The sequence below is a fragment of the Cyrtonyx montezumae genome, unplaced genomic scaffold (assembly GCF_038088225.1).
Source record: "Cyrtonyx montezumae isolate F1298 unplaced genomic scaffold, pur_monq_1.0 scaffold_3, whole genome shotgun sequence".
NCBI classification, from domain to species: Eukaryota; Metazoa; Chordata; class Aves; order Galliformes; family Odontophoridae; genus Cyrtonyx; species Cyrtonyx montezumae.
In genome coordinates this window covers 118,727,044-119,015,401 of record NW_027072034.1, presented here as the reverse complement: position 1 = coordinate 119,015,401, position 288,358 = coordinate 118,727,044, and the positions used below count along the sequence as shown (strand labels likewise).

Sequence of the window (288,358 nt, the reverse complement as noted above, 5' to 3'; positions counted from 1 at the left end):
TCCTTGGATAAGTCAAAGACAGAAAAGAATTCACAGAAAATAGCTGTTATTCGTATTTCCAATTCATATGCTGAGGAAGTTATAGAACTTCAAGCAAAATTCACAAGTCTGTTGGCTTCAGAATTATATGAGCATGTAGTCACAGAATTCTAAAAAAAATGCATTTTTTTTCCTGAACTTAAGGATATGACAATTTATTCCTAATTCAATCTTTTGTGAATATTTAAGGATTTTTATTGCTTCCTCCTTTCATTTTATTTTTTTATTTTATTAGGGAGAGCAACATAGCAGTTGATATCATGATATAACTGCTATGATTACTTATTTTTGATACTTCGAAACGTGAGTGCAGTTCATATATCTCATACTATTATTCCTGTTTACCCATTTTTGCACCTACAATTGCCAACACACTAAACACACTTAAAACAAACAAACAAAACAAAAAAAACCTCTACACTGTCAAATTCTCTTTGATGATGTGTGGTTGTTATGTTAGTGGAATATGATAATATTAGAAAGAATGCTGTTCAGTAAAAGCATGTCCTAATGAAAATCCTAAATAAGGCCAAGACACATGTTTTGTGTAAAATCTATGCTACCAAAATACAGTAATGGGAAGTGCACCTACAGAAAATAGAGAAAAGAAGTCTACGAGAATAGGCACTATAATACTTTTTATTTCTACCATCTCCATCTGTTTCAGTGCACAGCAATTCTTCTGCAGACAGACACTTATCAGAAAATTTTAAACTTCTGGAGACAATAATCAAATAGTCAAATATACATAAACATCTCTGAAGATGAATTGTTACTAAAATAATCTGACTTCATTCAGATTTTGATTATTTAAAATGATTTTTGTTTGTACACAGAACAGAACATACTACATTTCCATCCCAAGACTTTTTAAGGAGTTGTTGTCATATACCATAAATATACATTTGCTCCACAGCAGCATTTCCCTGTAGTTCTTTGCACTCTTGTTCATGGCAGCTAACAAGGTCTTCCTTTAGCAAGGCACTGTGCTCCGTGTCAGAGAGGTGTTCAGCTTCAGTGTGGTGGGAAACTAGAGAATGAAGCAGCAGCTGTGGGAGAGACTCAACAGCAATCCTGGTTTCATGATCCACTTCAGTCCAATCTATCCTATTACCCCACAGAATATTCAAGCTGGATTGTTATTTTTCAGGTTATATGAAGAGAACAGATCAATTTTTTCCAAAGGACTCTGAACAACATTCAGCTTACCTATATTTATCACCTCCTTTGGGCATTAAATTAATCGTTATAAACATATGGGCCTCAGGGATTCAGCTAGCAGGTGAATGAAGGTTTCAAAGTTCACTGCTAACTGCCGCAGGTAGATACTCTAGGCACCAAACCTAGCTTGAAAAAACGTGGCCAAGTTGCCTAGCTTGTAGAAAATCTGAATATGCTAAATATTTTCTTTTACATGGTCTTCATTTGGTCAAAAAGAATCTGAAAATCATGGGACTATAGAATTATTTAATAACACTTCTATTAAGAATAATCTGACACTTAAAACTAATGCAATATCAAACCTATCATGTATTTAAAGCTACTTTAGAAATTCTTGATTGCAGTTGTTTTCTTCTCAGATGCATCAGGTTTGGAGAAAGCAGGGGAGCTCACCTTCTCCGTTTAGAGGATACAGCTCGTTCTGCTCCAGACTACGTCCCCATGGCCCTGGAGCAGTATTCTGTACTCAGAGGAGTCTGAAAGTCCTGACAGAACTAGTGTTAATTGGATGATGTAGCTGTCTGAGTGGAGGATTAGGTAACAAGGGAGCTTGAAATCCCTGTGGCTTTAAATCCCTCCTTATACAAATTTAGACAATACAGTAATCCCACTCACTGCTTAGAAACAAAATGGCACCTTATAAACACCTGCACAAACCTTTTTTTTCCCCATTTTTGTTGCATTTTCAAGGAAATCTACCAAAAGACAAAAACCTACTGAGAAAGCAGGGATGGAAATCTATTTCTGTAGGAGTTAAGCCTAACCAAGAACTTTATGATCACTTAACTTCTCTCATAGTTTCATGAGAGTTCTTTGAACAGGTGAAGGCTGTGTCTTCTACTGCACAGCAGAGGACGGGTTGTTAGCACTCGATAGCCAGTAACTAATAATAGTGAGAGCCACTTAAACCTTCAGCAAAACATATCTGCTAGCTCGTAAACATTTAACTGCCAGGTAGCTGACAGATGGCCTTGCATAGAGCAAGTTAAAGTACTTCCTTTCTCGTTTTTTTTCCTCTATTTGTTTTCTAGCTGGTGTCACTTCTCTCTGGCTTTGTTGGGAGGAACCAAACACCGCAGGCAGGGCACGGCTTGCCATCTGCATCAGAGGGCAATGAATACCACCAACAGGAAGCTCAGGGACTCTGAGAACTGTTGCATCTGAAATCAATACCGCTGTGAGTTTAAAAATGACTGGAATGAGAAGGTCATCCTTTGACTAAATATTTTCCTTGTTTTAAGCCATTGCAGAAGTTCCGATTGGTGCATTTAATCAACGACTCACAAAGAGCTGGTGGGAGAGCAGGTTACAGCTCTCAGTGTGATCTTTTAAGCAATGTGATGTTTCCTAACAATAGAGAGGAAAAATCAATTGCAAAGCTGTTTGCTGCATATCAGTGGCAGAGCCTATAATATACACAGCTGACGTGAGCAGAGAGCCTCAGAAAGCAGCTGAGAGCAGCGCAGAGCCATCTGACATGCACTGACAACTGCACTTTCCATAGGCTGTGTAAAAACTCAACATTTGTTTCAACAGAAAATGAAGTATGAGCTGCTCTCCCTGTTTTAGTTTCATTATTTTCAATGCTTATTTACACCTGGGTGGCAAAATCTGTTGGCTGGATGTGTGATATATCAAAGCTGTGTGTCATGTGTACACTCCATGACATCTTCAGTGCCAGCTTGAAGCACCAGGGCTCACCAACAGTATACCTTTAGCTACTTCCCTTCATGAGATGTTATGCACATGGGTATATTTCCTACCCACATTCCCCTGTCTGTACCCAAGAAGTATTCAGGAAAGAGGAGGGGCAGGAAATGGCTGCTGTAGCTGTCAAAGCAATTTGTTTATTCTAAGAGCACCTGTTTTACGTGGCAGTGCTGCCAAAGTCTCTCTCACTGGAGACCAAGGTCCCTTTAGACCGATTGAAATAGAAGCGTGTGGGGAGAGACAGCTTCTGTATTCAAGTGTTATAAATTTAATTTTAATATATAAATTTAATTTTAAAATGTTAAAAAGTGATTGGAGAAAGTTAACGGACAAAAACTTGACTTTCTGCAGGTCACCTAGGCAAGCTGTTCCTCATACCAAATTGCTGTACTGCATCTCAGCTTCATTTAAATTTGCTGGGAGCTGAAGAATGTCCCATTCTGCAGATCTCTTGTGCCACAAAGTTCAAGGGCTTTGCTCTAGAGCACAAATTCATTTTGCAGTGAACTACAGTCCTTAAAAACATGTCAGTGATTAATCGCAATGTGGTTTACAGAAATAAAATAGACTCAAAATTCTTGAGTGAAAAGGGACAAGCTTTTGGTTTGTTCAAATTATATCACTCATTTCCTTCTTCAGCGTAGCACAAAGACGCATTGTGCTCACTTTTGTCCTAGGGTAAACCCAACATGTCTTCACTGAGATCACCATGGATGCCCAGCTGCCAGCCTGATATGCAGGAACATAATCATCAGTTTTCTCTTCCCCTTTCCCTCCCTCTCCCCTCCTCTCCCCTCCTTTTCCTTTCCCTTTCCCTTTCCCTTTCCCTTTCCCTTTCCTTTTCTCTTTCTTTTTTCATCAATATTTTCCCTCAGCCACATAGTGACAATTATGCTAGAGGTGCTACCTCAGAAAAATATATAATATATACAGAGTTATAGCCAGAAAACCAATCTGGGAGAGAAAAAAAAAAAAAAAGAAAACAGTGACATTGACAGCAAGAAAAAAAAAGGTGCATGAGAATGTAAGAAGTGAAGAATGAAGAGTGCCTCATAGAGAAAAATATTTCTGATCTCAGATTGCTTCCACAACCCACAGGGAGCATGCAAAACAAGAGGAATAGGAAGTGTGTTCAAGAAATGTGTGCATGGCCTCTATATGCATTTCTCAAGTTACCTTCTGATTCTGTCCTACTAATTCCCACCCCACACTCCTCCCTCCAAAAAGCCAACCAAAACTGAGGCATCACAAGCTTCTCGGTAATAACATCACATCATAAAAAAGAATGACGCTGGTTCTGGTACACTTGTAATGTGGAACGCCGTCCAGGAGCAGTGATTTCCAGGGAGCCTTAATCTCTAAATCTAAACAGGGATTTCCTCACTGGGCCGAGCCGGCTCCACCCATATCAGCCCTGGCCGCCGCTCGGCAGCTCCTTAGCCACCAGATGGTGGTATTTCCACTGCGCACAGCGATGCTGCGGAGCTCGGCACTGCCGTGCGGGTACCGCAGTTCACACCGCCGGCAGCGTGAGTCAGCTGCACTGAGAGGCAGCGGGGCTTCGCTGGCTCTGCGGCCACGAAACAAAGGACAGCAGCTTTGCAGGACAGGCTCACTTGCAGTTTGTGCAATGTAGTGTTGCTTGCAAGGCAGCAGTTGGGAATTAGGGGTAAGTGGTGTGGAGAGTGAGCAGTGAGAGGCTATGGGGCATGTATCTGGGTCTTGTCCCTTGCAGATGTTTCACTTTCATTTAGTAACTGAAGTTTATGTCTAGCTCTGTACATTGCTTGGGGCACGGGAACTACAGTTCAGTAACAGACACAAGGAAGACTCTATACAGTCTGCACATATATATTGTCTATTTATCTATATATAGTCTCTTTATTTCTACACTCTTTCATTTCTTCTCCCTGAAAAGTCTAACAGTGGGAGTATCCCACAAATGGGATTGACGCAAACAGAGAGCAGTCCCTCTGCAGCCTTCTGCAAGCAGCAAAAGCCTTCCCCTTAAAAAATAACCATTTGTCTGCTTTATTTCAAGGCAATATCCTGCACTGCTCTCATTTATCACGAGGGGCTCAACCACTGTATCACAGAATCACAGAACTGTAGGGGTTGGAAGGGACCCCTAGAGATCATCGAGTCCAACCCCCTGCCAAAGCAGCTCCTTAGCCCAGGTTGCACAGGTAGGCGTCCAGGTTAGTCTTAAACATCTCCAGAGAAGGAGACTCCACCAGCTCTCTGTGCAGCTGTGTCAGTGCTCCGTCACTGCACTGTGAAGAAGTTCCCACGCACATTTGCACAGAACTTCCTATGCTTCAGTTTGTCTGTAGGAAATAGAGATGGCATGGTGTGGTACTGCTCACTCTGACATTCTCTGAAGCTGAGGCTCCTTCCCATTTGACATCTGAGAAATTGTATTGTTGTCTTTCTATACTTGTACCATCTTCTGCCGCATCTCCTAAAACATTTATTTGGAACATAATGCTGGAATTGTCCACCTGGGTCATCAAATTCATTGGTGACCAATCTTCTACTGTCAGACCCTGAACACTGAACACTTCTTGTCTCTACCATTTTTCTTTTGAGAAGCCATTAAAAAAAAAATCCTCTATTAGTTGGGAATTTTATGGCTTCCTGTACTAAGTTTGTTCATGTGCAGTTTGTACACATTTGTTCTTATGCCTATATTTATAGTTGAGGCATTAATGTTTCACTTCTTCTTCCACATCTTCCCCTCCTAAATTATTCTATGAGATGATTCAATGACACCTCAGTACAAAAGATTAATTAATAGTTGTTTACAGTAAGTGAATCACAGATCTCTTAAGAACTTTCAAAGGCAACTTTCTTCACTTTCTCTCTCCTAGGTCCCACTCTTCCACATATTTTTCTTACACATGCATTTTCTCATAAATATACACTTAAACATAACAGAAATACAGAAGAATTATTTTACATCTGTTAACTCCTTACACCTCTGCCCCAGCATAGCTGCACTGTCAGAATTCTCTAATTTGAAGAGTTGTTATAAAGTATACCTACTGTTTTACTCCTACTGCTGCTCACTTGTAAAGGGTGGCTTTCTACAGTTCTGATGTGGTAGCCTGGGATTGCATGAGAAGCCTTTTGCCAGTGGAGTACAGCAGTACTCTCATATCAGCAGAAAACTCCTTATGTAAACACAACCTTGTTCAACATCCTGGCAACCCTGGCACAGAATGAATAGAGCAAACAACCTGCTTCCTCACCCCTGCAAAAGGATCTGAGCACATTAGCTGGTGCTGTTGAGCATCTGGAACAGATATTTTTTTGCATGGTACTTCCTGTGTCATTAATAGGTGATTGCAGGCTCCGGGGCTGTAAGCTAGAACGTTGAAAGAATAAGCAATTAACAATGAATATTTTAATGCAATTTAAGTACAAACCTACCAGTATTACTTCTTCTAATCAATTAGCTGCTCTAGTTGTGCTGTTCTTTCAGTGCCACTTCCCTCTGTTACACATGCACACCAGGAGACAGTGTGAACAGGTGCAGGGGGCTGCATGCAGAGCTTACCTGCCTGGCACCAGAATGGCGTGGGAGGCAGATAGGAAAAAACATCCTGAACGGCACTGATACATAAAAAAAGGCTGTGCAAATCTAGGGACAATAGGGGCAAACAGTATCCAGCACCTATTATTAGCATAATACAGAAATTTGGATAGAGAAAGCTGCCTCCTGTAAGAACAGAAACCATAAAAGCAGGTATTACTTATCCAGTTTAGCAAAACTGTTCCTTCTCTGTGAGAGCTTTTTCTGACTCACAGGAAATGACTCTGCAAAGTGCAGTTGCTGAAACGTGCAGGAGGTTTTGAGTGGAACAGCAACACTAAGACTGGGTTTAAGTCTACACTCCAGATTATCTCTGAACCTTCTTCTGTCCTCACAGACATATGATATACCTTCCCTATTTCTAATGATAATGGATTTCCAAGCTTCCTATAATGCATTGAAGCCACCTGTCCTTGTCTTATACATTAATTTTGACACTTGACCCAGCAAACCAACTCATAGGAAAAAGGGCCAGTTTTGCTTCACTTATCCCACTGCACCAGAGGACAACTACAATAGCACCTCCCAAAGTCCTGGAAATTATGCATTTGCCTTCAGTGAGAAAACATTTCTGTTGAAAATATTTGATATTGGCAGTTACCTAATTTCCAGTTTAATGTAATACAGTTAGAAATAAGATATCCATTAATTCTCTTTGTCTGAATGTATTGCAAAAAGAGCTGTCTTATTCTTTTTTCTGCAACTTGGGATGTAGAGTACTTAGGAATTAAGTTCTCCAAAGGAATCATTGGATTCAAGTTCAGGATGTGAATTCATGTCATCCCTTACATTATAACTTTCTGAAAAATCTAATCTATACCTATCTTTAACAATTATCTTTAAACTGATAAAGCAATTAAAACACCCTTGGAACTTAATATGACAAACAGCCTGTGATTGTGTAGATAAAACTCATGAAAAAATATGAAAATACTTAAATCATAAGTACAGAAGTGCCAGGATTATAGAACATCATTTTTATGGACACATTTACTGACAATAGCTGAATAACAGCTTTGGCAGACAAAGAATCACAGTCTGTAGTCAAATTTAAAAGACCATCTTTGGGGGTGAAAATGCACTGAGGAGTGGATTAGCTAAAGCTGCAAAAGTAAGGCATTCCTTACTGTTGAATGTGAAAGTTGACACAGCTAGGTATATGCATTATTTAGAATTGCAGAGGTGGTGCAGATCAGGAGCTATTGCAGAGATATTCAGTAAGCATCTCTAGGGAAGAGGCAGATGTTTATAGCAGATGCAGGACTGCATTCAGACTGGCTATCAAAAATGGACAAACAAGGCAGTAGGTAGCAGAGGGGGAGAATGCTCTTTGACACTCTGGAAGGATAACGAGCTTGTACAAAGAGACTTAAAACTCCCCCAAAAAATTCTTTGGAATATAGCATGTTATTTTTTTCCCTCTGGATCTGCATGCTTTCCATGGAAGCAAAATTAAAAAAAAAAAAAAAAACCTTGCTTAAGCTTATGTAAAATATATGTGCCTGGGCCCCTTTACACATGCCCATGAGCAGATCCCAGGCTGAGAGCCCTGGGGCAGATATTGCTGCTTGCAGGGTGCAGACAGTGGGGTGATCTCCCAGACATGAGCCCCTTGCTGCAAGTCACAGGAATGAGCTGTGATGCTGTGAGCAAGGTGAGTATCACGAGGATGGGTGGGGTGATGCCTACGTGGCAGTCTGGCAATAGCCCAGCTGGGGAGATAACAGAGAAGATGAAATCCTTACTTAAGACTATTTAGCAGAGCCCCATTTGCTCCAGCACAGCTTTGGCATTTTATGCTAAGGGGGAATGTGTCTCCATTTTCTTTTTCCTTTGTTCTGTGTTCTTATTCACGGACTTTGTGAAGGCTGAGATTGAGATCACATTGTGCCATGTTCGAGACAAGCAGACCTGTACACCTGCTGTTACTCACTGTACACCTTTCTTTCTAGTTCACTGGTCTTTTAATTGTTTGCTTTTCATTTTATGCTTATGCAGGGTCAAACATGTCCTTTTATTTCTACCTATTAACATTGTCCTCTAATCCCAGAAAATAGCAAAACAAAGGCAGCAAGTAAAACCTGTTTTGCTTGAATGAATTCAAAATGTATTTTTTTTTAAGGAAAAATACCCAGCTTTCATTAGCAGGGAGTGAGTCACCCTATCAACTGCACCAAGAATAAATAAGAACTGCATCTATTGAAGTTGAAACTGTGTGCTTTCCCTTCATGGGCAAGAATCTCTGAGGACAGCCTGGTGGGGTAAAGCAGTCCAGCTTTTCGGGATGTCATTCCTTCCTCATCAGTCATACCACTCTAAAACTTCCTGAAATCATTTTCCTAGAAACAAAGCCACAGTCCCTGCTCCTAGTTCCAACCATAACACATCTTCATCACAAAAATATACTGAGGATGTTCTTGAAATCATTCTTCATATTGTGCTGTCTTCTTTTTATTGCCAGTATTTGCTCTGTGTGTGTGTGTAGTCCCATTGGCCTTGTATTTGAGGACTTGAATCTTATAAGCATATCAGAATTTGGTCTAAGCTCATATGTGGATTAAAATAAGATGGTGAAAGAGTGCTCTGTATTGGCCGGACCCAATTCTTTATCAAAGATCAAGCAACCAACAATCACATCGGCTCTTGAAAATGGACCTTGACTGTCTTGTACTAAAGTTGTCACTAGTTCACAACTGTGTGTGAGAAGGGTTTGAGAGGTGATCTTACTGAAAGAACCAGCAACACAGTAACGCTGTCATAGAAGTTGTCATTTTGATTTTAAGAATTACAGATTATCAAACTACAACAGAAAAGTCTGGATGCTCCTAAAGTCGGGTGGGTAATATATATGGGTACACTTTCAAATGCAGACTTGCTTCTGTTGTGCTAGCAAAAACATTGGTCTGGCAACCATTCTTCCTCCCCCATTTGCAACATTCTCTTCATCAGTGCTTCTGACCTGGTTAGGGTTTGTGGTACAGGTGACTGGATATTTGATGCAGCAGTTGATTCTTAATAGCAACAGCAAAGAATCCCCTCAGGCCAAGTATTCCCACAGGTATGCATGCTCAAATGCCTCTAATGGCCCTGTAGGCTTAAAGGGAATATTTCAAGTGACAGAAGGAGGGAAGTATAGGAATACTGTCCCTTGAGGGATGATAGCAGTTATCATTTGAGACCTAGAAGTTGCAGGGTGTATTTTTCCATTTCAGAGTAACTATTTCAGATGTTTCATCATAATGTAAATTACATCAGAAGTTGACAAATAGACTATTGCAGAATAATATGATGGTGAGATTCACTTTGGGATCTCCATGTTTTATTTCTAGCTCACAGTCACATAAGATATTTATTGATGACATTTGGCAATACCTTACGTCACATGTGACTACAAGCCAAGACATGATGTGACTAACAGAGAAGGGAAATCACGCATAATGAGATACATCCAAGTAAGTATAAACACCCAACTTACTTGACAGAAAGGGGAAAAGTAGAGAGGAGGGAAAAGAGATTCTCTGTGACATATTTTTAGACAGATTCATGAAAAAGACATTTTTAGAATGGTTTTGATTACTCATCTTAGTCTTAAGAACTTCAAGTACATTGTTACAAGCTGTCTCCATCTGTCAAGCCGGTTATGGGCTTTCTTAAGTGATGCACAGAACTATGCAGATAGAAGAAACAGCAGATTTTCCTTAAAAAGCTCTCAGATGAAAGATAACTATTTTTAAAATAAAGATTTTTTTTTACTTTTTTATTTTCATGATGATGGTGGTCATCTTTTTTTCTTCCAGTCACTGATAGCACAGTTAAATTCTCATATATCCATACCACAGACAGAAAACTGGTCCTGGGGAAGCTCCACATTATAGACAAACCCCTTCCTGTATATATATGCCTAGCACATGCTTATTAAATGCCACTAGTCTAGGATTTGTTGTGTTGCTAAAAGAAAAAAAATGTTTTAAAGGTGATGCAGAGGTGATTACGGGGGTCATTCCAGGTTGGAGATGATAACGTATGAAATGCTTTCATATACAGTTCCTGCATATTTTAGTGTCTTTTTTTTTTAAGATCAATAAAACAGAAATTTAGAACTAGAAATATTTTTCTAGGCATTATTGAATTTTCTGGTAATATCTGCTTTCAAGCTTCCTACTCTGATATTGATTTCTGACAGTGTGCATATGTAAGAGGTAATGCACATCTATGCCAGATTTGGTCGAGGGGAGAAAGGAATGCCAGCAGCAGTGGGAACCCTGCCTCCCACTCCCATTCCTGTGCTGCTTGAATGCATTTGCAGATTTCTGTTACATCTTGTAGCATAAGAAATTAAGCTCAAAAAAAAAAAAAAAAGAAAAAAAATAGAAATCCCATAATTGAACATGCCACTGCTAAGAGGTGTGTTTGCATTCTTTGATAAGCATCAATAATATTAGTAGAAATAAAGCCTCTAAAATAGGTTGATGATGTCATGCTACAGAGGTGTTTAACTTGAATGCAAAAATATGAAACAGCCAGCAGTGTGTGCTGATATTCTTCCCTCACAGTTTAACTACCCAAGGCTATCACTGCTGCCTGCTGCTGGGTTGCTGCTCCTTTTCCTTCTCTGCTGCAGAGTCACGTAAGAATCTCATACCATGCCTTGCACTGCCTGAACAATGACTGCAAGGAATATAAGCGTCATTTCTGATCCATTCAGCTGCTGTGTAAAGGCTTCACTCCTCCAGCACTGACTTGGTAAACAATTTTTTCCAAGCACATAGAATTCAGTGGATTTCTTAATGAGAGCATCTATTCATTCAGAGAAAATAGTATGAGTATCAATGGAGAAAACGGTGTGATTCTGAATGGACGGAGTGCAGGCAATTCAAACAACGTCAGATCCTTTCTGCTGGCCCTTTAAGTGATTTAATGCCCCTAAAGGTCTGCTGAAATCTGATACTCAGCGGATGGCAAGAAAAGATTTTTCAGTGATAAATTATGGGGAAAATAACAGACAGAATGTCAAATCCCAACAGACAGGTGTTTTCTAGGTATTTGTTATCAAGGATGGTTTTTTTGTTTGTTTTTCGTTTTTGCATGAAATTCTCTTTTATATATTGAGATTATTATCAATTAGATGGGACTTACCATCTCAATAAATGGCTTTGAAACTGCTGCCATTCCGTGGCTGCATTTAAACCACTTGATAGCAGCCTTTTGTCATAGACAGACACAATTCGTGTGGCTGCAGTATGCCTTGACACAAATCAGAAGTGAAGAGATCAAATAAATCTCTGCTATAATTACAGGGCTTCCATGTGAGCTACAGCAAGACGGATTTGACTCCGAGCTGTATATTTAGCCTGGAAACAACCAGCCTGGGCATTGCAAATCGGACAGACCCGGCACACGTGCGAGCACTACAGCTGCCATTGGGATGCAGATGCTAATAATTCTGCAGCTTTGTAGCCCGTGATTATGCACGCACTGCATAGTGGTTCAGATTGAAGAGTTAAACAAAGTGCTTCTCCCACTCCCCCACCCCCCTCTCCTGGCGGAAAGATAATTCAAACACATCTGATATTCGTAGACAGTTGGACAGCAGCTGAGGTTTCATTAGGAATCCCACGTATGGCCAGAAGCAATATACACCTCGGTGTTTCCGGGAGCCGCAGGCAGCCAGAACAGATGGTAGAAATCATCATCCCCAGACAGTCATCAGGGGAACCTCAGGCCACATGCTTGGATTTTTCTCAATGAACCGCACACAAGGCAGGCATTCGATCCATGTGACTGCAGCTGCTGGCTCCTGGGGGAGCAGGAGGCGGTGGATCCGAGGAAGTCTCTCGCAGGTTATTAACAGGTCATGCTGTGACATTAGCTGTCCGGAAACATCGCCTCTCCCGGGGGCTGGGAAGGGAGGGGGGGTGCAAAAACAAAGCGGGAGAGAGGTTCCTCATCATTCAAACACAGTTCACTGCTTATAGATTACGGCATGTAATCTGCTTGGCAACAACACAGCGCACAGAGACATGCTGCTATCTGACTCCCTTCTTTCTTCTAGCTGTTTCCATTAGAAATGGCAGAAGAAATCCTTGAAGCAGCAAATGTCCTATGCAAATCTCCGGGGAAGAGGACGACAGCTTCCCTGTGATTTTCAGAATGAGAGCTGGCGGCAGCGCTGACTGTGACAGCTGAGCTCCCTCATTCAGATGTCCCCAACCTTTTTGTCTGTTCGTGACACGTTCGGTGCTGCTTTACTCATTGATCATCATCGCCTGTCTGAATCACCAAGCCCCTTCTGTGAGCACAGACACTTACTGTGACTGCCTCATTAGGGGAAACTTGCCTTGGTGATATCTGCAGGTAGCAGGATATTTGGAGGAGCAGAGTCTGAAAATAGTGCATTTGACAATAATGGATGGTTTAAAAAATCAACACTGCAGCCCTTTAACTGCTACCGCTTCCTTCTCACCTCATCCTGCCCATGCCCAACCATTTACACCTGCCGTTGGGAAGCACCCAGCCCCTGAATTTAAACATCCACCATCAACATTTGGTGGTGGTGTTCAGTCTGAATGTCACCTGGGGAGCAGGGGAACATAAATATATATATGAGGTGTTTGTTTGTACAGAAATGACTGAGTGAGGATGTGTACATGTGTTTATAAATACAGATAAAATTATCTCATACCCAGAAGCTACTTGATTCCAAGCATGGCATAGAGCTTGTTGGGATCTGAAGCAGATTTTGCAATTAGGCACTTCTCTTAAGACTTTTCTTTTGTTAAGTAAAGTCCTTCACCAGCTACATTTCTCTATAGAGAGCCCTGGTTATCTGTCTCCTTTACAAGACTCAGACATTTCCTGCACACAGACTTCACTCAAGTAGATCCTGGCTGGGCAGATCTCAGCTGATGCTTCACAGCTTCTCCAGCATCACTCAGGGCTTTGCCAGACCCTTGCTTAGGACATCAAAGTTCATACTGCTGCCCTAAGAATCCTTCCCAGTATATCCATTTCATGGTTCATAATGGGAAACCATAGGTGTGGACCATGCAGTGCTCACCAGGATTTTCCAGGACCCCGCGCATGTGGACTTCACAAACTGACTCTCCAAGCAGCAGAAACATGGATTTGTAGTGCCACTGTTGACCGTGGATCTAGGACTTGCAAGAAGGAGCCAGGAATGCTGGGTGAGGAGGGAGAGAAATGAAGAGTAAGTTGGTTACAGCACTGAGCAGTCACATTTATCTATTAATCCCCTTTGGAAGCATTTACTCTCGCCTGAAATACAGGATGAAAACCTAGAGCCTGAAATTACTGTACCCCTTTGCTAAGGACCAGCTAGCAAACAGCAGCCAGGCTGTTGGTGCTGCAACAGGAGTGAGGTCTAGGTCTGCACAGGCATCCTCAGCCAACATTTCAGCAGATCCCCTGGGTCCCTCACATCACCTGGAGATAAGCAGTGTTCCTAAACATTCTTTAAAATTCCATATGGGATATGTGTGACACCAAGTTTAGAGTACTGCATGCTCCTATGGAGACCTGGTACCTAGAGATCAGTTATGGGCCAGAATCTGCAGCCATAAATCCTGGCCTCTATGAGTGAGGCGAGGTTTGCACAGAGGTAGCATCCTTCATACAGCAACTGTCAGAACTAGAAGATGTGAGCCACTTTTCCCGGTCATAAGACCACTGTTAGGCCTGAATCGGCAGCAGGAAGTTCATGTGTGGGAACCATTAACTGCTAACAGCAGTTCTTAATTTGTATAGCCACTAAGATTTGTGAGATTGGAAATGATGATGCACTGCATCCTCATGCTAAAGTCTCACACTTGACTTCCTTTTAAGTCCTCTAATCAACTGTTTGCCTGTAAAAGACCTATGCGCCTACATACTGAAACTCCTACTTGTGTTGACTTGCCACAGTCTAAATACTACTCTCTCCTTGGCATTTTTTAGAATACATGGTTGCAACAGTAAAGACAGAACAGTCAGAACACTGAATCAACAGGAATGAAAGTGAGAAGTACATTTTTTTTTAATCTGAGGATACAAGAAGTATGCAAAGTTCAACCATCACAAAACATGACTGAAGAAAAGGTTCCTTTTTTTAAAGACAGTTCTATTAAAATACTTTCTCTTATAGCATAGAAATTACTTTTATCCTAGCAAGAATTATCTACAGTACTAAGCCCAGACATGTTCTTCTTTATTAGAGAATATTTTCATATGAACCATTTTCAAAAAGAGCCTTTTATGTTCCACCAACTGACGAGCACTAATGTCAGCGCAAAGAACAGGATTTAAAAAGAAAGAAGTTAATGATGTGGGATGCAATTAGCATTTGTGAAAAAAAGTCAAACTGACAGTTCCCCATGAACCCCGTGTTCACCCACAGACAGATGCAGATCTGTTGGGAATAAGCCCTAGTGGGATGCCACATCCCGTCCCCCTCCTCCTCCTAAGTGCCATTTGGTGCTGCACATGTTCTCCAGACCCAAGTCCCCAGTGATCATCTAAAGCGGCATTTCCCCTCCTCCAGACCTTCCACAATGCAGCTGCAGCTGCTTTGGCCCAGAGCTTTTACACGCTGACCCACCAACACAGCAATTACCCAGTTACTTCAGATGCGGTACTTCAAGTCTGATAGTCCATCCATCAGTAATCAATACTGAAGGTCTCAGAGGTGAGTGCAAAATCAACAGATACATCTGTGGTAATTCTAACACAAGGCGTATGCTTTGGATTTATCTTTGTATTGACCATATTCTCTGAAGGATATGCTAGTTAGGGTTATGCTAGCCATTCTCAGCTTATTCTTTCTAAGAGTCTCCAGTGCAGTGATGTTCACACGTTATTTTTTTCCACTGTATTTCTATAACAGTTTTAAAGTTGTTACCTTTGAAGTTACTGTATTTGTACTTTACTGTGAAAAGGAATGCTAACTGGCTGGAGGTCATTCAATCAATGACCTTCAATTTTTATTCTACCACGCTGTATCCATTACCTTATTAAAAAAAAGAAAATAATATTTTTTTTCCACATAGAAAGCCTTTAAATTGAACCTTTGTTTTAGAAAGCATTTCTAGAGTCATAAATACTTTGTATTGTTCCTTTTCAGACCTGGAGCTTTGCTTTGGAAATGGGGAAAAAAGAAATCAACATTCTTTTCAAGGGGAGATCATACCACTTATTTTTTCAAGGTGTGAAGCACTTACAACACTTCTATTTTTCCTTTTTCATTCTCTGATTCAAGCTGACAGCTCAGCTACACGACCATTCACTTCCTGCAGGCAATAGAGGCAGTGTTTGTGAACAACATATCAATAGGAAACAGGCAAGGGTGTTCAGCTCATTTTACCATATGCCACTCAGACTCTAAAAGACAGCAGCACTGCATCATGTCATTCCTACTAATATCAGCTGAATATCAAGGTTTTATCCTAAAAAAAGCTCATAGAAAATCAATAAATGCAGGGGGAAAACACTTGGGGCTTTTAAACAGTACCTGTGTGAGGAACTGAGCCTCAGAGATTGGGAAGGAATACCTTCCCATTATAGCAGGTTTAAGATCACAGCAAAAGTTTGTGGTTGCATTTCAGACTTGAGGGACTAGTTTGTGCCAGTCCTGTGGCACAAACTCATCATGAATATCCTGAGGCACAGCCACAGCCAGTGCATTCCTCTTGGTTCATTATGGGGAAGCAAGAGGATGTTGCTTCAACAAAGTATATGGGCTCATTTGGAGACAAAGCAGAGAGGATATTAGGGCTTCTGGCAGGGCAATGAGCTATGCAGGACCTAGAAGGAGCAAACCAGATCACAATAGGGAGCATGCTTATCTCAGAGCAAGATTATGCTCTTTTTCTTACCCTGACACAGTAGTTCAACAAATCCTTGGGGTGTCAGAAAAAGTAGGCTGAGAAAGGTGGCAGGAGGATAGCAGGGATGCAGCATTAATTCAGTGAGGCCAGTGACTCAGTCACTGAGTTACTGATTGCCAAACATAACCCCGTACCTTCAGAGAATATGAACACACAGAAAGCTTTAAGAAAAGCAAAGGTACATTAAAAACATGCATGAGAAAATCAAACACAGAGAAAACAGGAAGGACGGAGAATGGCAAACACAGAAAAGGAAGCAACAGAGATAAAGACAAATACATACAAAACCAGCAGTGGGCAGAAAGAAAGGCAAATAATATAATACATAAGCAAAAAAACAGTGATTAAAAGAAAGGTCATCCTGTAAATCTTTGCAGAGAATGTTTTTTTCTTTAACTTCTGAAGAAAGAATACAGACGTAGCAGTGATTTCACAGCACAAAACCAGGACAGAAATTAAAATTGTCTTTAATTAATAACAACTCAAAGTCTGTAATTATAAATCATAGATTTCTCTTTTTATAGTTGATGACAAAAAGAATTCTAGAGTTTTTATTTTCATGAGTTTTAGCAAACAACAAAATGCCAAAAAGAACTGTGTGTCTTTTTCTAATAACGATTCTAGGAACCTATCATGAATTATAGGACTGCCTTAAAATAAAAGCAAGCAAGCTAGCCATCTCCTTCCCAACATTAAACCTTTGAGATAATGAAAAAATCAGACCTAGCTTGTGTTATATTGCATTGCTTTGATGAACTCAGGTTACCATTGCTTCCTATTATACACAGCCTTGTTCTGTTAGTTCTTCTGTCAAAACCATAGCCTATGATAACACCAGGGTAATTACAGTTGTTCCAATTTGCTCTGGTGTGAAATGTAATGTCTGAAAATAAATGAGGGACTTCTGAAAAAAATTTGCTTCAAATTTGGAATAACTGAACTGTAATGACACAAAGTTCTCTCAATTGGAACTAAAATATGCCATTAGCCACAAACAGCAGTCTTGCACCAACTTGAACGACACATAGCAAGGTAAGGAGAATAATTTCTGTAAGGTAGGAGTGAAGTTGAAGGTGAAGCTAAACTCCACTAATGGAGATTAAGAAGGAAATGTGCAAGCGAGCTCTTACAAGGAGCAGCAGTACTCCACTCCTTCAGGAGCCTCCATCAGCACTCTGCTGCTGGTAAAGTATCCTTCCTTCTCTCCTTCCATAAATGGGTGACATAGACAAATATAATTAAAAAATTCTAATTAGCATATGCTGTACAGCAGGTGCTCTAGTGAAATCATAAGCATCTGAATAAAAGCTTAAAGGCCTTGGATTATCTTTTAACACCAAAACAGGAGACTTTAATCAGGTCTGCTATGTCTGGCACATACTGAAAGTTAATTAGGTTTAGCAGTAGTAATTATAATGGAAATGCTTGGGTTTGTGAGGTTTTTTTCTTTATTATTTTTCTCTTTGCATCAGTAGCAAGACCTGAGGAGAACTCAGCTTGCTCTCTTGAGGTGACTCCCCACCCTCTGCTAGCTTGGGGTTCTAAGGATTTATCCTTCTCTGGTCTCTCCTGGCAGCCAGATTCCACGCTGTAAGTGTTACTGTCCATGGCTCTGCCTTTTGGATAATTACTTAAGTGCATGAGTGTATCATAGCTGGAAAATGTTACCAACTTAGAAGTGAAGCATAGCACATGCACTGCTGTAAATTAGCATGCAAAGCATCTGCTTTGCTTCAGGGAAAGTGAGTATACAAGAAACAGGACATGCTTGAATCAGGCCCTCAATCATGAACACTTAATTAATCTAAATAAACTTAGACCTGAGAAGCATGTGTTATGTTTCTTCATTTATTGTCAGTTGATATATGGCCCAATTTGAGAGACTTAAATTCCCTTACCTTGGGCAAGTATTGCAGAATTATTCCCTCTGGTTGCATGTTATTGACCTGACAAATCATAACAGCTGTTTATGACCAGAGGTGCTAATGCAGCTTCTTCACATTTCCAGTAAACCAGTTTGAAATGTATTAATATAGTAAGCATTTGATCCCAAATGATATAGCCTCATTTTTCTTCTTAGCCAAAATGACAGTTCCTTCTGCAATGAAGAGTCACAACAGACAAATTTCCTTATAACAAACAAACAAAAAAAATGTTCTACTTAGTAGCATTAAACACAAGCAACCAAAGAAAAGGGAAAAAAAAAAAAAAGAGAAAGACAGCACAAAGTCCAGAAAATATGAATGTAAGGATGCTGAGCAAAAGGGGCTAAGCTACTTCCACACTAAGAGTCTAGCCTCCCAGAAGAGACATTGAGTACTTGCATGATTAGGCCAATAAAAATGATTTCACATTGGAATGAATTTATGACCCACTTTCAAATCCCTGAAGAAAACAGGGATTTAAAATGGGAAAGCTGAAAAGCCACAACAGCAGCAATGCAAACGTCTGCTCTTTTTCTCAGTCTTATAATAGTGTCATGGCCCTGATGTTAAAAAAAAACCAAAACAGTATGTCAGCAACATGCTGGAGGCAATGGAAGTTATCAATCAGTAATGTGAAGTGGACTTAAGCAGCTTAATAGAGGGCAAAATTCAATTGATTAATGGCCAGAGAAGTACTCACCGACGTGTAGGTTTCAAGGAATTACAACCTGATTAAAATTCCATTTTAGAAATGAAGGGATATAGGATGCTAATCAGTCTAAACCACAGATTATTAGTGCTAGCTGTTTGTAACAGCTGGGACCATTGTGAGAAAAACAAAGCATGACTCAGTTTTGGTGACAGGAGGACGTTGTTTTTTTGTTTGTTTTTTTTTTTTGAGAACTAGAGCATCACAGACAGAGCAAAACTGCACCAAGTTTGCTGTCACTGCATGCCATTTGACACCTGAAAACCCAGTTGTCTTTCAGTCAGCTTTCATGGGAAAGGGAAAACTCAGAGCTCTTCAAGTCACCTGCAGCACAATAAGGTTCTGCTTGCTCAGCAGGGCCACTTCAGTGAGCTCTAGTGTCCTCTACAGCACCTCAGACTGGGGCAAATTGGGTACAAATATATGGTGGATTTAGAAGTCATGCAAACAGGACAAGGTTCAAGAAGGAATATCTCTTCTCCTTTACTTCTCCTCGTTTTTGAATGAACATCTCTCTGGGCTAGGAATTCAATTCTAAAATTCAAAGATACCCTTTGGTAAGAGTAGCTGAGATATACCTCACTGCATTTTGTTTTTCATAAAGTGGTAATCTTATGAGCTTGCTTGAAAAAGAAGATTTAAGGCACTATTTCTCACCACCTCCTAAATTATGCAGACCACTGTTGCACTGCAGTCTTTATACTGTGGTTTTTATAGACTCAAATTTGAACTGTTCCAAATCACTTTGGTACTGTTTCTGGAAAGTAGTGCCTTGTGTTCTGTGTGTTTTCTTTCAACTCTGTTATTGATGATATTGGTTTGCTCTGGCATGGCTTCTAGATACAAGAACAAAGAGCAGTGACATTTCAGAATGAGACGTGTAAAGTCATAGTTAAGATTCAAATCCTTTAATGGGAGCCAAACATCTGTTGTTAATTGAAGTTCTGAGCACTGATCCAAATTTGGAATTATTCTGTCAAATTATTCAATTTCTAAAGACTTATCAGTACAATGTCTAACTAAGGAGATTTGATTTGTAAGAAATAGGCAGAATAAGAGAATAACTCCTCAACTCCATGTGTTTTATACCCCTTGAAAGAGTGATGATTGGCACTAAAAAAATTCTAAATGTTTTTTAAGTACCTACACAAGGCATTAAAATTGCCAAAGATATTATTCTTAAAGGTTATAGGGTGGTTTTTTTTTTAGCATTAAACAAACAAGCAAATAAAACAGCAGCAACAACCAAACAGTTCACTGAGCTTGATGATTTTAAGTTCGTTTATGGAGGGTTATCAAACACATAGAGGGAGGGATAAAAGCAAAACCAAACAAATGAAAAGCCTAGGGATCAACACATTCCAGTCTGTCCCCTACATCCAGTGAAGACCACTGGCATTCAAACCTTTAAGCAGCCTTTAGCTTCTGGAGATGAGTTCACACTATGAAGCAGAAAAAGCCTGAGGCAAAATGAACTTCTTGAATGATAGATTTGAAAATGAACGAATTTTCCTGACTGGACTGATGCATTCCTGGTGAAAAATAAAGAATTTGTTCTGTGACATCCATTGAACTAATGAGCCATTTGAAAAGGCTTAGTGGTTCTTCTGATGTGCCCAGCTTTGCAGGTTGCATTTCCAGGTAAGGAACAGTCCTTTTATGTAAAGGATGATGTATATTGACTTTATTACCAGGGGAGAATTTCCAAATGGAGTCTAATTCTGATTTATATCCCTCTCTGTAATCCACTGACTGGCATGTGCCAGACCTCAAAGATGTGCTAGAAAGGAAAGCACATTGCAGATGTGTTTCAGCAGTTATCATAGAAGCTGGGTTTCAGCGTACATTACTCAATGACACTAGATGGCAGAGCAGCTGTGTTTTGAATTAGTTAAAATGGCATCTTCCAGAGTGGTTTGCTGTTATTTTATTTTATGACATTACAGTTTAAAATGTGAACTTATATACCTATGCTAGGTTTTGACTTCTATGAATTTCTTGGCTCTTTCAAAAAGATTGAAAGTCAAAAGTGTAAGAGGATCAAACAGAATTTCTTAATCTGGTCCAAGGGTGAAAGGCTGAAAAAGAGAAACAGGATGGACCATCCAGAAGCCATGTGGCCACAGCAGTTCAATCTCTGTTCCTTTGAAAAGAGAGGATGTAAGACACTGGTCTAAAAGAAGCTGCTGAATTGGAGAACCAGAAGATTTTGGACAGAACTCTGAAAGAAAGTTCAAAGCACTCTAGTAGCATGCAAGAACTTATGTGTTATTAGAAAGGAGCAATGTTGGGTCTGGTCTTTGAGACACCAAAAACAGTTCTTCCTGCTCTTGGGAGCCAACCACAGCCATGTCCTATACGTATGCCCGCAGAAGACAATCTGTTGGCCACGCCAGCTGCAGAAGATCTGTGAGCCCTGTGGGGCTATTGTCTCAGAGATATTTGCACAGACTTCTGCAGAGACTGCTACCAACACCACCGCACTATCATCACTGCCAACAGGTTTGGGGTTGCTCCTCATAGCTATCACCTTGAAGAATATTATCGTGTGCTCCACAAACAAGTTTGATCAAATCAAGTCTAAGGCACACATCCACTGTGACTTGTCCTTAAAATGGGTAGCTGTGGTTGTCTTCACCTCTTCATATCCCACAGAAGTATGGCATGTGACTAATTCCTCCTACAACATTGTTTAAAATTGTTTACCTGTAAACACAGAATTTTTATGGGGATCTTCACAGAGATGAGATCAGTATTAACAGTGATATTCCAGGAACATCAACACATGTTTTGAAATAATAAGCGTTTCTGGGGACAAATTATTTTAGAAAACAATAAATCTTGTTTTTCTGCAACACTTTTCACTTAAGGCCCTACTAGTTACTTACAAAGAAGAAGCTATATGGTAACTTTGCTACCATCAGGCATAAGGCAGAAAGACATAACTGCAATGGAAGTAAAGGCATGGCGAGGAACAGACTCCCACGGAGCCTTGCCACCCACTGGGCCATACGGCTCAGTCATTTTGTTGCTAGCCCTGCTCACCTCTGCAGTAGTAGGGTGTAAAATGTTCTTCAGAGCCAGAAGGAAGAACTTGTACAGCAAAACACAATTTATTTCCACCTCCCCCTTCAATCCAGCCATCTGGAAGATCTTCAACAGAGCTGTGTGAATAGGTCAGACCACATCTCTTCAGGACCAAAAAAATAATCAGACAGCTTTGCACCCCTTTCCTGTTTTCTTACCTCCACAAGGACTCAAGAAAGGGTATCATACTGAAATGAACATTTGCAGGTACAAATTTCAGAGTTGCACTGCTATGTCACAGAAGAAATAGAGATAGCATGAGTGATGCTGCTAGGACACTGCAGCATGATGTTAATGCTACCAGGGCCTGACTTCTGATGTTTTGGGGTCAGCTGCAGCATGAGACAGAGTGCAGAGGAGAGTGAAGTTTGCAGATGGTAATTGCTGTCTCTTTGTCCACGTGTCTGAATATAAGACCATCACCCTTCTCCAAGCCAGTGCTGCAGCCAGTGGTGAAGAGGATGTACCCTGCAGCCAGAACAGTCTGCCAGAGCACAGATCATAAACATCACTTTACACCTCTGCAAACTGGACAAAGCCCACACAGGGGGTTGAAGGAATGAATTAATACATTCAAAGAGATGCTGGCATGGGAGTTGCTATGGAAGCAAGAAGGAATATTTTTAGATTGTTCTTGCATCACATATTCTCCCACACAGAAACTCCTGTTCCCTCAAATTACCTTTAGCAAGAAGTGAAAGATGAGCATCTCTTCACTTCATCATCCATTCTCTCTGTTTCCTGGGCTGGTAGTGAGCCCGTGCTGGACGCTCATTGCAGTCCCCTGAGAACCTGAAAGTTATTAAAAGACAGGAAGATATATGTGGCTGCTATACTGAGGAAGGATGAATTTTTTTTTGCTGTTTGAAAGCCATGGTTAGCTTCTGTTCATTCGTGTAATGAATAGTCATTTGTTTCTTTCTTCTGCGAGTTCTGAAAGTGCAATGAAAATAATATTAACTCAGTTATACAGACCTCCTCTTCAAGAAAAAAAAATGCACCAGTTAAGTGATATGTATTACACAGAAGACATAAACACACATATGTTTGTTCACAACTGGTTGGTTCCCTAGGGAGTAATTATCATTTTGGCAGAGCAGTTAGCAACTACTTCTGCTTTTCTGCCATAGAAATTTGACAGGGAGGGGACTGTTTTGGTTACGAAAAACCAAATTACTGTATAACATTTTAATATAGCTACAGGATACGTTTTGAGACAGATAAGCTAGCCAACTTTGATATTATCTACCTACCGGTGACCTCCTCCCTCATATTCTCTTGTTGATTTCTAATGACAGCTTTATGACAAAACATGAACTGCAAAGTTACTGGATGCTCCTTCTGAAGCATTACTTCATTCTTCAAAACCCATGTCCTTTAGCAAATTAGTTATTTTCTCCTCAGTGTTGGTTGAAGTTTAGCATTAGGGAAAACACGCTTTTAAGATCAAGCACCGCCTTAGAGCAAAGGGATCCTGTAGTATCTACAAGGCAGCGGGCTGTGGGGCTTCACAAAGCCCTACAGGCAGTTGCCAGGTTGCAGATAAGGATCACTTTCACACAGCCTCTTCAGCAAGTAGCGGGATGGTGGAGAGAGAGCCTGAGTCTTCCGGTGCACACAAGTTCCTCTTTATAGTCACGCTATGAAACACCACATCCCAGATAAGGCTTCCCACAGTGGTCATTTCTTTCCTGGGCCCAGCACAGTGCGTCAAAAGGGTGCCACCGATCACACGCTGCAGCTGGGTGCAGGCACTCTCAAAGCCTTAATGTTTGTTTTTACAACGACCCGCTTTAGCTGGGAAGTGGAGTAATTAAATAAATGTCATATGCCATGAAACGAATGGGAGATCCCACACTTGTTCCTTTCATCCTGCAGCTGTATGCCATAGCCAGCCCTTTCTCCCCATCTCATGGGAGAAATAGAACATGCCTGCAGTTTCTGTGTTTGCTAGGAGATTGGGAAGGCTCTCAACCACCCATCCGTATTGATAGAAGTGCCACTGCCCATCCCACCAGCGGCACTGAGAGACAACAGCACAGCAGTAAAGAAACAGAGGACTCTAGCAGTACACAGCCTGCCCTGGAAGAAACCCCTTGGGAGGAGGAAGGCACCCAGTGACAGGGGGTGCAAGCAAGGCTCAGGAAGAGACTCACTGAGAGATGTCCAGAGGGACTAGTCTCATCTATTCATCTTCAGGAGGCTCCTTTTTTTTTTTTTTTTTTTTTTACCATGGCCTCATCTTCATCGTGTTAGTCAGCATGCCAAATTAAAGGGGCGAATTAGCTTGCAACTCTCAACAAATTTCCTGCAGGTATTATGTTTTGGCTCCTTTTGATTTGCTACAAGGAAGGAGATGCAACAGTAATTTCTGGAAGAAGTGGACACCACCATCCATCACATGAAAAGGTGATTAACAGCACTGCTTTGACCTCTGCCAGTTAGCCCCGTCAGGAAACAGATAGCAGCATTTCTCTGCAGCCCTGCCTGGGGCATGCATTCTCCAGAACTGCCTCCGTGATGCAGAAAGGAGACCTGGAGTTACCTTTGTCACTGAGTGAAGAGGAAACAAGTGTGCTCTGCTTTCACATCAAAGACGTGCAAAGGAAAATAACTCTTCCTTGTACCACTAGTAGGAAGGAGGAATGCTTAAGAGGGGTGTTTTGTACTGGATGTCCCTAATGTGTGATGTGCAAATGACTTTTTGGGTTTAGGGTTACCAACTACCAGCACAGTACAAGCTGCCTAGTCAGGGACAATTTAAGAAACACATAAGAATGGGAACACAGGAAAAGCTTGGAACAGCTCATCCCAGAGAATTACTGAAGACTTGTTCCTCTGCTTAAGCCCTCTTTTTCAATGAGCTGTTTTCTTCCTCAGTATCTAGTGGTTACAGTTTCCCTCACTGAATCTTGAACAATATTCTCTCTCTGATCAAACTTTAGAAAGCAGTCAGTGGCTTGAGCCATGTCTGAAGAAAATATCCAACAGACCACTTCTGTTCTCTTCCAAGAAAAAACATAAAACCCAGGCAGACCATACGGATTTATTGCAACAACAGAAGTATCAACAGAGATAGTAATTATGAGCCCAAAAGCAGGAAAGGATAACAAGCAAGGTAATTCTACACTATCTGGTAGAACAGTGGGCGGGGGAACAGAAACAAAAGACAACTAGAAACAGTACTGAAGCAGGACAAAACTGGCTTGGATGCTGAGACCTGCAGCAATGTGACTGTCCTTGTGAACAAATAGATGAAAATAACTGGTTGAGCAGTGACTGGGATAAGAACGTCCATAAAAAAAAAAAAAAAGGATTTCATCAAAACTGTTAAAAAGTTTGCAACAACAAAGAACATCAGTGACTGAGGCAAGTGATGATGCAGAGACATCCGGGTTGGGCAAGGGCCACTTGAGTAATTAATCAGGTGAGAAACTTAATCTACCCACTTAGGCCACGGATGCTGAGAACACTGTAGTCCTGCCAAGAATAGTATTGCTGGGTAAAGTGTTTGTTCAACTCAGAAAAAGGCTGCATTGTTCCAGACATAAAGAGCATGTTGTCCAGCACTGGGCAGAAGTACTCCGCTATACCTTTCTCACAGTCACATCATAGAAGTAAAACATGGATGTTGGCTGAGAGATATCTTTCCCATAAATAGGCCAGGAAGAAAGGGAGGGACCCTCTCAGACTTGGGATGGGCAGAGAATTGCTCAGCAGCATCCAGTCCTGAAGCTGAGTCCTTTCCTCACTGGGAAGACATCAGTGCTACCAAGTGACAGGAAAATCTTCCCTGAAAAGAAGGAATGCAGTTCCTTCTGCACTTCTCACCTCCTGCAATTGGGGCAAAGCCCCAGCACAACTGTCCTGACTGGAGGAGCACAGCAGGGAGACAAAGGCCATCCTCTGTTATGCCTCCAGGGAAGGCCCTGCAGCAGCTCTGGAACTGGACCTGAGTGCTGTGTTGGGAAGGCACAGCCACTGACATAGGGTCACAGGAAGCACACCCTGGGTTGGGATGGCAGTAGGAGTAAGGAGCAAACTAAGGGCTCATCTTCCTTGTTGCAATGTGCTGCAAATTATGATACTTTTGTTACATTATTTTTAAACAGCATTGTGAATCAATTAGAAATAGATGAAGAATTCTGGTATAGAAGAAATAGGACTGGGATATATATTGTACAAAGCATTTTAGCAGAACAGGACAAGCAGTGCCAGTGCAAGCAGAAAACAAAAGAATAAGATAGCAAGACGTAAGAAATGTGAACTTTCTGGCTTAAAATGGTGGACATTGTTTTTTTTCCTTACCTACGGCTAACTCTCTTCCCAGCTGGCTCTGTGATAATTGCTTTCTCTACTCACCTCATCAGTCACTGCGTAGTAGATATGATATCAAATAAATCCTCAGTGGAAGACTCAAACTCTTCTGTTTTTATTGTTGTGATGATCTTAGTGTCAGTAATGGTTCATTACCCAATTTATCTGCCACAGTGATCTTTCCTTGACTGAAGTGAAAACTTCTGTTATAAACTCCCAATTCTTTTCCCTCACCTTAGTATCATGTACTGAAAGGGACTCTGTAGCTGTTATAGCCTTTCAGAGGTAGATCTCATTAAAGATAGTTAACCATTCTTAAGAATGGGACAGTGATTAAGAGCCTTTGCTTCACCTAACAGGCTTTAAAAATCTCTTTTCTCCATTAATGATAGAAATGGATTTTTTCACATCATAAATGGTCTTAATATTGGTTTGTTGCCTATTGAACTTATATCCCCATCTAGGCTAAAGCAATCATTTTTTCTTAATGTAACATTGAAGAGTGTAACATTGAAGAGATAAGCAGGACATTTAAGGCAAGATTCAGAACAACCAACCTGGGAAGTCAGCACAGGTAAGGCATATTCATCCTAAACAGCATATCTGGAAAGCCTTATCTCGTGTTTTCAACTCACAGGGGACGTCCAGGCTGAGCCTTAGAGTTCTTGGGACCCTAGGTTTTAGCCACCTGAGTGCAACTGCTCACATGTGATAAGGCTGGCACTCGGTCTAGCATATAGGCAGTATCTGTCATCCCTATGGAGATACTCTCTGCAAGGACTTAGCTTTGGTGACCGTAACATAAAGCACCAGAACTACAGGTAGTAGGCTTCATCATCAGATTAAGACCCCTATGTTGAGGTGCCTGCATGTGTGCAAGGTACCTAAACTCCCATCACATTCAGCAGACACCTAGACACACAGGTGGGAGTAATGAAGCCAAAATTCAGTGCAAAGGGAGAACAGATCTAATGAGTATAGTGACATTTCAGTTGCTGTGGAGCATCCTTCCCAGCTTCCAGCTGCCACTCCAGGAACCAAGGATATCCAATATGTCATAATTCATTTCTGCTTGCAGACATTTCAGATGCCTGGAAGGTACTAAATGGCTTTAGATGCCTATGTCTGGGCAACTCAATTGCAGCCGTAACTGCTAATTATCTGAATGTCTTCAAACTCCAGTGATACCATACTGATTAGATCTCCTCTGACTGTAATGGGACCATAGACACTGGTATTTTAATCTCCAGCTGGAACTCACTACTTCATTGACAAAAACAACTGCTGATGGCAATATCTACTTATGCACGATTATTTAGTGGTCAGCACAGTCATTCAGAAAAATTAACATTTGATTTGGAGCTTTGCCTAAATCTAGGAGTCAGACTCATAGCCTCTGTATCTTAGGAGCACAACTAAGCTACTATGCCATGCACGACCCCTGGACAGGGATGACATCTCCCTTTCTTTAAGCTGAAGAGCCCTGTGCAGCTACAGAATCAAGACTTGATGAAACAGTAGGAAAGTGTGTAAAAAGCAACTTGTCTGTGAAGTCCAGCAGCTAGGGCCTAAATCTTGGTATGATATGTCTCCTGGCTCTCTGTTACCAGTACTTTCTAATGTAAAGGACAGACAAGAACAAGGACAGGTCTGACCCCCAAAGCTAGCTAGAGGTCCCAACCAACAGGTGACACAGCCAAATTCTTGTTTAAATTACTTACTCATTGGTGGTATGGATTCTTCACATAATCACAGACTCATGCAATGTCTTTACTCATGTATTTTACTGCTAGGAATAAACTCAGGGTCATACAGTTAAACTCTGAATATAACAACAGTCACTGTATTTCACCACTCCCAAGGCCAATAACTTGGGCTTGATTAAAACTTAATCTTCCAGAAAGACATGTAAGGTAGATAACTTATTGCTTCTCCTAGAGGCTTCTTTCCAAATTTAACATCGTTCTCATTGTTAGGAAACATGTGCTCTCTTTTTTTTAAATTTGAATTCATCCAACTTGAGCTTCTTAACTTCAGTTCTTATTATGTCTTTCTCTAGTAAACTCAATCATCTTTTAGAAACAAATATTGCCATACTGGTTCTAATTGCCAGAAGCTGAGACATCTCTTAATGTACTTTTTGATAAACTATTTTTTCCCTTTTCAACAGTCTTTGCAAGCCAGCCCTCTTGCCTCTGAGTGGTTTCTGCATACTCTTACAGTGTTATTTTTTAAACTGTCATCATCAGACTTATGTCTGGTATCACTAAGGGTGTATGAAAATGTTAAATTATGGCACCACACCCATATATCAGATGTTAGCTCCTTTGGCCAGAGGCAGCTCATCTGCTGTGCTTCCTAGTTCTCTTTTTGACTCTCTAGTGCACATTCCGGTGGAATTTTCTGAGTCTGACAAGATGAAAGATGAGAGAGAAAAGAAGAAAAAGAAAGGAGAAGCTCTCTTTTACACAAGGCTGGCAGACATGGGTCTTAGGAGTATCAGTGAGGGTCATCAGTAATGGACATTAAGGGGTTAAGGTCCAGAAAAGCACATAGAAAAGACTAGCAAATAGTCCAGATGGGCCATCCAGGAGCTCTCTGTAATTTCAACTGTTGGTTGAACTGAGTGTTTTCAGGTGCAGTTCTGCCTCCTTGTTCCTCTGATTTAAAAATAAACAGCAAGAAAGGTTACAGAGTGAAATTGCCATTATCAGTCCCCATGCTAGGGCTGCTAACAGGGAGTTAGCTGATGAAGTGTACTTGATGGACTCAAGGAAGTGGTAGCACATGTTAATGAAATTGTTGTTCGCTCAAGCACATGAAGATTTTGACTACAATCCCAGCTCTTCCATTTCTTTTGCTTCCAAAAGTAACTTAATCTTACATACTTCAGTTTCTCCAGTATCCCTTTCCTCTCTCTTTTATCCAACTCTCTAAAGGCCAGGACTTAGAGCTATCACAAAATCTTCGAACAAAGGACCATGGAGTCACTTCTAATCTCTGTGCATCACTTTCACCTCTTTCTTTTTCTCTCAGCTCAGCAATGTCAATGGAACTAGGTGAAAAGTTTCTGATTAATTCCTGTGTATGTTCATCAAATACTCAGATTTTCTCATGATCTCCCATCCAAGTATAGGACAAACCCATAATTGCTCACCCTCCAGCTACACGTGTCTAGAAATAGATCTAGTTAGTAAATATTGTATTCACCCTGACTTCCAAAATGCCACAAGCATCTTTGATGTGCTACTGTGGGGACAAAAATGGCAGGAATGCAGGAATCATTAGAGTGCAAGTTAAATGCCATGCTTTCTAGAACAGGCACTTCATGCAGCTGCCAAAATAGCTCTGCTGTAAAGCAGAATAGCATACCAATTTCCAAATTTTCAAATCTTACACTGCACATGTCATTGCATTTGTAAATTCCTCATCACTTATGCAGGCATATTCTTACACATGCAAAATTTGAGTTTATTCCAAAAAATAAAAATAAAAAAAAACAGTTTAAACTACTTTTTAAATAATCCAACAATGTAACCTATTGAAAGGTCATAAATGTTACTGATTTTAACTTTTCCTTGGGAGAGACAGAATATGAGTTCGCTACCCTGCTCTGTGAACAAAAAAATTCCCCAGGGTTTTGTAGTTTACCAGGCTTAAGTCTGAACATGTAATTGAGCTTTGAGAACAGAATTACATTTCTAAGTTATGACAGTGCACTAATTATTCTATTGACTATACTTACAAGAGGGAGGGAGGAAGAGAATGCAGTTAGTTTTACTAGACTCAGTTCACACATTTGGTCTCGTGCCAACATTTACAATAGAACTTTGGGTAAGAATGGACCTTAAAGTATTACACTTGCCAAATTTTCATCATAAAAATAAAGCCAGTATTAATAGCTACGAGTATTTCCGGCGTCACTCTTGACTTCTGGAAGGGGATCCCCTGCCACATTCCAGACTGAAGTCTGCTAGGGACAGCCGCCTTTGCTAGTGCCAACTGAGTTCCTGCAGGGAAGGGCCCGCATCCAACATCCCATCTATCACCCAGAAGGCAGACAGAATTAGCAGTAGGGTAGAGATGCTGGAAAATGTGAAATGAGCATGGCAATCTATTGATGAAAGGAAGATATGAAGGATATGAAAAGGAGAAACAAAAGACAATAAAATCTTGGTTGATAACACTTTTTACCTCACATGAATGTGAACAATAATCTTGCAATTCTGTAGTTTTATAAAATTTTTAAATGAAGAGCCTATAAGATTTGAAATTGAAGGAGAAAGAAAAAGAAAATGTATGTGTAAGTATATATTCGTATGCATTCAAAATGGTCTTTGCCTCTGAAGTAATACTCCTTTTTTCTTCTCAAGTCTTGCGTGTTTGTAATTTTACACATCTATTTATGGTTAAAGTAGTCTAACATAACATTAAAAGAATTAATCTTATCACCACTGAGGAAGCCCTGGAAGATAAAATCAGGATTGCTCTTTGATCGTTAAATGGCTTTAGAATTCAGCACACAAACAGATCTCTCTCTTATCAAATGTCAGAGACACAGCTATGTTTGCTTGTGAAAGACATCTTTTTTTCTGGCTGTAGCATACATACATGGACCTTCATGTGGGACACAGAATTTTATTTTAAAGGTGTTTGTTTTTTTGGGTTTTTTTCCATCTAGGTAAATCAGTTGTACTTGTAGATTTTTTTTTTTTTTGTCATAAAGAGGAGACTAGAAGATTTGTATGAGTAAACAGGATGGCACTGGAGGCTGTGGAGGCTGGAAGTGTGGGTGGAAGTCAGAAACCAAGGATGGGAGTCTCAAAGTAGGTGGTAAAATGTCCAATACAGGCAATTCTTTCTTCTTTATTCAATTATCAGCAGCAGTTATGAACCGACATTAATAACACTAGCAAAATCTGGAAGACTGACTTGTATTGAATGGTGGAAGGTCGGATAGAAAAGGAGCAGAGGAGCAGCAGCTCATTTATTCCTCATCAGCTCTTGCTGATGATTCAGACTTGCTGCTTACTACAGCTCACTTCCAGGTATGGCAAATCAGAGAACGGTTTGGTTCAATGAATGAAAAAAATGTTTTGGTTGAAATGCAGTCATAATAAATAAATAAATAAATAAACTCTTTACTACTTTTCAACAAGTTGTGCTTTTCCTACAGTCCAGCATCTCCCTTACCTTCTCCCAGGCTCTCAATCATATTTCCCATGTCTGTTTTGCAATTAGATTTTTCAGAAGTTGATCACAAATTCCATAGTGTGCTGAGCAATACCCAGTTCTAATATGTTCTAAAAGAATGACTCAGAGTAAATTGTTATTTTTTCCTCAAGACAGACTAAACAAATTACAAATGTTAAACCTTAGATAACTGTTTTAAGTTCAACCTTTTTTTGTCAACGATTTTTTTTCCATTCAAAATACTCACAAATGTATATAGTTGAGTAGACCACCAGAGCCAATAAGCTAATCAATCAATGGAAGGAGGTACTTTGATGTCTGCATATGCCTTCATGTGCACACACACAAGCTCTTCAGTTGTTTATTTTTTTTACCAGGGAAGGCTTACAAGTCTCTAACACGGCTGATCTTAATAAACTGGCAGATAACAGCAGGTTCAAGCCCAGCACAGACCCCAGGAGCAGGGCATGGCATAGCAGGTCAGCTTAGAAGTGATGCTTCCCAGAGTCACACAGTGCACTGAGGTTCTTATTCCAAACCTCCACTCAGGATGAAGTCAGTGGAATTACACTAGGGATGAATTTAGCCTCACAACTTTACTGATCTATTTCCTACAATTCTCTTAAGTATTCAGTTGCTTCCTGCTAATTATTTTTGTATTATTTTATAGAAGGATAGTGTGTGCCACATGGGGCTTTTGTAAAATGTTCTTTAATCATTGTCACTCAAAGTAATTTAAGTTTCTGAATGAGTTGCAGTAAAGAAGTTGTTAGTGAAAAGGCTATGGCCTTTGTCTTATGAGTTATTACAGTGAAGTGAAGTAGTACTTTCCCTAAAAATCTCTTGGGCAAGATTTCGTAAAAGTTCATGCCAAGCCAAATCTGTGTTTTGGTAAAGACAGTGAAGCTCCCAGGCATGCACAAGATGGGTCCAAGTACACGTATGAGCAGAATAAAAACATTCACGTCACAAACTTAAGTTTACAAGAGACAGCTTTCATTTCAAAGTGTGACCTCTAAAAGTCCGTTTCCATATTTTATATCACAGGATTTCCTGCTGGTAGGCCGAATTAAGCATGCATCTTGTCACCAGGACCCTTCTATTTTTAATTAGTTTTAATAACTAAGTGGAGAACTGAAAAAACATGCTGAAGTGTAAAAGACCATTGAAAAACTCAAGTAGTTCACATTCCACTGGGGCAAAAGAGTTTGCTGCAGGCTGCTCATGGAACATGGACCACTTTCTGTGATGTTAATATTATGTAGGATATGAAAACAGTGACTCAGACTCTAAGTGCAAGATTCATTTACTTTAAATATCCTGTACTTGGTATAACAAGGTTCAGCAAATGCCTGAAAAAATATGAACAATCTCAAGTTCTCTGCTTTCAGTTGCACACAGCCTGTCTCAGAGTAACTTGCTCTTTTCTCAGAATCATCTCCTGTATGGTTTAATACTGCAGTTTTCCAGTATTCCTTTCAAACTACTTCAAATACTGTATTTACTTAACAAGGAAACACATAAACAAACACATAAACTGGTCTGAAGAGCAGCTTCAGAGCAGTTTCCAAGTATGGTCAAACCAAGCCCAGGATACCATGAAATACCAGACTCCTCTGATTCCTTTTCCAACGTTATTTATTTTCTGAAAAATATTAATATTTGTTCCTCAGTGTTGGGAAGATGGTTTTGACATTAGATTCAACCAAGCTATCAAACACTAGTTCCGAAACAAACCAAATGAGGGTGGGAAAAAGAAACAGGTTGTCTTTACCTTGCCAGTGTTTCCCTCCTAAATCAACCAAAAGACACCTTAGTCCTACGTGGCTACTTCTCTGCTTAAATCTGAGGATATTCATTTGTAAAATCTGTATTTTGATGGAAAACAGCAAAGTTTTTCACAGCCTGGAAAACTGCACCTTGCCATTGCAATTAAGGGTTGCTTTTTAACATCTGTTACAGTAAAGGTCTCACAGCCACAATAACTACTGCAATTTCATGGGACGTTTTAGTAGCTGAGCTGTATTTTGAATTGAAGCAAGCTGATCTCCTGATCTCCTAGCTTGTTCTGCAAAGGCTGCACTGCTCTTATTCAAAGTCAAACAGCCTCTCTCCACGGGTTATCTGGCATCAGTTTATATTTCTCTCCACCAGACACTGGCCCCTAACGTATTATTTCCCAATCAGATAGCTATTTGATTCAGCTCCTTTAAAATATTCTCTGCTGTTTTGAAATAGGAGAGGCCAGGGTGCCTAGCACATAGTCTTTAAGTTCTGTTCATGCAGCTGAGAGAAATGACTCATGCTGCCAATATGGATTTACTCATTAGGTCTGTTGTGCTAGTAGATGAGCTGGGAAAGTTGATGGTGACCAAATATTTCTTTTTTATCAGCATAGCTATTTTTTTCTCATCTTGATATGGAGCGGCTCTGGTATGCACCACATTCTCATCAGATCTACCTTCTCTTTCTTTTCTCCTTTGCTTCTAAAAAAGTTACTCTCCTGACTTTTTCAAAGTACATCTTCAGTACTGTTTCACAACCCCATCACTTTAATTGCCAAATACATGAAAAACATTTTGGTCTGTAAAGAGATAAAAAATATTCAGAGGTGAAATGAATATCGCCCACATGTTTTCAAAGAACTTCCTGTACAGAAAGTGTTCGTTTTGCCCTTTGATCTGGCTTTTAGAATTATTTCTGGTTTTGATCTCTCAATTTATTTGCTGACTAGGATCCACAAAATCTGAGAATAATTGGTGTATTTAATAACTTCTAAAATTATGTTTTTATGCATAGGTAGATGAAAAAGCTTTACTACATCTTTTACCCCTTTTTGTCTTCATCTCATGGCAGTAAGAAAGAAAACTTCCCCAAGAGGAAGTGAAGGACAGCTTTTTGTGATAGGCTCCATATTCACCAGAACACTCTGCTGTCACAGGGGACATAAAGCAAACATGGTCTGGGACAGGGGTCGCGACCTGGTGCTCCACCTAAAGCATTTGTGGGGTCTCAGGAACCACAATGCAAATGTCATGCTGCTCTTGTGCTGAGTCTCTCAGAAACTCATGGGTGTGTATATAGCTCATCAAGTTACAGGACACGACTAGGTCAAAGGAATTTTCTCATGAGTTAACAATGAGTAATAACTGATCATCAATACTGTTGTTTTTGTTTTGTTTTGTTTTGTTTGTTTGTTTGTTTTCCATAAAAAGCAATTGGGAAACTATTCTGAAGAGCAAACTAACACTATTATAGAAGCAGAGGATCTCAGCTGGGCTGCCTGTGGGTAAGGAGAAAATTTACAGCAATAATGTACTATGCAGTTACTTCAGAAAGCTGCCTTTCTGAAAGTGCTAAGGTATAAAGATTTCATACATCCTATATGCCAGCAATTCAGCTGCATGAAGGAGTTAAGCACAAGAAGTATTGAATGTATAATTTCATAAAAGTGCATCTATGCTTTTTGCACAGAATTAAAATATTTAGTCTTACAGAAAACAATATGTTCTAACATAATAGTTCTAAAAGATCAACCTGGTTGATTTTTTTTTCCACTAGACTGGGAGAAAAGTGCTACAGAAAATAACTTATATTTTACGAGTAGTCTTTAATTTTCCTTCTACATTTTTGCCGGAATCGATCTGATGTAAGTATAGAGGAGGTCCCCACTAAGATCTTCCATGTTCTTCTGTATTTATTTTAAATGGCCCCAGTGTTCCACAGTGTTTAATCTAGAGAAGCCTCCAGCATTCACTCAGCCAAATTGTGTTTCCTCCCTCCATGGCTCAATTTGTTAGTAATTCACGTAAGATCTGTCCATGTGACAGACATGTACACAATATTTCCATGCATGTTTCTTTTCCACTATGCCTCTTTGCCAGCATTATGAAGAACTTGAGTAATGATTTTCAAAATAGCTATCTGGTTTCGTACTTACTGTCAGATATGGAACATAGCTCTTGTGATATACAGCAGGGAGATATGTAGGCATCAGTAAGCAAGGTGCCCCATTATTGTTGTTTGATGATAAACTTTTTAGGGCTCTTGGGCTATTAACCCATTTGGACTTTGGTCTACATGAGCAAGGCTATAGTCAAGATTTTCTGTGATTTTCTTTTGGACTTTCTTGAAGAGTCTAGTCTATTATAAAAACACAAAGCACTATTGCACTTGTATTGCCTTAAAGCTTTCATTCTTTGTTGCCCCTGGTCTGAGACAGCAGACTAGATGGACTGGAATATCTTAAAATCTTGTGAATCAAAAGTTTAGCATTATTTTTGTCTTGGACTGGGATGGACCCTCAACAATAAAATTCTCCACTTCAGCCCCCTTACCACATAGTCATTGAAAAAGATTTACTCTCACAGGTTTGTTTAGTTACTTTTACTAATTCAGTACAACAAATGATCACTTTCATAGGATCATGGAAAAAAGGGTTCCAATGGACTTCAAAGCATGTCTTCAAGTGTTAAGAAACAGAAAGCTGGGGAACAAACTTGAACACTGGAGTCCTGATTGTCCACACTGTTTTATTGTTCACTCACTGAAGCTAGCTTTCTTCAAGACAAATCTGCTATAGAATGGGCAGAACATGAGCCAGTCCATGTGACTTGGTCTCTGGGCCAGGAACCAACCCTGGGGCTAATTATGCATAGCCTGAAAGGTTATAGAGCCATCTCTTCTCAAAATAGAAAAAATCATCAATCAGTAATTTGTTCTTTTTCAACATGAAACAAATCCAATAAATGATCTTTGTAGGCTGAACACTCTAGGGTTGTGCTCTGCCTGAAAACTTTTACTATTTCTGACTTTTGCTCCATTGTCAGTTACAAGTCTCTAGTGAATATACTAGTGTTAGCTGGTATGCAGATTTTATCTGCCGAGAATAACAGATGCACTTTCTGATGCATCAGGAGAGAAAACTAGTGGTCCCTTATTGAAATAGCATAATTGTTAGGAGCCAATTACAGCAGTTCCATGCTTAGAGAGGAACTTGCTTATGTCCACTGGAACAATTAGGAAAATTATTCAATAAAGTCACTTCATAATTCCTCCTGAGCTGTGCTCCTAGAAAGCTCCTTGGGAGCAAAGGAGCTAATCCCTACCAGGAGGCCCTAGGATGTTTGTGGCCTATGAAATATAGAAGAATACATCTGTTTTATATGATGCTGTGTACTGTCTGAATTGCAAGGAATCAGCGACACTAATTTCACAGTTAGACCACAGTACCACTGAACATCTACAGTCAGGCTATATGAAATTAAATGACGGCGGAACTTGGCCTTGTAATTCTGTCCCCTAAGCTGAAGGAGAAGCCCCAATTACCACCACTGCTATTAATATTGCTATCCTCCTTCAAGATATCCAGCCACCAAGGGGCAAAGCAATTACAATTCACTGCTAAGGTGATACAAATGCCTTCATATAGCAACTTGCAAAAGCAAATATATTTGGAATGCCACTATGGGATTTTTTTTATTTTTTTTTTTACTTTTGCCACTTCTTGATTGCTACCCTAGCTGAGGAAAGTCCAAAGCCTGATAATCACAGGTTTTATTTCCCTGAAAGTAATGGGCAATTTTACAGTACTCTGTGGATTCTTGGTCTGGCTTTTGAAAGTGTTAAGTTATCATAGCTCCTGTTCTAGTTAGTGTAAGCTGTTGCTGCTCAGCATATGCTGAAAGTATATCTTCAGTCAAATTTATGCCATATGTCCGAAAACTTGGGGAACCATTTTTTTATAAAGAAAAATACATAAGAAACTCCATGTGTTTGTGGATTTTTCATTTCAGAAATGCTGATTCTACTTTCCTATTTTATTTTATTTTATTTTTCTAACACATAAATAGATAAAACAAGAGAATAAAGCATATGGAACAAGGTAATACTTGAACAATGATAAATAGGACCCAGCAAAATCACAGAATCACAGAATTGTAGGGGTTGGGTTGAGAGAAAGTTTCACATTTGCCTTCAAAGCAGACAGAAGTTCGCAGAGCAGTCGAGATGCCCATGTAGGAATCGTAACTGCAAAGCCAGCTTCAAGCCCCTGCTTTTTCCCAGGCCTGTGAGAAGATGGGAGGAAGATAAATGTTGCCAGGGTAAAACCCAGGAGCAGAGAAAGACAGATTAGCTCCCAGACTCCAAAGAATGTTATTGTTTTCACCAGGTTAATAGTTGCAAAACATACTTCACTACTCTTGTCTTCTCTCTGTAAGCCGTGAGATAGTATTCAATGCCTTCCTCTTCCTCCTCTATATTTATCCATAGAAGTCTCGTGGATGTCCCAGGATGCTTCTCAGCTGCTTGTGCAACACTCAAAGCCCCTGTTGTTACAAAAGAGCCTCTTTCAGTTCCTCTCAGCAGGCGGCTGGGTTATGGGTCTTCAAATCAAAAACAGACTCCTCTTAGGTTCCTCTTAGTATTTTAACGTGCCTTTTCCCTAGAGATGCCTCCCCTCCCCACATTTAAATTTCCTTTCCTCTTTTGCCAGTGTTAATGTTATGCATTAGATATCTGGCACAGCTGTGGTGACATCTATTTCCTCCTGCCTAACTTCAGCCTGCCTCCTGTTCCTGAATGAAAGCAGACTTCAGACCACCCTTGCCATGTAGCCAATCTCTCTGTACCACACCTGCTGTCACTTCACCAATAACACTGGGTGAAAATATTCACAGACATTTCAGAGAAAATATCTCCAAAAATGCCAGTGTGTAAATTAGAGTAACTACAGTGAACTAAGAGAGAAAGCACCGAAGTGTGTCACTACAAATCTAAGTGGCTTTCTCCTGCTCATGAGAAAGCACCGCAGTATCTTCTGCAGTGCAAGTAGATATAGAAATGGGGCTTATTCTCTTTTTCTTTTTTGTCTTTTTAATCTGGCAGAGCATGGACAATGTGACTTTTTAGTCATCTTTCAGTGTCCCACCTCTAATAAGAGGCAAGTATCAATTACAAAACACTTTAAGATTTTTTTCCCCTCTTCTTGCTCCAGCAGTGAGTGGCTGAAGGAAAAAAGAGAGTAGGAGTAGTTGGAGGCAGGCACGCTCTGACAAGAGCCTGAGGCAATAGTGGCAGCCACTGCATCACATCTCACCGTGATGTCATTTCCAGTCTGACACATATGACACCTCCACCACATATACTTTAAGTAAGGACATGTCAGGATCATTACAGATAGGTGCTGATAATACTTTCTCAATACCTACATTTCAAGATTTCTTACCAATAGTGTATTGTTTTTTCTCTCTCCCTGCATTCATCAGCTTACAGAAAAACAACATATAATACCTGGTTCTGGTATTTGCAAATGTGTTTATATCTTTCCTGTAGTTATTATGTTGCTTTGCTTTGAAAATGTGATCTGTGTCATCACTGACACTGTTTGCTTTATAAGAGGTTCCCAGGCATATAAGAGGAAGAGAGCAGGCCTCATTTTCCAGCTGGGGAATTGAGGTGTGAGATAATTGACTTAGCCAATGTGGAATTGAAGCCCTACCATATTTTCTTTAAGTAGTGAGATGAACACAGTGGTTTCATTATGGTTACATAAATGGTATATATTGGTTTGGCATATGCACTGTGCACTTTATTGAGGATGTAGAAGGCATGAAGGTGCCTTGGGGAATCTACCACCAAAGCCACACTTCTGGAGTTCAACACCACAGCAGTCCAATTTCCCAAAAATTACAGGGCCCCAGTGAGGGCACATGTCCACGCGTGGTGCTGGAGCAGGGCCCTGGGGACAGCTCAGCCACAGCTCAACAGGAAACCAAAGGCAGCAGCTAATGAGTCTGCAGCACTGCACAGAGATGTGGGAAGTGATCTGTAGCAGCTGCAAACTGGAAACTGGAAAGAAATAGTGTAAAGGCTAGCTTTTCAGAGAAGTGTTTTAAGGTGGAATTCTTTGAGAAGAGGAAACTGAGTTTGATTTCCAATTTCTTATGTACCTAGGAGCAGATGAGCAGCACAGCTGGCTCGAAGGCTTTTCTCAATGTTTATAATGTAATAAAGACTCATCATGTGTGTTTGATCTTTCCTGTTAGTGTCTTGGTGTTTGTATTGGAGATATCTAAATCTTGCGAGTCTGGAGCCAAATATTATCTGTATGAAATCTTTGTCTCAGCACTACATCCTCCCTTGGAATATCATTCACATGTAGTTGTTCTGTTGCCAAATTTTTGAAAACTCTAAGTAACATCCCTTTCACTGACTCTCAGCCAAATCAAGTAACTGAATGCTTGCAGTGTTTCCTAGATTCAGGTTATAAGCTGCTGTACAGTGATACTGGTTACATTTACTTCAATTCTCTCACTTCCCCTTACTCTCCCATATGGGGCCAAACTTCCCCTCCTTTTCTGGTGCCTTCCCTTCTACCTCAGGGTGAATAACAGCTCACATCTCATCAAAACACAAATGCATCTGTTTTAAGCACTGTTCATCACACCTCCTCCCCAAGATTCAATGTCCCAGAGTTTACATGTTGTACATAGGGATAGTAAGGTAGGATCAGCTATTGACTTTGGCTAATCAAGGATCTAGCTTGATTATTCCAGGGGGAGTTTTCATTCATTATGCATGAGGTGACTGGCAAAAAGAAAAAAAAGAAAAAAAAATTCTCTTAAATAAAGTCAAAAATTTAAGAACTTCAATAGTACAGAAAGTGAAAAGATACAGAAACAGAATCAAAGGCCACTGCAGTAAATGAGGAGATTTCCATTGACCAAAAAGCACCTGGTCAAGCTTTAAAAGCACAGAAGATTCAATTTTTAGATAAGAAAAATGAAGCCTGTTTAACGAGACTAGAAATGTAGAAAGTCTTCAGAGCTCAAAGAGAAATTAAGCATTCTGTTTTCTTCTCCTGGTATGGAAGTGACAGTACAGCAGAGCAAGTTTATTTCAGGAGACAAGCTCACCAGTGACGAGTACCATTTATTTAGCTGGCTGATCCTGTGCGATTACTGCATTAAAACTGAGTCTGAAATACCATGACTGCCAGTGATAACAATCTGTTCTAAGAGAGGTCCATTTCTAAGACATTTTCATAAGGAACTGTCAGTGGTAGAGGTCTATCTAAAATGTTGCTACTATAGATTTGCAACATTATACTATAGCTTCACAAAGTATGTGAATCATGCTGTTGACAAAAGCAGAAAAAAAAAGAAGAAAAAAAAACCCAAAACACAGGTTTGTCAAATATTGGTTCCAGATAAAGGAAAACACATTTTTAGAAACATCTTCAGTTGCAAGGTGAATTATACACGTTGAGAATTATACACTGACTATACTAGGATTATAAATGCCTCTACTCTTCAAGTTCCTAAAGATCCAGACTCATATACTCTGTTACATATACAGAACAGGTTACTGAGATTAGGTCTATGAGCCTTCATTTTTGGAGGAAAGATATTACACAGAACCATTAGGATATAACAAGGTGATAGCTGTAGAGTTCCTGTTCATTGCAGGACAGTTGGTCCAGATGACCTTTTAAGGCACTTCCAACTCAAAAATTTCTACGACTCTATGATATTTTGATAACACTTTTTAGTGATACAAATGATTTATAAGAGGACTAAAGTGATGGCCAACATGTCTGAAGTAAATCATGCCTGAGCAAATACATGAGAAAGCCACCTATATAGAGAATTCATTCTTGGTGAGATTAGTGTGTTATCATCCAAGCTCTAACCATCATAGATATGAGTATATAGAACACAGCCTACAAGTACACTGATTTTAATGGTATCTATGGCTTTTTCTAGATATTTTAAAAGCATCTTGAAAGATTCAACTTCAAACATGTTAAATGCAAAATCTTTTAAAATTCTGTTTGATCCAGTTATATCCGTAGCCTGCCACAGACCTGTTAGACCTGAATTATCCTGACAACCTTCATGCTTCAGAAATGTAACTATTTTATGAAGAGTAAGAGCTAAGTTTGTTCATATCTAGAAAATAAATATGCAGAGGAAGTCACTGATGATATCACTTCATTTATCACTAATCATTCCCTCAATGACCTTTAGGTTTTTTCCTGTTTACCCATCTCTCATGAGCACTCCCTGTCTGTCTGCAGTCCTGGAGGGTTCACTGCATGGCTCAGACAGATGTATTCAGCACTGCAGATTGTCTGTCTGCAGAGAACATCAGTGTTATTCACTGGGTACTATTAGTGGTAAGTAATATGTCATTGAGGCTATACAGTTTTGTTTGTACTATCTGGTTGGGCAACTACAATCTTGAAGTAATTAATTATGAACATGCTTCCCAGATGATGTTTCAGATGAATGACTATTCATGGAAACTATCATAAGTCTTTCATGATTTCATGTTTTCCATGAATATGTTTATAGTCATCCTAACAATACATTTATTAAACAGAAGAATAAACTTGATCTGCAGATTCCTAGAAACAAATTAATGTCAAGAGATTATCACTCCAAGCTCTAAGATCTCTTCAGTATGCTGATGGGGATTTCAGCATTTTCAAGCCTTGAAACATGCATTCTTCCATTTTCTGTCCCCAGTAGAAAAAGTCAATCAAAACTATTGTTTGCTTTCATGCACTCACCATAGGCGAAGAAATCTGTGAACAAAGGACTGTAGGACAGGAGGTCTTGAGTTCAAAAGCCAGCTCTACTGACTTCAGTTTCTGTTACTGTAGGTCAGTTATGTGTAGAAACTCAGTTTCCTTGTCAATGTACCAAGTGTGTGTTTGTTTCAAGCAAATAATGGGCAAAACAAATTCTCTGATAAAACTGGCCTTTGGTAGTGGACTATCCACAGTCTGCTTGCAGTTTACTCACACTATTAACCACATGCTCACTTTTCTTCAGATTTGTTTTTCATTTTTTTCAGTAACTGTGGAATGAGCACAACACAGCCGTTAGAACACTTTGTGGTCAAAGGTGTTGTATAACCACGAGTTATTTATTATGAAATGAATGCACTCTTGTTCAACTGAACTCTAGCATGAATATCATATGACAGGACTGAGAGGAAGCTTGTTTATTCTAGGAACCAAAGTAGTATTTGTCTTAATAAAATAATAACATCGTTCATTTATCTTTGGAAAACTGATCTGATATATCTCTTGGTTAAGCTTTAGGGCCAAATTTTTCAACCCTGATTCACCTTGCCAAATATTTAGCAATGTGAACAGTCCTACATAAAGTTCAGATCACACTGTGTGCGAAAGGAAAGAAGGAGCAGCTTATGTCTTAGCCTCTATTCAAGGCAGCCTAGAGACTAGCAACGATACTGACTGAAAATACAACTGAAATAATCTAGACAGTAATGTTCTTATGTTGGAAATAATGTAACATTAAGCGAAGAAAAAACGGTTAGATTTGATTAAACTAAGATATGAGAAAGAATAAAGACAACAGGGGTTCTTCCTGTTGAAAATAAAATGCTCCAAGGTGATCCGAGCAGAATTTTGCATTGTAACAGCTTGAAGGAAAGAATGGGTAAGATATTAATATAATTTTCCAAAAACATAGAAAATTAGAATCAATAAATTAATAAGACTGGACTATGTCTGCAGTGAGACTGAGCTAAAACATAATTTCTCTGTGGGATAAGAAATGATCAGGCAGAAGCACGGTACCTTGTGTATGGTGAGGTGCACTCTTGCTTAATGAAAGTGATGTGACAGTATTACCTGTGCTAAAAGACCTTTGTGGAATACTGTACCCATAGTGCTACTGGCCTTGACAATTACTGCAGCAGACATTTCTCACAAAGTCATGGCATACATGTTACAAAGATGCATACAGGACATTCAGAATGAATGTTTCCACCTTCCTCTGAGTGGCCACATCCTGGCCAGTGCTCATGAGATAAGGTAGACCAGCCATGGCCTAGCCCATGTGACAGATCCACAGTAGGTCTAGGTCTGAAGGGTATCATCACTATGAGGACTGTTTATTACTCAGTTTTCAGTAATAACCACAGCTGCCAGGTGCTTCTACCCTCAAAACATCAAATTCAAATGAGATATAAAAGAAACATATTGAGCAGAATGCAAAGAAATCAGCAAGAAAGCTTGCATGTTCTTTAAGTAGGGTTGTGTTTATTTTTGGATTTTAAAGTGTGGAGTATGAAAGTCTCAACTCCTTCTGTCTCCTACACCCACGCATAACACATAGCTTTGGTTTCATGCTATGAAAACACCACTCTGATAGCCTGCAGGCCAGTCTCCACCTTATTTTAAAGCCTTTGAACTGAAAAAGCCCCCAAACAAAGCAGTTATTTTGCGTTCCAGTTCTTTTTCTTTGAAGTTACTTTGCCATTATTTGCCCCCACAGGGGCTCCACCAGAGCAGCCCTATTTTATGTTAGCATTACAGGTGTAGATAAAATTTCTCTATCCCCCGATTTTGGCATGGAGTACTTACCAAACAGTCACTACAAAAGCAACAAGCATTGCATCTGAAGGATTTATAGCAGTCTTGCAACCTATCTTTGAAAAATAGCTGCATGCTGCTGTGCCCCTTGCATAAAGCACTTAGCCTGGCGAGGCAAGTTGCTCTTATAGTTCCTATTGCTCATCATGTCAAGCCATGGCTTATGATTTTGGTTCCAGAGGTCTTCAGTTCTGTGTGCTTTGGCCAACAGGTGACTTCTGCATTGTAAACCCACCTGGAAAGTTACGGCCATGAAGTGATTCAGTCATGGCTGGGGCTATAACTCTACATTTGAATGCTGTTAGCAAGCTTTCCTTCCTTCACTTCTGCATTTTTAATGTTTGAGCAAATGAAGATTATTTCAATTGCTTCAACCATTTAAAATATTTATGCTGCTACGGCAGTCTTCAGGTCATAAAGAAATCGCTACTAATAGAAGCAATGTGTTGCCAGAGTCAGTGTTTATGATTCTTAACTTTTTCCTGCTACATGACTCATCCTACTCAGTTACTTAGAAGAGAGTACTCTTAAAAAGGACCAACTTCCTCTGAAAGGGTACTTTGCTTATATACAGACACAGAAAAGCAGATCCAAGAAATTGAATTGAGGGAATGAAAAAAAAATGAAAACACAAAACCAGAAAGCTGTTATTATTTTTAGTGCATTCACTTGCACTATGTGATCTGACAGAGAAAACAGAGGAAAAACAGCAAATTGAAAAATGTACTCTCAGAGTGCACACAAGATCTGACCTGGAAACTTGGTTTCTAAGATAACCAAGACCAGAAACATCTCCACAGTTACAGGCAGGAGCAACTGAGCTGGAGCTGCCTTTCACCCTGCTGCGCTGGTTTGGAAGGGGAAGGGTCTGCCTGCACGGCTGTGTGTCTGTGCTCCCCCAGCTTCTGGACAGGCTTAAACCTAAAACCCTTACCCAGAAGGCACACAGAAACCTGGAGGTGTGCAGACTTGGATCTCACTTTACTTTAGGGAAAAAAGAAAGGAGTGTGACAGCAGCTTTGGATCAGAATAACACACCAGGTTCCATCGCAGTAACAAATCTTTCTGATGCATTTCAGAGTGCTTAAGTTGGCTTCCCTGCCCCAGCTTTCTCCCTCCAGCTCCCCAGCTCAGCACTGAGCAGAACCCTGTCACGCTATGGCAGGCAACACAACTCCAAGCAAATAGGAGGAGGACATGCATCTTGCCGAGGGGACAGTTCAGCAGGGCCCTAAAGGCTGTGTGTGAGCAGAAGCAGCTGCCGGGCAGGGAAGGCTGGGCAGTAAAGCACTGCAACTTGCAAAGGGGGCAGCGGAACAGGAGGTGCTGACACTCAGACACTGCCCAACAAGGAGGCTTTGCAAGTGCAGTTGACCATCATGTCATGGCTTTGCAAGGAGAAGTGGTTCACACACTGGGGTTCTTTGCAAAGTGAAAGCATCTACACTAGATACTTCCACTACTTTTCATGCTTGCATTTTCACAGAGCATTTACAATAGTTCTATGTTCACAAGCTGGAGAGTATTCTAAAACCCTGTGCAGGTCTTCAGCCTCATGCCTAGCAGAAAGCATGGCCAGCTGCAGGAGAGTTGCGACACTGAAATTCCTGCATCAGGAACTAGAAGAGAAGGGGAGAACTGCCCAGCAATGGGCATCTCTGCACCTTTTTTTCACTGAGCTTTTTAACTGTTACACCATGACCACCATGATGGGGGTGCACTGCATGGCTGACAGTCTGACCATGCTGCTGCTATTGGCACTGTGATCCCCCATCTGTGGGTAAAGTTAATTGGCAAGAATTACTGAGCCCAGTATGGGGCCCTGGGCAGCCTGATTTTGTGGCTCGCAGCCCTGCCCATGGCAGCAGGGTTGGATCTCGATCTTTAAGGTTCCTTCCAACCTAAGCCATTCTGTGATTCTGTGATTATATGATTCAGTACAATGCATCTGCAAAGGCACACTGGGAAGCCACTGCTGCCTCCTCCAATCTGTGAGTGCATCCATTTCCTCTGGGCTCTGAACTGAGCAGTGTGTGGCTTGCAGCCACTCTGTTCTGTTCTGTGAGAGAAGTCCTGCCCGATTACAAGAAGCAAATGTTAGATGTCACGTCCGGAAAAATGCCAACCTGCATTATCAACAAGATACTCACAATTCCTACCAGAGGAGGTGTGTGCCCAGAGAAGCAGTAAGGAGCTGTGGCCATGGCTGTGGTTATAGCAAATGCTGTGGTCAGCATCTGTGTTTTTTTTAGTGACTAATCTTTCTGTCCAGGATCATGCAGAAGAAGGTGACTTAGCATGCAACAATCTTATCTGTGGGAGGAAAATTTAAAACCAAACCCACCCTGGAGCACATCCTTCCTCATCAGCATAGGGGAATGGTAGTGGCAGGGGCGGCCCTTAATGAGAGGGGTTCCTTGCCCAGAATGCTGCCCCTGGCCTGCCTGATTCCTGTTCCCAGCATGAAGGAGGGGGTTTTCTGCAAGTACTTGTGAGGCTATGCCCATCTGAGCATTATCATATAGTGTGGGACAGCACTGCTTGTAGTCTCAGCAGTGTTCTCCTGCAAAGTCCCTCCACATGTCATATCACAGAATCATATCATAGAACAGCTTGGGTTGGAAGAGAACGTAAAGGTCATCTAGTTCCAACCCCCCTGCGGAGGGCACGATTGCCAGCCATTATATCAGGCATTAGATGAGGCTGCTTGGAGCCCTATCTAACATGGCACTGAACACCTCCAGGGTTGGTGTAGCCACAGCTTCTCTGGGCAGCCTGTTGTCCCAGCCTTGACATAAACAGCTGCATGTGAGATAGCACCGATCCTGCTGCAGAGTTCTTCAGTAGCAGCTTCTCCAGAGCATGTTAAGTAGCTGCACAAGAGAAAACACAGTCTGCCTTCTTTCCTTTCATTCTTTCATCTCAACCTAAGCCTCTGTTTATTTCATTTGGAGCAGCCTACTTCCACCTTATTGGAAAAAAAAAAAAAAGCCTCCTTCATGTTAGCCTGACTGTTTCTGGGAATGTAACTTGCATTATTAGCCTTAACATTTTATTCCAATTTACTTTGCAAGAGTCTGCACACTCTTTTCTGCCATTCATGTTGCAAGCTTTACACTGTCCTGTCATTTAATTTCAGGATACATGTTGTATGTGACATGCTACACAAAACAGAGCTGCATTGTATCTAAATCTGCCAAAACTGAAAGCCCAAAGAACTGCACTGTCCTTGGTTAAAAATTATCCAGCAGTGATATTTCTGTAGTCTCTTTTAATTTGCTTTTTATGTTTGTTTTTAAAGTGGTATCTTGAAATAAAATATTGTCATTTGTCTGTACATCAGAGCTCATCAGTGTAGATCAATTTTGACTCAAAACTTGAAATCAAACTAGAACTACTGGAAGACTCTGGAGCACTTCAAATTTTCAAAGCAATTTAGTGGATTTTCAGTATCTTGTGTTATGAAGGTAGGTTGGATACTGTAGGAATAGAGTGACTTTTGATCATTATATACAGATTAAAAAAAGCAGCAAATCTATTTTTCAAGCAAAGACAGAAGAGTGTGAAGTGTAGTGTTCTTTTGTTGAAATATTTTCAAAATCAAATAAAGTTGTGAACATTTTTTTTCTGCAATATGAAACGCTCACTTATAGGATTAAATAAGTCATGGCACAGACACTGTCCTTCAGAGTGGGTATTTCATCATTTGAAATGTTTCCTGCTGTGGTACATCAACTGACATTGTCAATATTGGCGATGTTTTGAGTAGTCTGACACAATAAGCTTGCCAGGCTGTAACCACCTCACCAGTGTTGGCCTGTTAGACTCTGCCCAGTTTTATTTAAAAGTGGAAGCCAATGTTAAAAAAATATATATATATTTAAAAATACCCCTGGAGTTTAAAAGCCTGCAGTAGAAGACTGAGTTCCTGCTATGATTTTTCCCCAATAGCACTGCTGCTTCTAATGAATGTGTGTGATACAACCCATCAGGTCAGTGAACCCAGCTGGAGATGTCTGTGCTGATGGCCCCGAAGGGCTGCATGCCCACAAGGATCCCACAGGGCCAAGCGTCATGACAGTGCAAAGCACCCAGCCCTGGAAATAAAACACATTAACCAGCTCTGACTGTGCTTCCTTTCTTGCCTTGTAGAATATGCAATATTTATGACTGAGCTTTATAAATGAATATCCAAGAGATTTCTGTGCTAGTTAGAGCAGCACAGTCTTATTCCGGGTGATTCATTCATTGAGTCAGGCAGCCATGCATGCAGTCATTCATAAGTAATGCCGTGCTTCCCTTCAGCATGCAACAATGATTTACATCCCTGCTGCCTTTCAGTGTTTGTTCAGCAAACACACTAAGCTAAAGATTTCCTATTTCAAGCTCTACCATTATTATTAAAGAAACACTGTTATTTTGATGCATGCATTTGGGGTGCAGTGCAAACAGCTATGTCAGTTGGAACTGACTGCAACACTTGTTCTGACCCACACCACCCAAACTCTTCTTTCTTCATCCATCCATAAGAGGAAGTTCGTACTTACAAACACAACTTCTACTCCTTAGACACTCTTGCTACAAGAAGACTTATAAAAGCAGCCCCATTTTCACATTCACTGGGACTCTTAGAAGCAGTCTGTCCACTCATCCCAGCCTCTTAAAACCTGGGGGACCAGGATTCCATTTTCTGTTATTAGAGTTTTGGGGGTTTTTTTTGTTTGTTTGTTTTGTTTGTTTGGATGGTTGTGGGTTTTTTTCCCTAATTTCAGCAACAGGGAATAAAATCTGCAGAGACCAAGAGCTCTTGACTTGTGCATTTTAGGAGCCTATGAAAAGTGAAGATCTGTCCAGAGCTTTGGATTGAGTAATAACGCATTTGATTTTGTAAAATTGTAAAATAGGTCACTGGCATCATTACACAAATAAAAGGGAGGCACTTTGTCCAACCTAACCTTTTTTAGTACCCTCTCCACTAAGGGAGAGAGAATAAGCTTACATGGGATCAAAGCACTATGAGATACTGTGTAGATCATAGAATCATAGAATGGCCTGGTTTGAAAAGGACCTCAAAGATCACCTAGTTTCGCCCCCCTGCCACGAACAGGGTTGCCAACCACTAGAGCAGGCTGCCCAGAGCCACATTCAGCTACATCCAGCCTTGCTTTGAATGCTTCCAGGGATGGGGCACTCACAACCTCTCTGGGCAACCTGTTCCAGTGTGTCACCTCCATCTGACTGAAAAACTTCCTCCTAACCTAAATCACCTGTCTTAGTTTTAAACCATTCTCCCTTATCCTATCACTATCAGTCTGTGTAAACAGATGACTGGTGAGTCTTCTGGTACCAGCCAATCTCTGCTCATAGTGGAATAACAAGGTCAACATGAGTAAATATCAACAAATGCACAGCTCATGGCAACAGTCACAACTAACAAAACCCAGAGTCACACACACTTTGGGTGAAGGAAAATGTTTATGCAGCACAAGTGCCTTCTTCCCATTTTTTAGAGGGGAAGAGATTCTTTTTTCCTCATTTCTAAAGAGACTTCTGAGCTGAACAAGTTCCAGTTGAGAAACTTGGCCCTAAATAATGTTTTATTTCATGTAATTCCACAGGAAAAAAAAGGAACTGAAAGTTAAAAAGATTGCTGGGTGTGACATATTTGTACATCGCAGACATCTGGGATATCACAATTAGAAATCCTTTGTGGACATATTTTCATCAGTCACAGAAAAGACAACTCATTTTTTCATGTTTTCTGAAGATTTCAAAGCTGTTCACTGTATCTTTAAGCATAAATCATTGAATCATGTTTGAAGCTTAAGGAATTTCATGCTTTGAAATTCTTTTGAAGTTGGCAGATGATTTTATTTTTCTGCTTTGCTTTTTTAATTTTGGTTCTTAAAGAGGAACTTCAGTTTATCATCTATTATTGTTCTCTTTCATAGCTCATCAAAGGACACTCATGAAAAGGTACATATTCTTGTTAAAGAATAATGTTTTGAAATACTCTACTGTGTTTTGAAAGCCTTGGTAACATCATGGCTTTAAAAATACATGTTAAATTATTTACCTTTCCTCATTTTAATCAGAATTTCAAGGAAATTAAAATTTTTCTTTGCATTTTTGTTTCCTTAATTTTGATATATCTAATATACTGCACCAGAAAAGCAGTCATATTTCCCTTTTTCTTTCTTTTTCTTTTTTTTTTCTTGTTGGGTTTTAAGTTCTGAAGCATTTTCATTCTAGGAATGTACCATATGGCTATTTTTCAAGGTAGTAGTCTATTGCTGATCTTAGCTTTTCAAAGGAAACAATTTGAAGGAAGAACTCTGTCCAGTTGCAGAGAATACAGGCTCTCCCATGTTATAGATTTACTGCTGTCCTGTTGAGAATTATTTTTAAGGAAAGGTAAACTTTCCACTAAAAAAAAATTTATTAAGTGGCTGAAAAATGCAGAATTGGCTGATCACTTCTCGGGAGGACCAAATGCCTAAAAACTTTTGTTCAGTTTTGGTGCTTTGCTTCTCTGCACATACAAGTTTTGTGTCAAACTTCTTCCAAGTACTTAAAAGAAATATGTATCCAACCTGATTTTGTATGCATAACAAATGAGAGAATCAGCCAGCCATTGCTGTGATTATACAGCATTCTGACTTGGTAGTGTACAACTCTCTGAAGAACTATCTCCTAAAATGAAACACAATGAAACAAATCAAGAGATGCATCAAAAACATAAGACTGTGGATGGGATTGGAGAAAGATGAGTCTTTCAGTATAGTCATGAATGTGAGATTCTACTAGTTGTTTGAACTCAAGATTTATAGCCTCACATACATTCCATACATTTCTCTGTACCCTGATATTTGACCATAACAGCCCTTGAAATCCATTATAGTTGACCATAATCAATTGTCCAAGACGCAGTGCAGGACCTCTGTACACACCAGATTATATGTTTAATTCAGTAATGCTATTATGTTATGTACACTGATAAATGTTACAGTAAAAACAATAGCTCCTTTACTAGCCAACACTTTATACCCAACCTGGCCACTTCTCTTCATAGCTGGGTACAGAACTACAGTTAGAGAACAGACTGTACCTTCTTGCTGATAATGTAATATTTACAAAATAAATATTAACTTGACAGAGTTTTGTAGTACTGATTTTATATACCTATCTAATCAAATAGCTTTAATGCCAGTGTGTTCTCTGTACTTGAAACAGAACAATGGAAAGAAAAGCAAAAGGACAATCAGCTCCCCATGTTACTTAACGCTAGTACAATTATTATTGTCAGTACAAGCAACAACAACCTGTTCTGTGCTTCATGTGCTTCATTACAGAACCCCAAGTGAGGCTTGATCACCCTGGAGTAGGCATCCCAGCTTCTCTTTTGGAGAAGGTTTAGGTCTTCCTAAAAGCCTTAAGAACCATAAATGATAAAGACTTGTAAATTCTATAATTACTTCAATTTTTCAGATGAGGAAGTGGAGCTAAGAAGCCTAAGTGTGCTTCAGCACTAGGGAGTGAACTTATGATTTCATCATATCTTTGTTTAGCAGATAGTAACTTACATAGGCCAGGACCGTAACTCTTGCCATCATAACGTCCTTTCTGTTTCATATTTACTTGCCTTTACCTGCCTTTCTGAAACCTTAGCAGTTGCCCACTCTGTCTGTTTTGACCTTATGTTCTTTGTAGTGAGAATAGCTGAAGAGAAGTTGCAGCAACGTTAACTGAATGCAAATCTACAAGAAAGGAGCCTGCCATGACTGCGACATACAAAGAGCCAGTAACTGCATGCACTGGGCAGGTTGGGAATGACCTGCTGGGGAGGAACTCTGAGGGGAGGGACTTGGGGGTGCTAGCAGACAACAGGCTGGCCATGATACAGCATTGTGCCCTGGTGGCCAAGAAGGCCAAAGGGATCCTGGAGTGCATTGAAAGGAGCATATTCAGCAGGTCAAGGGAGGTGATCCTCCCCCGCTGCTCTGCCCTGGTGAGGCCTCATCTGTAATACTGTGTTCATTTCTGGGCTCCCTGGTACAAAAAAAGACAGGGATCTCCTCAAAAGAGTCCAGAAGAGGACCACAAAGATGATAAAGGGACTGGAGTACCTCACATATGAGGAAAAGCTGAGATACCTGGGTCTGTTCAGCCTGAAAACTGAAGCATAGGAAGTTCTGCACAAATGTCCATGGGAACTTCTTCACAATGAGGGTGACAGAGCATTGGCATATGTTGCACAGAGAGGTGGTGGAGTCTGGCACCCGCCTGGATGCCTACCTGTGCAAAATGCAAAGTGGTCTAGGGAGCTGCTTTGGGGTCAGACTAGATGATCTCTATGGAGTTCCCTTTTAACCTCCATAATTCTGTGATTCTGTGATTCCTTCCTTACGAAGAAGTGGTCTTGTTATTTCTGAAGTAAATTAGGCTGTTAATACAACTCATCTGGAAAAAAAATCTGTGCTTTCCTCATAGAGCATGGAGATAAGTCCTGGAAACACTGAGTTTATCTACAAGATGCCAGTCGTTAGCAGGATTATGCTATTGAGGACCACTGGATATTGAAACCACTCTAAATAGTTCATACTGCACTGAATCTCCCTTTACTAATTTGTTGCATGCTATCTAAATCTCAGGTTGCAAATTTTGTGTAGCAGATGTTGTTTTAAGTCTGGACAGAAAAGGGTCATCATATTCTCTTTGGAAGCCTGACCACCACAAAGAGGGTGAATAATCACCAGTATCAGTCTATAGTATGAGCATGTTTCATACACCAACTGCCTTAAAGTACAAACTCAGTCACCAAGGCATTCCCAAAGATGTGCTTTAACAAATCCTTTATGAAACGGGGTAATATGGATTGAATGGCATTTCTGCTCTACTTTTCTCTTTCACTTTGAATCCATTCAGGCACCTTGAAGCCACATGTAGAAGCTGCAATGACACTCACTGGAGAAGGCTGAGCTGATTAATTTCTGCTTCATGGGCTGCTGAGACTCTAGACACCAGGTTCTTTATGGTACTGATTACCCTTGTATTTTAGCCTATTAAGCACTGCAGATCTGCTGAGCTATCCAACTTTTATTCAGAAAGCTAAAAAGCTGTACCATCATCCAGCACTCCACAGATGCCCCAGATATTACAGTAGCACAATCACTCTACTGTTTGGAGTACTTTGTTCTTGTCTCTGTGAATTATAGGGTGTCACATCACGGAATGTGTTGCTTAAGTGGGAGGTAACCCAACATGACATGGCATAATGGGCCTGCGGGTACAGGGAAGAGGGTGGGAAGGGAAATACAACCAGATCCATATCTGATGAAAAATCAATGACCAAAATTTATGTCAAACAGTTACTTGTATTTTATCAGATCATGAAAAAAAAAGAAAATAAAAAGAGTCAATTCTTGTTCATCTGACATAAAAGCAATTTGATTTAATAATTGTAAAACTGTAGAGAATATCTCTATTTGTACTTCAAAAATCATAACATCTGTTGATCCAGAAGATATCCCACCTTGTCAGTATTAGCAGCCTCTGTTAAACAAAAATGTTCTGTAGAATTCCTTCAGTTTCACAAAGTTCAGAACAGAACAGGGGTGAGCTTCAAAACCTATGGGTTTCCATCAGGAATGTATGTGATTGCTCACTGTTTCCAGCCTTGCAGCTTCTTGGCAGTAAAGGCTCTCAAGATCCACCAGTCTGTCCTGGGACCAGTGCTTCTTTTCCCTGAGAGGATTTCAACACTTGCAGTCCTTGTTCCACAGCAGATCAGAACCAACAGTCAAAGTGCTGAAATCGTTTGTGGAATGGCTTTACCTTTTTCCACACAACTCTACTAACTGGAGATCTGCTGTTGCAATGGTACATAAAATAGGTTACATGGGATATATTTAGATTTTAGCCACACACCAGACCCTTGCCCCTCTTTTCCTCTCTCCAGCTATCCCAAGTACCTACAGCAGCAGGCAGTGAGGAGATTCTCAAGAGAGGCATGTGTTAGCCTGTAGCCTTACTGTCCTCAAGAGATAAGTACTTTCCACATCCTGGAGTAATTGTTTTTAATTGCAAAACATCCTCTGCCTAAATAAAAATAAGATTCCCCTTGGCAGACTTAGACAGGCCAATGATTATTTATTATTTGCAATATCATTACACATAGGAACTCAGTCATGAATCAGAATCCCTAGAGCCATCTTGCTGCAATCTAAATGTAGTTTCATAGCCTTCCATTTCAGCTTAAGATTTTCAATAAGTGGGTCGTTGGTTAAGAGAAATAGATACACACAGCAAAGAGCACTGGAAAGTCATTTCCTGCAAAGTACTTGTCTTCTGTTAATGTGATACTTGTCCCATTGAGTGATTTTGAGCAATATGTACAGGAGAAAAAAAGGTGTAGAAGAAACATTTCAAATGACTGAGAAGTTTTCAGAGGGCAGATCAAAAAGAAATCAAACGAAAACAACAAAAAACAAAAACATCAGAAAAACAAGGGAAAAAAAGCCACAATATGTATACTGTAAGCATACTGGATGCAAAACTTTTTGCACTTGTCATTCCCAGTTCTTAATTCAGTTTTGTTTTCAGTATCCTTAATAAACCTTCAAAACTGAAGAATGAAAATCAGGATTCTTTTTCTGTAATTTATCACAATCATCCAACATTTTCTTGCAGTTCTTCACTTGTTTCTGAAAGGTAACTCAGAAGAGCTACTTGGTACTGTGTCCCTGTAGATTTAAATAAAACCTTTTCTCCTCAGTTCCAAGACTATCAACTCTGTCAGGTGCACACCAGAGGGATTCATTTCTAGTTCTGTGTCTAGCCCCATCCCCACATCAACAGAAAAATCTCTTTCCAAGCAGTCATTACCTCCTGAAAAAGACTAGTTGCCTTGTACTTTTTCAGCAATCTAAGTGCTTATAAAATCACTTTAGTAGGCCTCCAAAATCTGCCTGTAAGGGCACTGACTGATGACTCACCCTTGTGTTGCAGATGAAAACTAAGATGGAACAGAATCAGCAACTCACTGCCTCTTTGCTGAGTTGGCAGAAATCTCAGAAACCATAACTGAATATGAGAAAACAAAAGCAGAAAGAAAGCAAAGTAAATCTGCTTTCCAGACAACAAACCCCATTCAGCTTTGAGGAACTACTTGCTGGATGTCTTCTTAGACAGAAGTTTAAAGCATATTTTAAAGAATAAAGAGTAGACTTGGTGGTATTGACTGCTTCCTGAGCTAACATCAGCCCCATTAACTTTGTTGTTGTGTGAATGTTTATAATAGGCATCAGCTCTGCTTTTCTATATTTTCCCACTCATTTGCCAGTTGCTATGTGAAACTTTGCTATGTTTTGAAAAGATGATTTAGCAGGATCAACCAGATGTTCCTTCTGCGTGGAATATTCAGCCTGGGTGAGCAAAGGATGAACATTCATTCTTGTGTCTTTGAATATGTTTCCATTTACATGCAGTCCTTCCAATGGTGGGAACAGAATTTCACCTTCCAAGAAGCTTCAGAGGCTGGTCACAGAGTACCTATGGGAAAGAACTAATTTTCTTAGGTGTTCAGCCAACATATATTTCTCTTAGGCCAACAGTCATGCAGCTCCCCAAAGTCAGAGTTAAGAAGAGAATTGTCCACCTTTCATTTTCTTTGGATCTTCCAAAGTTTGAAGAAATTAATTTGACTTTTATGTTCCCACCTGCCATAATCTGTGGGGTTTTTTTTTAACAAATTTTTTTTCAGACATTTTGGTCTCGTTTGTCTTCAGACAATAGCAAATCTGGTAGGGTGGTTTCTTCCATTGAGTTCTGAGAACTGAGGCAATTGATCTTACTTGATTTCATAGGAATTAAGAGCACTATGTTAGATCAGATAAAAATGATACTGAATAAAAGTTAAATAACTAATTCCCAGCAATGACCTATAGTGAATGCACAGGTGGGAGTATAAGAGAATGTTATGGAAAACTTCTCCATAATACTTTCCCAACCTGCAGAAATCTGCTGTGCAAGCACTTCTTGAACCAGAAACTCCATATTTAGAAATAATCCAGTCTTCTTGGATTCTTATTTAATGAAGAGGTCTTGAACTTATCTGAACACGTCCTCAACACATCATCCCATCCTCAAGAAGCAAGATAGTCAGAATTAGTAGTTTCTTTAATTTACAAGTTAGGACACTTTTGCACGTTGTTGTTAATCAGGCTACTATGTTACTTTCCATATCATGGACAAAAATCTATTGCCCACAAAATTAATTACATTTCATTTTTTGCTGCTATAAATATATATTTTCTCTGTATCTGCATTTTCTTTATTAAGCGATACAGAAAAGCAAAATCAAGAAGCCTTCTAAGCTTTCACACTTGCTATATTTTTAAATTTTCATCAGAACATAAAATAATCAAATAATTCCTCCACTCTTTGCTTTTGGTCACATGGAGATTCTGAACAGGCCCTTCTTGGATCACAGAGAATAAATTCTTATTAAACAGAATGTTTCTTCCTCAAGGCAACAGGTTATATACAGAGATTTTTCATCACAATCAAAACTGCTTCATTTACTGCCAACCATATGTAAAGCAAGAAGAAAAGTCTGGTCTTACTGAATCCTAGGAGACTGAAGGTGGAGACTGAATGGAAAATACATACATTATAAATATTCTTTTTAGAACAGTTCTACAAGAATTAAAGTGTAAGCAATTGAAAAATATATTTAAAAACTAGTTATTCAGGGATGGAAGTATATGTCCTTTTGAAAATTGTATTTTGAAGTTAGATTGGTCGACTTTAAGTCTAGAATTCTAGCATATTGCACAGTACAGAATGACAGTCATTTTGAATCCACTCATACCATAATTCCAACAATGATGACAACAGTGATTCCATGCTCCTGACAATCTAAAGAATAGTCTGGTTTGGGAAAAATCTGTGAATTTTTACAACAGTTTTTAGGCCATTACAGTGTCCAGAGTATATAAAATATCATTTTTTTTCCCAAATGACCAACCTGATCTCAAACATTGATGATACACTTGGTTCTCTAAAGCATTCATTTGATATATTTAAGTCCTGTCATTTTTGGGCCATTAGTGGGTAGAGGCTTTCATTTCTGAATATATCCTCTTTGTTATGGTATATAAGGATTAATTTTGTTATACATAACCACTAAAGGAAGAGGCCTCTAATAGTCTACCTTGCAATTCTTTATTTAAGGTTTAAAGGCTTGCTGTAACTTATCCTAGGGAATGTGGAAGAAACACATGGCAAAAGAAAAAAATCAGGTCATGTTCTTGGGTATGAGAATGTTGTGTGACCTTCCCTCTTTTTATATTTTGACCAGATATTTTGTTTCTGTTTGATGTAAAGTGTGACAGACTTGAAAAATGAAGTAAAACTTGCCTTGAGGAAGGAAGAGTACTAAAGAAGCTTTCAGATCAAACTATCAATTATATAACAAGACATTTTGTGTATCTGTATGCACTCTAGAATATACTTGTGTACTCTGCTATTTTATTTTTTCATAAAGAATGAAAATGCATATAATATTTTCTGGATTCTGATGCAAAATAAACTGTTGTCCTAGTTTTGAGACTTTTCCCTTGGGAAGTACGCTGGGCAGGTCTCATACAAACCTAAATGATCTAGTGCAATCACAGTAGTTGTGTGTATGCAGCCTGTTTTATTAAAGTCTGTGATTAATTTTTGTCCTTATGGCATATCATGAATGCTGTGCAGCATTATTTATGCTGTGCTGTTTAAATCTTTCATTACTTCACTGATGCTTACAATTCCAGTGCTTCCATTGGCACTACATCTCAGTCATGAGCCAGCAAGACTAAGGATATGGAAGAAGGAGGCAAGGATCTCTGTTTTCTGAGTACACACAAGCAGCTTAGCCTTGGTACATGCCAGGTACTGGTACAACAGACCAAGAGATCTATTTCATTGCAAAAGCAGAGCTGTTCCAGGAGGACACCAGCAGTGGGTCAACTTCCATGACCCTCAGTATATCCGTGCTACCTATCTTTGACACTCCTGAACCCTACACACACCAGACATGCAACAACTTTCCTCTTTTCAGTTATGTTGCCGGACAAGTGAAAACTGGTTGAGTAAGGTGGCATTCAGGGCAGCAAGACCCCATCTCCACACGACCGATGCAGATATTGTACAGGACACAGTGGGGCTAATGGTGCTCAGGATCAAGTTATGTAATGCAGGGCTGAGCAGAAAACACAATCATGAAGACAGTCTTGTAACACTGGTGTTTTGGGCACATATGATTACTCATAATTAATAATATATAAATTTCAGCTCACAGGTTGGATGATCTAACTAGTGCTAGTGGTGTCTTGCTTCTCTCTATCCCACTTCCCTCTTATGACAAGGTAAACTCCCTGCACTCGTTATACAAGGGATTCTGCAAATATGTTACCAGGCACCCTGCAAACTAATACGTTTCCTTCTTTGCCCTAATTTGGTATTTTTGCTGTCATTCAGGTCAAAAATCTGTCTGCCTTTTTCACAGGACCAATACAAGCTATTGGGAGAATCATTCTAAAAATCAAAAGAGGCGGATCCTGCAACGAACTCAGCTTCACACTAAGTACTGAAAGAATACAGTGAGTTTGTACATAATTATATTTGCCCTTGCATGGAAATCTCACTTCACAGAGTGGATGAGGGAGCAAAGCTTTTCACTAACTTCACAGAAGGCGGACATGAATTGGAATCTGAAATAGCAAGAGGTTTAAGTTACCTCTGTTTCACTCTTACAGCACTACTCTACTATGATCTATAGCTAAGATAAATTGTTCTTCTGTGGGAACATTACCTACCTTAACAGTATTTCTCAAAACAATAAAGGTCATGATAGGAGACAATAAAATGCATCAATTCAAATTATATTAGCCCTGCAGAAACTCAAACAGATGGACTTCTGTGGGGTTATTTTGGGGGGGCACCACATTTGAGGTTAAGAACCACACATTCAGTGTTTGTCAGAATTGTGCTCAAAATCCCTCTGCTGGCTGCATGCCCTGGAGCAGCAATCACAAATTAAAGAAAATATAATAAAAGGTCAAAATACTAAAAGTTTCAGTGACTGTAACTCATGATCAATGGGAAGCTAACTAGCTATTTTAAAAGCACCTTTTTGCTGTTCTCTATCAGTATGCAAATGTTAGTCCTACAGTGTTGGAAAGCCATAATTCTTAGCAGAGACAAATTTTCCCAACAATGAGAAATTGCCCAAATTATATTCCAAATGCCTTATGAATAGGAGCCATGATAATTTTGCCATTGCAATCTACAGGCAGTCAAACCACATTAATTTATTTTTATTTCTTTAATGTAAGGCTCCAATCTGAAGTACTTTATATTATTTTGGGGAGTGTAAGGGGAGGGCATAAGAAAGAATTGCTGTTACAGAGTGCTTTGAACATTTTTTTAAAGCCAGTACCAAGACCTATGCTCAAGGGACTAACACTGCAAGCTGTCATTCTCCATCACAGCAGTGGGAAGAGTGACATGATGTGATTTGATTCTCAGTCCAGCCCCTCTGCAGTAAGTATTTTCTGTGACAAACCTCACCTGGGCAAACGAGTGGGACCTTAAAGAGTTCACTGTGGTGGGAGGTAAGGACGTCAGAGCAACACAGAAGGAGAATTATGTCTCAGAGGCAGCCACCTGCTGCCTGAGCTGTCTTTGGCAAGCAGGAGGGTAACCACTGTATACACTGAAGGGAAAATCAACTGCAGGGGACCAGGAGCACTGCAGGACATCATCCACTTCTTCAGCAGTATCTACATGCACGTTCATGTCTGAGTCTGTTCTTCATTTCAAACCCGGCAAGCCATTTCTCTTCCTTGTTTTCTGTCCTCCTTTCACCTGAGGTAAAGCACACTCCTTCTTTATTCCCTCCGACTCTGTGCAAAAGATCTTCACATCTTAAAAAATCTCTCTGTCATTGGAATGGTATCTGGCCACTGACATTACAGCACCCACGCCAGTCACACATGCAGTGTATTTGTTCATTCAGAAGTAACATAAAATTAAATGTGCCTGTGCTGAGATCTAATAATTCCGTTGATTTATATCATAATTTCATTGATTTCTATCAGAACCTTAGTATGTCAATGCAATTTTGCTCTTGAGTCCCAGCACACACTGTGGTAGTGACAGCTGTTCACATCTTCTCTCAGGACTCAACAACTTGACCTGGATTCATGTCTGGATGTGAAGCCTCAGACTTTGCCTTCAGTGCTAAGAAAATCATGCTTGTAGGTGGCTACCACATGATGGCAAAAGCTTGGTTTTCCTGGAGGAATTATGATCTGTATTGTAGCTTTCCACTCTGGAGTAAACTATCCCCAGTCAACTACAGGCCTGCTGTTAGTATGTGATGAAAAAAGGTTTCTGTTATCGTCAGTCACACTTGTTTGAGGCTTTTTCTATCTGTAAGAGTCGGAGCAACCAAACACTGTTTTGGGTAGACAAACACAAATGCATTAACACTTCATTCTCTTAGTTCATTTTCAACTCTTTGGGAAGGAAATTAACAGGATATAGCCACAATTTCCATGCTACATTTTTCCAGAATGCAGTGTTCTCTCCTAACTAATTCCTGTGCCAGAGTTACTCTGGCTGCAGCTAGTGGAAGTTGCACTGACAGTCTCAGGAGCAAATTAGCAGCCTCTTTAACACCCAAACAGTTGATTTCTGTCTTTTAAAAACCTGTGCTCTGTGGTGTTTGTACCAGGATTATTTGCCAGCTGAAGCCTCAGTGTATCCATTTCTGCCATGGAAATACATCGACAACACAGCATCTTGCTGCCTGCAGTGCATCTTCAGAAGGGACCAAAAGCAGTGGTGCTGGCAGCAACAGAAGAGCACATGGGAGCTGGGACAGGGACAATTATGGTGAAAAAAATACTGAATTTATAGAAAGCCAGTGTTTTCATGAAGTATACTATAACAAGGATGTTTGAGTCAAATGGTACAAAGACATTCTGGCCTTAAAATGGCTTTTATCTCATCATCACAGCATTTGAATACTTTTTACAGTTTACTATGAGAAATACTAGTGCTTAAGCACAAGGGAAGATATCAGTGGGTAAAATAACTCCTTTTATGAAGATAAATATATTTGTACTATGATACAGAGATGTTTCTTCAGGAGCTAGATACATAACCCAAAGCATTTCCAGAATAACGCCTCTCCAGTCATCCAGATTCTGCTTTCTCTAGATGAGTACTATGCTGAAATGAGCTCAGAACCTCCCTTTGAAAATCACTCTGAAGTCAATGGGCTCCAGTAAGTTGCAGACCAAACTACATTCACAACACTCTCTGCAGGATAGAACTGTACAGGTGTTTTACTCTTCCATCTGCAGGTTCTTTTGATTAAAATTTACTCGGGGTCTTTTGGTCACTTGGAGAAGGCATTGGGTTTATAAATTATAGAGCACTCTCCCTGCCACACAAGCAGATGTTTGATCATTGGCCCGTGCCTAAACAGTGATGCTAACCTAAAGCCCCTGTGTTCTTTTCTCTTCATGCAGAGCTTCACACAGAGGAGCTGAAGAAAGGATTTCCAGTGAAAAAAAAAGCCTTCCACAGGCAAACAAACCCGGTCTTTCACATCTGAGCTGTCAATATAAAAGAAAAATACAAATGAACCCAGGAATATTCTACAAATTTGTAATCTGAATGCTTCCAGTGAGGCCAAACAAATAACTTTAAGAGATACGGTTTGTGCATTCAGTGCTTCACTTAACATTCTTTGAATTATTATCCCACTGTTGCATATAATAGAGATACCCAACTGGTCTTTTTTACATTAAGTAGTTGTATCCTAAGCCATGCCTAATGCACAATGAATTGCAGATTAAATCTTAAGAAGCTGTGTGATTTACCAGAAAAGGCAAATGATCAGGATCGAGAAGAATTGGATTTTGCTCCTGGCTGACTCCAGCATATCTATCACTTCCATTTGTGCCTCAGACTCCCAGTCAGAAGTGCAAGAGAACAGCTTTCTCAGGGCAATGCTCTTTAATGCATACAAAATTATGTTACTAAAACATGCAAAATGTTTGGTGTATACCCACCTTTGCATTTCAGAAAATTACAGTGAGATGCCTCTGCTCCAGGAGTGAGTAGCACTAAGAGCAAGTACCCCTGTACTTATTTCCTGGGCATGTGACTAAGACACTGAGATACCAAAAGGTGTGCAGTATAATTTCCCTCTTGTTTCCTATCAGCACTGCAGCCCTTTCCTTGTATACCAGTGATCTGCATCTTTGTTTCAGGAAAACCCTCTTTCTGCAGTAAAGATCTCCACCAGAACCACTGAGTCTTCAAGGCAGGGGAGCACAGAGAGGGGAAAAAATTATTAGATGTGTTTCCCTAGATGAAAATATAAATGTCTAGTTGAATGAGCAAACTTTTCTTAAATATCTTTACAAAGTATAAAGAAGATAGGTGCAACTTGTTGCACTGTGCTCCTACTACTAGATGAAGCCTACAAACAAGGATTTGTACTGGAAATCACTTCTACGTTTCCACCAAGCAGTGATATCACCAAGCAGTGATAATACGTTTCCACCAAGTCAGAGAGTATACCTCCCTCATATAGGATGTCACATTAGCACCTCTGCACTGAGAAATAGAGAAACACTTTCAGTTTCTGAAAGGTAAGATTCATCTCTCCATTATAAGCACAGTGAAGTTTTGATTCTATCACTCCTTTTGGCTTATCGTTCCATTTGTTCCTTCTTTATCATCTAGACTCATTCTATTACACCTTTTTTTTTTTTTTTATCATGTCTGGTTTCTATGCTCCATTCATTCTGAAGAAAACTTCTTTCTCTAATCTAACCATGGTTTCAAAGCAGGTCATCAATATGCCACATTTTTTTAATATTCATGACTTTCCCCTCTGTCCACTGTGTTCCACATGGTGGTGCTCCTTTAAAGCATCCTACTAGCAATTTCATTACTCACCCCCAAGCTTCACTTTTCTGCCCATAGGAAAAAAAATCTTAGAACACTTATTGTGTCATTTCACCATCAGCTTGAGCCTGCAATAGAGAATACTGCCAGAAAAAGGGAATCTTTTTTATCACCCATAAAGATCACTTCTTTGAGCCCCTTTCTGGTCCCCCTACTTGTGTCGACAGTGAAGAATCAGGAAGCTGACATGGATAAAAATAACTATATTTTGCTCAGTTGGCTGTTTTCTGCATCAGTGCTTGTGCTAGACTAGAGTAGCTGGTTAAGGGAGGTGGCACAGGGGACACAGAAACAGGAATTATCAGCTGGAGAAAACAACGGGGCAGGGCTGACTGTCTTGGCAGCACTTCTGGTTTCTGCTGGCTTCAAGTGTTTGTAAAGCCATGGTGCCAAGCCTTTAGCCCTGCTGCCTCTCAAGCAAAGATACATCAGCTCGTTGTTTCCTTGTGCCCCTCTGTCTCACTGTTTCTGTCCTACTGCATCTTGCCATAGCAGGTTTTCATTAGTGAGGGGAACTGCTGCCATTTGACCAAGCATATCCTATACCACTTTCCAGGGAAAATAACACTGTCATTTGCACAGGGGAAAGAGTATATCCCATCATGATCACAAGTGGCATCTGGCATTGGCATGTTTGGTTTTATTTTTAAGGCAAAGTCTTTTTGTCTGCCAGTTGGCATGGTGCATTATTAGAACATGTTGGACTTTGTATGGTGATTAAAATAAAAATAGTTAAACTAATAGCAGTAAGTAGTACACAGAGTAAGAGAAAGGAAGGAAGGACGGAAGGAAGGACGGAAGGAAGGACGAAAGGAAGGACGGAAGGAAGGACGGAAGGAAGGAAGGAAGGAAGGAAGGAAGGAAGGAAGGAAGGAAGGAAGGAAGGAAGGAAGGAAGGAAGGAAGGAAGGAAGGAAGGAAGGAAGGAAGGAAGGAAGGAAGGAAGGAAGGAAGGAAGGAAGGAAGGAAGGAAGGAAGGAAGGAAGGAAGGAAGGAAGGAAGGAAGGAAGGGAGGGAGGGAGGGAGGGAGGGAGGGAGGGAGGGAGGGAGGGAGGGAGGGAGGGAGGGAGGGAGGGAGAAAAAAGTCTGTTTCCTGTAGTTCTTAAGACAGATAGATCTCCCTGCAGATGTGACTGCACAAAAAAAAATAATAATAATAAAAAAATAAAAAATAAAAAATAAAGTCTACTGAGATTTTGCCTCTTTTTCTCTGAGCTTCCAGGCAGTTTTCCATATGCCTCCTATATAATTTTTATTCATTTCATTTTATTTTATTTTAAGAGGTATGAGTAGTAATCCTTTTGAGACAAAGTGTTATCCTTTCAAGTAAAAGAGGCAAGTTTTGCTGCCTTGGCAAATTGTTTCCCACAGCTACAGAACCCACTGGTCTGCAGTTTTCTTAACAGGACTTTAGCAAAGCGGCTTCTTTTCTGTCTTCTCCTCAGCTGTTGCTTCTCAGCTGCCCGTGGCTTTGAAGAGCAGGAGGTGAAACACTATCTAGGAGCAATTCCACCTGGCAGTGTGGCAAGAGCTCAGGACCTTCTCAGGCTGAATTAGCAGCAAAGAAGGCAAAGGATCTAATGAAAATCCTGGGGAATGCAAGGCATCCCCAGTATCATTAATACTCTTTACTTCCTTCCTTCCTTCCTGATGATGGTTGTACAGTCCCCTGAACTGCAAAGTGACCTGTGAAAGCAGCAGGGACAGGCTTATCAGCATAGCTTCCTCCCTCTCAACAGATGATCCCTACTCCCCACACAGTGATTCAACAATAGAGTGGTTTTGGTGCGCATTCCTCCTGAGGAAGGGAAAATTCATGTCTTTCTCTATGCTCCAAGCACTAAATAAGGAAAAAGAATCAAAGCCAAGAAAAAATGTTATTTTGACAGCTTTGAACCACGTGTCTTGGGATACATGACCCATAGACAGGTCATAAGCTGTAACAAGTAAATCTTCCCTCTAAGACAAAACACGAAGGTGTAAGAGGCCTCAGAGCCACCTGTTTCTACATAGTAAATCCATTCTCTTGATCCAAATCACTTGCTAATGGAGGCATACCTACTGTTCTGTGGTTATATGCAAACAAAATATCATCATCCAGGCGTGAGCTTCTTACAGTTCCTTCTGATCTCCTTACCAAAAACCTTGACTGCAGTAAAAGTAAAATCATAAAAACTCTGCTGTAGCATTGACTGTAGTATGTACTTGGAACTGAGTTTTGAAATACATTAGAAAACTTACTTTTAAAATGTTTAATGTTCTCATTTTTACCTTCTGCAGATTACTGACATTCAGTAGAAATAAGTAGTCCTTCTTTTTAACTGTATTTTGAGGATTTTAATAACATTTTCTTGCTTCTTTAACAACCACAAGAAAAGTTCATGGGGCATATTTGTTCCTGGGCTCCGCACATCTGGCTATGTAACCAGAGTCACTAGGGACTTAGAATTAACTTCCCTTGAGGTTTTCTCCTTTGTTTTCACAAAGCAGACAATTCGCTTCTTATTTTGCCAGCTTTTATATCAGTATCTGATCTAGGTTAGAAAGCCCTCGCATTTCTACAGTTGCCTGAACATTAGACTACTTTATTTTCTTCCTCAAGGACTTATCACTAGAAACAGGCACAGTACCAGGAATGCTGATAATATTTGTCTAATGACTCTATCTGTTGCTCCAGAGTGATAAACCAGCAAGCAGAATGAACACTCCAGCACAAGTTTGTCTTTGAAGGTATATGTTATCGTGTCAGAAACAGCAACAGAATATTTACTGATGGCTCAGAAATATTTCTCACCTCTCTCTAAACCTAGAGCATTTAAAGCAAGAAAAAGGGGACTGCATCACAGACAGGAAACATTAAATATTTAATTACTGCTTTTTGGCACAACTTGTACAGCCCCAAGCTTCTTATAATGTATAAAATAGAGTACACTTGTCATGTCTTGAATGAACATGAAACTGGGACTTGCAAAATTAAATACATCTGCAACAAATTGTCTCAGATTCAGATTGGAAGTTATATTTGTAGCATGTAGTCATGCAGTAGGACAAGCAGTTTGTGCATGTTCATGTGTTTCAGCTTCTGTCTTCTGTCTCAGAGGCACCAGTAGTGCTCTGGTATAGGTTTTATACTAGAGGTAGGAGAATTTATATTTTTGAATCTAAAATGCACTGATGGCCCTGATAGATAGATGGACAGATAAAATCTTATATGACAGACAGAAGCTAATTTTGTACTAAAAGTCGCAGGACCAAGGATCAGTGGTGCTGGGCTCCAGTGTGGAGCTTTGCTCCTCTGAAATCTTAGTCAAGATGGAATCAACATATATACAGTGTCTGAGACTGTTTTTCCTTTCTACATACCCTGAACTAAGCTGACCTTCAGTGACCTAAGTTCAGATCCCAGTAACTTAACTGGTATAAAATGGGCCCTTGCAACATTCATCTGCTGAGCTGTGAGGATAAATGTGGGCATTGCTTCCAGCACTCATGTTAGAAGAGCTTTCTTTCATCTCTAGTCACTAGACTGAATTGCACTGTGTACAGAGTAGTTCTATCTTACACATGCCAGAGAGCTGATCTGTACATGCCCTAAGGTAATTTGTTAGGGCATGATTTCCCACAATTTAGTCGAAGCTACAGCTTTGTCTGGGCTAGCATACATCTGAACAAGCATTAACACTGTAGCTGATAACATGATAAAGCAGAGAAAGAAGATGCAGAGATATTAAAGAAGTGGAAAAAATTTGATGACTACTGTTATAGTAAACCTGGCAGTGTTGCTTAAGAGAATACTCAGAAAACCAACACAGCGAAAAACTCTCAATGAACAAGAATCGCTAGTTGTTTTTTTTCCTGGAAATCAAGGTGCGGTCTTCTGTTTTTTAATCTTTCCCTGTTTTCTAAAGTATGAAATAGAGTTAGGTTGGAAAAGACTTCTAAACTGTTTCCAATCCAATATTCTATTAAAAACAGGGCCTTAGATTAGTCTATCTGGGTCTCTGCTAATACAGGTCTTGGAGTTTTTACACCTTTTCTTGGCAACTTACTCCTAAGTTTGGTTATTCTCTTAGTGAATAATTCTTTCTTGACACTAGATTGAATTTCCCTTGGAACAACTTTCTTCTATTGTCTCTTCTCCTGTCTCCATGCATCCATGTCATGAGAAGACTACTGTCTTCTCTTTAACTAATGCTTTAACTGAAGGGACCTAATTTAGTTCCCTCAGTCTCTCATTTCTCTAAGGCTGAACAATGCCAATTTTTGTTACCTTTCTTACACTGATTTTTCCACCTCCTTCTAAATCTTCGTGGCCTTTTGCTGGACACACTCCAATTAAACCAAAAAGACCAAAACTAGACACACTATTTGAAGCCTAGAAAGTGCTAGGCAAAATATCATGTCATACACCGTTTGACTGTAACAAAAAAGTTGGTAACGAAATTAAGAGATTTTCTCAGCTATACTCTAACATCATCTAAGTTGTTGTTGTTTGGTTGGTTGTTTTTTTTTTTTTTTTTTCATGCCATTCTTCTCGTTTCTCTATACATCCATTCTGTTACATTTTATTTTCATCCCAAAGCTAACTCAGGCTGACAAGACTCATTGTGAAATATGAATCCTTCCCAGGGAACACAATTTGATTCAGAGTGATATAGCACAGGAATATTTCAGTATAATTCTCTCAGCAAAACAGAAGTCAGCTGTAGATTTTTTAGACAGTGTGATAGAGAGACAATTGCTTCTCCTCCCCAGCCAGCAGGGTCTTGTTTTGAAGAAGTCATGTGTCAACAAGTACACAATTGAAATTTAACCAGTAAAAATCCGTGAGTCTCCTTCAAAATTAATTGGGAAGAAATTAGCTCCTCCATACTTTGGAAAAGCAAGAAAAAAATATTGATAAAGTGTATTTGAAATGTGTTCATCTTTGTACAGGAGCAGGACAGAACATAGGAGCAAGCAGTGCATTTGATAGAAAGGGCAAGACTTTTGCAAGGCTTCTTAACACCAGCAAGCCAAGGTGATTGATTTTACCCTACTCCTGAAAGCTCTGGAGTTTCTCTTTTGCCAGGGTCATATCTCCTTAACTCCACAGGTGTCTTGAAGTTTGGCAGCAGTTTTAATTAAAGAGGGAGAAAAGTCACCAAAAACCTGGGCACCTGTGGCAAGGCAGCAAGCCAGAGTGACTTGTGCAGCCAACCAATTTTGACAGAGAACAAATCCATGAGGAAACAGGAAGGTTGGAATGTGAGAAATATCTATGGGGTATTTTTTTATTGTTGCTGTTTCAACTCAAGAATAAAGGATTGACGATCTCTGAATTTATCAGATATGTCAATTACTCTGTTTTAGCAAAAACACACATAGTTCAGACATCTCTCAGCATTTGCTATGCTTTTCCTCTATGGAATCTCTCAAGTATATTTTTGTTCTTTTGAAGGATAATGAGAGCTCTCTGCTGGGAAAAGGGAAGTTGAGCATGATAGACCTACTGAAACAGTACCTGAGGTTGGCTTGACAGCAAGCCTAGCCAGTGAGCTAATAAAGCCAAAATTTCTTATGAATTCCTTTCATTGTGGGCATGTGATGAATGCTACCCTATACCATCTCCAACTCTTCACAGGAGAAATAGAAAGTTTCAGTATTTTTGGAATACGCCTCTGTCAGCACATGCTCATTCTCTACTTATAAAACTGAATGCTGATTTCAAAGCCTGTAATATATGACAAAATTCAACATGCTATTTTGGCAAGAATTGATGGGGGAAAGGGAAAAAAAAAGATTGATCCATTAAATAGACACAGAGGAGAAACAGTGTCATACAGCTTATGTGGGATTTTATTGCTAAGATTTCATTAGGAAGATCATTAGGTCTATGAAGCTTTGGTTCTGATCAGAAGAATGGCAGAATGTTGGTTCAGTTTCTCTGACATATCTAACATTAATTAGGCAGAGGCCTTGGTTTAAAAATAATCTAAAAAGTCTTGCAGATTCTCCTAGAAGTAGATCAAACAAGAATGGCTTGAAAGAGCACGCTGGAACATCACAGGGCTTTGCATCAGTGTGTTTCCATGGTCACAATCTGACAGGTAGTGAGGAATTCTTTTGTAATCACATTTCAGTGTTTTTTCTCAACATAACTCTCATAGTGTCATGTAGCTTTCTTAAACCCTATTTGTATTTTATTCTGATTTGCTTTCCATCGCAGAAAACAGGTTACAAATAAGAAAGAAAACATGAATGCAACTTGCCCAAGAGTTAACAGGACTCATTTTTTGAAGAATACTTGGCAACCCTGGAGTTGTTACTGTCTCTGGGGAGGACTTGGACAGCCTAAAGAAACTCACCTGTCCTGATAGAATAGCTACATGTGGAGTAATGCCTTCACTTGACTTGACAATAACAGCAGGATCCAGGGCAGCTCCATGTGCCTCTGCACCACTCATCATGACCCAGGTCCCAGGCTTGGGAATGTGACTCTCTTCATGCAAGAGGGAGCCTGAATCTGTAGCAAGTAGGAGAAGCATTTGTTTGCATCCTTTGTGTATTCATATAAATAATATAAATAACAAAACATTACATAAATAACACAGGTACATAAATAAAAAAAGGCTTGCTATAGTGTTATATAAACTTCTGTATTCATTTCTTTCTCTTAATGTCTGTCAGCAAAACTCTGAAACTGTTGCTGCTGAGGTATGGACCAGAAGACAACTGCTATGGCAAAGCTATCTTTTGGAAACAGCCAGCCACTGGATATTTAAAGACTTTTCCCTCCTTTGGGAATGTAGCAATGGTCCTTACTGAAGAGTAAACACCAGCCTTGTTTGAGTCCAGTTAGGTATTATGCAGTTTTTGCACTGACTTTCAGTATCTGTTCTGAGCACAAGAAATTTTTAGAAACTTCAGATGTGAGGAGGAAGCTGCGCCTGTTGGACGTGCACAAAGAGCTGATTCTCTGGTTTACAGCCCACAACCCTCAAAAATTAATTTCTGCCCCAAGAAGTCTTATAAATACAAGATTGTCAGTTCCTTATATTTAAAGAAATTTAAAAATTAACCAGTTTGATACAAATTTCCTATGTTTAATTTTGGAAATGTACAAGTTCAGGAGAATTAGTGTATTTACACTAAAGAATTTACACTTTTCCCTGAATTTTCTCTGCTTGGGTTAATATCAAAGCTTGTTTCTTTCAACTTGAAAGTCCATTCTTTTCTAAAGTAAAATTTTGCCTGTGAAATTTTGCTGATCTTTCTTATATAGAGAGAATGCAAATGACCTGGAAAATCTCTCCAGCACAGTTTTCAATGACTCTGGGCATTCTAAAGAAACCAGTATACAACTAGTTGCCAGGGGATTATCTCTAGGCATAGGTAAAGTTGGCAGCTTACAGCAACGAATCTCTGAGGGCTGCACACTGGCCATAGTCCTTGTGAACAGTCCCTGTCCTGGGTGTGACATGACATAACAAAGCCGGGAGTGCTGCTGTTGCATGGGAATGTGTAAGAGCAGCTATCACTAGTTTAGTAGCAGAGTTATTCCCAGAAGCAGCAGTCACTGCTTGTATTCTTCCAGAATAGTCAGCAGGGCCAATTTTAAGGGATTTTCACCCAGCTCCCTGATATTGGCAGCCTTTCCTATTTCCTTAAATATATCTTGAAGACATACCAAGAATGTTTAAAAATAAGGCAAGTGTACAATTTCTTCTTTCTTATTTCTTGACTTTTTTCCGTAACGCATTTTGTATTTTCCATACTTTCTCCAATTAATTTGGAAAAAAAAATAAAAATGGATATATAAATTAAACACATTAGGAGTGCAACATAAACTGAATGCTTCAGGAAGAGAAAGGATGAGGGCGAATATATAGACTCTTTTCCAAAAGAAATAAACACACTGAACCCAAAGTCTATTGTCAGCTCTCCAGGTGGACAACAAATTTCTTTTTGCTGTCCAGAGTACAAACTCTATTAGCTATTGATAATGATTAACTCTGTAATAGCACATTTTAAATCACTAGCATGCTATAATTCTCTAATAAAGTCAGAAATAGCATATGCTCTCTGTCACCTGCTAAACAGATGGCAAGGAGTGTAAATTCATTTATTTGACTTATTTTTTTTATTGCTTTGGGCATCTTAAATTTAAATAATCAAGCTCAAAGCACTAGCTTCAATCTAGACCAGGCATGCTTTGAGGAAAGGAAGGATCCTTTTTCAAAGGAAAAAAAGGCTTTGGTAAACAGTAAGCAATTAACCACAACATGCTACCAGGGATTGTTTAATTGAAGCTGCCATACTAAATTAAACAGATATATGCCCTTGGAAGAACTAGTAAAGCAGAATTACTTGCAGATATTTCCAATTATTCTGTAGGAAATGATGTGCTTTCTGCTTTGATTTTTTTTAATTTATTTTTCCTCTCCAAAGAGAATTAAAATGCAAAACAAAATAAACCAGACGTCTTTTCTCCCCATATAGGAGGTCTGAACGATTGGATATTAACTACCAAAATCTTTCTGGAATTCTCAGCATAACTTTCCATTAATGGATTCTTGAGGCACAAGAGAACTTACTGTTCTTGTCAGACCTTACTGCCCATCCTCCCGAGTTAACGTGCTCTAGTTTCAGGCTTTACTCATCCCGTAGATCATTTCCTATGGGAAACATCACAAGAACTTGTTAGTAAAATAGTAGGGGAAAATGTCCTTGCTGCCACATCCAGGTTACATCCTTCATCTGTTGTGAAGCTCTCTCTGAGCACTGAGGCAAAGATTTTTTGTTCCTAGTTAGAAGTGTTCTTCGGATTGTCTTGCAGCTGAGTTTCCTAACTGCTATGAGAGCTTTTTGTGTGTGGCTTTTATTTGGTTGGCTGGTTTTTGATTTGTAGCTATCATTTTGACAAAGTCATCATCCCAAATAACATGTGAACTAGATCTGAGGGCCTACAACAAATACGTGTTCCTGAGGACAATTTGTAACTAGTGAGTGTGTGTTCACGCTAAGAGTAGATCAAGTGCACAAAAGCAGATAGAATAAACAAAGAAAAGGATATTTTCCGATTGTGGGTTTTTGTTTTTGTTTTTTTTTTCTGCAGTCTGTATGCAGCGCCCACAAACAGGAAGCCATTAACTGACATCAATATGTATATATGGATGATGGAGATATTTCTTGGGATACTAATAAAGGTAAGGGCTTTGGAAGCTGTTCTGGGTTATGGGAATACTGACAGTAGCACCACTTTCTTCATGAACATCACAAGACCTTAAAAAAAATTGGTAATGATAAATTAAAAAAAAAAAAAGGGAGAGAGATAAATCTACACTGTAAGGGCAATTGTGAAGATTTTCAGAGCTTGCAGTTATAGGAAACCCCAACAAAACAAAAAGGAAAAAAAAAAAGAAGAAAAAAATGGCTTATACAACTTATAAATGTAGACAAAGTTAATTGCTTTTCTATCTCTGAAGATTCACAGCTACAGCACAACTTTAACTCCCCCACACCATGGCTCTCCTGACCTTCAGTTTTTAGAAAATGTAGACAGATTGATGTCATTGAATGAAATGGTGAGGATGAAACACAAGCAACCACTTTTGAAACCTGTGAGATTTATGTCTTTTAGGTGGACGAAACTGGGCATGATGAAAGGGAGATAGCTGCTGCAGTGCAGAAGTGTTAAAGATTCTTACTAATCTTCCCTGTTCAAAACATTGGTATCTGCATCCACTGCACTGATTCAACCTTCTGAGTGGCCAGAAGTTTTAATACCTTATTTACTGCTTTCTGCTGAGCTGTAACAGAAGCTTTGAGATTGCTATTCACAACCTTTATCTTGTGGAAGATAATATTTGGAGCAGTAACTGTGGTCTGCTAGCTTGTATCTGTGATGTGCTCCCTGACATGGAATCTCTTAGTAGAGCCATAAAGAAATAAAAATGCAAAGCCAGAGGAAGAGAATGGCAAACTTACAGCAAAAGAGAGTTTAAAAAACTATGTGCCTGAAGTCAAAGAAAATCCAGGGAAAAGGGAAGCATAAAATCAAGTCAAACAAAAGGTCATGAAGATCAATGGAAAGAAATAGAAGACATTTTATAAACAGCTAGATGATCATGGGGCAGTGAAGTTCCCCTGGCATATTCTAAGGCTGAGATAACTTGCCCTTTCTGTTCTTAAGTTTCCATCAAGGCTCTGTCAGCTCCAGAATATTATTAAGTATTTCTAAAGCTAAGATAGCAGACAGACTAGACAAAAATCACAAAGCAGTAACAATCTCATGACCCCTGGAAATTTTATGTTTTTTACCTGAGCCTGTGAGCGTTCGGCGTGTTTGTATTTTGAAGAATGTTTGTGCTACTTATTTGACCCTGATCTCTGATGCACTTAATGCTGTGCTTCAGAGGTAGATTGGAAAAAGAATTCCAGTCTATCCTTGATCCCAACTTAGTCCTGCATGTTGTAGGATGAAGGAGAGGACAGCCTTTCTCTGAGCATCATAGGTTTGCCAAAGCTGGAGGTATTATTGGCAGTGAGTGCTCAGGTACATGTTGATATTCAGTTTCCTTGCTACTCTTATGAATGTCATGCCTAGGATTAAGCTAGTAAATGTATTCAGAGTCAGAAGGGAAATCTTCCCAGGTCAAGGAGGAAACCTGCTCTCTTTTGTAATGTGTCTGCCTCATAAATAATCTCAAAGTTTTATTTAACGTACCTGCAGTAATTGTGATGTTGTGGGATGTTTGGATTATCCTTATTGCTGGAAAATGAATAGTCAACTGAAAGGAAGCATCCTTTTTTGATCGTGTACACATTTCTAAATGTCTGAAGCTGAAGCACCTACCTCTGAGGCACAAACTGCCTCTTCCTACATATTCTTTCTCCTTGCCTATCCCTTAACAGTGGCTGTAAGTTCTAAGTGTTTTGTAAAAATAACTTTAAATTATGTGGGACAAATCTGTGGCAAATCAATCCTTGTAACAGCACCTCCCCTTCTCAAATATGGGTGCAATTTAAGACTGACAAAATCTTTTTTACATGTTGTGTGTTGACGAGTGTAGATTCTAGAACAATTTTATCAGAAATAAATCTCTCTTCTGGTTAGTAAAGCACAGGTTTACATACTCAAGCCATGTGTAATCCATCACCTGCAAAGTCAATAAAAAGAACATTTCTATAATGACTGCTTGCAAGAGGGAATGAAAGTAAGTAGTTGCTACTCCCACTGATCCCCATTTTTAGCACAGCAGAAGCCCACAACAAGAAACCTCCTCAGTGGGGTATAAGAGAAACAACAGTTTTCAAACAGTATTCCTGTCCTGCCAAACATTCACAGAAGCTGCTGGCAAAATACGGATGTCCTCCCATTTCACTAAAGCCTGAAGACAGAAAATGAACCTTCTCCAAGAGCTACAGTTCTAAACACTTTTCTACAGAACAGGGCAGAATGTGTGTCACAGAATGACCCAGAGCTAAGTATTACAGTATATGAGGCCAGAGTGTAGAAGAAAGCAGGGAGAAGACGAGAGAGGTGAGCCATGAGGTCCCTTCATGACCTGTGCTCCCCAAAATAAAAAGTGGCAATATCCATAGAGAGCTGTCTACATTAATTTCTGTTGATTTTATTGGCACTACTTCAACAAGGGAAAGCAAAACTTTAGATTTTCCTTCCTTTCAGTAAAAGCAAGGTTGTCTCCACTGCAGGTAAGTTTGCTAAGATAGGGCATAGAAACAACACAGGGTCCCAGTTAAATTCCCAGCAAGTTAGAAATCCATTACACATTTGACTGACATTGCTCACCAAGGAGTGTACCACCATCAAAGAAGACAGCTATTAAAATGTGAAGTATTCTAGCTTCTTGAAAGTTTCACAGATGCTTAATAACCCCAAGAATTTAGGACATTTTTTCAGGTTTTGTTAAGTCAACTAAATGTCATATGATTTTAACTCATTTTAGATCTGATCTTACATAATGCTACTGTAAAGCACATCGGAAATAAGAACTAAAAACACATGGCTTTCTGTCCATAACCCAGTAAAGCTAAGAAAAATGGCCTATAGGCCAGTAACTGTGAGCATTTTCAGTCTTAACTATGCTAAGTAACTGCCAAATGCCTGGCAGTGGCTCAGCAATTCAAGACTTAGAGGATCACACATGCACTATTAAAAAAGTATGAATAACTCCATCAAAGAAAGACTTATTATTCCCTACTTTTATTTTAATGACTTTCTGTAATGGAACTTTCTTTATGAAATAACTGAATTACAGTTGTAGGAAGGTACACTCAGATGTATTGTTCCAGGAAAACATGTTATTGCTACCATCTTCATGCTTGTTTGACTACTAAGTGGTCAGAACTTTAAAGCATGGTCCTTAGCATCAAGTGACCTGTGTAAGTATCCAACAACTCTGAACTTTTTTAACATTTCCCATCATTTCAGCTTCATTTACCTTGATAAATCTGGGAAGAATGTGGAGATCTCCTCACCATACAACAGCTGTGTACTTCATTCAAAATCGAGATCCTTGCAGCAGTTCTGAGGAAATCAGTGACTGCATGTGATAGAGCATCGCACAGAGTACATCAGTGTAGTCACTTGCATGCAGTGAGAGAACCTGTGGATATGAGCTGGCTTGGCTGGACAAGCAAATTCTGCTTTCCTTTGTATTCTGCTTCTGTTCGTGCAGTCAGTTCAAGTGTTTTCTGTTGGACACTCAAGTACTGTGTTCAGTTTTGGACCCTTCACTACAAGAAAGACATTGAGGCCCTGAAATATGTCCTGAGAAGGGCAATAAAACTGGTGTGGGGTCTGGAGCAAAAGTCTAATGAGGATCAGTGGAGGGAGCTGGGATTGTTTAGTCTGGAGAAGAGGAAGCTTAGGGGAGACCTCATTGCATTCTACAACTTCCTGAAGGGAGATTGTGATGAGGAGGAGTTCAGCCTCTTCTCCCAGGCAGCAAACAGGACCCAAGGAAATGGCCATAAGTGGAACCAGAGGAGGTCTAGATTGGACATAAGGAAAGCTTTTTCTCTCAGAGAGTGGTCAGGCACTGGAATGGCCTGCCCAGGGAGGTTGTGGAGTCACTGTCCCTGGCAGTGTTCAAGAGGTATCTGGATGAGGAGCTACAAGATATGGTTTAGTAGCCTGTGGTAGCAATGATAATGTGTGGACAGTTGGACTCAATGATCTTGTAGGTCCTTTCCAACCTTGTGATTCTATGTTTCTATTATTCTATGATTCTGTATGGGTCTATTTACATTACATATAAAGTAACAGAAGAGGCATTAAATCCACATCTATTTCTTAAAATCTTTAAATAAGTTTAAAAAAAATTATTGGTGATTCCTACCACATGGACAGCAAAAAATAGATGATAAAGCAGTAACCAGATGATCATCCATCAGTATCACTGAATTATATGACAAAACTTGCGTATTTTCCAATCTTGTTAGATAAACTCCTGAGCCCTCTTAGACTTACACTGGCCAGGGTAGATATGATGAACTATGGATTTCAGTGTCTTTTGCAAAGAACCTCTTCCTTATCCTGTCCTCTTCTGACACACCTTATATTCAGGGTGAAAAATGCATCCTTGAGGAAATCAGCATGATTTCTTCCACATGAAAAACTATGTGGTACTATATTTTTGAATGTCAAAGAGAACAATTCACCTGCACAAGAGCCTGTTCCATGGTAAAAGCTTCTCCTCATCTTCTGCAAACAGCACTATCTATCATCCAATGTGTTATGTCGTATACTGTTCTGACAACTGCTTGGGAAAAGCCAGAGTAACCCTGAGATAGATTGGATATCGCTGGAGATGGACCACTGCTGATCTGTAAGAATTGCACTGATATGAGAGGCTAGGGAGAAGGAAATAACCTGGAGTCTTTCAGGATGAAATAAGGTTTCTTGGGACTGATCGGACTGTGGTTCATTTCAGCTTGCTTAACAGTTCTTAGAACATGAGTGGTCTTAGTGTTGTGTCCATAGTCACCGACTAATATAGAAGAGTAGGGGCTCATTGTTCATGTGAATGACTCAGATTCACCCCTGTGCTTACAAAACTGATTGCCTGGTGAAATTGCTCTGCCCAGTTTGTCATCCTTTGTTTCTGTTTCTGTTGTTTCTGAGAAAGTATTACAGATGTGGGCAAGGTCTTCCGTGCAGTGAGATGAGAACTCTTTTCAAAAAGAGGAACTTGGTTATGAGACAGATTTGAGGTGGTGTAGGGAGATTAGTCACTCTGCTGTCTGTAGCACTTCTCTAAACTGTGATTTTGCAAAAATTTTGGGAAGGGTACAGAGGATTTCTTGGTCTCTTCCAGTGTGTAACAGGAATATAATGAGATTTAAGATATCTTGATGCAATCTTCATGCAATGTGACTTTTCTTATGCGCCTGCATATTAACCAGTGCGCTGTGATTTTCCTAGTTTATTCATCTCTCCACAAGTCTACTCTTCCAAACAGTCTTGCCTGTGCTGATCTATTTTTATTCCTATGTCTTCAGTTCTGCTCACATAATTTTATTTCCAGTTTCTCCAGATTTCTCCTTCCAGCAGGGATGTTAGGAATGTTCTCCAGTTGGGCTGCCAAACTGTTCACGACCCATAGGGCTGGAGCATGAGGCAGGGCTATGCACAAGGGAAGTCAGAACAAAGCAGGGGGACAGTGGAGAGAAGGGAAGAGCTGTCCCCAAGATTCCCCCACAATAAATGTCTGAAGCAACAGGTAGTGAAAGTTGTTGAAGGTGTTTTTATAGTCAGTTAAGAAAAGCTAACATTTTTAATATAGTTGTAAAGAGACATTGAAAAGCAGAGCCTTGATCTACATTCCTTCCTCAACAGGACAGGACCTAACTAATCCCTTTTCATCCAACTCCTTCTTCTTCCTTGAACACATATGTTATTCATTTTAGTACAGTGTTATATTTCTTATATATTTTATGTTATGTTATATATTTTTTATGTTATGTGCTGTTGAGTTCTTTAAGAAACTGGAAGCACTCATCTATGCAAAACAAGACTCTATCCAGGAGGTATCTTAGAGTGTAACGTGGACATACTGTTACTGTTAAACTCCTAACTATCCTTCAGGCAGGAATGCTCTTGCTTATTGTTACCCTATCCTTAAGTATATGTTTGTATTTCATACAGTACTATTACATCCAAGCATCATCTCTCCCTCTGGAAAGTGGGAAGGTAACACAAGTTTTCTTTCTATAGGCAGCTAGTCTTGTCTTTTCTAATGCCCTTCAGATAATTTATCTGGCCTAAGGAAGATCACAAACCTTGTAAGAAAAAGTAATCTCTGTGCATTTTGCTTCAGACACTTTCACCTACTTCTGCACCCTGATATTATTTGATTTCTGTAGTTGTTCTCTCTCCCTGTCATCATTGTTCACACATGTAGTCCTAACAAGCTTACCAGAAAAGGCCGTCACAAGAAGGGAAATGAATGACAGGCATTGGCATTTCAGTCCCTTTATATTTCCTTTTGGCTTTTTCTTTTTCTTCCTCTCTCTTTCTCTGTCTCTCCTATAGCTTCATGCAGTGCTTAGGGTTAAAATTGTGATGAATGAATGCTTTAAAAACCAGCAGCAGATTGATGACACTCTGTGTTTTTATTCTCTTGCATTCTGTGTAGGTATTGCTTTTTTTCTCTGTTCTTAATTTTGATCCCCAGGATCTTAACATGGATTGGACAAAACCTGTAGGTTTTCATAGCGTTCAATTATAGAAGCATTGTTAATAATGCAACAGAGATCATGATCAGTTTCTGAAAGCTCCTCATGGATCTTTTTTTTCCGGATCATCACCCACTGTATTGCACAGACCATTACCTGGCAGTTTCTTCATGTGAGCATTTGTGCTTCGTTTTGGTTAGATTAAATCAATTTTTTCATTCAGAATTTATTAGTTTCTGTTGCTCACCTTAAGCATCACTTCTAGTTTGCCAAGGTACCTGATTGCTGTACTTAGTTGTGATTTCAGTATAAGTCAGCTGTTCATTACAGCCAAGTGAGATGATTCAATTTTCTTGCTGATATACTGAATTCTTGTTATAACAGGAAACAAACATTTTCCTGGTAAGCTAAACTAATTTTTTATGGTGGTGAATGACTCACTGAGAAATCATTCTTGACAGTGGCTGCAACCATTTTTAAACACTATTTGTCTCAGGGAGGAAGACTGTGTTCAGTTGCTTTATTTTATGGTACAGACTAACACATCTCTGTTTATTATTAACATTTTATTTTCCAGCCTGAGAAGAAAACTGTGGCATCCATACTAATACCTCTGGATCTCATTTTCCTTCCCATGGCAGCTAGCAGAAAAAAAATGCAATCTGTTTCTAGATAGAGGAATCACGTTTATCCCAAGATGTGCTTACCCAGTTCACAAAAGAAAGAGAGATACACATGCTTCATTAAGTCAATATTAATTACCTTGCACATACAACAGGCTCTTTTCCTCTAAGGGGCTATAGGTAAATCTTTATTGCTAACAATAGTGGGATGAATGACAACAACTGTCTGAGACTGAAACTTCCCTACAGCATCAGCAATATTAATCTTTCTCTTCACAGGATAAAAATTTGCAGAAGTGCTTAGATTTACATCTTTTATACAGCAGTGGTTTCCAACCTTACATACTGTGTGCCAAACCTTGGCTCTCAAATTAGCAGTCTAGGGCTTTAAAGCAAAATGTTTAATAGCAAAGATGCTGATGGATCTTTGATTGTCCTACTGTCTCCTTATATTATTTCTTATACATGAATTCCCACCCCCCCCCCCCCAAAAAAAAAAAAATAGAGTGAGATTTCCGCAGCCCTGAGATTATGTTGTTGAGGTCTTCTAATGCCTCCTATTTTATTATATTGGCCCATGACATCAGAGGTGGATGTTGGTGGTATGGTAGTAGAGGTTGAATCTTCCCTCCGATATTCCATTACATTTTGTTGCTGTGCAACAGATGTCAGAGGAGCAGTCTGACAAAATGGCATCTGACATGGAAGCACAAATGGAGCACTGGGACTAGTATCTCTTCTTGGAGCTGCAAACCAGAGGGCACCTCCCAAAGATAATTTGCCAGAGAAAACTACCTCTTACAAACACTAATCGCTTTGATACCATTCGCTCCATTAGCTCCAGAGACTCTACAGACATCTCCCTCTGAAACTATTCTGTCTATCTCCCTGTTGCAGAAGCTAACGTAATATGAGATGATAGAATTTCACTTAGCCATTTTTCAAAATCTACAAAATAATACAAAACTATATTCTAAGGACATGAAAAAAGCAGAAAAGCCTACTCATAAAGTTAAGAAGGGCCAAATGATTTGCTTGAGTGATAACAAGTTCAATATGATAACCGATTACTTATTGCTATTATTTGCATAAGATGCCCCCATCTACCCTTGCCTGAGCTACCACTGTCATTTCATCAGCAAGTCTTCAATATTTTGTTTTTCCTCCAGTTGTTTTCCTCAAGTCTTACTTACTGCATAGCACTCACCATCTCTGAAAGCAGAATAATTATTTGCCTCACAGCTTTTTTATGTTTGTCATCATCGTAGAAACAAAGTATTTTGCTTTTCTGTGCACTGATATATGAAGGGGTCTGAAGTTCCTTATTTATTTTAGGATTGTGTCTCCAAGTAAGGTCAGATTATTCACCAATAAGGATCACTCAGATACCTGCAGCTTGGCTTTTTAAACTAATTAGCAACCTTTGATGGGAAGCCCGATTCCTTTTGACAGGGTCTGAAAGGGCACAGAGATTCACATGAATAAACATATCATAAGTAACAGAAGTCTGGAGACATTGTGAAAGTTTGGCTCATCAACATGTGTAAGGACTCTGGCAGAGGCGGAGGAAGAATATCATAATGCAAGGAAGAGTTCAAATATTTCTTCATGACCAAATTGTAAGTACCTCAGACATGAAACCAGTCTTGCAGTTTCTGATATTTTTGGCTTCAGTCACTACACATCTAAATTTCTCCACAGTGCAGGCAGCAATCTGCAAGAGCAGATGTCTCACCTCATGCTGCTGACCTGTTTCTTGAGAAGAACCTCTCATTCCCTTCTGTTTGGGGAGGGGGTTCTGAATAAAAGGAGTTATTGATAATTCAGTATTATACTGACCTGTGTACAACCTTACTTGCATTGTGTCAGACCTTACAAAAACTCAGCTTTGCCATCTCACTGATTCTTTATATTATCTTCATATAAGTATATGTAGAAGGATGAAAAACTGTTTCTGAGTGTTTATATATATTATGAAGCTTTTTAATTAAACATGATTTTGATGAATATTTAAGAATCTAATAGGTAATACAGGACTAATACATACCTTATTGCTGCACCGAATGTACCCCCACACACATCTGAAACCTTTGTTTGATTACTCTTTCCCATATACTTTGTAGTGTATTCTGTTCTCATTTAAAATACCAAAACATCTACATCAATTCCTCTTGCTCCAAAGCATCCTAGCTCTCACATTGGGTGGTCTACCTCATTTTATCTGTCCCAGATAGCTTGTATGTTTACATAGCTCTGGTGGCAAAGTTTTCTCTTGACCTCACTCAGTGCATGGCAGAGTGTTAGGCATATATTTCTCAAGTCACATAAATAATCAATTTTCATTATTATTTACATCAGGCACAATTGGATAATGCTACCCATCTGGAGAGATGCTGAGTAGGTTTGCAATAGACGTCACAGATGCTTTATTCCATCACCACTTCCTGGCAAACCCCCACACCACAGACCCCACAACTCCTACCATAACCACTTCTGAGCTGATGTGACTTCAGCATTTGTGATAATGGTGTCTGAGGAGATTAGGAGCGGTGGAATTACCATTGTTCCAGTTTGCTCAAGTCTTCTTGCTGTGCATGATGGTCAGCTTCTTTGACACAATTTCCAAATCTGGGTGTAGGCAAAGTTCTCATTACTGAGCTAGAGGTGAGAAAGACACAGTCTGCAGAAGAAAGCCAATACTTATGGGGCTGTTGTAGCAACATCAGAGCTCTTCAAAGTGGACAGTATGTCCATTCTAACTACACTATATAAGTCTTTTCCTTATTCAGAGTTTTCTCATGTGCGATTGTATGTCTAAAATGGCAAGGGCAAGTCTTTGTGTGGGAGTACTTGTGGAGGTTTTGAATTAAATCGTTTGAATTCCTTTTTTTCACATTATTTTTATTTTCCATAAGAGTAGGTGGAGAGACAGTCAAACTGGATGGAAAAGGTGCTACTGACTCATATGGATGAGAAATAGCCAGCCTTAAGAAGGCATTCTGGATTTATGCTTGCTGATTCATAACTTCCTACATACATATGGGGGGGGGGGGAGTGTGGATTCTGCCCTGAGCTATAATCTGCAGGAAACCCGCCCTCCCATCACAAAGTGAGACACTAGTTTCAGAGCTGTAGGTGGACTTAACTTCTACTCCCGGAATTATGTTCCCAGGGAAATTTTTTAGAATAATGGCATGAAAACATTACCTCCAGATTACCAATTTCTATTTTCTTTGTTTTCACAGAAACATCCAAAAACAGCTAGATCTCAAACTTCCCTGTTTACCACCAGGTAAAACAAGCATACTAATCAAATGAATGACAAAATAGAGTTGAATAGAAAAGCTACAAAGAACTGAATGTTGTAAGGAGTATTGTAGAAAACTGTTTTCCTTTTTCCATGCAAGAGCTACTGGGTCAACTCTTTCCCTTATGCCTCAAGAAGCTAAATAAGGCAATATAGAGGGAATATTATTAAAACAAGAGTAAGGAATATGATGGATAAATAAAGTGAACACAGTTTCTTTTCAAAGGAACGTGAGCATCTATTTATATCCAACCAGTTTATCAAGCAGCTGTATCTTCATATGGCTCCATGGAACCTAAAGAAGGAAGATTTGGTTGGGGAATAAATGGAAACTGGAGTAAATTGAAAAAATTCCAGTTCTCATTGCTCAAAATTAAATTAACATTGCAGATCATGTAGAACATGAGTAGCCTCAGATCTCTCCTTGCTTCTCATTCCCTGAATGTGGCTGCACAAAGGACATGTCCTGCTAAAGGCCCTACCTCAGCAGTGTGCACGATATCCCTGAGCTGGAATAAAGAATAAAACTTCGCCAATTTCTAGTACCGTAGGCAAAAAATCAGATACTGTACTTAATGTATTACAGGCAAGGCCACTTAAGCTGAAGTCTTTTGTTGAACTTAGTGGGTTTGTGAAAACATGTGAAGAGGTGATAATTTGAAAGACCTTGGTATTCTGAAATCAGTTTCAATCTTGTAATATATGCTAGTGGGAGCGGGGAAATTTAATCTTAGACTGTCTTAAGTAAGTACTGAGAAATTATACCTTTTCATGACTCTTACATTCACAGATACGATGTTTCTTTTATTTCTGATTTAGGTCAGAATAAGCAAACAATGACAACAATGAGAGAAAGAGTTGTGTTTGAGAAGTTCAGATGCTGAAGAAACTGTGTGTGGCTTTTGCTGCCAAATTCAAGCAATTATTACATAATTTAAGCAAAATCATCCTTTACTAGGCTTAACTCCATCACACAATAATGTGAGCAGTGGAAAAAGTTGATGTTGGTGGAATTATCGGAATGAAAATGCAGAATTTGGTTTAAACTGTTTAAATATAATGCTTCCACAGCAAGTGATTACACAGGGCACAGCAGAGACTACAGTCAAATTCACAGTCTTCTCTCATATCTGTTTACTTTTCTCAGAAAATACTGTTGCTCCAACTGTCCTTCTTGGCAAGATTTGCTGGCATCTAGAGAGTAAACAAACCCATTCAAGTACAGAGGAGTCTTGGGTCAAATTCTGGTTTTAATTGCATCTGTGTAGAACTGTTACTCATGAGTTCTGCCTGCAAGCTAAGTGAATCAGAAGGTCATGTTTGGCTTCTGGGAACAGGAATTTAGAGTCATTTTCATCCCACTGGAAGATTACCACAAAGCTTGCTACAAGTTCTGCTATCCCCAAGGGACTGCATTTTCTTTTTTACTGAAATCTTGATAGAGACTTGGCCCCTATCACTGTTTTAATGAGCAATCCTTTTCCCTATGTAATGACTCTTGGAACAGCTGAAATAAAAACTTGCTAATTGTTGTGAATACCTTTATGACTGAGCTCAGTGAGAGGTCTGTTGTACAACTCATATTCCAAGGTTTCCCAGGACTGTGTTGCCCATCACAAAGGTGGAAGTTCTAAGGCAAAATGCAAGGTATGGGTCAGGTTTGCATCTTGCCACAGTATCTGAGTTTGTTCAAAGATGAGATTTGCTTTCAGCCTTCTCTAGATAAGGCATTATCTTGTTTACTTCCATCACACCAGATGTCACCAAAGTAATTTTGATGTTCAGTGGCTAAAATAAAAGATTTATGGTGCAAATCTGTTCTGTCAAAACATTTGAAAAGAACAAGGGCTGCTTTAAAAATAGGCATTGATCAATAGCAGCAGAATTCATTAACACAACAATTTATTTATTTTGTTAGGAAAAGGCATGATAATTTCATTAGTAATAAAAAGTCCCTCAGAGTTTCAAGCTTAGTGTATTAGAGTTTATACTGAACATAAAGACTTGATATTTAGACCACTTGGCTTTATCTGAGTTTCTAGGTAACAGAGATGCCTGTGACATGCTAATCTTTATGGCTCGAGATGTAAGAAAATTGCATCCCACAAAAATGTGTGAATGATTATTCTTTTTTCAACCCCACTCAAAGAAAAGAGATGCTAGAAGAATGCACTTTTAATAATTCCTCGAATAATATTGTCAAGGTTACAGAGACCTCATCAGCTCCCCTGCTATGAAGTTTTCACATCACATGACCAGAAAAGTAATTTCCTCACATTCCCTGACAGACTGAAACAATTGCAAAGACAAATGACCATCCCATTTGCCCTCCTTTGGAAAGTGTTGGGCTCCTGGTTCTCCCATTTACCTTTTGAATCCTGAGCACCCAGGCTCACCCACTCACAGCAGTGCTGTGGGCTTGATTCTGCCAGCCCCTTGACCATGGAGCAGAAGATGCTGTGATCAGGGAGACAAGTTCAGTTTCACGCCCTGGTACGCAGATCAGCACTGAGATTTATGGTGAGGAAGGCTGCTGTGGGTTTTCCCTTCTCCTACACTCCCTGGTTGGCTGTCAGTCACCTGTCAAAGCAGCCAAAACACTGGCAGAAGCAGGTTTTAGTGTCATCAAACACAAGTCATTAGCCTTAACTAGACAAGAGGAACAACCTTCAGGGATCTGTTCTTATCTCCAAAGGAGATGAAGGAAATGAAAATGTGACGCATCTCTGTGGGGTCTGTAGATCTGAGTTCGTTTCTTTTACTGCCTTAGGGATGGAAAACAGAGAGAGATTTCAGCCTTTAGTGCTTTACTATTAAGATTAATGTTTTATAGCACTCGTAACAGCTATATTTTCCCTTTAACATTAAGAGTTATTATCTACTGTTTTTTGTATTGTGCTCCCCTTTTGCTCATAGTTTTGCTTCATGTCACACACCTGCTTGGCTGGAGCAAGGATAATGAATGGTTTACTTGACAAATTCCAACTTTCTGCTGGTAGAGACGAAATGGCTTTCTTAGATAAAGGGATCAGCACAGCACTGTGAAGGCTAGCTCTTTTTCTGTTAGTTTCTGGGGCCTGATTCTGCCCCTCTTCACGTTGTTTACAAAGGTCCCCACCAGTAACACAGAGAAAAACAAATGGAAATGATTTCACCAGACAACTTGTAAAGAGCCATCGGTAAAGCCAGCAGACTAAGGACATTTTCAAACAGTTTGTTGAAAATACTGAAATATGAACTCTATTGTCTCTTTGTAATTGGTTACAGAATTCATGTGTATCATTTCTGTTCCACAGGCATGACAGTGTAACTCTGATTTATACTACCATTGCAGAGGTTTTAGAATTTAGGAAAAAAAGACATCGACTATTATTTTCTGAACGTGGGTCATGAACCCTTGGAACATCCTGTATATGAAGATTCATACCCATTTACAAGTAAACAAAGGAAATGGGGCAGGCAGGACTGAAGCCAGATCTTTTATATTTTTATTTATAAAAATATTTTCTTTTTAGCAAAGTGCCATAGCTAAATATTTACAGGATGTAACTCCAACCCAGAAAGCCAACTGTATCCTGGGCTGCATCAAAAGAAATGTGGTCAGCAGATCAAGGGAGGTGATTCTGTCACTCTAGTCTGGGCTGGTGAAACCTCACTCTGGAGCACTGTGTTCAGATGGGGACTCCTCAGGACAGGAGAGATGTGGACCTGCTGGAGTGCATCCAGATGAGAACCACTAAAGGAGCACTGCTGCTATGAGAACAAGCTGAGTGAAGTGGGGCTGTTCAGCCTGGAGAAGGCTCTGGGGAGACCTGATAGTGGCCTTTCAGTTCAAGGGGGCTGTAAGAAAGGACAGACTCTTTAGCAGGGTCTGTTGTGATAGGGCAAGGGGAAAGGGTTTCAAACTGAAAGAGGGGAGATTTAGATTGGAAATAAAAAAAAAGTGTTTTATTGAAGGTGATGAGGCACTGAAAAAGGTTGCCCAGAGAAGTAGTGGAAGCCCTCTCGTTGGGGACATTCAAGGTCCGACTGATGGGGGTCTGAGCAACCTGATCAGCTGTAGGTTTCCCTGTTCCCTGCAGGGCAGTTGGACTACATGACCTTAAAGTATCTCTTCCAACTCAAACAATTCTATGATTCAATCATTCTTTGATAAAGCGCCAAGGTACATTAAGCCAGGTGCTTCAACAGTTGCCCTGTGGTTTACACATCTGGTCCCCAGAGGGAAGCCCTAGACCCACAATCAGTTATTTATCTCCACTAATATCTGACATTCAATAAGATGGGTCCCTGCTCTAATCATGAAATGACATAAATACAGAAATTAGAAATTGCACAGAAAAGTATCTCAACTCATTCCCTTTACTGAGATTATATTCTTACTTCAGAGCTACTAGCAAGCACTTCCATCCCTTGGGATCCAGAGCCCACATCTTTTACCCTACAGCTTTCTTTCAAAGAGTTTGGGAAGAAAAGGTCTCCTTTTGTCTGTGTCTCTGAAGAAGAGTGAGATGAAGATCGGCTATCTCACAGGTTCCTGTCTAAAGCTCTCCCCTGGAAATGAGGGAGCCAGGACATTGATCTCTCCTGCTTTTCCACACTTAAAACTTCACCATGCTCCTTAGCTCCTTTTTCTCCTTCAATCCCTCCCTAAAGTTTCTTTTAAAACATGAGAACAGCTGTTCTGCTTGTGCTCTCTATGGCTGTATCTCCCAGGCCTGGGTGGTCCAGCTGCCTGAGACAGAAATCAGACATAGGGAGGTTCCTGCCAAGGCCACCAGAGACAACTCTGTGGGGAAAAAGGGAATCTCCAAGGCACAAAACCTGAGGGATTTGCCCTGTAACTTTAAGTTGTAACTCAGACCTCCACACAGTAGAATGACAAGCTGGGGTTTTAATTAACATCCTCCTAGGCTCCAACATAAGAGGGTAATCAATGAGTCTGGCTCTTTGTTTTCATCTAAGAGATACAACTGGAAGGTTTGGGTGGATTAATTTGGCTTGTCATAAAAGACAGGTATTTCTGGGCATTTTGAATACATCTTTATTTTTCTACAGAGAAGGCTAAAAACCAGAAAATCGACTCAGTTTATGAAAAAAAATGTTGCTTGTTTTTCATTTCTTCGCAGCTCAATATAAAGGGAAACTCAGTATAAGATCTCTTACATGCATCCTCCTATACTGCATTGTTAAAAAAGACTGAGCATATTCTGCTGTACTTGAATTATACTACATTTTTTTGCAGATATTGTCCAAGCAAATAGATGAATAAATATACACAGAGTGAATCACACATGCATAGGACACTACTTCTAGTCAAAAATGTATCTTCCTATCAGGACTTTCATTCTCTTTTAGATAAAACTAATCCAAAAAAAAAAAAAAAAAAAAACCAAAAAACCCCCACAAACATTCTTTAGGTAATCAGAATGACATGGAGTGAAAACCTGAATGATTTAACAAAATGCATAGAGCCATTCAGTCTGATTCTCCATTGCAAATTTAAGCAATATAAAAAGAAGGTGATTGAAGTCATAGCCTGAGTAATTCATGGTTGACTTGCAGGGAATGTAAAACTGTAAAGTAAAAGACACCAAGTTGTTGGCAAAATGAGGAATACAGAAAGGATTTTGCCCATTATGCCCAGGAGTTGGTAAACACACACAGTCTCTCTAACTCTGCTGCTGATTGGACAAGGGTTGCAATAAATAATAACAATATCATTTTTTATTATCTGGATATTTGAGAAATTGCCCATTTAAAGGTCTAGGTTTTTTTTTAATATAGAGTATAAGGCATATCCCTGTACCATGCTTTAAAAGAAGACTTATAAACTAAATTTCTCTTGAGTCAGTGATGATTTCCCATTTTGATCTGCAATATCTTTGAGCAATACAGTCACTGTGATCCATTAGATTTATAAATATGTATGTACCTATCTTTTGTCCCATATGGCAGGCATATTTAAATATGCCTATCTATCTAGAAGTATCTATCTTTTCACGGAGAAGTAGCCATAGCATTTAAAGGGTGGTCTGCAGATCTATCAAGTTGCCAGGCAGATTTCAACCACTTACATCAATTCAGAGTAAACATCAGAAACCTCATACCCTGGAATCTATGGAAACAATTGTCATTTAAAGTTTACCCAGTTATCTAAACTTACTTTTCATTTGAAATATTTCATTTTTCCCACAAAATATTTTTCACTTTTTAACAACATATGTAACACAGTTGTCCTTATTAATAAATATTCATTCTGGTACAAATACACACAGTCTTAACAACTTCAGACTGGCCTACTTGCATCCCACCTTCACCCTGCAAGCAAGACTGAGCACTTCTTACCCTAAATAAGCTGATTCCATATTTATCAGATTTAGAGGAGCCAAGTAGTATTAGCCAATGACATCATTCTACTACTGAACAAAATTATTTTAACCTTTATTTACAGTAGTTACTGTTAAAAATGCAATAATTCAGCTTCCCAGAATCCCAGAATTTCAGAATAGTTGAGGCTGGCAGGGATGTGTGGAAGTCATCTGGTCCAACCTCCTTCTCAAGCAGGGTCACCCAGAGCAGGCTGCCCAGGACCATGTCCTCCTGGCTTTTGAAGATCTGAAGATTGAAGATGGATGGAAATAAGTTCATAGAATCATAGAAAGGCTTTGGGTCAAGGGATCCTAAAGAACATCTAGTTCCAAACCTTCTGCTGTAGGCAGGGCTGCCATCCAAGTCCCAAGTCCAAAAGTGCCCAAGTCCCTTTCCAACCTGGCCTTGAATGCCTTCAGGGATGGGGCATCCACAGCTTCTCTGGGCAACCTGTCCCAATGCTTCACCACACTCTGAGTAAAAAATTTCCTCCTAGTACCTCACCTAAATCTCCCCTCTTTTAGTTTAAAACTCTTCCTTCTTTTCCTATTACTATCCACCCATGTTAAAGTAAGTCTCCCTCCTGTATATAAGCTTTGTTTAAGTGCTGGAAGGCCACAGTGAGGTCTTGGAGCCTTCTCTTCTCCAGACTAAACAAGTCCAACTTGCTCAACCTTTCTTCATAGCAGAAGTGCCCCAGCCCTCTGATAACCTTCATGTCCATCCTCTGTTCCTGCTCCAACAGCTCCATGTCCTTCTTGAGCTGGTATCCCCAGGACTGGACACAGTACTCCAGATGGGGACTCACAAGGGCAGAGAGAGACAATCATCTCCTCTCCCTGCTGGCCACCCTTCTTTCTAAGGGCCAGCCTGGGCCAGCCCAGGACGCAGTTGGCCTTCAGGGCTGCAGAAACATATTACTAGCTCGCATCCCAAAGCCCATAAGTTCTTCTCCACAGGGCTGTTTTCAATTAATTCTTCTCCTGGTTAGTACAGATATGTTGGATTGCTGCAATCTCAGTGCAACATCTTGTGTTTAGCCTTGTTGAATTAGCCTCACATGGGTCCACTTTTCAAGCTTGTTCATGTCCCTTTGGATGGTATTTTTTCCTTCTGTTGTATCAACTGCACCACTCAGCTTGGTTTCATCTGCAAACTTGCTGAGGGTGCACTCAGTGCCGCTATCTCTATGTAGGCGATAATGATGCTGAAGAGCACTGATCCTAAGACAAATTCTGTGGGGCACCATTCATCATCGTCTTCCACATGGACACAGAGCCATTGACCACAGTCCTCTGTGACCATTCAACCAATTCCTTATTCACTAAATAATCCATCCTTCATATCCATATATTTCCAATTTAGATATAAGAATGTGACTCTGGGACCATCAAAGGCCTCGTAGAAGCCCAGGAAATATCCAAGTTTATTTCAGTAAGAACTACAGAACTTCTTTTTCCTGGGTCTAAATCTTGTTTACTTAAATTTGCAATTTCATGAGCATTCAATATTTGTCCTCATTTTTTCCCTAGGCCAAAAAAATAAAAAATATAATAATATTAATAATAATAATGATAATAAAAACTGGCTTTAAGCTCTTAAAATCTCATCTCTCTGGGCCCCACAAGAGTTCTAGTGTAGCTTAGCCTGTCATGGTAGAGTTACAGAAAGAACCTGAGGGAAATAGGGTAATTTTATAGAAGTATATTTGTTTCAAAGCATCACAAAAGTCAGTGGGTGAGCACCAAGCTGAGCCATATTCATCCCAGAGGACCTCCTTTAGGCACAGTTTGTTCCTGCACTGACAATTAGAGGATCATAGCAGAAACTAAAGGTGATAAACTCTAGTTGATGCCAATAATCTACTGCATCTTTAAATGACTAGATTTTCTCCTGAATTAATTGGGAAAAAACTTATGCTGTGGTCTGAAACATATTTATGCAACTATAACCTACCTTCTTCATTACCTGGAAACAATCTCTGTTATACAGGTTTTTTGGAAGATGGAGACATTCATTGTGCACTCTGTACAGCCAAAAGCACCAAAATAAATCCTGAGTGGACAACTGCATGCCAAAACATGAGCTGCCCAGTGTCTTGAGTGTAAACTAGAAATTTTTATCCATTTTCATAGATGTTTTTGTTGATAACCACTGATCAAGTGTGTAGTCTGTCAGTCACCTACTGCCCCACCCACAGTCAAACTTTTCTTCAGCTCACAGGCTGTTAGCTGGAAAGAGGGCAAAGAAATTCAGTTTATGCAACTGTAACCAGAAGGACAAGAAATAACTTTGTTTTGCAGACATCATTTTTAAGTCTCAAAAGACAAAGCTGTAGCATAGACACCATATGACTACATGATGTAACACCAGATCTTGGAAGAAAAAATAATTGCCATGTACCTGGTAGAAAAATAAACAAATAAGACTTCCCCAAAAATCCTTTCTGCAAGCGCAGAACTTAGAGCTACTACAAGGAACGTCATATGGAAAATCACACACACTATCCCATGGACTAAAGAAAGACGAGGTCCATGCCTGTCAGATGTAACTTCTCCTTGTATAACTTTTCTATCTGTAGTGCCGCTTTTCCCTGGTTTGTATAACCTTTCTATCTGTAGTGCCACTGTTCCCTGGTTTGACTCTTGAAGGTTTTCCTCCTGTCTCTCCTCTCAGTTTCAACTTCAATGCCATTTTCTCTAATACTTCAATTCCTCTCCTGGGTCACCCAACAACAGCAAACACAGAGACTCCAGGTTTGAGGAGATGTGCTCTACTAATCTACTTCTTTTTAAAGCAGGCTGAGATGGTGATACTAATAAGGATTTGAACATCTGAATCATTTGAAGATTAGAAGCTGTGCATAATTCAGTGTTCAGATCTGAAGAAAGAGGAAGAGAATTGCAGGGTAATGTCCTGACATGCACATTCACACCCACACATCACACAACTCATCGGTCTACTTTCAGACTAGAGATTTAAAGGGCACTCTTAAGATTGAGGGATGCATTGCTGTCCTCTTTTTCTAGTAACTGTATAAGGTATTGCAAAAATGGATCTGTGTAATTGAGATGGAGGAGAATTTCCCCCAAGAGAATATGCTTGTGTTATTGCTTTTCTATGATTAATGACAAAACTGTCATCTTGACTTCCTAAACACCCAGTAAGAACAAGTGAGCATTCATACATGATGGCTGACAAAATAAAGTTCAACATGGAACTACAGGATTTCTCATTTCCTAATTGGAAAAGTATTTAAAACATTATGGAAAATTATTTCCCCTTTTCCTTTTCATTTACTTCTTTTTCTCCTCATGATGACCAGAGGCAAAACAAAACAAAATAAAAAAATAATCATAATAATAAAAAAAACCTGGAAGATACTTATGTCAAACAGAGCAGGTGATGCTGATCACAGAATGAAGACTTGATTGAAGTCTTCTTCACTGTAACAGTGCCACTATTTGCCACGCAGGAGTGATCTTCTACAAAACAATGTTAGCACAATCTGTTGGTGGAAGTTCAGGGGCAGACACCAGGTCTGCATCCGCAGACAGTTTTCACAGCAAGTGTTGATGTGACTTCATTGTGACATTTAAATGTACCAATCAATGGAGTAACAAATGTAAGTTAGATCCCAGTGAAGACAAATTTCTGACTTGATGGAAGATAAGTATCATAAATCCAAGATAATCTGATCCTGGATATGTCTTTATAACGTGCTTGTGAGCCTTTTAATGCAGGTTAACATTTTCTGAGGAAGAATGAGGAAGTCCTCACTCTCTGATGTGAGAATTATAAATTGATTCTTGCACTTAAGTAATTCTGCAAATAGTTTTAACTCTTCTTTGAATTTTAAGTTTTCTCCCAGTAATGTATTTGACGCTGATTTTGAATAGCTAGTTCAAACCAGGAATAGTCAGGAGATTCAGCCTCTGGAGCAGCAGAATACTGCATTTATAAGAACTGCATATGAAATCTGTGTAATACATTGTTCTAGTTACCATGACTACCCCTAATAAATGTTTGTATGCCTCAGCAATGTCTACATCCAGTTACAAATCCTTTATTGACATTCACTTCCTGCTGTATTTGGCACAATAAACTGAAGTCAGGAACAATTATCATTTTAAAGGAAATAGATATGGTGTGTTCACACTTTCAAGCCCCCCCTTTTTTTTTTGTATATATATCCCAGGTGGTTAGAGTAGCACACACAGAGTTAGAGCGCTCACAGTGATTTCAGTCATTTATGGAGCATCCAGTAGGCAGGCAAATGCCTGGATTGTGCATACAAACACATGTTCAGGCAAGCTCTAGCACTCAACTTGGTTGGTAGTGTTAGTCCTGCTAGAGATTCCAATGCTACCTGGAGCAAAAAAGGTTTAGATAAGTCCAACTTCATATCTACTTGTTTTTCTTGACAATATCACAGTCAATGGACACAAGCCAGGATGGGACATTAGGAAAGACTTCTTCAAAAGAAAGGGTGTGCTGCCCTGGAGCACGCTGCCTGTAGAATGGAATCTCTATATCTGGAGGTTTTCCAGACTCAGATAGACAAAGCCATGGCTGATCTGACCTGGTGCTGGCAATGGTGCTGGCAATGGACAGCCATTCTGTTTGAGGGGTAGTCCATCTCCAAAGTCTCTTCCAAACATTTTCTGGCTTCTGTCTCTTGTTAAGGCTAAGAGATCCCCTTATATGAACTGGATGCTGTAAGTTTAATATCCCTATACATTCACATTGCTGTGTACAAGTACACATATGCTCACACATACACAAATGACAAGTTGACCAGTGCCAGGACAAGAGGTACTGATCGTAAAACTGAAGCAGAGCAAGTTCCATCTGAGCACCAGGAAGAATATTGTAGAGATCATCAAGCACTGAAACAGGCTGTCCAGAATTTTTATGAGGTCACCCTCCATGATTGAGATCTTCAAATTCTGCCTGGACTTGGTCTTGGGCAGCCTGCTCTGGGTGACCCAGCTTGAGCAGAGGAATTGACCAGATGACCTCTAGAGGCCCCTTCCAACTTCAACCATTATATGATTCAGTGATTTTGTGAACCTGTACTTTACAGATCACTTAATGTACCTGCATTTTCATTTACATTTTGCAGACAGGTATGTTCCAAAACACAGCTTCTAGGTATCTATTTGACCTATGTGTAGGTATTATTTTTGCCCAAACTGTGTGCTATGGCCCCCAGTGGGGGTTAACAGGGTAATTCAGGGGAGAGAGAGTTGCAAAATTCATAGTGAAGCCATCCGCAGCAGCTCACGTCCTCCACAGTGGAGGCATGAATGCTGACAGCTGCTGCAGTCATTTCAGCTGGTTTGTACATTCCTGCCTATAGGGAACTGAATGGATGCTCTGGAGATGGTACAAAGATAAGATAAAAGTGTGTTACGTTTTCTAGGGTTTTAAGAAGTACTGATATTATCTGTCTCTTGCAATGCAACAATTCAAAGTTCTAAGGTTAGATGCGTTGGATAAGGCTATTAGCCCTACACTGCGAGCCTCCATAAGGGTAAGCTGGTTTCACTGACTAGACAAGGCTGTGAGTAACGCAAGCTCCAAGAGAAACAGCTTTTCTGAGCAGCCTCAATAAATCTCCGCGTATCTGGAATGCAATGAGAAGGAGAGGACGCCTCTGTGGAACAAGGCCAACCTTCCATTAACTGAATTCTGCTGTGCTGGCCTGATCCTAATTTGCAGTGTAAGTTTTGATGGGAAGAAACCATCATTTTAATTGAATGGTCAGTTTCATTCTAAGTCCCTTAGGCACTGCAATGCCACTTGCAGAAAAAATAACCTTTGGGCCATGATTTCTTGTTCTTTAGTCCAAAGCAAACTCTTCCAAGAAGATTTGGTAAAATCTACTTTTACAAGCACATAGAACAGTCATTTTCTTTGCTTTCGGAAATATTTTCTAGTCTCAGAAGGCATTGAAATCATGCATCTAATCATATATGTAGAAAATTTAAAAAAGGAAACAAATCTTGCAGATCCGATATCTTTAGCACACTCACTACCCACAAGGCTGAAGGCCAATGTCTCCCTTTAAGGATCTGATTTAAGGTCTCCTTATGTAGAAGGAAATCTTCTAGCAGCAGAGAAAGCAGCAGTGGCAATGCAGCATAAAAATTCTTCAAACACTGTCTAGAATTTGTTCTTATGACTGAACAGCAGCACTGAATAGAAAATATATTTTTAATGAATCTGTAGAATTAAAATACACTTTGTGCTAGTATCCTTGTTTCAAGTACGCTTTGCTCCCTAAATCCTTCCTCCCAAATGCGTCTGTTTTCCTGTTCCCTATTCTCAGACAGGACACCCCTTGTAAAAGTGATCTTTGGCTCTATGGTATACACCAGACTGCACACCTTTTCATTCACCTCTCCCTGATCCCTGATATTTCTGGCTCAGTGTATGTTTTTCTTTTTCCCAAGCCTCACTTTTTTACTACATCCTACCTACCTCTGCATGTTCTTGACTTAGTGAGGTCAGTGGGAACTGGCAGCTGGCAAGCAGCAGCTTCAGCAGATGCACAGGGCAGGAAAGGAAGGAAATTCTGCAGCAAATGGTGCAGATGGAGCCTGACCCTATTGTGTTCACTTGGCCCTGCCATTCAATGAATAAGTCCTTCCCTTAGCCCTGAGCAGCTCTTTCTGTGTGTGCTGCAAACTGGGTCAAACTGCTGCAAAGGGCTGGTCAACACCACATTACACTACTGAGCAATAAGAATTTGCTTTCTTAAATATCAGATGTAACGGGTTTAATCTTTCATCAGGAACAATAGTTTCTGCACGTATTAAGTAACCCTTAGAAACAGTAAAATAATGGGAAATTACTAAGAGTGACTTAAAAAAGATGCTAGTTAAGAGGCATTCCAGATGAAAATGCCCAAACATCATTACTTTTTATAAAAGCAACTACCTTATTGTCACAGATTCTTGGCAAGCACAGGGCACAAGCATATATTGCATGTAATAGGCAACAAGCTGTGTTAGAGAGAAAGCCATGAAGTCTAAAACTTATCTTAAATAAAAATCAAAAGAGTTTTGTATTACACTGTTATATTACCTTCTCATATAATTATTTTGAATTTCTTAAATTATGTTTTGTTGTTTTTTTCTATACAGCTTTAACCTACAGCTTCCTGTTTACTTGGAACTGTAGTATAAGGTTTATTTTCTGCCATGTTTTCTTCCTTCCTTCCTTTCCTTCCTTTCCTTCCTTCCTTCCTTCCCTTCCTTCTTTCCTTTCCTTTCCTTTCCTTTCCTTTCCTTTCCTTTCCTTTCCTTTCCTTTCCTTTCCTTTCCTTTCCTTTCCTTTCCTTTCCTTTCCTTTCCTTTCCTTTCCTTTCCTTTCCTTTCCTTTCCTTTCCTTTCCTTTCCTTTCCTTCCTTCCCTTCCCTTCCCTTCCCTTCCCTTCCCTTCCCTTCCCTTCCCTTCCCTTCCCTTCCCTTCCCTTCCCTTCCCTTCCCTTCCCTTCCCTTCCCTTCCCTTCCCTTCCCTTCCCTTCCCTTCCCTTCCCTTCCCTTCCCTTCCCTTCCCTTCCCTTCCCTTCCCTTCCCTTCCCTTCCCTTCCCTTCCCTTCCCTTCCCTTCCCTTCCCTTCCCTTCCCTTCCCTTCCCTTCCCTTCCCTTCCCTTCCCTTCCCTTCCCTTCCCTTCCTTCCTTTCCTTCCTTCCCTTTCCTTCCTTCCCTTTCCTTCCTCCCTTTCCTTCCTCCCTTTCCTTCCTTCCTTTCCTTCCTTCCTTTCCTTCCTCCTTCCCTTCCTCCCTCCCTCTCTTCCTCCCTCCCTTCCTCCCTCCCTTCCTTCCTCCCTTCCTTCCTTCCGAATTCCTTCTGAATTCCTTCCTCCCTCTCTCCCTTCCTCTCTCCCTCCCTCCCTTCCTCCCTTCCAAATTCCGAATTCCTTCCTTCCTCCTTCCCAATTCCTTCCTTCCTTCCTTCCTAGTAAAAACTAGTAAAAGCTGTTGGGAAAATTAATTCCAAGAACGAAGTTAATGAAGGAAGCAGATTTTTATTCCTTACAGAATTAGAAAACTGTGTCCATGGAAACAAAAAGAGAAGTAAAACCTGAGATTCCCCTTTTCTTCTCTACTGTATGACGTGACAAGAAATAATCAGTGTAGTGATATTTGAGGACAAATATTTTGTTGTAGCAACTCCAATACATGAGGTGCCAGGAAACAAGCATCAGACAAGCTCTAAACGATGACACATGCTAAAAGGTAACACCTGCTATTTCCCCAACTACTGTGTCTTGGCATGCAGTGCTGCAATGAGAATCCCAAAGCTATGGGTTTACAGATTTATATGAGTTTTCACTCTATTTGTATTGAAAAAAAAAAAATCTCGTTTTGATTCTGACTTGTTGAAATGTATCACGATAGCTCATTAAACCATCCGTTATCATAGTTGATGCATTACCATATCTTTCCTGTTGATAAAGGTCTAAATTTGGCTTGTGAGATTATTTCTCCCACACAGATATTTATACTTCACTTTTTTACTGTAATCAAGACGTATCAGAAATCCTGATCTGGAGTGACATTTTTCTCCAATTTTTTTTCTATTTAGAATTGTGTGCACGTGTCAGTTCTCTCTCTCAGAAGAACGCTGCATTCTCATATATATACACATATATTTGTGTGTGTGTGTGTGTGTATTTATATTTATATATTTTTTTTTTTATTTTTTTTTTTTTGAGATAGCTCTCTCCTCTGATTTCTCTCTGGCACAACTGCCAACAGCCTTGCAACATTTCCTTTACTCTTCCTTTAGAAATGTTGAACTCCCATACTTCTACATTCCGGAAAGCACAGACCTTGCTAATGGATTTGATTTAGTACTTGGGTAGGGATAGTGATAGGAGGATGGTTGGACTAGATGATCTTGTAGGTCCTTTCCAACCTTATGAACCTATGAACCTATGAACCTATGGACCTGCTTTCCCTACTCCTTTGGACAGGTCAGCTTTCTGAGGCAGAAAGGAACTCTCATGCCTCATGCAGTTCACTGAATCTTTTCTGTTGCAACAGATATACATTAACTGAACCTATTTTAATAACTTGTGACAGCTCTTTCATTTCAAACCTCTGTTATACACCCATTTGGGAAATTTGAAGAAAGGATTTAGCAAACATAGTCACAGATACGAAATATGAGTCACAATGAGGTAAACAACTACACACACCCCACACACACACGCATGCATACTAGTCACGATCAGCACAGTTACTGATTTAATTGACCAGAATGACCAAGAACTACAGCTCGTCACCTACTTCAGATAAAGATTTACAACCAAAGCCTTCAGTTCTTCCAGTTTGGGACCACAGGAACAAGACACTCAAACTTTGTTTTGACCAGAGGCAAGAAACTACATGCTCAAAGTCCGCAAGGCATTGTTTGAGAGCTATTGCTTTCTCTTTACTATTTCAGCTACTTAAAACAGTCCAGTTCTTATTCCTTCCTTCATCTGCCTTGGTACCTCACTTAATGCTAACACTTCTTGTTTAAGGTGCAGAGTTCATCTTTTCAGCTATACCCCCGCATATCTCCACACTGGCAGTGCTCCAGAGCTTTGCTCTATCTCAGAATAACCTGGGTTACTGGTTGAAGTACCAGCCCGCCAACAGGTTAGCACAGAAATGTCAGTAGAGTCTTCTCTGATTAAGAAATCAGTCTTTTCTCATTAATTTGTCAAAGTGACTAGAAGTGAGCAAGAGTGACTGAGTTATAGAACAAGTGATGGTACTTTTCCGTTAAATTATGCTTGATCTAACTTAGTTGGAAAAATGCCCTGTTACTTCATCCTAGTCTAAAAAAAATCCCTAAAGCTGACTCTAGAACTGGCAAGGCTTCAGAAGCATCTTCTAAGTGCACACACAAAAATAAAAAGTCTTCCCAATGGCAGTGATTAATTTCTTTTGCATAGACTTCAGCATGCATCTTCTCCTGAGAGAAACAAATGAGATGCGTGCTTGTACATCGCTATGAGTGTGTCTGGGTAAAATCACTCCATAACTATACCTCTTTCAGCTCTGAGCAACTTCACCTTTTATTTTCTGTGAGGTTGATATGTATGCTTTAAAGTAGATTATTCAAACATTTCATTGCTTGAGCGTATTCCATTTCTAACCTCAGCTGGTCACTGCTTTCATTACATTGTCAGGTACCCATAGTGAGTATGAAATAGCGCATCTCCTGAGCTGGAAGGCTCGAGAGATAACCAACCCCAAAGCTTGGGCTGAAGTCTGTGCTAACAGCTGTGCTGCTGCCAAGCCCCAGATAACTAGCTCACGTACCTGCATTGTCTAGACAAATCTGTAGTGTCTTATTTTCGATCGTTCTCCACAAAAAAAACTTTTTAGAAGTTCAAGATTATGAGTCCTTGGCTTCCCTTTAAAATTCTTTCTGGCAGTTCCTGCAATTAGTCATGCATGACTTTATATTTAATAGTTGTAATTAAATCATAATTTATCTAGTGCTTCAACTGTGATCTACATGAACAACTTTGCTTTCCCTAATAGGATAGTTATTCAAGTCAATAGTTTCTTGGCCATTCGGTAGAGGCTACTCAAATGGTAGAAGAGCGATTGACTTTTGGGGACTGCTGAAATATCCCTCATTCCAAAGAACAGTTAAAGTATTTGAATTCATGTTTTTACCTGGGAACAAGAACAAAAAGCCTTTCTGGAATAATGTTATTATTCTTCCTAGTTTTTGACTGTTTTTTTTTCAGCTTGCTTCTGGTAACATCTCAATTTCTTTGAGTAATTCTCCTTCCTACAAAGGAAAAGCCTCTTTCCTCTATCAGCTTTTTTTCTTTGCCTTATGTGGTCAAAATTACTGTAATGTTTTAGCGATGTCTTTACAAAGAAATTGCCACCTTTTGGAAGTCTGATAGTCTCAGATCTTTCTTATTTTTCTGCAATAAAAAGTGTGTGGTTTGTTACTGATTTCTGTGCAGTTTTAGTTTCTGTTAGTACCACTTGGCTTACAGATAAGCCACAGTTTCACAGTAAAGGAGACACTCTGCTTAGACCAACTGCTTGGAAGGAAAGATAGGTCTTTCCTCAAGATGTTTGCAAAGACCACACACAAAGGAATGAACACCAAATACTGCAAACTTGACTGTAACTACTCATGAGCTACTCTGAAACATAATTAAAGAAACCCAAAAAAGAGCTTTCAAATCCATCATTAATAATTTTTAGCAAAGGTATCAAGCACATAGAACAGGGAGGAAAAGAAGTGGAGGGGGAAGGGAGGGGAGTAATGTAATCTGGGTCTTCTGAGACTCTTGATGAAGGTCTGTATTTTAACTTTTCTGTTCCCAAATGTTTCTTTATCTATCTAAACCTTTAGCAACAACTTATCGCAGTGAACAAACACCTCATCAATCCCCATGGCACATATTTTCTAGTTTGTCATACTTTACTTTGAGACTGTGCTTCTTCCTGCTTTCAGCCTGTCATTTTTTTCTACATTTTCCCTCTATTAAAAAAACAATAACAACAAGAAAACATTATCTACTTGAAGTTCTTTCTTAGCCAGATGAAGAACGAAACACACAAATGTAAGAACTGATATACTTAGGTAGATAAAAAGTCCATCTAGACCTATCTGCCCATTTTGATAATGGATAGCAAACGTTGTTTGAGGAATGTCAGAAGCATATGCAATTAATTCTGTGATCTTTCCCCAAGATATCCAACCTGCACCTGGCTGATAGTCAGCTTACAAACCTCCTGAGCAAAAATTTGCATTCAAAATAGCTGGCAAGAGATGTTCTGCATCAGTTTGTCTGAATCCTTAAAGTCATGCAAACTTCTGTCTTCCTAAATATCCTGTGACAATCAGTTTTGCTATGTATGCGTTGTGAAAACAATTCCTTTCTGGTGTGCGTCTTAAATCCAGCCACTTGATTATGCTTTAGATTTCACTTTGCTACAGATCATCTTTCTTATCTAGAATAAAGATAATTTCCAAAAGGTATCCAGGAACATTTCAGGCAGACACAGAATATTTGAGTAACAATGCTCAGGTCCCATGCAGAGCCTCTCCACTGTAAGACAGGTGTTGATGCTCTCTGTTACTATACAGACATCTGTGCAACTCACTTCAGGCTTACTACAATGTCTTTATAGTCTGAGAAGTGTGGGATCTCTTTGCAACTTACCCTGACAGAGATTTAGGGCAATAAGATGTGCATCAGAGTCATTGTGCAAAAATTCACAGAGAGCACAACATCACACAGCATGGCAGGTTCCTTCAGATCCAGCACATGTGGACCTGAAGTAATCTTTAGGGACATGCAGGTAGGCAGCCAGGCAAGCACCCATTTAGTACTCAGCTCTCTCTGTTAGCATATTGCTTAAGAAAAATGTGTAATTACTCCTGCATGCAGCTTTACATGATATGTAGGCAGACTGTCTGTGCTACACTTTAACAGCCTCTAGCTATAAATAACATTATTAGGAAAGCACATTGCCTTAGATGGAGAGAACAGAGATAATCACCTTTCTGACTGTCTAGAAATATATTTAGATTTCATGTTTAAAGAATAAAAATAGACTCAACAAATGCACTTGGTTTTCAACATTAAGTTAAGCTTCTTACCAAAATGTTACAATTGACACAATAATGCCAACCATTTATTGAAAGTTTTAAAAATTACTAAAAGCTGTTCAAAAATCTTAGACCTTAAAAGGCTCTGTAATTGAAGGGTGAAAAGTAGGTCTGGGTCGGATTCATCCCAGAAGGCACAGTGCAGGTAACTGACACAGCCGTGCATATATACCTCCCTCCTAATGGACACTGCTACCCTGGACAGACCAGCCCAGATTTCCACCCAGTACAGGGTCTGGTTGATGGAAAATCCCAGCCTGCACATTCTAGATGATTTTGGCTGGGATATTCTGTGTGCCTCCTTGCCAGATCAGAGATGTTAGGGGCTAAAGCCATGCGTTTATTGTACTTGTACCAGAGTCAGCTGGTGGAGTATCCCTCAGTATACCTTTTTCATGCCTGCAGTCTATCCCCCCCTTGTTCTCACACTTTCAACTCCTCCTTCTTTACATGGTGGGAAGAAAGAACTGAACCTCATATCTCTGTTTCTACTTTCATGCTCCCACACTCAAGACCCATTGGCTCATAGACAAAATGGCCTGGTGAAAAGGCCAGGTGTCCCACCTGACAGAGATCAGACCAGAAATTGAGAGCCTTTGTGCAGAGGGCAGCTCCCCAGGAAGCAGTGACCACACAACATGCACCTCCCTATGGGTACCCACTTCAGCTTACACACTGCCCCAAGGAAGTGGATAGAGCCCTGAGGCCTGTTTACACTGAAGCCACATTAACCCCTTCGGCACTCTTGCATTGCACAGATGCTGATTGCATGGCTTTCATGAGCATTGTTAGGATGCACAGAACAGTCTGCACTGGATGTCCATATCATACACCATTAGGTTCATTACAGACTGTTGTTTCCTTCAGTTTGATCCATGAAATGACCAAGCAGCCTCAAAAATAGCAGCCTTGCTCCAAAGTGTGCCAGCCTGGCCTGTGACCAGCTGTAACCAGCAGTGAGCTATCATGCAGAATTTCGCCAAGCTGATATGCATATCTCTGTGGAAAAAAATTAATTGGACAGATTTATTGAACTAGTGAACTACACATCAAATTACTCTGGCAAGGTCGGACTTCCACTTTTTATTTGTAGAAATGCAAATAAATATGTGCATACACTGAACCACAGTGCCTTAACAAAGAGCAGAAAGAAGGATGTAACTGGCCTGCAGCCCATACAGGATGTTCATTCATACATGATACCTGCTCTGAACACTCCTTGCTGTAAATTTCAGTTTGGTTGTTTTCCTGTCAGAACAGCAATCCCACACCCAGGCACTCCCCATATGTTCTCAGAAAAGTTGTAAAACGAGCTCTCTGAGTCAGGAGTTACGCACTGTGGGTAAATACAACTGATAACAGCCCGCAGCCTCCACACAGGTCTGTGGTCTGCAGAGGTATCAGGTATGGAACTTCATTGGCACACATGGCCAAATCCAGCTGAAATCTCCAATACTGGATGAGTTATTACAGTTTATGAAGAGTATAAATAAGATTAAAAAAAAATCTGTATTTTTGTCTTTACCATTTGGTTCATTTAAAATCGAAAATTTACATCTTCAATTATTACATATTTACCTCTGTTAATCATTCGTTCACTGAGATAGAATGACTTGTCCTTGATCTTCGTGTCTTTCCAAATCTCATAGCAGCTGGCTCTTCTTATGGTTCCTCCTCTCCATTATTGTTCTTTGAAGAGAAAATGACCACAAATAAAAATGTGTCTAAACACAGAAAGAGAAAACCAAAAACATAAAAAACAGCTTTGTGTTAATGGTTATATCATATATTTAAAATATTAACTGAGTAGCTGAGAAGACAAGTGACATCCGGTTAAAAACAAACACTTTCATCATAAGCCTGGCAGTAAGCGCATATCTAGTTTCTAAAGGATGTTCTACTTCCTTCTGCTTTCCACATATGCAATGTTTATTTTAAATTGCAGTAGGCTTATGCAAACTGAACAGCTCTACAAACGTCTGATTAGATTGTTTAACTTTCTGGTGAATGTGTGGCACAAATCCCTCTTTATGACAAAATCCAGAAGATAAACACATTACGGACTCTTGCTGTAGAGATTAGTCTCTAATTCAGACTGTAGCAGCTGAATGTCCTGGTGTGACAGTGAAGAACCACCATCCTTGCTTACATACAGTCTTCATCCAACTGATTATTTTTGCTATGTGCAATTTTTGTTTGGTTAGTTCTCAAAGCATCCACTTTGTGACTGCTAAACAGGAAATGAGAAGCTTTGTAATAAGATCTTTCTTTAGTTAAACCAACTTCTCCTCAGAGGATGAGGCCATTACTGCACGCTTTGATCAAACACTGTTTCTGAAACAAGGTGAGTCTATGCAGTCTTTTTGCATAGGCATTTCTAAAGATTATTTTTAGATCAGGTTTACTTGCTATTCATTCCCATGGATATATTCCTAACCTAATCTACTTTCTCACTAGAGGCATGACCCAGCTCTCAGCAAAATAGATGGGAAGTTTTTTATTAATTTCAATGGGAGCTAAAGGGATCCCTTAAGATCAATTAGTAGATCGTTGTTTAGTTATGTGCAAAGCTTTGCTAGGGGTGGAATTTACAACGATTTTGCTAAAGGACCATTCAGAAACTAGAAGTTATTTTACAATAATCTTAAAGTTCATAGTAATTCATTGCCCCATAGAGTAATGCAGTAGAATGCATTATGAGTGCTAATGTGAGCACTAATATTTTAGACAAATATCTTATTTACTCACTGCCATCAGTGCTTTTGAAAAGAGCACCCCATCAATTCTTAATGAGTACCTAAAAATAAGGTTCACTGAGACACACTGAATCTGGGCAGGAAAAAACAAACAAAACAAAACAAAAAAAAACCCAAGGTATTATATTCTGAGATCTTTTTAACAATGTTTAATCATTATACCTGAGGAGGACACTGTTCTCTGTCCTCCTTTATGAAAGAACTGTATTTCTAATGGTAACATTTACATAGCTGACTATAAAAGAAAGTGGAGTAGATGTGGGGAAATCAATACAGGGAAAATGTTGTCTCACTGTTTTGTGCTGCCTCCCAGCCTAAAGAGCCAAAGATTCCAATTTCCAGATGAAACACTTGAGTCCAGAAGTAAATGGTAAGAGTCCTTGCTTTTACTGGGTTTTGTTATTATTTATTTTAGAAACGTTTGAGGTGTGAAGAAACCAAATAATTTACCACATGGTTTTAGCATGTTAGGCCATCTAGATATCTCTCTTTGGTAACTGTCTTACAAGATGAATGAAAGCTGAGCATTTGAGGACCTAGGAAGTTTTTTATTCAACAAAGACATTACAGCAAATATAGGTGAATAATGAACAGAAGACAATAGGTAGTCTCAGGAGAGAAACTACTGGCTAGAGTAAGACTGGGAAAGATGTTTATAAAAGAGCAGCCAGGCAATTTCAGTTGTTCAATGCTGCTATCAGAGCATTTACCACAGAGACGGAAATGAGCTAATGAAAGAAGGTGACAGTTCTTAACTGAAAGTATTTTTCATTGTAGTGTGGGACCAGGCAATTTTAAAGGAAGAGCTGGATAACTTTAAGGTCTACAGTAGGAGAAATAGCACAAAATGCAATATTATGATTGCAATATCTTTCAATTACTAATAAGATTTTTTTTTTCCATAACATGCTGGTTGGAGATAAATGGAGAAATAACTGGAAACATCAGCTGTTCACAGGATGATTATGAACCATCAGTGTGATCTGACTGTGAAAAAAGCAAGTACAATCCCTATAAATCCTTTTTCTCAGAAGAGATGAGAAACTCTTAATGTCACTGTAGTTGTGAAACCTCTGTGTATAGTTCTTATTGCATGTGTTCAAGAAAGGTGAACGCAAGCTGAATGAAATATAGTGAACAAAGTAATGACAAGAAAACTGAAAGCACTTAACTTGTCTAGGAAAACGAGAACTGTGAGGTGATGCGTTTGCTGCACCTCAGATGTAAAAAGAGAGGAGGGAGAAAAAGTAGTAGAGCTGGTGAGTGATGTCAGGGTGATTAAGGCTGAGTACAAACTGCACATGAGTGAACATAGCACAGAAATTTAAAAAAGCCTTCTAACCAGCAGGATGTTATAAACTGAAATAGCTTTTCTCATACACATATGGGACAATACCTCTCATGAGTTGGCAAAAAAGAAAATACAATATGGCCACCTGAGATAGGAAAAGATCTGTGCCTCTAAACAAGAGGATCACTTTCAAGTGAAAGTTTTACATCATTCAAGTTAACTCCACACTTAAAATCTCCTGGAGTGTGTTTGATGAATAGATTGGTGAATCTGGGTCACTCAGGGGCCTGACTGTAGTTTTGCCAGAAGCCCCAGAGGCTGACAACTGGTTACAGCAAGTTCACAAACACATTAGCAATCAGATTATGAGCCAGAGTAGGATGGATATAACTTTCACCAGAATATTTTCCCTTGCTGTGGCACCACACAGTATGCATTGCACTGAAGAAATAGGACAAATTGTTCTCTCATTTCCTTCCCTTTCGACCCATATTTACATTTAAAAACATAGCTCATCACGTTGCCTGACACATAAGTATACCCAAAGCAGAGAAGCGTGTAATTCATATTCTTGACCTATTCCAGGTAAGAGTTAAACCTAAGATAATTTTCTGGGAACATTAAAATAACTTTCCTCACATAGATAACACAGTGGTAACAGGGTTTCTTCAATAAGTTTGCTGATATCACCAAGATTTCTCTTCAGATCCATAGTTCTGCCAGACATCTGCATGGTTTGATAGTAAAAACACAAACTGTTGCAGGTTGTTGGGTTGGTTAAGATACCAACAGTAATTTTGCATGTTATCTACTTTTATTAGTAGTCTTCTCTTTTGCAGCAAGAATTTAATGTGATACCCTTCATGGGGTGGTGGTGTGTGAAGTGCTTCATTGTACTCATGGAGACTGCATGAAATACTGTGGAGATCCAAAACAAGATGATCCACTCAGCTGAGGTTAATAATTGTTCCTGCCTGTAGAAGGCCAATAAGATTCAAGTCTGGCATAGAAAATATACAGTAAGGCCACATATATGATTAGTGTGTGCAGCTGAAATGACAACCAAACAGCCATCAATACTTCTTACAACACAGAAGTGATGTGGCTACAGAAGGACTCTTGGCACTCAAGCCCACTAATTTTAGCTAAGTAAAGGGTTGTGCTGTCCTGCAAAAAAAAGCATTCTGTTTCTATTGTAACAGGGGACGTGTAAAAACAGAGGCAGGCAAAAACACAAGACAGCTTAAAGAAGGAAACCTCTGACGCACTAATGTTTCAGATCTTTATCATTGATTTAACTTGTCCATGGCAAGGAGCTGTTGTTTATAAACCTCATGTTCCTCTGATGAGTGATTTGTGCTGTGTTGATTTATAGAGCGAATGAAATTACTGTGTTTTTGAGCTTTGCCTACTTGCCCTGTAGAACCCACCAAGAAGTTAAGCTGGTGAGATACTCTCTATGGCTTCTCACATTTTGTCCTTTGTTCAGGCTTAATAAACTACATCAAAGCTATTAGAAAAATGAGATTAAGGACCATGAGTCTTTGTCAGACCATGGAAGATCCAGTACTATGTGTAGCTACAGTTTTGCACCTCAGACAGAAGACTAAGATAGCCTACCAACTGAGGTAATTGTTAGTTGGTTAGTAAGAAACACTGAGATTTGGGTAGTGTTGGAAATCTCTTTTTCTTTGAGTGTTAAATTCTCCTAGAGAGAGCAGGGAGGAAGGAACCTGAACATCTTTGAGGTACAAATCCCCAGATTTTCACCTCTGGATAGGGTGAATATGTACTTCTTTTGTTTTATTGCATCTCTAAAGAAGGATCCTACTTTTTATTGTTATTATTGCGGTTTCTATTTTTTCCCTGCACCAGATTACAGTCATGTTTCCACTGTACTGTGGGGTTACATGGATGGACATGCTATTTTCCTTTTTGCAAAAGCCAGGCCCGTATGAAGCAGAAAGTTAAAGACTGGTGAGAAAGAGAAGGAATGGTTCCACAACCCCACTAGTCAGCCTGTTCATTAAGGGAGAACGCAGCAAAAATGTTGTTACTTAAAGACTTCTGTCCTTGCTCCTTGCTTGTTCTTGACACAACAGTCAAAACTGGTGGTCTTACCAGGAGTTTGGAACAGGAATTTAAGTTGTTACAAAAAAAAAAAAGTAAAAATAAACACCTCCCAAACTTCCATCTTTTCAAAAGCAAGAAGCCAGCACTGCTTCTTCTGAAAGGCCTTATGCTATTGACATGAGTTCAGGTTCCTCTGAGCATGGCACGTCTCCCGGGGGACTCAGATGGTGGAACTGCTGGTCTTAGTTGAGAACTGCACTCCCTTTTGCTCTGAAGAAATATCTGTGAATAACCACTAAGTGTAAATCTAGGCACTGTGAAAATACAGGGTTAAAGATGTAAGCACATAGTGAGGTAGGCTGCTTTTTCTGCCAACAAAATTTTCTATCAGTTTTGGGTTTAGCCTCCCAGAAACATTTTGGTCTTGTTTTATGACCAAAATCCTCCACCAGAAGATAGCATGTGCTTTAGCTGTAAAGTCCAAAAAGCAAACCTAGGTGAGCTTTTTCTACACAAAAGCAAAAAGGCGAAAGATCTCAGGAGACTGATCCTTTGGATATGTACTGCGTCAGATTATGAATCCTGCTGACTTCAGAGGTCTTGCACTGCATGTAATTGAGAACAGATCTCCACCACCTATACTAAATTCGTATGTGATCTACTTTTATTAGTAGTCTTCTCTTTAGATTACTTCTATTAGTAGCCTTTGTTTTAGAAGTGTTATCACTGGGTAACTCACCTTAAATGTAAGTGAAACTAAAATGGTAAAAGACAACAAAACAATGTTACTTATTCAAAAAGACTCTGCTCGTTGGTATTGGTGACGTTAAGGTATTGGTTTCTGTCAGAGATGGCATTCCTTGAGAATATTCTGATCCTGGTGTGAAGAAAAGGCATAAAGAAACCACATTTAGAGGGACTTCCTTTTCAACCTGGTCATTCTAGGTTTTGAGAAAAAAGTGTCAGGAACCAGCTCTGAAGCACAGCTTTGCCATGCTTGGCAGCTACATGCTCTGTGCCAGCTGTCAGCAGAGCTCCAAGGTGATCCTATTGTCACCTTTTCTTCATCCTCATTTCCTGAGAAACTTGAGCTTTTCTATTCCCACTGTCTCTCCATTTGTATCTCAGCTTTCTGCCATTCGCCTCCTCCCCTGGTAGCTCTTTGAATCTGACAGCTGTTGCCTGACTGAAAGAGGGAAATTCTGATGGAGTTTCCACAAGTCTCATGACAATCAACAGATGGGGACAGGAAGTTGAGTGATGCAGATCAACCTATTCAGAGATACACTTCACCACAAGATCCACAAGACCTATTGGCTGGACAGTCATCACACACGTACCTGCTCCATGATCAGCATACACAGTAGCCACAGCATCTGCAGCACTGTGCTCAGTTGAGGGATATGGGGGTGAAATGAGATGAGGAAGAAAATGGGGAATTAGAGGACATAAAAGTAAATTAGAATTGATATGAGGATGTGCAGCAACATGAGTGGAATGGAGATGTATGGAAATCTTATGGACTTTTGAGAGAAATGACTCTCATGACCAGGTCAGATGGAAATCGGACTTCCTTGTTCTGCCTCTCAATAAACAGGTTATGTGACTTATTTACAACTATACCAAGTGAAAGTAGATTGGCAAAAAATACAGGCCTTCGTAGGACAGCCAAACGTTACAATTTCTTTAGATACTCTCTTCGTTTCAGATTAGGCCAAATTTGAAAAGAGTTGCAGCTGTGTCTGTGCAGCAACCATCTTCAAAGTGAAAAGGGACTTGTAGCTAAGCTTCCATTATAGGCCCTTGTGGAATAACTTCACTGCTGAAAACTGAGTATCTGCATTTAAACTAAGAAAACTGTCTGCCTCAAGTTGTGAATGTGGGTTATTTTCAAGCACAAATGCTGCCCTTGACATAGATGAAGCAGGCCCCCCGTCAAAGATCAAACAGAAGTCTCTGTCACATACTTCAGCTTCCTGTTTGCTGCCAGCATCTGATCTTCTCATCATTCATGCTGCATATATGCTCACTCACTCCCAGTCTCCCTTCAGAAGTGAAACGACCAGTTTCCTTGGAGAGGAAGCCTGGACACAGTTGACAGAATAGTTTGCTCCAGGCTGTGCTCCAGACAGACAAAATGGACTTGGATTGCAGCAAGTTTAACTCCCTCAGCCCGTGGCAGCCGTCTGATGTTATTCCAATAGGCCTTGTGTCCTTAAATCCCCTAAGTGCTGTCATGGCACTCCCCAAGCAGGCAATACATATTGCAAATTAGCTGATCACAAACAAGTAACAATAATCTCTCAGGGCTACACAGGGTCAGAGAAGACCTGGGCCAAGCTCTATCCCAAGCCCCACCACACTGCCCTGAGAGCTACTCCTCAGTACTGTGGACAGGAATCATCTTGCACCACTTGGCCTGTGGTCACAGACTGCCCCTGGAGCAGCTGCTTTTGTACCACAGATGTAGCCACGGAAAAGGGAGGGCAGATGCCAGAGCTCCGAACAGAACAACTTTGCTGGACTCGTTTTGGGCTTAGGACTGGAATTTGAACTATTCACACTGATAGGTGCAACCCCATGCCAGTAACTTTCACTTGGGATGCTCATGTGCCACCTCCAGTCCTTATCCTCAGAGGCCACGTAAAGAATTCTCTCAAAATAGATAATGAGGTAATAATTTTATTTTCCTAGTTGCTCAAGAAGAGTGCTAGAAGAGTTAATCCAGGGATCAAAGGTCTTTGTTAGCAGAGTCTTTTGAATCCCATGTGTGCTGGTCACAAAAATAACACAGAAAATGTGCAGATCTGAAGAAAACAGTCAGGATGGAAAACAAATCAGCTGCTATCACTTAACAGTACTTAGTGTGTTTTACGTGTTTGGGTCAAATCTGATTTTGTGTTTTGCTTTGTTTTGTTTTGTTTTGTTTTGCATAATTAGTTGTAGGATTTGTCCAGCTGCTCTATTTTTTCATGCAAGGAAAACTTTACAAAAGGGCCTTGAACTCCAGTGACAAGTACAGATATTTGTATGTCAACTGCAGCTTCTATTTATAGAATGATGAAAATATCCCCCAATCAGTAACTCTCTAAGAGACAGGCCTTTCAGAAAAACAGATTACAATAAATAAATAAATACATAAGTAAATAAATAAATAAATAAATGAGGAAGCAGCCATGGTTTAGGTTAACAAAATATCAATATTCCAAACTCTTGATGTAACCTTTATACTTAAAGCACTGCTAAATTCAGACAGTAAATCCATTCAAACACTAGCCTAGGATAAGGAAATCGTGTATTCAGGGGAAAGGAATATTAGCAGATCCTGTAGAGACTGAACACAAAATAAGTGGAGATTTTCCATGAGTCACATAAAATTAATTGCCTTCTGTGATACCCAGTAGGGCTTGTATGAAGGCACTTAACAGAGGTGTATGTGTTTTTTAAAGAGTGTTGATTTAAGACCTGATTTGTTTGAAGATTGACTTGAAAGAATTTCAAAGGATGTAGCTTAATTAAAAATATTCCAAACTTTGCGTTCCTCGCAAAACCTTTTGACCTCCTGCGACATTTAATGCTTGAAGGTGAGGAGTTGACTCACTGCTTCTCACTTCACCAAAGGGACTCCTGTTCCTTCCCTGATGCAACAGTCATCATTAATTGTTGATAGGTGCTCATTACACCAGCCTAAAATAAGCGCCTGGAGAAGTGGCACATTAGCATGTTGCAGGCATCCCGTGCACCGGGGCTTACTTTTTCCAGCTGTGCTTCAGACCTGACTCACCCCTTCCGGAATCTCAAGAACAGAGTACGCACCTAAAGGTCTGTGTGCTGCAGCCATCACAACGTCTGGCATTCCCACCGACAGAGAAATCAAATGGAGCCATCCATTAACAGGCCAGCGAGAAGCCATTAGGGGGACTCCTCCGCCCCCCGCGGCTCCCTGTGACTGATGGCCTGCTGTCACTGCCTCTGTCGGGGCCTCTCTCAATGCAGGCTGTTTGCATTCAGTCAACACTTTGCTTTTATAGGCCTGTGGAGCCAAAGATTGCTAGGCTTTTGAACCCCAGGCTAACTTCTGTCTGGCTACAGCCTCATTTTCTGGAGCCAAAATCGTTTTTAATAACTACACAATAACAAGTAATAAGGGTAAAGTCTGCTAATCTTCTCTTTTGGGCCTGGAGGTTATGTATTCAGAATCCGTTGGGGTGAAGGTAGAATTACTGCCATCAAAGGCCGAGGTTACTTTGTAAAAGAGGTTGAACTCCAGGTCAAGGAAATGCTAACTGGACAAAGAGAGATCAGGGCAGATAGTGTTAAAATTAAAACTGTCCTACTGAGATAATGCAGAATTGACTGCTTTGGCTCTGGAAGCTAACTGAATTCAAGACCTGAAAGAAGCTGAAGATATTTCATTCAAAAGGTGAAAATGCGGTTAGTAATAAAAGGTCTATCAACTTTCTTCCATTTGGGAATGTATTTTTAGTCTCTTCATTCATCAAGACAAAAGCAAAAGATCTTTTTTTTGATGGTACCTTCTGTTTGGGCCATGCTACTTCTGAAAGCTGTTTGATTTACTAAATTAAATAATCTGCCTTAAATCTCTCTCTCCCCAGAGCCCTGGTGGAAAATTCATCAGAAATGGAAAGATGCCCTCCCTTAGCTTAAAAGGGATGGGGACAAAAGGGACGACTTTTTTTCCCCTTTAGTAGTTTGGTTGGGATGGCGGACGAGTCTAGATTGATGCAAGCAGTGGAGGAAGCGTACTCCAGAGCACAGCAGCATCCTGCATATAGCAAAAGGCTGGGCTTTGTGCCTCTGCTGCTCAGGCATTAGCACAGGTTGAGGGAAGGGTCCAGTTTCTCCAGAGATCAGTCTAACCACTGAAAACTTTTTCACACTCACAGTAACATCACAGGTTGCTCGTGGAACTCCATCACAGAGCAGGGCAGCCCTCATTTCACAGTGTGGAGTCGCTTCAGAACTAATTCCACTCACTGCCATCAAGGATAACAAATATGCCATTGGTGACATCAAAGCTCACAGCTCTGACAGCATCAGTGGCATTTTCTCCTGTGCCTGCAAGCAGGCCCTCCCTGCTGCTGCCAGGGGATGTTGAGTCCCTAAATGGGAGTGGAGGAGTGGAAGTGCTGAGGTCAGCTATTTCGCATGCCAGGTCCCGCTGAGCTCTGCCATGACACCCTGGCCACCTCCTGAGCTTTCAGGAAACAGACAGAAATTCTTGGACTTGTGCAAGCAAGAGATCTTTGGAAATCCTCAGTACATGGCGGCAATTAGCATAGCAGCAGAATTAACTTGCAGTTCAGTTCTCAAGGCAAAGATACATTTAATGGTGCTGTATTTGCCAGCTGGATTAAGCCAAGCACATTAAAGCAGATATGGCTTTCTACTTCCAAGCTGAGCTACCAGAAAGATCCTCTCATGGGTCCTCTGCAAAACTAGAGGCTCACAGAATAGCTTGTGCAACTACTGGCTGAAAAATGGTTTTGTAAAACCAGTGATAGGAAGAACATCTCTCAGCTTGTTGGTGGAATGCTTGAGGGCACAGGGAAGGATATCTCCAGCCCCACATCTCCTTCCCAAGGAGCTGGCATTCAAGCAGCCTCTCCTGGGCTGTGGACAGGAGGCTTTCTGGCCTTTAAGGGAGCATGAAAAATAAATAAATAAATAAATAAGATAGGAAAAGAAAAAAAAAAGAAATATCTGAGCTTGTTTAGTTGTCTCTTTTTGTTGACATTTCCCAGGGTTTTTAGGAACCCCAGGCTAGCATCACCTACATGCAAATATAAACTTCCTCCATACACGAACTAAGTGAAACAGGTCTCATCAGTCACTATTTTCTTCCATCATAGGAAGGCTTTGTTGTACTAGTATAAAATAAATTATTGGCAATGACTAATCACAGGCACAATGTGTGTTGTTTTATTTTGCTTTTGAGGCATTCTTCTGGCATGAAGAGAGCAAATAAGAAGTGCATTCTAGTGCTAATTATGGCTGTGTGAATTACTCTAGATAGATGGCATAACAACAATATTCAATTCCACCCAAGGGCATTATTTTTTTCCAAATTGTAGCAGAGTAGTGCCCAAAGTACAACAGGCATTGGGAAATGTTTCTTCAAGAATCACATCAGAAGTAACCACTGTCTGTCACACTAGCAACAACAACAAATCTACTTCTGCCTGATTTAAACATGACAGAGGTTAAACTATCCAGCACAACAATACCAGAAAGCAGCAATATATTTGTGTGAGTATGACAAACTGATCTTTAGTCAGATATTCTCAAAATGCAGTGCAAACCTGTCTCCTAATTCAAATCCCTCCATTCATGCTTTTTATCTGCTTTTGCTCTGTAAATGCCATTTTTCTTTCATCAGTTCAAAATAATTCTTCACTTAGGACAGCTTTTTATTTTAGAGTTCAATTTTATAAGCACATTGTGACTGTTACACAAAGGTTTGCTCAGAAATGGGAAAAAAGTACATATAAAATAAAGCTTCCAAACAAAAACTGGCCACCTTCCATAAGGAACTTGCCATTTTGCATGTGGGGGTTACCTCTGTTACCCAGATAATGAGGCAGTTTGGAAGTCTTGCAGGTTTCATAGAATGGTAGAATCATAGAATGGTTTTGGTTGGAAAGGACATTAAAGACTATCCTGTTCCTACTCCTCTGTCATGGGCAGAGACAATTCCCACTAGATCCAGTTGCTCAAAGCTCCATCCAGCCTGTCCGTGAGTGCCTTCAGGATGGGGTATCTCTGGCCAAACTGTTCCTTTGCCTCATCACCTTCGTACTGCATAATTTCTTTCTTATATTTAATCTAAACTTACCCTTTTTTGTCTTCAAGCCACTCCACCTTATCCTGTCATTACTTGCCTCTTTAAAAAGTCCCTCTCTAGCTTTCCTTTAGGCTCTCTTTTAGGTAATGGAAGGCCTCCTTAGTCTCCCTGGAGCCTTCTTTTCTTCAAGCTTAACAAGCCCATCACCCTCAGTTTTTCTTCATAGGAAAAGAGCTTTAGCCCTCTGATCATCCTTGTGGCCTCCTCTGGATGTGCTCCAACAGCTCCATCTCCTTTTTGTGCCCCAGACTTGGAAGCAGTACTCCAGACAGGGCTTTACAAGGGCAGAGCGGAAGGGAACAATCATCTCCCTCACCCCACTGCCTACCCCTCTTTTGATACAGCTCTGGATATGGTTGCTTTTCAGGGCTTCAGGCACACACTGCTGGCTTATGTTGAGCTTCTCATCCACAAACACCCTCAAGTCCTTCTTCTTAAGGATGCTCTCAATCCATTCTCCTCCCAGTCTGTATTTGTGCTATTCCTTTAAAAAAAAGAAATCAAATGTGTGACCCTGTTGTGACATCTCGTATCATCTTATTTTAATGCTTGGAGACTTTTTTCCTTGAATCCAATCAGAAGGCAGTTTACTTGCTCAGAAGAACCCCAGACTGTCTTTCCAATTACTTCTGTGCCCAAACACTGAGGCCATGGCTGGATTCTATAGCTAAGACAATCTGAGATCAAGCTAAAAGATCCAGTTCTGTCGATCCCCCTTTTGCCACTAGTTGCATCCTCCTATTCCCACTATAACACTAACTGATGCTTTTCTGAGCCAACATTGAGCTACATCAGGGATAAATCACCAGACAAAAATATTGATAAGCTTTGCAGAGCTTTGCAGACAGGCAAGTGCTTTTGACAGCAGATGAATTAAAAAGAAGGCACAACAGAAGGAGAAGGGTACAGACTGACTTTTCAGTGGGGTCTAATCACCTGATTGTCTGGTTGCATCACTCAGTACCCTGCACCCCTCACTCTGGCTCTCTGCTCCATCTCAAAGTAATGACCACAAGTGCTTCCCTTATAGTCTGGTGACTTTTTGTTTTATGTCCAAACAACAGCTTGCCCATCATATTCTTGTTATTGCATGCACAAATCAAGCAGTGTAGCACTGCTCAAGCTTTGTCATGCCCTCCTTGCCTTGGGCCATAACTCATGTCTGCTTCCTACCATCATTGTACAAAAGAGTATTTATTAAATGCTCTGGTACTGAGTATGAAAGAAGCAAAAACAATGTCTTTAGCCAGGTCTGGGATTACCAACAGATCAGAGACATGTCTGACAACAATCATGACTCCTCGTCTGACAGCCAAAATTCAAAAACAGCTAGAAACTTCTACAGAGAGTGAACAAATCCTTATCATAGCCATTGGTAGGAGACCCGAGGAACAGGATCGTTTGGTTTTCACTTTGGAAAATGCATGTTCTTTCAACATTCCTTAAATAATAGTAACTCGCCTTTACAAGAACACATTAGGAAGTCTGTTTTCCTTTCTGTCCAAGCAATGATACTCGCATGCACTCTTCCTGGGCTTGATTCACCACTGTATTACTTCAGCCTTATTTCAAGGTTATGATTTATAGTGCTGCACCAACATGAACTATGAACCCAGTCTGTGATGCTTTCAGAAGCCAGCAGGTAGGATGGACATTTCCAAACTGGCTCAGGATTTGCGATCAACTTGCCCAAGTTCTTAATTCAGTGATCCTTTGACAGACCAGCCCCCCAGCATGTGAGTGCTCTGCGCCTCCCAAAATGTTTCCTCCTCTCATATGCTTTGCAGCCAAAATACAAGAGCATTTAGATCACTAGTTAATTCATAAAATTCTAGTGTTGTGGGAAACTGTCCTGCCCAAAGATTCCTGGCTTCTTCAATCATTAGTGAATATTATTGATTATTATATAGCCTACGCTCTGCAGAATATTTTCACAGCCAAAAGAATGCCCCAGTGCCTGATTCTGCTAATAGCTAAGTATGCTTAGTACTTTCCTGACAGGAATAACTTCACTGAACTCTGTAATGAGACTCAGCCATCCAGATATGTAGGCAAGAACTGTCATTCTGGAATATAGTGACATGTACATTATATAAGTTGAGCTAAATGCTGCACCTGGCTGTGCAGGACTCAGAAAAAAGGGAATGTTTCTTTTGACCTTGGTTAATTATCATCTTTATTATTACCATCACAATAATGCCCCATAGCTCTAACCAGCTCTCATTAGCCAAGGTACTGTATAAACTTATCTGACGACTGAAATCCGTGCCAAAGGAAGCTTACATATACTTTGAAGCTTAAAAAAAAATGAGACTCCTGTTAATTTTATTCTGCCATAATTGGTAGGATCTTTTAAAACCCTATTACTCTAATGACAAACTGAGGACTCGAGTGTGATCTCAACTACTCTTGTCTAAAGCCATAGGAATGCTGTTCATTTAGACCTCATTGGAGAGGCTGTGATAGGTACTGCTGCACAAAGAAAAAACTCCATGAGAAGGATATAATTAAGACTGCAGAAGTCCCACACCTGGCTGGCACACAGGACACCTCTAAGCGCTTGATATTTAGCTGCTGATGAACCCCTGAAACTGCCACATTTTCAGCTCTTGCCCTTCCAGAAGTAATGTCACAAAAGCACGCTACTTCTGCCAACTGACGTGCATTTTCTGCCCCAAAATGTTCATGAGTTGTCATCACCCATATTTTCCCCAGGGAAAGCAGAGAGGTGAGAAATATTTATACTGCACAATGGAGACATGCAAGCTAGCTGCTCAGATACAGACAACACAGTTCTTCCTGGGCACTGCGCTGACAGAGGTCCCACCATTGCTCTGAACCAGGAACCCGCTCAACTGCTTTTTATTGCTGCTAACTCACCAAGAAAGCTCTACGTGGCACATGAAAAGGGCCATATCCCAGCTGCTCATACCCTGGGCTCAGCGTGCCCTACGGGGAGGCAGCAGCAGCATGCTGCCACAGGCCCTGCCCAAGCTCACCACCCTTCCTCTGGGCACCCAGAGCTGGGGCTGCTGGAGGAAACAGGGATTTTGTTACGCAGACAAGAAAACAAGGCATCTTCTTTAGAAAAAGGAGCCAAGCCTTCTCGGATGACATTTTCAGAAGGATATTCATTTCTTTTTATCTTTATAGATCAGCCCGAGGCATTTATATTCGAGTCCAAACAAAGTCTGGCAAAGTTGTAAACATCTGAAAAGAAAGTCCTCTTACAAGCGGAAGCATCGGTCCACCTTAATTACAGACATCGCTGACTGCTCTGACGGTAATTTGCAAATATAAAGCAGCTTTTGTTTACATACAGCAGCCTGCAAAACGTCAATTAAAACCAAAACCTGGGTGAGGAATTGTAAAGGTATGTGTGAAGATTAGTATGTTGTTCCCGTTTTGTATTCCCAGAAATCAGACACATTTTGTCTGTGTTTACAAGAAAAATATCCTGCACAGTCTGTGTGTTCCCCAGTTACCTATGGTTAGATGGAATCAGCTCAGGGCTAACGCCTGGACGAGGGGTGCTGAGCTGTGTGTCCTCAGAGGGCAGGACTGGCCTAGAAACCCCTCAGACAAATGGGTGTGATGGAAACACTGACATAGCAAATGCAGTTTAGATCGCTGATAGCACTGGAAATCCTCATCGGCCTAGCAATAGCTGAATTCTCACTGATGCTGAACTTTTTTTAATGTGTTGATAGGTTCCCAGGACACTAAAACATCAAAAAATAAGGAGCTATCAAGATATTTTAACCTTCTAGCCCTATGTCTGTTTCAGGACTGTATGCAGGAAGAATATACAAAGGATATACAAAGATCACCAGCATTCACAATGGTCAGTATATAGAGGCAGATATTGGCATCATGGTTTTCAAGGTTGTTTTGACCACATGTCAGTGGAAGAATCTTGGCTGCTATTGCTGCTTTACACCACTGGAGTGTTCAATGCACCAAGTGAATATATTGTCACAAATAGTAAAAATCCCAGGCAGCTTCCAGGCTGTTTCTGTAAGGGCATCATCTTCCAGCAAGCGGAAGAATTGCCACCTTTGAACTACAGTGAACTTTTGCCCCGAGTAAGGCCAGTGTCAGCCATCAATCAGTTTCTCAGATAGATTTGCTTGCAGATGGGAATTTATTTCCTGAGGTGTTGAGGTCAGCAGGAAAGAGAGAGATTTCCATAATGCCCCGAAATATGACTTTAACAGAAAAAAACAGTGGAGTTAGGCACTGCCCATTTGGAAAGGCGGAAGAGCTGTGCAGCAGAACTCCCCAGCATACTTGTGCCTCTGGTGAGATGAGCAGAGTGCTTCACCACGTCCTGCATTTGGGGTGAACAGACCTCCCACATAGGGCCACTTTGTGCCACTGGGATCCACAGTTCTGGAGCAGCCCGGCTGTGGGAGAGCGCCAGCATTTCTGCTTCCTGCATCCTGGGGATCACAGCTGTGAAGCAGAGCAGGGCGCACTTTCCAATGCATCTCAAATATAGTTCTGAATGCAGCTTCTGTCATGAAGAGATATTTCCTAAACAGACACCATACCCCTACTTTCCATCTGATAATCATCTCCTTGTGCTTGTGGTAAGTCAACATCCTTCATCTTTGCCTTATGAGGGAAAGCTAAGGCTGTGAGCACTCCAGAATTCCCTCAGCACTTGCAGATTCCTATGATAACAAACAACAGAAAGCATCTAACATGTTTTTTTCCTTTCCTTACAGGGACACGCACTTTACTTAAAAGACAGCAGCTTCCATACCAGTTTTCTGTGCTATGTACCAAGTACAGCATATGCTTCTCTCTCCAATTTAGCAACGAAGGAAGGAAAAACATGATGCAGAACTACCCATTTCCAGCTGGTGGGAGAGGCAAGGGCAGAGTCCCTGCACACCAGGGACCCCATGCACCATGAGGAAACATCAGTGGGCAATGCCCTTGAGCTATGAGGTGCCTGGGGCAGACTCAGACGCCTTGTAGGTAGGCAGAACCTTGCTGCAGTCCTGTGGTTACTGCTGTAGGATGGGGTCTGGAACACTATTTTTTGGACATGCTTCTCAGAATGCAAAAGAAGATGAAGAAACACCCTCCAGATACACAGTCAGTCCATCCAGCTTCAGTTTTGCCAGCACAGCCACACCGGGTGGCCACATGCTGGGCCTCTCCCCACTTTCATTCCATAACTGACCCTCTGGGAAGCCTGAGGAGCCTCACTCTGGGAAATGGTGATGGGGAAAATACTCATCTCCTGGAATCTGATAAGAGGACAACAGTAGTGTTTTCTTACTTATTCCTCTCCAATACATTTTTCCTGTCACTCACAAAAACAGACTGAGACTGTGACACTTATCCTGACCTTCACTGTGAAAGCAAAGAGGAGAAAGGAGGCTTTAGCTGGGAGAAAGTGGAACTGAAATACAAAGAGGACAGGAAGAGTGTAACAGGAAGAGGGTAAGAAAATGAAAGAAAGGTAAGAAATGATCTAAGAGATTAGGGCAAGGTGTGTAGAAGAACAGAAGGGATGGGAAAAAGGACAAGAAAAAGAAGGGGGAAAGGGGAAATGACAGATACAATAACAAAAGCAGGAGGTGGAAGCCATTTTAAAGGTGGTCTTTGAGTGGTTTGAAAGGGCGTGAATGGGAAAGTGGAAATGTGAGATAGGGACACAGCACTATGAGTTGCCCAACATTCCTGCACAGAGAATGGAAAGCCAGGAGCTAATGCACACCCAAACAACAAGGGAAATCCTAGCCTTGTAGGAGCAAAGGGGATGTTGGTGCCATGGGACACAATTTCACCCCTTGAGCTAAAGGCACAGATGGGCCATGAGAGAAAGCTTTGGCTTTGAGGGATTCATTCCTGGCAGTACAGGTTTCCCTCCTGATATCTACACAGCTTCTGAAGTAATTCAGTATCTTACACTCCTCCACTGTAACATGAAGCACGTTGTGATTTTTGAGCTACAAAGGGGGAATATTCCCCCCACTTACTTACACACATTGGGCCTGTCCCTTCAGGCACAAAGGATTTATTCTTCCCATTACTAATTACTTTACCAGCCAAGGAACTGCTATAACTGCCAAACATCCCAGCAGCTCGAGACCTCTGCCCCATCCCAGCGAGGCCTGGAGTAAGGGAGGGCAGAGAGGCCGTGAGTTATGGGGAAACAAGTGCTGGGGGGGTGGGGGGGCTGCAGGGCAAGCAGATCCCAGCCTCAGGAAAGCCAGAGAGCAACTTGCGTGGGCCATGCCATTGCTTTCACATTGCTGAGGCGCAGGAAAGTGGGACTGAGTATTGCTGAGGAACGCCCTCTCCTCTTTTCTCTCCAAACCATCTGTAATTCAGAGCTGGTACCCAATCAAGTGCAAAGTATCCCAGCAAAATCAGTGGTCAATCCAGGTGTTGTATTGTTGGATCACTGGATCAGGTCCAGCTGTGGTTTGGGTCTGCCTGCACCCAAAATTGTTCTTGCTCGGTCCTGGTTCACCTCCAGCCGTAGTTTCTGACCAACAGCCCTGGTCCAGGGCCTGTCTGAGGAGCAGTTATGGCAGGAGACAGTTCTCTGCCTGACTGACGCAGAGTGTGTGAGGAAGGCTGGTTTACCCATCTTACTTGTCCTGAAAAGTGATGAATTGCAGAACTACCCCTCAGTGTTAGTCACTCAGCAAAGCAGGAAGGAAGCAGGAAGCCCTTGTGAGCACTAACTTTTCAAAGCAACTTGCAAAGAAAGCAAAGGCGCTCCCCTCAGCTGCCTCACCACACACTGCTATTTACCTCCTCACCTTAGCAGTTACCTAGTCACAATTAACATTTGCAATCCATTAGCCGGAAATATTTGCTGGGTGCAAACAGCTGAGGCATTGCGAGCTGATCAGAATGGGGAGGGAGAGCAGGGAGTCTGACACTTGCTGAATGAGAGAGGCCCGGCTGCGCTCAACAGGTTCAGCTCACAGGGTGACCCTGCCCGGCTTCCTGCTATTCAGATGTGTTACTTCCCCTTTGTGGTAATGGCCTGTGGCAGCTGGCCAGAAAACACTATTAATTTCAGAAGTGGCCTGACAACAAACCCACAGCGAAGCGAGAGGAAGTGGCGGCGAGGCCATCTGTTGACTTCAGCAGAACAGTAGGGACGCAGCTATGTAGGTTTCTACAAGGAAAGCAGATTAATAATCCACAAAGAGGAAACTGGCTAAAATTATCCGCAGACCATATTAAAAAAAAAATAAAAAAAAAAATAACAGAGTCACTTGAGCTGCAGCTGGACAGGAAATTGCTAGAGCTGCTTGCAAATCTCCACTTTGAACAGAGCAGCACAGGGAATGCCAAGAGCGGAAACCGTTCAAAACTGGATTAGCACAAGCCAAGTTTAACTGCAACCCACTTCTACTTTCACAGTTTATGCACTCAATCTAGGCCACTACTGCATGAGACACTGACTCACTTTTTTCCCATGTTTTGATGCCTTTCATTTCACACACTCGCAGTTGCTAAAATTACACGGGATGTGCTCCGGCTGCCCAGAACTGTGCAGAACTTTCAGCTGCAGCCCAGCCCGAGGGCCTTCCATCTCCCCTATCCCACACGTGGAGCCTGGCGCCTCGGGCTGCTGCTCCCTGGGATGTCAGTGAGTCACTACAGGAAGTTTTGCAACCGCAGTTACCCCTTCTTTTCCCTCCTGCAGAGACAGGGCTGCTCAAAGCGGCCAAAGAGGATATGAGGTGACCACGAGTACATAGGGATGCTTCCTCCAGTGCCTTCATCTGCTAAATCGACACACAGCCCAACAGAGACAGAAAATCACGGACTGGCTGCAGACATCAATGGGGCTCTGGAAATGAATTTCTGCCGGACTGATAAAGAGATGGCAGTCCCACCTTCTGCCATCAGCCATGGAGCTATCCTCGCTTGTAAAAAAAAAAACAAAAAAAGCTACTGTAAAGAAAACAGCAGCTCCTTGCTCTAAAAGAAGTGATCCCTATGCCTCAAGGCCAGGTGCATCCCTGGGGTAGCAGGAGGGGTGTTAGGATGTTTTGATTAACCTAAAGGCCTCCAAAAGCCTCCCCTTCACCAAAGGGAGGCAAGGACCCAGCCCATGCACTTTGTTCATTTAGGGACTGAAGGCAAAGCAAGGCCTTATTGTCTCAGGAGCTGTACAAAAGCTGCTGAAAACAATTACCTTTAAGCAGAACCATATGTGCATGTGCCATTAACCACACCCACACAGAGGGACAAGGGAGAACAAGCCAGCTCGGTTCTCAATAGCCAAAAATAGTTATTTATTTATTAATAATTTAAGGTTTTACATTCTTATAATAAATTCCATCTTAAAACTTTTACACCGTGAATTAGACTCTCCCTTATTGGCAACCATGTGCAGGTTCACTGTGCGTACACACAGGTACAAATGCTCGCACATACTTCCAGTTTTATACAAAAAAAAAAAGAAAAGACGCAAATATTGCATTTGAGGTGAAGCTCCCTGAAGAATTTGTACAGAGGTAATGCACTGTTTAGTACATCTGAAAGTTCTAAAAAGTGATCAAAAATCTTTCGCATTCAAAGACAAATCTCCTCCCAGATGATCTATTTACAAAAGGCAAGGCAAAAAAAAATTAATTTAATTTAAAAATATATATATATCATGTGGAAACTACATCAAGAGTGTGAGGGAAAAAAAAAAATCACCACAAGAAAAATATATGAAGGAAGAGACTGTACTTGTTCACTAACATGTCTTGCAAACTTCTCACCATTGCCATTTCTCCCCGTGGAAAGCTTGCTTCAGTTGAACAATAAAATTGAGCATGCTGCAAATATGTTCTTTGCAATAATAATAATTAAAAAAAAAAGCAGAATTTATGAGGAGAACAAAAACTTAGGTGTCCCTTGGATTGATTTTTTGAATACATATGGATTTAAAAAAAAAAAAAAAAACTGCAAATCGACTTAAGATTAAATATTTACATTGATCAAGTAGAACACTACTGAGCTCCTGGCAAACAAATACTCTAAGTACAATATGCTGAAATCTCTTTCTTTGGCTCCTCTAAATTAAAAAGTGACAAACAAAACATAACCAGTCTTCACTGAAGACAGAACCTATGTCACAGATCCAGAAGCACAGAGGGAAGTGGGGCAGTCCCAGTCCCAGGGAACACGTGCTCGGCCCATCCAGCCCCACTGCGCCCATCTGCAGTCCTCGGGGCGGCCAGCGGGACGTGGCCACCTGTGCCCAGCCTCCATGGCCTCCCAGAGCTCGTAGCCTTCCCTCCTGCCGCAATAGCCGGTTCTGCGTGACCCTTTCTAGCCTGCGCTGGCTGCTGCTCTGCAGTGCCACAGGCCAGAAAAACGAGAAAGCTGTGTTTTCTTTCTTCACTGTTAAAGAGAAACCAGTGAGGAATGATTCCATGGAACGGACAGGAGAAGGGAAGCCGAGGGAGCTCACGTGGACTGCAGGGAGTCCACCTGGAAGACATTCTGGTTGGCAGGGGTGGTGAAGTAGAGCTGCTGGTTGGGCACTCGGTTGTCACAGGGACTGCTCAGCCCCAGGGTCCGCTCAAAGTCCAGCAGCTGACCCATGAAGTTGAAGTTGGGTGAAATGTTGGATTTCTTCATCTTGACGATGTCGTAGGCATCGTTCATGGACAGGTTGAGCTTCTGCATGAGGTAGGCCACCGTCACCGTGACCGAGCGGCTGATCCCTGCTAAGCAGTGCACCAGGACGCCACAATTCTTCCCTCGAGCTTCATCTGTGCACAAAGAGGCAGAGAAGGACACGTCAGACGGGGGCACAGAAAACGATCTCTTGACACAAACAAGATTAGCATCGGGGAAAGAGAAAGGGCCGTTCTGATCTCAGCGGCAGTACCACGCAAGAGTTAAACTCATCGGCTTAAAAACGGGACAAGAGGCGAATCCCCCACCAAGTGCATGTACAGGAGCCCAAGAGCGGAGGAAACTAAGAATGAGACAAAGGGAGTACGCCACATGACACTGCTTTAAAGTCGGCGTTAAAAGACACTCTTTCGCTTGGAGATTTGCTTTAAATTCTTAGTCCCCTTGCCCCAGCATGGAAATCCTGCAATATGTCACTGAATGCCTTTTATACAGACCAGCAGACTGCAAAGGTCTATTAAATTATTCTCCAACTGTTGTGCAGCTAACAATGGAGGTATTCAGGCATTTTAAAAGAATGAGGGAAGTCACAGGGGACAGCCCATTAGGAGGAACAGGATGTCAACATTGGTTGAAAATGGGTTCCTTTGTAATAGGAAATGCATTACAATGCCTGGAGATTAGTTTCTTTGTGGCTTCCAGCCCACATTTCTTCCTGCTGGGCTCAGATTACCTACATTCTCCACTATTACCGGTATCATTCAACCGGATTACAGCACAGCTTCCCAACAGATAATACGGTGCTCGCCCCTCCGTACCCCGATCTCAGCCCTCCCCTAGCTGGCGGGGAAGCGAACACGGACGTCTCGAGTCCACGGGAACGCGTTCCCAGAGCCGGAGGATAGCGGTTAAGGGCACCGCGCCCGAGAGGTAGATCATTATTACCGTGGGATTTAATTAAAGCCCTGACTATACATTTGCCAGGGATACCGGTTATGAGTAACTTGCATTTAAAAGCTAAAGTTAGCTTCCCCAGAACGTTTCTTTTCATTATGCTGCTCTCCAGTAACCTCAAGAAAGGAAGAAAAAACGACAAAAAAAAAAAAACACAAAACAAAAAAACAGGAAAAGAAAAAAAAAACACCCAAGAAACACAAACGACGCATAGCCACCACCAGCTCGGGGCTCATTTGCCTTATCCCTCTCCCCTAAGAGATTTAAAAACAACCCCATCCTGCGCACTGCTCAGTCCCCAGCTTCCACGCAGGCAGCTCAGGGAGGAATTCCCAGCACCAGGCCAGGTATGCAGCTGCAGCCCTGCACATGGCACACTTCTCAATAAACCTTCACCCCTTAAGCCGGCTTTAAAAAAAGCAAAATTAAGGGTCAGAATGTGGAGCAACATCCCCCCAGAGACTGCGAGAAACGCTGCTACCGCTTGTCACCTGAAATCTGTTTGATTTCTGAGAGAGGAATGAGGGTTCTGCTGCTCGCCACCGAGCACGGGGTCTCACCTATGAAGGAGATGGCCTCGGGGAAGAACTGAGACAGGTTTTGGCTCCAGTGGTCGGAGATGGGGATCTGCTTGTACTTGAACTCGCCGGCGTTTTCAAAGAGATTGGGCAGGTTGGGGGTAACATTCAAGATGTATTTTATGCCAAACTCTTCCAAAACGTCCAGATTCGTGGAGTCCTTGGCACAGCCCAAGTAGAGGTATGGTAAGATCTCCACGGGGAAGGAAGGCTGGTTGGTGGAAAGCGGGCTGCCATCCGAGTCGGTGGCACTGTTGGGGTCTCTGTCAATGTCAGACTCGATGTCCGATGAGGAATCGGAGCTGATTCGGAGGCCTCCCAAGCCCAGGACGGGCAGAGGAGGGGAGCTGCTACTACACGAGCTGTCTAGGTTCGTTTCGCAGTGCAGGGCAAACTCGGCCTGGAACTTGCTGAAACCACCTAGGGAGGGAAGAAAGGGGGAAAAAATCTCAACCTATGTCATGGCAAGCCTGCGAGAGCTCAGTCTGCAAAGAGTTATCCGTTTCCCCACCTCCTCGAGACTCGCGAAAAAGAGGAAAACGCCACAGTGCCGGCAGACGGACTGACCCAAATGAAGGTTTAGCGAAATCTCCCGCTGCGGCGCGGGGTTCAGTGCGCCCGGGACTACAGCCCGGAGCCGCTCCGCGCTGCGGTGCACTGCGCGGGCGGCAGTCCGCTGGCCGTCCGTCCTTCCCGCTCCCCGCCGCGGCCCTCCAGCCCCCCGAGGCCCCTTTAAACAAAGCAGGGAGGGGGAGAAACCCCCGCCCCGGCCGTGCAGCCGTAGGATCTCGCTCACCTTCCAGATAGAACGCCTTGCATCCCTCGTCTTTAAGGCGCTTGAGCAGCAGCCCCAGCACGGATTCTCCGCCCGTGTTCTCGTTCCAGTCGCGGCTGTGCTCGTCGTACAGCACCACAGTATCGGTGCCGCACCGGCGGGCGAAGCGCTCGCGGTCCTCCTCGCTGCTGGCGACCAGGGCTCGCAGGGGCAGGTTGCCCTTCTGCAGCCGCCGCAGCATGATGCCGGGGATGGCCACGTTGATGGCCGACTCGATGTGGGACGACTCGTACAACTCCTGAGGCCGGCAGTCCATCAGCAGCAGCCGCTCGTTGCCCATCTCCAGCTGTTCGTTCAGCCACGCCACGGATTTACTAATCGCCATTTCCGACGCGAAAGGGACGGGTCTGAACGTATCTAGCATGAGGAAGGACGGGGTGCGCGGAGCGGGCTCGGGAAGCGCCCCTCGCTCTCACAGGGGCGTGCGGTCGGGCTGCGGCCCCGCAACTCCGCACAACTTATCTCCCCCCGCCCCGGGGAAGTGAATCACGCAGCCCCCCCGCGCCTCCCCCGCGCCGGGCGGCGGAGCCACGGGAGGGAGCAGCGGCTGCGTGTGTGTGTGTGTGTGTGTGTGTGTGTGTGTGTGTGTGTGTGTGCGTGCTGCCTGCTCTCCTCTTTTTTTTTTTTTTTGTCAATGAATCCCTGAATGAACCTGCCTAATCGCCGCCGCAGCCCGAGCCCTTGGGCTTTTCCTCCGCCCCGAGCGAAAGAAATCCAATTAGCGTGTGCCTCCGAGCGGGGCTGCCCGGCTCGGCGCAGCACGGGGCCGCTCCCTCCCTCTCTCTCCCTCCCTCCTCCGGCCCCGGTGCCGGCGCTGCCCGGAGCGCTCTCCTCTCACCCAGCGCCTCTCAATGGGCACGGCCGCGCCGGGCTCAATGGAGACATTCTGCGGCGCAGCCAATGGGGGCTCGCGGAAGGGGCTGTTGCCGCGGCGACGGGCCGGCTGGAACAGGTTGTGTTGATGAATTGTTAATGAGTTTGTCATTCACAAAAACGGAAAGGAATTTCCGCTCCGGATAAGCCGAGTGCAAACAAGCGGCGGCCGCGGCTGCGGCTGCGGCGCGGCGGGTGGGGGCGGCCCCGCTCTGCACCTTCCTGCCCCCCCCCCCAACCCCCCATTCTCCACGCCCTACATCCCCCTGACCACTGCTCTGAGCCGGGGCGCCGAGGGGGGGAGGGGGGGGGAATCCGTTGTCACAAGGGGCGGGCTGCCGGCCCTGTCCTCAGCTGATCCTCACGCAGGCTGAGCTCCCGGCTCCCTCCCAGCCCCGTCTCCCCGCTCCGTGCCTTCCGCGGACGCGGAACCGGCGTCCCCCATCGCGCCGCAGCCAGCGGAAGGACGCGGGGGCACGGCGGAGCGGCGCCGGGGGCTGAGAGGGGCGGGGAGCGGCTTAGCGCGGGGGTAAGTGAAAAGCCGGCAGCGAAAATAACTCGGGAGAAGCCCGGCCTGAACGCTAATCCCTCCGCCGGCGTCTGCGCGGGGGTAACGCTGTTCCGCGAGGATTAATCCCCGCTCGCACGGCGGCCCCGCGTTCCCCGCGCTGCCGGCACGCGTGATGCTGATGGGACGTGGCACCCAGGTGGCCCCCGCAGAGGGGATGTGACAGGGCCCGTGCTGCCCGCATGAAAGGCTGGAAAGCTTGTCCTGCCCCTGAGCGCTGTCAGTGCTCAGAGCAGCTCAGAGAACTCTTCGGTTTCTTTACTGTTCTCTTTATTATGATGATTCCCCTTCTTTACTGTATTTAAGCCTTTTTTTCTCACCCAGGTAAAGGCTGCGACGTGACTGCCGACTCTTTGGAGCTGGCACCATAAAAATAATAGGCCCACCTAGAAAGCATTCCGAAGTGGTGTCTCCTGAAAGTCGGAGATGGGGGCAATTTCAGTGTAATACTGTGACAAGTGTCAGCAAACTCGATACAATGATTAAAATACAATTTGCTCCTTGTAGTCGATGTCGCTATTGCTCGTCGTGGTTCTTTGAGCTTACAATACACATTGATTCGTTGTTGTTTTTTTAAACATCACAGACAAGATGAGGCGTGTTTCAGAGTTTGGATCTGAAAAAAAAAAAAACCCACAAAAAACAGGAAAAAAAAAACCCCAATCAAATTATCATCTCAATTAAAATATATGTATGTATGCATTTCTATCAAATGCTTCCATATTCATATAAGGTAAGCTTGCCTCTCTGCTGACTAAAATATTTTAGGAAGAAAATAAGTTCTGATTGTCATCTTCAGGGCATCTTCAGTGACGTTTTATGGCAGTAGTTTAAAATAAAATTCTTAGTCATGCAGCATTTTAACTGAAAGCTGCTTGTTATGCAAGCAGTTTATCCAACCCATTGAGCTACCTGCCTAGTAGTAATGTGACAATAAATAGTGATAGCATTTAAAGCGATTTTCATCATTAGTACTGTCAGATCTGATTGAAATATTATGAAGGTTAAGGTTAAATATATGAAAGCAATAAATATTGATATGAAGAGTGCTCGAGAGAGTTGTGTTTCCCAAGTGGATCCGGGGGCAGACTTGTTATGATGATGGCTACTGCCAGCTCATTGCATGGCAACAGTTTGAGGGCGGCATTTGCTGAGCTGGGAGCCAGACAAGGGATTCTGTGCTGTGATGGAGTTGAACACATGCAGTAGAAGGGACACCCTCTGTGCCAGGACCTCCCTCAGCACCCACCAGCTGAAGATAACTTGGGGGAGAGTTAAAGCTGTATATTATACTTTGCTACCTTTGTGCTCATGCATACCTTCACTTTTTCTATCTGAACCATTTTATCCTGTCGGTCACTGAGGTGTGCAGGAGTGGACCATGCCACCATGTGGTGCTTTATCAAGGACCAGATCTATGTCCCAGTCATCATCAGATCACTTACCCTTCAGCTTTCAGAAGGTTTTATAGTACCTCAGCAGTAAGAAGAGCTTGTTCCTGTTCACCATTATTAATTCAGTCAAGGCAGAAGCAGTTTTTGAACCGTGTGATCTTCTTTTCTGGGTGATTCAGGTTTGTTTGCTTGTTTTTTTCTTTCTATAACTCCCTGTCTGTGAATGAAACCTCTTCACCCCAGTTCAAAGCATCCTCATCACAAAGAGGCCTATCAGGCTGACCTTTGGACTGGAGATGATGCCGACAAGAGTGAAAGATGGAGATTAGAGTTCTGCACTGCTTAGCCAGTTCCTCATGGCCTTCCCTGTAACAGGAACCCTGAGTTCAGCAGACAGACTTTCTACGCAGTGTAATGGCAGGTAGGAGTACCAAAAAATGGCAGATACCTGTGACATTTTGAAACTGGGCCAACTGGGTCACTGCGAGCCACTTCACAACTTGGGACACTGAGACAGCGAGGCAGAGGCATCTTCAGGGGGCTTAGTGCACATGGGGTTTCTTCTTGAACTGGGAAGAAAGGATGGAAAAGTATTTTCCTTTTGTAAGTGCTTTCTTCCTCTAAAAGTGCAGGTTCACTGCTCTTTTCCACTTGACCTGGAGCAGAATTTGACTGTAGCCTTCTCTTTTTTTTCTTTCTTTTTTTTTTTTTTTTTTAATGAGAAAAAGGAGGAAGAAGAAATGGGAAAGGTTTTATTGTTCCTTTGATCTGACCTTTCCAGCGTGGCAGAAATAAGTATTTATGAAAGCACGAGCTGCAGCCTTGGTTTTCCAGCTCCCACCAATGACCTGAATCAAAGTGGCAGGGGGACCCCTCTGTCTCAGGGCTGTTTTATGTCGATGAAGTACATGCTGAGATTGCCCAGTGGAGAAGGCTGAGGAGCATGAAACATGCTGGTGTCAGAGCTCTGGTTGAGACAGAGCTCAGCTCAATGCTGGTATGCAGGTGCTTGGAAAGTGTAATGGAAACGTATTTCTCCACTGGCAGGTCACAGCCATTAATTTTGAGGATCTTGACTGTCAGCCTGTCCTGAACCAGCCAGTGATATCAGACATTCGGCTTTTGATGCTAAAAGCGAGACATTCACTCTTGGAGTAGTCCTTTCTCTTAATAGGTGCTTTAACTTAGAGCCCGTGTGTCTCACCTCTCAGTTTAGGTGTGAATCCCTTTCTCCTTTTAATTTCAGTAGAAGTGAGAATTAACTGTGTTGGTTTGTGTGAATTATCTGTTTGGAAATAGGAACGTATATATCATCCCAAACCAAACCTGCCACAAAATGCAGCGCCTTTGGTGCCAATATGGTCTGTGCAGGGTGCTGCAAAGGGAGAACAAATGTGCCCTGTGAAGCATGTTGCTTGTTTTATGTAAAGCACAAACAATTTATGGAAATAGTATTTCACCAATTATTCAATGTCCAATTATTCACATCTAGAATAATTCCTGAAGTCGGAGAAATAAAACACTGAATGGCTCCATTTAGGAAATCCTTTTGACTCAAGTGCTTTCCTTGAAACAGCAAATAGCTGGATGACCTCAAGCACGTATTTAATTGTGCCTTGTAATAAAGTAATATAATTAGCAATTACTTTGGAATGACTTTAATGTACTTAACAGCTACTACGGAAATGCATTTATTCAAGAGGCTTTGTTTTCTTTTGACTTCTATCAGTAAAAAATAAACCCTTGTCTGAATGGAGCTCATACCTGAGTTCCCCAAATTATTCCTCAGGGCACGTAGAGTGAGCAGGCTTGTTCCAAGCAGATCTGTAACAGCTGTAGGGCTCTCTGTTCTTAGAGGATGAAACTAAGCTTGCAGGAGGGCAACACAAAGCATGCATGCAGATGGCACACAGGCCAGCACTACGTTCATTTTTCTCTTTTCTTTCCTCCTTTATTTTTTCTCCCCAGTACTACTTGGTAGCACCAGGTTTGGTGTCACTCACCTGTGTATCACTTCGCAGTGGTTCACATTCTGCTGGCAACAGAAACGTGGCACAGGTGGGCAGCTCTGTCTTAAAAAACAATAGACTTGGACAGAAGGCTGTACGTGCATACTTTTCATACAAATAATTGCATGTTAATTGCAAAGCTTTCAAATAGAAAAATGAACTGTTCAGAGGAAGCAAAAAGGAGAAGCAGACTAAGCGTTAGAAAGGGTACTAGGACAGTGATTGAATGAAAATACTGATTTTCCCTTAAGGTTGGTGGCAGAGATTAAATCAAGAAATTAGCTCACACCTTGGAAACGAGATTCATATAATTCTGTTGCCTCTGCTGAGGAAAACAGCAATCTCTATTCAGAAGTCCTAGTCCACGGTGCAGGAATATCATGTGATTTGCATAGGGACAACTATGTGCTTATTTTACTTCCCTGCCAATGCCGTAGAGCTCAGCTGTGTCCAAAGTCTGTTCCCTTGCTTTGCATTCTGGTGCCTTTATCTCTGATACGGCCTGCTATTCAGGCAACACTATACCAAACACATCACCACAGATGAGGCTGCTGAGAAAATGCTGAAATCTTTTTAGTGCAGCCCATTTTGATGTGCTCAGAAGGGCTTACTGGGCACTGGCACGTGGGCTTACCTGGGGAAGCAATAGTGCCATCGCTGGAGTGTGTCAGCACACTAACCTCGTCCTATTTTCTTCCAGTTCACTCATCCCACAGAGAACAGAACCTGACAGCATCAAGCAAGCACAGAAAGCAACTCTGTTCCCAACACTACAGATTTATTTTCTTTTGCACTTGTGAGGTCCCCTGATCCCACATCCCTCTCTAGTTACTCACTCTGACCATGGGAATAAAGCCTGCCCCTGGGATGGCTGAATGCTTGCTCCAGGCTGTGGAAGGCATCAATGTGCCCTGTCCCTGCACAATGCAGTTTAAATCAACTGTACAGGGAACAGAGCTAGGGCAGTAAATTATGTAAGAAAAAGATCTTCATTCTGGCACAGGCATATTCAGGAAAAGAAATATAACACAGCTATCTCATGTTCTGGTTCCAAAGAAAGGCAATTAGGAATCTAACCCAGGCATGAGCAATTCAATTTCTGCTGCCTGGTTTTTATATGGTCACTGGAATGTGTCTGGGAATCTGCTGGAGCTGAGTGCACTGTTTGGCTCCAGGATGTCACAGGAGCAGGAAAGTGGGTAGACACATGTCCTAGTACCTGCAACCCCAGCTTAGCATGTTCACGTTGCTTTCCACTGATATAACTCCTATAGAGACCTCTCATGGGCCAGGCAGCACCTGCACCATATGGAATAACTGCACTGACCAAAGCACGAGTTTCCTTGTTACTGGGGTAGGAGTTTCCCTTGGAGACCTGCTGCCAGCAAAGGAGGTTTTGTAAGAATTTATTGAGGAGAAGGCATCAAACTTATGGTCTTAACTAGGTGTTAAAATGTTCTACACAATTAAAAAAAAGAGATCAAATCACATGCTGAGTTTGAAGCACCGGTGGCGTCACTAGTGTGAAGGCTCAAGCTTTCTGGTTCAGTCTGATACATTTTGCCACGCTCCCACCCCATACTCATAAACAAGTAGTAGGAGATGAAAACTGCCAAATTACAGTGATCTCAAGGAGTCACCACATTTCCTAATTCCCTATTTTTATTTTTATTTTTCATCTGGAAGCTTGAGAGACCTTTGTTGGTGCAAGAGGGAAACTCTAAAAATAGTTGGGTGTATATAGAACAAATGAGGAAAGGATAATGCCCTAACAACAGAACAGCATTTAAAATGTCTGGGATAGTACTGGGTTGTGGATGCAACTAGAAAAATACATGTTTGAAGCGTACTATCCTTTCAAAAGGCATGTACCTCAAAGTATGGACATAACTGGATATGGTAATTATTTCTGCATCTTTGATCCAACATTTAAGAGGTTTTCAGTATACAATACAACCTTGAAGACCAGGTGTGTACAAGTGTAATTTCTGCCAATATTGACATGAGAATTTGCTGCTGTTTATTGTGGCTTTACTATGCTTAGGTATTTATGAGAACTCTATGGCAGAAATGTCCAACCTAAACACCAGGTCATCACTTGGTATGTCAGAGCACCATGGCATGATGACCACAGTGCTTTTTGTGGTCACTGTTTATGTTACTCATCTGGGGCACCGGTGTCACCAGCATACCACAAAGGTAAATTAGATTAATTATTACTTAACTCTGAGTCGTTTTGTAGTATAGCTGTACAGTATAAACCATTTTCCCAAAGTTTCCTATTCTGACTAAACCATGCAGATTAATCTTTCTTTAAGTATTGAAAAGAGGTTGGTGGAGAGATGTCAGCCCCCTTCTGCTTTCCAGTGATGCATTGAAGCCTCTTTGCTCCCCCATAGTGGCTTTCTTCCGAATCTTTCTTAAAAGTTAGTTTGTTCTTTCTTATTCTTTCAGTTCCATTTTGCACCAGTCTTCTTCATTTCGGGAGGCAACCCCATCAGATCGAAGAAGTCAAGCATTTTTGGATCACATCAGAATTGCAATGGGAGAGATACCAAATAGGACTGAAGCATGCAGAAAACAAGAATGAGGATTCAGCAGTGGCCTGCTCCAGCTGGCCCACAGCACTGCCCTTCTTGGCTTCTTCCTCCACAATGGGTGGGCAGGATCCTAAAGAAGCAGATGATCCCTTTTTTCCCCCAAGTGAACTGTAACTTTATTGAATCGGGGAAATCACATTAGAATTACGCTGGGGATGATGTATCCTAGATGGTTAGGTCCTCAGATACGTAGAGGAACGCTCAGTGAGTCAGCCCTGCAATTTTTGGTGGAGTAGGTCTATTCCGGTGTGTGGGTGTTCACAGAACAATTACGTAAGTGTCAGGGTAGCAAGGAACTTTTGACATTTCTGGCAGCTTAACTGAGTTCTTTTCAGTCAAAAATATTATAATTGTTGTTCTCTTGCATTAAACACACATCATTGCCTTAAATGGATCTGGAGGGGTTGGGGCATTTTTTGAAGCGTCAGTTGTCAGGGCAAGATATTGGAGCAGTTTTATTCTTGAGAAAACAGGAGATTTTTCTCAGTTACAGTGAGACGAGCATTTGTGAGAACCATTTTAAATCATATAAGAGGGTGCGAAAGTTGCCATGCCATATGCCTGGAATTTACTATGTTAGAGCTAATTGCTGCCACCGAATGTAAGGGCCCGTCAGCTTTTTCATCATCACACCCACCTCAACACCTTTTTTTTGAATTTTATTTTAAGTTTTTTGTGTTGGTTTTTTTTTTTTACTTTTTTGCCTACATAGATTTTGGGCTGCAGAATGATAGTGCAACCTCCATGCTAACTCCTGACATGCCTTATATCCTATATTCAAGGTGAATAGGTTAGGTACCCCCCTGACATATGGCAGATTAAATGCCAAGGCAACTGCTCTTCTACATGTATGATGCAGGGAAACAGGAAGAACTGGCTTGTCTCTCAAGAGCAGTATACCTACATTAGTCAGGCTAAATCAGTGTCCAAGTGACATTTTCAGGGAAGATTTCTCTCTAAAGATCAAGGGGGAGAGAAACAAAACCGGATAACTGTTCTATTTCTTCTTTGATCCAAGCTGTGCCTTTAAGACCAGAAAACTCCCATCAAACTAGCCAATGGATTTTTTATCTTGGTGAAGTATTAAATCTTGAAACACTCTCTGTTCTACATGATACCATAACGAGGCAAGTAATAAATCTGAGTGGAGCTGGGCATCAAGCTGATTTGCCTGAGTGATCAACCAAGAAAATAGCATTAGTCTGCAGCTGCTAGGTAGTCTAGAAAAAAACTATAGGATGTTTCTCACCTAAAAAAGTAGATTTCCTGGAATCAGCCCCAGAGAAGGGCTGTGTAACTTGCTCTCTAGGGACAGAGGCAGAACAGGATCCATGTGTAGGTGCTTGCATACATCGTCTTTGTTAACAAATCCTTACCTAGACTGGATGTATGTGAGATGAGGGCTCTAACAGTGACAGTAGTTGATGAGGAATAACTGAGGTAACCCACGTTCATTGAGCTCCGACTAATTTATTTTTGGACAGCAATTTTCCCAATTAGTGAGGACAACTTAAGCCTGGATGTTCCAGCTTACTAATATGTACCTTATGCCAGCTCACACTCTTAGCATAAGGGGTTCATTTTATTACTTGCCTCTGAAACTAGCAGACTCAGAGTTTGAATCTGCAGTTGCTGCAATTGTCCAATTGCTTCTCCAAAAATTGGAAAATTCTGGAGATCTGCAGTGTGAATCCCATGGCCTTGTGTCACTCGCAGCCTGGTGCACTGAAGGGATTCATTGTTCTGATGTGTGCAGGAGGAATTGCTTAAATTCAATGAGCAAAAACAAAAGGACTTTCAGCGCCTCATGTTTCCTCCCCAGGATTTGTGCAAAGTAAATAAAGGAACTAAGTCTTCTGCAGTGAGTGCTCTAGATGAGAGCACTCTTCGCTGTAGCCCAGCGCTTTCAACTGCTACCCGTGTCAATTCCTGTAGTTACTCAGAGAAAACTGGAAGCAAATAAACATGAGTTCTTGCATACCAAGAGCTCTCTATGCTCACTGATAAAATTTGTCTCTCTTAGGTTCAGACACAGACTAATTATTTTAAAGTAATTGCTCCCACTCCTTTGAGATTCACTGAGAACACACGCAGTGCCTCTGCTGCAACACAACCTCGTACATCCACATGAAGAGATCACCTACCCGTGTTGCTCAGCTTCTAAGCACTGACAGCCAGAGCACCTCAGTGTACAATGAGATATTTTCTCTGAAGGCTTTTGTTAGCTGGACTTCTTTTTTTCTTTTCCTGAAAACATACCAAAATAAATGTGTGAAGGCTGCGTTATTAATCGTTAAAGCTTGGAGATATACTGCTATGGGAAAACACTGATTACAATCTTCTAATTGTCAGATGCAAATCTGCCACTCTCCATTGAGGAAGTATCACTTCATTCAATCGCTTGGCTGCTCTTTGTCTCAGCTGAGTAAGATGGTCAGCTAGCAACTGGACTGGAAACAAATAGAGCTAAAGGTATTCTGGTTTTAGTTGGAAGACAATTGTAGGCAAATTGACCCTTCACTTATATATTCCATAATAAATAACGACTGTAACATTGAAGTGGTAGCAAGAAACAATAGCAAAATTCACAACCATTAGAATAACAGCATTCTGTGCAACAGAACCCACGGCACCCAGGAGGTGCCTCACCTCCCCATGAGCGGTGTTAAAGCAGTTTTTTAAGATTATCTGACATAGTAAATGCATCAGCAGTGCCTGGGATAGGACCCAGGATGTTGATTGTCCATTTTCTTTTATAAGCATAGTCCACATTGATTTTGCAACTGAGTCACTGCAAAAATATATTGCATATTGCTTTAGAAGGCAGTTGAGGCCAAAATTACAGAGAAATTAACCAAAAGCTTTTTATTCTAAGGGCTTGGAATCAATCAGAGAGACACTGATAATTCATTAAGGCGCATTCAGCACATCTCTTTTAGGAAGATGAGAAAAATGAACTTCTGACCATAGACAGGGGAGATGACATGGGGAAGATATGCTGGGAGGATCAGGTCCAGCTGTGGCACAGTGAAGCCCAAGCAGGGGTTACAAGGTGACCTCGTAGGCCTTCCCCACATCAGCCTCTGTTCTGTAGGTCTGTGCAACTCCGTCCCTGTGCCCCTGATCCAACTCCTTCAGAGATTTCCTCCAACAGAAATTCCTTAGCATAAGATTCATATTCTTCTGAAATTTCTCATGTTTTCAGGGTTTTAATAAGAACACGTGACCAGTATTTTCTATGGCGTGGCCCTTGGGCCAGGGTGAATATTACCTTCCAAGATTTGGGGGTTTTAACTGAAACAATCCAAAGATCATGTCAAAGACATTATTTTTTGCCCTGCTGTCAGTGACGTTTGTGAATTATGGAAAATCACCCATATGGCTAAACAGACTATCTCCACTCCCCCACAAGTAGTGACTTAGAGGATGAAAGAAATATTCATCCTGATCATCTGTTTTGTAACAGGATATTTATCTCAAGCTTTCAAGAATTTCATTATTATTGGGGAGGAGGGGAACGGGCAGTAAGGAAGGATCTGTAATAGATTATTGAAACTGGGAAGTGAGTAAGCTGTAGGGCAGGAAACATGCCTAAGCCCTGCTATTGCCCAGGAAGACGAGCAGTGGGCCTGTGGTAATACAGGGAGGAGGAGGAAGAAGCGGAGGCATTCTTACCACAGTTAATTTGGAGCCCAACAAAAATAAGTGAATTTTGAGAAAGTCTGAGATTCCTGAGAAAAAGAGGGAGGGGGACATCCCTAATATATGGGAAGAGGACTGTTTAGGACAGAGAGCAGGGACAGGGCTGTAAATCTGTTTCTCCAAACGCATCTGGGAAAGTTCACCCTATTGCACTGCAGGGAGGTTGAATCTCAGCTCTGTGCCTCTAGTCCAGGTAAAGCAAACAGCTTAACTGACCTGCACTGTCCCAGGGTTGTGGCCATCTGAACATGACCTTATTTGAACTTTGGTTCTGAACTAAGGTACATTAAAATTACAAAGCTCTTTGCTTCCAGTCAAGACTTCCAGGGTTGGTATTAATAGCTTTGGTGAACTGTAGTCCATTGATTTAAAGCACCCGTGCTTCTGCAAGTCAGGACTTCATCAATTTTTTTATCACTTACACAGGAAGAGTGCTAGGCTTAATGCTATTTATCCAGCTGGACATATTGACTTTGACTTAGGAGATCAAAGCATTTGGGTTAGGGATTGTGTAACATCTTCGTATAAGAACTGTCAGGGGTAAATTTACCAAAGACTGAAGCTTTGATTGATAATCATTTTGCCAGAGTGTTCAGCATAAGGAAGCACATAATAGAGTGTTTCTCTTAATGGACAAGCAAGCCACAACACCTTTAAATATACATATTTGGAAATTTCATCACCTCCTGGAACATAACAGTACATAAAAACTCTGGAAGGTACCCTTGAAAGTGAGCTTTCCCTAGGTGAGTAAATGGCTCCAAGGAGGTGGCCCAAGACCCTGTAAGATGTGGGAGCCAGTAAGGAGAATGCATAGTTGTCTGTCTCTGTCTCAAAGTAAGCCGTGCAGGATATCTGTCACAGCCTCGTCGTAATTCAAACAGCAGTCCCCTCATCACAGGAGGTGTTGGCTACATGGATGCACTCTTGTTACTTGCCCTTGCTACAGCTGTAGGATATATAGAATTAAAACAGGTGGAATATGGCAGAGAGTTGTCTTAGCTTTTCTCTCAAAATTAAATTTAAAGCCAACAAGCTATATAGGATTAGACCAGCCTTATTAATGTTCATCCATGGGTTTAAAAGCCATATAGAGCATTGGCTCTGTCCCTGGAGGTGTTTGAGAAACGTTTAGATGTTGCTGAGGGACATGGTTTAGTGGGAAATATTGGTGACAGGTGGACAGTTGGACGAGGTGATCTTAGAGACCTTTTCCAACCTTGGTGATTCTACGATTCTATGTTTGTTGCCATGTGCTTCTTTCAGCAAGGTGCTCCGAGCACAGCCCCTGCCCAGGAGCACTGCTCTGGCTGGTCCCCTCCCAACATTTACAGACATCCTGCTCCCACCCGCAGAGGAAAGGGCACTGTCAGTGGTGGGAAAGGGGCTGGATGCTGCCGCCACTTTGTCTGTGCCTTCGTCCTGACTATGCCACAGTGTATTTTCCTTTCTTTTCTTTCTTCCTTTTTTTTTTTTTTTTTTTTTTTGTCTGCAAACAAACAAACACAACCTACATAAATGGGGTGCGGACTACGTGGCTCAAGGACTCAGGATGATTAAAAGCAGGAGCCATACAGAGACATCCAGAAATGATTGTTTTTAACAAGACAGGAACTTTGTCTGAAAACAGGATGACCTGCTACAAAAGACGCCAACAAATCCCTGTAGAGCTTTAGAAAAAACAAGCAGGCGCCTGAGTGTGCTTTAAAAAAAAAAAAAAATCCTGCCTGGTAATAAAAAGGCATGTAAGGGTAAACAGGAAAAGAGCACTCCACACTGCGAGCAGGCTGGAGGAGGAAAGGCTGGGAAGAGTGCTGATCTGAAAACCTGATATGGAAAATGAAGAGAACAATTTCTTCATATCCCTGGTACAAACTCCCTGTGCAAACACAGTGTCGGGGCAGCTGTGAGCACCACTTGCCTTCTGGTTGCACTGTGCCTTCTTTCCAGTCCCTTCCAGTGGAGGCTGTGGGATGACAGCAGGCACTCTTTGCTTCAGTGGCTGTAAAGCAATGTAATTTCAGACTTCCACGAAAGAGTTTTTTCTAGTGCAAAACTTTATTTCCTGAAGGTAAAATGACTGCAGTTCAGCCCACCTGCACTTACACAGCCCTCTCCCAGTTTTAGTGTGAGTCTCTTGACATCTGTTGTGTTTCCCGCTAAGCTCTGTCTTCATAAGTCTTGTAATTTCGTGACAATCTCATTCTTTAAATATATGAAATAAGTCTTTCTATCTTTTCGTGACTAAAAAAAAGAGAAAATCTTGAAATCGTAAAGACAGCTCACGATAATGCGTAGACCAAAACCCCTATTACTGCTACTTTTTGATGCTGAATTTTAAAATCATTTCATGATTTGAAGAATCAGGATGTTGACAGACTTCATCACGCTGACAACCCCTGCTTGATGGCAGCATCTGCAGACAGCTCCTAAGCAGGTTTCCCATCGCAGCCTGGATGCCACCAGCTAGAGACCCATGACAGTGGCCATCATGTACACACTGCGACCTCCTGTGCAGCAGCTATCCCCTTTGTTGTGCTCCCAAGCCAAGCACTGCCCCAGCACTGAAATTACAGCCTGTCACAGCCTGTGCTTACATGTGGCCAGAAGCACCTTCTAAAGCAGATGCACAACCCACTGCTGGAAAAGGTCCAGCCCTCAAGAACAGGGCCCAGCCCAGCAGCAGGGCTGACCAGTGCTGTGGCTTCCTGCTGCTCCACGGGGGCTGTCAGCCCCATGCTTGGCTTCTCCTGCTTGGCTGAAGGGGGTCCTAAAGAAATGCTATAGTCCCAGAGACTTCCATGGCCTCGCTGGAACCAACGTGAGTTGCAGAGAAGCTTCTGGATTGCTTTCCTCAGGAGCAGCTTTAAATTCCTGACAACATGCATCACGTGCTGCATTTGTCTCCTGTGGTGCCCTTAGTCCCTTGGTGTGTGGCTGCCACTGGTGCCAGGCAGTGCCCAGAGAGGCACTGGTGTTCAGAGGAGGAAGGCTCATGCGTGTGAGCTCTTTGGATGATGGAAAAGACATTAGTCTTCACCCTCTTCTGGGTATTGCCTGATGGCTGAGGAGGAGCTGCTTGTTCTTTCTCATGGCCAGCTTCCCCCAGTGCTCCCAGCCTGCTGGTGGCCTATCAGGGTGACGGGATGTGGCTGTGTGGTTCAGGTGTCTCCATTTAGCGTAGTCCAAATGAGAGATCATTTTCCCTAAGTAATCAAGGAAAAGACAGAATGTGTCTGCCCCAAGGCTCTGTCCCCTGTAGGAGTAATGCCTTCTGCACATGGGACCTCCCATAGTCATGCTGTGCCAGTGTGCTCAGTGCCCTGTGGGGCACCCCCTGTCCTGGCCTGGCTTAGGGAAGAGCATTCTCAGGTGATTCCATACTCTGGGCATGGGTTTCTATCATCACTGCTTCAGTATAAAATAGACTTGCATTTTCTTCTTTCCTTTAGTATCAATGAAGAATGATTCACCACTGTTAATGTACATGATATCCCATAGAACATATTATTGACCATTTTCCATGTCCTGCAGTGCCCTTCAGCACTGTACTACTTAACAATAATAATTATATAATCAATACAACAATTGGGGAAATTTCCAATTTCTAAGAAGTGGAATTCAAATTAAATGAATTTTTATTATCCTCAGGATGGATAGCAATGCCAGCTGCTTTGTCCATTGGTTTCATAATTATCAGATTCTCACATGCACACTCAGTAGCGTGTGACACAAGTACCTAAAGCAGCATGCTTTGGTTAGCCTCCATACCTTCCAATCTACCCATGCACACAAAACACAAAAACTCTTTGCTAGTGTGTATGTGAACATTTCTATGGAAGGATCTGAAGAACTTTGTTCCTACATGATGTTTGTGTCTTCTTTGGACAAGGAAAGACATAATTTCATCTGTATTAGTCTAAGAAAAGTAATTCTAAGTAAACACATCAAGGTGGTAATGACATGATTTTAAAAAGATGGTAAAGTAAGTGCAGAAGATACTTAAGTACATCACTGAAGGGGGAAAAAAATTCCTTCTCCATAAGAAAGAGATACTTTAAACTCTTCACTGGAAAGAATGCAAATTGGGTGAGATATCTCAGGTCTCCAATTCATCTCACAAATTGTCAAAGGAGCTGAACAGAAACAGCATCACTCAAGATCTAGCATGGAAGAAAATATTTCATTTATGTTCAAAAATGGCAAGTCCAGAGCAGTTGCTAAGATTTCTGCAGTGCTTTTTCCCCATTGCCTTATAATGAATAAGAGGTAATAGCTTCTGTTTGTTACTTTTCATTAGAATGGTAGACCCTCTAAGCCCTTTTGTGTGTGTGTTAGTGGACATTTAATTCTCATGAATTAATCGTTCATCCCAGACTCTTGTGAAGGTTTGATGCCCCTAGTGCGGGACAAATTATTCTTTAATGGGTGATGAGGTCATGTGCTATTTTGGTTCTGCCCAGCAGGATCTTCAGCTTGGCCAAGTACCGCTCCCTCAGCAGCTGCCATCTCTGTGCCCTGCACATGCCTGGAAACACACACTTTCTTCACAGACAAAAAAAGGCCATTCACATCAGCTGTTTTGCTGTAAAAAGGTCCTTGTTTGGAGCAGTGGAGGCATGGCTTCTTTTCAGTGTCACCAACTCTCTAGGAAGACATTGTCATCCACTAGGGCCTGCACGGAACATGGAGAGGTCCAGCCTGGTGCTGGCGTTGAGGGAAAATCCTCATCTTGTCTTTTTTGTTCTTTTTTCACTAATCACCCAGTCACTCAATTGAAATATAACACTAGAATATTAGTGGGACAGGTATTATATTCTGCAGAGAGACTTCAAGCCAGACAGCACAGGACTAATTTGATTCTATGCCAGTCACTTTTGGTAGAGAAAAAAATGCATCTGGGGTTCTGTATCTCTAGCTGTCAGTAGTGAAGAAGCAAACCTTAGCAGAGCTTGTGCCAAATCCGTGCTGAGGAGCTCTGAGTTAGGAGGGATGATGTTCCAAACAGATCATTTCAATGAGAAGCTCTTCTTCTTTGTATTTCAAATAGTCACAGATTTTTTTCTCACTCCAGTTATTATTTTGCACCATCCTTGCCATATGGAAGAAAGGAATGATACTGTTCTGATCTGCTACCATAAATATATGAAATGTTATTTGTGTGATCTTCAGAGCAGATTAGAACCGGAAATTTCCAATTTAGTGGGATTTTCAATATACTGAAATTAGTTTTCAATCTAGACAAGCTATAGTAGTGTCAAATATTTCTAAATGTAAGAAATTCTCTCCCAGTCAGATTTCTAAAATACGTACAGGTTTCATTAACCGCTGCTAACAACACTTAGAAGGAAGGTGTTCTACCATCTAAATTCTCAGAATGTTCAGTGAGGGAGGATTCTCAGAGACCATCAGCATCGGTCTTGCTTCTCTCTCTTCATCATTGACTTTTGGGAATAGAATATGAATAAGTGCTTTCAACAAACTCAACGTGCACTGAATTAAAAAAAGAAATACTGTGAGGGTGTTAGCTGTGGGGAAAGGGTTAGCATCTCTCCAGTGATACATGTCATCTATGATCTGCTGTTCCAGAGCAGCTAGACACGACAATGGAAGAGTCAATGTAGAGGATACTACGCTAAGTGTCTGTTTTCCTAACATTACAAGATGACATGGATTTCCTTTACAGGAGGCTGGATACTGGTGGTGATGGAAATATTAGAGACAGCGCGGGTGCAACAGCCTCTGATTTTCACAGAGGGTTTAGATATGGCTGTGTTACCCTCCCAGTGTGCTGGTTGCAGAAGGGACACGCTATGGTGGCATTAGTGACGTAGGAGCTTGGAGAAGAGCCAGCTGAGGTGTAGGGCTGAGGCACCAACAGACCTCCCTGAAGATAGCCTGGGTTTCTCTGCTCTGTGGCAGGCACTTTCATTGTTAGGAGAGACTCAGATCCCAGACAGCTGAAGGTAGAGCTAGTGTTGGGCTCAGCCCTGTAGGGATGCAGCCATTCATGTTTCATGACTAGTTTGGCTCTGGGGACAGCATAGGCATTATTTTCATGGTGCTTCCCCCCAACCAGTCAGCCCTGCTAGGTTGAACTGAGCCACAGGAGCCATTGTCCCCTGGGCACTGTTTGTCCCCCTCACACAGCAGCAGCCCAGATCCCAGGATGAGAAACAGCCTCTGTGAGAGCAGCTGGCAGCATTACACCTCTGTAACAATTAGGCAGGTCTGTTGCTCTTACAAGGGTGTTTTATTTATAGGGGAGGTTGGACTTGGTATTAAGGAGTTTAAATACTGTGGCCTGGACTGTGCCAGCCCAGTTCCTAATGGGGGAATCTTCTTGCCTTCTTCCTTCTTCGTTTGATATCAGCAGTGCCAGATGAAAAGATGCAAAGCAGTTAGTGAGAAGATTTGTTAGAGTACATTATAGCAGTGCTCAGAAACAACGCACCAAAAGCAAAAACAACAAGCATCTAGCATAGGATTGCATGCACATGCACTTGGGGTGCCTACAGTTTCACAAAACCAGTTTCTGAGGCATTCAGTATACAAAATGCATCTTATGGTCTTTCCTGGTATGAAAATCAGAGCATCTTTTAAGTTTTTTGGCACTGTAGATGGCAAGTTGCTGTTAAATAGACAAAGTGATGTCACAAGTGGGAAGTGATACACGAGGAGACAGTGCTCAGGGGCACAGACGGATGGGTTTCCACTGCAGTTCAGGGACGAATTTATCTTGTTCTGTCCAAAACTGCTCCTAAATTGTTGTTGTCCGGTGTCACCACTAAGTGAAATAAAGCTGAACTGACTACTACTACAGAGTCTGCAGCCCTTTTCCTGTAGTCTGAGTCTATACATTACAGCTCCAGCCTAAATCGTACATACCAGAAGCAAGTATAAAATAGCTACAGAGCTCAGGAGTGCAAATGGCTGGGGAAATCGTGTGGTAATGAGATATAAATTGTGTTTTTCTACCCAAACACAAAGAGACCATTTGAAGAGGAGAATTTTCCCTGGTGTAAAAACCATTCTTCTCATTGTTTTTTAGCATCATTCCAGTCAGACTACAAGGAAGAAGGCAGTATCACCCATGAATGACACAATGAACAACTGGGGAGAGGATGAGAAAACCATGAAAGAGTTGCTGGGGGAGACATCTTGGGACACTGGCAGAATTTTGAGCCAGCTTCTGAAGAAAACCTGGAGAAGTCTGAGTGGAGCTGAAGTTGCTGCATGAGGGGTAGAAGGAAACAAGCGTGGATTGTCTTCCCCATAGTGTTGACATGGTAAAGGATGACCAACAGTGTAAGGAGAAATAACATATAAGGGACCAGCAGAGAAAATGATTAGTAAGGGACCGAAAATGCCAGGCCTTCATATGGTCCACTGACTCCCTGGCCAAGCTGTGTTCTGCAGATGATCATGTATAACTCTGAGCAGGGAACAGCCAGGGCATGTTTCATGAGTGGGGTATATGAGGCACTACTTCATTTGAAGGCCTCAGTGAAGGACCCAGAGCAGAGACAATGTTATGGTGGGATGCAGCAGGCATAGACATTTTTCATCGTGCTTGTTTACAGTGTGGCAGCTCAAGTGGACTTGGAATTTATGTTTTACTGTACACTGTGCAAGCACACAGCAAAGAGGCAGGCATCCAAAACCAAGGTGCTAGTACAGGCTGCAGATCAAGCCATGGTGAACTAAACATGGTCACAGACAGGCTTTAACACTGCACTGCAAGACAATAACTATCACACTAAATGAAGAAAAGAGTTAAATTTGCAGGCAGCTGGCTTTGCATACTCTGGCTAGTCCCACCACACTGATATTTATAAACTTTCTCAGTGGGTGACTAAGAGCAGCTCTGCGCTGGGCAAGGGCAGACTAGTTCTCCAGCAACACACTGCAGGTGAATTAAGGGGTAGGATAACTCAGCTGGGCTCAGGTCACCCACCCAGCAGTCTGAACCCAACCAGCCATGTAGGGCACAGCTCTACATGCCTGGCCTGAACAAAGTGTTCCTTCAGGCTCACTGGAGCCTGGGCAGCCTTTGCTAGTCGGGCTCTTTCTGAATAATACACAACAAAAGAAATCAAATAGGCAGGGCATGCAAGAAGGAGAGATTTTGTTCTCTTCCATAAAGAATCCAAACTACAGCTAAAGTATCTGGAAACATGATTCTTGGGATCTAACTGTTGCATCTAAAATGCTATGTTATGACAGGGAGTGGGAGAAGAAAAGATCAGTGACTTTGCAGATGAGTGACCAAAGCACTAACATGACAAAATGAGCTTTTGGTTTGCCATAAAGGCAAAAGCTTTCATGAGTTGATCAATAAGAATGCAAAATCTCTTTCAAATGACATAGATGAGAAGGAGGGGTACTCATCAGAACTAAAGAACAGCTTTTGCTAGACTGGTGTTCCTGGCAGGTTACACCTGCTTCCCTCTCTGTGCCTTGCTGCCACTCTGTCTGGAGCAACGTGCTTCTAACAATAGCTGGTGGCTGGAAGGTACAGAGTGTGCTACGCAGCTCGCTTCCTCTTCCTCCTGCCTGATTGTTATTGCAGAGCTCCAAGCAAGAAGGGCTCTTTAAATGCCATTAAGTCACAAGAAGCTGTGGCTTTGATAGTGAGGGTCTGACTTAATGCAATACTGAGTCAAAGAAAAACATTTAAAGAGAGAAGATGCCTTTCTCTAAGTGCTTTGTACTGTAAAGCTTCTGTATATACACATACACTCACATGCACACACATCCGGGAGGAGGTGTGTGTCCAGGAGGGAAATCCTGCCTGCACCATAGTTAATGACAAATGTTCACGCTGACCTTGGCAAGGCAGGGTTTCAGGCACTGTCTGTGTATGTGGTGGGACGTTGTGGAAGTGTTCAGGCATGATACGTCTGTATTTACTTGCTGTAAAGGACTGTGGGAGCCTGAGCCTGCTAGCAACACACCAAAATACAAATGGAGAGAAGAGGTTGTCCCCAAGACAAGGCCCAGGGGTGTTGCCATGCCTTTCTGCAACGTGTGATCTCCTGCAGCTTTGCCTGTCTGCAGGTTGTGGGAGCACCCAAAGCAGTGACCTTTCTCACCATCAGAATCTTGATGGGGTCTTGGTTTGCACGGTTGTTTTTGGGCTTGGTGACTTTTTGTGTATGTGCTGCTTTCTTGCTTGCCTTTTTAACATATATTGGGGTTAGTCTAAATATTGCTGAACTGCCTTCATTACTCTGCTCTCAAAATAGTTCGGATAGTTTTTGAGGGCCAATTAGAAGGGCCATCTGTCCCTGGAGTAACCATAATCCCACATTCAGTGATTTTACCTTGCTTGATTTTACCCTCAGCTATGTTTTTAGTATGGCAGAAGGTCAAGAAACCTTCTTCTACAAGTAATTTAGTGGTTAAGATCTTCAAAACTCCCACTTTAATGTTGATTGTAATTCTATTCCAGTGGTTTGTTGTTGTTTTTCTTTTCTAAAATCTGTTTTGAATTTGTGCACCTCTAAGTATCATTCAGTGATATTATGGGTGGAAACATAAGATCTCAGCATAATGGACATAAATCTCGTTTTCTTGGAGACCTTTTATGGATCTACTAAAAGTAATTTAGAGACTCACAGTTTAAAGAGCTGCTTTAATTAGCGTAGCTACAATGTGCCAAACTTGAGTGGCTAATTTTGTATCAGTCACTGAAAGCAGTGGGCCAGTCTGGTGACTTCCTTAATGTAAAAAGCGTTTCGTATCTATGGGTTCCTCCTGTTTGTAACTATCCTTTTGTAACAGCTGTATTCTCAGTTTTGCTGCCCTGTGACACAGCAAGCACCACAAAGCAGAATCCTGATGTCTAAAAGGCACATCCTTCCCCCTTCTTCCTGACAGCACACATCTGAGCCAAGGCTTCTCTGTGCAGCACAGAACTGGGTCGGTCCCAACATCAGGACTCTCACTCCTGCTGGAGAGCACTGCACATCCACGACTGGGACCAGATTTGGGGCAGTATGCCATGTTTCTTTGAGAATTTGGGCCTGCCTGGTGGCTGCCCACTGCTGAAAATATGCTGCAACATTATGGATGATGAGTATTTGGAAAATCTGGTGCTGAAGACCAGCAGTCAGTTGAGTGACATGAAGGAGGGTGGGATAAGGCCCGGAGCTTCAGCACAAGGAAGCAGGAATACTTTCAAAGTCATGGACAGTATCTGTTCAGGATTCCAAATACCTGGCAAAACCAAAGCAAAACATGAGTTTTACTAAAATACATCAGAGCAGTGGCTCTTTGCCCATGTTCCACGTTTCACTGGAAGAGCTGGCAATATCACAAGTTCCAGAAGAAAAAGATGAAAAGCTGCTTTAAAATCATTTTATAGATGTATACAAACTACTTGCAGAAGGTTATTATCATCTTTTCCTTCCTACCTTCTTCCTTCCTTCTTCCTTCCTTCCTTCTTCCTTCCTTCCGCCCTTCCTTCCTTCCGCCCTCCCTCCCTTCCGCCCTTCCTTCCGCCCTTCCTTCCTTCCGCCCTTCCTGCCTTCCGCCCTTCCTTCCTTCCTTCCTTCCTTCCTTCCTCCCTTCCTCCCTTCCTCCCTTCCTCCCTTCCTCCCTCCCTCCCTCCCTCCCTCCCCCCCTCCCCCCCTCCCTCCCTTCCTCCCTCCCTCCCTCCCTCCCTCCCTCCCTCCCTCCCTCCCTCCCTCCCTCCCTTCCTCCCTCCCTCCCTCCCTCCCTCCCTCCCTCCCTCCCTCCCTCCCTCCCTCCCTCCCTCCCTCCCTCCCTCCCTCCCTCTCCCTCCCTCCCTCCCTCCCTCCCTCCCTCCCTCCCTCCCTCCCTCCCTCCCTCCCTCCCTCCCTCCCTCCCCCCCTCCCCCCCTCCCCCCCTCCCCCCCTCCCTCCCTCCCTCCCTCCCTCCCTCCCTCCCTCCCTCCCTCCCTCCCTCCCTCCCTCCCTCCCTCCCTCCCTCTCCCTCCCTCTCTCCCTCCCTCCCTCCCTCCCTCCCTCCCTCCCTCCCTCCCTCCCTCTCCCTCCCTCCCTCCCTCCCTCTCCCTCCGTCCCTCCCTCCCTCCCTCCCTCCCTCCCTCCCTCCCTCCCTCCCTCCCTCCCTCCCTCCCTCCCTTCCCTCCCTCCCTCCCTCTCCCTCCCTCCCTCCCTCTCCCTCCCTCCCTCCCTCCCTCCCTCCCTCCCTCCCTCCCTCCCTCCCTCCCTCCCTCCCTCCCTCCCTCCCTCCCTTCCTTCCTTCCTTCCTTCCTTCCTTCCTTCCTTCCTTCCTTCCTTCCTTCCTTCCTTCCTTCCTTCCTTCCTTCCTTCCTTCCTTCCTTCCTTCCTTCCTTCCTTCCTTCCTTCCTTCCTTCCTTCCTTCCTTCCTTCCTTCCTTCCTTCCTTCCTTCCTTCCTCCCTTCCTTCCTCCCTTCCTTCCTCCCTTCCTTCCTCCCTTCCTTCCTCCCTTCCTTCCTCCCTTCCTTCCTCCCTTCCTTCCTCCCTTCCTTCCTCCCTTCCTTCCTCCCTTCCTTCCTCCCTCCCTTCCTCCCTTCCTCCCTCCCTTCCTCCCTTCCTCCCTTCCTCCCTTCCTCCCTTCCTCCCTTCCTCCCTCCCTCCCTCCCTCCCTCCCTCCCTCCCTCCCTCCTTCCTTCCGCCCTTCCGCCCTTCCGCCCTTCCGCCCTTCCGCCCTTCCTTCCGCCCTTCCTTCCTTCCTTCCGCCCTCCCTCCCTTCCTTCCTTCCTTCTTTCCTGTGAATCTTCACACTTAACTCTTCTTTACATAATCTTTACCTTCTCCTTTTGTATATGGAAACCAGCACAGCACAACACATAAACAGCTGTGGTAAGCAATCTATAAAGACATAAAGAGCAGTTGTTGTCACTGTACTAACAAAGCAGATTCTATCAAATTTACCTTCAAACAGGTCTTTCAGCTGCTCCCGAGCATATCGAGAGGACCCCTACATGTGTTAGCAATATGCTACAATGACATACATGTGTTCCTATGAAGCCTATTCCAGCACAGGTTTCTTTGTTCAGAATCACATTATGCATGTGTTTGTTATTCATGTTTCTGCTTCCACATCTTTCCTTTGATGTAAATTTAATATAACTTTTTCATCATTATTTGAAACAGAAACGCTGGGACAAAAGGAGCACCAAATATAGGAAGTACAGAATTACATTTAGCCAATGGTTTATACATTTTCTATATGTTAAAGCCATCAATAATATATTTTCAGAAGAAAAATTAACGTCTTGACTTTTGTTCAGGCCACAGGCTCAGTGTAAGGGTCAGGCTGTGATGCCATGACATGGTGACTGCTCAAAGTCCACTGCAGAGAGTTTGTGTCAGAGGTGGGAGCAGATTCACGTTGACTTCAGCAGTGACAGAGACATTTTTTCTGAAGAGAACATTAGCTTGTAAGTCTCCTGCAAGTCCTCTGGAAAATAAATACACTGCATTGGAAAGTGACTAGAAAGATGCTTGAATGAGGGCTAGGGGAGATGCTAAATATCAGTCTACTTTCCTCTTGAAGTGTTTCTGAGCCGCATATTCACCTGTAATTAGCTCGCATGGCATATGAAGATACACTCCTCTCTGCTTAACCTTTAAGCAAAATTTCTGTGATTATTGGCCTCCATTCCCAGAGTGACTGTGAGAAATGAGCAGGGCAGATGGGAGCAGGCTTTCCCGGTTGTTGCTACAGAACACTTCTGTGATGATTTAAAGTCATGTTAAACAATAGCTTGCTCACATTCAATTGCAGAGCATCCCAAGATGCTGTATGAGGTAGGGAAGAGATATGAAATTGCTTTTGCGGAGATGCTAGGCATAATTAAAGGCTCATGTCTGGATCTTCCAGCTAACAAACTGCTGTACAACAAGGGAAGCAGCTCCCTAAGTAGCTTTTTACAAAACACTAAATATACTGCCATAACAATAAACCCTAACCATCCAGCTGCCAGTGAATTGTGTGTGTGTGGCACTGTGGACATCATGTCCACCCTCTTCCCTCAAATCCATCCCCTTCTGCTGTTGAAAAATAGCAGAAGTCCTCCCAGGAGCAGCTGAGAAGTTTAATAAAAGTAAATTGGAGCTGCTTAATCCACTTCAGCAATCTGTCTGTGCTTGTTCTAAAAATCAGGACTGCTCCTTTGGTAAAGTGCAGAGTGAAGTGAGAGGCTGTGAGCACGGCCTCGCAGAAGGGGAGAAAAAATGCCTCTTGCTGCCTCCCCTTTTGACACGACAGATAAAGGCAAATGTGTGAAGGTCTTAAAAGCCCCACTGCAGAGCAGGAAGAGGAAAACAAATGGCACCATCACCATATGCCCATGATCCCAACTAAAAGGCATTCAAATTCATTTCTCCTCAGCTTCCCTTTTACACATCAGTGAACAAGCATGTTTGACAACACAGTGTGGGAGTTTCCAGTTCACTGAGCGGGTTTCCTTCACCTTCACTCAGGCTTCCACCTGAATGTACTGCTCCCAACCACATGATGGATCCCACGTGGGCTGGTGGGGGGGTGGAAAGGGGAGCCCCCATGCACTGCACCTCACACAGAGGGTTCTGAGACTGGGAAGCTGGGTGCAGGCTGAAGTGGAAGTGCTGGGCTTGGCAGGAAAGCGATTCACTCAGGCCCACACTGCAGCCAGTGCTGAGCTCACTGCCTTTGCTAGGCCTGGAGCATGCCATGTGTGAGGAGTGCACCCAGCCTTGCAGGTTGGTGGGACCAGAGGCCTTCAGTAGGCTGGAGAAGCAGGTTGAAGCAGCAGGGACAAAAGCTGAGGTGATGCCAACTGATGCTGGAAGAAGAGGGTGAGGCTAAAGTGCTGCAGGATGCTTGCGAGACTGGAAAATGCCTTGGAGCCAGAGGGGCCATAAGCGTGTGAGTGGAAGGCAGCATGGGCTGCTCATTAGAGGCTGAGCGGATTGAGAGCGGGAGAGGATGCTCACATGGCAAATCAATTTGCAGGCATCAAATTGATTTAAAAAAATGCAAAAGGATGCACTCACCATTATAAATCGAATAGGAAGAGCAGCGGATAAACATTGTCTATGGTTCATAAAGCCACAGTTAGACAGAGAGCGGAACCTTTTTCTCAGGCAAGATAGCAGGCAATGTGCCCTGATACCTCATCTGCAGCTTTTCACATTTCTATTTTTCACATTTCCAATGCAGAACTTATTATTTTCCTCCAAAGATCCTTTCCACTCCTCTTCATACTTCTGTTGACATAAAAGCTATTGACTGGTCCTATAATCACAGCACTGCTTTTCAGTATTCGAGCCTTGCTTCAAATTCTGTTTTCTCCTTTGTAGCATCTCTGGGATCTCAACCAAAGATCCCAAACACTTGCTTATAACTTCACAGTCTCCAGGTTTTGGGTTTCACATCCCCCTCCTTACCATCCTTTTCACACCTCCAACCCACTGCTTCCTACACAGAGTACAGCTGCCAGGTTGATGATACAGATGCAGAGATAAAATCCAGTCCTCCAGAGCTGCCTTAGTAACACTATTTTAGCATACAGTTCCAGATAGTTTTCTTTGTACATATTTTCTCTGTGCTTTTAGGTTCACCATGCTGACTTTGCCTCTTGAGCAAGCGCAACACCCAAGAGCTGTAGCAGTGTTATCTTCCACCCATACTCACACCACAGGGAAAACGAGTAGCAGGAGTGAGCACCAAAGCAGCTGTTTGACAGTCAAGCAAGAGGTTACACTACAAACTGGTAGGAAATAGGCTATCATGGCCAGAACCAGTTCTTCCATTAGCCCCAAGCTTCTCCCAGCGCTACAAATCTCCTTGGCTCTGCTTCTAACTCCTCAGTATCTCATAGCATCCTCTTGTGCTTTTCAGTGCTCAGATCTCTTCTATGTCCTTGCCCCACTCTGTCTTTGCACAGAGCCAGCCTCTGTTCTGCTCTGTCTGCTTTCTGTCTGACCCGGGCCATCCTCGCCAATGGCTTTCAGTGAGCCTTGCAAGTGGCTTTCTTCAGCACCAGTTCAATCCCATCCAAATTTTCATAGTATTTTTGATGATAAAAATCTCTAGGAAAGATCCAAAGGGTGTTGTTCTCTGAGAAAGCTGAAAAATTCCTGAAAATTTCATCCTGAAATGTGTGCCAAGAGTGGAAAATTAACTTAAGGCAGTTAAAGTTCAAGAAATCTGTGGGAACAGCATCTTACAAAAAGAGGAAGTGATGGCTACCACCCAGTCTGTGGTTTAAGTTTATTGTAGGAGTTCTTCCCTACTGTTTTATTAACCAGGAGTCAGGCTCCCAAATGGGCTAATTCTCAATGTCAAGCCATACTAGTTCTGTATAAACTGCAATATTTACTTAAAATCCTCTTGCAGACAATGTAGTGATGCAAGCTCTGTCCCATAGCGGCTGTTCTCAGTGTCATTATTATACATCTCATTATCCCAAGACAGCTGGCAAAAATGAGCTGGGTAATTTACACACAACTTTGAAACTGTGCCTGCATTTTTAACTGTGTCAGCAGCCGTGGCTTCTTCCCAGCCACTTGAATGGACAGCTACCAAGCAGTGTGAGGACACTGAGAGATAAGAGAGAGTTGGAGCCAGATCCATCTCCCCTGTGCTGTGGTTGTGCTCCTTCGTGGTTACTTCTTGCTGAGTGTCTGTGCTGTGCGAGGTGATCCACAGCAGAAGTGGGGATCTGCAGGGAGGCAGATTCTGAGGCTTCATGCTGCTCAGTTTGACAGGCCCATTGTTTGTACAAGACTAATACCAAACTGATGCTTTTGGGAAACTCCACCCATGAGCGATCTGGAAAAGTTCCTGGTATGCCCAGTGAGACTTCAGCCAAATGTGCTAATTGTGGCTGCAAAATATTGTTTTAAAGGAAAAGGATGGGAGAGAAGAGAGGGTGAAAACAGAGAGAGGAAGAGATAAGCAAGGAGGCAACAGGCTACAGCAGGCCAGACAATATGGGAAGAGACAAAACGTTTGTGCAGAAGGAGGCAGAGGCTGTGGGTGCCTTGGGAATACCATTCAACCTAATTATCAGAGGTGGTACAACAGCAGAATGGGGTTCACATTTGTCTTCTCCCTATCTCTGGCCACATTCAGCGTCTGTTGGCTTTGCCTCTTCCACTCACAGCCCTAACACTTTGAGCTTTTCCTGTAGAGGTTCTGGGGTCTGGCAGAGCTCACAGCGTCACCTTGAAAATTGCACTGTGGCACACTGAGATCTTCTCAGTTTTGACCAAATGCTTCTTCTTAGTCAGCTGCTTTTCAAAGCCATGTTAACCCAAGTACACAGACACTGATGAAACTCGCGGTCTTGAGGGAAACAAGAAAGACAATAGGAGCTTGATAGAAAGAAGCGTTGAGCCTGGGGTACAAAAGCAGCTAAAGCAAACTGCCTGTAACCTGAGCCCAGAGGTGGAAGAGAATTTGCTTCATCTATTTACCCTACCGTAAATAAAAACCCAAAACAACCATGTAAGGAGTGCAGGCTGAAGTATAAGGAAGTATCCCTGACTGTGACAAAATGGAGCAGAAGCTGCAAGTGTCCAGAAGTCAAATAAGGGTTAGATGCGGCCTCTGTGCCAGAGACTGGGCTGGGAGAAGCAAGTGAAGGAGACAGTGCTGAAGGGCACTGTTGCTTCAGAGAGACCATGATGCAACTGAGTGTTTCAGAAACAGGGAGGAGGAGATGATACTGGCAAAAGTTCTCCAGAACAGCTCAGAAACGAAGCTCAACACGGCGTGAAAACTATTTCACTTCCGGGGCAGCTTAACCTCCATCAGGGAGGGAAGCTATTGTGGCTCTCCCACGTAACAAATCAAGATGTGCTGTGTGATGTCATCATTATTAAAAAAAAAAAAACAACAAAAAACACAAAACTAATTCTGAGCAATTGGAAAAAGGCAGGCAGGGCTGGTTTATATTTCTTCCAAGACCTTTTCCCCCTAATTTCAAAAGAGAGGAAAAGAATAAAAAAAACCAAAAACAAGGAACCAGAAAGAATCCCAGGTTGAGTCTCGAGCCGTCCTGGAGCCGCAGAGCCTGGAGAGAAGCCAGGCAGGCTGGCAGGAAGTCAGGCAGGACAGTGATGGAAACCTGCCTGGGATGCAGCGGAAGTTCACCCAAACAGATGTGCTTCTGCAAAATATTCTGCTGACGACAAGTCATCATCCTCTGACAAAAACCTGTCCTGCTGGAAATCTCTCAGCACTGTTTGTTATGGCGTTGCTCTTCCTCCACTAATAAATAAAAAGAAAGTGGGTGTGCGATGGCTAATGCTAATGAGCCTAATTATATATATTTTTATCAGCGACTCTTTGTGTGGAACAAATCTTAAGAAATCTGACCTCGGGCGTTTCAGTCTGGTTTTGTTTTCACAGTGAGGGCTGAAGGCTCAGCTTTGTTATTGCACAAACTTAAACAAACATAAACGGAACTGTGAGACACTGGGTGAGAATAGGGAGATGTTACTGCATCCATAATTTCTTTCATGCCAAACAGCATTTTTCAAATAGTGCAGATTGCTAGCTTTGTATTGTTCCCCATTCCTCCCAAATCCATTACACAGAAAAACATGGTAATTCCCTCCCCAGTACTCAGGTTATGTAACAAGGGTATAACTCTCCCTTTGAAATGATTAACTTGATCATTTAGAGAAATGCGGACAACATATACACAGCTTAGAATAGCTGAATGGCTGAAAGCATTTTTCTTTCTAGAAGGGGAAAAGAAGGACAAAAGGAGTGATATTTCCTCTCTTACAGTTTTGAGTGACACTGTAGACCTCTCTCATTTTAGAATCTCCTCAGACTGAGCATCATTCTGAGGCTGCAGTGTGTGCAAACCTGGCACCGGGCCCTACTCGCTCTTCATTTACCTGAATTCCAGGGCTTGACCCGAGAGGCTGTATTTCAGAAAGCTGTGCAACAAAACCTTGACATGAATCAGAAAGTCAGGTTTTCACAGCTACATTTGTTTTCTGTCTACCTTCAGGAGAAATCAGCCACTGCTTTCTCCTCAACCTTCCTCTTTCCCTCCGTTGCGTGAATACAGCATACGAGATTGAGACATTTTCAGCGTGTTGAGCGTGAGAGAAGTCCCACTGATTTCAGCCAGAGCCTTTCCTATTGAGTCAGGACAGCACTGCCGCCCGCGTGTGACTTTGGGCCGATGAGTCATTCCCCGGCCCAGCGCCCTGCAGGATGTCCCACGGCCCCTGCCCCGGGCACCCACCCTGGCAGCATCCGGGCTCTGTTGGGCTGCTGAGCACCGTCTGCTTAGAAACCCAGTGGCACCGCAACCGGTCACGGCTAGGGGGGTGGGTTTAAACTACAAGAGGGGAGATTTAGGTTAAATGTTAGGAGGAAGTTCTTTACTCAGAGGTTGGTGAGGCTTGTCCAGAAAAGTTGTGGGTGACCCATGCCTGGAAGTGGCCAGGTTGGATGGGGTTCTGGGCAGTCTGATCTGGTGGGAGGTGTCCCTTCCCACAGCAGTGGAATTAGAGCTCTCTAACGCCCCTTCCAACTCAAAGCATTATGTGATTCTATGACAGGGAGGACGGCTGCAGCGACATTGGCTTGGCTATGCAGCAAAAGCTTCAGGCTTGGTGTCACCCACTTGGTTCAGCTCTTTGGGATCAGCACTGCCACAACTTCACTAACAAAGCTCTTGCGGTCTCTCGATAATGTGGCTATTTATAGGTTGGGTCAATACTGAATAGATTGCAGAAGCTGCACAAAAGCTCGCAGTGTTACAGCAGTGAAGTGGTACAGAGGCATTGGTGCAGCCTGAAACTCAGTATTGTTACATACAATTAAACATTATGACCTACAATGCTTTGCCTGATTTCACTCACTTCTAAACTGAAAAGTTAATGGTTATTACACTTATTACACTCCAAAAAATTCTCTTAGAGGTTAGTCTTGTGAAGTACAGGAATTTTCAAGCCTTACAGACTAAGCCCTGCTTTTGCACTAGCATTACATGTTAGGCACAGTGTGATTCTGTTTGTAATCACCAGAATTAACACAGTAATCAGTAGAGAGCCTGCTCACAGCCGGATACCACCACCGTCTCTTCTCTCCCTTACAAGTTGCACTTTGTAGGTTTTAGCAGTATGTCCTGGTTTTTGTGCACCCAACATGTATCACAGGGAGAAAATAATTAAAAAAAGAATGATTAAAAAATGTTAGACAAGTGCTCTCATGAGGAAGAATTGCTGCCAGGAGCGTTCTGTCCTTTTTGCCACCCAAGTGTATTGCATCTTAAATGTTTCATTTTGAGAGACCTGAACCACGAAGGCAGCATGAGGCAGCAAGGCCCTTTGTCCATGGCTCACCCGACTCCTTCTTAAAATAAATCAGACAGGATTTTACCACTTTGAGCTTCCCAGTCTTCTGTCCTATGACACTTGCTCAGGAAGTCCCAATGAGCAGCAGCCAACACGCTGTGCTTCTGATGGTTAATCTTAGGATGGAGCTGACGTTCAATACTGATGCTGCAATAAGCACCGTAAGCCGTCACTGTGGCCAGAAAAAGCTTCAAGTGAAATCCTGCAGCAGAGAGATCCTGCTACTTTCCCTCCACCCTGGTGTTTTCTTTCTCTAAAAGGAGCAGGGATTTCCTCTGGGGACTGGAAGGAGGCAAAAACTTGAGAGAGAGGTACTGTTTCATTGCAGTACAAAGCACAAAAGGATGAAAAAGAAGCCTAATGGATGCCTTTTCTTCTTGTCTTCTGGCAATTGCTTTCCCTTCAGCAGCTTTGAAGAGAAGTTAGGCTCCTCCGTTTTATCCTGCTCTGCAGGGGCTCAAGCTGTACAGGGACTTACAAATCTAACCACTATTCTGAGTCACGGAATCCTATATTTAGATGGCCTTGAGAGCCTCAGCTTTTCTCCCCAGCGCACTCCTGTTTCTGCAAGTGCATCAAGTCTGCTGATGCTCATGTCCAGCTATGGGCATGCGAAAGTTGTGCGACCTCACCACCAGCAGGGCCAGTATCACCACTAATGCTGACACTCCCCTAGGACTCCTGGACTCGGTGTCACTGCCTGGTCTGGACCATAGGTCTCGATCCAGTCAGCATCTCAAAAGATGTCAAGAAGATTCGGCCTGGTATGAAAAAGGACCAGGATCAAGACTTCCTAAAAACAGGCACAATCCCTTCTACCGGCAGCGTTCCTTATTGATTGGAAATCCAACTGAACAGTCCTAATGTGGGTGGCTTTGGAGTAGAGGTCCTAGCCAGTGTTGCTTCACCACAGAAAAGAGCTTTGATTGTGAGGCTGTGGAGTACTCCAGGTGAAGCTGAGTCAGCTGCTTCCTGGGCAGCCATCCCATTTCACAGCCAGCATGCCTTAGGTGAGTGACTTTTCAAGGATGAGGTTGCATTGGGGACATGGCTCCAAACCAAAATCCTTGCCTCGGTGGACTCGTATGAATAGCCAAGCAATCCCAAGAGTCCCATGGAACTGAATGATTAAGTATCAAACTAGCTCTTCTGACCTGCTACAGCCAGATGTTTTTGTATTGTTTTCTTGCGTGTGTGTCCTTTCATTTGTTTTATTCATTTTTTTTTTGCTTTTTAAGACAGGGAAAATGATGGGGCAGGGTAAAGAGCTCTAACTGTTGTGTAGCTCTGTGGCAGGAAATGAATTAGTGACATTAAAGAAAGGTTTTTTCTGCTTTAAGGCCACTGACAACAATGCTCGATAGACCTCATCTAGAACTGCTGACTCTCTTTAGGAAATGAACATTTTGGAAGGGAAGACAAATTCAGTCTTGTAACATTCCCCACCAGTAAAATCCTTCAGCACTGATGAATAAACGAGGGCATTATTTTTGTGCTACTAAGATGCCTAAGTCCACAGTCAATAATAAATTGTGAATAGGTTTTGTAACACAGGTACAAGATGCAGCTTACCACTCACTGCCTAGTTTAGAAACTATATTTTTCCGCTGGATTTAAAATTTATAGTAAAATTGGAGAGGATTGCACTCAGCACATCCTGTTAGCTGAGTCAATTGAAATTGCACCTGTTCTTGGATGCAAGTCATAACAAACACAATCCATACACGCTGTAAAGAAAAGGACTTGTCTGCACTTTTTCCAATTAACATCTGCCTTTTGGCAAGTTATTAACCTATTTTCTCACAAAGAAACGGCTTCAATTGTATTATGCATCCGAAGCGTGCAAAAGTCCCTGAGGGGGCACTCTGACAAAAACATACTGTTCCTGGATCCAATGTGAACATACATATTCATTAATTGTTTGGGGCAGAGAGTAGAGAATTTCTGATTTTTACAAGTCTTACAGGGTAAACAGGTTACATAAAGCTATGTCCTTGGAAATACATTCTGATCCCAGCTACTCTCATTCAGTGTTTCTGTGCTGCAACACAGCAACTAAAATAACTCATCAACCCTGCAAAAAGACTTCTAGGAAGAAAAAACATAACTGTTTACCTTAAAAATAGTACAGCACACTTAATTATTCAAATAAAGATGGCAATCTGCATTTCTGGAATAACTCATGCTGCAGGGATCTACACAGGGAAATGGCTGGGAGAAATGCATCTACTAAGATTTTTTCCACCCAGAAGATAAGTTTAATCAGAGTGTAAGCCTGTAGTTTGAATTTCTCATGAGAATGGTTGTGAGAATGAAACAAACAGTGAATTGCTATCTTACATGAATAAAAGCAATAAACAAGACAGGGAGTTGTTCTGATACGTTCGCCTCCAGGAACTGGTTTTCCAAACACCAGGGTGATAAAAGACATGGCAGCCAAAAGAAAAGGTAAATAGTGGAGTTTTTGGAGGAGGTAGAGGTATGGACTAAAAATAAAATAAAAAATAAAATAAAATAAAATAAAATAAAATAAAATAAAATAAAATAAAATAAAATAGAAAGAAGAAAAGAAACAAAAGAAAGAAAAGAAAGAAAGGAAAGGAAAAGAAAAGAAAAGAAAAGAAAAGAAAAGAAAAGAAAAGAAAAGAAAAGAAAAGAAAAGAAAAGAAGAGAAGAGAAGAGAAGAGAAGAGAAGAGAAGAGAAGAGAAGAGAAGAGAAGAGAAGAGAAGAGAAGAGAAGAGAAGAGAAGAGAAGAGAAGAGAAGAGAAGAGAAAAGAAAAGAAAAGAAAAGAAAAGAAAAGAAAAGAAAAGAAAAGAAAAGAAAAGAAAAGAAAAGAAAAGAAAAGAAAAGAAAAGAAAAGAAAAGAAAAGAAAAGAAAAGAAAAGAAAAGAAAAGAAAAGAAAGAAAAGAAGAAAGAAAAATAGAAAGAAAGAAAGAAAGAGAGTGAAAGAAAATCCAGAATAGAGTTTGAGTTGTCATGTTGGTCCATAAGGCACAAGTGATTACTGGCACAGACTAATGTCCCAGCCTGGTTTTGCCCAGGTATTGGAAAACTTGTACATTCATATCAGTAGAAGTAGTGCCTTTCAAGCCTATGTTGCAGTATGAGACACTTGGTGCCTGCCCCATGACAAGAGTCCGGTACCTCTATGCACATTTCAAGAGATCACACAGGACTATCTAATGTAAAAGAAACCTCAATACCATGATTGCTTCAGTATCATGTTGTACACAATGCTAAGGATAGTAACTCCATTAAAATTAATGACTAAACTTTGATTGGGATTACAGATGAAACTCAAGACACAGCAGCAGCCAACAGCATTTCTTTCAATTCGCACAAAGCATTTTTGCTTTGACTGGAAATCTCTGCAGAATCATCTGAGTTTCTAAGCTACTTCCTAACACTTTGAAACTTTACAAACTTGCAGTTCTGCTCCCCTGGCAAATCTTCCAGGGATTCAGGCAGGGCTATTTGTTCTGCCATGCTCTCACTTCACTCACAAACATCAGGGACCTACTGCACTTTGAAGCATGCCGTTCAGACACGACAGTTATTTTTTTGGAATTGGTATTCAGTCACCTTTGCAATACTGAGAATACTTGCTTCCGAGTTTAACCAGCTCCTTCAGTTACTTTGAAAGGAAGTTTTTATATTCTGTAGCCTTTCTTGAAGTTATATGGATCAAGAAAAAAGGCTAATAGCCCATGTCAAAGTTCCTTTAAAAAACAAAACCAAAATGTGTTAGCTGGCAGTGGTTGTATTTTAGGACAGCACTCACAGCTTGAGGAAAACACCTCCATGCTTTTATTGAACTGCCATTTCTAATCATACAGATGGTCCCAGGTGTCAGGCATTCTGAGCATTTCAGTATCAGCAGACTACCTGATCGAATGACAATAACAGATGTTAATTTGGAAATGTTATGCTCACTCACCAGATTCACAAACGTAAGTATTAAATGCTCCCGTTACACGCATACTGAAAAGGAAGAAGGCAGAGTTAAAGCAGAAGGGAAGACAGAAGCAGTGATTTTATTAAAAAACAAATTTAAAAAAATTTCATATGTTATTGATAAATAATCCTGAAAAGCTTAAAAAAAAAAAAAGAACACCCTTTTCATTTAGAAATAAAAAAATATATAGCCCATTATAAGAAAACAAGAAATAAGCCCAAGTTTTTAACAGCTATGTGGCTTTGTGTCTTGTAATGAAACCAAGAAAAGGCAAAGACCACAAGAATATTTCCAAATGCAAAACAACAAAAGTACATCTGACCTAAAAGGCAGTATTTACATAACTCTGCATTATAAACAATTGCATAATCATAGGTCAGGCTGTATACACTGGAATATATGGGGCTATCCTTCCACTAATGCATAGGATGTTGCATAGAAATAGTTGTATCTGAAAATCTTGTAAGTTGCTTCTCCACAATATACAGCACAATTTAAAACGGAGCTGAAAATAAGTAGCACTTGTTGGGAAAATTCAGCATCTTCTCATCAACTCAGATGACTTCTGGCTATCCAAAGGTGTACTATAAGAGAAAACATAACATATAAAAGAATATTTGACTGCTCATCACGTTAGCTCCAATTGCAATGGTGTTTGCATGGTACTCCCCGTACTTAAGCTGAATTCTATTGATGTTAATGAGGCTCAGCTTGGGAAATGGGCTTTATCTATATACAGTCAGTTGCAGAATTGGATTAAGATGCCCCCTCCATTTCAAGTGTCCTATTTTTCAACCTATAAAATGTGAAGTTGCAGAAAAGGATGACTACCTACTTTGGGTTGTGGATACACAAAAGGTGTTCTGCAATTGCAATTTAAAAGGTTGACAAAAAGAAACAGAGATGTTCTCTGTTGAACAACAATATCTACAATTACGACTTTCTAAAAATCGCATTTTTATTACAAATAAAACTAAAATTCATTTTACACGGCAAACTGACTCACACAACGTCTTTAATGATTATGGTTTAAATCAAAGTGATGAGGAGAATTCATAGCACAAGAAACTGAGCACCTGTGGAAGTCCTTGGAGGATGGAGATCTTTTGTATTTGTGATACAGACCTCGAATCACTGCGTGTTTGGTTCAGATATATTCCTCAGAAATATGAAGTAATTCTTATGAAAAATGAATTCTGCATGTCTTGCATCTGAATTCACACAGATACCGTAATTCTTTCAACATTTACAGGACTTTCTATTTGTAACTAGAAATTATTACACTAAATCTTCTTGCAGTCATCACTAAAATGTTTAGGAGGTTACAAGAGTCAAGCTTTTGGTAAAATATCTGACAGACCATAAGAGACAAAGAAAATTTCTGTCACTTTAGCAGATAGAGGTATTTGAGCCTTGTTTAATTTAGCTGCTAGAGTGGTATTGCCTTAGTACAATGAGTATTACTTTCACAGCCCCTACATGAGTTGAAAAATCTGCATAGTGCACTTCCACAGTAATTGTATTTCATGTAAAAACATACGGCTTGTTTAATCTAAAGACCTTATTAGGTTGAAATAAGAGTCCTGTAACTAAAAATGTTCAGTGGGAATGATTTTAGAAAATACTACTATTGGCTGGGCTAAGCTTTAGTAAATGTATATCCACAGCGTCTACTTGCTTTAAACCAATGTTTAAAATGTCATATATATTTTTCTTCAGCTTTTATTACATCAATGAACAGAAAAGGAATTTTTTTTCCATTTATAGTCGAATCCACTGAAGCGACATTTATTATTTCCTTGTGAAAATACAAAACATATTAATCAATACAGTTCGTTTTCGTCTTTTATTCTTCCTGTCTTCCCTGAAGTAAAATTTTTTGTTGATTTTCTAAGCATTCTTTCAGTTTATCTTCAGTCAAAGTCAGCCGTTGTTCCAGGATTGAAATTGTCTGCATGAGGACGACAGTAGCAATAGCTTCAGTTTGGTTTTATATCACTCGCACAATATTACAAAAGTGTGCAACATAATAACATAAAAAAAAATCATTTTAACTCAACAACAACAAAAAATATCCTAAAGATGGCTTTGCCCTAGCTATTCCATTGTTTACAGCTGTATTTAAAAATGATGGATTTGTATCTATGAAGACTGTCCAAAGGTTTTAAATTGTTTTCATGAAAAACTCTGTGCGTGTGTGTACAATATTTATGTGCCCATTAAAACTGCTCAGAAATATTATGTGAAAGCTGCCTCCATATCTCAGTATAAAAACAGCCATAAATGGTGACCCCCAAATGACGTCTTCCAAAAGCCTAACTTTAAAGATATAAAAAATAAATGAAGCGTGAAAAAAGCAATATTGAAAGGCATTCCCCATGAGATTGTCTTCCTCAAGAAGGGTAGGTTCCTGGACGCAGGCTGACAGTTTCTGTCCAATCCAACCTCACAAATAATTTTCAGCTGATGCTTTGACTCCAAACTTTTCAAAACTTACTACTTCAGAAATATGAAGAATGAAGAAAAAATCTCAACCATTCCTATTAATGATTAATGTTAATACATTCCAGACTATAGAGTCGTGTTTTAAGACATAAACTGTCTGAATTTGGATGGCTAAAAATAAGTACTGTGCTTTTGCAAACAAGCAACTCAGAGTTACTGACAGAGACTAACATTTGGGCTGTTTCACTGACACTTGGAATCATTCCACTGCGTGGATTCCTACCTAAGCCAATATCTTGAGCACTGAGTTTGGAGAAGGATTTAACGGTACGTTGCCAATTTACTTTGTTCATCCCCTACTAATGCATGACTGTTTAAGCTGGAATTTGACAATATCAACACAACAACTGGCTTCTGGCAAACCCACATTACGTCTCACTAGTGAAAAATAGTGACTCTTTTCTTCTACAGTTAAAAACACACTAATAATCTTTATGACTATGTAGCAGGAAGCTTTCACTTTAGGAAACACAACACACGCGATCAGTATTTGCTGAAAAGCAAGAAATAGAGCAGTCATTTGACTATATAACCATTCAAAATAACCCTACAAATTTCACCATTCTGATTTATGAGCATAGTTCCTGTTCTTTTCACCATTGATAAAATTGTTATTTTCCACTGCAAGTGGTATGTGTTCTTGCATACTTACTAGAGTCAAAACATCCAGCTGTTCCACAATGTTCTCCAAAGTATTACCCAGGGATGGGGACATGCCCATTTTCTTGTCCACATTATGCATAGCTGATTCGCTCTCATTCTCAGACTTCCTCTTTGAACTTGTTGCCAAGACCGAAGCAGAGGGATACTGCAAATCTTCACTGCTGACATCATCCTTGAATACAGAAACACCGCTTGAATATTCAGTTGCCCTTGTCTCCATTTAATTGGAACAATACAAGAAAATCATCAGAAAGCTCTGTTTTTATATTTTTAAAAATCTTTACATGTGTGTACACAAAGGCCTTCAGATTTGCTTCTTGTACCACATCCAATTCATAACACTTCACCTCCTTCCAACCTAAGAGGTGATTTCAGCTGTGATAGATGAGGCAATAATCACACATGGGGTACTGAGAAATCTCAGCAGTCTTTACGAATGATTTCAACAAGAACAAGTTTCAGGTACTTGATTGAAGAACTAAATGCTTTACTACCAGAGCTTGAATTAAAGCTCAAATATTATTGCTGCTCTGAGTATAATTCTAAAAGACGGCTCTAGCTCACAAAGGAATTCATTCAAAGCAGTCATATGGATGAAAACTCCATATGAGACTTAGACAAGGGTTCTGCCTATCATAATATGAAACTTCTCATTGGTATGGGATTTCTGCCTTTCGTAATAATAATAAAGAAGTAGGTTTTAGATGTTTATTTAATTATATTACTTTTTTGAGAACCAAATTCTTCAGGCAACAGGAAGAGAAAACAGCATAAAAGATCCACACCATGTCCGAGAGAAATAACTTTGCTGTATAAATATTGCTTCAGGGTAAGTGGTAGAGCATGATCTTCCTAACGACTTCTGCTTTTTTTTGTGCCTTGAAGTTTTAAAGGCACTTTTGAGTCAGGATAGGTGAAATCATCACTAATTCTTTGGAGGGTCTCTCATAAAAACTCTTCCTATTAAACTTTTTGCAATTTCTTTGAACTTCAGGATAAAAAGGATAAATGGGATAAAAAAGATAAATAGGATAAAAATGAACAAAAATTGAAATAAATAGGAGCAGTCAGATCTTATTATCTCTAATTATGTTTTCGATATCTGTAACCATTATAAAATAATTACAGTTTAACAGTTTCTCTGAAATATTTCAAGAGCTCATGAAAGTATCCATTCACCAAGCAAAAAAAAAAAAAAACCAAAAAGGAAATTTCAGCTTTTAAATGTATGTGAAAAAAAATGACACCACTATTAGGTAAAACTGTGGTTTTTTTCTGTGTTTTTAGTGCCATCCTGTGCACTCCTGACATGTTTATTCTCTGGACTCACTGTGCTGATTTTCCAAAATCTTTTCTTCCCTAAGTGCCATGTACATCAGTGAGCAATAGACAAGTTGGGTAAGCTATCTGGTAGGGCTTTTCTTACTAGTAAAGTGTGAGAGCAAACCAAAGAGACTCAATAGAAGAGCATAGGTCTAGGGAGAGTAACAGCTGAAAGAAGAGATCTGTGGTAAAAGGGTTTCATACCTTAGGAAGAGCATGGCAAAAAGGAAAGTCTCACCACCTTCTTTGGGTAGCAACAGATTTCAGCCCTCAGGAATGAATCCAACAAGTGCAGAGAATGGGGGTGTAAGGGGTAGGGGGAGACCACGTGTATACTGCAAACTTTAACATACAGTGCTACAAAATCACGTGGGACCCTCCTCAAGGTTGGACAGTAACATAGCGTTTGGTGATACACAACTTTCATTGATTTCATTACTGTGAAAGAAATGGATAAGTGCACTAGAAGATACCTCCAGATCCCTTTCACCCTCTTTTCTATGCTTTGTGACTGATTTATGCAAACGAACTATGCAAGTCAGAAATAAGAATCCGATACAAGCAATGCTGAAATTCATCAGTGGTTTGTACTGATGCTTTGATTGTGTCATAAAAGTATCAGACATCAAACTAAAGATTTCATCAAATATTAAGCATGCAAGACTGATCTACAGAGTGTCCTAATGGTTATAAAACGTCTTCATTGAACTAGAGGGAACTTGTGTCTCAGTTTAAGGTTATTCAGACTCATGGCTCATAGGGCAATGCTTCTTCAGCTAGGCTGTAGTCTATTAAAGACATGAAACAGTGGAAGAAAGGGTAATCTCTTGAGTAATGCTGCCAGTTTTGCCACTGGCCAAAAAAACGCACCTTTAGTGGATAGAACATTCAGACAGGAGCAGGCAAATTCTGTTCCCATGCGAGATTTTATATTTCACTGTATAGATATAGGTTAAAATGAATTCTTACAAGAACAGATTGGAACCCAGAATTTTCCCCCTCCTAACCAGATGCTTTAATTGCTATCTGAAGAGTTAATTATTTATTTCCAGTACCATCAATTTTGATTTATTTTCAGTATTCAACATCTTGTGATGTCAATTTCCAATTACTCCACAGTACTGTACATTGCGAAGGAGTCACCTTTTAGCACAAAAATGCAAATGGTTTGATTTTTAGACAAGGTAGGCAGAAAAGAAAAATGCATGTCCTATTCCTTTTACTTTGCTTTAGCTGCTTGCTTTCAAGTGTTAGAAGTCCCCCAAATAAAGTATTGTGAGTATTTCAGGATATTTTTTTAGATGTGCATTAATTATGTGGGATCACTGCATCTCAAGATTGTCTGTATGTTCCTTTTGCAGATTTTGTTACATGAGATGCCATTAATTCACATTCTTAAAGGAGCTTAGATTCACTGTGTTATTTCTGACTAACCAACTTATATCTGAGGTCCTGGGGAAACAGGATGAATGGAAGCTTTTTAGTATGCATACAAATTCACAAAATGGAGATATTTTCAAATGCTGATTAACATGAAAAAGGCTTCATTTGGCACTCAGACATTTAAGACAAAAACTGTTGCCATACGTTAAATACTTCCCACCTTAGAACCAGTCACACTGTAAAGAAGGACAGCACCTTTGCATTTATCTGCATCAGGAGAGTCAGTCTGATTAGGACTACTTGTTGAGATTTCTATAAAAAATAGTGAGATTACAGAAACTTTTTTGCTCTGTGAATCTTGACTTCTTGCCAAATCTCAACAAAGATTACCTAAATTTGACAACTAATTAAGTTGCAACAAATGTCAGGAAAATTGGAGACAATTTAGTCAGGACACATTGAAGGAAAGAGAGGTAGAACTCAAGGATATGTTCTCCATGGCAGTAGTAAACTTTAGATTTCCATGTGTCTTGTGAAACGCAGACACTCACAAATGCTCACACAAGAACAGAAAGAATGCTGGATGCAAGTTTCTTGGGACCTACTGAACCAATATGAGGCTGAAGGTGGCAGTTTCTGGATCACATCATTACTGGTGACAAGATGTGTCACCACTACATGCTGAAATCAAAACAGTGGTACATGGAGTGGCAACGTGAATTCCTCTTCAAATAAGTTCAAGATGCAGTTCTAAGTGGGTAAAGTGATGAGCACTGTCTTTTGGGATAGGAAAGGGGTGATCATTCTCGATTGCCTGGAGCCCAGACAAACTATTAACTCTGACCACTACACTGTAACAATGACTAAGCTGAAGGCTCCAACTTCCAAAGTGAAGCCAGAGAGACGACAAACCTTCTCTTGCAACATGAGAAAGCCAGGCCCCGTAGCAGTTTGAAAACCATGAAGCATATTGCCAGTCTTGGGTGGACTGTCCTTTCACTGTGTAGCCCAGATTTGGTGCCTTCTGACTTCATCTGTTAAGGCCAGTGAAAGATGGTCTGCACAGGCAACATTTTCCTAGCAACAACACTGTCATAGCAGCTGTTAAACAGAGGGTTGCCTCTGCCAGTGCTGATTTTTATGAACACTGAATGCAGGCTCTTATTCATTGCTGGTGAAAATGCATAGCTAATGGTTGTGACCACACTGAAAAATTGTTTTGAGCCTGAGTCTTGCTCTATTAAACAGTGTTACTGTGCTCTTTTATCTGTTGTAGTTACTTTTGAAGTTACCTACATGACTGTATTTAAACACCAACCAATACTCTTTGGCTTTGCTTATGGCACACTGCCTTGCAAATTGTGTCCTAGGGGTTATTAATTCTCAAGTATCAAGTACATAAAAATAACATAAATTGCCCCCAATGTTATAAAAATGCCTCATAATTAAAACAAACAAACAAACAAACAAAAAAACCCACGATATTCTATAAAACCTCAGAGCTGTTGCTTATTTTAAGAGAAGAAATTTCAATGAGGTAACAATTTAGAATTGCTACTTTGGAGCAAACTAAGAAGAAAATTAAAATGTATACATTATTTCCATTCATAGCCCTTTAGTAATAAAATAGACTCACATTTGGGCAAATTCATGTGAGTTACAAACTAGGAAGAGAAAGAGCAGATTTAATTAATCAATAGGAAGTTATTACCATGACATTACCAAGCGGATGTTCAGTAGAAAATTAAATTCAGCTTATAAATGATGTCATAAACAGCAAGCCATAATTGCTTGTCTTTGTTTTCTGTTGAGCAAAATAAGACAAAACTCTGTGGGTGGTACTTAATCAGTTTGTGAAAAATCCTTACATGTAATCTGATCATCTCTGAGTATTCCAAAATGTTCTCCCACAAAACATTCACAGATCATATACAAGAACAGAATTTGAATAAAATGCATCCATGTATCAAGATGCCTGAGCAGTTTTATTTATAGAGAAAAACATTCCTTAAAGGAAAAAAAAAATAGGACATAATAGAGGTCTGTGTCTCTCAATTGAAAATCTTCAAAAAAACATCTTCAAAATCATTAGTCTTCAGCCTTCTAAGAGCTTTGGATTCATAAAATATACACAACAGCTCCCAAATGAATACTCTAATGATCTTATAATTAAGATGGGCTTATATGAAAAAGTGACACTGGTAAGCTTCCTAATGAATCACAAAAATTGGCATGGTCTGCTTTTTAAAAATAATGCTTTAAATTTTGAACACATGGCACGTTTGCCAACTAATACTAAAACATTTCTCATACTGTGATTAAAACAACTACAAACAATTAGTCATAAATAGGGCATTAAAGCTCAAAATAGACCAACAAGCAAAGACTTAACAGTGCAGTCTTCCATCTCACCAGACCTTGACTTTCTGTGCTATTTTGTGTTTTCTTTTTTTAAACCATGCAAAGTTTCTCAGAAGTAATGACAGTGCCATTATCACTGCATTTTCCCCTACATCTTATGAACCCACCCTCAAATTAAAATGTTTCACTGTGGGTATGCTAAAGTGAACCATCCAGTGGAATTCATGTATGTATGTATTTAAAATAATTATATTAATATAATTATAGGCAGAAAGTTTTTAGTACTTTGAAATTATTTTTTGAATGAATGCATGCTCCACAAAAAATGAAGCTCTCTAATCTATTAGCCTAACACCAAGTATGCTAAATGACAATCTGATTTATCAGTTGCTACTGCAGAAAACTCCTTGGTTTCAGCTGGTGACAGCACTCATTTCCTCTCTTCTCTTGCACGCACATGAATCAGCATTAAGCACATCAAAAACTTGCCATCTGTCAAAATGCAGTTTTGTGCCTGTTGTTATCTGATAAGGTTGTTCTGATGTATTTTATTTGCAAACTTTAATGGAAGTTTTGTGTTCAAGCAGTAAGATAAACTGTGCAGCATCTTGAAAAAGTTTAACCAAACATTTCTAGTTTGAGCAGAACACTTTCAGAACAACTCACAGTATAGGAATTCACATTCAATTCAAAGGTTTTCATAGTTTCTTACGTGCCTTAATCTTCTCTAGTTCTTAAAAGAATGCCCTAGCTAAATGGATCCAAACATATACACTGAAAATATTTACTGTAAATGCATCTCATCCAATCTGGCAAGAAAATATTCCCTCTACCATGCAAGTGTCATCACTACCGGTAGTAGGAAGAAACCAGCCATGACTGCTGGTGGTATCAGGATACAAATTCAGAGCCGACACACCAAGCAATACTATCCAACTATGTTCCTTAGCAAATCATGCATTTTCACTCATAGCATTTTCTTAGCCACAAAAACAGCAAATTCCGTCTGAAGCCAGCTGAGTTTATAGAGGTCAAGAAGTCAGTACAATAGAATAAAAAATAGCTGCTAATTTGTTTTTAAAAACATCATGATGTCTTATAGGAACGATCTGATTAACCAGATCCATTTTTTACCAGGATTACAGTTATGTTAAATTTAGCATTGCTGTAACATTATAAAAGACTAAACATTTCTGTTCACAGGCACAACAGACTACAGTTTTATGTAAATAAATCATATTGTGCTTTACCAGTCTTCTATCAAATACATACTGAGAAAGCAGCTATGTTGTTTTACTATGTCAGCTTTTCTCCAATAGCTTTATTTACCATTGCTGCTGGTCTGAGAAAATAGTGAAAAACAACGAGCAATTCCATGTATATAGGATCTAGTACATATCAAACAATTTGTTCCATATTTCTTTCTTGTCAAGAGAACATAGGAGAAGAAAGTTGTATTTTTTTTCCAAAGAAGTACAAAAATTAAGTTGGTCAACAAAAGATCATAGCAGTCCATAAAGGTTTGTGTACACGCAGCTAGAAGCAAATAATATTTCCCTGAGATTTTCCTAAACTCTTAGATTATCAGTAATATCCAGGCTTTAAAGACAGAAATCATCTTTTTTTTTTTGTTTGCTTTTTTTTTTCCTGCAATTGATATTTATTTCTAACATCAACAGTTCCTTGCATGCTCAAATCCAGTAAAGGGATCCACAAAAACTTAATAGCTATGCTGTTTCCCTGGATTTGGATAAACCTAAGCCTTAACATGAAACACAGTGCCTAAGTTCAGTAGCTATGAACACAAATACAAATATACAATTTATACAAATCATGTTCCAATCCAATGAAAATTCATAAAACCTTCCCACATCCACATCAACAGTTGCTCTTAATATCACAAATGTCATATCCATAGTTACTGACTTTTGGTTTTTATAGGTAAACTATACTGAGAAATAACAGAGGTAGTAAGCTAAAATTCAGGGATTTGTTCTCCATTTACACAAATAAAGCTGAAAGAAAGCCAAAATGCAGAGCTCTGAGAAAGCAAGAAGTGTGAAAAGTACAAAATGCTGCCTCCTTTTTCTCAGTTCTTTGTGTGGGAATGCCTTACAGATTAAGATCCTAATTCATATTATTAGTGATGTGAAATGTATGGCTTCTCTGCAATCAGCTTCTTCTTGAAAACCAAAAAGGAAAGGAAAAAAAAAAGGAAAAGAACTAGTACAAATTTCTGCCTGGAAGCCTGATGCTCTACTGAGCAATAAAATGGAAAATGTTGTTAGGAATCACCGTCAATTCAAATTAATGCCCTCTTGCTTTGTAATTATGACTGAACTACAGGATCTATGCTTTACCTTTTAAGAAAAAAAAGAAAAACCCACAAAAAAACCCCATTTTTTTAGTAATATACGAAATGAAGATATATCATTTCCCTTACTCCAGTGAAAACACACTGGTGTTCCCTGTTGTCTATCTCCCTGAAACTTAAGGAAAACAATTTCTAACAATAATAACGGTCAATATTAGCACAAGTATCTAGAGATCAATCAAGTTAAGTGAGTAACATTTGCATGAGAATACTCTCATTCAGATCAGCAACTCAGATCCTGCAATTTCCTTGCATTCCCATGTGCTTACAGCCAGATGCCACACTGGTTGAAAGTGAAGCACATTTCTCTATAGTTTGGTTGTAGTTGTAGAGTTGGATTAGGGATAAAATTGCATTGAAAGAAAGACATGCACAAAGTTATATTGATACCATTAATGAAAAACTGCACGGGGATATAGATAACAGATACAAAAACAACCACACTTAAAGGCACGTAAACAAGAAAAATATGTTATATTCCTTTTATTATCTTTATTTGATTCAGGCCAACTGTACACTTTCAGTGGCACAGGAGAGCTAAAGAATGTGTAATCAATTGTATAATATCATTTACAATGGGTAGTGGTCTAGTCAGCATGTGGAGATGCTATGCACTCTGGAGCATGGAAGAAGACATAATGCTGCTGTGTACCACATACTATACATGAAAGGATGTTGAAATGAAAACAAAAATGAAAGTAGTTAGCACTATAATCCCAGATCAACAACTAGCATTCCAACCCCAAATGCCAAATTCCTCTTGGGGAGTTACTGTCTTCAGAGATATGCAAAATGCTTTGTTGCTTTTTATAACTTAGCAGAATAATACAAATGACCATAAACCATGAATGATGAAATGCAGCAGACTGGGATAACTGATGGCATAATCAACTCTATAGCCATTAGAATTAAGAGCAATTAAGAAGGTTGTTTTAGTTCACTCGTTTCTGTCTGTCTGTCCTCACACCTCGTTTATACATTTTGAATTTGTTGCACACTTTAAAGGGTCTGAAAGAGGAATCTGACAGAGGTATCTTAAAAGAGCTGATTTCAGGTAATTTTCCTAAAAACAGACTGCTAGCTAAAGGAGAGAAATCAATAAGTACTCCCACTGGGAGAAAGGATCTGGCACAAGTTTACGTATTATTGGAGACCAGAGAATGCAGACGTGAGAAATAGAACTTACAATTACTGCATAACAAGAGAAGAGCTTCAAGTAAATCACGTGAAACATAGATATGAAGTTAGGATACATTATTTCTCTCACTCAAGGATTATTTGTACTTGACAGATATCAGAAATCCGAGCAATAGTACTCCTAATAGCTAGAGATGGTAGGTTAATGGTATTGCTTTTATTTTATTTTTTTGCTTTTATTCTGGAAAAAATACCAAGAGAATGAGGAAGCTAACCATCTATCAATATTTAGAAAGGATGAACAGGATAACAGTGTGGTCACAGGTCACAGCTGCCTTGAGAATAATATCAGGGGAAACACTGAGAAATTGATTTACAGCATAACTAGCAAATATTTAAGACTTAACGTAAAGAAAATCAATATCGTTTGAGAAAGAAAAAAAAAGATGAGAAAGATGAAATTAACAGATGATTCAAAAGAGATATGTTTGAAATTGCTATTGAAAAGAGTCAAGGCTGTTTGGCAAATGGGTTTCATTGAACTGTCCAAATGTAACAATATGTTCAAAGGTAAGATACCAGAGATGAAGGTACAGGTGTGTCAAATAACACGCTAGAAAACAGATGTTTTGGAAAAGAATTACAGCATCATAATATGGAACTGAAATGATACAATCAAATGTGATGAGGTAATTGAGTGAAGAATTACAGTAACATTGATGTAATTTTACTTAGCTGAAAGTACTTAGCAAGAGATAGTATTATATTGTTACATTATACTGGCAAAAAATGAGACAAATTCTGTGTCTATAATTCCAATGTGATGTGTAAGAAATGAGAAAACTCATGTAAGAACAAGTTATGGCTTGGAAGATTAACCTTTTCAGTGAGGAATTGTTAATACCAGTTTACCTAAGAACAGTCTAAGGATAAAATAATTAATTCACTTAGACCTTTATGTCAAGGAAGGAGTCTTCCAATTCTGTAATAAAACTTCTGTAATCCTGCATCACAGTTGCACGATAATACCTGTGCATCAGGTATGTGAATTGCAGCAAGATGTGACAACCTGAAGCTCAGGACGCACAATCTCTACATTTCTTGAGCATCACCCCTAGCTAGTTCTATCAAGTCCCATACTAGCTCTTCAGAACAGCTATTTCTTTTCCATTTTTAATCTCCACTTAGGGTGTAAGTCACACAGCTTCCATATTTATTTATTTATTTTTAATTATTTATTGTAAAATGCATAAAGAGCAATGGAATAGTTTCTTTTCTGAAACACCCTAATCATTGATGACAGACTGCTCTCCTCTGATGACGTATGCTTTCAGCTTTTACTCTACAGGGCTCCAAATTCAAGAATAAAGGATGGAGTTCCATTCAGCCTCTGTCTTCATTTCCTGCTATTTAGGTTACAGCCACACAGATAGAAGAAAGCAGGCTGAATCCTCTTAGGCTGCAAAGGAGAACTGAACCCAAGTCATCTACTGCCTCAACAAAAGGAAGCCATCACCACCATCTGCTTCACTCCTATTTTCTCCACAGACTGAATCTTATGAAAGCCTGTGCTCAGATGTGCCATGCATGTGACACACCTGTATATGTTACAGAGCAATCACTTCAGCTTGGCCCTTCTTGACATTAGATACATGGACTCAACAGATACTGGTTAGCCTAAACCAAGTTACAGCCAGCACTAACCACCTACTTAATCTCCAGACCATCTTTCCCACTATTTCCTTTGTGCTGGTATTAGTGTTTGGATAGCTAAGCAGATCAGGAAATTGACTTGGATGCAATTAACCAGACAAAAACAGTTGTTAAGTTAAAATGACTGTGAAATCATCCTTTAGTATTGTTCTGCCTAATTTCTGACCTCAAATCTATTTTAGTAGAAAATGGAACCAAAAGGTTTTCAGATCTTTTTCTGCATCAAACATCTATTGGATGAGATCAGTACAAAAATCATCTCTGCTCTTGATACTGAATTTTATTTTAAACATCTCTGTAAGTCCCATTTCAAGCAACTCGGTTTCCATTTTCTCACATGGAGTAAAGAACCATACCTCTTACAGCAAACTAGCAGAAAGTATCCTCTTTGCTTAGTTAGCACTGTAATCTCAGTGATAAACAGAATTTGGCAACACATATACAAACACTGTCCTTTAAAAATAAGAAGAGATCTGAACACTATTAAAGTGTTTCCTTTAGTAACAAACTTGCATTAACCATTTCTAATAACATATTTATTATATATACTCAATTTTACATTCAAGATTGTCCAACTAATTTGAAAGCATGCTGTATTAAACTTAGCTTCCAGTAATATTAATGAACAAAGAGTAAATCAAGAGCCTAATACCACCTTTTCTGGCATACTTGATCTGTGGCACAACTTTAATATTCAGTTTAAAATAAACAAAAATAAAACCTTGTAACCTTTTCTAAGGGAATCACACACTATGAACCAAGCCAAATATTCCCTTGTTTCTCAGTTCCAGAAAATGTGGGATTTCAGAATTATTGAAATGCCATGAATACTAAAAAGTTCAAAACTTAACTTGTGCTATTGAATGAAAAAAATTGTATAACAGGTGTTTGCAGTAGCAGAGCTACTGAATGCTAACTTAATTAACTTCCATTAAGCTAAATGATTCACAAATGGCATTCAGATCAGTAGTAAATCATCATCTAGGTCAGCAGGAAGCTCATTATGGACTGACAATCCAAGTGACAGAGACACTTTTCTGCAAGTGCAATAGTAGTAATTTCCTGTGTGAAAGGCTTGCCGCTGTTCATGCATTCCTCAGGGGATAGTTCTTCTCAGAGGATGTTACACTTCCCCAGGAAGAGGAAGGAACCAGTTGTTATTGGATGTGGGGGCTGATAGCTGTCAAGCATTTTCTACATGCCTCAGAATCAGCTGTGAGAACTGTGGATACAGCTTGGATTCCCAGCAGATACAAGGGGAAGCATGACTTTGGCAGACAAGGTCAGAACAGACAAGTACAGTATCTCAGGAAGTTGAAGCAGAAATAATACCTGGAACTTCCAGTCCTCTAGTTCCCAGAAAAGTGCTGATTTGCCAAAAGAACAATATAAAGAGATGGATCAACCCGAAGCACTCCTGAGGCATTGTGCTGTTGCCCTGACTAAGACCTTAGACAAAGCAAACTACTGCCAGTCAAACTCAAAGTCAACTACAGAAAGCCCATAATGTCACAAAATGGTACAAAAAGTCAACAGCACCTGTATGGTACAATGGTACAAAAAGAGCAACAGCACCTGTAAATAATATCACTATGGGGCAATGGCAACATAATTAAACTGCTTTGTGAAAAAAAAAACTAAATTATCGAAGCTTAATCTTTTAAACTGGAGTGGTGAGGAGGGGCTTCTCCTGAACCTCCTGTCCTACTCTAACTCTATCTCCCTCCATGTGTACTGTGATACTCCTACAGGACAGGTCACCTGCAGCTAGTCCATGCTTAGTCCAGCACCAGGGAGTTCAGCATCACATCCCACCTTTTTTTAATTTAGTGGCAGCACTAACCTTCGTTCCTTTATACTGCCAGCTTCTAACTCCCTAACTTGGTTATAAAAAAATTTGATTCAAGAATTATTAGGAAGATGAGACAGAGAAAGACAAATAAATAATATAAACTCATAAGCTACATTTCCCAGGGAAAACAGGTTAAAAAACAGGATAAGAAATATTATATTCTTGCACTCTCTAGTGCTCAAGTTCAGAATTCTGTCTCCAGTGAAAACTCGAATCTCAAGCTCCAGTTCACTCAAAGAATATAATGAATCCTATTAGGGAACATCAGGACACGTATTATTACCTAATTATGTAGCAGCACAACACATTTCCTGTTCTATCCTTGTAAACCTGCAGTTACATGCTGTGGTAGAATATCACCACTGCAAAATGCAAGGGCCACTTGGCTCATACTCTTCTTTTATTGCAAAAATTGATTTCACCTTTATGTGCCTTGGTCTTTGTTATTTTATGTTAGTATTATTAAATCATGGTTCTTTTGGGATTAAGTATAAACAGTTTTTCTTTATAAACATCCCCACACCTCTACAATGACATTCAGAAGTTTAGAATTTCACTGTTCAACATATACGCTTCATTCTTTTGGCATTTGTGACAGAAGACTCTTTTAAAGTTTAGTACACTAATCTACATAGAAGCTGCAGAGAGTTTAAGCTCACAGCTTTGGAGGAAAAAAAAACTTTTCACATTGTCCCATATCTTCATACTGTGTTTGTGATTTGGAGTCTGGATCATAGCATTTGCTATTTACTCAAACTGCATTTACCAGCAGTCACAAGAATAGAAATACACACATAAAAACATCCATCTATACCTACTCAGGGAGTGACCCTTTTTATTTTGATGTTATTTTGGTGTTCTTCACACCACTATTACGTGGCGTGAACGTTAATTTTGCACTTTGCAGTAGTGCTAAAGCTCTGCCTGAGACATAGGAGGCAAAGTGGATAGCAGAGAGACTGATAGGAGAGGCTGGCAACCGTCAAGTCTGATCAAAGTCCTTCTGCTGCTGGTGTCTCAGAGTGCTGAACTCTGATTCAGTATAATTGGCAACAGAGTTTTAGGGAAGGAACACAAGCAGAACATTTATTTTGCCTTTTCTTAGTGGACAAGGATTACAGACTTCCTCTTAAAAGGGTAATAACAACTTTCCTTTGGTAGAGAAAAGCATAGAAATATCATGCAATAATGAGTTTAAGTGAAAGATCGAATGTTGAAGGTCCTAAGAAAACTTGAGATCCACAAGCTGTGATTTTGGATGAACTGCAGCAACCACTGGGCACAGAGAAATGACACATGAATTCTGATTGGATGTTCCCTTTCAAATTGAAGTTGGGGCCCAGAGGAGGTCAGCTAGCTGTAAAATTCTTGTTTTGTACTTTCTTCTTTTTCCTTTTCCCTTAAACTCCTTGAAGAGGGCTGGTGTTTATTTCAATATGAGGCTAGAGCTAGGAAAGGATGTAAATCACAATATATTTTAAGTTGTAAAGTAAGTAAAACATGCAGTGTTTTGGTTTTAAGATATATTTTCTTTTGCAATTCCCTTTGAAAGAATTCTGAAGTTAAGTGTTAAGGCATGCAAGGAAAGTACAATATTCCATAAGGTTCTTTTCAAAAGAAATTCCCATGAAAAGGACAGTTGTGTAAACCTTAATATACACAGAGATGGAAGAACTAGATGCAAATTTTGCATTTCTAATTGTTGACACACTCGGCAACGTATATGGGGTTGTTTATTCTTTGTTTGTATGGAAAATACAGTCATTAAAAATGTCAAAAATACCTAAGTACTGAAATACATCCTATACACATGCCTTTCTTGGTATAAATAGAGAATATAGATACCTCTTTTTGCATCAAGAGGCCTACAACAAATGCAATACAGATAAACCAATAATGTCTGATCTCAAGGAATAAAAATTACACATGCTCTTATTTGTATTTGAATATTTTACAAGTTTTGGGGAAAGAGCATTTATTTGGTCACTTCCTATGTTAAAACATAGCATGATCCTTTTGTCCCAGACAGGAATAATCTTTCTCCTTCCAATAATTCATCCAGTGTTAACAATCCGTACTACAAATGAATAAAAAGCACATCTTGCTTTCAATGTTAACTAGCACTCCAAAAGAAAGAACAGCAAACGTCTCACAACCAGTGCAGACTTTCTGACTTCCAGATTACAGTACATTGCTTTGCTTCCTCCAAATCCTGTTTACATGAGCAAGGTCAGGGGACGGAACATTAGAGAGCCTCTACAGTGATTTCCTGCTGCTGTCAGTAAAAACTACTGAGACATCATCAACTTTCGCTTGTTCCCAACGGCTTATCAGGGACCGGAGGTTATGAGTGTATTGGCTTACATACCAAAAGGAAAAAAAAAAAGGGAAACAAGACCTCCATTTTTTCCTTTTCAATAGCTCAAAAAACAAAGGCAATGTTAGGCTGCTTGACGCATGGAAAAGAATGGCTGGGAGAGGAGCAGTAATGTTTTCAGGGTCTTCAGTGAGACAGAAGTGAGAAAGAGCCCACTCATGTAGCCCCCAAAACCTTGACCCCAATTCAGAGAACATTTTCACAGTGTGAAAGGCTAGTACATACCTCGTTTTTAACAACTGCAACATATGAACACTCTTAACACTGGAAAAGTCAGGGCATTATGCAAACTAGTTACCTAAGCATACACAGCTTGTTCTTATATGCATTTCAGTAACACATAGAAAAACACATAGGAAAAAAACACATAAATTATCCATCAATTAAAAGATATTTAACTGAAAATACCAATATATTGACAGGATTTCTTAATATTTTTGTAATTACAGTTCCAAAGAAAGTAGCTCCACATAAGGATAACTACACTTCAGTTCTTACACTGATACAATGACTATGTTCTCATCACTGTGCCCACAAAGTAAATTGCTTCAGTTTGGATCTTAGATGAAAGCACATTTTTCACCAGGTTTGAAAATAATTGTCCTTATGGCTTATAGCTCTGTAAAAATATTGAAAAGATGTGCTGTTCAGAGTGTAATAATTTGAGTAGATGTAAATAATAAACAACTGTAGTATGAAGCTGCACCATAACTATCTAGAGTTGTGTCCAGTTTGGTATTTCTCAGTACAAGACAGCACATTGACAGATATTGACATCCTGGAGCAAATTCAGACAGAGATTAGCAAGATGGTCAGGAGCCTGAAACACATGAAATTCTAGGAGAGGCTGAGAACTAGGTTTGCTCAGCTTCAGGGAAGGCAGGCCATATGGAGATCTTACTGCCATCTAAAATATGTAATGGGTGAGTAATTGAGAAGACAGCAAAAAATTTATGAGAGGACCACTATGACAGAATTAGGGACAACAGAGAAACTGGAACATGGGAAATTCTAGCTACAGATTATGACAAATATTTTCACTAGTAAAACATCATAGCACACTGCCTGGATGGGTGGCATAATCCTCATCTTTACACATGCTCACAGATGAACAGGATCAGGCCTTTGGAATCTGATCCAAGTTGGCCTTGCTTTAAGGCAGGGGACGGATGAAATTATTCCAGACATCCTTTCCAATCTCTCTGTACAGAAGGGAGGAAAAGGAATACTTTTCTCCTTCAACAGAACATGTCGAGGTTTGGTATAGACTTCCATTCTCCCTGGAGATCTTTCAGGGAGCTATGTGAAACTCATCACAGATACTACACAAGCTTTTCATTTGTTCTAGAGAAGTCTGCCTTTAAATTTGGTGATCCAAAACCATGTAACTCTCATCTTCTATAGAGAGAATTAAGTACATCTGTTGTACTACCACTGGCTACCACCAGTGGCCAAAATGTTTTGCAAATTCTCCTTAGGCCCCTGTCATGCTACATATTTGATGTATAATGAACAAGAATCCTTAAGGATACGTAAGTACAGAGTATATATTTCTCCTTAAATATATCAGAAGGGATGAAGAATTGCTTAAGCTAAATAAAAATGTTTGAAAAAAAAAAAGAATGAAGTATGTATGTACTGGTCTTTTGTAAAATAATCCGATAACCTGATTAAAGAATTTTGGTTATTCTAGGTAAGAACCTTGAACAGAGTTATTTCGGTGAATGTAGGACTAAAAAAACATAAATGGATTTGATGTGTCTTGAGAAGTTTGCATACAAAATAATATAAAGTTGTATTATCTTTGATAATCAGGATGAAAAGAGTAACCCAGGGGTTTAATACGATGTTGCAAGAGACAACGCATGAGGAAGAAGATAAGCTTCACTAGAGGCTGATGACAACTTCACAGATACACAAAGACAGTACCATTCACATGATACCAAACAGTACCTAGGAGGGAGCTGGCAGTGAAGGTGGGATAGAAAGAAATCCAGCCATCTCCCTTTTGCCTTTGATTTTTAGGAAGAAGATGTGAAGCCTCTGTAGAAAGAGCCTCTATATACTAAGGAAATTGAGTTAGCTTCAGATGAAAGGTCCAAGAGGTTGGACGGTTCACCCAACTAAGAAATGGGTAATAATTCTGCAAACAACAGATGAAGGTAAGGCACAGACACAATGAACAGAATGATAACTCAAAATTTAACATGACATAAAGCAGGGAGGACCAGACAAGACTGCCAGTTCTGGAAAATGCTACTTACTGTGCTGGGGAGGAAAATTAGCTGAAGAAAACATATTAAAGATAAAGCAGTTGTCCCTATGGCTGTAAATTTTGAAGCAATATTTTTGTAATTAAAAAATGCCCCGCAGGCATTCAAGGCAAGGCCAGATGTGGCTCTGGGCAGCCTGGTCTAGTGGTTGGCAACACTGCCCACAGCAGGGGAGGAGTTGAACCTTGGTGATCTTTGTGGTCCTCTTCAACCCAGGCCATTCTATGGCTCTATGAAATTATCCCAAAGATCCACATTTCACTCTGAAAACATAACACGTCAACTACTGCAACTTAAAATATATGGAGCTACAAGGGCTGTTACAAAAGTAATGCCTCTTATCTTATTATGTTGGCCCACAACATCAGAGGTGAATGTTGGTATGGCATTAGAGGTTGAACCTTCCCACCAATATCCCATTATGTTTTGTTACCATATGACAAATGGCAGCAGAGGGGCAATGTGACAGAATCGTATCTGACATAGAAGAGTGTCTGAAGCAAATGTGTTGTCACTGAGTTCCTCAATGCAGAAAAAAATGGCACTCACTGACATTTATCAATGCTTGCTGAATGTTTATGGAGGCCAAGCAGTGGATGTGAGCACAGTGAGGCAGTGGGTGGTGTTTCAGTAGTGGTAACAGTGACATGAAAACAGCCACATTTCCAGATGGTCATGCACAGCTTTCAAACCATGAAATGAAGTTTCGATCAGCTCATCCACATGAATTGCCTAATGCTGGTGACTATGCTGAAAAATAGTGTTTTGTAGCTGAGAATTTCCTTTATCAAAGTGTTAATGTGCTCTTTGTATCTGTTGTGGTTTCCACAGAAATATATATAGAGGCATTACTTTTGGAGTGACTCAAATACCATCTCTCAAATAAAATTATTATATGTTTATGTGGTTTTGAAGAGAAGGTTTCTCTATCACAATTTTCAGTGAATGACCTTAAAGCACTTTGTAAACTATTCTCTTAATGTGCCTTTTTGTAAAGCATTCACAACAAAGGAAAACAGCAGAAATCATACCTGCTGCCCATTCATTTGTATTGACCCCTCAGCTACACAAATTCTTGTTATGGTAATTAAAATTGCTCAAGATACAAATCATGCCTTCACATGAACAGGTTCAGAACTAGAAGAGATATTATCATTTAAATCTAATTCTAGAATAGTACATTTTCTAGGACTTCATACTAGGAGAGCATATTTCTCCTCCTACAAAACTACAGTTAAAACACTTCATCCTTTTCCTCCCACATGCCATAGCAATGTCATATGAAAAGATAACACTAGAAAGAACAAATCCTATGATACTTTCCTAAAATGTGTTACTTTTTTTTTCTACCCTGGAGAAACTGGAATCTCATCAGTGAGGCTACTACTCTTGAGGTTTCCCATTATTTGAAGCTAAGGTCAGCTACAAAAAGTGCCTGAGAAAAAGCCAGAGATTTTAACAGCAGTATCTAGATAGAATTAGTATGGGCTTCTAATGAGAATTTCTGCTTAGTACATTAGTAAATTCACATTAAATTTTCACATTACTAGTATAATGTGAAAGATTCACTATTACACCATCTTCTGGTTAGCCTTGGGAACTGTGAAAAAAAAGCTTAAGTTGAGAAGTTAGAATATTAAGCTCTGAACAATCAACAACTTATTAAAATATGTACTTTGTTCACACAGACAAAAACTACATTTTCATTAACACCCTTACTTTAAACTAAGCTAGCTAAGTACTATAATTTTTTCCTTTCTTTCTTTCATTTTGGCTCCAAAGGCAACTTACCAGAGTACCAACAGATGGAGAGGAAGTAATCTCTACAACAGGTGGGTCAACTGTTTGTGTATCAGCCACATCAAACGTAGGGTTCACCTGTTGAAAATTAATTACAGTCTTCATTATTTCCAGCATCAGTACAAGAAGGAAAATAAGACTGAAATTAAGAAGGACCACTTGCTACAGTGAGGAACAGCTATTCACCACAAGCTAAAAACAGGCCTTAAGAATAAAGGAAGAAAGTTGACCCCACAACAATATAAAATGCAATAATATAATACAGAAAGAGAATTGAGATATGCATTTATTAGAGATATATTTTATATTTTATAAACATACGTTGCCCCAAAAGTTACTCAAATATTCTTAGCTCAAGCAATAAGAGGTTTAGTTTCTCAATAAATCAAGAAAAAAATAAATAAAATCAGTTTGACACAGATTTACCATGATCAGCTACTTCAAGACATGTAACTAAATAATAATAATAATAACAATAATAATAATAAAAGAACAGCCAATGGTGCTGCTGAAATACTAAACAGTAGGAATTATTCAAAAAACTTCCAAACTAATTTCCAAACTTCATAACTCACTTGAAAGCGTTTTTTCAAGCTTTGACATGTGCTACTGCTAAGTTATACTGCATCCTATGCTTTCCTCCTAACTGACACAGACACCTAAGAATTGAATCAATGAGTTGTCAATTAATAAGTTGAATCAACGTTACTACTGTAGCACAGTGCAGAAATAGAGTGAAGCTAGTGTTATATGGAATACTTAGTTACCACTGCAAGTAGGTTTTCAGTACTGGAGCTAGTTCATGTTCTCCATACCTACAAATAGAGAAACTATAGAAAGCTTTAGCTGTCATGTGTTTTCATCACCCATACTATCTGCTCTAGCTTGTCCGTGGTTCACAACAATTTGTTCCCACTTCACTACAGCTGAAACATACAGAGACTGAAAAATCATTGCACAGATTTTCACCCTTCAACATTCACACTATCACTTAGCTTCATGATTATCACAATTTAAAAAAGCCTTATAGTTCAGCAGCACGTAGCTAAAAACCTGCATTATACTAATACAGGATACTCCCTTCCCCCTTGGATAATCTTTTTTTATATGGAAAAATCAGTATACATCAGCATTGCAATAGGGCACAAAAGACAAATATTTTGCTGGCCAGAAATTGTGTTTTGTGCCAAGCACTGTCAGTTATGGAGATTTACAGCCCAATATAAAGCCCAGCTTGAAATTAGGCTGGCTACTGCTGTAAAGGAGAACAGGAAACCCTTTTACAAATATATTAACAGCAGGAGAAAAACTAAGGAAAATTTCCCTCCTTTACTCAACGAGGCAGGCAATATAACCACAGACGATAAGGAAAAGGCTGAGGTTCTCAATGCCTTCTTCACATCTGTCTTTAATAGACAGGACAGTTATCCACATGGTACTTGCCCTGACCTGGAAGTCCGGGACGGGGTGCATAATGCACCCCCTGTGATTCAAGCAGAGACGGTCAGAGATCTTCTCCTCCATCTGAACTGCCACAAGTCCATGGGGCCAGATGGGATCCACCCAAGGGTGCTGAGGGAGCTAGCAGAGGTGATTGCCGAGCCACTTTCTGCCATCTATCAGCATTCCTGGTTATCTGGAGAGGTCCCACAAGATTGGAGGCTTGCCGATGTGACTCCCATCTTCAAGAAAGGCCGTAAGGAAGACCCGGGGAACTACAGGCCTGTCAGCCTGACCTCGGTATCAGGGAAAGTTATGGAACAGATGATATTGAGGGAGATCACACGACACGTGCATGGCAATAAAGGGATCAGACCCAGCCAGCACGGGTTCACCAGGGGCAGGTCGTGCTTGTCCAACCTCATCTCCTTCTATGACTGGGTGACCAGACAGGTAGATGAGGGAAAGGCTGTTGATGTAGTCTACCTGGACTTCAGCAAGGCCTTTGACACGGTCTCCCACAGTATTCTCCTAAGGAAACTGGCAGCCCGTGGTGTGGACAGGTTCACTCTTCTCTGGGTGGAGAACTGGCTGGAGGGCCGTGCCCAGAGGGTAGTGGTTAATGGAGTTAAGTCCAGCTGGCGTCCTGTAACGAGTGGTGTCCCCCAAGGGTCAGTTTTGGGGCCCATCTTGTTTAATATCTTTATTGATGACCTAGACGAGGGAATTGAGTGTACCCTCAGTAAGTTTGCAGATGACACAAAGCTGGGAGGATGTGTCAAACTGCCTGAGGGTAGGGAGGCCCTTCAGAGGGATTTGGATAGGCTGAACAGCTGGGCTGAGCTCAATGGGATGAGGTTCAATAAGACCAAATGCCGGGTCCTGCACTTTGGCCACAATAACCCCATGCAATGCTATAGGCTTGGGGCAGAATGGCTTGAAGAATGTAAAGAGGAAAAGGACCTGGGGGTGTTGGTTGATGCTCGGCTCAACATGAGCCGGCAGTGTGCCCAGGTGGCCAAGAAGGCCAACAGCATCCTGGCCTGAATTAGAAATAGTGTAGCCAGCAGGAGCAGGGAGGTGATCATCCCCCTGTACTCAGCTCTGGTACGGCCGCACCTCGAGTACTGTGTTCAGTTTTGGGCCCCTCACTACAAGAAGGACATTGAGGCCCTGGAGCGTGTTCAGAGAAGGGCAACAAAACTGGTGAGGGGCCTGGAGCACAAGTCTTATAAGGAGCGGCTGAGGGAGCTGGGATTGTTCAGTCTGGAGAAGAGGAGGCTCAGAGGAGACCTTATTGCACTCTACCACTTCCTGAAGGGGGGTTGTGGTGAGGAGGGGGTAGGTCTCTTCTCCCTGATAAGTAATGACAGGACGAGAGGGAATGGCCACAAGTTGCGCCGGGGAAGATTTAGATTAGACCTGAGGAAGCATTTCTTTTCTGAAAGAGTGGTCAGGCACTGGAATGGCCTGCCTAGGGAGGTGGTTGAGGCACCATCCCTAGCGCTGTTCAAGAAGCGTTTAGATGAGGTGCTAAAGGACTTAATTTAGTAGTTGGGTAGAGATAGTGATAGGAGGATGGTTGGACTAGATGATCTTATAGGTCCTTTCCAACCTTATGAACTTATGAACTTATGAACTTATATGCCCAGCTTCTTAAGTTAAATATGTTAAGTGAAGAGGAAGCTTGTTTAGTTTGTAAAGGCTGAACAATGACAAAATTCACAGGACTAGATGACTTTCAAAACATCATCAAGTCTGGTGTAGTGAAGACATATGACTTTTCTTTTGCAAATTTTATCAGTAGTCCACCAGCAGCCTTAACAGAGGTGGCATTAATTCTACCTACTTCCTTTTAAAGCGAATAAAAATCAAACAAGAAAAGAAACAAAAAAAAATATCTTGCTATATAAAAAAATAATAAATTGATAAATTAATAAAATTAAAAGATGAAGTTTTAAATGACTCATGCAAAACATTTCCTAGGAGAGTGATTTAGCTAGCTGATAAAAAGTCTCTCCAAATATACTAAGAAGAAATTTAGCTTTTAATTTGATTAACACTGTTTATTTTCCCTAGACCTGAATTCTCAAGGCAAACAGGGAGTAGCCATATATTTTTATTTCTACTGCCATCTAGTGCACACTTGGATTTCATGCATCTGTGACAATATTTACAACCAAACTACAGTAAAATTTTAATAAGAAACTAGATTAACCTTAGATTATCATGCTGAAGATGGAAACTCTAAATATCTTTAAAAAAGACAGCACTGTGTTTTTAACATGTTAAAGGAAATTTCACTTTCTATAATTGTCACCAAGTGGAACGCATCTCTTAGAATATTGCAGTAAAACTGTGCTACTGATTGAATATACTATTTTCAAATACTACTTTCAAATATCCTCAACAGCTCCTTTCCTCAAAAAGAAGACAGTGACTGGGGTTCATTCCATTTTAAACACAGACATACTGCTGTATTTGGGCTACTCATCCAAGATAACCTCTATGGTCAACGGTGAAAAGAGGGCACTTTAAGATAGTAAGTTACTTACTTATATTTCCAAATTATCTGAATAATTGTAATGGTTACAAGCATTAAAAAAGTGAAACAATTTCTAGAACAGTGTTTCCTGAATAATTAAAAATTGCACAAATGCAGGGCAACTAAGAACAGCCATAAAAATTTATGCCAAGAATATGAAATTCAAAGCTGTGTGTTAAAATCCAGACTACTATACTCCCTGGGAACAGCTAATCCAGCAGCCTGTAAAATGCTACTAATGTTACAGCCACGCAGAAATGCAGGCATTAGGTTAAATGAAATCTGTGAAAACTAGCTTGTAAATAATTTCCTGACATACAAATATCAGATTTCTTTTATCTACTCTTTCACTGAAAATAATAAGGTGAACCTTAGATTATCTGTAGCCTGAATTCAACACTTTTCCAGATCTCCTTGATTAACTGAGACCCATGAGGAGTAAAAGAAAAGAAAAAAAAAAGGAAGACTGCTTTAGCAAATACTCACATGTTTGATAAGCATTTGAGTAGCAGAAATCTGGAAAAATCAACTTGAAAAGAACTCGAAGCCTGGATGCTGCAACTTTATACTACTCATACTGCATACATGTGCTTTCTACAAGGGTGTAATAGTACTGCCCTCATGCTCAGGCCCATTTGACAGAGAAAGCCAAATATGCCTGCAGAGGCACACAGCACCTCTCATTGTCAAGTTTAAGTCTTTGAAAAGTCTGAGAAGGAAACAAATGCCAAAGGAGCATTTTACTCGAATAAAAAACAGATAATGGTGAATTTCTACAGGACTCAGTAATGACAGAAGCCAGATAATTAATGGATCTATACACTGGATTCAACTTTTGGACAGTAGGGACATCTGGAGAATATCAAAAAGATAAAAGTGTAGATAATCACCAAGTAAAAGTTATCCAGGTCTACCAACAGAAGTTACAAACATATCCCTGGTGATTTATGTATAAACAATGGTCTTGTCTATAGGACTGTTGTGTCCACCTATTTAGCCGAATTACCAGACAACCTGATAACACTGGTTTTTCCAGACTGACAGTGTGCAGCATTTCACTTTGATTCCCTATCTCCTGTATTCTAAGGCTTCCTAATAGAAAGTTTGACAGCAAAATATCTGCAGAACAAGATTAGCAGGAAATCAGACTACATGGACTTCTTACTTCATAATGATATAAAAGAACTCTACTACCCTAGAAAAGCTTTGTAGGTTTTTAGATCAATAACAAGATCTTCTGACAACATCTAAAGGTTTTGGAAAGAGTTACAACTTGTGACAATTTAGTTTTGGTATATCAGTAACAATACTACTTTGCCCTGCTGGTGAAGATTCAGGTATCTTCTGCAACAGTTCAGTATGGCATCCCAGTAGAAACCAGACTACTACCTGTATGTGCTTTTATTTTTATTTTTTTTTAATAAGATAGAATACAGACTTACACAAGAAACATGAAAGGAATTCAGTAGGGTCATTTGCCAACTAGCCTAGTAATGTTAATATGAATTTGTAAGCTATGGGTGCTTCCAAAATACTTAGCAACAAAAAGTTTCCTGGTATATACAGACTAAATTTAACTATAAACATTAAAAAGATGGATTTCATAAGTTTCCAGTTTCCTATACTGGAATACTTATTGCACTTACCTCAACTGACTGAAGCTTTTCATCATGGAGATGAGGTGACCTTGGGTAAATATCAAGAAGATGAGGAGGGTCATCAGTTTGTATTCTTCTAATGTTGTGTTTAAGAACTTCTTTATAATCAAATGAATCAAAGTTGGTTTTCCATAGCAATACCTGTAAAAAAGCCACCATGTCAGTAACTATTTCAAGTCCATTCACTGATGGTTGTTAGCACATGTTAGGGATCATAACATCCGAACAAGCCTGCTCTTGTCACGTTTCTATAGTACAGACACTTCCATACAACACCATGTACTTCACATCTATGTGGTTCAAGATTATTACAATTATTAAAAAAAAAAACACAGAGAAACCATGTAGTCACAAAACACAGTCATAAAACAAAGCAAACTTCTGTCTTAGTGGATTATACTAGAGTATTTTCTGCTATATCAAGACATCACATACTTTCAATCTTTTGTCCCCTGTAATAGCCTGGAGGTCACAACATGAGAAAGCCTGAAGGAACATAAGAAACTTCCTGTTCAAGTGTTTGCTAGCATTTCCACTTTTTCAATATTAAAAAATCTTAGCATCCCTTCTTATTAATTCTATGAAATAAGAAGCATCTTTTTCTTTTTTTTTTTAATATGTATATTTCCTTTGAATGCTTTCAAGTCATTTCTAGAAATAATGTATTTTTTTATTGAGATACATTCATTATTTTCCAAGACTATTTCTAGCTGAAATATTTCAAACTCCACTCAAACTCCTTTTACCAGAACATAAACACTGTTTAAAGTCACTTCAGAATATTCTTATTTCTACAGTACCTCTTACTGAGTTTACATAGGGGTTTTAACTTTTTATAAACACAAAACAACAAAAAAGACAACAAATTCTAAAGAAAATTTCAAACTGAAATGCTAATTTCTGCGATTCCTTCTTTTTGGAGGATAAAACAACCTGACAGAGATGATTCCTGGTTTGATAGCATTTCTGTAATTATGAAACTTATTACAGCAGATTAAGAATATTTGCATGGTTTTCTATTTAATTTAAAAGACTTTTTATTGCTTTAAAGATCCAAACAACTCTACCTTGAATGAAATCAAATATTTTGTTGTTTTGCCAATATAAATTAGCAAAAGTAACAAAAGATCTTTATTCTTCCCCAATTCTACCCACAGTTTTCCCAGCAGCACACTTTAGTTTTTATTACAAAGTAGTGACTTAAAAGAAAACCAAATTGTGTATTAATTGATACTATTTTCAAAAAAACCACCCTACTTATTTTACATTTTAAGTATTTTTATTACAAACCATTCCTATACTGTAAATAGAATAACCTCTATAGAAGTGCCTAGTACCTCCTTCTCATAATATCCAACCAAAAATAGTTAAGATCAAGTTTTTAAATTTAAATTTTTCTCCCCAAATTTACCTTTAGGATAACAAACTGCTAGACAAAATGCAAAGAATGTCAGCATACTCTAGTTAACATTAACTGTAATGAACATTGAGAAGACATTTAATTTCAAAAGACTATACTACAAACCTGACCATCTGCTCCACCTGAGGCAAATTTGTCACCACCTTTTGAAAAGGCCACAGAAAGGACAGGTCCCTGAAGGAAAAAATAAAACAGCAGAGTAAAATCCTATGACTGTAGTGACAGTATTTTAATATGCACAAAAAGAAAATAAAATCATAGTTATTTAATACTTAAAAAAAAATTCAATAATAAAGGAAGAAATGAGCTAGCAAAATTTTCCAAGATGATTTGACTTTAGTGTTAATGCTGCACATCTCAGTAAGATGCTTCATTATGATTACAACAATAGATACAAACAAACAAAAAAAGGACACTTTCCATAGATTTTATGTAGAAGCTAGAAGTAAAGCAAAAAAAAAAAAAAAAAATCAAATACATCACATTACTCAAGAGAAGGTATTTGAGAGATTCATTATCAAACCTAGGATTTCTTCTCCAGGAGGAGGAAAAGGATAAAAAATAGCTACCATTCTTCCAGAAAATATCTTCCATAAGTTTCCTCTCTTTGGAGAGCACTATTTTTCAGTAGACAAAAGCCTTATGTTCCAAGTAATTAACTCTCTTTATTTCCAAAATGAAGTATTAATTAATTGATAACACAAACTATTATTCAAAGTTAAGCATGCACACAATACCATCAGATTAATTGCACAGTTGTAGCCAAAACTGATGTGCTTCCTTACACACTTATTAAAAGGTACACTAACACAACATCCACTGAAGTTTAATCTTCAAGTACGGCAAGAAATTGTAAATGTTACATTCACTTTAAAAACAAGATAACGAAGAACTTATTAAAATTTAAGAGGCTTATTGTGTATACCTTGTGCCCATGAAGTGTGTAAATAAGTCTTCCTTCTAAGAGATCCAGAATCTTAAGTGTACCATCAGTAGAAGCAGTGATGAGATAGTTGCCAGAAGGATGGAACGTTACACAGTTAACTTCTGCTCTGTGAACTAATTTACAGAAGACAATATTCAAAGTCTACATATAAGGAAATACACAGTTTCTGTGTTCTTCTACCTCCCCACCCTAAAAAAATTGTTTAGGATGATCAGAATGCAGCTTATGTTCAGGTTGTTCATTTTTTTCTATGAGGGTCACTGGGCTACAAAAAGGTTACTTACAAAATGACAGTATAATCTGTTTCTCTACATTCTCCAGTAAGGAATGAAATCACATAAACAAAAATAAACTACATTTTGTAACAAAGAGTCCCACCCTAAATAAAACACAACAAACTATGTTGCTTTTACCTTTATAATGCTGCAGCAGCTTGTTCATTCGAATATCCCACAGTTTCACAGTATGATTAGAACCTGCAGAAGCTATACAAGTACCACTTGGGTTGAAATCTGCAAAGTTTGGAAACCTAAATATAATTCATGAAAATAGACTGATTACTTGTTTTGGTAGAAATATTTGTGTTTTTTTTAAGTATTAACACTGAGCACGTAAGAAATACCATACTTGAGTTTTCAAAGAACTTAAATAAGCATAACTTAAATAAACAAAATGTGCCTGATAAATCATAGACTCGTTAAGGTTGATGAGGCTGTACAATCTGTTGTTTTTTGGTTATTTGTTGTATCTTTTTTTAAAAAAAGGACAGCTTACTGACTCAGATATTCACAAGTGACACTGGCATACAATGTTTCTAGAAGAAAGTGCTGCAAAATCTATTCCTGAACATAATGACATTGATATACAGAAGAATCAAGAGTTTTTAAGCAGGAAGTAAAATACATTTCTCCACACCTAGATGTGGCAGACTACTGAAGCTAATAAAATACAGTCCTCATCAACAGCAGTAGAGAATTCTCTAAGTTTTCTTCTTGTTGAAGTATCCAATATTAAATAGCATTATCTTACCCAAATAAACATGAAAATATTTAATAATCCAAGAACAATCTAACTTCTCTCTTTGTTATTTCTTAACTACGAGAAGACAGCTAGGTAAGTGCAGCTAGTTAACTTATTTAGGAGAAAGCAAAAACTAATTATTTTAGTTTATATGGGTGGTAGAAGAACTTACAGCCTATCTTCAAGTATAGCATGTTAACGAAACAAAACACATATTTAATCTTATTAGAACTATACACTTACAATTTTTTTTATAGCAACACTCACCCTCCATAATCTATGAAACTATCAATACATGTTTTATTTACTGTATCCCAGATCTTCACAGATTTGTCCTCACTGCAAGATGCTATAAGTCTTCCATCAGGTGAAAATCTGGAACAGACAAATGTACAGATTGCTATTCTGAGAAGTATCAGTCACTTTGTATTCTAGGCGTAAGCAGCAACACATCAGAACCAGGAAAGTCTACCTAGAATTAAAATATATATAACATTCAAAGAACATTTGAATATCTCATATTTCTCATGAAGTAAAAAAACTGTAAGTTTCCCTCTACACTTTTTTTTTCTATTTCACAGACAAATACAAATTAATACTTGACCTATACACGATGGAAAGAGAAAAAAAACAACAGTAACAGCAGCCTAAAATTGGTATTTCAGATGCTAATGAGATAATTATAGAACACTATAAGCAAAAAAGGAGGACAGAGTAGAACCTTGCATTCAATTTTAACCTACATATATATTCCCCTGTGAGTTCTCTCAACTTCCAAACTGTCAGCAAAACATTTGTGATTCTTCCTGGATTTAGCAGACTAGGTTTTTAAACAAGAAAATGGATTTGTCTATAATTTCACCAATCTTTATTATTCCTACATAATAAAAAACTGCACAAGTACTTCAGAGCAGTACTCAAAAACACTGACATACTGTTTCCCAGAGCTTCCATTTTTCTTCTCAAGATTAGATACTTCAGAATTTTGTAGTGCTTTGGTACTTTACAAGCACTATGTTTCTTTCCCAAGATGTTTAAAGCAGGCCTCCTAGCTGCATAGTTGCCATTAATATGGAAACAAATTATGAAAGAACAATCTATTTTTTTTTTGCCTTTGAAGATCCACTCTGTCTTCAATGGGATGTTAACCTTAGCTTTCAGTTCAAAGACTTTATCTTCCCCAATTCTGTAAATTTAACTCATTTTGACTCATGACCTTTTTTTATGCCATTACTGTTTCAAGAATAGTGAAGAAAAATACTTCCATGAATAACAAAACTAACAGAATAAGTGAATGCTGCACAGTAAGTTGTTAACAGAACATGGATATACACAGGACTGTGGAAGTAGACATGATACTCTGTGATGTATGACCTAAAAGTCCTTTACTCAGTATGTAAGACCTAAATGTCCTCTAGAGTAAAAGGATTAAGAATCAGTGGTCAATTTACAATATGCGCATATTAACACAGAGCAAACTTTCACATTTTAATTTGGAGATACATGTGAAGTGTGTGTGTGTGATATTAGTTTATTACAATTTTATTACTAGTGATAGATCAGCTTATATCATTCTCAGATTTTTCCTCTCTTAGTTCTCTTTCAGGAAATAGAAATCTGAAGTTCTGAACACAGAATCCACCACAGAAACCCCTTTGCAGAAAGTAAAACCAAAGCTTACTTGGCACAGCGAACCCAATGAGTGTGCTGAAACAGTGAAAACAAAAGGCGCCGACGTTGAACACTCCATATTTTTACTGATTTATCATTGGAAGCTGAAACTAGAAGGTGGCCATCGTGTGAGAAGCTTACACTACGAACTGCTGCTGTATGGCCTTTCAGTACTGATGATTCACCGTGACTGAAAATAAACAAACAAACAAATAAATAAATAAAGCCAATAATATTAAATAAAAACAGGGTTAAAATTTTAAAAAAAAAATGATTATCTACTTGGAATACTGCATCCCATCCAAACAAAAAAAAGCAACAGACACTGGCTACCACCGCCAATATTTTTTTGCCTTATTTGTAGATAAAATATTAGAATACTGACATAAAGGTAATCATATTTAAGATGACCAATATTTGGAAAATATTGCAACTATCAGTACCAGTCTCCATGCAGTATTTGAAAAAAGGCTTTATTAAATATTTTGATATAGTAATATACAAAACATTTAAGAGTTAAAATGACATCAGTGGTCCCTTCCACCCCCTACAATTCTGTGATTCTGTGATCAGTTTTCCCAAGATCATCCTGATTAGCTCGCAATTACTAATGCTTGAAAATAAGTCTAAGGAGACAAATCGATCACAATATTTTCTTTAAAACCACTTTTTGTTTCTTTCATCACTTTTCTCCCCAAAATGAAGTACAGTCATGCAATTCTTATTAAAGAAATACACCCTTTAAACTGGAAATACATTACCAAGTCTATTCTTGCACACTCATAAAATCGTAATCTCTAAATTGATAAACTATTCCCTGGAAGAATAAACAGTAAAAAAAACCCACACTACTGGTGCTTTTATATATCTGTCAATGCCCAGGCTGGGGTGTGGAAAGCAAACAGAAACATTTAACATGGAAGGACCCCAGTAATCACAATTACACATTAAAGAAATGTATAGCTAGCATTGCCCAGTGACACTCACATGCAAGGAATCCACAGTCTGACAGTACGATCCTGGGAAGCTGAAGCAAATAGCTGTCCCTCTGGTGAGAAATTCACACTGGTCACAGCATCCGTGTGGCCTACAAATTTGTAAGCTCTGCATTGCTTCTTCAGCTTCCATATCATGAGATACCTATCCAAAGAAGAGGTAGCTGGCAAGAAATGATCAGAATTTATTATGAGTCTGCCAACTGTTATTTGAAAAATCAGAAGCAGTAGAATTTTCATTTTTTGTAGTCGCTTTACAAGTTGATCACACTATCTACATAACATATCCCCCATTAGAAAGAAAATTGTACCCTTAGTACAGAAAGGAGAGGGAAAGAAGTAAAATGACCTAGAAACTGAAGAATGAAGGAAAAAGGGAAAAAAAGAGGGATGGGTCTTTTCTTTCCAGTCAGCCTGTTTCAGGCACGAGGATAGTACTGACAGCAATAGAAGAAGTCAGTTCATTAGCACATATGTCAAGGCAAGCTTTAAATAAAATATTAGACTTTAAACTCTCCTTTGGGACTTGGCTCAGAGATGCATTTTCCTCCCAAAACGGCTTCTGCTAAAAGATGTGGAATCAGACTGTCCCTATACCTGTACCAGTAGATGTTAACCTGACAGAACTATAGGATACTTAACCATCCCATTCCAACTTTTCTGATCTCTTTATTTCACACTAAGCTTTTACTGAAAGTAATTGAATGCTTTTTATTTTTGTCTTTGATTCATAAAAAATGTGACCTAGAGTGGCATAAACAGGAGGGGAAAAAAAAGTGAAAAATAAACCAAAATAGAATTTGAAGGTGTCATGTTGAAAATGTGGAACAGACAAGATTGGTGTTTTCTAAAATTAATAATGTATGAACTGCCAATTATCTATGGAAAGCAAAGAAGTACCTCACAGACTGCTGACAGGCCTTTAAATACCAGCCCTTTGCTTCCAGTTCTAAAACTAAAGGAAATATTATAAGAGATGGCACTATAACAAAATTAAAGCCTGGTTTCTTGCTGCTTGCTCTCTCACAGAAGGATTAGCCCAAGGCTAATGACACAAGCAGTGACACTCATTTTCTTGGGACACCTACAAACACCTTCCCTGCTCTTCCTTTGGATTCCCTGCTGCCTGTGCTGGAACAGCATCCTCAAGTTCACACTGTGCATATGCCTAAGTGTGTAAAAGAATAACAAGAACCTTCCAACACAGCTGATGTGGAGTCCAGGAGCACAGACCAAACCTTGCCATTACCTCCTGCCAGCACTTTGCTAAATATGCCAGTACCCTACCGTTAGCTTCCTGTTACCATCCCACCAGTGCTTGGCCCATACGGATCTTCATGGCCAATTTAAAGCATTAGAAATGAAACAAAAGAAACATAGAAGGTCCAGAACAATTTTTTAAGAGAGGCCCTATCATAAGCAGGTCTTTGGCACACTCTCCTCTGAGGAACACAATGTAACCAGAACTACATTTAGAGCACAAAACAATTCCTCTTCGCTGTAGCAATGCTAATAACTGAGGATCTGCAACATGTAACTAGAAAGGTGGAAGCTGAAAACCACTCTGTGGTACTTCAATACGCCACTTAGCCCAGTTCATAAACTCAGGGCTTTCTGTACACCCACAAATCTGAGGAAACTTCAGAAAATATGTTTTTGTGGTTAAGTGTCATAATTGAAGAGAATACCAAAGAACGGAGACCTGGACTTAATGCAAAGGTCAAGTTTACACACTGCTCTGCTTCTGTTCCCTAAACGAATACCTGGCTTCCAATAAGCCAAGAAAAACGTTCATGGCACTTTGCAATGAAAACAGGCTCTGTCTTTCTTACAGAACACACACGCTCAATTGTGATGAAGAACATGATACAAACACACATGAACAAACATGGTACAGCACGTCGAAAGGAGAAATGAAGACAGGTGAACAAGCATCCTGACACACAAACTGGGCAAAAGTGCATTCACATATGTATTCACATGTGTGGCACGCACATGTGTTCACCCCATGTTCACTGAGTCATGTGGTATGAACATGCATGAACAGGCATGCTTAATATGGTATCTTCACAAATGTTGATGGATATGATATGTACAAACATGCTGAAATGTGCCTGCAGGACTCAGTCTCAGCCCTGCACGTAGGCTCTCACATCATCAGCGTTAATGTTACAGAGACACTCTCAGAGCCCAATAGAATTGCCATTAGCAATTCACACACAGTATTCACCTTATAAAGGTAGCCTGAGATGAAGGCATCCACTGCTCTTCTGTCTTCACTATCCTTTACAAATGTTGTGGATATCTAAAAGGGCTATGTCAAGTCCTCCTCACGGTAAATAAAATACTTCTAAAGGGCTTCTGAGTGTTCTCAAGGTCTTCCAGCATTCCCAGGAAGATGCTTTAAACAAACCACATATCCTGATTATAAGAATCCAGTGACAGTAAATTAATGATGGTCTTGCATTCTGATTTGCTCTAAGAACTGTATAGTATCTGCTAACGTGAACCAAACAGGGCTGTGTGCATTGCCAGGGGTGAATACACCCAGAAGAGAGATTTTGCAGTATTCCTATACCAGTCTGGTTCTTGAAAATAATAAAAAAAAGTGAAACACTAAGACATATATGTTTAAAGTATATGCTCTATTGATGCAGGCACCAACTGAAATGCCACCAAAGGTTGACAGACCTGTGCACAGTAAAATCTTTTTAAATTGCAGAGTGCTGTTCCATCAAGGCAGTGTGTGGTGACAGGACAAGGGGAAATGGCCACAAACTGATGCTAGGAAGTTCTGCACAAATGTGTGTGGGAACTTCTTCCCAGTGCAGTGACAGCACTGGCACAGCTGCACAGAGAGGTGGTGGAGTCTCCTTCTCTGGAGACGTTCCAGACCCGCCTGGAACTGTAAGTATATCTACATGCAACAACAATATAGAAAAGATATTGTGCTGTGTATAACTGCAGTATAAATAACATTCATATTAACCTGCAAAAATGTTACAGACTGGAGAAAGAATATTATGCCTAAATAAAATGTAGAAGCACACAAAAAAAATACTTAAGAATTAAGCATTATTGTAGATATGCCTCTATTTCCACCAGTGCTGTCAAGTTTCACAATCTATCTGGGTAAGTAATCTATTACAGATTTCACACTTCTTTCATTAGCTTCCTGTGTATGTATGCATGTATTCATTTATTTATGAAGGATTTGTTCTGACTACTGTGGTTGCCTTTTTACACAAAAAGGACAACAATTTGCCTGAATTACAAAATATCAAGGAAGAAAATAAATACTTTGACTGGAAACTGACAGATGATGAATCGATAACTTAGTTTGCTAAAAACTGGAGGATAGTGCTCATTTTTATTTGACTTTCTTCCTTTTTAACCTCTGAATCTTGTAACATATTTCTCTAGTGGGTGGACATAGCATGAATCCTCTTATAATTTCCCCCAACCTCTTAAACTTCTTTTGGTGTTTAATTAAATATATCAAGGTATTCATAACTATCCCTACCAGTTACTGTTCATTTCAAATATGCATTTAAAAATCCTCTCCAATTTTTCACATTAAAAAAAATACTGTCAGGGAAAAAAGATACAAACTACATTGACTCACAGTCATACTTCCTCTTTGCTCACTTTCTATTTTTCAACTTGTCCTCATCTTTGTTTTTCAGTATTGACATGAGCCATGGACAAAAATGATTCATGACCTATAATAACTCACTATTTCTCTAAGCACGTTTTCCAGCTACTAGGAAGGGCAATTATTGGACTGAATAATGTATTCAAGAAGAGTACTAGATATCCATCTGATAGATTTTAAGTTTATTAATTAGAACTAGAGGATTTAACCAAATACACTCAGAAATACTTGGCAGATCTTCACCTTAGCTATTAATCCTATTTTAAATGAAACCAAGGAAACACAACTCAAAATCCTTTCATCCTGGACCTCAGCTAATGTGTTGCTATATTAAATCTATTAATTTCAAAGTTTTATTTTATTTAATTTCTGCCTGATAATATTTTCATCAGAGAACGAGCAGCAGATTTCCCAGAAGTCAGCTCAAGTCTGACTAGAGGTCAACATTTCCCTACAGATATGCAGATGCAATTTGGCTGTGCAATGTATGCCTCACTCAGAATCAACACTTTACAGAAAACATTCTGCCTCTTCATATGCTTTCATCTAAACATTCTGAAACAACACTCATGAATCAGTATGAATGGTAATGAAGTTTAAAAACGAGTGATAAAACTTCATAAAACTGTGATTCTAAGAGGTTTTGAATAAGTCATATTTTCAACTCTTAACTTTGACATCTTGGATGTTACTATTTACGCAGCAAGTATGGGTGTCAAGGGATTCAACTGAAAAGAAAGAAAACAAAGACAGCACTACTCTTCTCTACTGACCACACCAGTTTATCTTCTTTGCCTGGAAGGTCATGAAAGTTCAAATGCAACATCTTTATGGGGCTAGAAAGGGAAAAAAAGTGTTTTAATCTTTTTCCATTGTTCTCACAGAGCACAGAGCTCCCAGTTTCAAGGCAACATCAACAGAACTCAATCGCATGCTACGCAGGGAGTCTCATTTTCTATACCCAAGCCAGTGTAATTTAGCTCCTTCTCCTGGTTCTACGTAGTATACTCCTCCTGGTTCTACGTAGTATACTCCTCTTCAAAATTAGTTTGATTACTGATCAACTCAGGAACAAAAATTTCCACTGAAACAGTCCTGCCAGAAAGCCAGGCAGTGACCTGGGCACAGGCACACCACAGGTATGTGGTGGCCCCCCACTCAGTCTGGTATCCTATCAGCTGTGGCCTGTGCCACCTTGAGATTGGCCTGAAGTACTTCCCCACTTCTATCTTCTCTTTCTTGGATCTCTCACCCAAGATCCTCTTCAGCTCGCCACACAGCATTCCTCAGGTGCAAAGTGCCATGAACATGTCTTGAGAACACAACCCAACTTCACATACTTGCAGTAAATGTTTTGGAGAAATCACCAACCCTAAATTTATGATTTTCCCTGGATTCACTTGACAGCCAACTTTAGCCATGTTTAATGACATGGCACATTCCCCAAAGAACTGTCATACATTAAATTCAGACTCATAGTTCAAACATGGAAACCCTGAATTCCTAATTTTATCCTAGGCCCTACTGCTCACCCAGCAAGATTTTGGTGTTTGTAGTTCCCATCTTTTTTCATATTTTGTCATTAGTGAAACACAAAAGCAAATACCCAGTGCTCTAGCACAGAGCACGTAACTGTCAATGGGAACCACGCCCATCATATTACCTAGGAAAGATTAACAAGGAAAGTTTTCTGAATTGGAGACTACATACAGCAACAGTACTGTCAGAAACTGATGAACTAAATAAAGTAACAAGTAAATATACAAAAAAATAGCATTAATGGAACAAAATAGGAAACATTAATTATCCTCTCTGAAGAATGCGAAGATGGTTACTTTAACTTATTAGACATTTGGAATTGCATACAGAAGGAAAAAAATAAAAACAACAGAGAAACAAAAGTAAAAAAAACAACAGAGGTGATACTTCCTAAGTTAACACAGAGTTGATTGTTAAGGTGTAATTTCAAACTCTACCTGTGTGCCCTAGCAGATCTGAAGACAAAGCCTTACAAACCAGGGTATTGACCCAAACAAGCTGTGCTTTATTGGCATTTTCTGTCACACCATCATGACAGCACTAAGAGTTTCATTCAAAACATGTGATTTCACACCCTCAGATGATACAGCACGGTTCCAACATTTTGTTCACTACAATTTCAGCTCCATCAGGTGCGGTAAAAGACACACAAGTATTACAAGAGATTTTCAACCTGTGGTGTATGCGTTCCATCACAAAATGTATGTATGTATATATATATATACATGGAAAAAGAAACACTGTTATGGGAAATCTGGGAAGAAAACTCTCTAACACCAGTGTGGTGTTAGAAAGTGGCATTCCTTTATTCCTCACAATGCACACTGAGCGACTTGATAAGCACGCCCTCTCAGAGTTCAGGTTCTACATTTATACAGTTAAAGACATACGTACACAGTACATTGGCATACATCTTAATTCTTTTCAAGGACTCATAGATATGTGCTAATGACCCTTTGGGCACGTTCAGTGGTATTTAGGGTGGTCAAATGCCCACCTACTTCATCCCCCCCCCCCCCTTTTTTTCCTTCATCACTGATACAAATACAGTTAACAGCAATTCCAAAAATTTCCCGCTTCAAGAAGAATCTATTAAACCTCTGTCAAAGTAACTAAGAGTGAATTCTAAGAATAGCAGACTCCATATGAGGAAATTTTAATAGCTCCTCTGAGGATCAAGATCATGACAATTTCATTGTACGCTGTGTGTATTTGTACAAGTGGCAGAGAAAATTACTAAGAATAATTTTCACACACTAGCCAACGTTTAATTATCATTCGGGATTTTATTTTTCAAGAGAAATCTCAAAGTAAGCTCACATTTATTCAGTGTTAAGTTTACATTCAGTTTCTTTAAGTCACTTAAAAATCAGTAGTTTAAAATATACACAAGTGCTCCCCAAATTTTTGAAGTTTAACGCAATAGAAAATCTTCCACAGTTTCAGATTTTCCAGAAATCTGTAGGCACTGGAAAACAACCAGATTAGAGTATATCTGTACAACTGCTACAACTCAGTTTGAGGCTAGCTGGACTCAGAACAGGAAGGTTTTAATTCTCTCTTTCTTTTCTTGCCTAATTCACCCACTTCAACTTTTTTCCTCCACGTGGGAGAAAGTACATCCTTTATGTCTGAAATCCAGATTGTTTACTTTATCCAGGTTGCTTACTTTTGCCTTTTTTGGTTCCCCCCCCCACACTCCTATTTAGGTTTTAAATAATCACAAAAACAGAGTGGAAGGTGGTGGGGAGAAGGAAGAAAGGATCAAGTATACATCGAGAGAACAAGCTCTTTAAGAGGCAGATTCACATTGATTTATTGCTTAAATAGATAAGGAACACTTTGAATGTCAGATTTAACACGAAGGTAGTTCTCGATACAAAATACAGTTTTTGTCAAGTCCTAAAAAAAGTTAATTGCATCAAGTTTGCATAGTCTATATTCACGCTTTTTACTTTTGTCTGAGGAAACATGCATTGCATATACAACAGCTGCTTCAGTCATGGAGAACCCAGGTCTTTTTACTGTTGTACCTACCTAACGTAACAGCCTACAGCAAGCTTTTCACAGAAGCACGTAATTTGCATAATTTGTTCCTCCAGTACTTAATGACTGGTTGCCTTTTACAATTTGATACACGATTCATAACTCATAGGTCCTCACAATAATTCCTTACTGCAGTGGAATGGAATTTTTCAGGAATGTCTCCCTTATATAGTAAAGAAGCTCCCTTTTACCCCAAAATTGTATTTGGGGGGAAAATTTTTAAGAAAAAAAAAAGAAAAAGCTGTAAGTAACCTCCTAAAAATAAGTTAAAGGCTTATAACAACCCATGCCACACAGTGGCAAGCATTTTGAGTATGACTCAGCACTACATCCCCCGCTCCAAATTTTCTTCCTCTGCTCCTTTTCAATCTCAGCCTGTTTGCACTCAAACCCCTCAATTCTTTAAAAATCACTTAGATTCAAACATATATCTTTATTTACTCTTGCTTTGTTATCTTTAATACATTCACTTCAGGTTTTACTTGCTCCCCTTTAACCCTACTACTTACCAACACCTTAACCAAATGTCCATCTACTGAGTACCTCAGGTGTCTTTACTCAGATTCCTATTGCTCACAAGTTCAAATTCCCACCAGCCCAGAGTCATACTGTAGCCATTGAATGACATTTATCCCTTCAGTGTAAGGAATCAAAGTCAGAATGCCCAAAACATTAAGGTAAGTGTTCAACTTAATTGTATATAGCTAAAAAGCAAAGAATCAAGATTTTTTGTCAAATACAAAAACACATCAGTCACATCTACTATCTATAATCACACTGAAAGCTAATCAGTGACACGGTTCTAGAACTGGTATTACTCAAAACTTAGTAGAACAGAATACAGAAAACATTAAAAATAAGATTTGCTAGATGGTTCACAGGACATCTTGTTTTCCTCCCATTTTCTCTCCTTTGCCTTTCCAGCTCTCTTCACCTCAGTAGCTCCAGACTAGGTCACCCAGGACACTATGGTGAATAGAAGGAAGCTGTGTATGCTGTCTTACTTCTAAACTCTACTGAGTGTGCAGAGCATCACAATTGGTGCCAAATAAATAACACAAAATAGGACAGCTCAACTTTTCCTTTGTATTTCTCCCCTCTACTTTACTGCCAATCTAAAATGTGTAACACTCACTAAAATCCAAACAAACGGATACACAGCATAGTCAAATAGACTGTGTCTTTAGGAAGCCAAACTTAACAACAAAAAGCTTACACAATGATGTAAATATTAAATACATAGCGAAGAAACAGCAGTAGCTAATGCAATTCTGTGCTTTAATTCCTTCCCCTCTACCTTCCAGCTGAACTCGTACTTCTAACCACTCGCTTCTTCTCATCTGCAGCACCTCTAGCACGTTCTTGGTTTCACTGCTACTACAGTGTCAATTCATCCACATGCCATTGTAGCACAACTTAGGGCGATAGATATGTTCATTACGATGAATCTGCAATTAGGTCAATACTGCAAGAACCACAACTTTGCTTCAGTACAAAATTTTTACCTGCGTGTAACATTACCTTATAGGTTTAATGTGCTCATTTTTTAAGAGTAAACAACGAGAAAATCCCTCTTCAGTCCACTCAAAAGGATTTGTTTTCCCATAATCAACGGAGACCAAAATAAGAAAATAATCGGTCAAAATTTTACAAAAATAGAAGGCATTAGAAGTGTAAATCACTGCTTTAGAAACTAACTCCCAGCACTTGCCTTTGCTTTCAGTACAGTTCACCACAGCAGACAGTTCCTACACCGCTACAGGAAAGACACATCTGAAGACACTCCAAGGTATACAGTCAAAAAAACCTCGGAGACTCTGCTCAATTTGATTCTTACTTCTGCTAGTGATTATTTCTCGAATTTCCACATCTGATTTTTATCTGCAGCATTACAAATTCTCATTTCCACATCAGCACGCCCCTCAGCGGTGCGATAAGCAGTAAGGCACTTTCCAGAATGAGGATGATAAATAGTCCCATCTTCTTTGAAATGCCATATAATAATTTCGGGGACAGGAGATCCATCTTTTGGACAGTTCCTCATTCCTATGAAATCCTCTTGCTCAGGGACTTCAGCACACAGCTCCGTTACAGAGTTAAATCGAAACTCCTTATTTGAAGTGTATTCAAAAAACTGATTTCCTCCCTGACCATGACATCCAAAGAGAGAAAGGTGAGCCCCCGTAGGATTATGTTCTGGTAAAACGTAGTCTAGGCACTCTGAAGATATCCCTATATTGCGGACAGCACCGTGCCAGCCAGGACGATCTTCTGGTACATGCAACTCGGAAAAGACATTTTTCAAATACCAGTTAAAACTCTTGCATTTCAAACGCTCTCTTAGAAGCTTTCTCTCAGAAATATCTCCATAATTTTCTTTTCTCGCTGGAGGATTTCTGTTGTAAAAGTGCTCCTTATACTCATCCATCCACACCTCAGCAGCACGTGCTGTGTTCTGAAGGAAGTTTGGTCTAGCGTACGGAGCACGCTTTGGAAACACGTGGCCTACGTGGGAGCACGGATGAATTTCCAGCATGCCTCCACACTGCCACACTCTAAACGATAACTCCAAGTTCTCTCCTCCCCAAACATCCATTCCTGTATCGTAGGTACCCAGGTACTCAAAATACTTCTTGCTGACAGCAAACAAGCCCCCAGCCATAGTCGGGGATCTGATCGGGTCCGTTTCAGACTTGCGCCTCAGCCGTTCATGCTTTGGCACTGAGTGCCACTGGAATGTCAGTCGCCAGTCGAAGCCCCCGATCATGGGCTCTGCTGACTGCATGTAATATTCAAACGTGTTCCAGTCGATGGTGTCAATAACAGGACAGATCACAACAGTCTCGTTCTCGGCAATCCTCTCAAGCAATGGCTCTAACCAACCGGAGACGCATTCACAGTGACAGTCGAGAAACGTGAGGACATCACCGGTAGCAAAGGTAGCTCCAATCAAGCGCGCACGAACCAATCCCTCTCGTTTGTTGGTCCGTATTAAACGAACTCTTTTCAGACCGCTTATGTACTTCTCGAGGTCGGTTTTCAAATACACTTTATCACTCAAATCATCCACCAGTATGATTTCTTTCAGAAGCACTGAAGGAGACGTTTCAAGAACGCTGTGTACTGTCCGCAGCAACGTGGACCAGGCTTCATTGTAGAAGGCGATTACAACAGACGTCGTGGGCAGCTTTCTGTAGTTGTAAGATTTAGTTTTACAGCCGCTCAGCCGATTGTCCTCAATGTGCCGGTGGAGAGAGATTTTATCGCTCACAAATATATTAATTGCATACTTATCAATCAGCTCCGCTTCCTGCTTCTTCTCCTCGGGGCTCAGCTGCAGGCGAGCGGGTTTGCCCCATTCTCCCGGGGCGTAAGAATCGGGCGGGGATTTGTCATAAACCGGACGAGCCAAATCCACCGCCTCTTCTGCTCCGTCCGTGAAGCGCCGCTCCCATTTCCCTTTGGAGATGCTCTCCCCTGAGAGGGAGGCACCGAAGGAAGAAACCGACAGCTCCAACGCGAAGTAGGCGACCGTTAAGAAGCCGAGCAGCACGCAGCTTCGGCGGACCCACGTCCATCTTCTCGCCAACCGGATCCTCATGGCAGCCCCGCGCGGAGCGGAGCTCGGGGAGCCGCCGTGCCCCCGTACGGGGCTGGAGGAGACGAGAAGCGGCGGAAAGGCACGGCGCAGCCCCCCACCCGCGCAGCCCCGGCGCTGTCCTCGCCTACTTCAGCTCGCTCGTTCGCTCGCTTGCTTACTTCCTCCCCCTCCTCCTCCCCCGTCTCGTTGCGGGACAAACCCCTCCCCCGCCCTGTGGTTTGCTCAAAAAGTTGTCGCTTAAGGAAGGGGCAGAGACTCGCCGCGCGCCCGGCCGGCGCGGGAAGCCGCCCCGCCCCTGGACACGGACCCGCTCCCGGAACCGCCGCCGGCGCGGCTCAGTCCGGCGGGCGGGCGGGAAAGAGGGCGGGGAAGCCGGCTCCCGCCCCGCGCGCTTACCGAGCTCCGCGGCGCTCGCGCTGAAGGAGACGCCCGTCACCGCTGCCCGGTGGCCTCTGAGGGGACGGATCAAGACCGGGTCCTCCTAAGGAAAAGCGGCGCTCCAGTCAGAGCCGCGGCACAGACCCGCGCCCCTCCGCCGCCCCCCGACCCCGCTCCCTTACCAGCGCGGAGGCCATAGGCGGAGCGGAACTGCTGCGGCGCCTCAAACCCCGCGCGCTCCAGGCGCGGCCGGTCGAGCCCCGAGTTCCTCCGCGGCGCCCGCCTCGCGCCCTGCGATTGGCGGCCTCACGGGGTGAGCGGGGCGGGGCTGCGCCCTAACGACGTTCCCCACGCTCTATCCGCCAGTGCCATCGGCGTTCGACTGCTCGGGAGCGGCTCTCTCCCCGCGAGGCGGTCTCCTGACCGGCAGCCCCGAGGAGAGCTCAGGCTGGCCCCTGAGGCGGCAAGGAGGCCGGGCGTGGCTACGTTTCCCGAGGCGCCTGAGGGGGCTGGGACAAGAGGGAAGCTGTAAAGGAGCCTTTGGCTGGGCGGGAACGTGCCCAGGAATTTACACGTGTAGGGAATTTGTGAGTGAGGAACAGAGCGTTGTGCTCAGAGTCGTTCTTTTTCAACAAAAGCCCTAGATCTGTCTTCACTGTAAGGGTCTTGCCCCATGCAGCAAGCGTGGAGTGCCCGAGGGAAATGCCTTTAGGGAAGCTGGGGAGGGGACAAAACCTTCACACAGAAGTGTAGGGGTCCAACCCCCCTGCCGAAGCTGCTCCCTAGCCCGGCTTGTACAGGTCTAGTGGAAATTATGGCCCATGTTGTGTGGATCTTCTGACTTTTAACACAGGACAACTCTGTGTAACATCTCTGTAAGTGATTTTGAGTTAAATAGGCTTAGTTAGTATTGTCCTCTTTATTTTTTTCCCCCCATTTCTTTACTAACCTGTATGCTTTCTGTATTTCCCAGATAGTGTTTATGTTTGTATCATGCAGAATTACCTTTAAACACTCCTTTAATTATTCACAGGATGGCTTGGGTTGGAAAGGACATTAAAGCCCATCCATTTCCAACCCCTTGCCATGAGCAGAGTTGCTACCCACTATACCAGGTTGCCCAGGATCCCATCCAACCTGGCCTTGAACCAGGGATGGGACATCCACATTTCTCTGTGCAGCCTGCTTCACTGCCTCACCTAATATCTAACCTAAATCTCCCCTCCTTTAAAACTGTTTCCCCCCTGTCCTATCACTAGTTGCCCACATTAAAAATTGGGTCCCTTCCTGCTTATAAACTTCCTTTGTATACTGAAAGGACACAGAGTGGTCTACCTGGCTCCTGCTCCAGGCTGACCATGCCCAGCTCCCTCAACCTTTCCTCACAGAGATGCTCTAGCTCTCTGATCATCTTTGTGTCCTTCCTCTGCACCTGTTCCAACAACACCATGTCCTTACTGTGCTGGACACCTCGGAGCTGGACACGGTACTCCAGATGGGGCCTTACAAAGGCAGAGTAGAGGGGGACAAACACCTCCCTCGACCTGGGAGGATGCAGTCCAGGATACTGTTGGGTTTCCCAGCTGCAGTGCTTTATAAAAGTGTAAGTAGATCTTTTGTTTTGTTTAAACAAATGAACAGAAAGTTACTGTTACTAGTGCTGTGAATGTTTACGTAGCCTTGCAAATCCTTAGATAAGGAAACCAATCTCAAGGGAAAACTACTGCTCCAGTAGTTAGGCTAGGAGAAATAGGTGACAATAATTGGCAAAAGGAGGGCTTTGATAGCAGAACTGTTGTTCAGTATGCAGGCGTTCATGAAGAAATAACTTACACTGCAATTACCTTTCTTTTTCTTTTTTTTTTTTTTAAATCTAGCCTTCATTTTTAGAGTTTCGTCTGACATTGAACTAAAGCATCTATAGAATCAGGTTAGTAATTAGGCCAGCACGTAAGATTGGTCAGTTACAGAACAGCTCCAAATCAATTATATTTAACCATGACATTTAGATTTGAAATAGTAATTTAAAAATGGTGGAAAAGGCAGGATTATCACAAGTATGTGAAAAAGATTTCCATTGTCTTCTTCTAGTCAGTCCTTCTACTGCTTATTTGACTTCACAGCTTCAGAGCTTAAAAGAAGATTTTCATATTAAATAAAATAATTCTAGCATTTAGATATTGGTAAGACTTGAATGTCCCACATTCTGCCATGCTGTAGGAACACTGAGGTATCCTCACTGAGCTCACTTGTCCTCCTTATCACTATTGAAGTCATCCAGACACTTCTTTAGTGTTTTTCCCATTATCCTGTTTCTCCAAGGTTTTATTGACTGTGGGTGAAGCCCACAGGGGAAACTGCCAAGTACCCATTGGCTGTGTGCATCTGGGAAGCAATTTTAGTACCAGTTCAAGTAGTTATGTTCTGTTCTCTGAGATAAATTACCCTCTGCTTCTGTAATTCTGTGTTGATACTCTCAGTATTTCTGGTATTGTGTTCTGGAAGGCCCTTAAAACCCAGTGGGCAGGTGTACACTAAGATAAATGAGAGTCAAGTCATAATGAATCTTTCTCCCACTGCCTTCACGTCTGCTACATTTCCCACAGCTCACTATCTTTTACTCATTTTAGAGCGTTGGCAATAAACAAAAATCTGTATCTGACCCTAAAATTCCTGACATAGTGCCAGGTGATAGACACAAAGCAAAGAAAGAACTGCAACTACTGAAAGGGGGATGGATATCACAATTTCTACTGGAAGAAAGTTTCTCAGCTTGCAGGGTTTACAAAGTTAATCTGTTCCTTGCTGCTTTCCCTCACCTGAGGGCGTTTTGAGGACTCCCAAGTGACTGTAGGAGGTGAAGTACTCCCTTGTTGCAGATATATAATTAGCTATAATAATTGTAGCTATAAAGCTGGCAGGTAATCGTCTTTATGTGGATTTTTTTTTCTCATTAGCATGCATAGATTTTATTTTTAGAATGATTTTCTGATTCTTGCAACTCCTAATAATTAAATGAAATTATGAGTTGACATTAACTTTTTGAGGTTGAGAACAACTGTTCTGTAACATACAGGTGCAGTCTACCATACTGGGTTGCTGTATGCTGTGATGGCAGTGACAAATGGTGCATCAGAAGATATCTTCCAAGCATAATGCCTCATCGAGCTGTTGCTTCATCACCTGTGATGTTGTTCTCAGACACTGAGGTAAGGTAGTGTGTGTCCAAACAGAAACTGTGCATACGGAGGAACACTGAGATTGTAGCTCAGAGTTAAATTATGTGTTGAATTCAAGGACGTGTAGACAAACTCGGTACTTTTCATGCCATATACGTTGCAATGAATGCATGAATTACATTGACCACATACTATTTCATAATTATAAAGGTAATAATGCACGTGGCACTAGGGACAAACTGAACACACCAGCCCACTGAGGATTCTAACTCATCGAAGGGCTTTATAACGTTAGTATTAAAACAGACTTTGAATGTCATATCCTACTTCAGGGTAAACTGAGAGCCCAACATCTGTGTTGCTCCCATCCATGGTGGCTGCTAACACAGCTGACCCCACGGGGCACTGGGGCTAGAAGGTAGCTGCAGCTCTTTCAAAACACATTGCTGTGCCCCTGGAAGACCTTTTAAAAAGCTTGAGGAGCCAGCAAGCACTCTAGCAACAGAAACTGTAGGTCTTCATACTGTGAAAATGGGATGCTTTTTTGGCACTAAATACAAGATAGAACCGTAGTCACATGCGTCTGTGTCGTGTCACAGCTTTCTTCTCTTCACAAAAGGTGGAGGAGGTGATGAGTGTTTTATACTATTGAAGTGCTCGTAGCAGTATCACGTAGTTCAGTACACAGTAAAAAGCTTGATGAGGCTCTTACTGAAGCAAGGCATACATGGCAAATTACTCAGTAGTTAAGCATTACTAGCTTAATTAAAATATTAATTTAAATTTTACATCTAAATCTGCTAATGAGGTAGCTCAGGAATCCTATTCAAATACCTGAAAGTTATGGCTTGTATTCACTAAAATCAGTGGCAGCTTCATGTGGGTGGCTATGGAGTATTTTGTATTTGTAATGTCTGTAATATGTATGACTGTTCTATTTCCAGATATATTACATAATCTCCTACGTTGATCTTTTAATGCAAGGGAGTTTCAGCTTTCTGAATTGCACTGGTTAAAGCCATTGTATTCACTAAAACACTGGTTGGATTTACTTACTTTTTTTCTTCCAGCCAGACAAGTTAGATATTGCACACAAATGACAGGTGTTTCTAAGTAGAAATTAGAAGGCATATGTTTTAGTTATATGTTCAGTCATTCAGTGACTGTATAGTGGCATGGATTAAAATGTCAAGAGCTTTGATTCCTTAAAGAATTAGTTCTATATTTGTGTAGATTGATAAAAATGGCAACAAATTTACAAGTCTGATCAAATGACTTTGTAAGGCGTCCTTGATTCTTGAAGGTGTCCTTGAATAGGGCAAGAGAGTAAGGATGTGTAATAGGTCATTGCTTGAGCACACTACAGAAATACAGTAATATAAAAATATTTAGTGTTCATAGTTGCTTGCAGCTAATAGTATTTTAAGATTTTTTTATTTTTCAGTATATAATTTGTGTTTTTATTGGAGGATACACAAGAGAACTTTAAGAGCCTGAAGGGAAACACCTGTAAAGAAAAAGAGCATAATTTATACTGTAAACCAAATAGCCATGTAGATCAGAAGCTGAGTGATGGTTACTCTGACAAAGAATTTATCTTTAAGTCATTAAAATTTATGTAAAATTGGGTGTGTTATCCAAAGGGTTTTTTTGTTTGTTTGTTCCTTTTAGTTAGACATTTTTGTATAGAAGATGCATATCTTTATAATGACTTCAGGGATTACATTTCTTAATATTTCTCCATAAGTACCTAAAAAGTACAGTGAAAAATAATATGCACTTGAAGTATGCAGTGAGCTGCATTTCAGCCTGCCTTAGTGTCATCTTCAGTGTTCATTATAAATCATAGTCTTCACAACATATGTATTTTGTTTGAACCTGTGAGAATACTTGCAGCCACAGATTTTTCTTCTGATAATGAGAGGGTCTGACTGGTGGAATTTTCTGGAATCATTCTATTATGGTGATTTATAGCCATGACATCACTACCTGTGTGCACTTCTAACTTTAAGGAACATCTCCGCTCCTTTCATAAAGTTTTAACAGATGACCAATATTAGTAATGTTTGCTATGTTGCCTGTAACATGAATATGTTGGTAAATAGATTTCTATTTCAGAGCACTTGCACCTAGCTTTTCTAGAAATAAGCAACGCTCTCTAAATAGATGTGTGCTGTGATGACTGTGTCGCATACAGAACCAGAGAAAACTGCATAATCAGTTTACTGGTAAGGGGTGTTTAAAACAAGTAAATACTTCTGTGTTTTACTAGGCTCATGAAGCTTAGAAGAAGCTGTGAAGAATTTGTTACAATGCAGCAAATATTAGAATAAATGTGATGCTTTGGCAGATGCCATATGTCATGGTGTTTGCAGATTACCTCCATTTAGAAGAGCTGAGTAATAACATCATCTAACATAATGTGGTTATTAACTGCAGGAATGAGTTAATGAAAACTGATGAACTGCCATGTGAAGATACCTAGCTCGATGAAGTGTCTGCTTATTCATGTATCACAAGGCAGCATTATACATAAAGAAACTAATAAGAAGAATAAACTGAGAAGTGGAATAAACAGAACTGAGAGAAACCACAATAAATTTAAATAGAGATGATTACCTTGATATCTTGAATTGATATCTGAGCTCACTTGGTCAATTTTAGTAGCTTTCCTTGAAATCCAAACATGGTGAAAGCAGATTCTGTCTCGGATGACAAATTGATGAATAAAAGGTGGCACAGCCTCTATTTGTTGGATGTTACAGAGGAACCTGGTATTTGTGCATAGCAGAATTCGTGTTGGCAGGTAGTTCATGGGGTTTATTATAAACCAGACTTCACTAAAACTAGCTGGGCCAAGTTTTCAATCTGCAGTGAAGATGTAGAGAATATAAGGAGTAATAAAACCTTAATGCATTTTGCTTGACTAAGCTTTTCAAAAGGAAAAATACTGTGTGCTTTACACCGAAACAGAAAATATAGAAAATCACCTTGTTTTACCACCTGCAATTACAATTGATCAGAATATTTCAGGACCCCAAGAAGCTGTTAGAAATTTAAAAAAAATGTTTTCCTTTTTGTACACAGATGAACAACTGTAAAAAACATAAGGAAGTGAATGAAGGATGTTCAGATCTGAAGGCTGTATAATAATCCAGAGCATGTCAGGGAGGGTGGGTAGCTGGTGATGTGTCAGTGAAGATTGAAGGCAAGATTATTGAGGATTTTTTCCTCAACCTGAAGGAACAAAACAGAACAGGATTCATAGGTTTTCTTTGAATCTTTGGGGAATTATGGGATTGAATGAATGAAAAAAATAGAAGATGTGCATGTTGTAGCTAAAACAATCAGCTACTTTATATAAATACAATGCTTTTTATTCTGAGATTGTTAAGTACTTTTTCAGTCTGACTAGTAGTTTATTCTACAGGTAGGATTTTACTTGCTCTTGAATTTCTGCAGGCACACACGGTGGTGAACACTAAAGTTTGCTGTTGAAAAGATGCATTGCGAGGAATCTAATGTGGTGGAGAACTGCAGTAGAATCAGAACCAGAGTTCACGTCTGACTCCACATTCTTATTTCATGGCTCCAAGAAATTACTGGCAGGCCTCCCAGGAACATTAAAAAAAAAAAAAACAACAAAAAAACAACACCTAAAAGTATGCAGAAATAAAATTTAGGGTTGTAAGAGCTGTTTTTAATGGAGGCTATTTACTAAAGCTACCTGTGGAAGGGCATGACAGAATTTCACTTAGCTAATGACATTTTCTGTTCAATAATCCTGATGTTACTTCAGATTTGAGCTCTGCTTCATATCATACCCTCTTTAGCTGCCATTTCTTATTGCTCTTATTCTTTATGTTAAATTTAAAACCAAAGCAGTCACTTCTATCATGTTGGCTCAGTGAATTTAAGTTCATAGGATTGCAGTTGAGAATTTCTGTTGCTTTTGTTTTCTGTGAGCTACTTGGTTTTTATTTTGTTTTGATTTATAGTATCAGAGTGGAGTTGGAAGAGTTGGCTATTTCTGTGTTTCTTGTGTTGCTTTGGATATTTGCTTGAAATTTAAATGGTCAAAATAATTGAACTCTGGATTAGAGGCAGCTTATGGCAAGATATATTAGGTGTGCAAACAGTACTTGGATTCACAGCATACTTTAAGACTGAGTCAGAATCCAAGGTTTGTTCTGAATACTTCTTGCTTGTGTTGATAAAACTCTAGATTTTATTTAAGTATCTATCTCCTAGTTCAGGGTGAAGCTTAATGGACTTCCTGGTATCGGCAAGGTATTTATGCTTAGCTGTAGTAGACAAATAAACCTAGTGCCAGCTGCTGCCAAAAAGGTCGTCATCATTTCTTCTATTTCACACTGGCATTAATGCTCATCTGACCTAGGAAAGTACCGGTTTAGAGCACTAAACCAACAAGAATAGTAGTGTGTTGTCCTCTTTATTTTTTCTTTCACACATACCAGTTCTCCTTAGGATCAGATTGATGCCTATGCTGGCACGCAGTGAGTGGTTGGAGTTTGGTGCTACATCACAGCTTGTAGGCTAATGCTACGCTACTGCTCAAAGTAAGTCAATTCAACTAAAAGTTTTCTGATTGCTGGAAGGCTTGTTAGCAGTAAACAAGGCACTGTCAAGTAATCACAGAGTAGTGCAAGGTGTCCCTAATATTTCTCACACCAGTTATCCTTCCTTCATGTGATGTTTACCATCTGTGTGGTTGTTTACTGATTCCCACCCACTGGCTGAGTAGTTCATCTTTTGAACTTAGTTGAAGATGAAAGAACTGAAGATAGAAGGGTGGATTTATAAAATAACTCCTTGGCAGATCATCAAGAGCATTTTTCTATATATGTGAATTGCATAAGTAGATGCACCTACTAAATTTGCTAAATGAAGACCATACCATGTCATCTTGATTTTTCTCATCGCATTGTTTATTCTTAAACCAAAACTTGCTGTCAGCTGGTCACCAGGTAGGATCTTGAGATTTAACTGCCTTCTACTATGTGTCTACACTAAACAATGTAAAATTTGCCTCCCACAGCCTTGAATTAATTAATCTTAATTAATTATTACATGTTTCTTCCTCCTGTAACGAGCTGAAATGCCATCTGTTTGTCAAGCTTCTCCCCAGCCTCTACCTTTTGATGAGCTACGAACACCTCTGGGTTGTCAAGTTCAACCTTTTCCCTAAGTTTCTTCTTTATCTGGTATTCTTACTCTGTCTGAGATAGAGAGGCTCTGCTGTCTTTTCTGAAATGAAATTGCTTTTTTACTTGTGCTGTACATTTCACATTTGTGTTTTATAGTTTGCAGTTAAAAAAAAAAAACAACACAGGTTTTGTACTTCTTTACTTCTTTGGATTTTATAGATGTCACTCCCCATTCATATTAGGATTTTTAACTATGAAGGTGATACTCAACACCTTACCATACATAGTCAATTACAGATTGCCTACAGCCTAAATTATCCATCACAGGAGCAGAGACAGTTGAGCTAATTCAACACATCTCACTACTAGTTCACAAATCCCAGCAGGATTTTTGGTAGTGTAATACAGTCAGTACTCCGTTGCATCTAGAGCCAGCTTTGACTTGAAGAACTATAACCACACTGATTTTGTGGTGAGATGGACATCAGGTTGTAGAGGAAGCAGTCATCATCTCACATCTTCAGTGTGGAATGCTGGATGCAGGCCTGGCGCCTTGGAATGTCCTCGGACAGGTATTTGGTAGTTCTGCTTTCTACTAGTTTATCAGAACATGTACTGGAATTTAGCATTTCTGTGTCTGACACAGGCAGCCAGGGTGGAACAGACCTTCTCTTCCCTTGTTCTGCTGTATGTATCTGCAAGGAACAACAGCGACCTCGAAGTTCTCTTTCTCATGTCACATCTGTCAGGAGTTGCTACATGCCTGACTTGTTACTCAGTTGAGCCTCTTAGTTTCTGATAGCTGTGGGACATCAACCACCTTTCTAGGAGACCTGTTCCAGTGTTAATCACCTTCATAATAAATATTTTTCCTTATATCTAGTCAGAATCTCCTCTGGCTCAGCTTTGTGCAATTTCCTTGTGTTCAATTAGCGCTTATCAGAGAGAAGAGATCAGCACCTCTCCCTCTCTCCATTCCCACCCCTCAGGATGGGAAGAGCAGTGAGGTTGCTTCTCAGCCTCCTTTTCTCCAAACTAGATAACCCAAGCATCCTCAGCCTCCTCTCACAGGACATACCTTCCAGCCCCTGTACCAGCTTTGTTAACCTTCTTCTGGATGCATTCAAATATCTTAAGGCCCGTTTTATTTTGTGGAGCCCAGAACCGCATCTAACATTCAATACAAGGCCACGTCAATGCTAAATACAGTGAGACAGTTGCCTCTTCCAACCAGATAGCTATAGTGTCTTCAATGCATCCTACAAAGCAGATTGCCCTTGGCTACCAGGGCACACCACTGGCTTGTGCTGAGCCTGCTGTCACCAGCACCCCCAGATCTCTTTCTACGGAGCTGCTCACCAGCCACTCACCTTCCGGTCTGCGCCTGTATGCGGTGTTACTCTGTTCCAGATGCTGTCAGTTACCCTCATTAATTCCACGACACTGATGACTTCAGTTCTCCGTTCTATCTAGATCTTTCTGTAGGACCTCTCTTCCCTCCACAAAGTCAACATCTCCCAATTTAGTATCATCAGAGAACTTATTAAGGATGCATTCCACCACTGCATCCAGATTATTGGTAAAAACATTGAACAGAATTGACTGTGAAGTTTCAGACCGAGTTTATGACAGCACGGCAGAATGTTTCCGGGTTATGATCTTTACAAAACTTTCAGAAAAGATTGAGCATGGCTTTGGAAAACCAACACTGAGGGCCTAGGTGGTTGTGCTGATTGCCTCTGGGGGCAGAAACAAAAAAATTCATGTAAAGTAGTATTGTCAAGGGACATTTTATCAGCTCCAATGAGCAAAAAGCCTGTAGAACTTCACCACTGAAGTATGGAAAATGTTGATCACAGTAATTAGTATCAATCTGACATCATGTAATTGATATTCAGACTTGTACTGTTTTTAGCCCTTCTTCCAAACACTAGAATGAATGAAGTTTAAAGCTGTAATAACTGCAGTCAGGTACTGACATGCCTGCAGAATGCGTGGCAATTGCTGTTTGATCTCAAGCTTTTTAAAAATAGCAATTCTGATTTTTATTTTTAAACTCTTGCTATGGAATTTAGTTCACCTTTTATTGAAGCACTAATACTTTTGAAATAAAACACATGGCAACGTACTAACCCTTCAGAAGAAAATTCAAGTGATATCAAGTACTGCTAGAGAGACAGAACATGGTGTATTAAGAATTAGTGTTGTATGTAGTCCTCACATATCTTGTAAATGTACTCATTTAAAACCTTTTTAGTTTCAGAAACCTTTTCTTTTGTTATAAATAACACATTGCTATAGCAACTGTCAGAAAATCAGCTTTTTTTAAATAGCTAGAATGTGAAATTACTATTTGAAAAATGTCAGGTCGCTTTAACATTTTAGTTTTACTCTAAGTCTTACAGTTGGAATATTTGGCAGAATTTGTATCTATTACATTCATTAAGAACAGAACAACAAGGCTTCCTACATTAGCACGAGATTATCTGCATGCTGCATTCATTTAACATTACATATGCAATTGACTGAAAATCTGTAGAGGCACCCAAAGCTGACGTAACAGTAAGTACTACAATTCTAAGAAGGTATTTTTGTAATCTGAGGCAGGAGAGGAAACACTGAAACTGACACTGAGTGAAATAGTAAAAGAGAATGCAGTAACACAAAAGCCTGAAAGACAGCCACTCTGTAAGCTAAACTGAAAAGTCAGCTTCTCAGTTCCAGAGAAATTATTGGCTTCTAGTACTGAAAATATACGTTTGCACTATCTTTCTCTTCTTCTATCTCTCTATTTAAACAAACATATAGATTTCATTAACATTATGCAATGACAAGAGAACCATATTTTTCAGAAACTAATGTTTAAAACTAGCAGGATAAAACAGTAACTCCAAGAAAATGGAACAACTTCTTGCAAGCATCTCAAGTAGAGGGCAACCAAACCACAGCAATCAGCAAGTAAGGCCATGCTTTGCTTCCCTTAGATTTTATTCTTTATACACTTAAACCATTCAGAAGAGCCAAATAACTGAGTGACAGATTATCTTCTTCCTTGAGAAACAGACGCTTTCCTTGTGAGTGTAGTAGAACTTTCTGGAGATCACTTTGGCATCTGTAGGTTTTTCTGTGTATTACAGAAGCAGGGATTACACATTACACCATCTGCATAGCTCACCAATGAACAGTACCAGCTAAGCTCTGTGGTAAGCATGTGAGCAGCAGCTCCCAGATGTGTGGATCTCCATTCTTGTCCAAACATAATGCCTGTGACTTGCTGACTGCCCTGTCACTTGGCTGACTCATTTAACAGGACAGTTTTGCTACTGTTTTTTTGGGGTAAGGCAACATCAGTTAAGAGATCTAAATATACTTAGGAAGATAACATCTCAGATGTTACCCACAGACTTTCCTTACAGCTGCACTTCAGCAGTAATGTATGTGCCTCAAAATCGTTTAAAGTTTGGCTCAAAACTTAAAAAGTTTAACTAGAGCATTGAACAGCAGAATACTAAAATGCAAGTGCAACTTTCACTTCATGCTCTGACATTAATAAAGATAACATAAAAGTGCTGCTTCCCTTAACAGATAGTAAACAGCTCAAAAGTAGCTCAAATGTTTTTACTTCATTAAAATAAAAAAAAAACCACCAGGTTTTTATTGTTGCCTGGTTTTGAAAGAGAGTAAGAAAGGGAATTTTAAGCTGCAACATATTATTGTTCATCAGTTTCACAACAAATTTTGTTATAAACCTTTCAAGAGAATTTTTTTTTTTAACTATAGCTGGTTCCTTTTGCTAACTTAGAGCATGCACAGAAAGCCCGATTGACTTCTTGTAGCTAATCTGTGAGGATGATTTTCTTCTAAGATTCCTTCTCCATGCCCCTCCAACCCTATCAAAGCAGTTCTTTCAAGGCTTTTCAATCCTGATGTAAAGGAATTGAACACGATTAGAATAAGAAGCCGTCTCTTTGTTCCTGTAGACTTTCAATTCATCTACAGCAATTTTTCTACATATGTACATACACATTTTTGCACTGTTTTCCTTTCACCACAGATAGCAAGCACTAACACAACTGCTTGACAGCGATCTCGAGATTGCCTCAATGTACCCACCTGACAGCTTTACATCAGCCTGAAGTGATGTACTGAGACTGACAGTGTTCGCTTTAGCTCCAGCCGATGCAACCACAGCAGTAACACTGAACGAGCAGAGGATCCTTCATGAGAGAGTCTCGCACTGTTTCAGAATAGCAGCTCATCAGCATGCTTCAAGTGGCACGAGGCATTCATCCTGAGGCAACTGGAAGTTACACAAGCGTCTGCTGGGGCCAGGACAGCAGATCATCCAAGGTGAATGTTTAATGGCCAGTCAGCCAAAGACTGTGCAGGCTCTGGCAACTGCACCAGGAATTCAGACTCCTATTTAGAGTCCTAACCTGGAGCTGAACTACACATACGGCACTTAAGAGCAGCAGAGGGTTCCTCACTTTAGACGAATCTGAAATGTTTCTTGGACGCAGCAATGTTTATGTTTTGTCAGCTACCTTGCAAAAATACTTGTCCTGAAATTGTCATTCACTACTGCTCATTTTCACGTTCACTGGGTGTCCGTGCTTAGTTTAAGATTTGATTCTTTAGGCCTTCACACCAAAAAGTTTGAAGCACATTATTGATCCTTTGCTGGAAAAAATGAAGAGCCACAACACACAGATGTTTCCCAGCATGCTGACACTGAGTGAGATCTTGATGTAGAAGGCAGAGCTCACAAGGCAGAGAATGAGGATGATACAGGAGAACTCCATAATTACACCTCTTGCTGCATATGCCCTGCACAAATTCTTTAGGACAGCTTAAGTTAAAAACTAAAGCTGCATTTTACCTACAGCCATCAGAGGAACCAACTTCTGGAAGAGGGAAAATGACACGTTAAAGCCTTTACTTGTATAACTGAAATGGTCAAAGAAGAATAACGTATCCTCCAGGGTTTATGAGTAGTTTTTTGGTCATTTGTTTTTTTAAGAGCAGCACTTTACTCAGAAGTTTTAGGAAGGTATTCACACTAAGTTTAGGAGCATTTGAGCCATATGCTTTAATTCTATGCAGGTTAACATTATTCATTAACTACCAAGAAAATAATAACAAAAATCAATGACTTCATTTTCTTTTACTGTTCTGCAACAGAACTGGTGCCTCCGTTTCCATTAAGTCTAGAAATACAGTAGAGTAAAATAACTGAATGCAGCCTGAAGGAACCTTCAATTTACTTACAACTCAAGTTTGCTGACTAGGGTAAAGGCATGTCTCCATTCCTAAGCTTTGATTTTACACAGCTTTCAGTTTGTTTACAATGTTTTCAAAGTAACAACAACAAAAAAAGGATGGGATGCATTTATTTGCAATACCTGAATAGGCTGCTGATTTCAAAGTTACTTAACCCTGCTTAACCCCAGGAAAAGCAGTAAACTCAGTGGAATTTGAGCCTTTTGAAGTCTTCATTTACATCCTTTTAAAATGGCATAGGCTCCTTTAAGTACCTATTAGGAGGCATTTGGGTTAGACACCGTGTCAGCCAACTCCTGGCTTGGTGCTGCGGTCTCCTGAAAAAGCTGATTCGCCATTTCTGCATACAGCTCAGGGGATGAACTGAAGCAGCTCTCCGGCCCTCAACTCTGGCATGGAAATTCTCAGGATGTGGCAAGCAACAAGCAAGTCAGACCTTCTGTCTGAAGGCAAGTTTAAGTCAGAGCTGGACCCTCCGTGCTGGACATGCTCACCCAACAGAATTAAGGTATTTCAATTAGTTTGGAGTCTGTAAGATCAGCAGACATACACTGCACGGGTTGGGGGTGGGAAAAGCAAAGAGCTCTTTAGAACTGAGCATTTCTATCATAAAAGCAGAATGGATGTTAAGACATCCTAATGAATTTTTGCAAGGCTTAGTATCATCTCGACCTCGCAGAACATGGCACTGCTAAACACATTAGGTCTTTGGAAAAACTTCCCAATACCATCAGTCAAACAAGTTATCCATCTATGAATATTACATTTTCTTATTCACTTGGAAACAAACTGGAAAGCTTCCTATTGTAAGTCCCTGGGTGCCAGTTCGTCTCCCTTGGATGCTCACACTTCCCTGTGTTTACCTATTGGTTGGAAATTATAGCTCTTGTTTCCATTATTCTCTTCAGACTATTCCATGATGAAGGATTTTCCTCTTCCTGTTAAGATCAACAGAGAAGAAAATGAATCCTCTTATATAACAACCAATTTCTCACCCCTCCTCCAAAACCAAAGTGAGGTGTCCGGAGATTTGAGCGTCCCACTCAAGACACTGAATTCAAACTGAAGTCAGCCTAGAACTATGTTTAGGTTAGTTACCATTGCATGATCATAATACCACGTATACTGTAACTTCTTGAAAAGGCATGAGCTTGAAGTCACGGCACCAAGAGCTGTTTCATAAAATAAGCATGCATTTCAGGTCTGAATCAGTCCTGTACTGACATTCAAGAATTTCAGTCCCCATACAGACTGAGATGAACAGCACATTTATTTATTTCAGTTACAATAAAGACAAGTAAACCTTACAACCAGAAAGGCAATGAAGGCCTCAGTAGCTTAGTGATAACCATTTCATAATCTAGGCAACATGTTATGATTTCTTGAGATCACAAAGAAAGCATCACCTCCCCACCCCCACCCCCCCAACAACTTTTCCTTATTTAGGTTTCACTTACACTTCCTATAAAGAACAGCACACTGATAATAACAGAATCGAGAGGGACCACTGATGTACAAAGCCTACATTTGCTCCCCTGCCCCCCAAAAGGCTTACGTGTAGAATTTACTCCAAAAGATACAACGCACCCATGAGCACAACTAGAAAAGGGAAAAATTAAAAGTCTGTTTTCAAAAAATCAAGTTAAATTATGATACATTGAATCTTCCTCTCGCAGTGCTGCACTGCTACGGGTAAAGAAACTCTCCACGTTTTAAGTCGATGCTTATCTGACTTCAGTAGTAGGGAGAAAAGCAGCATACATAAAAAGGATTACCCCACCAAGCACTCTAGGTAAGAAACCTGAAGTGAAAGAAGTGCTGGAAACACATGGCAGAAGTCTATACAAAGTGTCAAGTGCAAACCCTCCTCGTCTAGAATTCGGTGTATTTTCTTCAGTGAACTAGAGGAGACTGAATTCAGGTGTGGTTGACAGTGGGATACAGTGCTACACATTCAACGGAAGAACAAACCCAGGCACGGAGTTATCCCACCACAAAGGAAAAGATCTGCTCGAGCTTGTCTCCTTAGCCTGCTCATTTCTGCACTTTGCTCTGGTATCGTTATCTCCTCCCTCATTACCAGTGCAATTCCCCTCAAGGGACCTCTTAAAGAAAAAATCTTCAATATTGTGGATTACTCTGGGAAAGAAGAAAAATGGCCTACGCAAATACTATGTTTAAGGACGCAGAGCTGTTGAAAAGAAATTAAACTTCACACTCTTCTTAACATTAATGGGCCTGGAAAACAAGGCAAGCACTAGATCAGTGCTGTTCCACCAGCCTTTGCTGTTCAAAGAACTCAGCGCAGGCAGACCGTGGTTTTTTTCAGTCTATCACTCACTAGCAGCTTAGTTCTGGTGCATATTATTCAAGTGGAAAATACACTTTCACCGGTGCTATCATTCAGCTCTTTTCCTCCTTTTACATCAGGGATAACAAGTACATCTCAGAATCTCAGCCAGACTACTCAATGCCAAGGAGTATCTTTTGGACTCAGCGCAGACTTCTGAGCACCTTAACCTTACATTCATTCTGAGGCAGCCACTGCAATTCCATTTACCCACAGTCCTGCTTTTAGTGGGGCTGTTACCATCTTGAAATTGTAGCTTAAAGTAGTTTAAACCAGTAATACAAGAGAGCACTTTTCAGTGTTTCCTGTGATGGAGCTGAGGAAAAAAAATATATATATATATATATGATCTGTAATGAACCATTGCTGCAATTTTATTTTAACAAAAGGGCAGGTTTATTCATGTTTACAAACAAGTTTCAAAAACAAAAAGGAGAACATGTATGCTACCCACTAACAACCTTTCAAAATGCCAACAGCCCTCATGCTGCATGAAGGATTTTATAGATTAGAAAAAAATCACAGTTCCACTCACAGTTCACCAAGACAGCACTAAACTAACATGTTTAGACAAAAACAAAGGACTAAGATTCTGATGTATCTTGATTTAATCCATTTTGCCCGAGATAACAGAAATATTTCAAGCAAGTTCCATCACATATTGATGTCCTGCATTAAACAATCCTACTAAGTTCGGAACAAAAGTTATTCAGTAAGTTTCTCAAAATTTTTAAAAATTAAACAGTTGTTTCAAAACCATTAAGTAGTAAATGTATTTAAGAAACTAATCAGGACAGAGGCCATAACTTCATTAGAACACCACTGCTCATGTTTTTTACAAAGCATTAGTGTTATCTATTTGGCTATTAGTATCAGCAATTTATCTACAATATTTAACAAGGTAAATTGCAGGCAAAATTTAGTACAGTTTCAATAGAAACACCCTTTTCCTGAAAATACAGCAGTATTTGAAGGACTATTTTTTTTTCTTTTTTATTATTTTTCTCTGCATCATTTATAAGGAAGCTTCCCATCTATGAACAGGAACAAAAAAGTATCTACAAACCTTGTAAACAGATCTGTATCATTTATAAACATAAATAATCCAAATTATTAACAGCCAACAGCAGAAATTAAAGTATCGATTCAACGATCCAGGGCCTCCGTGCCCTTCCCAGCCTTCCCCTCAAAAAGGATCACGATAAACTAAAGCTCTGCTAACACACTGTTCGGGACCATTCTTAAGTACAACAGATGATCCACAGGTCACTTACGCCGAGTTACTGTTCATCTGTCAGAGTTCATTATTACTCCCACCCCCAGAAAAGCACCCTCCAGTCTGGCAGAAAGCTTTTTTTTAAAAAAATAAATCTACATTCGTACAAGTGTGTCTTCTGTTGAAGTCCAAGACAAGAATCTCATCTTGTCCATCGTAAAGTGTGAAGAGACCCAGTTTCGATTTCTTTACAATGCAGCTAGTGTGTTAACATTCAGCTTACAATCAGAGTGATGTTTCCAAACTATGTAGCGGGCTCCCTGGGGATGAAGAGGTAGCAGACTTGTTCATGTCTGTTGTAAGGTGAATTCCACTGTCAACCGCATTGTTATTTTTATTGGGAGAGGGTGGGGGAGTAGAGTTGCGTTTCGTTGGAGCATCATCTTCAGCATCAGTATCGTCAATAAGGGGAATATGAGGCTCGGAGTCTTCTATTCTAAACTCAGGATGCGTCATAAAATTGTGAATTGAACTTCGTGTCTCAGGTTTCTCTAGCCCCTCGTACAAAGAACTACGAAATGCATTCACCACTCGGATCTGTAAACAAAGAGAAAGGCTCGTTAACGTGCTGCAGACTTCCTGCTAACGACACGGGTTTTATGAGTTTGAGTCCACAAACAGCTAGACATGAGTGATTCAAATTTGTATGTGATGCAGTGGAACTTGCAATAAACTGTAAAAAATGAAGAGCGTTTCAGTAGAGCACTGCCAGTCTACAAAGTAGGAATAGAAATAGTGAAAGTACTGCAAGCTGAAGGGCCTACAATTCAGACATGGCACTAGAATCGTTCAATTGCTTAACGTGGGCTAAGCAGTTTCTTTTTTAAACGAGGCCAACAATTACTTATTGGCAAATTAAGTAATTTTCAGCGAGTTTTACTGAATACTGAGGGGGGTGGAAAAGGCTGAAAATAAGTTAAAGGGTGAAAGAGTTACTAATTCTCATGCTGGGAATTTAGGATGTCAGCTGACTATGAAAAAGCCAAGCATGTGTAAGCCAATGTCACAATGACCAGACAGTAACGAAGTCATGCAAAAAAGGATATGACCAACAAACAGCTGTAAATGTTCGAGTATATACCCATCTACCGCACTGGAGAAAGTCTCTTACTTAACGTACTTAATGATTTGGAAGCTTAACACCAGAACTAGAAAACTGGATGCTGTATTGTACACTTAAGATGTACAGCTTATAACTCGGAAGAGAGTATTCAAGCAGCACTAAGTATGAGAGAAGCAGGTGATAAGCCTCGGCTTACACGAGCTTTCATCTTCCATTGAATTCATCAACAGAATTCAGAGGCTGGAGATAATTTCAAGCCTCTTCATTGTTTAGCTAACATTTTCAATGCAGAACACTACGTTTAAAGAAATCATAAGCAAACATCTCAGAATGAAATTAGATATGAAATTGGATAGGAAAAAAAGAGTGCAAGTTCATTTTACAAAATGAGCACGTCCAAGCTGACTTGAATTTACACTTTTCTAATTGTGCTTTGAAGGATGGAGCCTCCTGCTCATACACCTCTCCTCCTAAGCCCCACATTTCCTGACCAACTACATGAATTCAGAGTTCATTCTTGACTTAAAATATTTTATCAAAAACCAGTGACCCTTTTGTCCAATACTTTGATCAAAACACATTTTCCAGCTTCTGTTAGCTTCTGCCTGTTTAATACTCAGCATCTCCAAGTAACCCGAGTAAATCTTCAGGAAAATAGACTGAAAGCTCCTGTGTAGTACAAGAAGTGGCAGTACAATAAGAAGCAGACCAAGACTCTGTGGTACAGAGCAACTTACTGCTAGAGAACAGTAAATCAAATTTTAAAAGATTTTTTTAGGGCATCTGAAATGACCTGTTTCAGTCTGAGAAGTACACCAGGATTACTGCTTCCATACAGAATGCGTTGAGTTCCTTGCTAGTAGTAAAAAGGAAGCAGTTCCGGGTGATGGAATGGAGCTGGAAAGGTCAAGCAGGACAGGAATGCTGACTTCAGAAGAGTTAAGATACACCCAGCACCCTTTTAGAGCAAACAGAAAAGGATTCCCCAACAGCAGTGTGTCAGGGTTGTTATCAGAGAAGCTGTACACCGTGTGGATTCCAATCATGTTCTTCGATATCCAGAAATAACATTGCTTCCTCTACCCCCACCCCTGACTTTCATTAATTTTACTAAAAAGCTATAAAGCCCGCTTTCATACTGCAGGTATGCAGCTGAGCTCCACTGATGATGAAAACCACTTGGAGAGGATGGGAAGGATATGTAATATTCAGAAAGGAGAGGAAGGGAAATAGTGTTGATGCACTTGAGAGATAAATCATTACAGCAGCATCTAATACTTTATCATCACATGAAAAACTGAGCACACTTTTTAAGAGTTTGCATATTACGTGAGATTTAAACAAACCCAGAGTGCCGCATAAAATCTCTTGGCGCTTTCCAAGTGAATCAGCAGGAGTGCCAGTGTCAGACTGAAAGTTCGCAGTGCCTTTACTTGGCACGTTGTGTCCCACTGTGCCACTGATCTCAGTGGCAAAATGAAATACGACTGCCTCGTGGAACTAGTTTTTCATTGCTTACGGATGGTATGCTTGAACATCAGCAGTAACGAAAAACAGTTTTTTAGCTTAATAGGAGAGCTGTGGTTATCATAAGAATATAAGCATATCCACAGTAAAAGTGGGATTCACATAAACAAGTGATCTGGATGATCCTATGAAGCAAGGACCCTCGTGGAGTCCGGCCATGAAGGCTGGAATCAGAATACCAGCATTTTAACTTACACTTAAAAGGGAAACATCTAGCATTTTTTAAGGCTTTATTTTCAGCTACTCAAGATAAAGAGACAAGAGAGAGAACTATAAAACTGCTTAAGTGAGGAGCAAACAAGACAATCTGTTATGTCATCAGGCCTTTCCTATAGTAGGTAGCAGAATGGCAAGAAATGCAGTAAGCACTCCAAATCTTCCTGATCAGCTGGCTGCTTTGGAGTAGCAACCTCAGTACATCTGAACCATCTTCCAGCTAAGAGCTCCAAAAAAAGAGAACAACAAACAAACATCTGTTTGCCACAAATACACATTAGATATCAAAAGATGTTCTAGAGAGAACAGCAGAAGGCTGTATTTCTTAGTGAGGATCAACAACTCCTTTTTTACTATTGTAGCTTTGTATCTGTATTGGTCATTTGATGCAATGAGATGATGCAGTGCCCATTAGGTTCTGCTCAAATGACAGCACGGCATGAAGTTGCTCTCTAGAGAGTTCTCAATGTCTAATTAATGCTCTTGAGCGTAGTGAGGGATACAGGTTACTCATTACCATTTTAAGTAGGAGATGCAATCCTGCATATCCTTACTGTTAAATCTACTTTTCACTTTGTGTACTTCAGGCATGCAAATTTGTGAGCTAGGCTTCTCAATGCCACTTGCTTGCAGGGTAGGGAAGTATCTGTGTCGCCAAAGGAGAATGAGTTAGCTTGTGCAAGCTAACACAGAATTTCTGCCCATGCCAATGAAAACAAAAGTAAAAGAAATAATAATAATCAGAAGAAAACACTTAAGGCAGGTCCTGAAATTAAGGGTCTTCATCCACTTGGTAATCTGAAAGCTTAAAAAGCAGGGCAGGGGTGGTGAGAAGAAGCCTTCTCGCAGTTATTGTAAAAAACAATTATTTAACTGGTCTATAGGAAGTTAGAGAAGACAATTAAACATAATACGTAACTAAGATGGAGTATGATTTCAACAACAGTTGAATACTGACAGCTAATATCTATAACTGTTACACATCTTTAGACTCCATAATTTAAGCCTACGTATGAGTAATTAAATCTCTAGCTTCTACAAAGAGGAAGGCTGAAACTCAAATGCCACTCAGAGCACAATATAAATAGGGCAGAACTGAGGTGAAGCAAGAACTGCACTGTTACTGATGGCTTATGAACTGCTGCCTGAAGAACCTAGAAAGGAAAAGAAACCCTTCAAATGTGAACAAAAGTTTCACTACTTAGTGCTTAAGCCCTTCTTCTTTTTCATGAGCTATGTTTCTTCTGACTTGTACGCATTTAAGAAGCCTTGTTTCGCCACCTGAATCCTGATGTTGAGAAAGTTATGTTATTCAGTAAAAAGAAAAAAAAAAAAAGAGAAGTCCACTGAAAGCAGAGACTCAGAAGTTCCTCACAGGCTACAAAGAAAATGCATTTAGTGCTCTATGTTCTAACTACATTCGTATTTTTAAAACACCATTGCTTTTCCATCCATTTCTTCACCTTTTCAAGTATCATTTGTGCTGTGTGTAGTGCAAGACAATGAATTTTGTTGAACTAGCTCTACGGTTGTATGCTTATCAGTTTGCTTACTCAACACAAGTCACCCCTGTAGGTGACTTTCGAGGCATATACTCGAAAATTTACAACAGTTTTCCTGTTTTATCCTAAATATTCCTCTGTACACGAATGGATGAAGGCACAGGATGTGCAGGCTCACAGCGTTAAAGTGAAAGTCTTTTGTTGCAATTGTTCCACCTGTTCTCAGCCCTCTAAGAAAAAAAAGTCTTGAGGACTCCACTTTGTGAAAAAGCTCTATGAAAAGCCTGAACGATGAGTTTAAGTACTAAGGAGAAAATGAGAAACGTTAGGTATGTGAATCAGGAAATGTTAACTTCATGCACTTTAGGAACACACACTCACACCCCACAGTAGTAGAAGCAGTAGTAGAGGAAAACACTACATGTGTAGGGGTAGAAATATTTGTTACATCATGGTGCTGGCTGGCGATGGAGGGTTGCCGCCTTAGAGCCCCCTGAATGGTACTTCCACTCTGGAAAGCATTCACTACATCCATCTGCAAGGAATCAGAGATTGTGACAGCTTGCTCAGCAAGAGAGAGAGAAAGAAAGAGCACAAGAGAGGATCATCCCCATCTATAGCATACAAAAAGTAAAGAAAAAAGGCACTTTTTTTTCTTTAAGAGTAGATACACAGGTAAGAGTTGAATTTAGAGCAGAAGAAAACAGAGAACCCTGAGGGACTGTACAGTCATCCATATCCCCTCGAGAGTCTCATCCACACCATTTAAAACTGCCACTTTAGTCAAAGGACTGGGGATGGAGAGGAGCCATGTCCCTCCTAACACGCACCGCATCCTACCTTTTCCAAGACCATACCTGAGTTTGTATTCTGTTTAGGCCCCTAAACCACAAGATCTGACCACGACGTAACTCTCGCTCGGCATGATCAATCTCCTCCACATCTTCTGCTAGCTCTTCTTCAGGGATCTCTTCCTTCTGTGTTCCGTGACCAGCTTCCTTAAGGAATTTTAGGCGGCTGGTCGGAATTGTTGAAATCAACTGATGGCGAATAAGAAGTATGAATCAGGATTATTATTTTAAGGGAAGGAAAAACAAACAAACAAACATAACAGACATCTTAGCGTAATATCCTGTATATATGATTAGCAAAGCTGGAAAAGAAAAGAAATACATGTAAATGGGGTAAGTGTATCAGTGTAGAGCCATCACTCTGAAGTGTGATGGAAGTGATCAGCTGAACAGCTGCAAAACCCCACAGTTTCTTTTAACCTCAACAGCTTAATGAGAAGTAGCCACAGTTTATTCATACATATTATTCAATACAGAAGAGGCAGGCATTCTTTTGTCATCTGAATGATACTGATCCTCTTGCACGGTCAGCGATGTTTCCAAAGCCCTCATAGCAAACTACTAAATTGCTAGTTGTTTGTATTAAATTGCTACTTGTTTTTAACCAGTTAATTTATCTGAAGCTAAAGAGAAGCTGAATATGTCTGTTCCGGCTTTCCTTTCCATCCCCACCTTCAGGGCTATTCTGTTGAACTATGTAGTGAAGGAAAATCATCTTTTGATACATTCCATCTAGCAGATCCACATCAGTTCCCAGCCTGCTTTCCTTGAGCACCATTAATCTAGAAGACCATTTCAGAAGCTGTGGAGGAAAAAGACTGCTCCAAAAGCAAGACAAACTGCCTTTCACTGACATCATTACTGTGACTTCAGTTTCTACTAACAGCAGAAAGTCAAAAGCTCTTTCGCTATAATCAGATGCTAGAGCAGCATGAACTGCAGCAGGGAAGCTCTGCTCTTCCAGGGCGCTTTGGATCAAAGGTATTTCAAGCTATCAGGACTCTCTTTGAGGCTACTTTTAAACCTCAGAGTGACTCTATTGGATTTTTTTTTTAAAGTAATCAGTTTTCTGCAAAACTTCTTAAAAACTTTATACCCACATTTACAATGCGCATTTGTGAATGTATTTGCAACTAAAATTCACCCTGAAAAAGCATTGTTTACAAATCAGAAGAGAAGAAACTGTACTGGAAAACTTTTCATGTGGCCTGAAGAATTTAGACAGTCATGTCATTAACTAATGAGAAAATACACAGAGTTCTAAAGTTTCATGTCAATAAACTTTCAAGTACTGCTGCGTGTGCAATAGCAAAGAAACTGCAAGGAAGAAAATAATCTCAACGAAGCTTGAAAGTATATTTCATAATTATGCAAAAAAAGAATTTTAAGGGGAAAACTTTTGAGTTTTGCTGTATTTCTTGCTCCTCTAGGATATCTTTAAACAAAAAAGATTAGCATGTATAACAGTTATTTTTCAAGAAAACACCAAATTAAATATATTGAAACGAGAGTATTAATTGCCTTATGCTCCTAAAGTTCTTCTAGCATTTACCAGGCTGAAGACGATCTCATATTTAAAAGCAACTACAGCTGCTTCCAGTTAAAAATGACTGAACATAAACCAGACATAATATCTAGTTATGACTCATAACTAACTAATCAACCAAGTCACAGTAAGGAATGTCTAACCATTCCTGTCTAACCACTTACTAGCTATTAACCCAGCTAATTTTAGGCAGCATTCACTGTTAATTTCCACAAATTCATGCAGTCCATCTCAAAGATTGGAATGCTTTACGTAGAAAATACAAATTCATTAACACGAGTGGATTTGATATTTGGAAAAAAACCTATTTTACCTGGCCCCAGAGTAGTGTTCCCATGCCCAGGAAAACTGACCACAGCCACTGTTCAATTGAGAGTTTCGAGCAACTAAAAGGTTTTCCACCAAACTGCACAATAATGATCTGTAAAGAGTAATACCAATAAACATACATCAGTGATCCGTTACTAGAAAACTCCCTAAAACTTCAAGATCATCACAGGCAACTCTGTGTTAAAACACTGGATTTACTATCCCACTAAGCACACATTTCCATCTCAGCAGCTTGAGCTATATTCCCAAATCTAAGCAGTTTTCTCAGTATTTTAAGAATTTTATTATTCTTCAAATCGTAAACAAAAAGGAAAAAATGTTTTTTGCTTCATTTTTTTCCTCCCCTATGTTTAACATTTGCAGCATGTACTTGATGCTCCAAATTTAGTTCAGCCATCTCAGAACCGAATTAACCAACGACCTTGTATTTAATGCAAGTCTTAGATCTCCAAAACACAAACGTTTCAGAAATAGTTCAACAGAATATGACTGCATATCCCAGCCTTCAGTGTGAGAGTTTATATGTCAAACTGCAATGAGGGGCTGAATTCTCAAAGCCAAGTGAAATACATTCCCACTGACTTACCTACAACACGCTGCACGGGCCCTAATGAGCAAGCTATCCCACTGCATAGGAACTATATGCATGGAACACTGCCCTGGAGAAAAAACATTCAAGCAGCAGGGCAAGTGTCAAAAGGAGACAGTATCAGCCATTAAACAGGGTTCCTGACACTGGAAAGCCCAGGAGTATCTTATTTTATTAACAGAGAATAAGACACTATGAAAAAACATAGCATTAACTTATTTGGGAAGGTAAGCCCCTTATGAATCCCTGATAAAGGGAATATAATTGCAGGCAGGAAGAATTTCTCTATATATTTGTTGCTGCTTTTATGACACTAAAAATAGAAGCAGCTTTTGAGAAAGATTCTCCTGAAGAAATCCAAAACTAGAAGATTAAGTGAGGCAACTTGACACAAAATATAGGTGCATACATTTGCATTGCTTGAACTGTTATACATTCGGTAAACTTCAAGGAATTCCAAGGTTAAGATCTGTCTTACACCTTAGACTACCTAAGTCCAAAACAAACTGTGTGAAAATGAAAAAAAATACAAATCATAAGAGTATAAAAATTGAATTGTTGGTTATTTCACTGTTACTAGTAGTGATTAATTAAACATAAAGGCTAATTGGAAGGTGAATATACTTTGTGTAAACTTTATTTAGATTTTGTCTTGGTGCTTCTCAGCACCAGGAACAATTTCAAATATTTTAGTTTATCCTGTTAATTAATAGATTTAACTAGCCAGCTCTTATGAATCTACATGCACCAACTAAACGTACCTAGGCATCAGTGCGTCATGCCAAAATAACACCTAAAGCCATAGCATCAATACAGACAAATGACTTCTGTAAACCTCTTTAAAATCCGTCACGAGACCGAACATTGGATCACACAGGACAAGAAAATTCAAAAAGCAAATGCAAGTACTGCTACATTTGATTTTGATGACTTCAAAGAGACCTTTACCTGCAGACCTCATTAAGCAACACTTGCAACTTCTTTTTTAAATAGTGTGACACTGCTGATTCTTCACATTGCAGAAGTGAAATGTCTGGTGGCATAAGCATCAGCTGGTTAGCATTTCCAAGGTAAGCAATTAGTTACTCACCTGCACGACAAATGTTCCCAGAACAATAGAACAGAAGATAGCGTTGTTAAAGATTCCTTCAAAAACATTTCTTTCGCCGTGAATTTTCCGGGCATTAATCTCATTAAAAAGCTGCATCATTACGAACGTATTGAAGACAATAGTGTAATGCTCTGAAGGAGGGGCATGCAGAGGTGCATTTCTTCCACTATCAATATCAAAAATTTTCTCACCTGCGTATAAGGAGACATTAATCAGCAGCTTAAATGGGTGGCTTTATACTCATGAACAGATCGATAGAACATATGCTAGAATTTTTTATAAAAGAAATAGTTTTTAAGGCTTCATCTCCACAGAGCTTGGCAAAGCTCCCGTGTTCTTACCAGCAAACAGGAGTGTGAAGACCACTACGAGTTGGTAGAATGCATGGCCCAAAATATTCTTCATCATTGTACGAGAAATCAGAGGTTTGTTTCTACCATAAGGCTTTCGCAATAGGAGAGCTTCAGTGGGTGGTTCTGTCGCCAAGGCAAGAGAAGCTAATGTGTCCATTATCAGATTTACCCACAGCATCTGCACAGCTTTAAGCGGAGAATCCTATAAAGACAGAAGCGTAAGCTCTCCAGTATAAGTGAACAAATTGCAGCTATTAAAGGCATTCGTTATAAAACACTGGCACATTTTGAAGAGCATCGCATTCTTCAGACTGGCACGCAACAAAGCTGAATTTGAGAGTCTGCCATGATATTTGCAACCTTTACTAGTCCTAACTATCAATGTACGTACCTGCGTTATGCATGCACCGGTAAATGCGACAATTACTGCTACTACATTGACAGTAAGCTGGAACTGAAGAAACTTGGAAATGCTGTCATACACGTTTCGTCCCCACATCACTGCCTTAACAATACTCGTGAAGTTGTCATCCGTGAGGATAATATCAGAAGCTTCTTTAGCTACATCTGTTCCAGCAATTCCCTGGTAGAAAAAGAAAAGCACTAGGAAATGCAACAGGACGGATTGATTCATACAGTAGAACAATTGCATCCCTGGTCAGCACATCAGCATTCATTTTAATGCACCACGTCTTTAGAACTATTTTATGTGAACAACTTAAAGCTCTGCTGAAGCAAGTCTTGCTTCCACGTTCTGCTGCAGAACAGAAAACACAAAAGATCCTCATCTTTAAAGTAAAGATTTTAATAAACGAACAAATCTCAAGCTGACAATAAAAAAAACAAACTGCAAATTCTTCCTTTTCGAGTTACTGGCCACCAGATGGTGCACTAGTACTAGTCCATGTGCTGCATGGGTGCCAGGAGTAGGGAAATACATGAGCACCTGCATGGTAAAGTGCTGTACACTGCCAAAAACTCTTTTGCAGAATACTGACAATGAAAAGCAAGACATCAAGTATAATTGCATATAACACTGCAACGAAATGATATTGTTAGGTTTTAAACACCTGGAATCTCCTACATATCTAATAAAATTAACCTAGTTTATGAGCTAAGTGTAACATCCACTCCAAGGATATATATATATATATATATATATATATATATATATATATATATATATATATATATATATATATATATATATATATATATATATATATATATATATATATATATATATATATATATATATATATATATATATATATATATATATATATATATATATATATATATATATATATATATATATATATATATATATATATATATATATATATATATTTAAATACTCTAACAACAACTCAACAGGAAATGTAATGATGCTTATTTTTGATATACTAGTTTGCTAAAAAAAGTAGCCTGCACAGCTATGCATAAATTTTGAGTGACCTGTAACTAGTCTATGATTACATGAGAAACCAATATACACTAGTCTATCTACATAAACTTGAATCCAAATCTGTAAAGCAGCATGAGGAACTGCAACTTAAATTATCTGCTGACTGCAATTAGGCTTTGAAGGGACTACCATTCTTAGCTGTAATTTTCCTAATATTTAGGAAACACACAGACAATAGACACAATAGTCACACAGACAATCCAGTCTGCAGAACAAATACATAAACCACAATGAAAGTAAAGCCAAAAACAAAAGAAGCCACCACACAAGTCTTGCCTCTGGGAAAGACATTTACGTATTAAATTTTTAACATCTTCTTAAAGTTCACCTATTAACTAGAAGGAGATAGTAGGTCAGGTATGTAACTCCTTCAAGTCAGTTCAGGAAAAACGAAATGACAATCAAAAATTCCCTTAACTACTGTAGGCCGCTTAGGTCACTGCAATAAAGTGCTTAACACATGCTAAATTCAGGCTAAAACGTTTTACCTGCAGCAGTTTATTTTTGTGGACTGTTAGACTTTGTTTGGCTACCAGTTCAAAGGGTGTTTGAGAATTAAATCGAGAAGAAGCGTTTCTGAACTCATACAGACAAATGCAGATCCTTAGGCTGCTAGAAAATGCTGCTTTATTTAGGATGTACAAGATGTCATGGTACTGCCTCCAAAGGCATTTTAAACATCAACCTTACTCTCTGTCCTCCTGGTTTCCCTGTTAGCCACATTATGCTGTTTACCACTTCACGTCATTCTGCCATATGTTAACAGATTTCATTTCAGGAATTTTTCCACTATTACATTTTGCAACAAGCTTTCGTGTAAAAAAAGCTTTGGCTTAGGGAAGTGACTGAAGACCTGCAGTGTTTTACTCATTGGCAAAAGCCACGGGGACATTTTTAATCAAATAAAAAAGAAGGGAGACAGAGAAAAAAATTAAATAGTTTTAAGCGTGAGAGAAGTTAATGCCTTTAAATTAGCTGTGTATTAGGCTCATAAAACAAATAAGGCTGCTGAATCTTCTTGACAGCGATTTGATACACTGCTTTAGTAAAAGAGCACTTGAAATTTTGAAATTAAAAAAGTCATACCATAGCAAATCCAACATCTGCTTTCTTCAGTGCAGGACCATCATTGGTACCATCACCAGTTACTGCTACAACTTGCCTCTGATCAAAGACAGTGCTGTCAATTATACCTAAAGTAAAATGACATCTCAGTATTGTACTTCAAAACAGACAATAAAGCAAAGATTGAGGTTCAAAGAGAAAGCTGTTTTATCATCTTCAGACAAAAAACACCCGCACCACAGATGGAACCTATGACATCTCTCTCAGAAAAGCAAAAGAAAATCAGCTGGCAAATGAAGTCACGCTCATTGGCATTTCTCACAACTCATAATCCTATTTTTTTTTTTTCTAGACAGTGCACTTTATTTGGAAGTTCAAATAATTTTCATTTACCTTTTACTAGAGTGTGTTTGTCAGTAGGAGATGATCTTGCAAGAACGCGCAGCTTTGGCCAGATCTTATCTATTCGCTCCTGCTCTATCTGCAAAAGGATCATCAGTTACATTCTGCAGTTACAAGCCTTTACTCAATATCTGATCCAACTTAAGCCAGTACACTTACCTCTCCTTTTTCATTGCGTATTCTCCTATTAAAGTCTTTGCCCTCTAAACACAGGAAGTCTTCGCCAGGATTCAGAATACCACATTTTAATGCAATAGCACGAGCAGTGTTAATGTTATCACCAGTGACCATACGTACAGTTATGCCTGCACGCTGACATTTTCTTATTGCATCAGGTACCTATATGAAAAGAAGTAAAATGAACAAAAAACACAAAAGTTAGGCTATACAGTCACTGAATAAATGAATAAATTTACATGTCTAGATGTGAATCAAGTGCATTCAGGTCAAACCAAAATAACTTATTTAACATCAATACGGCTGCAAAGGACCAATTAAGAAAGTTAAGTAGCTTACCTTAATTATTTTCCTGAAAAACACTGTTCTAGCAAAGGGTGGTTATTTTTTCATTTTGTTTTCTCCCAGTTTATTACCCCTTGATTTTCCAAACCCCGCAGTGTACAAAACCTCCACAGAAAGCCCCATGATACATGTGATGGTGTAGCAGTCACAAGTATTAAGTACTGGCTTTACATTTACGATTACATAAAATGAATAATGGCTCACACGCTACTTGTCAGCCCAAGACTTTAAGTGAGAAGTGACACTATGTGTCACAATGAAGTCCCCCTTAAAGCATAAAAGCTTTTACTGTTGAGAAATACCGCCCTCCATAGACCTCAACCACAAGCAGATCTCCTTAGCTCAGTTGACAAATCCTCTTCCCCTTTAGAACCTCGCAGCAAACACAATGGCTAATATGATCCTAATCCATACTCCTAATATTCCTAGTAGTTTAAAGAAGAAAAAAGACCAGTTGTTCCATCTACTGAGACACTGCTTATTAAGCGCCTTAAGTCATTAGTTTGTACAGAGCTTCAGTAACACAGCATAAGTGTCATTAAGGTTTTAATCTGCTTTTGTAGCTCCATTAACTTTTCGCCCCAAGAAATTAGATTTTTGTTTATTAACTATGCTAAAGATACAAAACTCACTCTTTGCACGACCAAAACCAACAAGAATCGGGACCTCCTCGAACAGAAGCACCTCAGCTTACTCAGTGACCCTACCTCAGGTCTCACAGGATCTTCAATCCCAACAACAGCAATGCACGTCAGACCAGTAACAATGTCATTTTCATTGTCCCATTCTGGCTCTGGTTCCCCTGCTGGAAAGTCTCTAAATGCCAAACAAATGGTTCTGAGCCCTTCAGAAGCCATTGGCTCAATTACAGTTTTTACGATATCATCACGGTCCCTAGGTCTGAATACCTTTGGTTCTCCATCAGCACTCAGTATTTTGAAGCACCTGAAAAGAGAAGTTTAAAGTTACCAGTTTTTCACCAAAGTTCAGTCTTTTGTGGAAGGTGGCTTATTTAGTCAACTTGAGTTTCCATAAGCTTTGTTCATCCACACAGACACACCAGTGGTAGCTCTAAGACAATCTTCTCCATATACACTTAACCTCTTTCTAAGTGCAAAACTCAGAAATACAGAAAGCTTCCAAAACATGCACACAGCACCTCAGCACTAAGCTTACAGAACTAAAGGCAAACTTAGGTGGTATGAAGAATCAGTGCTAACCTTGAGAGCAGTAAGGTTTATGAAATAATCAACATGTAACGTTACCAATTCTGAGAGAATGTGGCAGATCTTAAATGTAAGGCATTAAATGAAAAACAAATCTTAAAGCTGTAATGTCAAAATAAATAAGAGACCAGGCTCAAAATAAGATAATCTAGCACTTCAAATCATGCTCTGCTAATCTGTTGCTTTATGCCACAGATGTTGGTGCTTTTCTAGAGAGCATGCATACTTTGCCAATAATAATGCCACAAATGTAGCACTACCAAGTGCTTTTAACAATCAGTTTAATTCTGGTCCTTTGAATCTTTACCAAGGTTCAGCCATAACGCAATGCCCTACGAGCTTGTTTCACACATCAGTACTAATGTGACACTGAAAAAAGCCAAGGATTTATGACATTTTGAAAACATCTGACAAACAACAACTATTACACACAAATATTTAGTCCGACGGTTTAGGGAACTGCTGTATAGAAGTTTCTACCCCAGCCAAGATGAAGCCATCTCTTTACACTTTGTGCTATTCATTATAACTGAAATTTTAAGTCTGTCATTGATTTTGGTTCTTTCCAAACGTCTGCAACCACCGAGCATATCTTGCATTATCACCAATCACAGCGCTCGTAATTCCAAGCATGCAGAGATGACTAGGCAGGAATCAGTATGCTTTATGTAAAGACTGAAGCAAGTTTCAATTCAAATACTTGACACAACTGTAAATAAAGAAGAAAAACTGCTCAGCTTGGAAGGTTGTGCAGCATTTCTCCTACACTCACAGGTGACTCGTTAATTAAAAAATATACATACACACAAGACTTCAGTACTCAGTACTTAAGTCTGTGGTACTAAGGAACGTGTGGCACACCTGCCAAGCCGTGTCATGAGCTCTGATTAACTTCTTTCACTGCACAGGCAGAAGATAAAGAAAATGGCTAAGATTTTCACAGACTGCTGCTCAAATAGCTTCAAGTCTATGGCTGCTGCAATACTATCTAAATCATCCCATGTTTTCTCGTTCTTTCTTAGATATCACCACTTATTATCTCAGATGCAAAGCCAAATGGATCACGTGACTCAGGGCTGAATGAATTCTAGCATATTCTGAAGTTCAATTGCTAAACAACAAAATAAGATATAAAATACTCCTGAAAGTAGAAGCAAATGCATGTATAGGCATACTTACTGATGAAACTTGGCTTAAAATCTAGCTAAGATTTAGACAGTAATTATTCTAAAGTTCCGTATCAAAAGGAACTAGAAAGTCCTAGAAAGACTGACTTTTTGGTGTGAGCATTAAACTGAGGAAGAAGAAAAAATATATCTATTTTCTCTTTAGTGTATTAGCATGTCCCTAAGTGGAGATCCTGGGGCCTGGTAGCAAGCTAAAAGTGAAGACAGTACGTACTACTGTTAAGACTAGAATGAGTCTGAAGCCAGGACTGAAAACAGACCGGTTACAGCTACTGCTCCTAGACAACATAACTCACACATGCCTTCCCCCCAGTCTGCTTAGGAGTTTCCATAGCTTTCTTCACACTAAGGCTTGTTCCAATAGCGACACACCTCCCCCTAACAGTCTAATCACTTTAACAAAAAGCCTCTGGAAACAGGTAGGCACATAAGGAAACAACTTGCCTTGTCATCCTAAAAGAACAATTAACTTTCTCTCTTAGTCAATTAAAGTAATTTTCTATTAAAGTAATCAGCTTTGACACCAATTCTCACTGTCATTTGAAGGTGAAAGTAATCTTTTGCAAAGGCACCAAACCCTAGACAGAATTTAAATGGATCAGCTGTCCAGGACTTCCACACTTAAAACTAAGATGGGTTAAATAGACAACTGGGCTGTCCTTGGAAGAGCTATACCTCTGCTCCATACCTTCCAGTGCATTAGATTTTAAGTAATTCAAATGCTCCTTGCCCATTTTAGTGCATAAAGTAAAACAATCAAGGAACACAAGCCAGGATGCTAGCAGCTATTCCAAGGGTACAGGACTGTTGCACTTGTTCCTAAACACAGCTACAGAAATAATTTGCAGACTATAACATAATGTTGTTTCACTGTTCACGGTCTCACAATGTTTATCCAAACGAGAAGTGCTAAAGTACAATAGTAGCTGTTCTTACTTTTTGAGAACTATCTCAGAGGCACCTTTACTGAATATTCGGAAACTGCCATCAGAGTTTTTTAACACAGTACTCATAGATTTTCTAACAGAGTTGAAGGTGTACACTTTGTGCAATTTCTCTTCTGGTATCTCATTTCGTACATCCTGATAATCACGTTTTAAATCCAAAAGAAAACCCAGCAAGGCACATTCAGTTTTGTTTCCAACGTGACGTGGTAGGCCACCTTCTTTTTCAGGAGGCTGCAAGAAAAACAAGAATCTTCACTGATTAGGAGGCTAACTTTGGAACCACTGAAGTACAGCATTTAGAAAACAAGGAAACCAAGTCTAAGTTCAGCTGGGAAGTTTTACTTTTGCAATGATTAAATCTATAAATTCCTATGAGTCACAAGCTGACACTACTGGCTTTCATAAGTAACTTCTTAACCTGTTTGGTCTTTCATCCATTTCTCGGGTTCAAAAAACTCACTCATGAAGTCTATACCAAATGCAGGGCCTTTCTTTTCAGTGTTTCCACAGCTTGAAATAATTGGGTGTATTGGATCCCTGAATAATTTTGCTACTTAGAACTACAATTAAATTTAAGGAAAGTGGCTTTAAAATACTGAGTGCCATTATTTCTGCTACATTAATGTATCCTCTCCTGTAATACTTCTTCCTCAGTGATATACTATGAACACACAGTACCTGGTACCTACGGAAGAGACTTAAGTCTTTAAGCTTCTTAAGCCTCACTACAAGTTCTGTTTTCCAAGCAATGCCCCGTTTAACATGTTTCTCAAGTCTCTCCTGTTTTCAGCCCTTCAATAGCAGAACGATTTCTTATCTCTGAAACGTGGAATATGAAGACTTCTGACATACATAGAAGAATTACTTTCTGAAGATATTTCTGAGCATATATATATATGCAACATTGCACTGTAGTTTGTAGCAAAAAAAGAAAAAAGAAAAAAAAAAAAGAACACTTAACTCTGCCAGACCTCAAATATCTAAATCTCAACTGTATTAACTGTAAGAAAGAGATCTATTTCCATTGTTAAGAGCTACAACATCTCCTATTTCACTGAATGCTAAGTTCTAAAATGTTCAGTTTAATGTGCTCCCCAGACATGGGCATTCTGGTGCAAATCAAGCTGCAAAAACAGAGGGACTAGAGCGCCTGCCTAAAAACTTTTTCAGTTTATACATAAGTACTTTCTATTTCTATTAAAAATAATCTTTAGGAATTGGGCTATGAATCTTCTGGAACTCATTCCAGAGAGATAGGTGCTCGCTGTCTTGATGCATCCTCTTAACTATTACTAGCAAATAAATACCTGTAGAGGTTCAATCTTTGTTGTCTGACAAGTGACTTCTGGACTGTGGTTTTCTTTCTGTTCACAGACTACAGATCTGTACTTGTCATAAAAATCCAAACTTATCCGTACTTGCATTTTCCCATCACATTTTGGTAATCTTATGCTACCCTTAAATCTCAACTTCTAAGTAGCAATCAAATCAAACTATGATGTCTTCCAAATCAAAAGCTCTCCTTATAAAAACAATTTTAGACAAGCTTTTGAACTTACAAGGAAGGAAAACATACCTTTGAACCATCAATTCAAAACAAATTTTTAAGTTCAGCCTCAAGTGGACTGTTAAGTAATTCACAGTAGGTGCAAAACACTTTCTAAAGCTTTCTGTTACACACTTGAACTGACTACCATGTGGCAACCAGACCATTTTCATCATTTGAGGAAGATGATTAGTTGCTTTGATTAGAATGAAGAAGTGTACTTACCAGGATTTTGGAAGTATAAGCACAATTAACAGAAATTCCTGTGACAAGGTAAGTCATGATATTCTCTGGAATAGCTTCTGGTGCTGGAATTTTTTTGTAATGTTTTTCACTGATGTAAGCTTGGACCACTGTCATCCTGTTCATAGTCAGTGTTCCTGTTTTATCTGAGCAAATAGCTGTTGCATTACCCATAGTTTCACACGCATCCAGATGTCTCACCAAGTTGTTGTCCCTCATCATTTTCTATGAAAATAAAAGCAGTTAATAGTTAGCCATAACCTTCACTCCCCACTTTTGAAATTCTCACTTAGAGGGTTCAGTGTCAGACAGCAGTTTCAGAACACGCTCATCTTTAAAGTTATCTGGCTGGTTGCTCCCCTAAGTCTGTCATGTCACAGTAAGCATCTGTTTAGGAACTGAAAGAGTTCCTAAACAGAGTGATCTGTTCTCCACAGATCCGCATGTCAGACCAACTACCATTACTACTCACAGAATAATGAAGAAATAGTTTACAGAGCTCTGCAGACTGAGCTTTACCAATGTAAAAAAACATTTTACAAGATGAGACTATTGGCTCAAGTCTGTTGTTTCTGCATACTTGAGGGAGGAAGTGAGCAATGCCACACACTTACCGTAACAACATAAAATTCATGTTTCAAAGACGCCAGTCACACTTCACATCACATACAAACAAGGAGCCTAACTGATCAGCTAAGAGAGTGAAGACTAGACAAGAAAAGGTCTAACGTTGCTTAGAAGTCTTTACTTAACAGGTTTGTCTTTAAACTCTGCTCCCTATCTATCCACTTACCTTAACAGAATAAGCCAATGATATGGTGACCGCAAGCGGAAGACCTTCTGGTACTGCCACCACCAAGACTGTAACTCCAATAATGAAGAACTTCACAAAGTACTGAATATAAATCGGTGTACACTCAGCAAGCCAGGGTCGCTTCTGGACCCAGAAGGTATCAATTACAAAATACAACACAAGGATAATGACCGTGATTGCAGACATCAACAAACCTTGTTAAAAAGAGAACAAACAGTTTTCAGAAAAATAATTCAAATCAGTACAGATTCTGGGTAAGACAAGGGCAAATATTTCTTCCATTGTAGAAGTTACAGTTCAGAATTTAAACAGGCAATTCAGAAAACACAGACACAGTTCTCAGAGGTGTACTTTCAACAAGGATTTCCTCATACATTTCACTTGAAAGCCTCTATACTATGTGTGGTTTGTTTTTTTCCCCAATTAATTGAAAAGTGTGGATCTAATTATGAACGGTAGAGACCATTACCATTACATCAGTAAATTGACTGAGCAGAATAATGATTACAAGAGTTCACAGCAAACCTTCCATGACTATACTGGTGACTTACTCGGCAGAGAAAGCAGGTATCTCTTCATACCTTACACTTCCTGCCGAAGCTGGGAGTAACTATGGCAGATGAGCAGAATGTTCAACAAAATTGGAATAATTGGGAAGACAAATTAGCTTGATAACGTTAGTTCTGAGGGGCACACTTGAGGCAGCACAAAAAAAAAGAGCAGAAGAAATCACATCTTGTGAAATACCAGAAATAGCCTGTTGAACTCTACAGTCAATTTACTGTTCTCCAAGTACATCATCCAATGCTATGTTTGTCTAAAAGTACCTTTTATAACAGTAGTCCAGTATTACAGAGTTTGAATTTTCTGTCCTAGGAGCTAATACACTAAAGATTGAATACTTAAATCAGCAAAATATTACCAGTTTTATGCAGTCAGAGAAGTCATCAGCACACTTAAGCATGATGGCAAGCTGACATGCATTTGAATTTTACACTTCACTTCAGCAGCTTGCCTTGATCAGCTTATCTTCTCATGCAAATGCGAGACAACAGCAAAAAGAGTACTGGTAAGGCATACCTGCTTTGCCAATCTGAACTGCCAGCTTTGTAAGTTTGCCTTGGAGAACAGACTTTTCTTTCTTTGGCAAATTTGATCTCTTCTTGTCTTTTTCATCTCCATCCACCCCATCCTCACTCTTCAGTGGCTGCATTTCCATAGCTGCACCATCTTGGGCTTTTGCTAGAAGTTACAAACAAGATTTAGCCATTCTAGTATCCCTGATTATATCAGGCATAGCTTACCACAAGTATTGTGTAGTATTTAATATCCAGAGATGGCATAACGTCCTTAAACATTTAAAAAGACAGCTAGACACCACAGAAATAGACTTTAGCAATGTTCACTTAAGACTTAAGTAACTTACTTAAGCTTTTTTTTTTTTTTTAGGAATATTTACTAGACCACATTTAACCTAGACACTTTCAAAATAAGGATGAAATAAGCATTTTCATATGTCTTTGCGGTGTATGCTCAGAAAACAAAAACTTACAAGAGAAGATCACAGAAACTGCGCTTACCTTTGTTACGATTCTCAACAGCCCCATCTTGCTTTTTGCCTGCCAGAAAAAGGAACAAGTTATGTTTCACACTGGCCATGCAGAGTCTAGAGCAGTAATAAGGCTTATGTAATAGACATATTAATATCTGCTGAGACAAGTAACTGCATTTCAAAAACCGAAAAGCAAACTTGGATACAGAAGGCTGACAGAAATAGTCTAAGTGTAAGTTAACTCACAGAAGCAACTCACATCACTTCTTTGGGACTTTTTGGATGGATGAAGTCTAGTACAGAAGTATTATCCAGCCATAGTTCGCTTTGTTGTACAGACTCTGACACGAACAAATGTATGCAAATAAATGGAAATACAGCACAAGGCCTTGCCTGGCCAGCCAGCTGTAATGGAAGCATCAAAGCACCAAAAAGGCTTTCCTAAACTTTTATTAGGAAGGGGATTTGTGATATGCAAGAGATCCTGGCAGTGAGCTCTTGTTCTGTTCAACACCAGCAAGTCTACCTGACTACTGCAGTAATGAACTTTAAGATTCCACTTAGAGAATCAGCGCTTTTGCACAGCAATGCAGAAGTTACTGCAGTATATTTATAAAAATAAATAGTTATAAATCCACACCAAAGCTTAATGGAGGCACAGTGCTGGATTACTGGATCTATGCTAACCCTATTTACGCAAGCATGAACATAATCTGTTGGCAACATACCAACATTAAAGAATGAAGAGAATAGCTCAAGTTCCCAACAGGACACCACTCCTACCTCTGTTCAGAGATGGAGTCCAGCAAAAGATGATGAAGAACGTTAGAATAAGGAAAAATTAATCAATGAAATTTACAAATGTAACATTAAATGCCACTAAATCTGTGTCAGCAGGTAGCTTGTTAGAAGGTCACTACCCTTTGTTTGGGTTTTCAGGTAAGATGGTTTACATACTACCCTGACGAGAAACAAACTGGCAGCTCTTCCTCTAACTAGAGAAATCAAATGTTATAGGTACTATAAGCAATAACGTGAAATGAAAGAACAAAATCAAAGAACTTTGAATCAAACCCAGAACTGTTCAGTCTTACTGCTATTTCATTTTATTTTCTGCCTTAAAGTAAGTAGTCTGAAGTGAATAAGAGCTGGAAGAAAATATGGAATAAAATTCAGCTAGAAGAAACTCAAGTAGTCAAGCAGTCTACTGTGCATGACATTTAGTACCTCCAGTGTACTGTTACATTACTACTGACTTAATCTGGTTTCTATACATACAAGGTTTTCCCTCTGTATCTTCTGAACAGCTGATGAGAAAAACTGCACGCTCAACCTAGGAAGTTGTCACCTTGGACTTCTTGAGAACTCATTTTCTACTGATTTAGTGTTTGTTCTTGCCTAGCTCTCTTTTCTCTCCTATGAGAACAAAGTTCTACACTTGAATTGCTTCTAACTCCCTGCACATAACTATGCTTTCACTCTGAACCAAGACATATACAGCCAACTAAAAATAGCCACTTTAATCTCCTTAACATTCACAGAGAAGCTAATTTAGTTTAACCTGAATTTTACCAAGGAGAATCTTAACAACCGCATAACTTAAGGGAATAAGGAAGTTGCTTAATTTGGGAGACAAAGAAAAAAGAGGTTTTCAGTTTCAACAACACACCAAAACAATACTTGTCAAAAAGACTTCTGCTTATATAATTCATAGTAGCAGAATATCAAATAAAACCTATCATCTTCACCATATGTGTCATAGCAGCTAGTACTGTTGCCTGCTTCCTTCTCCCTCCCCTATGTCAGAGGAAAGATGGAAAATGCTCTAAATCTATCCCTGTCAGTGTGGCAAATCAGCTTTTATTCTTCACTATTTCACTTCAGCTTGAACCTGACTCTGAACAAAAAGAGCAAATTTCTGGAAGGGCCAAAGTGTTGCAAGTTGTTTGTAGATAAGGCTACCAAAACAAAAAGCATAGTTCAATCTTAACCCACACACAGAGCACACATTTCAACAACCACCAGTTTGCAGTTTGAAAGCCAAGATTCCTAAGTACACTCCTGTATGGCTTCCCATCACCGTTTCTTACTCCTCTGAAGAAAGAGTATACTCTACTGTAAAGGCCTTCACAGACTCCCTCCCACTCAGTTAATCTCATAACAGTTTCTACAAAAGCTCTGTGGTGGTGAAGTTCAGTTCACCTTGTGAAAGCATCAAAATATCACCAGTTAACATTTCTAAGCTTTGATTCTTAGACAGGATGAAAGATGATGACTTATAACTCTAGTTGCTGATTATATCGTTCCAAATTAGAATGACATCCTGTTTCACACTTCACAGATGAGCTCTAACACGGTCTGGGTTACAATTTCCTTATTCTTCTAAAAGGAAAGTTTACAGAACAGCATCTCTAAGATTCTGTATTTTGTACTTCTTTGAGATTCACAGCTCTGGAAGAAAAGGACTGCCAGAAGAAATGTCTGCTTACCTTTACCAAAATATGTTATGTTTCTGTTCAAGTGACCCATGAGCTCAGTGTATCAATGATACAAACTTTTACTTTTCAAGTGGTTTTTTTTTTTAATTAAAGAATTTGCCGTACAAGATGCAATCAAAAGCAGAACTAGATGCTTATTAGGCTGGTTTACTGTTAATGAACTCTCTGTCATAAACAAGTGTTTGTAATGAGACGTGAACGTACTTTGAAGTTACATGAGATGGGAGTTTAACAGGTTATACACAGTAAGGCTGGCTAAGAATTATAAAGATTATTATGCTTACTTTTCTTGTCCTTCTTCTCTTTTTCCTTCTCCTCTTCATCTCCTCCAGCCCCAAGCAAGGTAAAGATGATTCCAGTCTGAGAGTTCACACCTACAGCAGTAACTACCATCCTCCCAGAGCCTTCCATTACGTGAGTACCTGGAAGAAGATATTCAATTTTCCACTAAAACTTTAACAATTGTATGAAGAGCACAAAGGAAATCCATTCTCAGACTTCACAGTGACAGAATCGTAAGATTATGCACATAGACACCTTAAAACAGTAATATAACAGCCAAAATTATATGGAAAATAAAGCCATAATCAACCACAAGCTGTTCATCAGTTTTAAAAATCTGTTCACTTGGACAAAGTTTTGCAGACGACATCAGCCTAGGTCCAGTTTACTAGATTTAAATATCACTATTTAAAATAATCAGTTCCCAAAGGAAAACTAATCATGTTTCTCAAGAACTGCTAAATGCTACACACCTGAAAGCAGCATAGGATCTCTGTCCAAAGACTTCTTAACGTGGTCAGATTCTCCAGTTAGTGAGCTTTCATCAATTTTGAGGTCGTTTCCTTGAATGAGTATGCCATCAGCCGGTAAAAGATCACCTGCAAGAGATCATGAGGCGTGCTGACTTCAGATCCTTCTTTAAAAATAAAATACAATTCATCTCTAAAAAGATGTTTACCATATTTCACTTGTGCAATATCTCCAACAATTATGTCAGCTACTGGTATTTGGATGACTTGGCCACCTCTGATGACTGTGAATTTCTGTTCTTGTTCAATACGGCTCTGCAGTCCTCGAAATTGTTTTTCTTTACTCCAATCGTTGAAAGCTGTTACTAATACAACACAAACTACAGACAGGAGAATTGCTGCTCCTTCAATCCAACCCGCTTCAGATTCCTCCTCCTCTTCACCAACATTTACTGATCCACATACTGCAGAAAACAAGATTGAGAGCATTTAGAGAAGTTTGCATAGGGTAGCACACACAGAACATCCCTCCTTATATGAACACAAGAGAACCTGATAAGGTTACTCAGTTTGCATATCATGTTTGAAGGGCACATGTCAAGAGGCAAAGACTGAACAACTAGTTATCCACAATCAGTTATCTACTGATACCAACATTTCCTACTTCACCCTTCTCCCAGGGAACCAAATGCAATTGCTAAAGTTTGACTTAACTAAGGACAGATCCCTCTGTCTTCTGTTTTGCATTTTCAGTGTCATTTCTTAAATTGCAAAGCTACAAGTGTCACAGTGCAAAACAAGAACAATTTTAAGACATGCTGACTTCCTAAAAAAAGCAAATGAACACAAGTTACAAATTGCTTAAATATTTGAGACGAAGCTAATGAGATACTTGCACAGCAGCTTGGCTGATCTCAGACAAGTCACAGTTCCTGCTGCTTATATCTCATCTTTCCCAATACTTTGGCAAGAATCAACTTAGATCATGACATGGGAAATCCTGTGGTATCTTTTTAATGCAAGACAGAGTCCTACTGTCGTCTCCATAAGGAATGATCAGCTGTGCTTCCACAGACTTCTTATCTTCCCTCAGATTTACAGTATTAGCACGTTGGACAATGTAAATCAGCAGTACAACACAAGTAGGTACCTACTTTTTCAAATATTTACTTACATGCTTCATTTCCTCCTGGAGGCTGGTAAAAAGAAAGGCCCAAGGACACTACGGCTGCAATTTCTAATATAATTAGTGTAACATCCTGTAGTGCTTCCCATACTAACTGAAGAAATGTTTTTGGCTTTTTAGGAGGTATAAAGTTCTTCCCAAAAACTGCTTCTCTCCTTTCTATATCTGCTGGATTTCCACTTAAACCTATTTAGTAAGAAGACAGAGTTAGTGATTCCCCATTCGTGGAGTCGTGTGCCACTCCATATTTGGTACGAACACGGAACAGACAGATCAAGTATACTTACAGGGTCATCATCCTTAAACCAGTCTTGCTATATTTCATAATTCACAATGTACTGATAAAAAGTAAAATGAAAGTCTATCCGCTTTATTTAACATGGCAGAACAACAAAATAACAGTAACAGACACTCTCCAAAACAGTAAATAAGCATGCAAGGCAAGATTATTAGAAGGCTGCTCCAAAAGTAATGCCTCCTGTTTTATTATGTTGCACCGTGGTATCAGGGGTGAATGCTGGTGGTGGCATGGTGAGCAAGGTTGAACCTTCCCACCAATATTCCATTACATGATGTTGCTGTGCTACAGAAGGCAGCAGACGGGCAGTCTGACAGAATGACATCTGACACGGGAACATGTATGAAGCAAGGATGTGGAACTGGATTCCTCCGCGTGGAAAAATTAAACCTCTTAACATTCAATGACACTTGCTGAGCATTTATGGAGACCAAAAAGAACAATGAGGCAGGGGGTGGTGCATTTCAATGCTAGTCATCTCAGCTGAGCAGATTTTTAAGAGCACAGAATGCAGGTTCTTGCTCATCACTGGCAAAAACGCACAGCTAACAGTGGTGACTGTGTGGAAAAACTGTTTTGTAGCTAAGAGTTTGCTCTATCAAATATTGTTGTCATGCTCTTTGTACCTGTTTTAGTTTCTATGGAAGCATACAGGTGACATTACTTTCAGAGCAACCTACACAGTAGAAACAACTACTATAGAGACAGAGCAGCACCACCCAGTTCAAGCAAGTCTGGGACTCCAGCTCTGGTTGCCACAGTATGGATTCTGTACTCAGAGACAGCATCACAGGATTTTATAATTCATGCAATACTTTGATGACATGTTTAATACAATAAATAACGTAAAATACTATGAATGCTGTATTTATGCATTATTTATTATATAAAACTCTAAGAAAGTCTGCTGATGCTCTCCAGGAATCATAAGGTGAGTGGCAGCCACAGTGCTGCTCCCACCTGGGCAGCAGCTGTTGACTGCTCTGAAGCTCCCATCTCTTCACACGCTGTTAGAGGTCACAGAGTGCATGTGGCATCACATAAGTACTCAGTCCTCATGGTTTATCACCTCAGCTCTATGCCTGTGTTCTTTGTTAGGTAGTACAGATCTTTCTGAATCCCTTTCATGGACCCAACTCTTGTCTATACTTAAGGACATCAGTAACTGAGAGTGAGGGACACTGACTAGAAAACACTGCATGCTTCAACAGTTAGCTAAGCCCTTAAAAATAAAAGAATACCAAGTGTATTCAGTGCAAAGTCATGCACGCTCTGTCTTCCATACATTCAGCTCCTGTTTAAGCCTTTAACAATTTTTAGTTGCCTAATCCTTCACTGCAAATTTCAGTTTACACCACTAGCTCCCCTTTTTGAAGGGAAAATGTTCAAACTTTTTGCTGTATTCAGAGCAGAGCGTTGGATACCTCACAACCCTATTGTTTCACCTTGTTATTACGTGTGCTTCCTTTTAACAAAGGTAACAAAGACACCAATATTCTGAGTATTAGCTTTTCAGTAGTTAACCCAACTGCTTAGGGATATCAAGGAATTAAAAACACATTAGGTAATCAACAAGTACACAACAACTGGTTTTCATATTAAATGAATAATAACATCTCCAACAGTAATTCCCTCGAATCATCACAAGATATTTCAGAACTGCAAGGCTCAGTTTTAAATGCAAACAGCTACTATGAATCATTTAACTGAAAATTGAATTATGTCTCAGTCGATTCAAAATCACTGCGAATTTAACATACCTTTGCAGCAATTCAGATTTATTCTGACACCCTTACATACACCTTGAACTAAGAGCTTTGGAAGTCTAATACAAAGTGGCAATTTTACAACACTAGGTTTCTTTAACTTCAAGTTTTGAGGTGCTCACCTTTTACTTCACAGAGAGCACAGCAAGATCGTTTCAAAAATTAATCTATATGAAGGTACCCAGAAAAACTCAGGACATTCTGGTCATTTCAAAAGGCTGGCCTGTACTCTTATTTTGTAACAGATACTATTTCTCTCTTCCTTTTAGCATGGCAGAATTTGAAAGGTCATTTACATGATGTCAGTAATACCATTTTTCCTCTTCCCTTCACAGAAGGAGGAATGTCAGAAGTATACAGCGAAGGCTTTGAAGCATGAAGAGCGTTTGCTAATACAGCTGAAGCAAACCTACTGTCAGCATCACTGTGCAAAGATGAGTAAACATGCCTACCAAATAGCATTTGGATTTTCACTGTTCACCATACCCAACTGTGCATGACTACTAAACCTGTTACATTTACTAATTTCACGGCTCAATGCTACTGTATTTTAATTAGGCTAATTTGTATTACTTATTGGTTGAAAAATATTGGGGAAAGAACTAGCTGAAGCTCTATATAAAAATGTATTAGAAATCAAGGAGTAGGAACTAGTATACAATCAAAATTACGTAAACTTATTGAAACATTGATGGAGGTCTCTCTCCAGAAAACAAGGGGGATTTCATTACTACAGATACAAACATTAATTTCTTTGAAATTATTTAAGCTTGTACACATAAAAATGACATAAGCATAAGCATTAAACACTGAGCTCCCACTTCTATTTCTTATTTTTCAAGGAGTAGTTCTGATCTCCATTTTGTCTGAAGAGTCATTACCTTATGTTGTCAACAGCTTCAAAGTAAGCAATAACACACTGAACTTTTCTACTTCATTTCAAAACTACTTCTAATTATGCAAGTCAGCATTTCATATCACACAGAGAGCTTCTGAATTGGAAGAAGTGTCATTAGGCCTTGCAGATGTGCACTTAAGACCTGAGAGAACTTCCAGTAGTATAATGCACAGTACAGAACAGAAGCACAGAATATTCTGAGTTGGAACAAACACACATTGATCAAACTTAATTTCTAGGAAGCTTTCATAGTCCTGTTTAAGTTTTCTCCTCAGAAATTTCTCTGCTTCTACACTGATAACTTGAATAACCTTTAAGAGACCTAGTTCTCCTTTTACATTAATTCTACACTAACACTTGTATGAGAAATTCATAGCAACTTATCTGATAGAAAACCTTATTTGCTAATACTTTAATAATAATTTATACTTTAATAATAATTTATTTGCAATAAAACTCAGGTAGGGATTTATAACCAAAACATCATTTCTGTAGAATACACTGCTTCGAAACTCATCTTAACCTTTTCTGATGAAATTATCAAGTCCAACTATCAAATCTTCATGAACATTTGAGCTGCTGTCACACTTCTAAAAAAGCTCCATCTTTTTTATCAACTTAGTGATTGTTAAACGCATCTCAAATGTTAAATTCTTTTCAAAAGGAAAGGCCTTGAACACAGTTCTCAGTACAGTAGAACCAGTCTGCAGAAAGGGGTACCTAGCAATCTGATATTACAGGACAACTGTGAACTGAGTCCTGCAGTACAGTATGTGTTTGTGGCTTGTCATGGCCATGCATCCTTCTAGCATGCAGTAATAATGGTCCCTACAACTTCACAGACTACTGCAAAAAAGGGATCCCACCCTCATTTCAGTTCCCATTTTTTGAATACCTGAACAGGCTAGAGAATTTGACAGAAAGAAACCAGATGATGTTATGTTATACAAGAGCAAGTGTAGAGTCTTGCACCTACGGAGGAATGACCACATGCACTGGTACAGGCTGGGGGTGAGCTGCTGGAGAGGAGCTCTGAGGAGAGGGACCTGGGTGTCCTGGTGGATGACAGATTGGCCATGAGCTAGCAGTGTGCCCTGGTGGCCAAGAAGGCCAACCGTACCCTGGGGTGCATTAAAAAGAATGTGTCCAGCAGGTCAAGGGAAGCAATCTTCCCCCTCTACTCTGCCCTGATGATGCCTCACTTGGAGTACTGTGTCCAGTTGTCAGTACAAAAAAGACAGGGATCTCCTGGAAAGAGTCCAGCGGAGGGCTACTAAGTTGATAAAGGTGGGGAAAGGCCTCATAAGGGAGGTCTCTCATAAGAGACCTAGGTCTGTTCAGCCTTGAAAAAAGAAGACTCAAAGGGGATCTGATCCATGTCTATAATTATCTAAGGAGTGGGAGGCAAAGGGATGAGGCTGGACTCTTCTCTGTGTGGTGATAGGACAATGGGAAATGGCCACAGAGTGAAGCACAGGAAGTTTCATGCTAATGGGCATAGGAATGTCTCCACAGAGAGGGAGATGGAGCACTGGCACAGGCTGCCCAGAGAGGTGGTGGAGTCTCCTCTGGAGATATTCAAGACCCACCTGGACGTCTACCTGTGCAACCTGGGCTAGGGAACCAGGGGGTTGGACTTTATGATCTCTAGAGGTCCTTTCCAACCCCTACAGTTCTGCGATTCTGTAAATACTACTGAAGTTCCCTTTCTCACTGGCAAAAAATCTTTCAATACTATTCAGCAGGTCCACAGGCTGCTGGGAGACCACTGTTATTACTCTAAGAGTGTTACATTGCTTGTACACAACAGTGCTTCACATGCATGCACTAACTTGAATATAGGTGTTGATGAGAAACAGTCTGCATACCTCAGGTTGTACATGTTTCTCATGTTTTATTGTCAGCCTAAAACTGATGTACTGGTACGTCAGGCATACATGCTGGCTACTTGTCATTTGTTGTGAGTAAGCCAGTTTACCTTGCTGAATCATTTCAGCAATCTGGACTTAAGAAACCTGGTAGATAATCCAAAACCCACTACATGCAAATGCACAGAGAGGCATCCTACAGGATTACACATAATCAGAGAATTGCAGGGGTTGGAAGGGATCTCAAGAGATCACTGAATGTAACCCCCTCATTAAAAAGGGTTCCCTACAATAGGGTTCCACAGGAAGTCATTACCAGGTTGCTCTGAGACAAGGAGACAAACATTTACGTAGCATTTCTGAAGAACAGAAAGCAATACCTCTCCAGAATTAAGACAGCAAGTACTACACTGCTACAAACATCAAGCTGGTTAAAAGCTGTGAGAGCATTTGAATTCCAAGGCACCAGAATTTGCCAATATCTTGATTTTGGTACTTGGTATCAATATCTACTGGCAGCAGGACATCAGCTTAAGCAACATAACCTGAGCCTATTTCTTTCACAAATTAAAACTCTCACTTGACCCTCTTCTACATTTGAGATGAAAAGTCTAATAAGAATAATGAAGTCTTAAGCTAGACATGGCTACTAGAAATACCAAAGTATTCCACAGTACAATTACATAACAGCTTTCACTAGTTTTAAAAATTGCTGTATTAAGGAATGCCAAAGCTGGATCACAACACACAAGAACTAATCAGCCCTGCATTAGACTACCAGAACTTTGTTCTATGAGAGCATAATCTAAATTAACTGTTCGTGCATCCCGTAGTTCACAAAATTTACAGAGAGTAAATTCGCAGAGGGTAAAGCACTGTTATTTTGCATTGTTATTTCTTATCTGGACTCCTATCCATCAATGCTTCCTCCTATGTGCAATTCTGCCACTGATTCAAATTGATGCATAGCTAGACCAGTTGGAAACCCTTCCTTATTTATTGAAGGAACAGTAAAATTTATTAGAGAAACAGTATTTTATTATTATAGTAATTGAGTTAACTTTATAAACTTTCTTATATTAAAACAACGAAGACAAACTAGTTTGATTGACTGAAGTTTTTCCTATGCGGAATTTCCTCAATAATAGCATGAAAAGTTGACTTACCTTCATTTGGTGAAGTTTTCAATTTTGTACAGATGCCCTGCACATCTCCATAGCATTCTTGTATTTTATGCAGTGCATCTGTAGCTCGAAGTTCCATAAGAGAACGGAGCTCTGCAAGAGTAACTCCAAATTCTCCATGATTAGCTTCTTTGACAGCATTTTTTACGCCACTATATGCAACCGAGTTGTTTGCCATATCACCCATCTTGTATGTAGTCCCTAGTGTCGATAATTTCCAGTAAGGAACAAGACTTCAGCTTAAAATATTTCCAAAAGTAAAATATATCCTCTGGTTACGAAGACAGTCAGGGCAGCAGACACATCACCCAAGTAAAAGACCCATTTTGGAGACATATCTTTGAGGTCGTCCCATGGTGAGCTGTGTTCCCAAAGCCAATTGACAGGCACAATCTAGGGAAAGAATAAACACACATTAAGTAATATATCACATTGCACGACAATTCTACTTTATTGAGACTACAGAACAAATTTCTGCCTAAGGACAAGTTCTATATATTTCTCATACTGTTTTTATTCAGTATTTAGCTGGCAGAGTGACAAGGCACAAAATAGATGCTTCCTGTCCCAAAATAACCTTGCATTACTGTACTCCCTAACCTCTTAGAAGAGCTGTTGTCTTCACATCTTAAATTTTGCTTGTTGCATCCCTATGGTTTGTCACCAACAGGAAACCTTTGTAAACACCTGGGAGTAAATCAGTCCCAGGGAAATGAAATATGGAATATCCGCCATGGGCAGCACACAGTAACAATACACTCAAGTCACAGATACCAAACTATCACAAAAGTACCAGAAAAGTCTTAGAGTTCAAGATGAACACACACAGGAGACCTAGGTCTTAACATATTTTCACACCCATGCAGTTTTAGCACCCCATTCCAGCCCATTTCATCACAACTCAGACCTCACACAGAATCTTCATTTTATTCTTCGAACAGAGGAAAAAAAAGAAAGAAAAAAAAGACAATGTCTAAAAAAGGGATATGAGAGACTAAGGTCAGCTCCTCCCGTTAACACCAACCCACAGGATTTGACCTGCATAGGCATCCTATATTTGTAATCTCCTGCTCAGTTGACACTTTCTGCATATACACATGCATCCATTTAACAGAAGAGTGAACCCACAAAATCTTCATGCCTATATAAAGATCTGCACGCAGAAGACAGGAGCCTTATCATGTAGGCCAGCTCTAACAACTTAACAGGTCAAGGTGAGAACAAGTTTCTATAAGATATCAGAGTTCCTCAGATGGAAAATAACTTGGGCACTTCCAGGTCAACAAGACCCCAAGGTGCCACACACCCATTTGTCTAACACACCACCACCTGCCCGCCCCTCCCCCAACCAGGCCACAAGAAGTATTTAAATTTAGTCAACCTCATCTAGAAATTCTGCTACCGTTGCAGCAAATACTAATTCTATCATGGACTCATTCATTAGCAAAGAGTCACAAAGGAAAAGGCTCAGGCTACTGTCCTGCCAGGTCAGAAAATCACTTGGCTTAGCCATGGCAAAATCTACAAATAAACGCATAATTACCTGAAATGTGTTAAGAAAGTCTCAGTTCTCTGCTCCAGAAATAATCAGCTGCATCCATATCTGACCCACCGTTTTGAACACCTAGTCATGGTACTGCGTTTGCACTGAAGACAACCACTGATACAGACACAAGAGTGAAAACGTCATCACTATAGCTGTTCATCTGGTCCTATGGCTAGAAAACCCTGAGAAAATGGTAAGCTATGGCTGTTTTCCAGTGAGAGAGAAAAAGCACAAAACAATATTTATATTCATAAAATTTCTGTGTCCTATACAACCAAGGTTACTAACAAGAATTACATGTTACACTTCGATAGCTTTCTTCATGGCAGTTGCAAAAATCTCAGAAACCAACAACATATGACAATAGTTTAAGAGCTCGTGTCAATGGCATTAACCCATGTGCTAGGATGAAGCGATCCCATAAGGGAAGGAGCTCATGCAAATCATGTATGAAAGAACGCTCTTTAAAGGCACAATCCACCTTCATTTAACCACCAAGTTAATTGGCAGTTAAACAGCCACCAGTTGTTGGCCAAATGGCACCTCCTATCAACTGGCACCTGGTCACAAGTTGCAACGGTGTAAAAAGAAACAGATCGTGCACATGAGTTCCTATAGATACGGAAAAGATTCAATTGCTAATAATCAAAGAACAGACAAAACAGAATGCCAACAAGTAACTGTAGTCAAAATTAATTCAAATATAATTAAGACTGACCAGAAAAGATCAATTCAAGATTCTAACTGTACATAGCACCTCAGGCCCAAATAAGTCCCAAATTCAGTCACAGATGTGAAGTTAGAAAAGCTACAGCTTTAATCACTGCTAACTCACCACTGAAAAGCTATGTGATGGCGTTCTAAGCTGTACCAATGCTTGTCTTCATGCAAAGCTGTGAGCAGGGCAGTAACATCACTTAGTAACTCATACTGCACTTCACACTCCAGCCCAAGCATTTTTGTGTCACCTAGATTCATTTCCACTAAGGCATAATACCCTAGAGATTACCTACTGCTAACAGTTTATACTGAAAGCACTCTCCATATGCTCTGGTGTCCTAACATATCAAGAGATCTTTAGGGTTCACAGACATCTTCAAGAACCTTACACTGATACAAAAGCAATTCTGCAGATCAGATGTAGTAACGCTTCAGACTATTCTGTATGTCCCAGTTCAGAAATAACTGTGGAAAATTCAGAGGAATAGTGGCAAAGGCTCTTTAAATTCTGAATTCTAAGCAAGAGCAGTTTTGATCCAAATCATAAAAAAAACTTTACTAAACATCAACACTTTTTACACCAAATCAGATCCAAATCAATCTGCCCCAGGAGCTACACTTTTTTTTGCCAAACATTTCAACAGTGTAAAAGCACAAGTTCAAAATGGATGTGCATCTTGACCTAGTTTATCTGTTGTCTTCTACTGAAATATATAACTACAAATTTCTTTAAGAAATACCTTTAAAGTGAAACGTTGCAATATTTAATCATTTCCTGTTACGCCAAGTCCCAACAGCCAGCTGCGGTAACAAAAAAGTGCCAATGTATAAGGAAGCTGTAAACACTGAAATTCTAATATTAGATAAGAAAGTTTATTCTTTAAAGCAAACAGGTCATCTAGTAATATTTCTTCCTCCCAGCACTCCACTATTTTCTTGGCTTTGATCAGTGTTCCAGTTCTGAAGTCCACTCCTCCAGCGGCCATTTGAAATCAGGTAACAGTTACCACGTCTACCAGTTGCTCACACACCACTCCATGAATTGCAGTTTATTAGAAGTTTAAATTCAGCTGAAGATACACAAGTGTCCAGATTAAAGCTGCGTATCAGATGATTGAGAGAGAGAAGTCGGCCTGCTATTTGGCACATCCTGTTTAATACTAGCAGCAACTTTAAAGCTACTGTATGTCAAATTCAAGAGACAAGAAATGCTGTACTGCAAAGGCACCTGATGCTACCGTGATAGGCAGGTCTTTGTGAAAAGACACTGCTGTTCCATGACGGTGACAGCATCATGGCTGTCTGCCAGAAGCACTGCATCAAACTGATACTGAACAGCCAACTGTGTTTTGTTACCTGGTGAAGAGGATAATTCCAAATAATGGCATCGAAGATTAGCTGTTCCTAGCAGTGTAAAAATTCAATCACTTCATGAGTCTATAGTTTAAAAAGAAAATGCCTAAGTCAAATACATACACATATACCACGTCATGGCAAGTCTACACATTACAACTCTGCCCAGTGCCACCAGCACATATTGTGTGGACCAAGCTGGAAGAAACTGCAGTGTTTCTTGCAGATATTTTATACTACTATAAACAAAAAGCTCTTGGTTTTCTATTACCTGAAAAAAATACAGCTGCTATTGAGACAACCCTGAACGCTAATCATGCTTCAAAAAGGGTCTCCAGAAATAGCCCTTCAGAGACATAAGTAAGACTAAGCCCTTTATTTGGAAGCAAGCTATAATCCTCCTTCTACACTGGTTAAAATTAGGACTACCTTGAAGCAATAGTTTGAAGTGGCAACAAAATCAAATGTGAACAGGAGAGGTCAAAGGTGGCACAATTACTATTGCCCAAATGCACAAGAATACACCAACAAAGAACAACCTAAGCCTTTTCTATTATTCGATTTGTGTTTACTACTGGCTTCACTAAGGAGTCACCAATCAGCAGGAAACCTTTTAACATGAATTAAGAAAATTAAATCTTAAATAGCCAAAGAACTCTTGGTCTTTCGGTGCCAAAACTTCAACCATTACATATCCTGTAATTCTCAATTTATTCATCTGGTTGAACACTATGCTTTCAGATTTTAAGTATTAGCTGGCACTAGCATTTGACCTTCAGCAACACACTAAAGCTGGTTGCTGTAATATAGGAAAAGGCTTGCAAAGTGATTATCTCAGGAAAGCCTTTGTTTAATCTAATTAGTTCAATGAAGACCAGACAGATCTACATACCAAGAGGCTGCAGTGCTAAGAACTGTGCCCATATGTTTCAGTTGTCATGCCATTTTAATCTGTTTTAAAGTTTAAAAAAACAGCTTTGACACGCTGAAAAATCTAATACGCCTTAGCTTACATTAGGTTGAATTCCATGGAACTGGGTATGTTCCATAGCCTCAAGCTATCACATGACTTTTTTCTTAGGAAAAAAAGTCATCCATAATATTATTGTACTGGAAAGTAACAGTGATAAATTGACCTGGAGAATATGCTAAAAATGCCAAGCTCCTCGCTCTGAAGGGTGGTTTTCTTAACTTTAAAGAGTTACCTCTATTAGAAGGCTACAGAAACTCCTCACTTGTTTCATAGTAAATGCATGCATAAAACACAAAGCTCATAGAACACTGTGTGTATTTTCAAGTCATGATCCCACAAGTCAAAACATGCTCAACTGAAGGGAGTCGATGAGTAAGGAGTCAAATCACTTCACCGCACACTGCTGCTGCTGCTTTACTGTAGACATCTCAGAGCCTGGCTTTCAAAGGGGCAGATGCAAGTAGATGGAAGACCTAAGGTGAATGCACTTATAGTGGAAGATGATCACAACAGGTAGCTTGTAAATAAATTGCCTTTCAGCCCCATATTTGCCCAGCAGTGTTGTAGCAACAAGTTTTGTTTCTTACAAAAATTGCGTTCTAAGCTGTAAATTAATCAAGAATCATTAATTTTGCCAAGTTTTCAAAGCCAAATGTTGTTTTGCTCTGAAGCTTAATCCTAGGAGGCAGATGTACTTTGCAGAAATAAAACTAGCTGCTGTTCCAGACTGCAATGGATGCACACACTACTGTTAGCCACATTTACCAATGGCTGATGGCTACCAGGATCACCGCTTCTGTAACAGCAACGTCATCTAATACATTTTTCCTTCCTTTAAGACCCCACACTATTCCTTTTTGAAACGATGCCTAACAAATGAGGATTTCAGTAGTCTGATGCTGTCCATTCAGCTGTGCAAACTGGCAACGTTCACGCAAAGGATTCCCAGGTTGTTCCATTCCTCAGAAGCAGTCAGGGAAATTTCAAACAGACTAAAAGGTGAGTTATTAGGCAACTAATGATAGATTTTGATTCATCTGCCATACACATCAGGCTGCTGAAAAGCTTTCCTTTGTATTCACGGTCACGCTTAGCATGAAGGAGGTGGTGATGTTCTTCTCTGAAGATCTTACTCTGCAGTCAGCAAGCATGGTTTCATACCGTCAGCCAACACCCTCACTGCCATGGCCCTTCCAAGCCCTGACACTCACTCACAAAGCAAGTCATCTCTGACTGCAAAGACAGCTGGATTACGAAACTAGATTGGAAAATGCATTCCAGAGAAGTCTCTGAGTAGAAAAACTGTTTTATCGAAATTTTTATCTAAACCACTAGCTTTCTGAAAGTATTTTGAATTCAGTGAAAGAACTAAACAGATGTAAGAAGAGACTGATCAAACAGCAGAAAAAGAGCAACTGACTGATATGTACTGGAAAGTCCTCAAGAATAAAATCCATGCCATCGTTAGCCTGTCAAATCACCAAAACCATCAAGCATTCCAGGTACTTAAAATACTATGTTTTCTCGTTTTTCTACTTCATCTTACAATGCCGGATTAACCACAAGAAGTCAAACTTCTTCACCCACTGGCAACACTTCATGCCACTAACACATGCTTAAATGCTTTTCTGGAAACAAAAGTTACTCATTCTAAATCTCCATCAACAGAGCAATGTCAAGGGGCCTTCTGCAGCCCCTAACCCTGACCAACATTCCAAGGGCTTTTTCCCTTTTCCACCCACAGGCCCTGAAGCTACCTTTCTCTGTACTGCCTTTTACACATCTCAGCTTCTTTTTGTTTAGCAGTGACAACAAAAACTAAAGCAAAAAGCCTACATTTGACAAGAGTACTTAGAATGCCAAGTAATTCCACTGTTAAGACTATAATCCCACAGGAAAATTTTTAACATCAAGATGTAACTGTCTCCCATTAGGCATTATTTCTAGTGTGCTCAAGTACCTAGAATCTAGCTTCCTCAGATAATTTCAGACGAGCCTAGCTGCCAAAATTCGGACTGAGGCAGCAGATGGCTGAAGCCAAACCTGGAATATCACAAGGATCTTATTTAGTGCTGCTTAAAATTATTATTTTTTAAGAGTTTCCTTGCCTAATGCCCAATCTCTTTACAATTCCTCAGATCCATTGGGCCCTGAATAGATGACTGAGGATTTAAATGTTTCTTAATCCTGCACAGTTCAGGCTGAAAATGTTTATTCAGGATAATAGTGCTGTCACACACAAGAACAACTTTAAATATAACCCTAAAACTATGAGGGGGTGGCTGCAGGGAAAGTCATTCCTTGACAAATATTCACATTAATAAATTCACCACACTTTTCCATGTTTATCAAAACACGGCTGACAGAAGTTATAGCACAAGAAACAAGTTTTATTGGAGGGAAAGAAAAAGAGAGAAAGTAACACATGACTTCCTGCTAATTAAGATTATACATCATTAGATTACAGAGCTTGGTTGCATTCCCAAATTGCAAGATGCATTCCAGTCACAAAACCTGTCAGGCATGTGTTAAATGAGGCGTATCCTGAGTCCATGACATTGCTACATGCAGCCAAGTTTCAAGTAAAAGGAAAGTGAGACAGCAACTGCGCCAAACTCCATCCAACAGAACTGGAATTGGAGTCCTGGATTTTAGTTACTTACTGTATTTAAAGCTTAGCTCATGATTGAACCAGTTGGATGTGTTTCTTACATTCTGACAATAATTACAACTCGGCAAAACAGGCACTGAATTCCTCATAAGTTATCTGCACTGCTATATTACTTGTCTTGGGAAATTTTCTAGTAAAATGAACAAACTTTTCTTCACCCAACAAATTCTTTAATTATTGCTGCATCTAAAACATTTTCCAATATATTCTGAGCTAAACAATTCTGATGTTACTTCTATATTTACTTTCTTCCCTTAGTAGTACACATGCATACATCTGTAATTGCTTTATTCAGTCTGAGCTATGATTTTCTTCCCCTCCCTTAAGACAGCCAATAGTAAAGGTGAACATTTCTTTGCTCTAAAGCTTAGGTCAGCTTGAAAAAGTTTCTAATACTGGAAATGACCACTGTTCATTTCAGAGCACGATGCATCCATTTAAGTAAAAACATCAGCAAATTAAAATTTATGTCACATTTCAGCCAGAATAAGAGTGATTTCATCCCAATATGAACACCCTCCTTTTAAAAAGTTATATATTCTTTTATGTTAATATTTTCTTCAGCAGAGCTGGTTTTGATCATAACCAGCTGATAGAGAAGAAATATCAACAGCCCTGAGCTAGGTTGCATTTAGTCAGAGGGCAAAAAAACTTTAATATTTCTATATTTAGAAAATACAGAGCTGCACTTCAGATTACAGGAAATAATTATGCCTAATGAGATTAAACCTGTAAACACTTCTATAATGTCATTCTGGGTATCACTGATTCCTTTCAAATAGGGTAGTATCACAGAATCATAGGGGTTGGAAGGGACCTCAAGAGATCATCAAGTCCAACCCCCCTGCCAAAGCAGTTCCCTACACTAGGTCACACAGGTAGGCGTCCAGGCGGGTCTTGAATATCTCCAGAGAAGGAGATTTCACAACCCCCCTGTGCAGCTGTGCCACTGCTCCGTCACCCTCACCATGAAGAAGTTCTTGTGCACATTCGTGCGGAACCTCCTGTGCTGCAGTTTCTGTCCGTTCCCCCTTGTCCTGTCTCCACACACTGCTGAAAAGAGTCTGGCCTCGCCACTTTGTCCCCCACACCTCAGATATTTATAAACCTGGATCAGGTCCCCTCTCAGTCTTCTTTTCTCAAGGCTAAAGAGAACCAGTTCACTCAAGCCTTTCTTCATAGGGGAGATCTTCCAGGCCCTTCATCATCTTTGTGGCCCTCCGCTGGACTCCTTCCAAGAGATTTTTTTATACTGATTAAAGAGATTTTTTATTTTTTATTCCAAGAGATTTTTTATACCCAGTCTTAGTTCATAAGTTCATAAGTTCATAAGTTCATAAGGTTGGAAAGGACCTATAAGATCATCTAGTCCAACCATCCTCCTATCACTATCTCTACCCAACTACTAAATTAAGTCCTTATTTATACTGGGGAGCCCAGAACTGGACACAGTACTCCAGATGAGGCCTCACCAGGGCAGAGCAGAGGGGGAGGATCACCTCCCTTGACCTGCTCGCCACGCTTTTTTTAAATGCATCCCAGTACAGGTACTTTGGAATAATCTGAAGCTTCTTTTGCTAACTTGGACTAACACTGCTGTGTAGAAAGAGTACTAATAAATACTTCATAAGATAACTGAGTTGTAAGAACAATGCACAAACAGTCAAATTTCTGTGGCAAATCATCCATTCATCATCCTCAAATTTATCATCCCCCCCTTGCCCAGTGATGGTTTGTAACTAATGAAAGACAAACCAAACATGCCATAAGAGCTGGGATAACCCCAAAGAGCACTAATGCCATTTGTTTTGCTCTTGTGCTTAAGGAGCTTCCTTCTTATCCCATAACGTTCAAGAGCTTTCATCTTTGAAATTTTCTGAACAGTCCTTTGGAAATAAGAACACTGTTAAACCTTACCCTCACTCTCAAAGCCTTACTCCTTGAAAAATCTATAACCTGAAAGCTACACTAGCTTCCCCTGCATGCCATATTAATCCCTCCCAGCCAGAAATACACCAAGAAAACTGGCTGAAGAGTTGTGAGAGAATCATTTTCAAAAACTGCTACTGCATTTGCCATTCCTAAAGTTCGTTAAATCAACTGTAGAACAATTATGACTTTTATGTAGTTCTTCTGCAGTTACTCACAAGTTTCTTGCTCCTGGTGGTGGTGTTTTGTTTTCTCCAGATTTTTCTTTTCTTTATTGTTTACCTTTTTTTTTTTTTTTTTTTTTCCTGAGAATCTACTCTATTTGAATGAGATAATGTATTTTTCGGCTTTGCATAAGCAAAGCTGTGGAAACTTTGCAAACTTCATTATGGTAACACTGAGCAACACGACAATTACTGGTCCACCACCAAAAACAAGGCAGTAAATATTCTTGGCAGAGTTCACTTCTTCAACATGGGCAACTGTTAGTAGCACTGTTAGTAGGAGGGATGCACAAAGCTACAGTTCCCATCAGAACAACTTGTAGGGGCTAACAACCTGAGACCATCCTCAGATGACCAATAGCATAGCTGTGCTACAGCACTGGGGCTAAATCTTATATCCAGAGGCAGCTCTTCTTTGACACTAAAAGCACAACAGACTTTCACCTGCTGATGTTATTTATTTCTGCTACCTTTATCTTTTTGCACGGGGAAAAGCTATCAACGTTAACCGTCAACACCACTAATGTTACTCCTTCACAACACCTCTCAGCCACTGAGTCAGTGCCTTGTTTTCTGTCCTGCACCAAGTCCAACTTCCATGGGACATCCAGCACTTCAAGCAGTTTTATCACCTCTTCCTTTACTAAGTCATTCTCTTGACCTGTTCCTGGAGATCTTCAAGGCCAGGTTGGATGGGGCCCTGTGCAACCTGATCTAGTACTTGATCTAGCACTTGGCAGCCTTTAATGTGGCATAGGAGGTTGGAATTAGATGATATCTTTGAGGTGCCTTTCAACAGAAGCCACTCTATGATTTTCTGCTACTCTTCTCCACATTAGTGCCACCCACCCACCACTTCCTTGATCAAGAGCAATTTTTTTTTTTTTGGCAGCAAAAGTATCATCTCCTGTGGACACAAAGAGCTAGAAAGCACTATACATGTTCCCAGCCTCCAGTTTCAAATTTTGACTTTAGGCATACAATTTTCTGTGGTTTAAATCTGGGGTACTTGCAGAATAATAACAATAATAATAATAATAATAATAAAGACATTTTCCACAGCCAAAAATAAAGTAAAAAAACTTTAAATATCAGATTTTATGCTACTAGATGAACAAGTTGCAGGATAAGATGCTCCAAAAGATTTTCCCCAAGATTACTTATTTGTATCAGTCCTAAAGGCCATGTGGATACAGTAAACTTAAGGGACTTTCAGATACTGTTGGGAGCATCTTCACAGAACTATTATGTTGCTGCTATCTTTAAGATACAATTTATCTCCATTAAAGAAAAGGCCTATTTTCCCTCTGTCATTTCAGGTAAGCAACATGCCACCAAACAAATCACATTATATATCTCTTTTCTACCATGGCCAGACACTGTTGAACAGTGAACAGCTGATTTACCACACTGTCAAACAGCAACTCATATAGATTTAGTCAACTAAACACCAAAGAGCAAGCAATCATATGAGGTGTCTGTTTAGCTCCAGTACAATCCTTATTCCATCAAGCAGGGAAATGTCATACCTCAAAAACCTTAACAACCAGCTGGGCCTCACCCCATACTGCATACTGCTGTGTGCACCAAAATGTACGAGTTACACAAAACTAGACGGAAGACATGAGGTGCAGCTGAGATCCCTCGATTTGCTCAGCACAGAAGCAAAGGAGCTGAGGGGAGGCCTGATGATAGCTGCAACTCTCACAGGGAATGGAGGGGCAGTGCTGAGCTCTGCTCTCTGTGACAGCGACCAGATCCAAGGAAACAGCACGGAGCTGTGTCAGGGGAAAGGCAGGGTTGGGTGTTAGGAGAAGATTCTTCACCAGAGGGTGCTCAGGACTGGAAGAGGCTCCCCAGGGCAATGGTCACGGCACCGAGCTGCAGGAGTTCAAGAAGCTGCTGGACAATGCTCTCAGACATATGGCCTGATGTTTGGGTGGTCTTGTTTTAAGCCAGGAATTGGAGTCGATGATCTTTGTGGGTCCTTTCCAACTCAGAATATTCTATAATCCCATGGAATCAACAATTCCAAAAATATCCTGTGGTCATGGATCACTGAAAATTCAAAATAAACCTACTCTTCAGGTCTGTTCCTTCTGAGATGCCTGGTAGACAAGATGTAAATTCCTAAAAGATAACCTGAAGACTGTTAATGTCAGTCCAGTTTTCCTCTTTTCTCTGTGGGAGAGTTGGAAAGTCTTAAAGATCACTGCAGTCAGTATGTATACAGGTTGTACATGAGGTACCTTGACAACTGATCAGAAATCAGATGATTTAGCATAAATTTCATTTTTTTTACTGATATATGTTTTTGAAGAGTTGCATCATGTAATTGTGTCCATCACAAAAACTTTCTTGCTCCCAGAATCCGGGAATACACGTGAGAGCTGTTTGCTACTCCCCACTTTTTGACTTAATCCCTGTGGATCTCTTCTAATTTGGGATGTTCTAGGAACCTATGGTAGTGTTGAGGTCTGGACAGTCATCTCCCTCCCTCCCCTGAAGCACAAGGCTTTCAGGAATAACACAGAGAAGCAGCATGCTCTCAGTGCCTACTGCTTAGCTACTGCTGGATGCACATACTGAGGCATCAGTCTCATGCTAAGGCAGTTCTGAACCCCCAGCAGTAACTCCACAGGGTTAGTTCAATACTGGTAATATTGCTCTTATCAAAAGAGAACGTTTGAATCAGGAGACTACTGCGATTAGTTCAGCTGCAGCTTATCCCAAGGACCAAGAGCCTATCCATCTAGATAAAGGCTACAGATCATCACTGACTCAGCTGCGTCAGACCTGTTTTTCTTTCTAACAGACAGCTAGTTCCCACAAGTGTTTATTTTACAGCAGTGCACAGTCATGTTCTTCAGCTTTTCCAGTCAGTTTGTTTCCAGCAATAGCACAGAGCTTCTCTGAAGCAAGGGAATCGCAAAGCTACAGCATCAGCTTCTTGACTTAATAGACTTACTTCTATCAACCAGCAACAATTACACCTTAGACCAACTCCAGCTGGCCGTTGTGAAAGGCACAAATTCTTCCAAGAATCAATATTTCCATGCCCAGCTTATGGCTTTCAATTCACTTCCTCAGAGTAAGTGTAATTCCAAGTCTGACTGCAACACACTTGAGTTCAGCCTGTTTCTTCCCCCTTGCAACCAGCCTGGTCTCACAGAGCAGCTCTGGCAAGCTGGAAGCTAAATTACATTTTTATCTAACCCTTGCAGCTACTATTTCCCTTACTACAGGGAGCAGGTGCTGAGAAACCAAGCACCTTCAGCACCCAATGAGACTCAGGAAAACAACAGTTTCCCCACTGGAGGATAGTGACTGAGAAGCTCATTCAAGGTATTACAAAACAAGAATGATATAGCACCTCAAAACAGAAGTTACCATGAGTTGACATAAGCTCCTGCAGTTAGCAATTTGGTCACTCTATACGTAATTTTAACAGAAGCAGGTATGTCTCCCTGCAAGCAGCCTGCTGCCTTCCTCCTCTGACACATCTGAAAGCTTTTCTAATTAAGAATCATTCTAGTAATATTTCCAAATGAACTACCCAAGGTAGATAATATTTTAGGGAGAAAAATAAGCACGAAGTCTCCAAGACTTCACAAGACATTTGCAAACTTTGTCAGTTAACTTAAGGCAAGCCAGCAAACCGGTTAGAAAGAACAAAAGCTTCTTACTGAGGAGTTCCACACACTGGTAAGGCTATGTTATGATTTAGGTCACTTAAGTTAAGTGAATATTCAGTTCTGTATACTGCATCGAGCAAGTTTGGAAGCTAAATTTTAGAGAAACCCCTAATTTCTCTCTAGTTTCAATATTTCACAACATTGCTGCATTCTCCCTTTCTGAAGGAAAGGGATACTTTTAGAACAGAAGTAGTCTATGCCAACTTACACATGTTTCTAAGCACAACTTTAAACAATGCCTCCAGCCCATTGTCAGAATATCGGTGTTTACACTGAATGTTTACTTGCTTCCTTGTATGTTGCAGCTGTAGATTCAATACAGAAACTGGCAGGCAAGTCTCTAACAACCTAAGCCTATTAACTGGCAAGTTGATTTTAAGTGTGATTTAGCCCTAAGGGACACAGATTTTTGCACGTCTCCATTCCTACCATTAAAATTCCTATCTACACAAAACAGCATGAAATTGAGGGTTTTTTTTGTCCGTGGGTGAAAAAAATATATCTTATTTTGCTGGTAATTTGAGCACAAATCCAAGCAGTTATCCATGTAAAACTACTGTGCAATGTTATCAGGCAGCATTACTGCCAGAATCCAAGTTCAAACTAAGTGTAAAGGAACAAGATGTGAGACGGTTACATAGCTGTCTGTCAAAGCCAGAAGCTAGTTTGAGGCATGTTGCCTCATGTATGTAATTAACACAGACCAGCTTGAGACAGCTTTCTTCCTTAAAACTCAAAAAGCAGGTGCTTACTAAAACACTACTTCTTTTGTTGAGAAACAATTATTAAAATAGGACATTAGCTGTCAAAAGCATTTTTCACTGAGAAACTGTTTTCAAGTACTTAACTACCTCCCAAGTAAAACTGCTCAAAGAAAGCCTAAACAAAGCTATTTTAGGCTATTTTATTATTTGAAGCTATTTTGAGAAGTTTCAGATACCACCAATTTAGGGAGTCAAAACTAAATTAGGCCTTCCTAGAAAATGAAGCATTTCCCTGAGCACTGAGAACTCACAGCTGTTCTTGCCTGACAAGATTTGGGTTTAAAGCAAGCATTATAAAATCAAAATTTACAGCCTCTATTAAGCGGGTCAGCAAGTTGTGGTTTACTTGCTAATGTGAACGTTATTAAAACACATATTTGTTTATTAAAACAAAAATGATTCAGCATGCTCATGAAACTAAATTCTGACCATAAGGAAATATTCTTGTCACAGGGCTGAACTCTAGGACCTCAACCTATGAAAGCATGTCCAAATGGAAAAACTGGAAGAGTGGGATATATGGTAGGGTGAGCAGTTACTAACAGAGAAAGAGAGCTGTTCTAGCTTCTGTGTGAAAATCTAAGCAATTGCCTGCTGTCACAGAGCCACACAGCCACTTTCAGGTACAGCAGTGCCTAAAGCTACCTGCAGATACAGCCTCGGGTATATTAAAAGAAACATCTAACAGGAAGAGACAGAGTGCTTGACTAAAATGAATTCTTAAATAAGGTTTGCATGGTAATCTCACAGCTCTGAAAAAATTGACAGTCATGAATTTTACTACCAAATGCCTGGACAAAAGACTCTGCTTTCCAGGAAACGCACCTTGCAGGCATGAAAAGCCCAAGTACATCCTCAGGCTTAGCAATAAGAAGCCAGGCTCTCTGCATCATAAGGCTCAGGGGTTCTTGTTCAGAGATATCCTCAATTAACAAATGTTAAAAGGCAATCTAGCTCATTATTCTGTAGTTCCCAGACCTCTCACTGACCAAGTTGGCATGGAAGGCCTCTGAAACTGTTATATCATCCCCAAACTCCAGAAAGCAGAAAGACTGTATGACACAGTAACAGTACCAAAAAGAAAACAGAACAGAACGGACCAACATGTAAAGATGTTCGTTCAATTTCAAGAGCAGTTGCTTTGCTTGTATATATCAAAACCTTGTTCAAGGCCTGAACTTCTTCCACCCTGGCTAAGAACTCTGTTTTGTTTAAATATCTCAACTTCTCTTTGCATATGAAGAAACAGACTGAGAATAAGCATATACAGAGCACTGTACTTTATTGAAAGATTAAGTTGTCTCTAATCCCACAACAGGCTTCCAGATATTATTTCCACATGTACACATAGTGTAAAATAACTATAAAAGAGAACTCCAAAACTAGAGCTCAGATGCATGCATTCTTGTATACATGTTTAATACTTTGGCTTGGCTAGCCCGATCCAGTCAATGACAAACAAAAACAGAGCACACTACAATTACAAAGGTATATACAACACCAGTGTTTACCATTATAGCAGGAGATAGCATCTGAGACACCTGGTTACCTTTCAGTAACTATTTGTTGACCCATTTTTCAGGAAAACCCCTCTTGCATTCTGCAACCTGTTTTTAAGTCAGCATTTCACTTACGCCTCTTCAAGAGGTACTGCTCTGCTATTTAGTCTCAAGAAAGTTATTTTTGCAGAGCCAGCAGAGGGAGTACAGACCTCATTTTACTTACCAGCTGTGGAAGAAATACCTTGTGTGAAAGCAATAAAAGAACTGCACCTGCAAACATTACACAATTGGTTTAAAAACAAGCCAAGAACAACTTCTGGCTTTCACATCAGTAGTGAGCAGAGCAAGCAATTTGTTTTCCATCCCGCATCTCAAAGATCTGCATCTGACCATTATGTCAGGAGCAACTCTAACAGCAATAACAATTACCAAAAGCCTGATGGTTTAATACGTCAAACAAACAAACAAAAACAGGAAAACAAATACACAGCTACAATTTAAACTGGTAAACAGCATGGATTCTTCCATTTCTCATTTGCAGAAAGGCTAAACCCCACTGGTGGGTCACATCTTAAAAAGCAGCTCACTTGAACTTCCAAGAGCTGAGATACTTGAAGCTCAAGACAACTAACAAGCAGAGAAGTCAAGAAGGTAGGGCACACACTAGATCAGGACAGAAACACAAGAGGCTCAGCCTTTCTGCTGGGTTCCCAAATGTACACATACAATCACAAATCTGGTTTTCCACACCCTCTGAAGCAAAAGCTCTGCTTCTCTATTTAGCATTTTGATTGACCAGCCTGCTGTGGAGTTGGCAATTATAACTGAATGGAGTTGACACAGCACTGCCTGTGACAAGGGCCTGAAAGAGGAATAGGCTTTTAGATTGATAACTTTTTGCCATCTTGTGAGCTCTAGGCTACTCTTAAGCACTTACAATAAATAAATAAATGCACTAAGGTACCCACTCAAAGAAAAGGCAAATCTCAATCCTTTCAAGCTTCACATCAAGTTTAAAAACCTTTGACAGCTTCAATCATTAGATCCTTAATCACTACCACTACCTTGCTAAGAAAAATGTCCCTAAAGCGATGGAATTAAGCACTCACTCTAGGTTTAAAAAATAAGAGAAACATACTTCGATAATTTAGATGGCTGCTCCTGCTCCCCACTTAGTACAGGAAAGTAGCTTAATTTTACCATTTTAGATTTGTTAAATGAGTTAGTCAGAGTGGGCCGAACAGGTTCCTGTCTTGCAGATCTTATGCTTAAAGGTCATACAGCTACAGTTTCTCCCTTGCATAGAGGAAGACCACACTGTAGTTTTACTTTTGATATACAGGACTGAAGCACCACTTCACTTCTGCTCGCATTGTCCTCTTCTCAGAACCATGGAAAGGATACACATTACACTTTATGCAGAACAACAAAAGCATGAAAAATCCTGCTTCTTCTGCCACAAGATGATATATAAGGATCGAGATGCATCCCATCCACTCTGATCATTCTGCCAATCCCCAAATTATTGTCTCTTGCGAAAGCACTTAAGTTTCTAGAGAAGCCCATTTCAAGAGAAGTTTGATTTCATACAGGAAAAATGTAGTTTTCAGGCAGACCGGTTATCTAACCAGGCTCACTGCACCAACAGGGTAGCACCAGTACCAGCTCAAAACAGGAGACAAAACTACATAAAGCCTGCTTGAGTCAAGCTAACGAGAAACCATGCTCTCAGGAAAGATGCATTTTTCAAAAGACATTGCTGAATTTATAAAGCTGAGAAGCCAGACAGGTGCTGTAACCAAGATTAATGCCAGGAATTTACATTCATGTAGCAACTTATCTGTTGAATATGATGCCAGAAATGTAGTTCATCCTGCAACTGGTGTCTCACTAAGCTCACAAGTAATACCATCATAATATTCAGTATCTTAAAGAAAAAAATAATAGAAAAGGCATAACTTGATGGAACAAAGAACTGTTTCACTGACAGCAATACGTACTTTACCTCAGGCTTCTGCATTACTTCTAAAAGGACCCAGAGGCAGCACATCTTTGTGTTTAAAATGCCTTTTATATTTTTAGCAACTTAGACTGGCCTTCTAATCAGTAACTTACAACACAATTCATTTATGAAATACGTGGGTAGGAAAAAAAAAAAGCACTGAAACTCTCCTTAAAACACTGGAATGCACAGACTGCTTTCTTCTTGGATACCTCTCTATGGCAAATTCCAACAACTATATGTAAGTATATGTAAAGTATCAGTGAAGGTCTTCTGTTATCTCCATTTTTAACTGGTTAAGCTTAACACCTTCTGCACATTCCTGCACAATTACTGATTCCAGTATTAATGCCTCCCTAAAATTTTGTACTTACATAATTAGTAATAGCACACAGCAGAAAGAACTACTTTTTAAAAAACAGTTCTAGTTTTATTCTTCATCCCACGTTCCTTTTACCAAACGCAGAGCTGCACTAACACTTGTCATTTGAATTACACAGGTTAAAAGTCTACATTCTTACCATCGTGCGTGAAATCCACCTGACCAAATGGCAATGCTAAGGTTTGCACCATAGGCTTTTTTGTTCCCTATATTAAATAGGAAAAAGATTTAGAACTCCTGCCAAAAGATCAAATTCAGCTGTCTAGGACACAATCTAAAACAGTCGCATGAACCTCATCTCAGCAGTACTTAGGTCTCTTCAGTAGCAGAAGAGGTCTGGAGTGACTAGTTTCAGTTTTTGAAGTGGTTATGCAAGAGGCAAGGATTGCACTACCAATGCTAACAGCACAAATTAGCATATCGAGCAGATACATTACCATGTAAAAGCAGGCACATGCAAGAGTGAGGATGTGGTTTCACAGCTAGTTTAGGAATATCCGAACTCAGCCTGCTGCCAGAAGGTGTAGCCCTGTGCCCTGGCTTGTGCAGGCACTAACGCTCACCTGACTACAAGGTCAGGGAACAGACCTAGATGAGAATTAGTGACAAGAAGACAGAAGCAATGCATGTGGCTCCTTCTGAAGGTCAATGGGCTGGCAGGGGCTGCCCCTCCCATGGGCAGCACAAGTTTCAGTAGCACAAGCCAACCACTGAAGCTTTTTTCTTCACCAACATGCTCATCTCTGGCCAAAACAAATAAAGTCTGGATGCACCTTCTTTACAACATCTCAGAAAAGAGCACAACACTAAAATGCCTTTCATCCTCCTCCTCTCAAGCAGCACAGTTGGTTTGCTCAGCCTGTCTTAAGTGACCATCTCCTAACTTCTTTTTGTCACACACACGTAAAACAGAACATCTCAAATGCTGCCTGGAGAACACATGTTTTCTCTTGAACCACAGACCATGGTCTGGCTAATGCTGCTCTAGGTGGGTTACACCTCACCAGCACTCTGCCAACTCCACACCCACTTGTTTATGGCAAGATCACATAGCGGTTTGGGTTGAAAGGAATTGTAAAGCTCATCTAGTTCCAATCCCTGGGGGCAGGGATGCCACCCACTAGATCAGGTTGCCCAGGGCTCCATTTAACCCGCCCTCCAACGCTTCCAGGGACAGGGCATCCACAACTTCACTGGGCAGTCTGTTGCAATGCCTCACCAATCTCGTAAGAGTTTCTTCTTAGTATCTAATCTAAATCTACTCTCTTTCAGTTTAAAGCAATCACCTCTTGTCCTGCCACCAAGGCTCCCCGCTAACCAATCCTTCTCCAGTGTTTTTGTAGGCCTACTTAGAATGGAATCGTACCCAATGCCTGAGACTTTTCTCAAGGACCTCCCCAACCAGAGGCCCCTGACCCAAAAGTGCCGCATGAAACAGTTACATCCAAGGCATAGGTCAGCAGGCATGGCTCTGTTGACTTCCCAAAGGCTGAAATACGTTACACCAGCAGGACAAAGCCTGCTCTTTCATCTGCAGAAAATCAGACACTTGGCATAGCTAAGTCCCAGGACAGCTACTCATTTGTCTTCCTTCACCCACAGGGATATGGGCTACCTAGCAGCCTCACTACCAAAACCCAATACTGGACACGTATCAACCTTTCCAGCTACCCTGAACCACTGCAGATAAGAAAGTTTTCCAGTAGTCTTTCTAATCTGTTAACTTAACCACATCCAGGAGGAGGCTCTGGCAACACCTGGCAGAAGCTTGCAACAAACTGGCCTGGTTTTATGACCAAACAGTATCTACTTTGTGAACTTCAAACTTCAAGCCTAAGATTAATAATATAGTTTTATTCTCCATATTCTTTTATTTAAATTTGGCAATAAAATGAGAACAAAAAACTTCAGTCTATTTAATTCAGCATTTTTGTTTGAGACTGACAAGTTCACCAATTAAAAGAATATCTTTCCAGAAAATATAAAGTAACATATTCAAGCATACATCTACTGTATTTTTCCATCTGGTGAACTGATTTCCTGTGTTTTCGGGTAGCTTAAGTTCATACCGTAACTTTAGGATGTCAAACTTCACTTAACTGAAACAACCTAAACAACATTTTCTGAGGGATTTTCTATACGCTGCCATCCAGTGTTGGTCCCAGTACAGCTGGTAAGGAAGAGGAAGCCACATGCAAATTCCTCACTCACAAGTGAGTTATATCCTTACCACTGCTTCATACACTTATTTCATTTTCAGATATGCGTGGTTGTACTACAGCTATTCCAAAAAGCTCCTATAAACTGGCATGTACTGAGGCTGTCTCCATCTTATGCGCAGCTCCACTCAAAGTATCTCCACTGAAAGAAACCAGCTAAAAAACAAAAGAATAACAAAAAAGGCAGGAGATGATGCTTTTCTCAAATACTAGGTAGGTACAGCTTCAATTCAGAAACAAGCCTCTAAATCTGCTGTCACCACAGTTAGATCCACCACCTATCAAAACACACTGCTGAAATAGGACTTCATGAGGACCTGAAGGCATTTCTCTACGTAAAGTAAGCTTACTGTCAGATGTGAAGATAGCTGTCACTTAACTACATGAATTTCAGAGCCAAAGCAGGTGAAAACAAGCTGAAGTCATCTGAGTTGTTAAGAAAGCTGGAGAACAGCTGGAATCAGTGAGTTACCAGCAGCGTTAACACCTTCCCTACCCTCACAAGCTGTCAAACTCCAGCTTCTCAGATACATATATTTGAAAGCTATCTGGTACAGACACTGCTAGCCAGTTTAAATCATTTAATGTTTTACACTAACTCACAGGGGTGAGGTTGCTAGACAGTGTTCTAATTTAAGTATCGATTTGCATTATGTTCCATAGGCTTCAAAGTTTTGTACCACCAACTTTGTTCCCAAGTGAAGATCAAAAACAAAATTGGCAGATCCAAGCAACATGGAAAAAAAAATGCACAAAGTGATTCCATAGTAATATTAATAGCACCTATATGGAAGTGAAAAACATTCAGTGTGCATATTAACCTTCTGCTTAGTACCTAAATAGTCAGGGGAGAATTCAAAAAAATACTACTTTTTCTCAGATAAATTATGGGCTGACTGTACCTGTCATGTTTTCTACCCATTTCACTGCTTCTATCTCCTCAGTCTTATCTAAGCAGAGTCTCAGAAAGCAAGTCTGGATGCACGGTATGACAAGTGGTTCATTTCCTTCACTGCAGCATCAGAAACCACTAAAGCATGTAGCAAACAGATCACAATATTGGTTAAAATTCTAGTTAGCGCTAAGATTTTCATGGATAAATTCAAACTTTCCTCTGGAAAGCCATTACTTGACAGCTGGCACTCCAGTGACTTTCCAATCTGCAGTCAGAACAGCCACTTTGGCTTCTTTTATGTGAAAACGTTGCTGCTTTCCAGCAAGCAGTTTCACCTGACAGATGCAGAAGGAAGAGCATTTCCACACCAGCTACCTGAACACTCACGCTATGCTGCTTACCTCTTGTGAGTCTCGCCTCTCACCTCCTGTCATGGGAAATGCATTTTGTGCACAAGATACAAGAACTAGCGGTGTAGCAAGCCAAAGGGGCAGCAGGGAACAACCAGCAAAAAGGAAGGGAAAATTACAGAGCAGCTCAGAACAGAGTGGAAGTGAAAACAGCCACGTGACCACCTCAGCCATGCTACCAAACTTTCTACACATGGCCACAAGCCAAAGAGGGAAGCAGAGGAGAGGCTGTCTCACTGTCCTCCCAGTCTCTTAGATAATGCTGATCAACAGAGCTGCTAGAGAAGGCCACGATACAAGCTCCAGAATAATAATTAAAAAAAAAAAACAAACAACTTAATGTTAATAAAAATGATTAACAATTATTTAATATTTGAAAGATTATTTTATTGGAATATATACCATGCAAGCTCTCTCTGAATTTATGAGGAATCACAAAGACCATCTTCCTCACATTTTTTTTATTTTACAGGTCTCTGTAAAATAAAATAAAATAAATTGCAATAGACACAAGATTTACTGCTAGTTGCTAAGCTCCTTAGATACTTCTTTCTATGGTAAAAAAAAAAAACTCCACTATGCACAGCCAATGCATCTCCTCTTCTACTTTTCCCCAGAAGGAGCTGTCAGTTGTCTTCAATTTGTTTCAAACCCAGGGAGATATTCTGACTTGACTTACAGATGTTGTTTATTCCATCACACACAGCTAATCTTTATTTATTTATTTAGAGAACTGTTACTACACAAGACCCAAGAAGCCATGGTTTTTGTTATAAATGCAGTTGCTCACGGAGCCAAAGAAGATACCACAAGCACCATATCCCTATATTTACACAGAAGAAACCTTGAAATAGCCATGTAGACAGGACAGTCACTTGTCAAACAGTAGATGTTAAAAAGGCTGCGTGACCTCTATGTAATGGCATATCTATAATTCCAGGGTAGTGAACATTCAATCTTTTTTCACTACTGGATGTACTTTAGAGGTGACCAAGATCATCAGATTTGGGACATCAAAATGAAAACTAAAGGTTGACTTTAAATGAAGACATTCAGGAAAAAAAAAATACACAGCTGTGAATCCTTGGTTAAGTCCCAGGAGGTTAGATTGCCACATAAAGTATTGGCTTTGTGTGTTTATAAGATGGCTATCGGGATATATTTACAAACATTCTCTGGAACCAATGATGGCAAAAGTAACAGCAAGAGTTGGCATGTTGGTGCCCCTGTTTCCAAACAATAAAAATAAAATATGAACAGCTTGCGATGGAGTTTGTCACCATCAGCTGCTCTGAGCATGGTACATCTCAGGCCTCTTCTTCATAGACCGGACACTGTACACCAAGTGGTCAGAACCTAATAGTGTTGTATTCCCTACTGCCACCTTATCTTTCTGTGAATATAAGGGCACAAGTAAGGGTAGCAGATTACAAGCGATAGGCTCCGCAGAAGCGCGTTTTAAGAACATGATGTTTCCTTGCTCACTGCGAATGAAGGTAGCATCCAGCTGGTAAGTAATATTCAAAGACTGAGACATGTAGAATACTGAAGTTAACCATAAGCTGAAGGTCACATCATGCAGAAACTTCCTTGGGTTTCTCCTTCAAAACTGTATAAAAAAAATTCCAGCAATAAACCAACATTACCCTTGTGCTGAGAGACACCAATTATGCTTTAAATGGCAAAACTGGCCAGCAAAGCTTATCAACCCTGTCGTCCTCAAGAGTTATCTACACAATCCTCAACTGCACAGCACACTAAGGTTGGCAACAGAGCTAGCAGGAGGATATATCTTCTTCCTCGATCCATTTATCCTCTAAAGACAGGACAGATGTTATTTGCCTTGTAACATGCTTTTGCATCTTATCTATTTCTGAAGAAAAATAATTTGGCTTTATTTTTAAAAGCTATTTCTGCCTTTTTTCTTTTCATTTTTTTTAAACACCTCCTACATTTCCTTTACATTTCTTCTCCCACCAGACCTCCAAAATACCAACCAAGAAAGCTTCATGCCTACTTTGCAATTCACCAGAATTAAACTAATAACACCTCCTGCTGTCATCTGTCATTTAGAATAAGATTTATAAGTGGCAGCAGAAACCACTTTCATAATGTTTACTGGAATATGAATTGCTTGAACGGGCAGATGTCTCAAATTTACTGTACATATCAAACAAAACCTGTCATGAAAACTAGAAACTCATTTTTAAAACTGTATTTGAAAACTTGATGGTTTAGAAATAAAATACAAACTGGACAATGTGAAAGTCAGTGCAAAAAGATGCAACAGTACCACAGTTATGTCTGCCTCATGTTCTGACAATTGATTTCTTTGTACATGGTAGTTCCCAGAAACTCCTATCTATACTAATGGTTCTTGCTTCCATCTTCTGTAAGCATCTCTGAAACAGGGCACGTGCAAAGCGTGTATTTACTCTTTACAAACAGATATAAATAGTTGGTGGGGCTATTGTAAACTCAGATCCTTTTTATTTATCGCATCACCATGCAACCAGTGATTATGATTTTATTCACTATTAGAATCCAAAATTAGGGGGGAAATAGAAATAAAATGTTATGTAAGAGTGAAGAAATCCAAACCTAAAGAAGAGCCATTTTCAGATAGACTGCTAATTACTGATTAGCACACATTAGAAATAACCTTCCAGTATATAAACCATCATAGGTTCACTATTTTTTTATACATGCAACAGCATTCCTTACGTCCGCTGCCCTTCTTGCTCTTCAATCACTTGACATTGTAAGGTGAAATAAAAATGGTATACACTCAGTAATAATTTCAACAGGTTGAATACCAGAAAATAAACCTATTTGAGACTGCTTTGTGCACTACAGCAAGACGGTAGAAAAAGCTAACGTTGTATTTTTGGGCACAATACTGCAGTCCCCAGATTTTATCTAGCTTTTAATTAAAATACTCCACAAAAAGATCTGTATCTCCTGAACAGCAGCTTTTAACATGTTTGGATTTTTTATTCCTTATTATTCATTTTTTGAAACATTGAGAATACTTGGGAATATGTAAATACAGTTGTACTGATCCTCTTGGAAGAAGATAAGCAGGTACTTTTGTACAAAAGTAATCTGCTACAGATTCAGGCTGTGCTCTTTCTATCTCAAAAAATAAAACCTACATTGATACGCTCTGGGCTAATCACTGCCATTCATTAATCTGCATTAGATAAAATTTTGCAGACTGGAAGGTGACTTTGAGCAAGATACGCATCCTTCCCGCACTAACGTTAATTTTCCTTCAAAAATTGAGGAAAACGTATATTAAAATGAACAGTTCAAACAACAAAAGACATCCTTGAGGTCACATTTCAGTGGTAAAGAATGCTCGGTGCCATTAATATTTAGTCTACCTTAATGGAAGAAATTTGAGTTAGAAGATACTTTAGGTTATCATGTCCACCCTTCTGTCAAGGCAGACTTGCTTGCTCCAGCATGTCATTGATTGCTGTGCCAAGCCCATTCTGAACTCGTCAGTTAATAGTGAATTCCCAACTCCAAGATCTTAAGCACTGGTAAAATCAAGCCTTCCAAGCATCAGTTTTTGAGGTCAGCAGACGCACTTATTTCTCCTCAGTGTCTTTGTCTTATGACTGTTTCCACTTTGTCATGCTCTTCTTCTCTGAATAAACCCATTTAAAAATAAAAATCATTACAGACAGTTATGATGGTGAGTTGCAAGGTATTTACCAGCCCCTCAGCTCCTCGTTCAGCTCCTACAACTTGGTTGAAAGGGTCTCATCATTAACAGCTGACAGAAGTCCTCTGTACTGCGGTGCAGGAAAGGGCCACTCTCTAAATGAGATTCCAGCATTAGACAGCGGAGTGTTTGAACTGGCAGAATCTGTCACAGGTAATTAGCTGTATGCAGAGCAAGTGGGAACCCCTTGATTATGCTATTATCTGTATGCAACGCGACGTGGTAGGATACCAAGACCCGCATGTGAACCCATGCTAAAGCGACACTGTCTGCTGTGTGCTTGAAATTCCCAAGCACAACGTCTGCTTAATATGCAGTACTGAGTCACTGCATGCATGCATACAGAGTGCAGCCGCGCAGCAAACACAATTACCTTCCCCTTGTGCCGTTCTAATGCCCCGCATCACAGGCAGCATTCTTTTTTGAATGAATCGAAGTGGTGGCCCTGTATTCAGCACCAAGGCAGCAGTGCCGATTGAGAAAACCTGCACGTGCCTGTACGAAACACAGGATCCTTGTTTTCTTCAAATCACCCCACCTGGGTGGGTGATCGTAATAAATAGAACGGCGGCACACGGAACAACCCAACAACGCTCTTCCAGACCAGAAATTTTACATTTAAGCGCATGAATTTTTCCCTGAATTCAATGACCACTTTTTCCACTGACACTAGGAGAGTTTCCATTCATTATGCCATAAGCACTGCAGTTCTAGTACACTGGAAGCCATTCCTGCCAACAGAGTCCACGGTTTAAAGACACACGAATTTACTTCTGTAGAAATTCCTTATTTGAGGTGTTCGGAACAAATCCTCGGTAAGGTCCAACGTACGGAATGGGAAATAAATCACATCGGCCGTAGGCAGAGCACCCACCCCGTGGACACGAGCCGAAGGCTGGTAGGTTTACCGACTCAACGTCTTCTTAATCACCTCAAAACATCATTTCGAGCCCAGCTCCTCAAGACCCTTCGGCATTAAGGATGCGGCACCTTTGACGCGGACGCTGCAGTCCTCCCCCCGCAGGTAAACAAACAAACAAACAAAAGCCCCCGAAGCCTCGCTGCCGCGCATCACCCTCCCCTTCTCCAACCATTCACTTATAAAAACGAAATGGAAAACGCCCGTCCGATGCCGGGAGCTGCTCGCGCCGACAGCGGCCCCGCGCATCCGGAGGCGGATGGTCGCGGCCCGCTGCCACCCTCCGCTGCTCAGCGCCCCATCGCGGCTCCACGGCGGCACTCGGAGGAGCTCTCCTCCCGGACCCGCGGCCGCTCCGGGGCCTCACGTGGTGCCCATCCAAAGGTTACTCGCACCGCGCGTGGCGCTCCGGCCGCGGCGCGCTCCCACCGTCGGCGATGCGCGGCGCCGCGCTCCATCCCCGCCCTCCCTGCCGGGGTGCGGCAGCGCGGGGCTCACACGGCCGCTTCCCTCCCCCCCCCACACCCCGGCCGCGCCACCTTAATCCGCGCGCGGCCGTGCGGGGCAGCTCCCGCTCGGCCCCGCATCCGCCGCCCTCAAGGTCACGCCGCGCCGCGCGCTCCGGTTACCTCCCGCGGAGCGCAGCGGGACGCACGCACGGCCCCGCCGAGCCCCTGCACCTGCCGGCGAGCCTCCGCGGACGGAGCAGAACCGAACCTAACCGAGGAGCCACCGCCCGCCGCGCTTACCTCGAGGCCGTCGCCGGCCGGGACGAGGCGCCCGTGGAGCTGCCCCTGCCCCTACCGCCGCCGCCGCCGAGCGCGAGGTCCCCGCGCCGCGCCGCCCCCGCCCTGCGGCCACGGGAGGGAGGGAGCAGGGAGGGGAAGGGGCGGGGGCGCGGGACCGAATTGGGGAGGGAGGGAGGGGCGGGGAGGGGGCACCGGCGCGGAGGAGAGGGAGGGGGGAGGAGGTGGAGGAGGGGGGCGGAGGAAAAGGGGGGGGCTCGGGCCGCCCGCAGCCGGACTCACCCTCCGGCGGCGCTCCGGGGCCGCCGCCGCCCGCTTCGTGCCGCGCGCACCGGGCAGCGCCGAGCGCGCCGCGGAGCCCGAGCCCCGCGCAGCGACCGCTACAGGAGCCGGGCGGGGCGGAGCGGAGCCGGGCGGGGCGGGGCCGGGCCGAGCGCGCCTCCCGCCCACTCTCCTCCCGCCCGCCCGCCCGCGGCCGCTCACCCTCCGCCTGTCACGTGGCGGTGCCCCTCGCGCGGCCGCCCGAAGGGGGGTCCCGACGTGCGGCGCCCTTTGGGGCGCAGGGGGGGACGCGCCGCGATAGGCACGGAGCCGGCGGGGGCGGGGTCCCGCGCCTCGGCCCGCCCCCGCACCGCCCTGAGTGGCGGGCGGGAGGTGACGCGCTTGTTTCCATGACGTCGCGGGGCGGGGCCTCGGCGTTTGATGGAGCCCGGCGGGTTCCGGGGGACGGTGACTTTGCCGCGAGCGGCTCCTGCGGGGCGGGTCCGGGGACTGCCCCGGGGGGGGGGGGGGACCGGTCCGCCCGGCCGCGGTGCGGCCCCGATGAGCGGGGCGGCATTGTCCGGACGGGTGCGGGTGGAGCTGCCTGCGGTCGGCCTCGCTGCCGTAGGAGCCGGGGCAGTGGCACAGAGCGGCACGCTGCTGCCGCAGCCCGACGCGCTGCAGAGACTGCAGAGGGTTAAAGCACGGGATGAAGTCAGCGCGAAGCGGCCCGCAAGGGCCGGCGGATAGATAACTCATCCTTGCTAGGCTGGCGGAGCGTCATTGTCTCCTCTCTTACCTGCATCCCGGCCGCATTGTCCTTCCGTTCCAGTGAGGCAACCAAGAGGCAGCGAGCGGCAAATCCGCTCCTGCCCGTTGTGGATGTTTCTAAAAATACTGCCTTACCTCTACGTAGCTAGAGGTCAATTGAAAAATCACAATACAGAGGTAACCAATCCCGCAGACTGCTCTGTTGAGATTCCTTCTTGCGTTTCTCCCCGGAAGGAGAACAAAACGATCCGAACGCGGAGAGCCGCGTTGCCGCAGCGCAGCACCGTCCGCGGAGCCGCGGGGCTCCCGCGGGCACACGGCGGCACTTCCCGGCTCAGCGCCGGCGCAGCACGTGTGTGTGCTCTGCACCGCTGTGCCGCTGCGCTCGGGCAGGGAATTAGCCTCGCTACGGGCAAGGAGGAGGTGATGTGTTTAACGCACTGCAGTTTGGGTACGTGTCCGTACCTGCTTCCTTTTGTCTGTAGGGAAGGTAGGCAGCCCGCGCTTCGTTCCTCGCCTATCGAATGGGAAGAACTCCCGGCTGCTGTCTATAGGGAAGGAAGAGATACGCACGTCGGCATTAATCTTTGAGATGCTGTTACGGGAGAATTCTCTGCATACATTTTTCATGGCACGAAATAATTATTTAATGTTCCTCTTGTGCTGATTTATGGGGACAGCATAAAAATATGCAACGAATTGATTGAAAGTTCGAAGAGATTCTTTCCCACTCTGCAGAATCTTCTCCATGGGAATTTCAATTTTTTTTTTTTTCAAACAAACGCTCAAACTACAGTATTCTTTATGGGTTTTGCGAGCAAATGGGCACTCCTCCTTTTTTTCCAAAGGTTAGGGCCTGTAACTGAATAGCAGAAAACATTCCGAGTAATTTAGGTCACCAGTCTTATAAAGCAAGCAAAAAAAAAAAATAAAGATGCACAAAGGAATATTTCTGGAAATAATTCATTTAACTTTTGAGGAAACATTGCCATTTCGGGAAAACTCAGTGTGGCTTGCAGACAGTCTGGAAAGGCCAGGCTTGACATATCTATGACAATAGCTCAGCTCATTCTTTGACCAACCCTCCAATGATATCATGCATTTTTACAGAGGCAGAAAATGTGTCACGGAGAATTTAAGTGGGTTGCCTGAATCTGATCTACTTAGCACGAGACTTTTACCTTAAAGAGTATGCTTGGATCCTTACGGTCCTTGATAAAAACTGAGCAAAGCAATCAGGGTCTAAGTGCTTTGCACCTTGCTGATGGCTACCTTGTAACCTTGCTGTTGGGCAAAAAGGCAGGAGCGGCTTTGGCCCAAGAGAGTAGATAGATAACAAAGCCCACAGACCTCTCCTACTTCGTGCATGCTTCTGCACTGAATTGGGTTTTTAAATGTATTTCCTGACTGCCCTGCTACAGCCGATCCTCTTCAAACTGAGTCAGTGCAGGAATGAGTGAAAGCAGGGGAAACCCCAGAGCACGGAGAAGTTAGGAGACGTTTTATGTGCGAGCATGATGAAACCAGCCTTCAAAGAATTCCCCAGGTCTACAGATCCCAAGCACCAGCTAGGTTTATCGCAGTCGGCTTTTGCAGACCACCCTAGACCAGGGCCCAGGCCCTGGGCGCTCTGCCACTCCCGCGGTGCCATGGGGGCTGCTTCTCATCATCCTCCCTGCACTCCGCATCCCAACGGATCCCGTTTCCTGTTGCTATGAGGTTAAGCAACAATTTGATTACAAGCAATTGCCCTTTCTTTCATCTTATAGGGTGTCACCATGGCCAAATTGCTCTTATTGTCGGCCCCTACAGCCTAGCAATCACCTTGTGAAACAAAACGAAATCACCCCATTCATCCCCAAATCGCCATTGCCCCTCCCTTAGGAATGAGGCCTATCTATGAGGCCTATCTATCTACTCACGTTTGCATTCTTATCAGCTCGAAATTCCTTCTCTTGGCTCTTCAGGAACGCGGTATCGTGCATCATGCTTTTCCTGTTGTTTCCTGTCGTTTCCTGTTGTGAATGCATCTGATAAGTCAAAGTACTTGAAGCTTTGTGCTCTATTCCATTTCCATCACAGCGTTCTGGATTTAATTATTTTTCTACTATGTTCTTCTAGTGCGTTATCAGGAAAGAAAAAGATAACAGGAAAGTAAACAAAGGAATGTGAATAGGAGCAGCTATTGCACAGAATCTCTTCTTCATGTACAATCTATGTGAAATATATCAGAAATTATAAATTGGGCTTCGTACATTTATATGTTCTTTCCAGGTCCTGCCACAACAAAGCAGCATCACAGCCCCAGGCCAGAGAAAACACTCCGCAGACAAAAGGTGCAACAGCTACAAGCAAGTTAAAGAAAACGTGAAGCATAAAATCCTACAAGGCTGGGACTGGAAGCAGTTTGGTCTGGTTGAAGAGAAGGATATGTTAAAAATCATACTGCTGTAGCTCACCTGACCTTCTATCAGTCTGTCCTTAGTGTGGATACAGATTTGCCAGGCAGTTCACCTGGCAGGCACCAAGACTCAAAACATGAGAGTATCCATTCTAGTTAGGAAGGTTCAAAAGTGCTTTTGAGGTGCTCATGGCATGTGTGATGCCACAACAAAATAATCTTTTTTTTTTTTTTTTTTTTCCTGGTGTGGATGTTTTAAGGTGTGTTGCTTTATAAGCTGTGTTCTTATCTTTAAGAGCATATGGTCAGCTGATGTTTGTGAGGCTCCATTGAGTTCACTCATTTTGTGGGTCTGTTCCAATTCATGCTGACTGAAGATCTGGTTCATAAATTGCATTGTTGTTATACGCTGCTCTGTGATCAAATGACAAGTATTTTGTTTATTTTTCCTTTCCCTCTACCCCCAAAGATAAGAAGCAACACGGTTAACCAAGCTGTCTCTCTCTGAGGCTAACATCAACATCACTGACCAGCCTGAGTCACGCTCCTGACTCACAGAAATTAGTTTTAGGAAGAGTAAATATAGCCCCTCCTCTCTCTCATCAGTGCTGGGTAATTGTCTTGAGTTAGAACAAAAAATTCTCCCTTAGTAATGCTACTTCAAAGTCCTTTGGATAAAAAAACCCAGATAATTCAGTTTAGCCTTGGGTTCCTTCAGCAAACATTGGTATTTCTGCCTCTTGGCGATTGTTCAGGATGGTTTTGAAATATTTAGGAGTCATTAGAGCTAATAGCTACCATTCTGAATTTCCTTCAAGGAAGAGCATCAGAAAAATGCACCACCTTGTTACCACTACCTTAATCAAGATTTAATCACTCAAGTGAGAAACAATGACCGGAACATACCTGAATCAATTATTTGCTTTCTTTGTTGATAGAAACAGCTCTGAATCATCTTAACTGTTCTTCAGATACTAACAAAAGTCTCCAACCAACCTAAAACTGCACTTCGAAATGTTAGTAAGGACCTATCCTACATTCATAGTTTAAAACTGGATTTAGCCTTATAAGCCTTGTCCAAGAATAATTGTGTTTTGAGCTTACATGACATTATAAATTACATTACAAGTGTTAAATAAAATGTTTGCATTAGTGTGTGTGTGAGGCCAAGCATTCTCAGAGAACTAGATTTTAGGTAATAAAAATAGTAAAGTCTTAACTAGGGCATTGTCTTTAATTATCAGACAATACTGCAGCCATGAATGCGAAGTGGAGTAGGAACAAACTTTTGCAAATAATTTAGTGTTGCTTATTAGTTTGTAAACGGGAATAAAATTAAATGAGTTCTTGTGACATCAGCTGTATTTCTGTTTTGTATTAGTAGAAAAAAAAAATCGATAGGATTTTCCTCTGCCTAAGTTTCCTTTTGTCAATTTGATAACATGGCAGCCTTGTAGTGAACCACCACAGTTGATCGTGTTATGGATGCACCTAGTAATAGGTTTACTGTAGGTTGCTTTCAGGCTGTAGCGTGTTGTGCAGCAGTAAAGGCAATTTGGTTTAAGACAGAGGTGGATTAAAAGATACAAAAAATCTTTTGTGCATGATGGCAGTCCAACTTCTTACAGTCTTTTTCTTTTCAGTTCAGACTGGATTCTGTAAAAGTTGTACATACGTACTGCTTACTAAAACTGACACACTTAGGTTACAAAAAATACTTTGGATAACCAAAAGAGATTTAAAAATTAATCTCCATAAAAATCTCGTTTATCTTTTGTGTTCAGCTCAACTTGACGTTAAACACAACTGAGTCCCTTTCACTGTGGTCATGGTGCCTTTCACTTTCAAGACCACAGGCCCTAGCAATGGCTTTTGGACTATGAGCCATACACTGCATACCACAAAGAGCCATGGCTGATCTGTGGGACTATATTTAGCAGTAAATGTGTGAGGTGTCCTTTATGGCATATGTGATGGTCTTTAAAATTCTTAACGGTTAGTGATAGTCCATTGGTCCAAAGCATCTGGGAACCACCATCCCAGTATATTCATGCATGATTCGGCTATATAAGTTGAAAACAGTATTATAAATGAGCTCTTAATCAGTCTCTGGAGGAATGCATGCTCCACAGGTAACTGCAGAAGCACTTGTTATGGAACTGGAGTGCATGGCTGGAGCCATCTCTCTACATCATCTGCTCTGGACTAATAGAAGAAGGGAGGGGGATAATTGAAGTGTTCATGCTTGTTTACTTTATGTAGGGGAAAATGCAGAGGTGAACCAATCAAGGACTCAATCATATAGTGCAGTTTCCAAAACAGATGAGTTAACTGGGGATCTTCTGGAGATCAACCTTGAGGATATTCCTGGCCCCCATGTTAAAGTGCTGAAGCATGCTCTTCCCCGTTTGGTACTTTGCATAACTCCCCTTTGTCTCTTTTCCCTTTTTGTACTCTGTCTTTCACTTTTTCTTCACTTTAGCTGATATTTGGCAAGTTAACATCTTCCTCATACTCCCTGCCAAACCCAAGAACATCCCGTGGACCTCTTGCAAATTCATCTTGGTGATGAATTTACACAGTTTATGCCATTGTTATGTGGTATATATAGCCTATGATTTCATCACTGGGTGGGTAGATTTGGGGAGAGCAGTGGATCTTGATTTCAGCAAGGCATTTGACACTATGTCCCACTGTCTCCAATCCTTATAATGAAGCTGAGGAAGTGTGGAATAGATGAGTGGATGGTGAGGTGAGTTGAGAACTGTCTGACTGGCAGAGCTCAGAGGGTTGTTATTGGCGGTGCAGAGTCCCTACAGTTTTGTGATTCTGTGATTTCTTCCCTTATCATTTGGGTGGGAATTGTTCATCTTCACACAGAAATATAAAAGGGACATGTCTAGATTTGTACTAGCAACCCTGGGGTTCCTTTTATAGTCACTTATGAGAAGCAGAAACCTCCAGAAGACAATATTTGTCACTATAAGATTTATGTTTAGGATAATTCTGCAGTTGCCTATACTTTCCTTTTAATTCTGGGGATGATCAAGACTCAGTAGTTAAAGTTTTAATGTCTAGCTCTCAGAAGGTTAGCAATAGGTAAGTGAGATGGACTGCTCTTTCAGGCTGCATGGTTTTATGAACGCTCACAATCTACCAGCCATTACTTTTAAGTGGCCAAAGAAATGGACAGCATGTGCAAAGACAAAAGTGGAAAGAGACAGCATTAAGAGGGTCAACTTGTAAAACTATCCATTGTCAGTGATTTTTAATTCATTAAACTTTTGCTAGCAGCTTTTAGTAATTAAAGTACTGAGACTTGAATTGAGGGGAATAGTCCTTGCAGGGTAAATGATACAATCTTAAGTAATGACACAAATGAAGTATGGCTGATTCTTGTGGAGCTGTCTATTCTGAAGGGGATGTTCACAGGCTTTCACTACCCAACTGCTGGCTTCAGTTACACTGAGATATGAAGGGATACTTCTGAGTGACCAGTTTATCCTGAACTCCCATGTTATTGTACGCTTTGTTGCTAGACCAGTGAGACACAGAAGGAAAACGTGTGGGTCCCTTAATGAGCTTGGAGTTTCTTCAGATTAGAGATACAGTGTGGAAATTCCAACACCATTACAGCCTGTTTTTTTAATGACACTGGGATGTCTGTGACATTGCAGTGTAAGCTCTGATGCTTCTAATCACTGAATGCTTGTCTGCCTCCCAACTCTGTGTGGTTTTATTGAAGTCTGCGGTGCCCTGCAGTGAAATGTTAGCACTCAGAAAAAGTGTCAAGAATCCCCTTCAAAGATCGGGTGTGTTTGTATAAATAAACACCAAAAAAAGAGAACTTGCTTTAAAAGGAAACTCTAATCTAAAAATATGTCTAGCTAGCACTCCAAAACAGTATTATACTTAGGTAAAATAATAATACTTTAAAAATGATAAACCAACAGTAAAATGCCTGTAAATTCTACCGATGTTAGAAAATCCAGTTTATTACTTAACACTTAATTGTTGCCTTCCTTATTACCACTCCTTGCCTCAAACATGTTCCCATCCATTTTAATTTATTCTAGGAAGACACACAAAAAATGTGTTTTAGGAAACAGTTAGCAATGGAAAACAGTGGATGTAAAATCACGAGAAATTTAATCAGATTTAATTATGAAGTCTAATGTCAAAATACAGATAGTGTCAGTGTAGGTGCTTTTATTTTTTTGATCCTGATCTTTTCTTGTTTTATTTATTTACTTATTTATTAAATTAGGTTAAAAAACCTACAAGAAATGTAAAGCTGGCATAAAAGTAAAGTTAAGGTAAAATACATCTCTTAAGTTTCTTTTGCCAGAAAATTCAGAAATTGAGCTACAGTTTTACCACAGCACTTTTGGTGTGGCGGGGGGTTTCACTGTTGATATAGCAACTAGGTAGGCAAGAACACAGGTCATTTTTATCTTCCCCTCATATTTTTTGCTAGTAGTTGTGGGGTAGGTGTTCTTAATAGTGTACTACAACGGTGCTATTTTCCCCTCCAATGTTTTCCACTTTATGTTACTTTTTTTTTTTATGGTCGAGGCTATTCAAAAGTAAGTAAAATAATATGAGAGGAATCAGTGAGTATATGTCACATTACTGTAACAGATTAGG

The 288,358-nt window shown here is 40.5% G+C and overlaps 4 protein-coding genes across 5 annotated transcripts; all 4 read right to left on the bottom strand.

The window, feature by feature from the left end:
- Positions 1–123,584: 123,584 nt before the first annotated feature.
- Positions 123,585–127,656, bottom strand: DUSP6 (dual specificity phosphatase 6). The gene is made up of 3 exons (XM_065743202.1): positions 126,690–127,656; positions 125,876–126,313; positions 123,585–124,495 (listed from the first exon to the last, which is right to left on the bottom strand). Exons 1-3 carry the CDS (start codon positions 127,090–127,092, stop codon positions 124,188–124,190), a joined length of 1,149 nt encoding a protein of 382 aa, XP_065599274.1. The 5' UTR covers positions 127,093–127,656; the 3' UTR covers positions 123,585–124,187.
- Positions 127,657–161,332: 33,676 nt separating this feature from the next.
- On the bottom strand, positions 161,333–206,091 carry POC1B (POC1 centriolar protein B). The gene is made up of 12 exons (XM_065743201.1): positions 206,015–206,091; positions 205,851–205,935; positions 194,606–194,777; positions 193,629–193,808; positions 192,215–192,322; positions 191,341–191,456; positions 190,907–191,040; positions 190,087–190,155; positions 188,550–188,702; positions 182,910–182,996; positions 164,315–164,497; positions 161,333–163,108 (listed from the first exon to the last, which is right to left on the bottom strand). Exons 1-12 carry the CDS (start codon positions 206,027–206,029, stop codon positions 163,004–163,006), a joined length of 1,407 nt encoding a protein of 468 aa, XP_065599273.1. The 5' UTR covers positions 206,030–206,091; the 3' UTR covers positions 161,333–163,003.
- Positions 203,225–205,594, bottom strand: GALNT4 (polypeptide N-acetylgalactosaminyltransferase 4). The gene has a single exon (XM_065743200.1). It carries the CDS (start codon positions 205,452–205,454, stop codon positions 203,703–203,705), a length of 1,752 nt encoding a protein of 583 aa, XP_065599272.1. The 5' UTR covers positions 205,455–205,594; the 3' UTR covers positions 203,225–203,702.
- A 16,090-nt stretch (positions 206,092–222,181) lies between the features above and the next one.
- Positions 222,182–280,636, bottom strand: ATP2B1 (ATPase plasma membrane Ca2+ transporting 1). Of its 2 annotated transcripts, XM_065743197.1 has the most exons (22): positions 280,561–280,636; positions 253,578–253,988; positions 247,570–247,767; positions 246,605–246,859; positions 246,399–246,524; positions 245,928–246,065; positions 243,174–243,212; positions 242,674–242,835; positions 241,573–241,787; positions 240,762–241,004; positions 238,980–239,221; positions 236,338–236,575; positions 235,268–235,447; positions 235,100–235,187; positions 234,728–234,834; positions 232,565–232,756; positions 232,162–232,375; positions 231,800–232,011; positions 230,104–230,211; positions 228,251–228,433; positions 227,842–227,928; positions 222,182–223,622 (listed from the first exon to the last, which is right to left on the bottom strand). In XM_065743197.1, exons 2-22 carry the CDS (start codon positions 253,780–253,782, stop codon positions 223,311–223,313), a joined length of 3,744 nt encoding a protein of 1,247 aa, XP_065599269.1. In that variant the 5' UTR covers positions 253,783–253,988; positions 280,561–280,636; the 3' UTR covers positions 222,182–223,310. The 2 variants fall into 2 exon arrangements, with proteins under 2 accessions (XP_065599269.1, XP_065599270.1); XM_065743198.1 differs by lacking the exon at positions 227,842–227,928 and having other exon boundaries at positions 280,561–280,635.
- Positions 280,637–288,358: the final 7,722 nt, after the last annotated feature.

What these genes read in the sequence shown, in the direction of transcription:
- DUSP6 (XM_065743202.1), bottom strand. Translation starts at nt 127,092, where the DNA reads ATGCTAGATACGTTCAGACCCGTCCCTTTCGCGTCGGAAATGGCGATT. An exon ending in CAAGGCGTTCTATCTGGAAG is followed by an intron (nt 126,314 to 126,689) that starts GTGAGCGAGATC and finishes TTCCCTCCCTAG; the next exon opens with GTGGTTTCAGCAAGTTCCAG. An exon ending in CGAGGCCATCTCCTTCATAG is followed by an intron (nt 124,496 to 125,875) that starts GTGAGACCCCGT and finishes CTTTGTGCACAG; the next exon opens with ATGAAGCTCGAGGGAAGAAT.
- GALNT4 (XM_065743200.1), bottom strand. Translation starts at nt 205,454, where the DNA reads ATGAGGATCCGGTTGGCGAGAAGATGGACGTGGGTCCGCCGAAGCTGC.
- POC1B (XM_065743201.1), bottom strand. An exon ending in ACACACTTCATGGGCACAAG is followed by an intron (nt 190,156 to 190,906) that starts GTATACACAATA and finishes TTTTTCCTTCAG; the next exon opens with GGACCTGTCCTTTCTGTGGC. An exon ending in AGCTGGATGTTTTGACTCTA is followed by an intron (nt 163,109 to 164,314) that starts GTAAGTATGCAA and finishes GTCCTCATGCAG; the next exon opens with ACAATTTCAATCCTGGAACA.
- ATP2B1 (XM_065743197.1), bottom strand. Translation starts at nt 253,782, where the DNA reads ATGGGTGATATGGCAAACAACTCGGTTGCATATAGTGGCGTAAAAAAT. An exon ending in TCTGAGATAGTTCTCAAAAA is followed by an intron (nt 236,576 to 238,979) that starts GTAAGAACAGCT and finishes TTCTCTTTTCAG; the next exon opens with GTGCTTCAAAATACTGAGTG. An exon ending in TCGCCAGCCAGCACCATGAT is followed by an intron (nt 223,623 to 227,841) that starts GTAACAAATATT and finishes CTTTGTTTACAG; the next exon opens with ATCCGAGTGGTGAATGCATT.